Here is a 272,135-nt window from a genome sequence, read left to right on the forward strand (position 1 = left end):
CCAATAAATTACACCGTACCGTTACATCAAATCGAGGGGGGGGGCGCAGCTGGCACATTGGAACTCAAGCCGAGCTTTTTAAAAACACACACACACACACATATGTGTATATATATATATATATATATATATATATATATATATATATATATCCCTAGAAAATTGTTCCCTTTATCTTTTAATTTGAGCAAAGAGCGCATTTCTTACTCGTGCCTGTGGCTGGTTTGTGTTCAAATTGCAAAGAGAGTCTGAATTTAGAAATCACGACAACGCGTAAGGGCTTCCCAACCTTACAAACGTACAATAAAACATGTAAATACAGTTGGCGTGAGCAGCTCATAGCTTAAATTCTGTATATATAATATATAAATATATGAATTCGATATATTCTAAATTCTGAATGATTCAAATTATGATTTAAAAATGCAAATTCAGACGTTCTTGTGTTTTTTTGTCGGTCTGCGAAAGTTTTGGTGACGGTTCGTGGTCATGATGAATCAGAGGGGGGAGGGGGGAACACCCCCCACCCCTCCGCAGTGCCATCTGTTTCAAGGCATATTTTTTGTTCTTTTTTGCATTTATAAGACCGCAATCTGACCGTTTCTTTAAAGTTGGATTCATACTAGAGTCATACTTGACGGCATTATTTGACCCTCTGCATGTATTGATTTTCTTAAATAAAAAGCCTGTCACAAATTCATATTTAAGACAACAGAATTGTAAGAAATATAAACAGTTGAAATGATTATTAAAGCTCTGTTTTAAAGAATGCTCGTTGCATACAATGGCAACTAGTCATATTTGAGCCAAGGCCACGAAAGAATATATTTTTTTATTAAAGTGATTGCAAATATTAGTCTGTGGGAACTGCAGAAATCAGTATAATATGACTGAGTTCAATTTCAAAGTTCTTTTTGTCATCCTGCGCTCACATTACACTGCCATTGAGCAACACAAGCGAAGCGTTTCCATGGCTCACCATTATTAAGAACATAATTCACATTTTGTGTTAATCTTGGGAAACACTTGATCTGTTTTCAATTTCAAAATATGCAGCCCAAATGAAAAAAAAAAATCAGTTTTAATGACATCTGTTACAAAGTTTGCTTGCTTTGGGAGCCCCTTTAGCCACTGCAGTTCAAAGATTTTGATACTTATATGAATATCGCTAACCTGAAAACAGTGGTGGGGTTTTCCATGAAACTCTTTCATTTAAAAAAAATGAATTCACATCATTTTTTTAATATATCCACCAGAAGGTGCCCTTGGCAGCAGTTTTATGATCATGTTGTTAAGCGCTGTCTTCAGTTTTCACTTTTCATCTTATGTCAGAAAATGTGTTGGGAAAAAAAAAGTATATTCCCCAACTTGGTATCAACATAAATAATGGTGCGTCAGGAGCAAATCTTTGAGCAGATTATTGGATGAAAATGGAAACCGGATACATTTTATGGGGTGTAAATATCTGGTAGCAACACCATATGATTTCTGATTTTTTACAGTCAAAATAGAAAAAAAAATATACAATCCAAAAAATATATATATAAAATGCTGACCCAGCTCCGGTGGTACTGTGCCATCATTGCTTACATTTTGCTGTTCAATTCTTGAATTTTGCAACTGATGCTGTCATCAGTCTCGGGACTAAACGGCTTTCTTTGTTTCCTTGCAAATTATGCCATCATCATTTTTGTGTGTGAAGTTTATTCAGTGATTGTTTCCCTCTCCTCAGAATTTTCTCATCGTACGTGTCCCTTCTTTTACGAACGTGTTATTTCAACTTGACTGCTGCGTTGACTTGGACTGGCGCGACTGGAAGGCCTCTCAATCAAGGACAGGAATTGTGAGAGCAGCTGCGGGATATACTTGATGATTGGCTCACAAATATGACCTACGCAATCTCAAAACAATCACAAGACTGAGCGGGAGTCGCACATAAGACAAGTCGCTGGTCCTCGAGGACCGTGATGGGCTTGCGGGTTGTCTCCTTGTCGTTGTATCTGATGGAGCTGTCAATCAGCGGTCGATTGATAAGCTCTTATCTGGCAACCAAATTGTTGTGTTGATGGAGAGAGACAAGAAAAAAAAAAAAAGCAAAAGAGGAGCGCTTGAGAGGCTTTTTCACGTCTCGACAAAGACGGACGCGGGACATAATGGCTCAAGTTAGACGGCAGAAATTGGCGAAAACTGCCGTCAGACTCTTTTGACCTTTTCATGACCCACTTTGGCCGTTTATGTTTTGCATTTGTTGCGTTTGCCCTCATTTTTATCGTTGATGTGGAAATCAAACGTTTGCCATCGTGTTTTGTTTTATTGGGGAATTTTTTTTATTCAGTTTCTTCGCAAAAAAAAAATGAAAGTATCAAAGTGTTCTGGTTGGGGCTGGTGTTCTTTTTTTCTTTTTAATGACTAATGGGCTTCTTGTCTGGCTCATGACAGCTTTAGGCAAAACAAAATCGAAGGGAAACACCCCCTGCCACCCATGTTTTCTGGCTCTTATCTTTTTGTCTGTCAATTTGATGCGCGGCGGCAGCCATTTTTTTTTTGTTGCCACTGTTACTGATGACTTCTGTTATTTTTTTCTCTTAAAAAAACAGTTTAGGCAAGGATCATTTTGTGGAGAAATAAGAACATATCAAAGAACTAACTTGACTGTTTGTGTCGCCCATTCAGATTATATCACGATTCATGACTGACCGAGGTTAGATGTGGCATTTTTGCCGTTGAGACTGAAAATGATGCGAAAACACCACAGAGAAATCTGTTGGTCAGATGAGGCTGGTTTTTGCTGGAGGCATTCATAGTCCAGAAGAAAAGACGAAATTGATAAGACGAGATTTTGTGGCGAGATCTTCTTTCCTGGTAATATAACTGATTACATTTCCAATATATATATATATATATATATATATGAGAGGCTATCTAATTTTGGAGATTAATTTACATTAAAGTGTTGTTAATAGTTAATGATCTCAGTTACTTTTATTGAGTTCCTGTGGGAGTTGACCTGAGCTCATTTTGCTGCCAAATGTTGAGGAGACTCATTGGCGCAAAGATGGATTTTGTGTCATGATGTGTATTTGTTGTTTTTGATTTCGTATTCCGTTTCAAGTTTTTCCTTGTTTAGGTTTTGTCGTGTCCTCTGATCGTGTTCACCTGTGCTTGTCGTGTGAACCAATCAGCTCCCTCCAAGCCGCCTGTCTTGTCCAGGTGCTCCTCGTTGTCTCGTTATCGTGTTTGTATTTAGTTGCCTGGTTGCTTTCGGTTCTTGTTGGTCCATTGTTGCTGTCAAATGTTCATGTCGTCATATCTGTCTTGTAGTCAAGTTTAGTGAAGTCCAGTCGTGTTTTGTTCCTCTCTGGGTTTTTTTTTTGCGCTTTGAATGTTTGTTTTTCCAAGTATCTTGTTTGCCTTTATTTTTTGTTAATTAAATACCCTTTAAGTTTCCCATTTCTGGCTTCCCTGCGTTTGGGTCCTCCTCAACCTCCACGGCATCACAAATCCTGACATTTTCTAGTTTTACTTTTTTTTAAAAAAATATACTCGATAGGTCATTGAGGAGATAAAAAAAGAATTTGTGCAATTTGCAAAGCCAAATTCAAATAGCATATTAGTTGTGTGTCTGGCGTATCGTTCAAGCTTCAGTAGTTTACAGGAAAAGAACCGTTTTCAAAGATCAAAGAACGTTTTTAAAACGGTCTTTGACCTTACATATACTTTGTATATTTTCATTTCACTCCAGCTGCAAGATTTTAGTCAAGTAAATATTTATACAATCCCCACAGAAAATTGTTGTTGAAAATTGTGATTAATTGCGATCAAACAGAAAATGTAGCCATTATTTACTTAAAAATATGACGGTACAAGAATTTTCATACATACATACACAAACACTTTTATACGCTGTCCTTTTTTAAATTAATACAAATACAAGAAATGGTAAAAAAAAAGTCAAATACGAGTCAGCAAGTGATATATTATGTTGTGGATGTTGACGTGTGTCTCATTCAAGAAAGTTTCAATGTTTGTTCACCAAAACAGACTTTGCAAACACATTATCAATCACATTTTATTCGACTCTGTCACAGGCATTTGCGCACCTTCCTCACATCATCATCATCATCATCATCCGAGACATACAAATCACAACACCTTTTCCTCTTTCTCGGCACTCGACTGGCGATCCTGTTCGATGACTAAAGCGGCAATAGAATTTCTTCTTCCAATCCCAAAACATCTGGCAGCCATTACTTTGGGCAGACACAGAGTTCCCACCCCTGCTTCCTCTCCCGCCTTTTGTGGCACCATTTTCTTCGTTAGGGGGCGCCATTTCGACCCTTTTTAGTTCCTTTAAATTTAAAATATATTTATCGCACTGACGCAAAATAAAGAGACTGAGGAAACGCAACCACGTAAAAGTTGGTTTTGTAAAAAAACAACAAAAAAAAAACATTTTAAAGGAAACAGCCAAAGTATTGCAATTCTTCAATGTATAAATATGTGTGTATATATATATATATATATATATATATATTAGGGCTGTCAAAATTAAAGCATTAACTTTGAAGAGTAATTAAAATTTTATGAAGCCTTAAAAAAATGAACACAGTTAACTCTGTTTTATTTCCTTCCTGCGGCAGTAAACCTCAGCTCATGTTTCAGCCAAACTTAGAGGAGTCACTGGCACAGTCAAAAGATGGACTCTTCCGTCGTTTTACTTTAAAAAGTTACTCGTTAGGGTCTCCGATGGTCTAGTGGTCCACTCGCCTGACTTGTGTGCAGGCAGCGTGGGATCGCTGTGTGCGCTGGCGACCGGTTCAGGGTGTAGCGTGCCTTTCGCTCATCGTCAGCTGGGATAGACTTCTGAAATCCTGTACAGGATAAGCAGCGTGAATGGTGACATGACATGATGAGTTACTCGATTGGCCATTGGAGCAATCCAAAATAATTTGCACAAACATCATATTAGTGGTGTGTCTGGCGTGTCATTCAACACTTTCAGTATTTTACAGGAAAATAATCATAGTCAAAGTCATTAGTCTTTGACTAAAAATATACTTTCCATATTTTAAGGTCACACCAACTGCAAGATTTTACTCACGTGAATATCCATACACTCCTCAAAGAAAACTGAGTTGAAAAATGCGATTGATTGTGATCGATTACAGAAAATTTTGTGATAAAATTGTCAAAAAATATCTAATCTAAATGTATTTATTTATTTACACTTCAACTGCAGCACGTCAGCAGACACGCTCCCAATGTTTGAGAGCAGAGACAAGACAGTCACACCCACTTATGATGAGTTCCTTCTTTCTTTTTCTCTTTTGGAACACAGTCGATTTTACGAGACCGGCATTGCAGCGCCAAACCCGGCGGGCCAGTTAATGGCCTTCATCTGGCCCTCAACCGTTAGACTTGTGGTCCTGCCGGCATGGCTCGAGTTCACAAGCTCATCAACCACACGAACCTTGGGGGAGTTGCAAGACAGTTTCCTAAGCTATCTCCGAATATGACATCTATTCAAAAAAAAAAACTTCAGGCGTAGCTGCTGAGAGTGTGATCAGCCATGTAAGAAAATATATTTTGTAGAAGTAGCAAAAGAGAAAGAAGAGAAACCGAGGTTCGTGATTAAGGCACTCGAATCTTTCCAAATATTTTTTTTTTCACTTGAATGTTGTCGGGTTCTTCAACATCACGATACATTTTCATTGTTTTCTACAAGCGACAAACCAATAACCGTAGTTTGCCCACGCCTGCTATCAACTCTACTGGCGAGCGATCGTGGCTGTCCTACAAATAATCCCACGCATTCCTTTGCAAAGGGAAAGTTTGATCGGCAGCGCAAACCTGTTTTGTCCACTTTTTTAAAAAAATGGCTGTAAAGATCCAAGTCGTCCAAGCGCGCAGGTAACTCACGTCAATCCCCCACCCGCAACAGAACACACACATATGAATGCATGTTGTAAATCCTGAGACCACCCGGGACCGCGCAGACCACCAGCCTGTCCACTACACGGGGGCATGTTTTTGATCAGCAGGTCTGGGAACACACATAAAACCTGCTACAAGTTGGCCCAACACACACACATATGCAAAGCTATAATACTGTCACACACCGAGAGACACACAGTCACACACATGGCCACTAATGGAGTCCTGGTTTTTATGTTTTTTCTTATGACTGACTTGTGAGTGTGCTGAGGAGATGTGGGTGTGTGGGGGTGTGTGTGTGTGTGTGTGTGTGTGCGTGTGAGAGAGAGACTCTAACACCATTAGAGCTGTGTACGACATGATGTGAACTAATGGGCTGACTGATGGGGGCACACACAGCCGGGGGGGGGGGGGGGGGGCGGGGGTTGTGTGTTTGGATGGGGAGAAACGTGGGGGACACCAGGAACTGGTCTATAAATTCAACTGGTGCACGCAGAGCAGCTGAATGTTCAAATATCTTCTGCGAAAATCGTCCTTGTTCAATAACGTCGACCACATTTGCGAAAGGAAAATGTCTAGTTGAGTTGATTTGTTTTTTTTCTGATGATTTATCTTGATGAGGAGGGGGATTTTTTGGGGGGGTTTTTTTGCCTTTCAATTCTTGTCTGGGACTTTGTCATCCTGGCGGGTCACCCAGGGCGAGGGACCAGAAAAAGCACGGCTCAGATGTTCTTCTCTGATGACAATATATGGAGTTCATCACTTTGCCCGTCTCGTTCGACGGGCATCGAGGTTCCAGTCCCTGAAAAGCGGCGATAAAACTCAAACGGTTTCGATGCACGTCCAAATCGTCCGATATTGGATGGTCACGCTCGCGGAAGGGAAAATCCGTTTGGGATCGTTCCATCCGCACGTCAGGCCTGCATTTCATTGTAGAATTGCTGCATTTCAATGCTTGCAGTTGAAAAATAGAAAAGCTGGCAATCAACATTTAAAGTAAAGCGGGACAGTCCTTCGTTGGTTTCAAATTGTACGAGTGTACGGGATTATCAAATTGTGAGTAGCAACGCACACGTGGCGCAAACGCTACGAAGCTCACGCCGATATATTTCAACGTCGAATAAAAGTGCTGGTCGGCGATCTCAAAGCTCGTACGGACACCGAAAAACACCAAAAAGTTTGTATAAAGATCGTCCGTCAGTGACGGACTGAGAGGTCCGTCGCTACTTGACACGGTTTGTGAGGATTAGTGAGGATGCTAGAAAACCCATTTTCATCAACTCCGATCCTGTCATTCGTCAATCGTCATTGAAACGGGCGTCCATCAGGACTGACTTTGATCACTTGTGACCCCAGATTGTGTCTTCCTGGCGTCACCAGCCACCAGCAAGGCAAGAGTCTCCGGTGCGACGTCAGGATTTTGCATAAAAAAACATCTTTGATTGACACAGGCTGTTACTATGGTGACTAAGTCAGATTTTACTTGCTCTGACTTTCTCAGAGTCTACAAAAGCGACTTTTGGGGATATCCCTAGGTTCAGTTGCCCTTATGAGCTGTGTATGTTGCCCCCTGTTTTCAGTTCTCTGCCACCCTCTGCTGGAAAGGACCGGCAAAGAAGGTCAAGTGACGACGTGAGACACACAAAGAAGTCGAAACGCTAAACCTTCAAGTTTCAGCCAAATCACAAATTTCAGGGCCAAAAATCATGCTTAATTAGAAAATCTTTCCAAAACAGAAACAAACACAACCATGCGTGTGTGTGTGTGTAAAAACTTGCCAATCACAGGGCGTACTTACACTTGCGCATTTCCTAGCCACATATATGACTAAAAATCAAAAAATTACATCTTCAATAAGGATAAAATATGTACATATATCTGTTTTTAATTGAACCGATATAGAGAAATGTATGTCAGAGCTCCCAACTGTTCCAAATTGACCACATTTTGTTTGTCAACTTTCGTGTTCGTGCGAGGATCTAAGGGTCCTGCATCTCGTTCCTCCAGGTCCCCGTCGGTAGCTCAGTTACTGGGCTGTTCTTGCTTCGGACCCTTGGATGATTTCTTGCGGTGCAAGTCCTGGCTGCCACCTAACCTTGCTCTGGCATCGCACGTCTTGCGGCCGCTACCGACCTTGCTGCGGTGGAACAAGTTCTACGGCCACCATCTGACCCTGCTCTGGCACTGCATGTCCTGCAGTCGCTACCCGACCTTGCTCCAGCGGCTCACATCCTACGGCTCCCGCCGACCTTGCTCGCGGCAGTGGACATCCTGCGGCCGCCTCCCGACCTTGCCTGCGGTGGCGCACTTCTTGCAGTCGCTACTCGACCTTGCTCCGGCGGCGCGCATCCTGCGGCCGCCACCCAACCTTGCTCCGGCGGTGTCTGTCCTGCGGCCACCACATGACATGACTGACATTTTATCTACTATTTGGATTCCACTAGTCTCGTTTGTCTTTTTGTTTTATCTTTGGTCAATACATTTTGTTTTTTGAGACATTCCCCGACTTTTGCCTTGCTTCCCAGCGTTTGGTTCCTCTACCCCACGCAAACCGTAACCGCACCTCAGCCGTTACTGGTCGAGAGGCAGTGTATGCCCAGAACTGCACGCCAACCAACGACAGTGTAACAAAATGTTGCCATTAAAAAAAAATAAATAAATGAATGTAATTGTGCTGGAGATTGAACATAGCAATTTTTCTTACGTATTTCAGTTTCCGAAGCAATAAATGAGATATCGCAAATGTTTATTGTTGTTGGTGTCGTCGTGTTACGAAAGCCTTGTTATTTATCTTACGTGAGGTTTGCAAATTATATTGCCATTGAAATGACGAGAAGGCATTTTTAATGGTCAATTTGTGGGCATTGGATGAAAAGGTTTCACCTGCAATTTGCTTTGTCTTTAAAAATGGCTCCTAAGATTTGAGAAGACAACAATTTGCTATTTATTTGACCCTCCCGTGTATAAAACACTGGTATACCGAGAGGTGTGTCTGGCGCTCGGTCCTAAAATAAGATGCGAGAGAAGCCCAAATGAGGAGGGACGGCGCTGAAAGCAGGACTTCCCTGATCCTCCATCATCTGCAGGAGGAGAAAAACACATCCGCGCGTGCACAAACAGCCTCCCACACACACACGCACACGCACACGCACACGCACAAGCGCACCGTGCTGAGCGCTAGCAAGGAGCTTTCAAGCCTTTCACCCGATACTCACACAAAAGGATTCTAACCCGCAACAATGGAGGAAAACATGGATGAATCCCAAAGCCAGAAAGGTAGGACATGATTGAAATGGATTTTTAAATTTAATTTTTTTATTTTTCACCTCATCAAATGCGTGCATCGTTTCATTGTTCTCTTCCTACATCCTCCCAAGTCGCTTTTCGCGTTGTGGGCAGACACGGCAGAGACACGCACGGCATGTACTGCATCCTCTTCACTATCTGGTGCAAATGATTTTTACCTTTGTCTTTATTTACCACGGGGGCCGTGATAGCCGTCTTGATAATCCTGCAGAAGATACGGCCATATTCTGTCTTTTTGATGAATGGATAATGAAGCAGATTGAGGATGAGATGAAATGGCAGACAGCGGACGGATGATGTTGTTTTGCTTCGGATGGATGGAAGAAATTGTTGGATGAATGGATGAGTGGAAGAAGACGGGGGGGGGGGGGGATATACGTTAAAACAAAAGTGGAGCAGTGATTGATGGCTCTGTCGGGATTTTCTTTGTTAGCCTCTATTGTTGCCGCTTCACGCTTGTCTGAGCGCCTTTTCCTCTCCTCTCTCTCCTCGTCTCCCGTTTTGGGGCCGTCTGTGTCCCTCTCCTCTGCCTTTCCTCCATTTTCTGTGTGTCCTGTGAGAGACCCTCACTGGCTTGGTCCCGTACGTGCGACAGTTTTGCACTTTGCAACGGCATTTGTCGGGATTGACTGTCCATCCAAATGTTGCTGCGTTTTTACTGTCTGTTTTTTTTTTTTTTTTGCTTTGGCTGCTCCTGAGCATCTTGCCCTCCCATTCTCCAAGCTATCATCCATTTTGTTTTCTTATTTGGACTTTATGGCATGGTTGATTATGCTCATGCTTTGTTCCTCTGACGATAGCGATCATTTTTTTGAGACCATCTTTGTGTTTTTAGCGCGTTCGATGACTTGTTGTCGTTTGACAAAATGGGCGTGTCCGTTTTCTTCTTTGCATCCCGAGCTTGAAACATCACATCTTCCTCTCGCACGGGTGAAACCAAAGACTCAAATCTTCAATTCGTATCATTACAATTCTATTGAAATGATTGACTTCTGAATCCAGAGAAATATTGTCGTCTTTTGTGACATGCTTTTTTTGATTTTTTTTTTTTCTGGAAGGAATCTTTTTTGGCCAATCCGATTTGTGTTTGGCATTTGATGTAAACATGTTTTTCATCGTAATTTTCTTTTGCCCCCCCCCCCCCTCGTTCTTGATATTTTTCATTTGGGTTGAAATAGGACCGAGATTCAAGCCTGACAATGAATATCTTGCTTGGCCTACGCCCACATGAGAGCCCCCTCACCCTCCCTGCCCCCCCCCCCCCCCCCCCAGCCAAGCAGCCTAAATCATATTCAACAGCATAATCAGTACATTTTACAGCATCACCATGATTTGGTACTAATTGGGGAGGAATTAGAATTGAATGAGCGTTTCAATCGTTTGTGGCTGCGGCCTCGTCATGTTTGTTTTTCCTCACACATTTCTTGCGCCACCAGTTTACCATTTTCATTGCGTCTCCACTTTTTCTTGATCACGGTCTTGGCGTCGAAGCTGTTGGGAGGAGAATGTACAATCATTGCCGCCCGCACCTTCTACAACAATTTACAGTAGCTTGTCTCCTTGTTCTAATGGGAGGCGCAAGAATTACGCCCACCCCACCTTCACAAGCCAACCACCCCCCCCCCCCCCCACAAGCCCCCCCCCTCAACCTCCCTTTACATCTTTTCAGCCCATCTGGCCTTTGCCATACTGCAAGTTTGAATGCTCCCTTGTTTATTATTCCTTTCATCTCTCCACCATTTTGTTTTCTGTCCATGGACGGACTATTCGGTCATCTCATGTTTGTCTCAACACAAGAAATAAGGCGAAAAATAAGATTCGTAATTCTAAATACATGAACTCATTCGCTGCCATCCTGCTCGAATGAATGTACTTTTTAACTTCTATATCCGTCAACGGCGGTGAAAGTGGACTTTTTCCGCGATTCGAATTGTGAATCGCAATATGGCGGTGAACAAATTGCGTCATCGTTATTCCCATCCTGTCATCGCGATATATTTTCAAACGTGGCAATAAATGTTGAGAGGTGAGACTATTTAATAATTGCTGTTGCTTCTGTGATCAGTTAGCTTGCATGCGGAGAAGATATTGAAAATATCAAAAAATGTGTAAGACAATGAAGACAAATGATTTTCGGGCCAATCAAGGATTGATGGTGATTTAGGCTGATGCGCTTCACAGGAAACCGTTTGTGAAAAGTAATTCTGTGACGGCTTCAGTTTGCATAAGTGCTCAATTAAGTCTGAAGGAAGGCTGAAAGAGACGCGCAAATGGACGTGGGCCTTGTTCATAAGCCTCGTCTCCATTTCATTATTATGAAATGAAGAAGAACTTAATGGAGGGATGAAGTCGTCAATACAAATCAATTTAGCACACTCATAGCGGGAGAGCTTTTGCAGGGTGGCGTAAGAGTGACAACCAAATACTGGAAAGGAAAACCACACAGGAGAAATGTGGGGCGCGGTTTGAAAATGGTTTTATGACTTGACATGAAAAGTAAACAGCAGTGGGTGAAAGCGTTTCAACTGGCTGAATAAGCGTAAATTTGAAATTCAAATCCCAGATCAGTTGTTTCTGGGCAAAAATGACAAAAGTGCCACCAAAAAATGGACTTGATTGGCTATACAATATTTCTAATTGATATCGCCTCATAAAATCGCAACGCTTGCTATGAATCCTTGCAACTGGTTGCAGGAGAGAAGCTGGCAAAGGACCAAACTCCGCTCAGTGTTTCCATCTCTGCATTTGAGTGGTTCGGGTTCTGTGTCATGTGACACAAAATGTACAACAGACAACATGTAATTTGCATTCAGGGATTAGCACGAGTATTATAGATTTTATGAAAATGAAGGATTGGAGATAAAAGAACATATTGCACCGGCCAACAAATTTCATTGCACTGTATTACATTTTTTAGTATCAATTTATTCAATTCTGACTGTAAAATAAAGTTTCATCTTATTATTTATTTATTTGTTATTATTTTACTGTTGTGTCCCAACACAACACACTTGCAACTGTCCTTCTATCCTTTCTCTGCACCGCTTCTCATCATGGATTTTTACACTCAGAGTCATTGAATAAAATACAGACAGTTGATGAAACATCTTGCCGAGTCAGTCGTCTTCCGTAAAGTTTGCAGACGCCTGATCACCATCCTGAACATTTGAACAGTTTGTTGGGGATGGGAAACATGTCAAACAGGCTGGATTTAGGCTCACGAGGACTGGACTTGAGTACCCCTGCCACCGGGTGTTAATTTGAACACCAGCAAAGTGTCTGTAGGCATCCACACTCTCCAGTGTTAAGGTAACATTTACTTAAGTGTTAAAAATGATCGACACCCAATAGACAAAATGTAGTGTTGACAGTGCGACAATAATGACACTGTTGAATGCTTTGATTAACGCTACTCAGTGCTCATGCCAACACCATACGAGTGTGGGCAAACAACTTGAAAATAAAACACATTGCAAAATTTCAATTTTAAACAAATTTGTTTGACCGAATCGATTTTAGCCGGAAAAGGGGTCAATTTATGTTCTTTCATCATTTCTGCCCATCTTGCCACGAATAAAATCAGCTCGGACGCACCAATAACCGAACGATTCCTCCTCACTACCAAATGCATTCATGTATTCATCAAAACTCGTTGGAATAATAGTCGGGGTCAAAAGAAATGCCAAATCCACATGAAGATATTAAGAATTTTCCTCTCATTTTCAGTACCCACACATTTCTGGCATTCATTTTAATCGTTTTTTTCAGCGAGACAAGATGCTAAAACGTGATCAAGCTGATATGCGTGACTGTTGCTTTCATTTTGACACATTGAAAACTGGCTGCATTCATCATTCATTCATTCATTCATGTCCAGTCTTGCAACCAGGTTCTGAATTGATGTTATTCTCCCTTGACAACTTTGCTTCCATCTCGCAAATGAGGAGGAAAACGACACCAAAGAAAATTGTCTCGACAAACCGGTCAACTTCAATCTTTTACGTCAGGGTGTGATTTCAATTTCAACATTTGAACAACATTTGCGTGTTACAGAGGCTCTTTTATTACTGAGTGCAATTGTTTTTAACACCGTCCCCAAACTTTTAACACTGACGGATTTGCAGCGTGAGCCGTGGACAGTGATGGTGAGGCGAGGAGGAATTTAAGGGTGAACGAACTCTTTGAGTGACACACAGAATCATCTGAGCAGCCGAGGAGCACGCGTGCATGCGTGTGAGCGCATACGCGAGGACGATTTCAAGGATCTGCATGGGACATTTGGCTTTACCGCTGCCGGGCTTCCCCAACCGTTCATTTTGCTTTTGGCTTTGCGGTTAGCAATGATGCCCAATTTTTTATTGACCGAGTAAACTAGTCCATGAAAATAACAGTAGCGCAACTGAGCCATGTCATAAGATGTTAGACCATTTATGCCGCAACAAGCACACCAAATATGAAAATTGTGATTAAAAATGACAGCAGTAATAATAAAAAAGGTTTTAAAACCTACAATTCAAAGTTTTGCCAAGAATGGGGGCTAAGGTCCAACTACGGTAGTCCGATGGCATTAGATCAGTTTGGGACATGATTACAGACTGGTCTACTTCAAATTAAATAAATAATTATGATTAAAAAAATATATATAAAACAAAAATTTATAAAAAAATTTTTAAAAAAGTTAGCGGTAAACTAAACCTAAAAACAAAAAAAAACAAAGGTACTGAGCAAAGTGTGTATCGCGAGTCGGGAAATGCTAGCTCAGCACTCGTGCACACGTTCAACTTGCAGAGCAACACCACGCACACGGTGTCATCTGGAATTATTTTGCCGATCTGGGCAACCGCCCGGCCGCTCCGATGCTGGACAGAAACTGCAAAGTCACTTCGCTTAAATGAAAAAAAATTCTTGAAAGTTAATATTTTGTTCAAAATGGAAGAAATGATCTGCAGTCAAAAATAAACAAATGTAAATGTTATGTGACAGCGTTCTAAAATGAATGTCGGTGTTGCATGATCACCACTCTGTAATAAAAAAAAGCCTAGCGTGTAACACCAAGATGTTGTTAAAATGGGATGTCACCTGGATTCAACTCTGATTGGTGTCGATTTGAAATTGAAATCATAATGTGGTTGCATTTTTACTCATTTCACAAGCCTGTGGGTTCAATATTAGCGCATAAAACAAAACAAAAAAACGATCGTCAGGTAAGAATGTCTGGCCTGGCCCTGCCCACAAATGATTATCCAATCGCACACACGTTGGCACTTTCAACGTGAGGCCTGTGAGAAGGCTCACTGCAACCAACTTGTGATCTGATTGGCTATCGCAACTGTTTATCAACTGTGTCACACAGAACAGACGCCCTCAAGGAAGAATCGATAAGTATTATGAAATCTGCCTGGCAACACAAGCTAGCAGAATTCCAATTGGATTAAAACTCAAAATATAAGTGTATATTTGTGTGTGTGTGGATATATATATATATTTTTAAATTTTTTTATTTTGGGGGTGGGGGAGTTCCTGCAGCTTATATGCAGGTGCGCCTTATGATCTGGAAAATACGGTATTTGGATTCGAGAGAGCTCAGGCAAAACCAAAGTTGCACAGAAAAAAGAGCAGTGTTCGTCTTTCAGGGTGATGTAGCAGCAATCCAAAGTTTGGGGTGCACCGTCAACTCAGGCGAGGATGAAAACTCCCGGACTGGCGTTTGTTGAGTGCTGTGTCGTTGTTTCACCCACTTTGATTCACGTACAAGCGTGTTCCTCCAAATGTCGTTTTTCCTGAAAAACCGCGTTGCTGAAGCGTATCCTCCGAGATGCATTCACTGAGCCCGATTTCATGGGAGCAACGAGCGGCGGCAGAGCGTGCAAAGTCCTTTTTGTGCGTGTTGCCAAGATGTCGGGACGCTTCCCTCATCTGTATTGTCCACAACAAGTCCCGTAGAATACAGCGGCAGCCTCCTACTTATTCCGTCCCAAAAAGTCCAAATGCTTCCGAGTCCACTTCCCGACGTTGAGCGAGTCTTACCTTTATTCGTGACTGACGGGTCACCAAAAATGAAGGAGAAAAAAAAATGTCTTTCCTACCATTGCTGAACTTTGTCAAAAATCAAGGAAGCAACCTCATGTTTATGGAGCGTCTGCAGCCGTTTGTGCTTCGCGTGCCCCAGTTTTTACCGGGTCACTGGGTCTTGCCGGCTTATCAAAACCAAATATGGAAATATGAGAAGGATTATGACATGGCTCAACTATAAAACACACAATGACAAACACATTCTGTGGCTGATAAAACTGCTTTAATATGCATCGAAATTTCAAGTCATGACATATTTAGGTAGTGACGAAATGCTTGGGAAAAAAAATAAAAAAATCACTCCATCTCCATACACGCTCAGAACGCATTTATAAGACATCTTCGCCATCTGACGCAGAACTGCCTGACTATTGTGACAAATAATCATAGTCTTCATTCAAATAATGACTGAATGGCCGTTTATGTATATATAAATACAATTGCAGATTTATAAATTCAGCTATTCAGTTGCGCAATATTCGAAAAATGTAATCTGTGGATTGAGCTCTGCAAAATCGAGCGCTGAGCAAACTGACATGTTTTGCGGCCGCGAGTCTGTGCAGGAAAATGTGTATTCGCACGGCTGTGTGATGCTTGCCGAGCTGCACTGTTGCCATAACAACGCTACAGGCAAAGTGGGTCAGCGGGCTCCTGCCACACCCCTGCTGGCATGGCAACATGGCTGGTCAATTAAACATGAGCGGTGGGATGACTCACAAAAATGAAAACACACAAGCGCTCCTCCAAGAACCAGAGAGACCATTCGATTGTTTTCCATACATTTTCTCTTTCTGCGTGCGTGTGCATGATCCTCCAGCTTCACATTTTGAAACGAACATGACTAAATGGTCATATTAATAAAGAGCCAACACCTCAGTGGATTCTTAAATGTCTGTCGAGCCAATTAGTCTGAATGAAAAAAAAATATTGCAGGAAAGAGAATCCGTCGTTCACAACATCAAAAAACCCATGACGGAAACATTTGAAGGAAAACAGCTGCGATGGTTTGAAAGAAACAAATTTGAAATAAAAGTCATCGCAGCAGAAGAGCGCACATGGAGCAATCGGAGCTCTAAAACCATCCAAAGCTATTTTGGAGGCTGTAATTTCCGACGCTGCGCTTGCCACTCCAATAAACTCCGTGACCTCAATCCTGGCTCACGATTCTATTCAATACATTTTGTTCTATATCACGAGAACGCTGAGTTCAGGACAAGCCGTTGTATGTCACTGAGCGGAAGCGAGATCGCCGCCGCCGCCGCCTTCACGCTCACACTCACAGTTGCCAGGACAGCTGTTGAGGCCACATCCAATTACACTCGTCATCCAATTTCCCACGTCGTACGCATCATCCATCAGGGGGTGGAGCTTGTCGTTTAACGGCCAATGTCATCGGACGCTTGGGTGGGACCAAGTGGAACATCTTTTTGTGTAGAGGATTAAGCTACAAGTTTGACAAAATACGATAAAAGTCTTTCTGGACCTATTACACATCTTACCTAAATTCAGTGGCGGGCGGTCAAGGCCATCAAGGCCTTCTCTGCTGGCCTCACATCATCAAGAAATCAGGATCACATTCTTCACATTGATGTCAAATTTTTAGGTGACAGTTTTTATCCAATCAGAATCCGGCTTCAGTCAGAAGGCATACTATGAAATCTGCCTGGCAACACAAAATAGATGAATTTGGATTGGATAAAAGCTCTCACCTAAAAAGTCATTCACGTTACGGTAACGCCCTCGTTTGTGTTTCCTGCTCGACGTCCACTGAATGCACTTTTATTCAGGATCTGCTTTCGGTCGCTGCTCACTGAACTTGCTTAAGCCGACCTTCAATTTAGAGGCCACGCCCACCCTTTCATCCACGATGCTCCTTGAATTATTTCCTCATGACGGCGCAAATGACGATCGTCTTTTAAGTGCACGTGACTGTTGACGAGCATGCTGGGAATCACGTGGCATTTTCATTTGTGGGAAGTGAAATTTTGATTCGTGCAACACATTGAGTCTTTGCGGTCCGAATGTCATGTTATCTGATTCAAATTTATTTGATTGTATTTATTTATTTTCCTATTTGGACCGCGTTGTCCTATTAATGTTTTCCGTGTCCGTCTAGGTTGTAAGGAGTGTTGTGAGCGATGTGTGGGCAGTCTGCCGTGGGCATCCCTCATCGCCACCATCCTCCTCTACATGGGCGTGGCCTTGTTCTGTGGGTGTGGCCACGAAGCTTTGAGCGGCACCGTCACCATCCTCCAGAACTACTTTGAGGTCATCCGAGCCCCTGGAGCAACACTGGATGTGTTTACCATGTGAGTGATTACAAGAACTCAAACCGTATCTGGTTATGTGATCAAGATTGCTTTTCAAAAACTTGAGTTTACAACTTTATAACAATGTCATTGTGTTTTATTTCATCAATGCCCCAATATTATTTTTCCAGGCTTCCACGACAGTTTGAATCATAATGTAGTTTTTCTTTATTCACCAGAAATAAGATGATATTTATTTTGTGGTTCTAATACTCATTTTTAAGACCATCTGACTTCAACTTAACGATTTGGTCGTTGAATGGATGATTGCAGCTGAAAAATATGTAACTGACTAGTGCTGGGAGGAGAATGCAAATCGCTGTTGAGAGTCCGGTTAGAACTCCAATAATGAGGATATGGTCTTGTGGTTCAGGTCTTTTAATAAAGTTGCAGTCAAAGTACACATTTCTTGATGCTCTATTCGTGTGGTTCTAAAAGGAAAATAATAAAAATTGAACATTGCATGTTACTAATTAGCAGTGAATCGTGGATTGTACAGACAAACAAACAGTGTTATTAAAGCTGTAACTTATTTGTCTCACGCACAACTCAAAGCAGGATAAATGTGGACTACAACTCAAACTTAGCTCGATAGACAGACTGACACGATTCTCCCCTCTTCCTCCTTCTTATATACACGCACGCCCACGCACGTGAGTTGGAGCACTAAACTCCGCCCTCTTAAAGGAGCCGCTGTCACAGTCTCTGAGCAGCCTTTTCTACAGCAGCGTTCAAATGTCTAAAGCTCCCAAATCTGGGAAAAAAAAGGAGAAAGAAACAAAAATCCCGGAATGAAAATATAAACATTTCATTTTGTTTAAGCTCACAATTTCTATGAAATAAGTTAGAATATGTACAATGAGCAGCATGTCGTACGATTAAATAAATAAAATGAAGTTGTGCTCAAAGCAGAATTACAACGCTGGCTGTTTTTCAGTGTGATGCTGCAAAGTGGAGGTCGACTTATTATTATTATTTATTTTTTTTATTGGATTTACGCCTCTATCACACCATTGCAACGACAAAGACATGCTTCCCAACCTTTTAAATGTCACGGGAATAAATCCACCCGTGCTCTCATTGGTCGATCTCGCGGCCGGGAAACAATCACTCGCCTTGTATGAGTGCCCGCGGTTATGTATGACGCCTCTTTGGAACGACGCGTCGTTCCGCAATATGGCTGCCGATTTGGCTGCATTTTTTAATTGTTTTTATTTTTTGGGACAAGTCAGCAAAAAGAAATCCTCCATAATTATATAATGACCTGATGACATGATGAAGAATACATCAAGCTCGAATGAAGTGTGTTGTTTATTTTGCCGACAGCATTGACATCCTCAAGTACATCATCTATGGCCTTGCCGCTGGATTCTTTGTCTTCGGAGTGCTGTTGCTGGTGGAGGCGTTTTTCACCACTGGAGCAATTCGGGATCTGTATGGAGAGTTCAAGATCACCGCTTGTGGACGCTGCCTGACTGCATTTGTACGAAAGTCACATGATCGGACTTTGCATTTATTTCTTTCCTAATAAGAAACTTCACGTTAGTCACCCGGAACCATATTCAGTTTGTTTTAATCAGATTTGACATTGAATAGTAAGTAGCAATGACGGGAAATTTTTAACTGTGTCGGCAACTCAAGGCAATTCAGGCTTGAAAAGAAAAATAATAGACAACTACTTTTGTTTTTTGATGATCCTCCAGAGAACAGCCTTTCTAACGCCTGGATAAAACTGAACCAATCAGCAGGGGGCCACACGCGTGCATGTACTCACGAAGAGTGTGCCATCGAGTGCGCTGCAAATTAACGAAAATTCATCGGTCACGCCTTGTCTCTGATTGGTTGTTTTTCACCCGGCGTGCTGGTTGATTGCAAATCAATCAATCTTTTTTTTTTGGGTTACTGATTGCCTTCTGTGTGTTCAGCTGATGTTCCTGGCCTACCTGTTTTTCCTGGTGTGGCTGGGTGTGACAGCGCTCACCAGCCTGCCGGTTTTCATGTACTTCAACGTTTGGTCCATGTGCAAGAACACCAGCGTGGTTGAGGGAGCCAACCTCTGTCTGGATCTCCGCCAGTTTGGTATGCAACACGAACCATCGCCGGTGCTTGGATCGATGACAAGCATCCATGTCTTGAAAGTTTGACCGACGCTTAGCTCACAGCTCAAATCATTGTTTGTTCAAAACGTCTTCAATTTATTTCAAAAGTGGAGGATTGATCACAAATAAATGGCAACATCTCATATCTTAAACGTGAAAAACATTTTTGCTCCAAACAAAAAGTTGACGCGCAAGATTTGCCCTTTGTGGGCCATATAAAATAAGGCTGCGGGCCAGATCTGGCCCCCGGGCCTTGAGTTGGACACATGTATTTTATCTGGTCCCTCACTTCAGACCTGGATTATTTGGACACACAAACCAATCCCCATGCCTGCAAAATTCATGTTTTTTTTTTGTTTCTATTTTTATGGTAATGGTTTACATTTGTTTTCAAATGACAACAAAGCGGTAACCTTGAAGGCTCCATAGGACAAAAATCAGATTATCAGTTCGTCTCGTGCTCATCAGGTGCTGTGACCATTTCTGAGGAGAGGAAGGTTTGCACGGGATCGGAAAAGTTCTTCAAGATGTGCGAATCCAATGAGGTAAGAACTGCTGCGGGATTTTTAGAAGTGATCGGAAAACAAGCGTAAAGCGTCGACATGAACGATTGCCTTATCTGATGGCGACTCTTGCAGCTGGACTTGACCTTCCATCTGTTCGTGTGTGCATTGGCTGGAGCGGGAGCGGCTGTGATCGCAATGGTGAGCACGCATCTCATGACAAAATCCCAAAGAAAAACGATATTTCATTTCGACCGGTACCGCACCTCTCGTGCAAAGTCCGCTGGGATGGCGAAGATAAACAAAACAGAAACTGGTTGAAGATTTGGTTGTTTCAAAAATGTGACTTTTTGTCAGGGAGGTCCACTGCCAATTGTGCAGATGACGAAATCTCGCTCCCTTTTGAAACCAGCATGAGGCGTGCTTGGCAAGATGTCTGCAGTGCGAGCGAGTCACCAAGCTGTGCAAATATCTGAACCGATGCTTATCGTTGAGTTCTTCGGAGATCCGGCTCCACGCTGAATGCAATCGGAAGGCTCCTAGCGACATCATTGCTGTTAATCGCGTTATCTCGTGGCCCTTGTCGGACAAAGCAAAGCTTTATCTCTCTCTCACACACACACATCCTTCTATTTCTGCACTTGTTCATCGTTCCTTCGATTCACGGGGGGTTGGCATTCATCCCAGAAAAACACTCCACCCACTCGCATGCTGATTTCAGAGGACCAAAATTTCCATGTGTAAAAAATTACCAGCTCTGTGTTGCACATCTAATCTGCAGAAATATATCATGTCGGTAAAATTAGGTTATTTTTCTCGCTCAAGATTCTGCTCAAAATCTAAATTGATATTAATGCAATGATTTCTGTAATTAGCAGTGGCGGGCGGTCAAGGCCTTCCCTGCTGGCCTAACATAAAATCAAGAAATCATCATCATATTCTCCTCATTGATGTCATATTATATCCTAGTCTTGTATTTTTAGGGGGGAGATTTTATCCAATGAAAATTCAGCGAGCTCATGTTGCCGGGCAGATTTCATAATAGCAGTAGCACGCACGATTCGTCCGAGGCCTTCAGGTACAATCGTACGGGCGTCAGTATTGTGTCTCAAGGGGACTTTTAGCCTTGATAGAAAATTGCGATCACGAGTTGATGGCGGTAAGGCCTTCTCGTTGGCTTTACGCTGAAGGCGATGAACGCGTTTTGTGAGGGGGCAGCGCTATGGGAAATCAACACACTCGAAAGTCGTAACTGGCGACCGTTTGAAAATTTCAAATCAATGTTTGCTTTTTTAAACCCAGATTCACTTGCCAGGCCATTTTCAAGAGAAGCTAGCTCGTCCAACACTGGCTTAGTACTGTGCACGTGTTTCTGGATCTTGTTTGTCCAGCCGTGGTGTCATAAATGATGCCAATATGAGAAGGGGATTGATTTCAAGTCGGACTAAATAGGAGTTCACTAAAGGCCCCCGGGTGTGAAATGCACGCCCCGCCACTGATTCAGTTTATGCTTTCACGATGAGACGAAATTGTTTATGTCGACCGGTATTTAACAAGTGTTGCGGTGAACGCGTCTCCCTCACAGTCAAGAGGTTCACGAGTTCAAATCGGGGCTCAAGCCGTCCTATGTGAGGTTTTCACATCTTGGCTTTTCTCTCCCACGGCCGTCCGTCCAAACCCCGCCCACCAAGTCAAAACGATCGTCAATCATTTTTAGTTGGGATGGAAATCATCTGTTTGTGTATCAATATGATCATCATCATTTCTAACCACTTCTAGAGAACGGGGAGACGTTCGAATATATAACTCCACTGAACAAAGATATTTATTGAAATCAAGCCGACGAACAAGAAAAACGAGGTTCTGCTGAATGTCCAGAAGTAAAAGTGGGCCTTTTCCTGCTTTCTTCTCATCCCTGCAGGTCCATTTCCTGATGGCCTTAGCCGCCAACTGGGGATACCTGAAGGACGCCAGTCGGATGCAGAAATATGAAGATATCAAGTCCAAGGAGGAGCAGGAGCTGCATGACATCCACTCTACACGCTCCAAAGAACGCCTCAATGCCTACACATAAACACACGTCATGGCAAACATCGCATGCACTTGCCAAACAGACACACAAAACAATTTATTCGCACACACAAACTTGCAGCACATCTATCTCGCGTCACATATGAAACAATCCACATCGGTAAAATAATAACGCCGCCTAAATGATGAAAGGAAAACGTTGACTTCCTGCGTGTGCTTCCAGTTGATCTTGTGCCTTGGTGATCTACGCCAACGTGCCAAACATCCGTCACGTTGAGTGAAAGCGGATCGTCACGATTACAAATACGACTTTGGCAACGCCAAGGAGCACATGAGAGATTATCCAAACGTTTGGCATCTTGGAATGAAATCAGACCTTCGTTAAGATGAGGAGCCCTCAGCACTTTGCTCACAGAGACAAAATATTTCATGAAAAAAAAAAGAAAACGGATGTTGTTGAAGGATATTGAATTAGTGACTGTGCATGAATGACAGGAAGCAATCTCAAATTCAATAAAAAGTCGTTCATTACCTTTATTAAGTAACAACTCAAAAGAAAAGAAATTGAAGACGTAAAAATTGATGAAGACTTTTCCTTTGTAGTTTTTGCTGCCGTTGAAAAGTGACTTTGAATGACGATGCGGTGCATAACAATTTTATTAGCCCAGCAGCAAATCGCATTCAACATCGCAAAATGCTTCAAATGAAGACTTTTTAGACTCTTTTCAATTTTATCGAGCTCTCGACTGGCCTACCGGGCCGATAATTCATCAACAATAACATTCAACATTTGGAACAAGTAAATATATCAAAATATTAATAGTTTATAAAGTACTCAAACATTTTTCTTTGTAAAACAGTACGATAGGTTAGCATTAAAAATATTTATTTATTTATTTTTAAGGGCTTCGAGATACTGGTGATTTAACTGATTCCCCCAAAAAAAAAGTCAGCATAAATCATACACGTGGGTGGAGGTCGAATAGAAATGTTAGGCACTGTACATGAACTCAATAAAAATAGGAAACGTCCGCTGCTAGCATGACACGCTAAAGCAACAGTCAGCCGAAGACACACGGAAGACGTCATTGTTTGTAAAGCTCATCTTTTCATGGTGGCACCACCATCAAAACCTCGACACCTACAATGCGCAAACACACACACACACACACACACACACGTTCATTATGCGGCTGAATGGTCAGTGTTGTGCAGGCGGTGTTGTACGGTGGCGTCATGCTGTGCTCTGTCATTTACCCACATTCGGATGATGCTTTTGCAAAGAAAAATGGTTTCCGGGGAACTTTGTACTTCAATGGGTACAAAAGGGTAGCTTGACTCACTTCAACCCTGACCAAATCTTTTCCTAACTCTCATCCCGAGCCCAGTTTCATTGGTTGTTTCCAAGACAGAACGCGCGTCCTAGGAAAGGAAATACAAGCGCATTTCAGAAATGGTCACGTGCTTAGCAGGCTGAGGCTTTTTTTCTTTAAGTAAGCAAGATGCACTTAATGGTGTTTAATTCTGTAGTTGAATAATGAATATGAATTGTTCACTTAAAGAGGAAGACCACCCTCCAAAAAATCTGAAGAATATGTTCGATGCAGGTGAAAGACGGCATTCGGATTAATATTGTGTTTGCGGGAAATGAGTTCAGCGGCAAAATCCACCCGTTTTAAGCCATCGCAGGCGGCGGCCATTTTGTCACGTCTAGCAACTCAAAATGACATCACAGTTGCTCAGCAAACGACCAATCATGGCTCAAGTTGGTGTACCTGGGCCCTGAGCAACCTGCGATGTCATTTTCAGTAGTTAGCGGGGACAAAATGGCCGCCGTCTGAGATGTCTAAAAACACGTGGATTTCCCTGCTTAACTCATTTTCTACAAACGCAATATTAATCAGAATGCCGTGTTTGGACCAGTAAAGGCACATCAAACATATTATTGCAAATGATTTTTTAGGGGGGTTGACTTCCCCTATAAGGTGGCCACAGACGCTAGTAAGGTGATGGTAAATTTGGGCTCTAAACCTCATATCTGACGAATTAGGTTCACAATTAGCACTTAAAACTGTCTGATCATTTGAAACAACTTTGAAATTGGGCTCTCCCCCCCCCCTCCCTCTCTGACAATGTTTGTGTAAACTTGTGATTTGTACTCCAGAAACAGCACATCTTAGCAGCACAAAGTCTTTTAAAATGTCATGTCAACGTTTTATTGTCTTCAAGTCTGTTAAGACATTTTTCTCACCTTTTTCGAATTTTTGCCACATTTTTACCAGCATCGTTCATGTGTAATTTTAATATTGGGATACATGCAAAGGGCAGCGTGTGGGGGGGGGGGGGGGGTCGTTGATCATCACATTCACAATTTCATGTGATTCTGCACAAAAAAGAAAAAACCAACACAAAAACTCCACCAGTCCTTGTGAGACTTTGAATCTATGCTTTTGCTATCATGTTCAGTCGTTTGACGTCTTTGTGTATCAAAGTGTAATTATACCAAAATGGCTCTTTTTGTCATGAGTTGGATTCGAATCCTCACTAGAACGGGACAACACGTCAATGGTATCAAGAAGAGATAACTGCGAATGCTGTCTCAGCTGATTCCTAAATTACGTTCTTGCGACTTTCTGGGTAACCTCGAGCATGTTCTTATTGCGGTCCTAACTGGATCTTTTCAAGGGTGAATTTGTTCTGGAGGTGTCGGACTCGCACCTTTTGACAGCCTTGACGAGACGTGTGGTGGAAAGGCATCACAGCAAACTCTTGTTAGCTTTAACAGCAATCATTTTTTTGTCGGAGTTCAGTGCTCATTTGGATTAAGAGCTACTTTGCAGCTTTCTTCGAATTCTTTCACAAGGCCTGTTTTGTTCGTACGAAAAGTTCGGAAAATGATTAGTTCAAATGATTGTATGACCAAGAAGAAGCTCTGAGGGAATGTGAGTCTCTATCTGCCAGTAGAGATGGTTGAAAGAGTAATAGCTATATTGTTGAGATGAGGATGATTGAATACTTCATAGATTGATGATGAGACAACCAGCAGAGAAACACACACACACACGCACACACGCACACGCACACAATGTCCACTCTTGCCATCACTCTGAGCCATAACTCTGCTCTTGTACTGTTCACAGTAACATTTCACTATTTTATTAAGAACTTTTAATCCTATTTTTGTCAAATCATAATAACAGAAGGGTGTCTAAAAAGGTGAATTCATGTCTTTTGGTTTTGTTTTTTTTCTCAGCAGCAACATGCGCTGCACTTACAAATATATTCTGTATAAAGATACATATATGTCAAACAGTTGGGGTGAACAGCCGAGAAAATGATTTCGGATAGTGACATAGTCTGAAGGGTGAAGTTTAGTCTCATTGTCCAGCTTCTCACCGTTTCAACTGCATTTACACACACACACGCACACACACGCATTATACTGATGGAAGAAGACAAAATGACGTCAAATATATCTCAGCAGCCGTTAAGCTGGTTAATAAAACAAATGCTGTTCATATTTTCACATTTTCTGATTTGGTGAAAATAAAAGTACCATTTGACATAAAAGGGATGCGACATTTTCGGCATCGTATTTGACCACCAATTGAAAACGAACACCAAGGTATTTTCCCCAAGTTTTAAGAGCTTTGGAAAGATGTGGCAAACCGTCGCGATCCGATTGAAATCTAAGTTCCACCAGTTTGGACGATATCCTCACCGTGTGTAAATGCAGGCTGGCGGCGGCACAATAGGCAAACCTTCACCAGACTGTGACTGCGTTCAGGTGTGTCTTGGCTGAAAACAGGCGGTATTTTTAAGGGTCTAGTTTTTGCATTAACAGTATTCATTTCATATCATTTCATTGCCTGACAATGGATGTCTTGTCAGTGTTTTTAACCTCAGATACAAAAAAAATGTTTTGTGCACTTATTGACCATTGTGAGCTCTCTATCTCTTATTCTTGGTGTGTATGTGCATTGATGTCCCCTTTGTGGGACCTGTGTATAGTCTTGCAGCATTGGTATAACATGAAGACGTAACAATGAGAAAAATGAATTCATTCATAAAAATGAAGAAAATCTTATTCTAGGTTAATAAAAAAAAAAGACAGTGAATCTAGTTGTTGTTTGTGGCATGGTTATGCATTCAATGGTCATAATTTTAATGATTAAACAGTACAAAAAAAATAATTCCCACTAGCGCTGTTCTGCAATTTTTTTGTTTTTGTTTTTCACTTTTTAGCTGGCAGTATTGAAGTCCTAGTTGCTAATGGTGTTGCTAAGCTAGCTAGCTTGTTTAGTTGTTTACCACCAGAGCAATATATTGTTCCAGTTTCACCAAAAGAACGATTAACCTACCGGGCCGATAATTCATCAACAATAACATTCAACATTTGGAACAAGTAAATATATCAAAATATTAATAGTTTATAAAGTACTCAAACATTTTTCTTTGTAAAACAGTACGATAGGTTAGCATTAAAAATATTTATTTATTTTTAAGGGCTTCGAGATACCGGTGATTTAACTGATTCCCAAAAAAAAAAAGTCAGCATAAATCATACACGTGGGTGGAGGTCGAATAGAAATGTTAGGCACTGTACATGAACTCAATAAAAATAGGAAACGTCCGCTGCTAGCATGACACGCTAAAGCAACAGTCAGCCGAAGACACACGGAAGACGTCATTGTTTGTAAAGCTCATCTTTTCATGGTGGCACCACCATCAAAACCTCGACACCTACAATGCGCAAACACACACACACACACACACACACACGTTCATTATGCGGCTGAATGGTCAGTGTTGTGCAGGCGGTGTTGTACGGTGGCGTCATGCTGTGCTCTGTCATTTACCCACATTCGGATGATGCTTTTGCAAAGAAAAATGGTTTCCGGGGAACTTTGTACTTCAATGGGTACAAAAGTGTAGCTTGACTCACTTCAACCCTGACCAAATCTTTTCCTAACTCTCATCCCGAGCCCAGTTTCATTGGTTGTTTCCAAGACAGAACGGGCGTCCTAGGAAAGGAAATACAAGCGCATTTCAGAAATGGTCACGTGCTTAGCAGGCTGAGGCTTTTTTTCTTTAAGTAAGCAAGATGCACTTAATGGTGTTTAATTCTGTAGTTGAATAATGAATATGAATTGTTCACTTAAAGGGGAAGACCACCCTCCAAAAAATCTGAAGAATATGTTCTATGCAGTTGAAAGACGGCATTCGGATTAATATTGTGTTTGCGGGAAATGAGTTCAGCGGCAAAATCCACCCGTTTTAAGCCATCGCAGGCGGCGGCCATTTTGTCACGTCTAGCAACTCAAAATGACATCACAGTTGCTCAGCAAACGACCAATCATGGCTCAAGTTGGTGTACCTGGGCCCTGAGCAACCTGTGATGTCATTTTCAGTAGTTAGCGGGGACAAAATGGCCGCCGTCTGAGATGTCTAAAAACACGTGGATTTCCCTGCTTAACTCATTTTCTACAAACGCAATATTAATCAGAATGCCGTGTTTGGACCAGTAAAGGCACATCAAACATATTATTGCAAATGATTTTTTAGGGGGGTTGACTTCCCCTATAAGGTGGCCACAGACGCTAGTAAGGTGATGGTAAATTTGGGCTCTAAACCTCATATCTGACGAATTAGGTTCACAATTAGCACTTAAAACTGTCTGATCATTTGAAACAACTTTGAAATTGGGCTCTCCCCCCCCCCTCCCTCTCTGACAATGTTTGTGTAAACTTGTGATTTGTACTCCAGAAACAGCACATCTTAGCAGCACAAAGTCTTTTAAAATGTCATGTCAACGTTTTATTGTCTTCAAGTCTGTTAAGACATTTTTCTCACCTTTTTCGAATTTTTGCCACATTTTTACCAGCATCGTTCATGTGTAATTTTAATATTGGGATACATGCAAAGGGCAGCGTGTGGGGGGGGGGGGATCGTTGATCATCACATTCACAATTTCATGTGATTCTGCACAAAAAAGAAAAAAACAACACAAAAACTCCACCAGTCATTGTGAGACTTTGAATCTATGCTTTTGCTATCATGTTCAGTCGTTTGACGTCTTTGTGTATCAAAGTGTAATTATACCAAAATGGCTCTTTTTGTCATGAGTTGGATTCGAATCCTCACTAGAACGGGACAACACGTCAATGGTATCAAGAAGAGATAACTGCGAATGCTGTCTCATCTGATTCCTAAATTACGTTCTTGCGACTTTCTGGGTAACCTCGAGCATGTTCTTATTGCGGTCCTAACTGGATCTTTTCAAGGGTGAATTTGTTCTGGAGGTGTCGGACTCGCACCTTTTGACAGCCTTGACGAGACGTGTGGTGGAAAGGCATCACAGCAAACTCTTGTTAGCTTTAACAGCAATCATTTTTTGTCGGAGTTCGGTGCTCATTTGGATTAAGAGCTACTTTGCAGCTTTCTTCGAATTCTTTCACAAGGCCTGTTTTGTTCGTACGAAAAGTTCGGAAAATGATTAGTTCAAATGATTGTATGACCAAGAAGAAGCTCTGAGGGAATGTGAGTCTCTATCTGCCAGTAGAGATGGTTGAAAGAGTAATAGCTATATTGTTGAGATGAGGATGATTGAATACTTCATAGATTGATGATGAGACAACCAGCAGAGAAACACACACACACACACGCACACACACACACGCACACAATGTCCACTCTTGCCATCACTCTGAGCCATAACTCTGCTCTTGTACTGTTCACAGTAACATTTCACTATTTTATTAAGAACTTTTAATCCTATTTTTGTCAAATCATAATAACAGAAGGGTGTCTAAAAAGGTGAATTCATGTCTTTTGGTTTTGTTTTTTTTCTCAGCAGCAACATGCGCTGCACTTACAAATATATTCTGTATAAAGATACATATATGTCAAACAGTTGGGGTGAACAGCCGAGAAAATGATTTCGGATAGTGACAAAGTCTGAAGGGTGAAGTTTAGTCTCATTGTCCAGCTTCTCACCATTTCAACTGCATTTACACACACACACACACACACACGCATTATACTGATGGAAGAAGACAAAATGACGTCAAATATATCTCAGCAGCCGTGAAGCTGGTTAATAAAACAAATGCTGTTCATATTTTCACATTTTCTGATTTGGTGAAAATAAAAGTACCATTTGACATAAAAGGGATGCGACATTTTCGGCATCGTATTTGACCACCAATTGAAAACGAACACCAAGGTATTTTCCCCAAGTTTTAAGAGCTTTGGAAAGATGTGGCAAACCGTCGCGATCCGATTGAAATCTAAGTTCCACCAGTTTGGACGATATCCTCACCGTGTGTAAATGCAGGCTGGCGGCGGCACAATAGGCAAACCTTCACCAGACTGTGACTGCGTTCAGGTGTGTCTTGGCTGAAAACAGGCGGTATTTTTAAGGGTCTAGTTTTTGCATTAACAGCATTCATTTCATATCATTTCATTGCCTGACAATGGATGTCTTGTCAGTGTTTTTAACCTCAGATACAAAAAAAAATGTTTTGTGCACTTATTGACCATTGTGAGCTCTCTATCTCTTATTCTTGGTGTGTATGTGCATTGATGTCCCCTTTGTGGGACCTGTGTATAGTCTTGCAGCATTGGTATAACATGAAGACGTAACAATGAGAAAAATGAATTCATTCATAAAAATGAAGAAAATCTTATTCTAGGTTAATAAAAAAAAAGACAGTGAATCTAGTTGTTGTTTGTGGCACGGTTATGCATTCAATGGTCATAATTTTAATGATTAAACAGTACAAAAAAAATAATTCCCACTAGCGCTGTTCTGCAATTTTTTTGTTTTTGTTTTTCACTTTTTAGCTGGCAGTATTGAAGTCCTAGTTGCTAATGGTGTTGCTAAGCTAGCTAGCTTGTTTAGTTGTTTACCACCAGAGCAATATATTGTTCCAGTTTCACCAAAAGAACGATTAACCTTCAATTTCTGGCATATAAGTGCATGATTCAACTGCAAGTCTTAAGTGATAGTTCTTGTTTTTTTTTTGTTTTTTTCCAAGAGATTTGCAGCTAAGCTGTAATGTATTGCTCTGGCCATCCATTATGCACTTCAGCTCACATCCTTTGCCTCTTTCTCTCACGTGTAGTTGTCGATGAGCTTATGGCAATCTTGAAATCACACCGGAGACATTCTTAGAATTGGTTCTTGAAACTTTGTTGTCAATGAAATCGGCACGTTGCCTAGCAACAAGCTTAAGCTGCACAGCTCACGTCGCCATAGCAACGAAGTCGACAACGGCGGCTAGAAACGTGAAAATCGACGTGAGTAACAGTCGAAAATGGGACACAATTGTTTTGGGCTGGGATGCCAACGTGGTCCAAAATGATGTAAAGATCCAATGACATATTTGTTGAAGTGGAAATCTTCTGTGTGAATCAGGAATGTCACCAACGGTGTTACAAAGTGGAAGCGGATGTGAGCTGCTTGTTCTCCCCGTTTGTTTGAATCTCCCTGTGAAAATGTTTTTCTTTTGACACATCCTGCGTCCTTCTTGTCTACCCGCTGCCCGGTGCTTTATTGGACTCGCAATACCACCTTTCCGCAACCTCGGCTTTTGTTGTCTATGATTGATTTCAGCTTGAAGCAGACCTTCAAAAAACACAAATGTGATTTCTATCATTCTGTGAGATGTTATTTTCATTTCAACCGTTCGAGTTGTCATTTGACAGTGTGAGTTCTGCAGCTCTAATCGGCAACTCGGAATTACTGGAAGGACAATCTGCACCTCTATTCCTGAATTTATTCAAATCTTTACAACTGAGCTACAAACTGATATGAGTCTGCAACCTTAAAATGATTAGCAGCTATTTCCGCAAACATCAAGGTTAGACATTTTGGACGTTGGGAGATGTTTTTTTTTTCTTTGTTTCCGTAGTAGACTTTTTGTACTCCACTCTAGTTGCTTAGTAGCAGGCTTTCTTTGATTCACTCCCCCATTTTTGTACATATCTGTGCCAACAGCTTGGGCAGACAGTGGCTTTTTTATTTGTAAAGACATCAACTTGCTTGCATATATAAATAAAATGAAATATTACACTTGTGTACTTGTTAATAAGTAAACCATTGCGTTTGTGTCTTAATTTCAAAACAGAAATGTGGAAACTGCTTCAACGTGATGTGGATAAGGACAAATAGGAATTCCGTGGAAAACATGTTTATGTATTATCGTAACTACGACTGCTACGAATTAATCATCCAGAAGCATTAAAAAAAAAAAAAAAAAGATCGCCTAAGCACTGACAGAAGTGGGTTTTCGTCCATCAATGTAATTGTCACTAACTCTCTTTATAGGAGCTGAACTCCAATGTCCTTACCTAAATCTTGAGCTCTCCTATATTATTTGACTTTATTTTATTTGAAGAAAAAATCCAGACACACATCACCACGTTTGTATTAATTTAACTGGAATTTTAATATACCAAAGAGAAAGCAAAACCGTCCATTTAATATTGCTGTTTTTTTTTTCAATGTATTTATCGTAATTCTGTGATATAACAAACATGATCCTGAATTGTGTAAAACAAGTCACTAACCGTATATTGTGAAGAGCAACTTCACGTACAGTATTTTGAGTAGCCTGTGATTTCCCTCCATGGCCAGCAGGAGGCGACAACTGCTTACAAAAGACCATTCGCTTTGACCAGGCCTTCTCGTCACTTCTTGCATTCTCTCACAAAACAGTTGATAACCAACAAACAAAAGTAATATTTAATATTCATAATTATTATCTCTTTCTCGACATAAAAGCATGAAATACTTGGGCCCAAGTCTTTCTCATTTAAAGTTAGATGAACTTTTTTTTAAGAAGGGATGGTGGCGTTGGGGGTCGCTTTGTGTTTTTTTTTATTTTGTAATAATTTATTGTCATTTGTCGCGTCGTTTTCAACGCCGTATATCATGCAAATAGTTGTGGAGGATGCAGGAACCTATCCCAGCAGATATCGGGTGGAAAGCAGACTGCCCCCCGAACTGGAACATTCTTGGTCGACACGATATATTTTTTTAATTAACATTTTTATTTAAAAAGGCTTAAAACAGATTGAATACATACAATAGTAGACACATCTGAACGTGAAAATTTTGACCAGACAATCTACATTTTTACACATGCATTGAACATTTTGGACAGTCCGCTGTCAGAGTTTTGCAATGAGCAACAAACAAGTGAGCTAAATGAAGCCCAGGTTTTCATAAATGACGTCATCAAGAGAGGTGTTGGAGATTTCGGTAGCAGCGATGCTGCTGCCTAAGGATGAAGAAGAGGGGGGAGGTGGCGTTGAAGAGGGACTCGATGATGGAGGTGTTTTATTCACTTGAGCATAGAGGTGGGCAAATTGGTCTGCTTTGGGTTCAACTTGAGCAGAAATTTGATCTTCCTTGCGTACAGGCACAGTATAAATCGGTTCGTCGTCTGCTTGTTGTTCACGCCAATTGCTATTTGGCTCATTCTTGACTTTATCATATACCTCCGAATACACAGAGTCTGGGTGACTGACAACGAAGGAAGGGTGTTTGGTGAATGAGTCTGAAACGGCGTTCTTAATTTCTTGTGAACTTGGAGGATGAAGGGGAAGAATACTTGCGGGGTCGACATATACGTGAGAGACGGTAACTTGAGTTTTTGGTACATTTCGGATGCAGTCAGCTGGGTTGGCGTATTCCGCTTCAGATTGACAAACTTGAAGATCTCCAGAGGGTTTGTCAAGTACTGGGACCATTGGGAGAGGCATGAGAGTGATTGGAGCCGGTGAATGAGCGGAATCATCTCGACATCTCGTATTGTTTTCTGGGGAGGCAGATGTCTTTAGTTGTAAACTTGTCTTTTCCAGAATGGAGGCCATACTGGTCAGATCCGGTATTTCGGGCAGAGGGGAATGCGCTTGTATGTTGGCTACTAAAGTTTTGTCGTCTTCCTGGTGAAGATTCCCTGATGTGACCGCTAAAGTCTTTTGTTTGATTGTACTCTGAATCAGGTTGAAGATTTTCTCAGATTGTCCTGTTTTAAAGGTGAATGTTCCAGGACCGCTGTCACATCGTCTTCCTGCTTCAATGGTTAAGGTCACCTGGTAAAAAATTAAATAAAAATAAATTCACGTTACTTGATCATTTCAAATGAGGTTTAGGGCCATGCTAAAAAGATCACTTCCTGTACATTTTAGGGCAGGGGGTCTTCAAACCTGTTCTTCGAGGGCCGCTGTCCTGCTTGTTTTCCACGCCTCCCCGCTACAACACACTTGATTCCAGTTTTAGGGACTAGCTACCAAGTCTTTATTGTACATCTCGAGTTGCTGCACATGCCTCCCAGTTTCTGTAGCCCTACATCAAACGTACTGAGACAGTGGGCCATTAAATTCCTCTAGAGGGCGCTGCAGACCCATTTTATTGAGTCAGTACATTCGGTGAGAAAAATCTAGCGACAAGTGATTCTGACTTTTACAGCTCTTTATTTTTCTCAAGAGCATAGGCGTGAAGCTTGAATATTACTGTCCATGTTCATGTCATGTAAAACATATCTGTTAGAAAGGTTGGATGTCGTCGTGGTTTGCGTTCTTATCGTACGATTAGAATCGCGTTAGTGCCGAGCTCTCGCGAGAAGTACCTGCATACGGGTTACTGCGTAGCAGTTGTTAGCTGACAGCCACGAGCATGAGACGTGTTCGATGCCTCAATGTTCGTGTGCGTTCCTGACCTCAAGTAAGTACACTTGTGTATTTGTATCCTTTATAGTGTTGCATAAAGGAAGTTGTCCTCCACTACGGCGCACTCCTTTGTTTAGTTTTGTACATCTATGTACGTCAAGTCTGCCGTTACGGGGCAGTGCGCATTCCTTATTGCTGCCGCCATTGCGCGCCGTCCACTGCCGTAATCGGCCATTATTGAGTGTCGCAAAGTCAATGCATGTCTCATTGCCGTTCTTCAGTTACTATTGAGCCATGCACTCATGTGTCGTTTTCTCTTCTGTCATAGAACCACACGCTCACACGTACACACCTCCACACATACCCACGAAGACTCACATACATTCCTACATGCATACATTTACCTACACAGCCATGCACTCTCCATCTATATCCTAACATCATTTCTACCTGTGCCCATATTTGTCCGCCTGTTGCCTGTGCTGTTACATGCTGGTTGATGAGAAACCATTAAACTGCCAACCCACGTGGATCTTGAATGCATCCTTGTGTTCTAACTGACACCCGGGGGTGAAAAGAGCATATCACATTTGAGCCGAGTCACCTATACAGTCAGCCCTAGGCTCTCCAACAATATCAATTAAATGTGTAATTTCCTCGGAATCCTGTCGACATTTGAAAGCCCTTACCTTATCTTTACCATATCGCCTCAGCAGTTCGTAGGGCCACTGTCTAACAACGTTGACCTTCTGGGTGTCTTTCAGAAGCAGAGCCTTTTGTCCAACTTCTAGCCAGTATGATCCCTGCAGTCCACAACGCATTGCTGCCTCCGTCCGTTGCACCGCCACACAGAAATCGGAAGCTGGAAACAGGGCACAACAAGATGTGTACAAAAACCCAAAGACTATTTGATGTTGTCAGCAAAGTTCCTGCTGGGGACATAGCGTTGAAACAAAAATGTGTCATTGGTGCAGATAAAAACCCTACAGTCGTTGTTTTCGTCATTTGTTGTTGCATATATCTGATTTTCCTCCATATGAAGCCGATTCACGTCTGATCCAGCGCGCTTCTGAGGAGAGAGAAGCATCATATAACCTGAAACGTTTTTGTTTATAGAGGAAACTGAGTATGAAAACGAAAAGCATTGACAGCAATCAAACATAATCAAATTTATGGTCGAACCTGAAAGCTTCTTTGACAAAGTTTCTCTACCCAGTCCATACAGTCATCTTTTTGCGTGGCGAATACCATTGTTCTCTCCTGTGACTCCACACAAAAAGCTGACATGTTTTCCTGAAAGCAGACTCAGCATTTTTAATCAGCTATTGCTCCTTCATAGTACACGATTTGGAAATGCTACACAATAATGACGAGCACCATCGGACAGGCTTCAGCATTTGGTGGGAGTCTCAGGACACTTATGAGCTCGGAGAGTCTGACCACTTTGATCTTGCTTTCTTGAGGCTGGTGATGTTTCTTCAACCCTGCAACGTGATCTCTTCCGACACTGCCACCTGCAAGGTAAGACAAATACAATGATTTCAGACTCACGGTTGCACGGTGCGCACGCGTCTTCAGGGTGTGGCGCCAAAGTACATCTCGGACATGGAAGAGCCATATGAACACTCTCTGGCACTGAGAACGTGGGGAGTCGCGAGAGTCGGGACGAAGCGCAGTGAGGCTGCTTTTCAGTTGATGCTGCTAAAATATGGAACATTCTTCCAGAGGATGCGACACAGGCCTCAACTCTGACACTGTTTAAACGCAAAGCACCCGACGGAGCCGGTTTCATCTGCACTCTTTGCTTTTCAATGAATTCATTTGTATTTTCTTTTTATTCATGGAACATTTTAGCGACCTGATTGTCATTTGATGCAGTTGTAAAGCATTCGTCAATGCCTTAAATATTAATTGTGCTCTACAAATGGATGTTATGCCTTTATAGGACTGCCTGAGAAGTTAGAGGACAAAATCTTTCTATCATGACTAAAGCCAGCGGGCAGATGCATCGATCAGAAGTGAGACTCAACGTGAAAACTAGTTGGGAACGGCGAGACTCTAACTTCAGTGCATTATCGATGGGAAGAATAAAACACGAAGCATGTAGAGCTCCTCCTTTCCGCAAGTTCCTTCAAATTGATGCCGAGTACTATTTGCAGTTCAGTTAGAAAAACAAAAAGAAAAGCTGCACTTGCACTTGGTGGTGTCTTGATTACCAACGTACCAAACCGGCTCAAACTGTTGTTTGTATTCACAAAGCCATGAAAAGAAGTCTCAGAATGGAAGGACGCAATTAATATTCAGACTCTCTTAGAAATCCCAAAAGCCAGCTCGTCAACCAAGATCGATACCACTGATGTCAAGACACAAAAAGCTTTTGACAATGCAGGTTCTCATTCAAAGTCCAGCATGGCGAAACTCAAAGACAAGAGGGAGAGAGGATTAAAAGGGCGTCACAGCATCGATCCGTGTGCATGGATACATGAAGAAGATGTACGAGAATGAAGAGAGGAAATTGCATCTCAGAGCTCATGACAACACAAAGAACGACTTTTGATTGGAGGATGCAAAATGGAAGCTAGGAAAGACCAACCAAGCATGTGCGTTTGTGTACTGGAACGTCTGTGCTGAATACGGCTTATACATTTCCAGGTTCCTCTGGCACATACGTACTGTACTTACACATGTAAGTGGGTGAAAACAAAGTGAAAATCTGGTGGGAATTGTGTGAACAACGCCCATTCCAAGCAACTGCAACGATCACAACGATGAACATATTTTGCAGTCTGTGTTGATTTTTACGGTGCAAGGACGACTTGTCTTCAGATGCTTTCAACACAACGTATTATTTTGTGTCCTGGAGTGAGAATGTTTTCATTTATGTATCTAAAGTTGACTCAATAATGCACATTTCATTTTCATAATTCATATGCATTGCTAGCAAATGACAAATTTGAATTAAGACATGCAGACAACTTTGGAGTTCCGCATGGGTGTTCTCTGCAGTAGTCGTTAGATATATAAGAGCCGCAGCAACTCTTTTGGGGGGAAAAAAAACAATATGCAATCCGCACTAAGCTATAAGCCGCAGTTTTCAAAAATGTGTTGTTGACTGCATGTGCAGAATGATTTTTGTCCTGTGAATGCACATAAAGCTATATTAACAGATTGTGCCTTTTAACACGGCAACAACTTTGCTCCTTACAACAGACAGACCCAGGAAAAATTTTTTTTAAATTTATTGTATTTTCTGAACTACAGAGCGCCCCAAAAAGCCGCACCGTTGTATTATCGAAACGGTTCAAAATCAAGGAAAAAAGTAGCGGTTTATAGTACGGAAAATCCGGTATAATTATTCGAATTGTAAACATGAATAGTACCCCGTCACTCCTGGGGGAGGGGTCACACTCCGACGCACGATCGGCAAAGTGAGGTTGTCTCTAATTGCCAAGGTCACATGCACAGCCGACTACATTTTCTGCAAGGGGGGAGCATTCTTTCCTCTTTGCCCACAAATGTTGCAAGTCACGTTTTAATTTGTATATGTGATTGTTTGCAGGATTATTGGACTCATCGTATGTAACGTGGACAGCAACAATTCATGCATGCAAGTACAAAGAGATAACAAGAGAAAATGTGCATCCGGTGAGCTTACATAACTCCATCCCCACAATCCTGGGGTCTATTTAAGCTGTCAAATTTACTTTTCATCTTCTACTGCTCACCCTGCTGCTGCGTGCATGTTTTTGTGGCTCACACACACACACACTCTTAATCAGCAGCCAGTAGCCACCTACGTCTGTATATGTACTGAGGCAAATGACTTGTATACGAAACCTCAAAGAATATCCAACCATGACCTAATAATGCAGCCGTAACCGACAGTGTGGTGGTTGAGGGCCGTCTCACTTCCCACTCAGTCACCGTGTGAATGTGAAGGATTGTCTGTCTCTCCCATACTTGCCCCGTGTCTGACTGCTGGTCAGTTCAAGGCGTTGTCCGTCTTGCTAAAGAAAGAAATCAAATAAAAAGTACTGATTTGTGGGCAATTCCAGTTAGTCATTATCGTGTTGAGTCTTTTCCTGTTGGGTAAAAACGGCCACCTGCCATTGTTTCACTCATTGGCCACTCTTAAAACATTTTGGGCCAACTGTGGGCCCAAAAATAAGCCAATTGGTGTCACAACTGTGCTCAGAACTTATCGCTTTGGCCGGCCCACAGCCGAATGATCTGGATTATCTGAGCTACAAAATGGGCCACATGCTGCAAAAAACTTTGAATTATGGCTCAAACTGCTTGTTAAATTTTAAACACGGCACGTCAAAGTCCGCTTTTCTCCAGCTTTTTCTCACGTCACCATTCCGATTGAAAAGCCACATGTGTGTGTGTGTGTTAAGCAATAGGATTGCTAGAAGCCGGGATCAGGGTGTGAACTTTAATAGCCACAAAATGTTTTTCCCTTTAGATCTTCTCAGATGCCAGGACACAAGTTTGTACGAACGCTAGAGAGCAGGGGTGTCCAACTCATTTTTGTGGACGGACCACATCATAGTTCTGGTTTCTTTTGGAGGGCTGTTATGACTGTCAACCCATATAAATGTATGATGATCACCGTACGTTATCACATACACACAACTAATTAATGAAAAGCCAGTTTGGAAATCAGAAGCTCCTAAGTAATTATTTGTTCAACAATTTTTCAATTTATTTTAAAAGGTTAGGATTAATAAATGGCAATATCATATATCTCAATGTTGTTAAACGTGAAGAAAAAATGTGCTCGAAACGGGAAGTTGACGCACAGGATTTGCCCTTTGCGGGCCTCATACAATGAGGTGGCGGGCCAGATATGGCCCCCGGGCCTTGGGTTTGACACCTGTGCTATAGAGGATAAATGCACTCCAAATAAAAAGTATCAATGCTCATTCCTGAACCGCATCTTCTGGCGAGGTTCGGGGGCCTGCTGGAGCCCATCCCCGCTGTCATTGGGCGAGAGGCGGGGTACACCCTGAATTGGTCGCCAACCCATCGCAGGGCACATTTTGGTGCTCGAAAGATAGATTTAAAAAAAAAAAAAAAAAGTTGAATCAATGTACCTCCAATAAACTGAATCTCCAATCGACCAACTCCGTTGTTGCTGGGCGGCACCAGTGACAACAACACTGGCTTCCATTTCTAAAAGAAAAGAGAAAAATCCATATTAACAATGTTGTCAACAAGAGAGAGGACACATTTGATGAGATGATTTGACTTAGTTGTAGTACTTTATTTAGAATTTCTCTTCAATTAAAGGACAGATGAGGTTTTTCCCTCCCTGTGGTGTCTTAAGAATCTGCTGTCTGTGCAGGAATCGGTATCACAGAAACTGGTTGTGTTCCAACATGTTCATTCGGACTCGGCTCAATTGCACAACACGTTTGTGCACGTTTGACAGGGGAATAAAAAGGAAAGAAGGAAACTGTTCTGTTGCTCAATAAAGGAATGGATCATAATGAAACTGACAAAGTCGCCTTTTCAAGTTATTACAATGTAATTACTCTGCTTGTGAAGTGAGCTTTCGAATGAAATGTGCCGTTCCAATGATCCTGCCCAATCGTTTCAATAATCAAATACAAACGTAACGCCAGAGTATTTCCAGGCAAACTTTGTCAAAATGACTTCATCAATTTCATTTGAAGGTCAATAAACGACGCCACACACTTACTTTGCCCGCTTTGCGAGGTTGTAAGTAAACCTCTCCGGTTTTCGTGTGAGAGTCCATCAAGGAAGCACGAACATTATTACGGATCTTTGGATTCAATAAAGACGTGAGCAGCTCATGTTGGCCTTTTTCTTTTTTGTTTTTCCCTGTCACGGAAGGGCGTGTCGATATCCAGGAATGCTTGTAATATGAGCCTCACCTGGAAGTGTGTTGAGGAAATGGAACTCGTTCAAGAGTACTTAAGATCCACAATATATACACACACTACAAATGTTTCTATTATTCATCATCAAATGTTGCGTTTTACAAAATGTATTTTTCTCTTCCTTATTGTGCTTTCTATCGGAGCCTGACTTGGGGAAGATCAAAGTCATTTGTTGGGATTGTTTTGTTTTTTTTAATGAAAAGTATAAAAGACCTTTTTCATTCTGTAAAAGGTGCTTTATACTTTATATAAAGGCAAACAAATATAACAAAATGTCGCACCAAACGATCTCAAAGAATGCACATTGCCAAAAGTTAATACCGGGGCTGGAAACGTGACCATTTTTTGCCAGTCAGTAACCCGTCCTATGGTTGAGATTTGGGCCAGACCGTTTCGCTCCCAGCACGGACTGCCCAGCTCCGGTTAAAACAAATGTACAAAAATATGGGGAAGTTCTGAAACCTGGAAATGCAAGGCCATTATTAGTGGCGCGACGACAACGCCGATAACGACGTTTGTAGACGGAAGGTGTGTTTCAAGAAAGCGTTTTGAAAATGTTGAACGGAGCAGCGGATGCAGAAGCACAAAGACGAGCGAATCACGGCCGAGCGTGTCCATCGTGACCGAAACGCGCGGCAACGTTCAGACCATTTCATTGTCCTACGTTCCACACGCGAGACCGTGTGAACATTTGTTTCCGTCGTCGCTCTTTCCACCAGAAAGACTCATTTGCCATAAATTGCCCCCGGATCTTGTCTTGTGGACAGATTGGCTTTTTCTGCGTCATGGCATCTTAATTAACAAACGTGATTATGAAGCATCTTTTCATCCAGCGATTGAGGTCATTCGACCTTATGACATCCTTGCTGACGTTCTTCCACTGATCTATTCGTCCCGCTTTAAATACATTTTTATCATTCTTCATTCCATCGGAAGCGCATCGGTGAATTGCGATACCAAGTCGGAGGAGGATACCAGCCTGCATAATTCCTGAATAATTCTTCTGCATGGATGCCGGCGAAAAAAAGGAGTGACGGTTCAAAGACAAGATATGTAAAGCTCACCGAGCGTTTGAAAGTTCATCACACAATCTTTTTATTGCCTCCGTTCGTGTGTTGTCCTCTCTGAAACGGCGGGAATAAATATATTCTTGGAAAAGGAGTGTAAGTGAGAAAGCATGTCTTCACTAAATAAATGAAGCTCCGAGCGCAACCGTTTTCGGCTCCACGTTTTCCTAAAAATGCACGGCGGATGTTCGATTGCGATTTCACCTCCACCAAATCATTCTTGGAAGTGCTCCGGATTGGCCGAGCGACAATTACGAGCGCATCTCTTTATCGTTGACGTAGTTATAGCTTTGGGTGGAACTAAATCACACGTGACAAAGTAGCAGCTGGAGGCTTCTTTGGGAAAAAATGACCCCAAAAATCTGGTAGACCGGCGGACGAAGTACCGTTTTCTTATGTGGAGCGTAAAATGAGGTCATGAGCGAAGGAAGGCTGTGTGGTCGATGAACGCGTGCGTACGCGTGTGAACGACATCATATGTAACATGTTGAGCATTTCACTGTCAGTTGCCGAATGGCTCCAATGAGGATCATCGTCCCCTCGGAGCAAGGTCACCTTTCAAGATCCACTTGCGCTACGCCGCGTGCGTGGAAGGCTCGCTGTTCGGGGTACGTGCCGCGTTGTCGGAGCCGATCATTTGTCAAACGCCGGCGCTATGTGACGTGTTATTATTTTATAGGTTAAACAAATAGATAAAAAATCGAAAGTGCCATGTCAGATGTCGTGGTATGCATCTTTGCACTGACGCTGATTGTTGTCGAAACAACATAAGAAGGGTACGATATTAGCTAGCAGCGCATAAGCCGAGGGGCACTGCAAAGGCTACGTTGGTCTGCGACCCAGCACTGCTTTGTGGACCAGGCAGTACCAGTCGCGGGGATACAGCGGTGGTGGGCGGTCAAGGCCTTCTCTGCTGGCCTAACAACCAAAAATCAAGAAATCAGGATCATATTTATGATTTGTTTCTTTTGCGACATCAACTCTCTTCTAATTTTATAGAATTTTAATTCATCTCCATAGGTGATGCTTTAACTTTGACAGCACTAATATATATATATATATCATGCGAAAAAGTCTGTTTGCTTTGCGCCTTGTACTCTTGTGCTTCACCGTGAGCTGTAATGAGGTACGTTAATAATGCATTTTCTCTCTCCTTAGCCTCTCATGCTATTTATGTCCACTAGTTAAGCATGCTCTCACACAAGTTGGCACAAATGTCTCTTCTCTTTATTCATGGCGCTACATTAATGCGCAAAATTGCAATGGGGCAAATTAACATTCACATTTGTCACATTTAATCCCACCGCCCAAATCCTATTTTGGTTGCATTTATGACACATGAAATTGCACTTTAGCAAAAAACAAAACATGCAGTTTTGCATCCGTTCAGCTGCAGGATTTTGGCACAGCGAGATGAAAAAATATAATCTGACTGTTTAGTGCTTTAAAAGGACTTTGGAAGAGTCAACAGTCATGCTGGAGGCTGCGCCAGACTGAGCACAGCAGTGCTTTGAGGGAAATGCTAATGTCAGCATGCAAATATGCAAAGGAGTTTTGTGCTCACATTATCTGCAGATTTTCTGAGCAAAAAAAAAAAGAAGGGCTTGTCTGAGACTTCATCCTTGGAAGTGGCAGAGGCAAAGTGACATTAGATTGGAATGAAATGGCTGACATGAAGGATGCGTCCGATGAGGGAAGGCCGGGGGGCCTCTGGCCTATTTGTGACGACAAACGTGACTTTGATCACATTTCAAGCATCATTCAGAAAGCTCCGACCGTCTAGCGTGTTACGTAACACATAAAAAGTCGGCGCACCAATTTAATCTGGAATTCAAAATGTTATTTTCTTCATTTCTAAATGCAACCTTCTAATTTAAACATATTTCATGTTGAAGGTGACCTTCCAGAATTTGGCTCGCTGTTTCAGAACAGGTGCATGGGGCGCTAGGCATCTGCCAGAAAATGTTAAAAGTTTCACCATGCCACTCGGAAATACCCAGCACCTAATGTCTAATTCATATCTTTCACATTAGGATGATGAGGATGTCTGGATGAACGGGACGGCCGTCTGCGATGTTCCTTGTCATCTTTAACATGCCACTCTGTCACTCTTCCTTGCCTGCATCCATGCGACGCTTCCCTCACTTCTTTCTCCGCGGCCCTCTGTGAGATGATCACGAAAATCACTTTTACCAAAACTCACGATCACTGATTATTTTCAGAAGAGGAAGAATTCTTTTGGATTCAATGCTTTTACAATTTGCGTCTGACAAGCGCGCTATTGTAGCGTATAAGATTGTTATAAATGGTAACGCTTATATTATTAACACTCAAAAAATCCCCCCTACACCCCCCCCCCACAAAAAAAACCCACAGACAGTATTGTGGGAGGATCATCAAAGTTGTGTTTTACAATACGTGCACATTTTGCACAACAAACAATTAGAATTGTTTATTACACTATGAAACAAATTCATAGAACGCTTCGGGTTGAAATTAATGATCGTGCAGTTGTGCGATTACTGCTGATACACCCCCCCCCCCTAACAAGAAGAAAACAATTCGCCCCCCCCCACCCACTCTGCGTCACAACTATAAATAATCGCATTTTCGTTACAAAACAAACCGACACCGTCGAGTTAATACTCGCTGCGCATATTGGGCAAGGAGAGCGCCACTGCCACCTACTGAAGTCGATGTGCAATTACACTGTATTGTTGTATGGTGGCAAAACAAGCATGTTCCCCAGGTTAAAAAAAAAGTGAAATGAATAAACCCTGTTCATGTTTTATTTTCTAAATGCTGTGGTTTTTCAAAGACATATAAATTGTTGTCATGCTTTTGTTCACTTTCATTTAAAATGCTGCGATGGTGACCATCACACTCCATCCATCTGCTCCTAGTCCGGCCCCTCTGACAAATTTTAGAACCCATTGTGGCCCGCCTATCAAAAAGTTTGCCCACCCCTGCACTAAAGTCATTTCAATCAACGCCCACGCCCACTTTGGTCACATATGGCAAACTTGCATCAACTTGCTTTACTTTCCGACAGGGAATATGCACCACATGCGTCTCAATGTAATTGTGGCCAGCAGAGCAGAATGAGAAAGTGTGCTTGAAGGAACAAATGGAAAGAACAGGAGGAAGATGTCAGGACAGCCGGATGGAGAGCTACAGGGACGCATCGTGAAGAGACGATGCATCGGTGTGTGCTGAATTAACTCCACTTGGCCGGGCTTCTAATTTCAGCTGCTCTTCGGTTTGGGGAAGAAACGAGCCAAGATGATTGGTCCCGCGCAGAGTCAATCATCCTCCGATGAGGTAGGCGGTTCTCTCTCTCTTTTCCTGAGCTTTCGTTGGGCCACTGCACGAGCGCACGAACCTCGAACTGAGCTGGAACAGCTGGCACGCGCAACGCGCGCACTGCTCCTTCTTTTTCCGAGTCAAGCATTTTTATTATTTTTTCTTGTAAGCCGCTATATTTTTGCGTCATGCGCAACTTTTCTGTTGTGTCGTCCACTCATGGGAATGAACAGAATCATGTCATTGTTGGGAGTGTTCGGTGGTTAGTGTAGCATGTTTTGAGCGCTGTTGACATTACAGCAGACGCACGAGCTGTGTTTGCGGTGCTGAAAGGTCCAAAAGGCCGCGAGGAGACGGGACGGGTCCGTCCGAACGTCGCTGGAGCGATGAGGAGGAACAACTACTCGGCTGGAGTCTTCTTACTCGTCTGGAGATTTTCGCTGTTTCTCAGGTGAGACGTCAGCCCAAATAATTGACCGGTTACTGAAGTTGCGGTCAATTTCAAATGGTTTTAAAATACGATTGTCCTCTTAAATTTATATACCTCGGCCGAATTTGAAAGGTGTGTAATGGCAGGGAAGTTCATTGGAGCTTTATGATATGAGTTTCATTTGTTCCGTGACCTTGCTCTTATTTCAAAACATTTATTTATTTTTATGATCCAATATTTGATGAATATTATGTATGACATGCGACGGATGCAGTTGTATTGTTTCTTGAGTTCAGCTTTTCTAAACACAAACAAATGTGATCTCGACAAAGTTTTACCATTGAAAGAAGCTAAAAAGAGAGGCTGAAAATCTTGGAAGGTCATGGATGGACACAAAGGCGCAGTTTCACAGACTTATTGTCATTCGACCGAATCTGCCTCAAGTTTGTTGTTCTTGTATGGCGCTCTAGTGTTGAGTCGTCTTTTCTTCTCGGTCCGCATAAGCCGCTTCTCGCCACTATTTTGGCTTTGAAATTGTTCACTTCGGTTAGTCTGCTCTTCGTTTTATGTACGCTTTGTCAATCAACCAAACTTGGCTCAAAGAGAGTGATTTCTGGAGAAGATGTTGATGTTGCTTTCGTGTGCGGCGAGATTGTTGCGACGCTTTTTGTCAGGTGAACCAAAAAGAGCGCCAGGTCAGCAAGACTTCCTGGCGGAAGATTCTCAGTTGGAAGAGGGCAATCTGGGCATTCCTGCTTAAACCGGGAGAGAATCAATGAATGATCAAATCAGAATCATTTTTTTTTCCCTCTCATGCGTAATAATGACGTAAGTGAAACAATAAGAATGTTGCTTTGTGTTTTTGCTCAAACCTTGGGCCGATTTCGTCCGTCGGCAAGTTCTAAACAGCATTTTCTCCTGTTTTTGGATTCATATTTTGCTTTTTAAAAAAAAAAAAAAAAAAAAAGTTTTCCTTGAACCTGTCATAATATCATTATTGTATCCTTCGAAATATCTGGCAAAAATAGAGAGATGAAATTTTGTGTGTGAGTTTTAGTAGCCGAATAAATACAAAGTTTTGAATTTCAATGCATAGTCGTTTAAATAATTGTGATTTAAAACTCAATAAAAAATCATCGAGAATATTATTTTGGCCATAATCGTCCAGCAAGGACTTTTGACGAGTAAAATTCTTGTGACTGGCGCGATTCGTCAGAAGCTCCAAAATTAACTCAACCCTCCACGAAGAATATGTTGCGCTCATTTTTGGTTTAAATGTTTTCAAAAGCAGAAACGCCTGCCCGCCGCCTTTAATTTTGTCTGCCTTATGGTTCCGTGCCTTTCGGAACAAATCAAAAATCAGAACAAAATCAGCCTTTGTAATTTTTTTTTTTTTGCGGGTTTGTTAAGAGCAAGCATTTGCATCTTCTCCTCCCGGATTGCACAAAATGAACCGAGCGGCATTATTTCCCGTTTGCCAAGTCGACTGACTACTTGCTAGTTAATAACACCATTCTAGATTTCCATAAAAGCTATTAGTGAAGTGCAAAAGAGGTGTGTGACAAGAGACGTTTTTGCATTGCATGCGTGCACACATTGAGTCGTGTCTCTCTTGAATGTTTTAGTAATGGCGTCTGCTGCCTTTGTCCACCATAAGCTCTTGTAAGCCGCTAGCAACATTTTCAGGTCTTCCTGTCAGGGGACTTCTTTTTTTTTTTTCTGGACAATATGCCAATGAAGTCATCAGAAAAATCGGAGCAATTTTGCTCATCACTGACTTCATTTGAGTAGCAAATTACAAATTTTGTGAAGCCATTTTTGCAGGGACCCGAATAAAGGCTTTTATTAAACAAATAAACCCAAAAAGGTATTGCGTGTCGAACATAAAAATGTAATAAGGGGGGGAGGGGCGGGGTGCGATGCTGAGGGGGGCGCGTGTGACCCTGGAGAAACATGCCTTTTTTTCCCCCCACCGTTCTCCAATAAAGTGTAATTGCACCTCCACTCCAGTAGTTGGCAGTGGCGCTTTCTTTGAATTATTTGGCGCAGCGAGTATTAACTCTACAAAGTCGCTTTGTTTTGCAACAAACTTGTTTTCTTCTTGCTGGGGGTTCGTAACCGAAAATAATTGAGAAGCGCTGAGATGACGTAATCCATTATTACATTCTTGAGGATTTTCCTTTTACTTTTCCTTTTCCTCAAAACTGATGTATGTCAAACTTGACAGATAAACACGTTAATCACCGTGAGCCATGTTGCGTTATCGGCCCCCATATACTAATCATGACAATCAAAATGATTCAATAGAATGGCGACTTTATTGTTCCATTTTTTTCGTCCACCTCATTGAGAAATATTTTTTGTGAATTTATACTTTAATGTTTGAAAGCGTCTGCTTTCAGTTTTCTAAGTTTCCCAAACGTGTATCAAAGCAAATTTGCCACCTGCAAGCCCAGCAGGTCGAAATTTCAGGTTTTCGTGCCGTCCGAACGAGACCAAAATAAACATGATGCGGCGCGTGACTCACACACTCGTCCGTATGTGCGTTTGCGCGCATGTGTGTGCGCCGACATGGGATCCATCCAGGAAGCGTTTCTGTGTCAGTGCGCTTTTTGGCTGGGGGCAGGGTGAGTGCTTGTCTCACTCCTCGGCTTGATGCTGCTGAAGACATGAATGACATTGAGAACACATTTGGCTGCGTATTTAAACGACATGACTTTCTTCCTCAATGACAAAAGCTATTTTATCTCGCGTGGTTTTCATGACTTCACAAAAATCTCCAAAGGTTCGTAATTATTGGACAGGTCATTGTAGCGCCCTCTGAGATGGCGCTCCTCTCCACCGCACAGCTGTTCTTAAATTCAACAACAGCTGTCCGGTCGTGTCACCTCAAAGCAAGACGAAGAGAGCGCAAAGTCAACCATTGTGCTGCGAAAGAATATGACGAGGAAAAGACAAATCCCATGAGGTGTAATTTAAAGCCCTAAAATGCTGAGATCTTGTTCCTTGCGGATGTTCCAGAATGTCTCACTTCCCGAGTCTTGTTTCCTTCAAATTTACGTTATGAAGAGCTTAAATGAGTCCTCCTACGCAAATTCATCAAGGTTATGCTCCGTCAGAGGGAACGCGAGTACCTCCAAAATGCCAAAGTAAAGGCTGATGATCCTGAAAAGACTTGTCGTGTGTGTGTGTGTGTGTGTGTGTGTGTGTGTGTTTGTTTGTTTATCAGGCCACTCTTTGCTGTAAGCAGAGATATTTTTGGAAATGTTCTCTCTCGTCACATCCGACGAGCAAAGCAACACAGCAATCTAGTCTGGCGTCGGCCCGTGCGGAGATGGAGCCCTCGTGGTGCTCAAGCACCCCTTTTGCCCGCCAGGAGGAAATTGGAAAACTTTTTTTTCCATCCAAATTTGAAAAAAGAAATATGACCCCCGTCTGCCACCGTGCTGATTTGCATGAGCCGCCCACAATCTGCTCCCTTCTCCTCTTCCTCCACTCAGCTTTCATGCAGAAAAACGCCAAACGGCAGCCTGGGGTGCAAAATGAACAAGACGTTACGTCGGGGCAAAGACTCAAGATCAATGTGTATCGTGATCCACAAGTGATGGATATCGACAGAAAATGACTTGCCTGATCTGAGCCGCTTCTCCTCACGAAGGTCGCGGGGGGGGGGGGGCGGAACCTTTGCCAGCTGTCTTCGGGCAGTCGAACCCCGAACTGGTTGCCGGCCAATCGCACGGCACGCAAAGACGAACGCGCTCACACCTCGGGACAATTTCGAGTGTCCCATCAACCTGCCGTGCGTGCTTTTGGAATGTGGGAGGAAACCGGAGTACCCGGAGAAAAGCCACGCAGGCACGTGAAGAACATGCAAACTCCACACAGGAAGCCAACCTTGCATTTCTTCATTTTTTTTTTCTTCTCTTCTTTTCATCAAAGTCTTCATGTTCAAATCGTGCACAATTCCATTTGACAGTGACTTACAATAATATTCCTTCATATTCAATTGTCAGCTTTTTGGTGATCACTGCAGTGTTTTAAAGTTGCTTATTTTGGATGTAAAAAGCCAATTGTTGACTTTTTTTTTTTTTTTGCATACGTTTGGTCGCTTCAACAGCGTCGGCCGGTGTAAGGAGGTCGACCTCGCTGCAAGAACACGACAGGTCCCAATGTCTCCATCGGACTTTCTGGACAAACTGATGGGGAGGACTTCGGGATATGATGCCAGAATAAGACCAAACTTTAAAGGTATCACCTCACAAAGCTGATGTTTTTTGTTTTTATTTGTTATCTTTGCAAAAATAAGCTGCTTCCGTGCAAAGGAACAAAGTGTCTTTGTTTCTAGATTCAAATATTTGATTGCAATTCTCATTAAAAAGCCCCTTTTGGAATCAACAAGAAGGTGCACACAAACTGAAGTCAATGAAGAGGAGTGAAAAGAACTTCTCAATCCTGAGGACCCAAAATATGACCAACACGCAATTTGCTTACAAATTGAATCATTTTCATCGGTGCCATCTTAGCCTGTCGCTCCCGTATCCTTTTTGAAATAATTGCACCCGAATGACGTGTCTACAGATGAAGTCGCGCTCATTCATCAGAATCGCAGCGGCTTGCAGGTCATTCCTTTTGAAATAAAAAGGGCAGCGAATGCGTGGCGGCCATGCACCCAACAGTCCAAAATGTGGAGAAGGCCATGACGTAAGAACTCAAAGGATTCTCCGGTGCAGCTCCAGAAGGGCCAAAATGTTTCGACCATGAATATTACAACACGGCCATCTCATATTTCCGATTCTCCCTTTGCAGGTCCTCCGGTCAATGTCTCCTGTAACATTTTCATCAACAGCTTTGGTTCCATTGCTGAAACCACCATGGTATGTACGCAATAAGGAACAGTAGGAAGAGGAAATGAATGTCATCATTACATTGTTCATTTCATTCAATATAAGTACAATAAAAACACATTCAGACGTACATGACTAGAGAGAGAGAGAGAGAGAGAGAGAGTTTATGTTTAGGGTTAGGGTGGAGTGTGTCAGGCCAAGCAGAGAAGGCCTTGACCGTCCGCCACAAACGTTTGATTTATTTATTTTTGTCTTAATGACAGCTCCTTTCAGGGGGTTTTGCAAGAGGCTCTCCACTTTCTCTTTGTCATGTGTCGTCAACGGCATTTGTTGAAGAAGCTGTTTTTCTTTCTTTTGTTTTTGGGGAGAGTCTTTCTTGGCCTTGTCAACGCACAAGAGTCCAAAGATAAAGATGTCCTTTATTAGTCCCACAATGGGGAAATTTGAGTCGATGTGTCCGACTAGATCTCGAAGCTGTGGAGTGATTTGAAAAGTTGTGAGCGGCATATGGCCAATCAAAGGAGAACCGCTTATGAGGGGAAGTAAAAGGGTCAAGGCAAACACGGCGAGCTTTTGATCGACAGTTCATACTTGAAAGCGTTCCGGCGAGCGCAACGCCGAGTAACATACGCAGTCCGTATGTTACTTTGGGATGAAGTTCTTGGTCTCCTCTTCACCTTCTGTCTTATGATCCGCCCACTCTTCGTTTTCTCACGACCAAACCGGACGTGACCTCAACACATCGCTGACACGTTCAGTTATGATTTACTGTTGCGCGAGAAGCAACTTTTGCGAGCATCATCACATTTGCAATTGGACTTTTTCAATAAAGTCAATATTAACTGACCAAAAGTGTACAAAATAAAACAGTGCCTTGTTTTGGGATACTTTTTGTGGAGGTCAAGAGATTAAAGGTAAATATTAAATATGGAATGTAAATCACACACGCGCGCGCACGCACACACGCGCGCACACACAGAAGGCTTAGAGCCAGGTTGACTCACTGTAGTCTGCACACGCTATCCATGTTAAACAGATTTGCTGCTGTTAGACTCGCTTTTATTCAATCGCTCACGCAATCCCTCTTAATCCATCCTCTGTGTGTGTGTGTGTGCGCGCGCGCGTGTGTCTGTGCGCGTGTGTGTGTGAGCGGAGCACAAAGGGCGAAATTACAATGCCGCGGCTTTTGTCTGAAGAGCAGAACAGTTCAAGTAAAAACACGTACACGTTTGTTGATTTGTTGCTCACGATAACTGCGCGTGAATAACTGAAGTTAGTAGCAGGAAGTCTGTATGACAAAAAAAATAAACTAAATATTTTGACGCGCCGGAAAATAATGTCAATGTCAGCTGTCTGCAGTTTAAGCACTCAAATTTAGATTTTGAAGATTATATTTGGATAACTTGTGTTCTTGTTGCCCCCACATTTTATTAGGATCAAGATCATTAAAAAAAAGTCACGTGACCACATTGTAACTCTTCTCTTTGCTAAAAAAACAAAATGCTTGTTTCTGCACCTCTCTCGCTCTCGCTGCCCAAAATCGGCCAAATTGAGGATCATGACCATTCCGATCATTCCTCGGCGATGCGCGTCGTGTACCACGTGTCCTCAAAGATCAAATCCAACTTTCTGCAGCAGCGATAATTAAGAAACGATTCCATTGTGAAGGAATCGCCTTACGACGTTCACATCAAAAGCCACGAGAGGAATCGAAGAAATTCAATGACAGAGAGTGAAGGTTTTTTTCTTTTAATGAGGCACATCAGAGAAGTGCAGCTCAGTAAACGGAATTGACGTGGCGTCATCGTTAAGATCTAATTGTTCAAATTGTATCCATAGAAGTGATTCCACTTAACGTCAAATGAATAAAAAGTGAGCCCAAAATTGGCTACGAACTTAATTGCGATGTGAAAGTTGATGATCTTCGAACGGGGCACGCTCAGGATTGCGCCCTGAATTTATTTTGTGCGTTCTGTGAGGACCGCGTGCAAAAAGATGCATTTAGCACTCAATTTGTCAAATCGGGATTTTATGTCCTTACATGAAATGACGTGAAATTCAGCATGCAATTTTGGAGCTTCTGGAAAATGTAAGGGCTGATTTGGAGCCAGTCACTTCTTCCCAATCTGCATTTCCTTTTGTCTCCGCCATTTCAGTCCATTGTGACGCTCGACTGCTGCTGGCCTTGTTTTTTTCCCCAAAGCAGTTTTTCGGGTGCGCTATTCCAAGTTTGAAATTCAATATCGTGCAGGCTGGCCGAGTACGAGGACGAGTTCAATCAGACAAAACGCGGTTCTTCTGCCGTCGTTGGCTTCACTCAAATTATTGGAGCGCTATATTTCTTTGACGTAACTCAGTCATCTGTTTGTTTGAGCTCACATGCGCTCACAAAAGTTCTCTAAAAACGCTCTTTTAAATAAGGTGGCTGACTTGACTTCATGAGATCTTGTCACGACGCAAAAGTTGCTTATCAAAACAAAATGGCGGGAGCAGTGAAGTCAATAGCGCCAATAAGCATGAAGGTCAGTTTAACGAAATCGAATCGAATCGATTTTTGGAAAGTTTAATCGACACAACGCCCGTCTTTGTGATGGCATTTTGCTTGCACCTCCGCTGACGAAATTGCTGGTCGGCTTGCGAGGTGCGGTCTCTCTGAGTCGTGAGTGTGTGTTCTTTTCAAGCTTAGGTCGTTGCATTCTAATAGTTCACCAGCAGATGGCACTACATTCAACACACTGCACCTTGAAGCACTTTTACACCTTACGCCTTCCGTTAGTGCCAACACACAATGAGATGAAATGCATCTCGGGTTACGCTCGAGCCGTTTGCGACCATGACGACAGCTTTACGATAGCGACAGGTGACAGGCAGTCTTGCTGGGCGGCATTTCGTCCTCCATTGTCTGACAGCAGAAACTCAAGATAAGTGAATGAGAAAACGAGCTGCTACTTTTCATGCCGAGTCATTTTTGATTTTTTGGCTTGTGTTTCGCCACCGGGCGAGTCAACCTGGCTTTGTCGTTGCCGTGGGAGCCACCAAGAGTTTGGGGCTCTCAAAAGCTCATTAGTCAATCATTTGTATTCCATCGTCTTGAGTTACATCGCAATCAAAGTCATTTTTATGTCAACATCCAAGTGAGAATTGCTGAGAGGGAGTTGCTCGATTCATTAATATTTTTAAATTTTGGAAGCCAATTTGCGATGGCGTTTGGTCACATCGAAGTAATATGTGTTTGTTTTTTTTAAAAATTTTTTTACATGAGCTGAAAAACAATTCTAGCTTCTATCTCATAAAAGTCCACCCATGAAAATCTCACTGAAATTAACGTGAGTAAATCGAATTAAATGCAATTTCATGTCAAAGACATGAAGAAAAGTATTCAAATCAAATATATGGATGGACATTTTAAAAAGTTGTGGCATTGTCTCCATAATCGCTCCTTTGTGTCTTAGGACTATCGCGTGAACATCTTCCTTCGTCAACAGTGGAATGATCCCAGGCTTGCCTATGCCGAATATCCCGATGACTCTTTGGACTTGGACCCCTCCATGTTAGACTCCATTTGGAAACCAGATCTGTTCTTCGCTAACGAAAAGGGTGCACACTTCCATGAGGTTACGACGGACAACAAGTTGCTGCGCATTTTCAAGAACGGAAACGTTTTATACTCGATAAGGTGGGTCCCAGAAGATCGGAGAAAAGCTCAGGCAGACCCTCAAGAACCTCGCGGTTCCAGCTAAGAAAGTGCACGACGTAGAAACTAAGATACGAGGCTAAAACTTGAACAGGATTTTTTCCGAGTTTTTATAATTGATAGAAAGAGCGTTATTCTTGAAAACCTCAAAAAAGTACAAGAATGCAGGTGTTAGCATGCTACTGTGATTGACGGGCTAACTTAGTGTTGATTTTCTTTAGGAAAAAAATATAAATACGAAATATAATTTATTCTTATTTTTGTTTTGCAGTTGAATAAATCCGGTTCATGTTTTTCACTTCACCACTTTCTTGTGCGCTTTCAGACTGACCTTAACGCTCTCGTGTCCCATGGATCTGAAAAACTTCCCCATGGATGTTCAGACGTGCATTATGCAGTTAGAAAGCTGTAAGTAGTCCATGCAAACACAAAGACGCCAATTGCAAGTCATCGCAATCGTACGCGACTTTTTGGGATGACTCGGAAGGGCTTTGTGTTCCCTGTCGTGACCTCGGCCTCCGCCGTCTTTTGGATTTTCTTTTCTTTTTCCGTTTTGGTCGTGGGAGGCTGTCAGTGCACAGACTCTTTTAATGGACTTATTTGCACACACGCGCGCGATAGAACCTTAAGAAACAAGACCAACGACATCTTTTTGTGTAATTGCTTTAGGCATGTAGCAGCTTTTACCAGCTGTTCCGCTTTTTAAAAAAAATGTGCCATCGAGCACCGGCTCACCGCAGTTTGTTTTTTTTAAAGCTTTCACCTTTTGCAGAGCTCGGTGGTTTCTTTTCCGGCTCTTTACCATTTTTAATCTTTCTCAAGCAGGGTCATCGTGGTCAGCGCATCATCATTTAAATGATTATCTCCGTATAAACAGCCCGTCGTGTTTCATCTGCGGCTGTCAACGGAATGAAAAGAATGACTTTGCTCATCGCTGTAAGCACGACATTCAACGTACATGTTGACGGAGACTCCATGTTTAGCTTAGTGAGGGAATGAGGGATTTTTCTTTCGCTTTCGATGAGCAGCCGGACCTCAACTAAAAACGAAACGTTGCAAACCTTTGCTTTTTTTTGTGAACGTTCTCCTTGATCAGAATCAGTTTTTTCAACTTTGTTTTTAATCAAACACTTTTATTATCCGATTTACGTTCAAACTGCACACACATCTTAATCCAATGCTTTAAAAAAAAAATCCAAAAAATGTTGAATACTTTTGGTGCATGTATGTGTGATTTTTTTTTTTTGTTGTTGATCAAGAACATGATCCTTTTGGTCATGAATTTTTCAAGCCTGCACTAATGTAAGAAAAAAAATGTTAATCTCCAAAGATGGTGATTTTGCCCGTAGACAACCACAATGCCGCTAAAATCAAATATAATTTCATCATAAAGGATATCTGTAATTTATCCCTATTTTCAAATTGACGCTGTTATATGAAGAATAATAATGGATGAAATGATTTTGAATGGAACTCCATTTTGACATTTTTTTTGCTGCACACAAGAGAAGCGGATCACACGCATGCAGATATAAAAACGGAGTGATGGGCGAGCTCCTTTGAATCAAAATAATTTGCCATGTGTTTTACGCGTTGCCTTTTACAGTCGGTTACACCATGAACGACCTGATCTTTGAGTGGCAGGAGAATGGACCGGTCCAAGTGGCCGAAGGATTGACGCTCCCGCAGTTCATCCTTAAAGATGAATCCGACCTCAGATACTGTACCAAGCACTATAACACGGGTAACACACACACACACACACACACACACACAAAATGTGTTTTGTCATCTCACCTGGTTGGGGTGGGAATCGTGAAAAAGTCACAAAGTAACCTTCTTGCGGGACATACTTTCAAGACCCGCCTGCTAAATAGAAAGAACATGAGAAAGATCATTTCAATATTATTTCAATAGCTGTGCTTATTAAAACACACTTCCTGTGAAGCACGTCTCCCGATGTACAGAATATCGATAAAAGATTTATTTGAATAACGTGGGCTAATGGTCCAAAGCTGCTGATGTTTGTACAAATTTGTTTTTATGGCTACATTTATCTCTCGTGTTGGACACCAAATGTTGATGGCCGTGCTTTGCTGTGGTTTTGCGATGTTGCAGGTAAATTTACTTGCATTGAAGTGCGGTTCCACTTGGAGCGTCAGATGGGCTACTACCTGATCCAAATGTACATCCCGTCCCTGCTGATTGTTATTCTGTCCTGGGTGTCCTTTTGGATTAACATGGATGCGGCCCCGGCCAGAGTGGCACTCGGCATCACCACTGTCCTCACAATGACAACGCAGAGCTCGGGCTCCAGAACTTCGCTGCCAAAGGTCGGTTGGGGAGCAATTTGGGCTTCCCGCTTTTCTTTTGCTTGCCTTTTGGTTCAGGTGCGTCACGCTCCTCTTAACAGCCCAAAAAACAATTTGCCTTCCTCGGAGCAAGCGCATGCGATGATGTCGTCAGTCAGCTCAGATGAACAAATGTACGCAAATCAATTATTAAAGGCAACGACTCTCGTTGCCGTGCGTGAGCCGCTCAACGCGATGACACCACAGGAGTGTTGATTTATTCACTTGGATTGCTGCACCAACACTGACAACGCTGCAAAAGCCACCGCTCAATCGGGAATAGAATTACGTACGCAGAAATCATCGAGGATTGATTTCATTTGAACTTTCTTTCCACTTTCGACGGTGAGATGGCGAGAGAGGGGGTTCCACCACGTCGCCACGGGCCGACAAAATGCGCTCTGTAGTGTGTCTCCTCCTTGACTTGAGCCTGTGCAGCATGCGCACGGGAACAGCCACAGTTTCGGGGTGCTCCACCCACATCGCGTTCCTGGCACGAGAGAGCCTAAATGACAGATTTGAGCGCACGGGAAAATGAGATCATTCGGCCCATTGTCATGACGCGTAATGGCTTTCTCTTTGGAAAGAGCCGGGCCCTCAAATTATATGACAGTTTGCATTTTTTGTTTGTTTGTTTTGTGCCCGCTTGCGGTGAAAATGAAGACTGTCATGGTTGTAGATTGAGTTGCCGTTGTCTTTTCAAAGAATGGAGTCCGATGTCGAGCATGCGTTGATGAAGCGCACTTGTGCATGTGTTGTGTGCGAGAGAAAGAGCCCTTCGGTCATCTTCTGGTATCTTGCATGCATGAGGAAAAATCAGACATGGAGCACTTTGTTACGTAAGCCTTAACACGCCCATTTCCATAAAAGTACGTGTGTGTGTTTCGGCGGAAGGAGGTTGCTCGTGTTCTCGGTGCCAAACAGAGCTTTGCACTCCACTATGTTATGCATGTCTGAATATGGCATCTTTTCATTCAAAATGAGGTCACATGCTGTGACACCGCAGTCATTCGTTGCACAAAAAAAGTCCCTCCCACCTTCAAATAACCTATGAAAAGCTTTGCGCGCCAGAATTTGACGTTTGACAACAAAGGCTCACGTGAGCTTTTGAATGAATTTGAGTGTCCACAAATTCCTTGATTTCTTGTCTGGCAGGTCTCCTATGTGAAGGCCATCGACATCTGGATGGCGGTGTGTCTTCTGTTTGTCTTCTCTGCACTCTTGGAATATGCTGCCGTCAATTTTGTTTCAAGGCAACATAAAGAGCTGCTGAGATTCAGGCGACATCCCAAGAAGAGCAAGGTACTCGGAGATACTTGTGGGATAAAAAAAATAAATGGAGGATTTTTCAATGGACGATGATTTGAGATTTTGAGGCTACCCCCTTGTGGTGATATGCGAGTACTGCAGCAAGATGGGATGGGATGGGATGTGTCTGGTCTTGTGACGGAGCATGTTTAAATTTCTGTGTTAGTGCACGGCTTTGCATGGCTTCATCACTGTAATTGTGTTTTTTTGTTGTTGTTTTTTTTTGTCTATACAAGATGAGCTTGATATTGGTGCATGATGTGAATCTTTTGTATGCCGAGAGCATTCAGCATTCAGTCAACATGCAGATTTATTTCGCATTTACTGCTGTTAACATGTTTACTTCTTTTCAATGTATTGAAAAAGTGCTGAAAAATATATTTATCCCCCCCCCCACACTGGAATCAGAAATACAAAAGCTATTCCATTTTCGATAAAACCACTTTTTCGTGCTGAACAAAAAAAAGCTTAGAAAGTTGAATCTAACAGCAAGAAAATGAATTTTTTCAAGCATTTTTTTTAATATTTCTTTGCGAAAATATCGTTTAAAATTAACAACACGAAATGATGAACTGCTCGTTAGATGCCTTGACGAAAATGATTTGAAGCGAGGAAGAACACAAAAACCACAAAAAAAATACCAGACCTCGTTGTCTTCTTCAATTTCTTCATTTTATGTCCGTCACGAACAGACGACCATTTTTAGGACGGAGGACGAGAACTTTTTAAAAAAGGACGGACAAAGCAAGCGAGCAGGACAAGTCTCAAGTGTTTTTTTTTTTTTTGCTAAAATGCAAAAGACGCTTTAAACGAAGAAGGACGGAGGACAATTATTCTTATGATTAAGGATGGAGGGACGATGACCGAAGCGTGCCCAAGTCGAGGCCTGAGGACCGACTGGCCCATCTCTGAAAAGTATAAAATATGCAAAAGATTACAATTGAAATTTGATCAACTTTTAGTTCCCAATTTTTCCAACATTTTGTTTGCAACTATTCCCACTCCAATAAAATATCACTCAAAAATTCCCGTAATGTTCTGCACGTTGACTGAACGAGTGAGTCGCCCAAAGTTGGTGTTTGTTTTGGATGTTTTTGCCCTTTTGGTTTCTCTCCGTTGATGACTGGTGCGCATGCTGTCGACCGGTAGAACGGTGGAGGTGCAGTTGATGCCGATGAGCTAGCTGAATCCCTCCATCGTGTTAACATTGACAACGGCCTCAAGGCATCCGACCCGCTCTATGGATCAATGAGCAACATCTTCAGCGGCAACTACCGGGTAATGAATGGCACAAGTGTGTCGGCATGTCGCTGCATGTGCATGGAGCAAAATGCAAACTTTGTCTTGTGCGTGTCTTCACCACCATTCTGCCCGTCAATAAGAGGAGACGTGGACTGGGCGCAGTCAGAGGAAGGTGTTTGGGACAGAAAAAATATGAAGGCTGTCAGATTTTCTACAGTATGTTTCAAATATTTGAAATGCTGCACTTCATCTTTTTTGGTCGTGTATTTCTATAAATACCATAATTTACGGACTATAAGGTGAACCTGCAACTCCTTTTTTGGGGGAAAAAATGATATACAAGCCTATATGCCGAAACACCAAGCTCCCAATCTAAGAAAATTGCAGAGTTGAGAGGAGGTTCGTCGCAGGTGATGCGGCATGACACCTTCTTGTGACTCACTTCAAGTCAGCGACGTTGAGAAGTCGCGTGTGAGCGAAATGAATCTAGTTGCATATCGTCTTCCCAAAGCCTAGAAAATCAAGTGCGTGGGAATTTTGCCCTTTTTGGCAGAAACAACGACGTGTGCACGCTGAGCAAATCAGATTTCACGTCCGTTTTGCGTGATGATTCATTCAAGTGCGCCCGAAGAGTCAGGAAAAATGACTGCTGACTGCTGCGTAAAAAGCAAGAATACAAACGCTTTGAATTTGCCCTGATTCGATAAATGAAAGTGAAAAATAAAGCGGGGCTTCCCGACATTTTTACAATCTTCAATCTTTTGAAACGTGTTCTTTTAAGAAAAGTTGCGAATGTCGCGTTAGGTTCTACGATTGACGCGTTTCCTCATCAGGAATGCAAGCAGGCTTGTTTCGAGAAGCTTCAATTTGTTTTGGATCGAGAAAAAAAAACATGCTAAAATATTGAAAAAATAATTGATTATTTTCGGGGTAAAACTTTGATTATATAACTTTTCTTACGTACGTTTTAATTGTTAAATGTATTTTTTTTTCTCCATCAATCAAATGTGAATTGTTGCTGTTTGGATGAAATACGAAATAAGTTGTGACTCTTAACGTTGATGAATTTCCGTTAATTATTTATGGCCTTGTCTTTGGAATTGGAAAATCCAAAAGTCGTCCGGCAAAACGCAACGGATCGTGTTTGACTTTGAAGGTTGCGCCGCATTGCCCTTTTATTGGAAACATTTTCAGTCAATTATTTTGATATTTGCCTAATATGTCGCTTACCGCAATTTCTAAGTGCAGGCAGCTCCCGAAAGAAGTCTCATGAAATTTGTGCTGCCGCCTTCTGCCCACCAGGAAGGGGAAGTGACGTCGCCCGCCGCCGTCACCTCCACGCCGAGCAACAGCAAAGACTCCAAGGCCACCACGAACAATACCGTCACTGCACCGAACACTCAAGGAGGCCCGGCAAACACTGCCCCGAATCCGCCGGCCGTCCCGTCGGGAGGAGGAAAAAGCACCGAGGAGATGAGGAAGTTATTTATCGATCGGGCCAAAAAGATTGACACGGTGTCCAGGGCCGGTTTCCCTCTGGCCTTCCTGTTTTTCAATATCTTCTACTGGGTTCTTTACAAAATACTTCGCCATGAAGATTTCCATCAACCATAGAGGAGGACCCGCCGTGTGTGCGTTCTTGGATCGCCCGCGCGCTCACACAAAAGAGATGCAAACACACATGAGAGGACATGTTTTGTCACGTTAACTTTGTTTATTATGACCTGCCACTTGTGACCTCACATCGCCCCAAAGTCGCCACCGACGTATTTTGTAGACGTACACGAAGAAACAAGTACACACTGATTTGGTCGTGTTGAAGACAATTTGGCATGACTCAGACCACGACGCGTTTAGAAGGAAGAAATCGAGATCCGTGGTGGAATTTTCAATGCCGCTCCCAAAGTAGCGCCGACGTCGTTTCTGGGATTTATATTGTTCCATCTCCAGAACGTTCAACTCACTTGTGCTTATATGAAGTGTACACCTAAAACAAAAGAAATGACACAAAATCTGGCAAGCAACCACAAAAAATGAAAGCCACAATAAACAAAATGTTAAACGTGACTTTGCTTAGTTTGGCCTGCAAAGGCCTTCTCGTCTCAGGTCGGGTTCTAACGCCAGGGAAGCTGGGCATTATTGAACTTAAGGAGCAAAGGGGATGCTTCTCAGCACTTCCGGCAACATTTTCGGCCAAAATCGCATCGTTCAGGAGGAACTCACAACAGCGCACCAATATCCAAATGAAGCGGTGAAGCCACGATCTTGGAATGGGCCGGCTTTACTTTGTCCGGGCCTGGACCGCTTGGATGACAAAATTGGCGGCGGAAAATCAGTCGAACGGATACGCCCGCTCGGACCTCGTCCAAATAGTGGCACGGAAAGTCGAATGCGATTTGGCTCGATTTGTGTGAGCGGACGTCAGACGCGTTGGAGTTTCTTTTCATAGTTTTGACAACGAGCATCAAAGCCACTTCATCATATTTCATTCGATTTAATTTGCGGTTATCGCAAGCTCAGTCTGAATTTAATGCTAGTCGCCGCTGACATTGTCTTTTTTCCAGGCCGACGAAGAGCAGTGAAGATCCTCCCGTCATGCGTGGATGCCTCCGTTTTTTTTTTTTTCATGCGAGATGTGAGCGTGCTCATCTAGAGGGAATGAGAGCGGACACTTTGATTGCGTTGATTGATTATGTTGGCTCTGTTGACGCCCAGAATGGTGAAAAAGACTTTTTAATTACGCTGACTTGCACGTGGATTTACCAAATGAGCAATTGCTAAGTAACCAACACAACTCGAAACGGGCGGCAGCAGCACAGAACTCAAACTCGCACGAATGAACGAAACAGCTCAACAACGACAAAGACGAGTGGACACCAGCACTTGGGGAAAAAAAAAAAACGGCACCTTCCTTCCTCTTCAAAATGTTTTTATGGCTAATGATTGCAAACAGGTGCATCAAGGAAGCTCCGCCCACCAACACTTCCGAAGGTGCCAGAGGAGCAAACAAAATTGAACGGGAGCAGGAAAAACGCAAATAAAAAGAAAGCAGAACGCATATTAGTGGATGGATGAATGAATTCAAATTACATTCAATCTTTATACTTCCCGCAGCAGTAAAAGCACATCAGAAGTTTGAATTTTTCAGAATTATCTAGTTTTATTTAAAAAAAAAAAAAACATTCTGATGTATTTTTTCAAATGTAGCAATATATTTTTTGCCATTTTTTTCCCATATATGTCCTCCTGGTCATTGTTGGGTTCTTGCATTGCCAGGTTTTTTTTGTTGTTGTTTTATACATACATTACATATATACATATATTTGTATATATATACACAAGCATGACAATTGTTATTTTGTATTAAACACCTTATGTGTGTCTTTTTAAATGTGCTGTTTCCATAAAGTTATTATTAGATTATATATATATATATCAACAGACAGTCCCAGCCGGCAAACGTTCGAAAATCTTACTTTCAGGAGAAGCTACCTCTTTTGAGTGAAATCAAACGGAAACTATTACATAACCCCCCAAAAAAAGTAGTTGGTTTGGTCCGTCATTGGTAATTGTGGAAGATTATCATGGGCATGGATCTAATCGTCCAAAAAAATAAAAGCACAATCAAGTCCTTCACGATGAATGCGAATGACTTGATGAAATTTTTGCTTCTTGGTTCCGCTCAACGCCTTTTTATGAACAACACAAAAGGTAGAAACGCTTTTTGACGCTGGTGCTTGGTTTGGAAAACGCAACATACCGAGAAAAAGCAAAATATGTGCAAACTGTCTGGTACTTTGGAGAGGAACGCTTAGATTTTGCGAGTTTAGCTAATGCGTGCCTTCACCTGTAACGACAATTTGACCACCAGATTTCGTGTGTGATTTTCAAGATGTTGTTTTTTTCATGGAAATCCCAAACTGTCGTCCAAATTATTGCACTGTCTTCAGGCTGCACAAAACTATTTAGGTGAAAAGGTGTCGTAGGACCAAAAAGCAGCGCCATGATGTGAGGCAGTGGAGATATCGTTTTTGTGTGCATGTCATTTTGAATCCGAAATGCAAAAATACATTTGGGAGAAATTTCTATTTCCCACGAAAAAAAAAAAAAGACAAATGACGACTAAAGTAATTGAGGTCAACAGCATTTTTTGATCTGCGGTAACCTGACGAGTGAGAGTTTGAGATTTAAATAAATTCTTTCAAACAAAGTTAATATCATTATTTATATACTGACATAACCGTTAGATCTTTGTGCCTAATTCGCCTATATTGAGGCCCAGAATCAAGAAAAAAAAAATCGACATTTCCATTGTAGTTTTTTATTCAACTGAAATGTTTTTTCTGACACCGTATGTACATACTGCGTTTTGTTTCTCGACATTGTTTCAGCACTGAAATTTGGTGTTCTTTTGTTTTTTTTGGGATGAATTCTTCAATTGTGGTTGAAATGTGGTCCGGGTGTTTGGATTTGTGGAGACTTCACTCTATCGCCTAAATGCACATCTCAGAGGGGTTGTGATTTTATAAGATCAAAGATTTTAATAAAATGTCACATCACATCCTTGTCAAAATGATCATCTATCGCCATTTTGCACGACTGGCCCAAAAAAAGTCATTGGATTCTTTGAAGAAAGCCTTGAGTTTACTGAGGCAGGTTACAAAAAAAAGAGGATTACAGTCATTGTCTTTTTGGGGGATCCACACATGCAATTTCATAAACAAACACACAACTTAGTGGAGTCATGCAAGCAAAGTCAAGGCCTTGCCTGACTGCTAGTCCTCATGGTGCCATATTCACAACATATTTTACCCTCAGTTAGAAAAAAAAAAAGTAATTACTCCGATTGCAATTTGTGTATTTTAGATCAATAATAATGTTTTGTCTGGTGAAACATAGTTGCTCAAATACAAAACACGATCACTGTCCAAAAAGTGACTCAATTGAGTGAGCAATCACATTTTTGATCTCGGGCTCCCCCTGCAGGTTTTAATTGTAAATTACTCCTGTGACGAGAACTATCATTGGTGAGGACCGTGTGCAAAAAGGAAGATTTATTTACAGTTTCAACTAGTTAAAACAGCGCTAATATCCTGAAAACCGAAATGTCATTTGGCCACTCTTGCAGCGCTGCGCCGCAATGCAGCAAAAGAACATATCGCTCCCCGAAACCAATACAGCAAAAGAACATATCGCTCCCCAAAACCAGGGGCGGTGCTACAGGGGGGCCAGAGGGATTGCCAAGGCCACACCCCTTGTCACTCTGCGACCACCCATCTGGCCACGCCCCTACAGAGGAGAACATTTAATATCGGGGATTTTCTGCCATTTTCACATGGATGCTGTAAGCCTTAAAAAAAAAATGTTGCCTATTTTTATGTCATGTTCTTGACTCATTTTGACAATTGAACAGACTAGTGTGCGTAATAATAACTTCCATAATGAAATTGTGCTAATGTGTTGGCGAGCACGCCCATTAGCCGGGGAAGTAACTCATAAATCAGCAAGATTTGGGAAATGTGCAGAATGTTGTCCTCCACCATTTGCAAAGATGCACTCAGACACGTGAGGCACATTTGCAATTTTGAGGAAATCAATTTGAAATGGCATTTTCGCGGTGAACATTTGCAAGGCGCTTTGGCATTTAGGACATGTTATTTTGCAAATGTCATTTCTGTTTCAAGAAATGAGCCAAACCAATGGAAAAAAAACGGAACAGATCAATAAATCCTTCCTGTCTGATGATAGCCGTGAATGTCACAATTGCGTTATTTTTCCTTTGCAAAACAATTCACAAATATTTAAGAAGCCCGTCACGAAAGCGCAACTGAGCATAGCCCGCTGATGTGGTTTGAAACTCAAACTCGCCCATGGGAGGGATGGACATCATTAAAAAAAAAAAGTTTTTCATTGGCTGTTTTGAATGACCAAGCAGGCATGAAGATGCCATCATACTTTTTCGCTGTAAAAATAATTGCAGAGCGGATTGTCAAGCGAGTAACAGGGTACATTTCAACAGGATCAGTTGTCAAACGGAATCATTTCCGTCTGACTTTCTGTTAAAACCGCGTCGTGTTTATCAAACGAGGTCACAACTGGCACGTCCAAAGCTCGTCTTTGCTGCCGTTTTCGTAACCGGAGCATTCGCTTTCCTCCTCGTCGGAGTCGGAGATGTTTACACTGGCGCCGCTCAAGTGTCGTTACCCGATATAATGCAAAGTTTACCAAACATGACCGTGAAATCCAATCCGACACCCGCTGCTGCTCGGTCACGTGACCTGTGTGAGTTCAAGAGCGTCAAAGGACAACGCACTTGCTCATCCCTCCGACGTGAACTCACTCGTGCACTCCAACATGGCGTTTAGTTTGGTGAGGTTCAATTCTGGGGAATTTTGCTGATTCTGGTACTGCCTCATTTAGCACTTGTGTCTCGAGTTTTTCCAACCACGACTCCGTTGATCGAGCCATTCTCGTTGGGGCCTCGTCTGGGTTTTTAAAATCATGAAATTGAATAATCTACTGAATATAAAATGTCTTTTATCAACTTCTATCGCCCCGAGACATTTGATTAATTCAATAGTTACTTTTAAAGGGTTTTTGTGTGTTGGTTTGGTTTATCTAAAATCTCGCGTACCCTCTGGAGTTCCTTCAAGTTCCCCCATTTGAGAAGCACTGCTGTAGTTTATGAATTCAAATGTTTTCAAGACACCAGAAGGCAGCAAAGAGTGCTGAGAAAGGGGCGGAGACAAAAGGAAGAGGAGGAGTCCGGAGGGCAGGTATAGCTGTTGACTAAATCTGGAATTATTATCCAAAAATTTACTTAATCTAGGCTCTCACACACACGCACACACGCGCGCGCACGCACGCGCGCGTGTTAATACACCCACACAGCATTTGTTTGGCCTGATAAGCAGAAGAAGAGAGGGAGAGGGAAAGAAGGAGGGAAAACATAACCCAACCAAAAGAGTCGAACCAGACGGAATAGTGAGTGTGTTAAAAAAAAAAAAAAGCGAGAGGCGTCAGATAGGTGAGTGAATCCTCAAAAAAAAAAAAGGAAAGGAAAGGGGAAGGGAAAGGGGGCGGGGGGTCAACGTAAGTGAGCGACAGGTTGCCAGAGACGAGCCAAAGTGTATCGGATCATGTCTCTCGATGGGAGAGTGGCTCTGGTGACCGGTGGAGCTCAAGGAATCGGACGAGCTGTGGTCCAGTCCCTCCTGCAGAGTTCAGCGAAGGTCAGTCCAGATCGCGCTCCCGCCATTGCTTCCTCTTCGTAACATGAATCGCCGTGACACCTTTTGTGTCCTCATTTTCTTGCTCAACTCACTTGACTCTTTGCTGCACAACCTGTTTGGAGCAAACTGGCGGCACACATTCCGTCTGCTAATCCGCATCACTGTCAAAGAATTCTTCTGCTCGGACACTCAACTGTTTTGATGAAACAATTTGCGCTGACCATTTAGCCTGATTGGGAGTCCGGCGTGATTTCAATCTGCAACAACATCCGCGATTTTGTGTCCTTTTTAGGTGGCTGTCGTTGACCTGAACAAGACTTGCGGGGAAGAGTGCAAGAAACAATTGGACGCGGAATTTGGAGATGACAGCAGCACTTTTATTCAGTGTGATGTTTCTAATGGAGACTCGCTAAGAGGTCAATGTCCCTCAGCATGTGTGGAAGTGACATATTGGAATAGGAAACATTTATTACACTTATTCCGTTATAGGAAATGCAAGCAGCGATCAGAGTGGAGCTCAAAATCAAGCTTGTCTGGTCTTGTACGGAGTCACATGGCTGCTTGTTTGGCTGCATTTCTGCTGTTGGGTCGACAGTGCGGCTCGGTGAACGTTGAACGTTGTGCACCGCAAATGGCGAAACGTGGCGACGAGTGAGTGAAACGGCAAGCACAAGGAACGAGCTTTCCGTTCGCGACGAAGGCTGCAAAGGCCTGTGCAATGCCGTTTGATGTTGCTTCGAAATGTGCGATCGTATGACTGCTGTCAATTATTGTTAGAAGTTTTCTGAAGTCAGGTGTGTTTGTTTCTAATTGTGTGGAATGCAGCCGCGATTGACACATGCAGGTTTTACCACCTCGCGTTTCGTCACTAGTTGATGAAACCTGATCTGTCTGCGCGCATATGGAGATAAACAACGAGCTGGTGGCTCTCCAGAGCGAGAGAGAAAATTGGAGAAATGTGTGGAGTCCCTCACAATTTCTAACATCCCACTTTTTAAATAGCTTGCTCGGCTAGCTGGGAACAATTCGGAATGGAGTCGCGATGAGCGAATAAAACATTTACTTTTGCGGTTGTCATAGAAGCAGCATAACCTTTAAATACTCAACAGTTTGGCAATGTGAAAAAAAGATGTTCAAGAATACACGGCAACAGACAAAATAATCAAAATGTGACCTGAAGGACTCGCCGTCAAGTTCAAAATCGCTGATTGCCGATTTATTTCAAAAACCCCCATAGCATAAAAGATATGCTAATGCATGACATTTGCCTTTTTCAGAAAAAATGATTTGTTGTCTGTTGGGCTTTGACAAGACTTTTTTTTTTTTTTTTTTAGGACGAATTGATGTTAGACGAACTGGCAAACCTGTGAAATTTACTAACGGAAGCACAGTTAAACTCTCATGACCCTTGCGATACCAACATCTGAAATCTGTCGTTTAGGCGCCTTCCAGAGCACAGTCGACCAGTTTGGTCGTCTCGACATTGTCATCAACAACGCTGGAATCAACAATGAAAAGAACTGGGAGAAGACCATACAAGTAAATCTGGTGAGGTCATAAACCGATCACATGGTTTGTTTTTTTTGCAAGGCGCCGTTGCGATATCTTGAGAGCGCTGTGTTGAAAGTAAGCCAATTTGGGTCAAATAGGTAAACCGGCACTCGATCCAAAAGAACCGAGCCTATGCCGGGTTATTTTCTGTATACGCAGCGCATTGAGTTGAGGATTTCACCCAGTACATCGGATTAAGATTTGGATCTAAAAAGTGCCCATAGAGATGAGTTAAAGATCCACAAGTGGACAACAAAATGGTTTCCCGCCGTATCAAGAGAGCTGCAGTTGGAAAATATTCAACATTGACAACACGTTGCTTTGCCCTATCAGGGAAAATCAAATGACTCATTTGCTCGATTTGTTGGGCGCACTTTTTACATCGGATGATCTTCTTGACACAACACACCCATTTTCTGCCTGTCCACCCTGACCAGGATGTGAACTTTGACCCCTGGATCTTAAGTCAGCAGCAATAGCCACGCAGCGGCCGCAAACGTCTTGGGAGAGTGTCACGTTAAGAAACGACCGCCCGGTTCTGATCTTTAGCCCGCCCAAATCCAATTTTCAAATCGGTCTGTTAGGTCAAAGTCATGAAGCCAACCGACCCTGCGACGAGTGCGGTCCGAAACCAGCACGGCGCTTTTTGTCTGTGTCACGTTTTGAGTACGTTGGCCACAATTTTTGGAAGGATTGGAGCCTTTCCAACACGATTTCAATGAATGCGGACAAATTTGTCTCATGATTTCTATCGTGCTGGAGTTATTTCCTTTGTGCGGTTTGACTGATTTCCTGTTCCTGCTAATTCTTTGTCCAGAGGCATAATGCTGTCAACTCTTTCATTTTTTTTTCATTCAAACAGTCGAGAGAGTAGGACCGCTCATTTTTTTTTCATTAGGATTTTGCATGCGACAAACTCGGCCGAGCAAACAAGAAAGAAAAATAAATTTACATTATGTTGTCTGAGAAATGAATACAACTTTTTTTTTTTTCCTCCCAAACATCAACCAATTTGAAATGTAACTTTTTTGATGACAATGTTTCAACCCAAAAGTAGGCGGCTCATAGTCAAGCCATTTCAAAGTTTGTCTTTTCTGAACGAAGAGCGAGCTAATGAAGCGCATGAGGTGTCGCTCGATACGACGCGTGAAGATCCACGCCGAAACATACACAAGGAGTTGCTCGGGGAAACTTCGGCTTGGCTGGACACTGAATCTGTTTTCTGGCGGAGCACGGCGAGCAGGCGTGCTTATCTTTGCCATCGCTTGCCTGTTGAGCTAATTAAGAGGAGGAAATTCCACATGAACAAACGTAAGCGGTGCTTGTTCTCCAGGGACTCATCTGATCTGTTTTTTTTTCCTTGTGTGTGTGTGTGTGTGTTGTACGTTTCCAGGAAGAAAGTAAAGTCCTGCCTAAATCGTTTCAAAGAAACATTTTGTTTTTCCCCCCTCTAGACGTCGGTCATAAACGGGACTTACCTGGCGCTGGAACATATGAGCAAGGAGTACGGCAAGGAAGGAGGCACCATAATCAATGTCTCTTCTATGGCAGGTAACGTTTACACAACGCAATTTTGCAGACCGATTGAGAACTGTCGATGAAACGAGAGATGCACAATCGCACGTCACGGGTCGAATGAAAATCTTGTTGGTTGAACTTCCGATCAAATGACACGCGAAGCCTCGTTTTACACAAAGGGGCCTTTTGAGTTTCACGCCCAAGTAAATTAAAGCATATAAAAGGAGAAAATCTTTATCGGAGGAGTTGACACTTTGAACGGTGGATTTTGGAAAACACAAGCGGGCTTTTGTATTTGGTGATTCATTGACTAGATGGACGACCTTTGACAGGACTGGAAGACGAGTTGGGTGGAGAAGCCAAAACGCGTACTCAAGTACCAGCACTGTTACTTTACAATAATACTGTAGTAAAAATGTAAAAAAAAAAAGTAGCCCTCTAAATCATGACTTGCGGAAGAGTAAATAAGTATTCAGTGAAAAGGCGACTCAAGTGCAGAGTAACTGGCACAAAAATGTTTTTCTTCATTATTGTGGCGTATTGAGCTGTGTTTTGCGTGGTTCCTTGCCTGTAGGGATGCACAAACCCTCGCCGACACAATATGGAGTACCGCATTTTCCGGTCGATCAGCTTTTTTCCTCAATTTGGAACCATGCGGCAAATACAACGCTGCGGCTTTTGGGTGGATATTTCTTTCACCACTAGGGGCGCTCTAGAGTTCGGAAAATACATGAAATAAATCTCCATTTTTTTTCCTCTTGCGTCTGTTCAGTTGTTGTGAACAATCTTTTGATGTACCCTTTATGTGCATTCACAGTACAAAATCATTCTGTACATGCAATAAACATTTTTTAGTTGCTTCGGCTTATATACAGGTGCGCCTCGCGGTCCGCTCTTGGTTTTTCTTTGGAGGTTATTTCGATACGAATAATGATCATTAACGCGTGGGTGTCTTTTGTGCCGCAGCCTTCCTGCACTCTCCTCACCAGCCTGTCTACACGGCCACGAAACACGGCGTCATCGGTTTCAGCAGGGTCATGGCCGTAAGAAGTAGACACGCACATGCGCGACACACGTCAAAGCAAACGTATACGTTGGAGTGGGACGTCAATTTATTGATTTCTTTCTTTTTTTTGCAGGATGCATCTTCTCAGAGTGACTACGGCGTGCGTATCAATGTGCTGTGTCCGGCTTTTGTTGACACGCCTCTGCTCCACTCAGTAGAACAGGAGGAAAACATGGGGAAATTTGTCAAATTCAAGGATGATTTCAAGCGCAGCATGAGCAAGTTTGGAGTTTTACAGTGAGTCAGCCCGCCGTCACACACGCACGAGCGAGCTTTGCAGTCCTACATTTGCCGCCTGGAATGAAGCGCAGAGGAAAGAGCGTGAATGCGCACACCAACCCCGGCCGGTTATATTTCGGACATTTCGCGACCCGAAAGTCGTGTCATTGATGGTGTGTGATGAATATGAGGTGCCCAGCCACAAATTGTAACCAAACGCAACAATCAACAGATTTAAAAAATGCTTCGGTAGGTCAACCAGATCTCGTTTTTAAAGAAAGAATTTTAAAAAATTCAATCACGGAAGAAAGCGAGGAACCACGGAGGCCTCTATTCTGTTCACATTGCAGATTCAGTCAAGCTCCTTTTTTTTTTTTTGCTTTGCAGTAAGGAAAATGTTTTGCCTTTGAGGGAATTCTCCAAATTGCTCACACGAAAGAAGATGCAGTGGCTTGATTAAGTCAAAAAGTCAAACACACCACGAAGGTCAACCCTCGTCGTTTCAATGAGCTCGACGTGCAGTCAGAATTGTTATTTCGTGCTGTGGTGCAAGATGCCGCCTCCAAAGTCTGCTAATTGACGTGCTTTTTGTCCCTTTGACCTCTCTCCAGGCCATCGATGATCGCAGAAGGCATGATGAGATTGATCACAGACACCAGCCTGAACGGTGCCGTGATGAAGATCACATGCTCCAAAGGAATCCACTTCCACACATACGAGCCCACGTCTGCTTGATCAGCGCCGAATGGACAGCCGCAACCCCAAAGACTGAAACGGACCTCAGGGCAACGTGGGTGCGAGTCCAAGCGGAATACAATCCACAATTGTTTGGATTGGACGGCACCGAGCGGCCTGAACAGAACCAAAGCACGTAAATACAATTAAGCAAAGTCGAGTATGTGACGCAAGAATGGAATTGATGCAATCGAACCTCATAAGTCACAAAAAATTGGTTCAAAAAAATCAGTACTGTTGGTCAGTCCACACGCGAAGTTGTTATTTTGTGCACATCATCGACCAATTTAAAGGGTTGAGCAAACTTGCCATTTTTGGCATCTTCTCAAAAGTGACGAACATGGAGGTACGAGATTTTGGCGTGACGCTGGCTATTTTTTTTTGGCAAAGTTTGTAACGGGTATTTACTTGAATAATATCTTGGAAGTAATCTAAAATCACCAAATATTAAGTCTATTTCAATTGAAAGATTGTTGTAATCGCTTTCTTTGGTCCCTGAATCCCATCTAAGCGGGCCTTTTTCTTTGAAACGACTCTCAAGTCTTGAGTCGGGCCCACAAGCACCAAACTCCAGCAGTGTTGCTTTGCAAGGTAACGTATCCAAGTTGTTTTTTGACGTGAAGAAAATCTGCCACAGTATTTGAATTTGGCTTTGCAAAGTATGCAAATGATTTTTTAAGTAAATTAAACAGAGTTCAAATATTTGTGAGAGAGAGAGATTTTGAAATTCCACTAGAAAACACGCGACTCGTTCTGACACTGAAGGCATTTTCTGAAGAAACATCAAAGTCCAAAATTAAACGTCGTCGCTCACATGAGAGGCGACCTGACCGCGCTCGTTTCACGGAAGACATTTTCTGACTCGAACCCGTGAGGACCCCTCAGCTGCCTTCACCGGCCCGCAGGGCTTCGACGGATCTCCTGACTGCGTTTGTTCTCGACTGACCCCGCCGTGTTTTCCAGATGATCGTTTGCCACAGTTTCACCTTCACAATCGTCAGAAGTCCGATTTGTCCTTTTGCTTGCTGTGGGACTTCAACGCTCACGCGGGCAATGACAAAGAGACCTGGAAAAGTGCGATTGGGAAGACTGGCCGTCCCGATCCCAACATGATCATCGAGTTCTCTTTCTGGACTTCTGTACTCACGTTCAAAAGCATGAGGGTGTCCCTATGCGCACTTTTTTCTTTTCTTTGATGAATGTTCCAAAACGCCGAGGACAGGCGAAATATCACTTGCGTCTTTTCAAAGTGATAAACGTCAGCACAAGCCGAGATCTTTTTTTATTGATCCAATTATGGGAAGAAAACAACGCAGGCCATGCGATGTTCACTTTATTTTGCTGTCCAAGCTTTTCTTTTTACACTGATGAAATAAATTAAGTCAGAGGCATATTGTGCGTGTGCGTATGTACAAGCAAGACGATCCTTCAAGAGAATTTTTTTTTTTTACAAAGGATGTTCCAACATAGTGACAAAATGTACAAAACTTTGAAAACATTGTACTTTTGGATCCACAAATGCATTCTTTAATGGACTTTATTCTACCATTATTGTCTCACAGGACCACTTTTTTCATACACATATAAGAATGTTTGTGTGTGGAGCGGGATGTTAGAAAGGGTTCATACGAACTCCTGTACCCAGTGGGGAGAACGGGTTGACCTTTGCCCACATCAGAGCGTCATTTAGAGAAATAGCTGATTTGCCATCTTCAAGTAAAAATACTGGACCCTGCATGAAAAAAAGAAAAAGTTACACTTGGAAAAAAATAGCGTAGTGGCACGTTGCTACTTCGAGGCTTTCAAGGCATTTTTTCATGCTGATGTACAGAACAAATTGTGTGGAATAAAAGTGCAATCCACCTGTATTCTGTGACCCGTAAAACAGGAAAGTTGAACATCAGAGTGACTTGGCAAATTGGAGCCGGTCACATAATCAGCGCCGCAGGAGACTAAACGCAGAAAGGAGAGAGGGTGTGTTCCATAGAATTGTTTTTGGATGTGAAGGACTTTTCTTACCCGAGTTCTCGGACAGGATTCTTTTCTCAAGGCAGCGGAAATCCTCTCTTTGACTCTCTGACGGCAGGCTATTAAAAAGAACAAACAAAATATGGGGAGAGGGTATCCATGATCAACCAGCACATTAAATTGTGTGCAAAATGTTGTGCCCTCAAAAGTCAACAATCAGATAAAAATCTGGAAAAAATGCTTTGAAATGTGCAGTTGTGTTCACACCTGCGTCAATATTTTGGAGCATTCTCTCTGGCTGTAATTACAACCGCAAGTCTTTTGGGATTCTTTTTCCATTCTTCTTTGGAAAAAATGTTCAAGCTCAGCCAGATTGGATGGAGAGCGTCCGTGTACGGCCATTTTCAAGTCTTGCCACAGATTTACCGTGTCGTGAAAAAGTATTTGCACTCTTCTCAAATTCTTACTTTTTTTTTTTTTTTGAAAACAACATCGTTAAAAACTTCTTATTTTCCAATGTCTAATCCTATACTGAGTTTTATCCTTGAGATGTTCGATACAAACATGGAAACTCAAACTCAAATTTTAACATTTGCATTTTTTGGGGATTAAATCTACTTGATTTGTCTTAATATTGTTTCCAATTAAACATTTTTTGTTTGGTACAAAAAAGAATAATGATAATCATTTGAATAATTTTTATTTCAATTCTTACGAAAATAATTTTCATAATTTTGCAGCCCTGACTTCGATTAGCCATGTAAACGTAAAATGCAACATTTTAACGACGATTATATTTGTTGAGGGAGAAAAAAAAATTCAAAGCTACCTGGCTCTATTAATTGATTATTTTCTGTAGAAAACGTCCCATGTCACTTTGGCCGACTGCGATTGTAACTTCCGCATTTGTGATGGACGACGTGCACGAGTGTGCGGTCACTTACTTGCCGTTACTCTGAGTGCAAGCCCGCCAGGCATCCAGCTCCGTTGATAGACGCTCAATCTTCAGAGGAACATTCACTTCTCTCCGTTTCAACAACTGACTGTCACACAGAGGGAAATGCGTCTATTTTTTAAGAGCAGAAAATTCTTCCAAAAAAAAACGCTGCACTCTAAAAAGAACACAATTTTGTGTCCAAAATGGACCAATTCACTACTTGGGTGAATTTGACCAGACTTTCTGTTTTTTTTTTCTGCAAAAGCAACCCAAGAAAATGCAAACCCAATTCGTGAATTGGTCCATTTTTGACCCAAAATTGTCTTATTTTTAAAAGAGTATAAAATCTACAATACACTGTGAGTGAGTAAACATTGTGGTCAATTTTAGAAAAAAATAAAATCAATTAACAAACCTGCTCTTAAAAATAATGAAAACTAATTGAATTGAAAAAAAATCTCAACAAAAAGTCCAAAACTCCGATGACCCTGAATGGCGTACGTTCCATACGTGGCCAATTGCAAGCTTTGGCTCGTCTAGAACCCGGATAAAAAAGGCGAGTTATGTCATCCAGCCTGAAAAGGTGCCCAACAAATCATGCAGGTCACCCCTGATGGGCCGCGCGAGTCAACACATCGGAGCAACTTGACGTGACGTTGTTGCGCAATCCACTGCATGACATCAAGCAAGCTGAAAGCGATGGATTCATTTTGGGGTACCTGGTGTACTCATAGAGTGCAGGTACGATGCTGGAGTACTGCCGCTTTATGGCAAGCAGGCCGCCGATGTAACCACACAGGATCAACAGCTCACTGCGGGCTCTTCACACACACACACACACACGCACACGCAGTCAACTGTGACAGGACATTTGAGATGAGTGTCATTAAAATAATGTAAAAATAGATTTACTGAGTGAAGTTGGCCATGAGGAGGCGGTCCGTTCTGATATAACTCAACAGGTCAAGGATTGGATGAATACTCTCAACTGTCCAGTCAGATCCAGTCAGCTGTTCTGAGGGAGATGAAAATTAAAGCCAGTCTGTGATCAAATATGTGGCGTATGTGTAAAAAAAAAAAAAAAAAAAGAAGAGAGGACAACAAGCCAACACAAATTTGTAAACAGTCAAACGATATCCTGCATATTTCGGGGCATTGGGTGGAAAATTTTAAAAAAGGGGGCCGACAATTTTTATGAATAAGGCCGTAGTGTTGAGGCCGGAACAGTCCAGAGATGGCGGCCGGTGGGGGGGGACTGACCAGCAAAAAAGGGTCAAGTGCCCAGCTCGGGTTTTCAATTTCACTTTTGAGCTGTACACAGCGGGAGAATTATGAAAATAAACAATATCAGTAAGTATTTAACGGTAAGTAATGGAAATGCTTTTCGGCCAATCCCTATTTCAAATCTCGCCTAACGCAACTTCGGTACGAGATGCGAGCTCTTCAAAGAGAGAATTTCCAGGATGTAACCTTTATCGACCGCTGTCAGAATGTTCAAAATCAACAGCAAATAAATATAGGTTGTCATGTATGTTGAGAAAAGAAATGACGGCGAGCTGTCGATACCTTTGACGTGATCGATGGCGATCTTAAGTGCGTTCTCAGGTTCAGAGGTCAGAAGGTGAAATTTAATAGCTGAGAGCAGATCGCCGTCACACATGGATTGCTCCGCCGATGCGCTGCACTCGTCTAACGAGGGCAGACGACACTGCAACCGCAAAAAACACAAACACACGTCGTTTCATCCGTGCACGTGCAAAAAAAAAAAAAAAGGATCATTTCTCATTTTTATGGGTTTTGCACTTGTCACCAATGTCGAAAGTCGTGCAGAATTCTGTGTCGGGGTTGCTCGTTGCTGCTTATGATGGGCCAAACAAGTTTGCTTTCAAAATGGTCAGAAAATTTGGTTTCCCAAAAAATGTGTGCAAGTCGCTCATCTTTTCATTTGGGTCACGAAAATGGGAGCAAAACCGTCGTTGTTGTTGTTTTAGTGTATTTTCGAGAGGATCCAAAGTGACTTACCCTTTGGTGTAACTGGTTGATTTCCGCAGTCGTTCCAGGATAAAATGCACAGACCTTCGCTAACAAAAGTGGATTCTCGGGAATCATTCCGAGTAGCTCAACTGCGAGATCCCTAAACACAGTAAATGATCCGTCAGCCATGAGCTTTTTTTCTTTAATGACAGCAAACTAAGTGTCAAGCTCAAGCCCAAAATACGAGGCCCCCACGTTGCTTGACGTGGCCGCTTGAAAGCTTGACACGTGTTTTTCCCCCCTCGGCTTCTGTTTAAAACCAAAGTTTCATTTTCCGCGCACATTGCATTCATGCCGACAAATTGCGACATTGTTGGCAATGTTTGCTGGCGATGGGTAAACTGTAAACGTCGGGTTGCTCTCGCAGGGTGACAGAGGGAGGGGCCTCACCATGTGAGTGGGGTCATGTACTTCCTGGCAAGCAGTTCCAGACAGTAGGCTGTACTCGCAGCGGCGGTCTCTCCAAGCACCAAACCCACGCACGCCGCCAACTCAAGCTCATTCCCTCTGATCAGACTCGACATGGCTAACTAAATTCACAAAGATATGTGGAACATACATCAAAGAATTTGTGAGATTTAGGAACACTTGAGGGCCGTGAATGTTGCTTGAAACTAAGCAAGCACTTCAACGTGTGTGTTAATACGCGACATACGATATTTTCAGGTCGGATTTAGCTGGAGTCACATTGATAACATTAAAAAAAGGGGTTTTCTCACTTATTGACAAACTTTATGTCATTTGAAAAAGTTTGGATTATGCGAAACAAATGATATATTTTAAAAAAAAATGTGCAATTTATACGGTCCCCCCCCCCGAAAAAAAAAAATAACTCATACATATTTTATGATTCCAGGAGTTATGGTGAGGTATTATCTCCTTAGTTTTTTCTTGAACGTCCATGCAGTGTGCATATAAACACGCTTGGATGGGCATGCACACACACACACACCTTGACATTATCGACCGCTAGGTGGCAGCACGCAGCCAGGACAGAGCAGCCGTCCTGAAAGTACCACTCAGCCAGCTGTTCACACACATTATGAAGGAGACTGGGAAGAAGGAAAAAAAAAAAGTGCATTTGGAACTGAAGATGGCTAAGAATTGCTTTTCAATAACTTGATTGAGTTTGTATTTTCAAAAATGCAAACGTAACCAGAAAATGCACACAACAAAATAACTTCCTGCTCCAGTTCAGCAATTTCAATAACATAAAATCACAAGCTGCATCTTAATTTAAAAAATAAAAACTTTTTTTTATAAATAATGATCTCTTTTACCTCAAACCTTTTTACTCCTCCAGATTCCCCACATACGGTCGATTTAAAACAAGTGTGTGGAATATCCTGATTGTATTTGTTTACTTCCTCTGCTGTCCTACAAATTCTCAATAGATATTTGTATTGGATCATCTTAAGGCTTGTTTTCATAACTTTAGTTTGAGCAGCCATACAAATCCCCCCCCCTATAGCTTCTGATAGATTAAAAAAAAAAAAAGTCAAAAGGCTTCACCCGATGTCTCGAATCGTCAGAAGAACGAAGCAACAAAATGTTCTAAAACCTGGAAATGTACCTTTGGTACTGATGTTTGTTCTCCACATCATTAGTCTTGTTGTTGATAGAGGAGGTTTGAGGTGTACGGATGTTCCCTTCACATGCCCCCTAAAAGAAAAATATTCACAAGACTTGCTTCCATGATATTTCTGGAGTGGAAATTTAGAATCCAGCAAATTCTGACGCTTTTTTCACTGTACCTGCGCAATTAGTAAGGCCTCAAGCAGTTGTCCCCGACCCGTGAAAAACCTTACAAGTTTTTCAATGTCTCCTGTGGCGATGCAGTAGGGGATAGCGTCATCGTTATCTTCCACCATCAGCTGATCGGCTCTCCTGCGTTGCGAGCATAACGCACCGTTAAAAGGGGGCGACATTCCACTACGGTTTGTTCCCATTGCAAGGATTAAGTACGATGGCTTGCGAACGAGCCGTTGGGAAGACGGCAGATCTGTGACCAAACGCAAAATATTTTGCATGAATTGTTGGACGTCTTGTCTCGTCTTTGGTATTTGGCCGTCAACCTTTCAATATCTCAAATGATTTCATCCCCAGTTTATCTTCCGGGACTCGACACTTGCGGCTAATGATTTACACCCGCCTTAAACCCCGAACTGAGTTTTAAAACACAATCTGGGAACCCAAACACATTTTGCACGCGCATTCGACTTCAATCTACAAGCAAATCTTTTCATCGTGAATTATGAACATTTATATCCTCGGGACAGAAAAGTAAGCAATAGCTCGGAATGACAAGTGGGTGAAAATAAAGAACCTACCTTTGCATCAGTTTTTTCCAATACTTCATGGATACTCCTGGCGCGACAGCTAATGCTTTCTCCCACTGCCAGAGAGAAATATCGACACGTAATCAGCAATTCCTAACATTGTCAACATGTCCCTTTTCTTTGTCATCGAACGCTGCATAAAAATGTTCCTTCATGAGTAGAAAATATTCCATGTTTTTTTGTTGTTGCGTGCGATGTATATTTATGGCAGAGCAAATCAGAACGACGTGGAAGTGTCACGTGCGTTACCTGTCCAAGCTCCACCATCAATTCACAGTATCGCTGAAACTGTCCGAGTCTCAGATGGATATCGCCCGCCTCTTTGAGGCGTTCTTCTTTACTGGGCGCACCAATACCACCCCCGAATTTGGACATCTTCACGATCGTCAACTCCTGGGCTTCAGACTGGCGGACAAAAAAAAAAGAGGGCAGCAAGTTGCAATACGAAACATATGGAAGAGACAACAATCATTTTGGAATTACAGAAGAGCGAAAACACGCATTCAAGATAGAAATTGAGTTCATGTTCAAAGCGCCTCTCGGTGTTTGGAATTGACGGAACCTTGTTGAATAACGTGGACACGCGAGGCTCTACGTACGGCGCTCCAGCGTGACGGCTTCTTGCGGATGCTTACCGTCTTAAACTTGAGCAGGTGCTTCATGTGCATGACACCTTTGCTGTAGCTGCCCGGGAGCAGGGAGTCGTCCTGGCCATTAATGACAGATACCAAGTCCCACAAGTTGCTGCTTCCCCCTGGTGGCTGGCAGAAAAAAAAAAAAACACATACTCGCAAGTAAACGAGTCACAAATTGATGATTTATATTTATATATCTCGGCTAATATTTACCGAGCAGCATTCCGAGAACCAACGCAGCTTCTTGGCCGTCGTGTCGGAGCTCAGTTTCTCCAGCTCCTGCCGGATGTCTCTCGACACTTTACCGCAGAACAACGGCGGAGAGCCGGGAACCATTGCTTTATCTGCAAGACGCGTGACCGGTGAGGGCTCGTTGACGATTCCGAGCAAAACAAAAGTCGGAATGAAAATCGTACCCGTGTTTCCGATGATCTTTTCCCAGGGTTGGTCGGTGAGGATGTTCAGCAGCAGAGGCGAGATGAGAGGCGTCAAAGACCACAGCCTCACTGTGCTGTCTCTGCTACAACTGGCCATGGTGAACGGACGACTCTGATGGCATGTCAAACCTAAACACACACACACACACAAAAGACCCCAATGTCGACGGGCAACACGTCGGTGAAGCTGCTCTCCAGTCATTCGCATCCTGGCCTCGGTTTACCGTAGACATCGGCACCGTGGTCATAGACTGTGTCCAGGCACTTGCCATCTCTCGTGTCCCAAACTCTGATTGTGTAATCCCAAGAGCCTTGCAAAAAAAAAACATTGAAATAACATCCGGTCCAATGTGTGGCGCAGTCACGAGTGAAGAAAACATTGCAAAACGGCTGCGTTGACTCAAAGTTTGGTTATATTTGGCTTCATGGAAAACGAGAAAGGAGGTCAACATACCTGAAATGAGGAGGTAAGGAATTTCTGCGTTCCACATCAGGCCTCTGACGGGTGCTGTATGACCACTCAACACGTTGATGCACGCATCTTGTGTGTAGTCCCAAATACGAACGGTGCTGTCCAAACACAATCACGCAACCCGCTTTGTTTTTTTTCAACACAAAAAATCATCCCTTTTACATTTCGCATTTGGAGGAATTTCTTGTTCTTTCCATCCCATAACAGACTTGCAACTCTTCTTTGTGTTTATACCCACCCATCATCGGATCCAGAACACAGTATCCCCTCTCTGAGCGGAGACCAACGGACATGAAATACTTTAGCGAGGTGTCCGGTGAAGACTTTGAGTGGCTGGTCTGAGCTGGTGGCCAAGTAATACACGCGGACATTTTTATCCTCGCAACCGGTCGCAATCATATCCCTGCGGGGAAGAGGTCAGCCATTGGAAAAGAGTTAGCGCCATGTTCGCGTCGAAAATAATAGAATCACTGGCGGGTACGTCATGTTTGTTCACCGAGGAATGTCTTGCATTTGGGTTTCTTCTGTATCGATTCAATAATGGATGACCCGATCACGATAAATGTGAAAAAAAAAGTAGAACATACTTGTTGTTTTGACTCCAGTCGCAGCCAAAAACGGCAGCAGGATGTTTGTACTTGTGAAGGATTTTACCATCAATGGTCCGAATGATACTGTTTAAAAAAAAAAAAAGAAATCAGTATTGTGGCACACCAATGACATCGTGGTTGGAAAGTAAAATGAGCTCTTACCAGAACCCATCAGCACTACACGTTGCAATTCGCTTTGAATCTTTGTGACTCCAGGAAATACAAAAGATTCCATTTTTACCATGCTGGAGGAAGAAAGCGTCACATTTTTCAAAGAAATCAGAAAAGTGATTTGATCTTGGGAAAGGTTCCTGTTAAATTTCTTATTTCTATTTTTCTTTTGAACCCCAAAAAGAAGGGCCGTCCCATTTCATATCCACCGGATAACATCCGACAAAATGGAATGGGAAAGAATGAGCTTCCATTTGAAATGGACGCATTCCGCCCTGGCCTCTAAAAGCTCCTCCTCTAAAAACGGATCAATAGCAATGAAGCAAGAAACCTCGTTAAAGCGTGTGATGATTTTTCCTTTCCTGATGTCCCAAATGAACGCTCCGTTGCGTGATGTTGCGCCCGCAATGCAGTTGAGGTCACCTTCAAAACACACCCGGAGAGTTCGCATTGTTTCGTTAAAACGGAAAATGTGTGTGTGTGTGTGTGTGTGTGTTTGTTTATACCTGGAGCCCAGGACAAGGAGTAAACCACTCCTTCATTGCCAGGGGACGTATAAACGGCCGTCAGTGTGTTTGTGTCCCAGATTTTGATGGTTCCGTCAAAACTTGCTGTGGCCAACAAATTCGGGTCGTCAGGCTTAAATTTGCAGTCGAAGATGGTCTCGACATGGCCCTGCAAATAGAAAACGCAAATTGCAAATCAGTTGCTTTTTTTTTTTCGGACAAGCAATTTGTTTGACTAAAATACCAGGTCTCGTAGAAAGTCCCACTTCTTAGCGCCCATGTCGTAGAGTCCGACGCCGCCGTCCATAAAACAGCAAACGGCATGGCCAGGAGGCAAAGAGAAGGACTGGTTCTGCGACAAGGTCGGGGGGGGCACGGCCTCACTCGTGGAGCTGGTGTGCCGACCTTTTCCGGATGAGCAGCCACGCTGAGCTACCGACGGAGGAGGCGCAATCAAACCAATGATTGCATTTGCCACAGGCGCGTCTCAAGAATTTGGAAAAATCCCTCGTCACGTTGCGCTTTACCTTTGTTTTCATTTTACAGACTTGAAATCTGGCTTTAGCGTTTAATGATTGCATATTACGTACGCGTCTCACGTTTTGAATAAAACGACTGAAATAAACAAATATTCTCTTCTAATTTGCGATATAAATTTCCGATTATATTTGTTGATGAGAGGCACTTGTATGTGCAGGATTTCCAGTGTATCGCCAGTATCGGTCTGAGGCCTTAAAAGTGAATCAATACATAAATAAAAACAAACCCCAAAAAAACTGGATTTCAAATGTGTGGCCATTGACATTTTGCATTTTCACTGACCAAACTGAAAGGAGATGACCTCCATCCATGTTCAATCAAGAAATAAAAATGTCGAGAAAATTCAATTCAAGAACAGATGAGGACTAAATGAACTGAAATGTGCATCGAACGTGGATATTTGTTTGTCAAGATCCCAACTTTTTCTTCCAAATTGTACCTTTCTTTGCAGGTGGCGAGTTGAGGACATGCAAAGCATGAAAGCCCGTCTTCTTCACTTGAAAACTATCCAAAGGAGTAGAGCGAGACACATTCCATATCCTCAATACGCCAACTTGGGAGTCTGAAAGAGACAAAGTTTGGCATTTTTATTGCGATCTTGGTCACACATTTCCAACTCCATGTGCTTCACGCAACCTCTCCGCGCATTTACCAACGCAACAATGTCAACCGATGACTGAGCCGCACGCTGGGCCGCCTTTCCATCCATTTAATAAGTTGGCCCATTGACGAGCTTTTTAACCGTAAACTCTTCTTATTTACACCTCCTGCCGTGTAGCGCACATGAGCAAAAGTGTTTGTTTTTTGGTTGGTTTACCTCCAGTGATGAACATGCCTGGCGCAGACGGGATCCACGCAAGGCACTGAACTGACGCAGCAGCCGAAGGGAAGCAGAAGGACGTAATACAAGCCAAGGCCTCGCTGTCCACCAGCCTGATGCCATTATTGAGGTTGGACACTTGCGGAAAAAGAGGAAGAGGCGCATGCCGAGTATGAAATGACTTGCTTGATTTTGGGGGACGACCACCTTGATGCGGGCTCTCTTGTACGTTTGGGTCGACGAACGTTCAACCTTTCCATCGCTTTGTTAAGATGAATCTTTGTCTCACGAGTCATCCTTTTTTTTCAAAACGTTGGTTACATCTAGGCTGTCGCGCTCTTTATTTTGGAGTCAGCCAGCTCGAAAGGCGGAGCACATCACCCCAATCTTGGCTTCATTTTAGGATACTTCAGTCTTTAAACAAGCTCCTCCACCGCCGACGACTCTGACTTCAGTCAGAGGGGATCGCACCTTCCTTCTAGAATGAGCTTCCGTTCGTTTTAGGCAAGCCTCTCTGTCCACTTTTAAAACTCGTTTGGGGGCACAATTTTATTCTTTTGCTTTCGGCTCAAGACTGAGACTATCGCTGTTCTTCTGGCATCTTTATATCTATCTATATTAGACGATATGGAAAGTGCTTTGTTCCAACTCCAACTGTTGTGAAATGCACTACATAAATAAATGGCATTGTATTGTATTTTATTACGGTTACAGGCAGCAAACAGAAATTAAGACCCAGTTGTGGTCTGCGCATACAATGAGCATAAATGTGAGAAGTGATCCTTTTTCCAACCTAATAAGTAGTCTGTTGACAAAGGGTCCCATTCCAGGGCACTCACTGGGTCCTCTTCATCCGTTCCCTCCAAAGACTCAGGGCGCAACACGTGCTTTTGACTTTTACATCCTACAGTGCACACAGCAAGAAAGACGAGTTAACACTGCGTGTGTGTGTGTTTGTTTGGCGCGAGGAACGGTGCAAAAAAAAAAAAAAGGAAATGGTCCAAGAGGATGTTGGGGAAAACCATCCATACCTGGCTGAAAAATAGACAAACTTCCATCTGTGTGTCCAAATACGAGTTTTCCCTTTTTGGTCGGGTGCCATCTGAAGAGACAGATGTCAGACAGGAAAGAGTGCGCTTCTTTATGCACTGTCACTCCAGAGTCGGAATTCCCGTAGACCCAAATATACAGCGGGCCACGTTGAGAGACAAAGGCCACACCGTCGGCTGAATTCCAGCACCAACTCACTGTGGCGGGCACACCTGAAAGAAAGGAGGCGCCGCGATGGTGTGCCAGTCTCGGGCAATGAAACGGCGCTCGGATCGGCCGTCTCACCTTTGGTGTTGTCGAGTCGCGCCGCGGCCTTCCGCTCGGCGACATTCCACACAATCAGCAGGTTGTCGGCAGAAGCCGACGCAAACAGATCGGGGTTATCGGGACACCAGCTGATGGCCGTGATCGTCTTTTTGTGTTCGGACATGATGGACCTCAACTTGAATTCATTGTACTGCTGGTCCAACTACAAGAGACGCATCACAAGTTAGCGTTTCGAGGCGTCCCATTGGTTTTCGGTGAAGTTTGAAAACCCGAGAGAATAATATTGACACTTGAATCAACATTGCTTTCTATGTGAAATATGCCGTGAAATGTACTTCAGTATTGAGCAAAGGCTCTCTGGCGCTGGCGTAACTGGGCTGTATTCCGGCGTGGCTTTTGAGGTCGAAGGGGCCCGACATTGCGCACGTGAATAAAGGACAGAAAAAAGTCCAAATCCAGCACCGCCTCATCATTATGCTGCTCTTCCTCAATATATCCTTAATAATAATAATAATAATAATCATAATAATTAGCACTATTATTATATAAATTTTATTTTTAATTGTCCAAGAAAATGAATAATTTGTCATTAATGTAAATTTGTTAACACATAATATTTAATGTTTTGTCTCGACCTTGAACACACCCTCCCCCCCAAAAAAAAACACTACATGCAAAGTCTGAATGCACATCAGGAATGGGTGAAATTACACAAACAACAAACCCCAAAACACAAAATTGTGCTTAACACCCCTTGATTTAAAAAAAAACAAAAAAAAACATTGGCAATTTGCTGGTAAATTACACAAGAACTTTGCATATCTCCTTTCAAATTAAAGGTAAGAAAAATAAAAAAAATCAGACCTCGGTCAAACTTTTTGCAAAGGTGAAATACATTTGATGGAGTGCTGTAGATATTCATCCACAGTTGCTAATTCATATTTCATGAAAGATGGGGGCATTCTGTTAAACCAGAAGGTGAACATAAATTATTGGAGGCGTCATGATTCAAATCAGTTTTGTATTTGCAACCCCTCAATTACGGCATTTACTGACAAAGCAACGTACTTAAAAAGCTGGCTGCCAGTATGACTCTTTATGTAAATATGAGAATTAGCTAACACAGCGAGACATGTTGAAATGTTGATCGGCACACAGTTTACCTGGTAGATGTAAATGGCCAGAGTAGCGCAGTAGGCAAAGCGGTCGCCACTTGCAGCACACACGTCGTTATTCCACGGCTGACAGCCGGCCGCAAGCAAACCCACCTGCTTCACTTTGGCCATCCTCACCTGGCATCAAAAATATAAAAGGACATCTTAAAAGCGATGGAAGCGAACCACACCGGCCCACCAGCGCTGCTTCTATTGCGTAATTAACCCGCGTTAATTGCGTACAACTTGTGTAAGTGGTTCGAGAACATAAAAGGTCAGCAAGCATCCTCCATTTGGCCGATTAGTTTGGCCAATATTTAACATCGGACGGCCGATTTATTGGTCGGGCCGTACAAACGAGTGTTTCTCTTCCACTTCTAACTCACAACTTTTGAATATTTACTGCAGCGTCACGGTTTAAATAGGACAAGATGATTAGCCAGATCTACAGTATGTGAAGAGGATTGCACTAATCTGAACAGCGATTGGCTAAAACGACTGCTTATCTTCGGATTAAATCATATTTTGATGAGGGAGTTGGACAAAAAAAAGTGGCGGAAATATAGGTAACCAGAATATTTCAACGTCGCTACTCGACCACTGGAAATGGTTGATAAGGATGATGATTGAAGTTTTGTTTGAAGCAGATGGCTAAATTTGATGACAACATATTACATTTGTAAGACAATTAATGATTTGTTCAATTGAGTTATTTGACAGATTAAGTAGCCGGTTATTTTTACAGTTACATAACAAGGAATTATCTAAATGTTAAAAGGAATCACAACTTAGCACTCAAATTAAAAAAATTAACATACACAAGGTTTGAGATGAATTCTTCACTTTTTCTTTTTCGTTTCGTTTATAGGTCTAGTAGTTCATTTGTGCTCCCTTATTTGTCCATAGAATTGTAGTAAAGTCTTTAGTACTAATACAAAGCTGAAATTGACTTCTGCAGGGTTGTTTCTAAGCACACGTATGCTTTTCATGATCAATTTTCAGCACCCCGGACAGCAGCAGTTTCAAAGTTGATTATTCATAGAATCCATTTCTCACTTTGTCCCACCTGAAATTGTTTATTATTGTAATAAACAACAGTGGGCGCGTTGCACGAAGAAATTGCAACATACATTTATTTATCAGAACAGCAAACGTCATGCTGACAAACGCCGATGTGAGGACTGTAAAAGCACAAATGGAGCCAAACGACATCCACATCCCTCAAAGTGAAAATCTCGAATATCTGGCTGCAGCATGTTCGTCAAATGTCCGCAATCGGTCACTTACGAGTCCCCTGTGGGAGCTCGCGAATGCAAAGGAGGTGATTGCTGCTTGTTTGGCAACATGTATGTGCCTGACACATGCTGGCCTCGTTTTCCGCTCTTACGTTTATTCAACGGGCTCGTTTTGCGCTTGCAAAGTATGATCAAGACTTAATGCGGATTATCGCCGCTATACGTTTCCAATGTGTATGAGAGCAACACTGAACGACGAATCGGGGTAAAAACCTAACGTTAGCCACCTCAAGCCCAAATTGTTCAAGTCGCGTTCGAACCGACTCATTTTGGAGTTGCATTCATGATGGTTGTCGTTCTTAAAGAGTGCATAGATGACATCAACAGGTTTCGGCGCAGCGAACTTAATACCCAAGGAAAGAGTCGACTCTGACGTGCACGTCGCACATCAGAGTCATGCTGACGTCACACTCGCCCTTTGTCGGTTGTCTTTTGGGTGTGTGTTGCTTTTTGATTTTGCAGCTGCTAAATGCTTGCTTCTGCGGTCGTCTGCTTACCACGAGTCGTTGGCTTGTTGAGCACAATGGACAGCTCCTCGATCGTCAAGATGTGCTCCCGGTCGGTTTGGTGAAGTAGGCCTCAAATGGCAGCAGCGATTGGGCCGCGAGGACACTCGATTGAATCCGTTATTGGTCGTCCTCACTGTCAGTCATGCACGTGCGACTGTCACGGCTCGAGCGCGATGAAAGAGACGCAAGACGAGTCCGTGGAGATGATTCAGCCGACCTGGCATGTCGTCTCCATTTGATAGCGCGAAAGGAGGTTTACTGCTCCAGTGCATGCTTGACTTTCAAGCTAATAATCGTCTTCAACTGTCATGTCTTCATATCGGTATCGCAACCTTGAAAGGACGCTCCATTGACGTTAACGTTGGCTCTTGTATAATCGATTTGCATATAAAAATGACATCAATGTTAAAAAGCCCCCCCCCCCCGCTCAAAAAAAGGCCTGTAGTGTTTTAAGTTGTTTTTGAGATTTACGACAAATTGGCACGCCTCCTTATGTAGATCGCCTTGTTTTTCTGTTCCGGTTTCAACGGTGACGTCACAGCAGGAGGCAGGCAAGATAATATTGCTGCTTTGTCATTTCATCATTGTTTTTGCAATTTTTTTTATTCACAAACAGAATTTCTCAAAATCGCCTCCCAGATTTGTGCCTTTCCTGTTAGAGTTGAAATCCACATTTAACTCGATTAAATTAATTAACAACAAAAAAGCAACAAGATATTGACATTTTTAATGCCGTTTTCCTTTAAAGCCTTAGTTGCATATATCCAAAGACAATGTTCCTGTTTTACTGTGTATTTTTATTTTTTTATTTTAGTTTTTTACATTTATTATCTTCCTTTGTTGTGACTTTTACTTAATAGTGACATTGAACTGAATTTGTGATGCTGTTGTATTGTCTGTTGAAAATGTTCAATAAAGCATTAAAAAAATATATGGCTGTTTTGTCAGTTCTGTTGTCTAAAATGGCAACCGATCGCCACCAAAACGCAAACGCACATTGCTCCTCTTGTCCACTTCAACCTGTGAGAGTAGAAAAGCCTTCTACACGATAGTTTGGATTTATTGACATTAAACATGGGGTTATATGATCACCTCAACAAAATCCAAAATACTGTGCCCATCGATTACACTTACACAACCTGAAGCGGACAGGAGCAAGAATGTGCACACGAACCCCGACTGGTCATATTTCAGAAATTTAGCTCTAAGCTAAAGTCGTGTCAACTCTCAGGAGGCAGACGGCGGCTGAAAGCAGGCAGCAGGCGGGCGTGGATCTTTATTAGTAATAAAGGTACAATGATTTCCAATGAAAAATTTGTAATCGGTCCCTTTACTGACTCTGACCATGGGTAGAGCGGAGGGAGGTGCGGCCATATTCCTCATTAACACTCTGTGTTTTTCAAATTGTCACTTCCTAATTTCTCCGAAAGGAATAGATTCAAAATAGAAGAAAATTATATCTAAATTCACTTTCCTGATCAAAATAATTTATATAAACTGAGATTGTTAGGGGAAAAATGGGCCATCTTGGGTCTTGTCCTCTTTAAAGGGGGAGCCAGGTCAACATGTTCTTTGTCGCTCCACTAGTCTTAACGAGTCAAAAGTCGGATTGATGTTACATTTAATATTGCATTCACAATGAACCAAAGCATACTGCTTGCAAAAGCAACCAAACTAGTATAATATTCTGCAATTGCCAAGTCAATCACGTGACTGAACACGCATTTCACTTGCTGAAGACAAAACTGAAAAGGAAATGAACCAGTCAGCCGTAGTAGAGCAACACCAGAAAAGGTAACGCAGAGTCTGGTGATGTCCATCGGTTCGAGACTTCAGGCTGTCTGTCCTTAATTACAAATAATTTGCAACCAAGTACTGCAAAATGAACATCCAAGTTATATTTTATGTTACTTTGTCCAATTACTTTTGGTTCCTTAAAAAGGTGGCAACATAAAGTGTTGGAATTTTTACAATTTTATACATGCGCATGCATATATATATATATAAACTCTCTCCCTTTTGCCAAAGAAAGTGATTGTCGTGGCTCAAACCACTTCAGAGCCACTAAATTACACATTAGACATTTATAAAGCAGCACAAACACATAACCCATCTCCACATTAGGTCAGAACAAGTGACTCCCATTGACTTGATTGGATTCTACTGCTGAGCTTGTTAAAAGAAAAAAAAAATGTGTGGAGTTGGGCCACACCTTAAAAAGTTTTAGGTTGTATCACAGGGATATAGATGACATATTTAACCATTTGTGACTCTACAGTCAAACTCCCCAGAGAACAAATCTACCAGCACTTCAAATCGGGAATCACAGAACTAATGGACGCTAAGTCCAAGTCAACACTTTAATATTTGCCTTGAACAGTTTATGTACAACTCGACAAGTTGAATATTTTCATTACAAAGGCAAACTGAAAACGTGATTTGAACAGGTCTCAGGAGTGAGAGTTCACAAGTTTTGAGAATGACATCACATGTGCTCCTAAAGGCAGTGGAGAAATTAAAGATCACATAATTAACCAATATACAAAATTTTATTACAAAAAAAAATTCAGTTCTACATGAAGGTTTTAACATTAAAATGGCTGCATTTTTCTTTTTTAAGTCAAACTAGAAGTCTGAGTAAAATGACAGTGAACGAACAGCACCACTAAACACAAACCTAAGCAGTGCTTTGAAAAGCAAAACATTTCTTTAAAACCTTGCTGATACATTGCTGTCCAGTGAACGTTGAGCAGGTTAAGTCCTTCAATATGGTACCAAATGAAACCAAAAGTTGACCCTTAACATGGCAACAAGGATCTAAAGAAATAAAGGGGTCTAATTGAGGGGGGGGGGGGGGCTAAATCCCTGATTTGACAAGGAATAAACAGTTCTGATCACCCGAAGAAGTTGATCAACAGGGACAGCAGGCTATACGGTTTGAACATCCACACAACAAAAAGAATTTAGCTTAATGCATTGCAAACATCACATGCAAAACAAGCGCTTGCTTAATCATCATCGTCATCATCCTCATCATCCTCCTCCTCATCGTCATCATCATCATCGTCGTCGTCGTCATCGTCATCAACTGGTTGGGGTTTCTTGGGCCGACCCGGGCCGCTCTTCTTACCAGCATCAGTTTTCCCTGAGCCGCCTGTCGCTTTGTAAGCAGCAACATCCTGCGAATGATGCGTTTGGGCGAAGAGTTAGGTTTAGACGAGGGATCGTTCAAAAACAACCCAAGAGAAATGTCATTACCTTCTCGTATTTCTCCTTCAATTTGCCAGCTTTGGCCTCGTATGGAGCCTTGTCTTTAGCAGTCTGTGTGGACCACAACTCTCCAAGCTTCTTGGCAATGTCTCCAATTGAGATACCAGGGTTCTCTTCCTTGATCCTGGATCGGTGGTCCGAGCAGAACACAAAAAAGGCAGAACTAGAGAAAAGGAGGCATCATTAATACCAACATACAATCATTTTTATTAATTTATTGATTTTTTTTTAAACTTACGGAGGCCTTTTGGGGGCATTGGGGTCCTTCTTCTTCTTTCCCTTTTTCACACCTTTCGGAGGGACATAACTTTTCATCTCTCTGTCATACCGGACCTTGTCATTCTTGGCCATCTCCTCAAACTTCAGCTTTTCCTTGGCAGACATGGTCTACACCAACAAAAAAATTAGTTGTTGTAGGCACAAGGCATTTAATACAATAAGTTTACAAAACACCACAAATTCATTTGGCATCAAGAGAACAAAACAGATGTAACTTACTATTAACGTTAAGTCAAAAAGGTACCACAAGAAATTAAGTGGTATTTTTACAGCCAAAATACCATTCCAAGCACATTTTTTATTCATATATAGAAACACACACATGATATGAGGCTGGTGTGAATTACCCTCCATCTTTCAGAGCACTTCTTGGAAAACTCTGCAAATCCCACACTGATTCCCGGCTGCTTCTTTTTGTGCTCCTCACGGCAGGTCGCCACAAAGAAAGCATAAGATGAGGTTTTGCCTCTGGGCTTGTTTGGATCCTTTGTCATGGCTGCTTTTTATCTAAAGAAGATGGATGAAAGTCAAACTTTGCGCGAAATTTCGAAGGAAATGGGTCGTTAAAAGCCCATTTACTAAGTCGAAAAAAATATTTAACATTGTGGAGGAGCTTTAAGTTCGGCAATAATCACAATTAGCGAGTTGTTAGTTTTGAACAATGTAGCCACACAATAAATAGGGCAGAGCCTCTGAAAGATGCTCCATGGCCTTAATCGGCTTTCTGCCTCGAAGGGGACAAAAAGACGCGACTCCATTTTGTATCTTCCCGCCTAAAGTTAACTTGACAAAAACTTAATAAAGTGGCCGGTGAACGCCTTATACGCCACCACACGACGGCTTTCCGTCCGTTCAACGTTACAAGCGATTCACGTCAAGAGCCCAAAGGAAGCGAGCGCCTTCAAGCCAGTTAAGTTTCCAAAGTTGGACGCGCGGCCATCGTGCAAAGCTGTTAACCAAATGGCGTTTGGGCTGCAGTTGTTTACCGTGAAGCAGAAGGCCTGCGCAGTTAGCGGCTCGCTAACAAGTGTACTTATGGAGAAGAAAGTCGAGATTCGTAATAAGATTCAACGCGTACTTTGAATTTAAGACGGGCAGTTTAACATATTTAAATACCCGAATGTTCGGTAGTACAAAATATTGCTCGGGATAAAAACACGGTTATCGGGTACTTCTAACGAACGCCAACAAAGGGCTGACATCGCCAAACACAAATCAACGAAAATAAAACGTATTAAAAACAACTAAATTGCGGCCGCTTACCTGCTACCAGTTTCGACAATCGCGGCAGACAGAAGACCGTACAAAGCGTAGAGGTTTTGTCACGGTCTGCGACGCCACACTAACTTGCCTTGAAGTACTTGTAGAACTCCTCCCCCACGGGCCGCGGATTGGTCAAATCCGATCGTTTCGATTTGAACGCAGACGACGAGGAAGAAAGGTCGCTTCTGGTTGGTCATAACACTAAGGGCGAAAACATCATGTAAATATAGTTTGTTTGAATAGCGATTGGTCAGTCGCGGGGTTTAAACACATGGCGCGAAAGGTTCTTTGTTCGAAGTTTAAGGGAAGGGTGGGGGGCTTCCTCCTTTGGTTTTGGACTTCTTTTCGTTTGCTTTGTTTTTTTTTTTCAGATTTGACAAAGTATTTGTACTGCGACATTGAGTCATTGTTGTTCACTAGACTACAGTACAGCATGGAATACACTCATTGTGTATGATGAGCCCGTTGCCTCCTGACAGTACCTGAATAAGCTCCTCTAGCCTTGCATACAAATTATTTGTATGCCAAATAGCATGATTCGGATCGTTATAGTGTTGACAAAATAATTAATTTTATTTTTGCGACATACTGCGAGTAATATTAATGGAGCACAAAAAAATCATTTGGTTTGAAAACTACTTTAGGGTGATTGAGCAATGTTTTTCTTCAATTTCCCGTTATTCTGACGCCAAGTTTTAAAAACAGTTCCACCTTTCCACACATTACAAAGCTTAACATTACAAAACCAAGCTCATGATTCATTTTCTATTCAAAATGTTAAACAGTGCGGGGCGCTGTGAATACTATCGGATGGTTGGTTGTCCTGCAAGGCGAAAACGAAGAAGGAGAAAACAACGTCATTTCCATGGACAACACTTATCTTTTATTATGCGTGCCTACGGCGACGCCAAAATATTTGGGGCAAATACGTCACCGTATTTTTAGTATGTGGACGGCAAGGACACTAAACAATGCACGCACATTATGCTGCATAACATTGCACACTGTACCCCGCAATTATTAAAATAGACCTGTGAATGGTCTTAAGCACATCATTTAATAGTTTCGCTCCAAATGTCTTACGTTAATTACAGACATTTTTGTGTCGACACAAAAAACGTAACCATCACGAAAATATGTTGCAATAAACACGTTGCGACTAATTGTAAATGTTTGTGAAAATGCCGCCCCCGCCAACATGGCCGCTAAGTAGACACGTCGTATATCTAGCATGCTACGGCGTGTTGGGATAAACATTTTTCGCATCTGTGAGCTTTTTTCTTTTCTATTTCTTTGTGATACTTTCTTGGGGCTCGTCTGTAACCTTTTCCGTCTTGTGTTAACAATGTACTATGCCAATATATTTGTACATTTAAAGTTCTATAATAAAAAAACAAAACGTTGGTACATGCACATTCCAGTCTGGTAGGTGGCAGTAACGCACATGCACTCAGCAAAGAGTACCGAAGAAGCTGAGAGACATGATGGGAAAAATGTCGATGGACTCCAACGTTCTCTGCCTATTTGATGTTGACGGCACCTTGACAGCCGCGAGACAGGTAGAGAATACACGCATGAGTGAGTGTCCTCGAGTGTCCTCGCTTAAGTGGACCACCGGTCCGCTCTCCACGCCGTTCTTTCTAGCGGGGCATCGATCATGCAAAGCCAGCCGTCCTGGGACTTTAAAGTCCAGTCATCACTAGTTGGCTGCGCTTCTTCGCCATGTATAGAAGAGGTAGTTTTCATTTTAAGTCAGGAACTGCGATTACGCAGCTTCCACTTTGTATATTAAAGTCAAATCAGCCCTGCTTTACTTTTCAATGTTCAGCATAACTGTCAAGCAGAGTTTCAACACCATTGTTGATCCAGGGCACTCGTTAAAAAATGTGATCTGGTTTCAATTTACTTACTCGGTGTGGACACAAAGGTGATATATTCGCAGGAAGCCACAACTTCGTACGAATGGCAGCAGGTGGATAAATACATGCATTTTTACTACGAGCTTCTATACATATACAGCCAGCCTGGTCCACAAATATTTGGACTGCAATTTTCCGTATTCCATCTCCGTATAACCCCACCATGGATTGAAAAAAATCAAGATGCACAAAAATCAAGTAGCTTTGAATTGGTATTGCTGCTTTTTCATATTCCTGCTGTTGTATCATTTGTATGTTTCCAAGCCCATAACTACGAAAATGACCACGTTTATTGAAAAGTTGAAGACGAGGGTCCGTGTCGGCGTGGTGGGCGGCTCGGACCTCAGCAAAATCAAAGAGCAACTGGGAGATGATGGTGAGACGCACAAACCTGACCTTAAAAGAAATATTTTCCTCGACTTTGTCTTTCAAGCATACACACGCTGCCCTCAAAATTATTATTTTTGGCGCAGTCGACTGGCTTGAAATATAATAAATGTATATATAATGTATAATGCCTTGAGATAGATAAAAATTCACAGTGTACTCTACACTATATAATTGTGAGTGTACTGTCATTTGCGGTGTTGTGGGTTTGCTTGCACTGCATCATACTGTGCTGAGATGTCATTTATATGGTGCAACTAATTTTTGTTGGTTTGCCTTTCCCCTTGTCTGCTGTCTGCAAACAGTGATCCAGAAAGTGGATTATGTTTTTGCAGAGAATGGTCTTGTGGCCTATAAGAAGGGACAGTTACTTTCAATTCAGGTAAGACATTCTCCTCACCAGGCTGACGTGTTCTGATTGTCGAGATGTTGCCACTTTATCTGTTGCCTGTCATCAGTCCATCCAAGCCCACATGGGAGAAGAGCTACTACAAGAATTTATCAATTTCTGTCTCAACTACTTGTCCAAGATCAAGCTTCCCAAGAAAAGGTATGAGCATTTAACTCACGTTGTCATGATTCAAATTTTCTTCCCAATGTCTCATTTTAAAGGGTTGAATATTCAGTTTGCCTGAAAAAGTAGTTCACATTTGTTGTGTTTTGTCTGTATTTATTTATTTATTATTCATGTTTTTTTCTGTCAGGGGTACATTCATTGAATTTCGTAACGGCATGTTGAACGTCTCCCCGATTGGACGCAGCTGTACTATGGAGGAACGCAAAGAGTTCTTTGAGCTGGACCAGGTAACATCCATCCACTTACAGAAAGTGGAAGTGAGAGATATGATACATGAGAAGGGGTTACCAATTTGATACAATTTGTAATTAATGATGCTTTATATTCGCAAAGTCACTGATCACATCAATGATTTAACATGCTTTGAAACAGATAAGTATCAATAGGCAGCGCTTTGTTTCTGTCAATCTCTGCAAATATTAACATTTTCAAATAATCACTTCACTAGTGTGTTATTTTTAGCACAAGACCACCGGCTACTCATGTGGTCCGCGGGGGTCACTCCTGCTCGAGAATGATTCAACCAGCTTGAGTTAACGCATTATTGCCACACGCTCCTCCGAAAAGTCGTTTTGATCGATTCATGTATTTAAAGTGAAGCGATCCCCAAAGTAGGATCGAAAAATGTAAGCGGCAAAAAGACTATCGGCATCTTTTGTGTTTTCTGGCCCCAACAGAGAGAACAAATCCGGGAGAAGTTTGTGTCTGTTTTAAAGGAAGAGTTCAAAGGAAAAGGGTTGTCGTTCTCAATCGGTGAGTCATCTCCGTTCACATTTTGATGCGTTCCATTCGCGTTTGTTACTGTTGGTTGCTGTGCAGGAGGGCAGATCAGCTTTGATGTCTTCCCTGACGGTTGGGATAAAAGATACTGCCTGGGGATCGTCGAGAAGGACGAGTATTCAACCATTCATTTCTTTGGCGATAAAACGAAACCCGTGAGTATGCTGCGCTTGGACTCTGTCTTGACGTATAACATAATCCTTTTGAATTTTAACATTGTGATACCTCCAAATTAAAGATAAGCGGTTTAAGTTGGAGTGAAAACTCCAGCAGTTTTCCACAAGCTGAGTGTCACTACCAAAATGTAGCATTTGTCAAATCGACCGAGGTGGACTCCTCAACTCTCCTCAACGTACTTTCTTTGTGCTCGAAAGCTTCATGATTTTGGCTTTTCATAAAAAACGGTGCCAGGCGACTTTTTCAACAAATAACCGAGGATGGAATAAACCGGTAATCAACCAATACGTCAGGTGTCGATGGAGTTTTTTATGAATACGTCACACACAAGTCACCAGGTTGAACACACCTTACCTAACATTGCTTACACACTTTGGAGTCCTTAGTACGGGAAATATTTGTTTGTCATGAATATATGAAAACGACACCGGCATTCGGCTCTTTTGTCCGAAATGGAAATCGGAAAACCGCTGTGAATGTGTGTGTAGGGAGGCTTTGAAAAGAAAATAATTTTCCGTTATGTATTTTGTTGATGTGGCTGTTTTGCTTTAGGGAGGAAATGACTATGAGATCTACTGTGACCCTCGCACTATTGGTCATGAAGTTACCTGTCCTGACGAAACGCACAAGCTTTGCCAGCAGCTTTTCTTCTCAAGAGAGGAGTGCCGTCTACCGCACGTTAAGGACGGAAAAGGGACTTGATGAAGAAGTTGCAACAGTTGTGGGGGTTCAAAGTTACGCGGTTTTGTTAGTGGATCATTTGAGTGGCGATGATTTAAAATGTGATCATGTAATATCCTATTTGAAATTATGGCTCTTATCGCCAACATTTGGTGACAAATCATGTCTTTAACTTGATTCATGTGCAACGTAAAGAGGACTCAACATTTCCATCAATATTTATAAACATCGGTGCTCATGGAAAATTACAATCGCCGTACTCACTGAAGAACTGAATCACCACCGCCTTCCATCCCATATTTAATGATGAAAGATTTTTCGGTTGGAAGTTACTGAACAAGCAGTGCAATGAGTATTCTGCACCGGTGAAACAAAACATTTTGTCCAAGTTGTGGACGCAAGCGCAGAAAGAAAGTAGAGCTGCTTGTATGATGTAATAATAATCATAAGAATAATTTGCGGTACATGAAATAAATCATCTGCCGACACCGAGCGTCTAATCATTCCTTTCTTCTAATTTTTTCTAAGAATTCATTCTGTGTGCTAGTCAAGTCTCTGGTCAGTGGAATTTCAGGTCCACTTGATTGCGGCAACTACTCATTACAGGTCTGGTCTGTCAAATTAATGTTTCAAATCCGTAACAGTTTGGCCAACGTTGCGGTTCACAGAAGCAATATTGAGACCAGTGAGCAAATTCCTATTTTTCCTTGCCTGTCACTTTGCGCCTGCTCATGTGGGCCTCAGTCAGTTTTCCTAATATGTGGTTCTAGACCTTAGTGCCTTGAGATTAATTTGTGAATTGAGCCCGTTTTTCGACTTTGGTTGAACGCCATATTATAGCTTTCGCATTCATCTTCAAGATGCGTCACACCGAGAGTGTTGCCATCTGAAAGAGTGTGTATTAATGTAGCATTAATAAAGAACACCCAAACACCTCAGGCGGCAATATATTGCGTAAGAAGGAAATGGCATTGCTCTAATCTTCCTTTCGTTACACTTAAAATTTTGCTGTCCTATATCAAAGTTTTCACCCTATTTATTTTAAATGTTTTCAATTGGGCTGAACTGCCCCACAAATCTGCAGCTAGAAAGTTGGTCCTACCTAGATATCAGCTTTGTGATGTTACTCAGCATTTATTTGGGGAATGCTTTGAAAAGAGCCCAACACCCCGCAGTGAAGCAGCAAGCTCATCTGGAGCCAAACTTGAGAAGTCCCTCAACAGTCAAAAACCAACACAACAGGATCAAGTCTTAAAACGCTTGACTGTGTCTTCACTTTCCACACACCATCCATTTTAACAGTGCAGAGACCACGTTTGACAACAGCATCTCGAAATTCAACAAGGAGGCTGAGGGGTGGGGCTACAAAACAGAAGACACGCTTGAGTTTAAATAATCACAATAACACCTTGATGCACTCTGCACGTAAATCACAGTCCAATATGAGACTGTTAGTCAGTCCACAAACAAAGAATAAATTATATTGCACAAAATGACACGGGGCGGGGGTCACACACATTATGATCAGCTGTTGATGTAAACAACGTTGACATTTTGTTCTCGTTAAAGATTGAAAGGGTTTGTCTGCATTCAGACTGACACCTCCCTTCATGGCTTACAAGTCCATCCATCCCTTTAAATTGATTGACAGTGATTCATAAAAGGTTATATAATACAGTTAAAAAAAAAAGGCTCGGTTATCTGTAAAACCAAAATTCTCGAGACAGCCAAGCAGGCCTGCACATTGGCTTTGCAAAGTTAATACTGACAAATGTTTGACAATTTCCCCTCTTGCCGAGTTGTTTCGATGAAGACTATGACAAGAACGCAAGGTTACTCTCTACCATAAAATACGCTGTGACTTATATCCAACAACAGAAGGCCGTTACATCGTATGATATGACGTGATTACAGAAGCAAGTGTTTCCGTGTCCAAAAGAGCAATATTGAACGAAACTGTTAATCCAGCAGCCGCATCATTTTTAGCAGTCCCATCTTAAAAGTGCATTTCTTAAAAGTACAAATGAAAAGTTAACACTCAGATTTTGTTTATAAAAAAAGGGCTTTCGAAAAAATGAATTATAACAAAACATAAAATACAATTATAAAAAGCAACTTCAAATAAAAGCAATGCTCACACTCCAATAATTTGTTAAATTTTGAGTCAGGCAGTAGTGACGTCCATCTCCTGGTCCTTGCCGTCCTCCCCAGCGCTGGACGATCGGCTGCTGAGGTCAGCCACGCCCGACTCCAGGTCGCTGGCGATGTCATCTGCGTTGAGGCGCTTGTCCTGGTTGGGTTGGCCTATCGGCAGGGTGAAAGCATTTGGATTGGCTCCTCCAAAGGTGCTGTGGTTCTGTGCGGGGCTGCTGACTGGGACGGTGGATGTGGTGGGTGGGTCCGGCCCACAGTGTCTCTGCTGGATGTGCCCAGTCCTCCTTTTAACCACTACTTTCTCCCACATTATTGGCTTCCCTGTTAGCACAGATATCCTCTGCATAAGAGAAGAGAAGGGAGATGTCACAGAAATAACTGAGACACTTTTCTTTAGTTTAGTGAAACAAAAGTTGGCAAACGTGTGAAACTCTGAGAGAACATTGACCGAGCTTGTTACGTAATTAAATTCAAGTGCCAATAGCGTTCTGGCTTGTACTGAAAAACGCTTCACCGCACACATTTAAATAAGTGCAGTTTCATCAAACTGATCATGAAAGTTACGACAAACTTCCAAAGATGTAACAAGCAGAACTAGACAAGGACGATTTGCCGTGGTGAAACGAGTGTTCTGTGTGTTGTATGCCTTGTCTGGAGCCCGGGTGGTGGTGAGCGTTTCCTCCGGGTGGTACCTCCTGGTGATTGGTCAGCTCCTCCTCCAGCTGCTGGGACTCCTCCCTCATAGCAGACAGGAAGTCCGCAGGTGACTGGCTAGGAGGCGTCGACCGCTCCACGTGGTTATAGAGTCCCTTCCACATTCTATTAAAAAAAAAAAAAGAAAGTAGAAAGTAGTTCGAGCAGCAGTTGCCCATCTTTAAGAACTTTTTCTTCAGAGGCAAATTTGGAGAGTGTAAATTTAATTTGAATAATTACTACTAAATGTCCAAAGTATATTTTGGGAGTAGATAAAAGATGAAAAGCTATCCAGCAGCATCAATGAACTCCATGAGATTCATGTGTGAGGTCAACATCAATTCATTTAAGGAGCAGTGGGGAATTGAGCGTTGGTGCTGTAGTGACTCACTTGAAACAGTAGGGGGAGGTGTTTGGTCTCAGGACACCCTGACACTGACTCAGTTCGGCCTTGTACAGTGGATTGGTGAAGTCGGCTCTGTCCTTCCACAGCTGTGGCCACATTGAATGACTCCGCTCATGTAGCCTGTCACAAGCACATACACACAACAGCGGCACTTATTTGTGTGAACCCGAATAGAATGAGCTGAATATTAGGATACTGAAGGCAAAAAAAAACTTCCTGGATGGACTTTTTTTTTTTGGCTGGAGCGCTCAGTCAAATGGGCCGGGATTAGATCTTGTTTTTCCACTCTAGGTCGCACTACAGAATCCTTTTTTTTTTTTTTTTATGATTGGGGCTCACAATCATAACCGGTGAGCTATTTTTAGAACAGGCCAACAGGGTACTCATTTGGCCCTTCAGGGCTACCTGGTTCCTGCCGACACCACGTTGGTGACCCCTGCTCTTAAAAAAAAAAAAATAAATAAAAAACTAGTGTCACACGTTCAGATGCAGGTGACACAAAGTTCAGCTGAGGGCAATAAAAGTTACATTGGATGGGAATTGTTTACGGATGTCTTTGAGTTGTGCCGCAGGAGGGAGACATCAAAAACAAAAGCAAACGCATGACCAATGTCAATGCGCCAAGTTCTTGACGCTGCCGGAGTGTGTGTTTGTCTCTGTACCTCATATCCTTGCGTTCCTTCTGACAGTTGCCCAGGAAGGTCCCGTAATGGCAGGAGTAGACGTGTGTGTGTATTGCGATAAGGAAGCACTCGTTAAACTCAAAGGCACATGGAAACTGTTGAGACAGCTGCCACACACATTCCAAGAACTGATCAATAACCGGGGACACTTCTTTAGGATCGCCATCCAAGTGGGCATACCTAAAAAAAGAAGAACAAATATCCTTTGAATGATTGTAAATAGTAGGGGGAAAAAACACATCCATTCATGAATTTTCTATTCTGTCCCGATACCCCGGCATCCTCCCGCATTTCAAAAACATGCAAGTTCGGTTGAATGAAGACTCGAAATTATTTGACCAGTGACAGACCTGTGGGAAAACTTGTGACCAAATGAAACCCAGTCTCTTTCTATCAGTACCTACATGAGAAAAGAGGAAAGCGTATAAATGACGAACAATGAAAATACAATTTGCATATAACTGACAGTGAGGGAATAAAAATATTATTTTATGCATTATGTTTTTAATTAACGGGATGATTATTGGGTAATCAGTATTTCTTTCTGCCCCCCCAAAAAAAAAATCTAAATTGGCATCGTCCTCAAAAAAAAAAAAAAAAAAAGAGCAATATCGGTCGGGCCCGAGTGTGTGGCTGCGTGTTTACCATCATGCCTTTGATTGTTCGATAAAACGGGTCCAACAGTACACTGGCTACAGAACAGGCCTGAGCTGTCCTATCCCAGCCATCTGAACAGTGAACCAACACACTGACTCCTTCATCAGCCACCGCCTGAAAAATATTTCTGTGTGTCAAAACCAAGCAACAACCTGCAACCTTAACAAGTACGTGAAACAAGATTGAAGTTTAGCGTGGCAGCGCGTCGTCTTGTCATTTCAACACCCATTGGAACGGGTTTTTCATCAGTCATTTAGCTCGCATGTCGTCGGCGTCCTGTGAAAAACACCCATGTCCAATTTCACATTCACGCAAAAAGAAAAAAATGCGCCAAAAAAATGGACAAAAATGTTTTTCACGGGACAGCGACGATATGCAATCTTGCGTATCAACTGTACACTGAAGTCAACAAAGTGTGACTTAACGACGTTGAAGAAGGAAGCACATACCTTGGCAATGAAGACTCCGGCATCGAGAATCGCTTTAATGTGTTTCAGCCAACCCGAGTTTTCCAGACCCCAAAGGAAGTCCGTCATTGATGGAGATCGCATTTCGCCCACTGCATGGAAGGCAGAAGGAAATTCACACACAGGCCAATGCGTACATGGCAATAGCGTCAAATAATTGAGCTGCGTCATTTAATTGGCAAGTGGAACCATTATCGCCCGTTCGAACATGTCCGCAAGCCTCAAGAAACCTTTGTCGTCATCTCCGAAGAGGGTTTGTGTCGAAAATGGGTGACGACCTGCATAATATTGAGAAGATGAGATATTGCAAATGTGTTCCATGTCTCATCGTGTCGGATCTAAATTGCAAATTAGTTTGCATGTCGACGAATCAAAGCTTTGAATTGCATTTAAATTGTTTTTTTTTTTCAGAATCATTCGTGGTTGATGGATTGAACATTTGTACGTTTTCAAAGCTTTATGATATGCAAAGTATCATTTGAAAATGTATTACCCAAAGGTGTGGCTCTCGTTGTTAGCTTTACCGGTTTGCAAATTTCTTTATTTGAATGGTAGGTCACTCCAATTCTTTGGCCAAGAAAATGAGTTTCTGGTACGAGACTTGACGCTTTCCTTGCTGGCGTTCTGCCTCTGACACGATATCGGAAGTCAGTCAATCACGCGGTCATCCTTTGACCGCACGGTGATCCAAGAGGAAGACAGCTTACGTGGCCAGCCCAACGAGGGACGGCACTCTTACTTACCGTCAATCATTTTCTGTTGGCTGTTCCTCATCACATGAATGTTTTCGATGCCAATGAAGTGCAGCTTGATGTTGGTGTAGTGGTCCTCATTCTCATAACCTTTGCCAGCAGCTCTGTTTGCCATGGCATTCAGCTGCACACACATTCAGAAAGAGCGTTGTGCAACGGTACAACTCGGTTGACATCCACGCGAGGTGAATGACGAGCGCGTTACCTTGGGCCTGGTGTCCGCCACATAAATATAGGCACTTCCGGGGTTGGATTTCATCACGGCCTGCAGCATGACCTCATCCTCCTGACAACGGGCGCTGAAGCCTGACAGTGGCTGACTACATCTGCACACGGCAGCCTAAACGGCAATGCGACATCAGCATCATACAATTCAGATCACACTAATTGATTATGTTGGTCTCAAACACTGACCAGCGTGTCCTGGTGAAAGTACGACAGAACAGGAAATCGTCCACGGCTCCTGAACCTTGAGCTGCCCAAAATGACGGTCGGTGAGGCTGACTTTGGAATGAAAAGCTCCGATGGGTATGTTTCACAAATCTGGGAAAAGACCAAGTGTAATATTTTCATCAATATTGTTCACGGACTGGATAGAGCTCCTGGGGGAACTGGTCCAAAGTTCCAGCAGCTTCCCATTTTCTATCCATTTTGTGGTGAATAAAGAAAGGCGCGTAAAAGCAGAGGTCAGAGTCGAAGGGACAGCTAACACAGCAGAGACGCACCGCGATTTGGAACATTATGAAGAGACACGTTGGGCTGTCCTTCGAGAAAAAGTCAAGTTGAATGAGGAGGAGAGTTCCATAATAGGGTTTCATGCATAATCATAATTGTGGAAAAATGTAGAAAAATGCTAAATATCTGGATTATGGATGAATTTTCTATTGTTGTTTTTTTTTAACACTATTTGCTAGTCAGCTCGGTCCCCATTCCCATGAATACCGATTAAATCCATATATCGTCAAACCCCGATAAACGGACGGCTGAATGGATCGCGACAAAATAAAAAATGTCAGCTCAAAGGCTCCCAAGTGGACCAACTAACCTTGTATTCGCTATTTGCTGCCGAAACAACCCAGAGGTTATTTGGAACTCCCATTCGTTTGTAGTCGGCCATCAGGTCTATGAAGCTCCACGATTCTTGCCTCTCCTCCTTGTTAATATTTGGATTGAAGGACAGACAGTACAGCTCACTGTACTTTTCTGAAAAGAGAACATATTCAGAGAATAAGTATAAAATGGTATTTTTTTTTTTTTAGCATTCAACATGCTATCAAAGAATCCACTGTATGCAGGAAGTAACACAAACAAAGATGGAAAACAATTAGCAGGCTTCCTGCGTATGCTACAAAACAAGAAAATCTCTCTGGCACGTATCACCAGACAAAAGTTCATATTGATTTATAGAAATGATACAAGCATACACCAAGGAAGCCTCCACATCAGCTTTCGTCATCTTGGGTGGGGCCAGTGCAGATAGGGATGCACAGTAACGATTGCACAGATAATTATCAGCGCAAAAAAATGACATCACTTATTTCACTTTGATATCGTTGAATTCGGCTGATTTTGAAAGCCGCCTCAAATATAGTAACATTGGTCTGGTTTGGGTCACTTTAACAGTCCAAACCTTTGCGGCATGACGTAGGATGCAATATGGCGCCACGGCACACAACCTCAGAATTCACAGCGAGACAAATGGTAGCACAACATTAGTTTTCTCTGAGCGGTTTATTTGAACCAGGCACTAAAATGTTTGTTCGCCTGCCTTAATTTAAAAAAAAAAAAATTGCGTGTACGCATGCATGAGTGTGCAATTTATCTGAGTGAGGAGGATGTGCGGAAGTGCGTTTGCATCCTTTGTTGAATGCGGAAGTAGGGTGCGCATATACCAGACAAAAGACAGACAAACCTGGTCGTGACAACCGCAATAATGAGGACTGGACGTCAAAACAATCTTTCTCCTGGTGCATGAGAAGCTGGAAGATCCTGAAATCTTTGCAACGCAAGATCAGCTGACTACCAGTGGGAGCGCTGGGCAACCGCTCCACACTGCTTATCATGCTGTGTAAGATCTGAAATACAAGACACATTTGAAAAAAAAAATCATAGATTGAAAAGACAAAAATACTCTCATGGGCCTTTGAAATGCTTTGAGCAAAATATGCTTTCCCGTAAAGAGTAAATCTTGATGGTGATTGGTGTGAGATGGAGAAGAAGTAGATGGTATTTTTGGGGCGATGTCGATATTGGGCGCTTAAAAAAAAAAAATCTGCACCGGACAATATATGAAATAAGAACATAGCTACACTCAAAATGTGAAGAGAAGTTGCATCCTGTGTAGGCGTTGAGAACGGATTTACAGGTACCACGTCACAAGCAGGTGCTGCACACCTGACACGCAGCCCAAAAAAAAAAAAGTCTTGTATATCTTAGTCTATGTGGCCTTTCAAAAGTCGACTATTGCTAATATTCAAGTTTTGAAAGGATTAATGGCAGCATGTAAATGTAGTCACTGCTATTCACAACAATAAAGTTGATCAGTATTTGTCAACAAATATTAGCTTTGCAGAAACCGGTGATTTTGTTGTGTCTTAATAGGCAGTGGTTTGTGGAACTTGAGATTGACTTGCATAAAAAAAAAAGAAAATGGTCATTTTACCAGTATAAATAACTAACCTAAAATGATTATTATGTAATAAGACACAAGATAAATTGTTGAGCAATTTGTCTCATGATTCAAAATCATCCGGCGAATTGTCAGCATCTTCTCATGGGGAAGTGCTTGAGCATTTCACATAAAACGCAAACAGTTATGGAAAAAAGTCATTTTATTGGAAGTTGTCTTAAAAACAAGCCAATTGTTTTGTGTCTCAAAATTTTCTTGCAATACAAAAAGACACAATCATAAATGACTCGATGAAAGCTGGCACAGACATTGTGGGTGAATTCACAAGGCATATACCTTCAGTCCTTGAACTGAGTGGCCCACCAGCTGCGCGTGCCAGAATAAAACTAAGAGCTCAAGAATTGGGGACGGTGTACAATGCGTCGACTTAACCTTGAATATGTCATGGATTCAATAAAGATATTATTATTAAAGAGGAGCAGCACACAGCTTCCTGCTTACCCACGTCTCCTTGCGTGTCTCGGGGTTGTTCTCAATAAACATTGAATGTGTAGCTGAAAGGTAGAAGGTCCCAACACTGGCCTTTCTCTGGCCCTTCGAGCGGTCCAAGAGACGCACATTTTCCACCTTATGGAAGCGCACACACACACACACAAAATGTCAGGGATACAATATTTGCATGGTGGAATTGCATGCAATTAGCATTATCTTCCTGCAGCGCTTCATCTTGTTATATGGACCTCTTACATTGTTAATTAACATTGTATAGCATCATATTGCGTTAAATGTTGCCCACTCGGCATGCATTGCAGCCTGTTAGTCCTGGAAAGAGAGAGGGGGGGGGGGTTGTCGGTGGTATTCCCACCCAACTGATGCCCAATCTCAAGGTTTCTTATTTTTCCCAAGATGTTTTTTTCCCTCCTGTGGGGTTAAGGTCAGGGGATGTCATTAATATTTGTGAAGTGTGGGAATACGAATTTAAGACCTTTGAGACTCTTATCTGATTAAAGTCTATATAAATACATTCGTGTAATTTTTTTTCAGCCTAAAGTGTGTGTGTGTGTGTGGGGGGGGGGGGTTGTGATTGTTTCAGCTTAATAGTCAAGTCAATGTCTGCGTATTCTTGCGTTATATTGCCATGAAGCGCTGATAATGATAAATTAGTTTGACGTATCGAGTATTTTTTAAGAGGAAATCATTTCCATTACCGGACACACCATTGGGATGTGTGCGGACAGGCTGGGCGACTATTACGATGGCTCGGGTCACACCGAACAGGAGTGCCATGATCCTCGAACCGCATAAAACATCGTTTGCAGTGCGTCCACACAGCTCGGATCCTTGTGCTTGCCAACGGGTGACGTTAGTCAAATTGGGAACCATTAACACAGATGACGAAAATAAATACAGAGCACGAAAATAAGGAACTGGCAAATGTTATTGATCATTTTTTCAAAGATACCTTGGGCGTCCGGATGTGCTCCATCACTGACAACCAAAATGGTGGAGACAAGAATGGGATAGCCGCGTCTTCCTTTTATTCGTCTGTGGTATTATATCCTCCGTTTAGCGTCAAGTGCTCCGTATTCAGCGTGGCTGTTGTTCGGACAATATCCTGAAATACGTGACATTGTTTTCGTTTCTAGAATCTGTGCGATACGATGAAAGAAAGCAGACCTGCCATTGCGCTCAGTTTGCGGTTTTGAAGCTAGCCAGTAGCCACCCTGCTGCAGTGCTAGCCCACTCTGCTCGCACGGCAGCTGCGGCCACAGACATCACAGAGCGCGTTGAACGGGTCGGTCCGTTGCTGCAACACGTGAAAAAGTCCGCCATATTCAATGTGGTAAATTTGCCCTTAGCCCTAATGTAAGTAAATAGACTCATCGTTATTAGGCGAGAACCAACGCTGGCACGCAATTTATTTAGTAAGATTTATTTGACATTAAATACTGTTTTGTAGAGCGTCATCATACCACACAAATTGAGATAGCAAATAAACATACATTGTTGGTAACAGCACACTGATAATGCACTCCAAGGATTAGTATCAACCATAAAAACATGCAAAAACTATTATAAATTGCATCTTAAAGGGCATATAAAAGGATGAACATGGATTAAATTCAAAAGGGGGAAATGCTGTCAGACATGGCGAAATTTAGTGATCAAATAAACAAGAATTTTGTTAACAAAAATAAACAATAAAACACCTTAATATTGGACTTTAAGCAATAATATAAATAGTTCAACCCACCTCTCCTAAAAACATTCCATTCAAAGATGGCACAAAACTATTGAATAGCGAACCAACATTGCGTGCAAGAACTCATTAGAATCAGAATTAGAACGCCCTTGATTGTGCATGTTTTCAAACAAATCAACATCAAGGTCTTAATATTATATTCCCATATGTGTCATTACCACCCCCAAATGAATAGGTCGGTTCAGTCTCCTACGAGAACGGTAAATTCTAACATGGATGTGTGACCCCTTGGGAGTTCCTCAGAACGGCCACTTGTGACCATAATGTTCGCAACACTTTAAAAAAACATTTATTGCAAAAATTAACTGACAAAATACATCCAAACATTTTTGACCGGGTTAAGCGCCTCTCGTCCAGAGTAGTGTAGCTCTGTGCCTGTACGTGAGGCGTCAATGTCACCTTTCGACCAGTAGATGGCAGTCTTACAGACAAAATACATTTACTGGCTTGAACTCCAACTAATCTACTTGTGCACATTAGGGACTTCATGTAATTAGATGAAAGGAATGGGTGATAAATTGAACGCCATGTTATACTTTTACATGCAAAAATTCCCAGGCAAAGATTGAATAATTCCCAAGTTTAGCGAGTACAGTGTCGGAAACACAGCCGGTCCGCCTCCCAATCGAGAGGTTGCTTTCGAACCTCGACCCAAGCCTTCCTTCCTGTGTGGAATTTCATTTGTCTTCCTGTGCGTGAAGTGGGTGTGTGAGATAGGGAGAGCCAAGGCGTGTGCATGTATTTGCGTGCGTGTTTCGTTTCCTCCGGTGGCGCTTAGAGAAAGGTAGTAGTGGTGGCGCACAGTTCGTCCGAGTCGGAGCAGGTGACAGCCGAGTGCAGTTGCATGCTCAAAATAAATCCTTCTTAGGTCTGCTCAGGACGGTGAGTTTACCTCGCGTGTTTCTTACTACCAGTTGCTACTTTTGTCTTTTTGAGCTCGGATAACTTAACGGCGATTCTTATTTAGGCCGTGACGCATGTGCCGGGGGCGTGTTGTAATTGATAAATGACACAATGTCAATCAATCTTTGGACAATCCTCCTTTGATATGGAAATGAACGTTTGCGAAATATTTGACGCAACTCTTTCAGATGACGTGAAGTCAAAGAAACTGTGCATTTGACTTAAATCTTCAAATCTTGGGTGGAAAACGTGACGATGCAAATATTGTGCGTTTTGCTGGGTTGTCGTTAAAGGTAGGGCTTGTGTCAGCAACGCTCTACACCACATTTTTAGAAGTTGAGTAACTTAAACATTTGGAATACATTTCAACCACGACATTAGTCTTAGAAAAGCTAGTCTATTGCGGTTTACTGCATTTTTGCGTGGCAACATCTCGAAGAATGTTTTGGGGTTGCTATGGCGTTTTATGCAAAAGAAGACATAAAGGTTACGGATGTTATTGTGTTGCCAGTTTTGAGTTATTTGAATTCCCGGAGCAATATTCATTGGAATCTCCAAAGTTCCCCAAATGTCGGGATATATTAATGCCGTGTTAATTCCTATAGCAACAATTCAGCATACACCTTTCTGTTCGTATTTAAGAAACAGTTCTCCCTCGGTCTTTTGCCTTTGATACGTTATTGCAATTTAATGCCATCTGCAAATTAGAAAACATAACTGTGGCTGAATTCTGTGGCATTGCTTCTAGGCCAGTGAATCCCAACCAAGCTGGCGTGACACACTTTACACACTGCGGTGGGAGACCATCAGCGATGTAGAATCTCACTTAATTTGTTAGAAATAATAGTTTATTATTGACAAATACATACTTTTTTTTTTTTTCTTTGACCCATGACGGTGATGTATAGTGACAGACACGGCCTCGGCTCAATAAAGGTTGGGAAACATTGGACTATGCAATAATGCACCGCCAGTGTACATTGGACATTTAAGTTTAGGACCATAACCTTTTGCATTGTCCGCTATTATGAAGCAGCTTCTTATTCTACACGGGATCACTGCTGAGCTCCCTCGTGTTATATGAGGATGAAAATCTTTAGGAGGCTAAGAACTAATGCATTGAGACACTTACTGTGCAGTATTTTTCACCTATAGTGAAAATGGAAATTGCAGAGAATAGTTAGTTTTTGGGCGACACCGTGACCGAGTGGTTGGCACATCCGTCCCGCAGTTCTGAATCCTTGCATAGCAATTGACCTCCGCAGTGCTCCTTGTTAGGTTTCCCATTGACGTCATTTCACGTCAATGGCACTCAACGCGTTTAAAATGAGGCGGCACATGCGTTTTCTTTTTCTCTCTTCTCGTTGTAACTTAGTATATTTTTTGAATTGTATTGTTATGTGTTGCCGTTGATGGGTTGCGGCAAGCGTGTCATGTTCTCTTATGAGAGAGTGAATGCCCTTCTGAGGTCTGAGCTCTTTTTCTCTTTCTTACCTCATGTGACCAGGAAATGGGAAGGGGGCCATCATTTACCAGTCAGCACTGGCCCCTCCCGTATTTTGGGTGGAGGGTAGTCCTTGAAAGGGCTGAGGTTTACCTACCCGTCACGCATCCACCTACCCACCAGCAACTCGCGGCAAACGCATGACTTAGTCATCGCTTCCATCCTGCATTGCTCTGCTCGGTCTGCGGCGCTCTCAATTTTCTTGCCCGCTCTGGATTGCCAGAAGCAAAGCATTGAACGCCGTGCCTTGGGCTCCCTGCCTCCCCCTTCCCTCTCTTGATCACGTCACATACTGCGTAGTCTTCCCTCTCCTGTGGATTGCTGCCAATCCACTACAGTGAGAATGTGATGTGACGCATGAGCGTGCAGTGCGGCGTGGGGTTGTGTGTGTGTGTGCGTGCGTGTGTGTGTGTGTGTGAGGAGGAGGAATGACTGTGTAGAGGATCGTGTATGTGAGGACACAGAGTCAAGTACGTGGTAGACTGAAGCAGGGAGAGGGGGGCGATCGGATGGCACCTCCATGAATTTTCTCCCCTGCATACATTTTTGGGATTGCGCAGCTAGCGAGGAATTCTGAGCTGGAAGTTACGGTGCTGGTAAGATATGTCCTTGATAATCACGCGTGCCTCGATGCTTTCTGCATCTTTCTGTATATTTATGCACATGTGTGTATCCATAAATGGGTGTAGGTAGATAAAGAATGTGAATGCTTCATGGACTTTGAAATGTTCACTTGTGCAATGCTAGTCAATCATTGAACAAAAACCTGTTGTGGTGGAAAACTTGAACATGTTTCATCATTTTTTTTTCCCAATGAATTTGTGTAAAGACCCGGTTGCATGTTGAAATGTTTATCTGAAGTGTTAAGTGGATTGGGGCGTTGAAGGCGATGACAGCACGGCTGTGAACACAACGCATGACCATTTCATCCATTTCAAATGTTCAGACGGGACCGGCTTCATATAATGCCACCGTTACACCAAATAAGAATAACTGACTGAAATGAAGTGGACTCTTTGTGCGCGGCATGAAGACAACATGGCAAATACGTTATCACTCCAAATAGAGTTGATATTGACTAGAGCGGCGCGACACCACATTGGCTGGATCTCCCCGTCTTTGCAAAAATCAAAACTTTTGAAGCCATTTTGACCGAGAAAAGAACTCGCACCTCATTTGAATCGACATCTCGCACTTTTAATGACAGGGGCAATTTTGGCAATCAGATGGCGTCCCAGTCGCTCGTCACATATTGAGTGCTGAAACGGTTATGCTGTGTGACCTCCCCACAGGAAATGCTTAATGATTTGCCATGCGAAAGCTCCATTGGTTGTTCAATTCTAAACTGTTCCTCTGCAAAGTTTTGTCTATTCATGTGTGTAAACTTGCGGAGACTCTGACAAAGAACATAACGGTGGCCTCAGACTATTGCCTAGGAATGTATTTTGACAGAGCGGCATCGAAGCAAAAAAACATATACAACGTAGTTGTAATTAGTGGGAGCGCTGTGTGGCAACGTATTACGCAGGGTGGGTTTGGTGTGTGCAATTTAACAAGCTACCTTCAACTCATATAACAGAAATAAGACTGCTGCTAATATTGTTTCTTAAACTTTTTTTTTTTTTTTTTTTACAAATTTTTAGTTCTGTTGGGCTGGCTGATTTCCAGCACCAAGGCATATTTTTTAAAAATATTTATTTATTTATTTATTTTTTTAACAATTTTTTTGTTTTGTTGGGCTTCCTGATTTCCACCACTAAGGTGTTTTTTAAATGTATTTAAAAAAAAAATTGTTCTGTTGGGCTTGCTGATTTCCTGCAACAAGGTGTTTTTTTTTAAAAATAATTTTCAGTTCTGTTGGGCTTGCTGGTTTCCTGCAACAAGGTGTTTTTTTTTGTTTTTTAAAATAATAATTTTCAGTTCTGTTGGGCTTATTGATTTCCTGCAGCACAAAGGTATTGATTGATTCCTTGTCTCCCAGGGCTGGATGGATGATATGGGTGGTTCCAATTTGGTCAGACAGAGATCTAAAGACAAATGTCATACATCTTTTAAGTTATTAAGGTATCATTGATGAGAATATCTCGCAGTGTTCAAAGAAATGTGCTTCACTGTTGCCGAAGTCAAGGCGAAACATTGCAAGTCTTGCATTTTTTTTTGGGCTCGGTTCCAGTAGTAATGCCCCCCTCTGCATTTCAGACTGTGTTCTGAGTTCTGACCATGTATGGCCACTCGATGTGCTCTGGCTCTTTGCGTAACGTGAGGGCAAATGGTTCTGAAGAGAGCAACTCGCTGTCATTGCGCTACCTCTAATAGTTCAAAGAAATATCTGTTCATTTCCTGGTGTTGTTCTGTTCAAAGTTAAAGCACATGCTCGATGGTTACGTAATAGCGTTACCGGGCGACTGCTTTGGGATTGGAATGGCAAACAGCCAATCTGATCGTTCCCTACTCTGCACATTTATTTTGACATCAACTTCTCTTTGCGCTCACTGATCTGACTGTTTGTAATATTTGTTACATTTTCACATAGATTTGAATCGAATGTCAGCATCAAGGAATTATTTCCCTGCATTTCAATCATCGCCAAGTTGATCCACTCTCATTTCTGCGCAGTCCTCGGCTTCATTCGAGCTCGCTCATTTTGGAGAGGGACTTTGAATGTTGTTATTTCTATGGCAACGGCTTTTGCTGTCAATGTGATCGCCGAGGCCTCTCGCTCCGCACGACTGCAGAGGTGCTGCAGTCGTGCGCTTGCCAAATCTTTCGACGAAGGAAGGAAAAGTGCGCCTGGTGCTCCCTTCAGGGTCTTTTGGGAGGCAAAAGTCTTGTCGATCTGTACATATGAGTTTATTTCATGTGAATGTTCGTTTTTTCGGAGGAAAAAAAATAGAATGATGTTTGTCATTCTTGACATTTCATCAATTAATTCAGTTTGGTTCCCAAGAAAGTGAAAAGTGCAAAGCGATCGGTGTTATCAAGAAGTCCTGTAAAGCGTCGTGGGCGTGTGTGCTCGTAATGCTCTGCTCAGCTGGAGCCGTACGGCCAAGTGAGCACGTTTTTGGGAACGTAACCCTTGCCAAAGAAAGATGGCTGTCACCTTCCCCGTCACAGGAGAACAAAACGGCACGCCGGCAGCGAAACCACAACAACTCCAAAATGCCCTCACCTAGGTGTGGGACTTTTCGCTTAATTACACTTCATAAAACCAGTTTATTTAATGACATTGTTTTTTTTTTAAATGTTTTTATATTTTTCAGTCCAGTGCTTTTTTTTGCGTCCGTTATCAAACGTCACAAAACAGTTTGATGTTTTGTTAGGAAGCTGCAACGGATTAATGGCATTTCGATCTATTTTGTTTGAAATCATTCACTGCTAGCCGAGATAAAATGCATGTACTTTTTGGCGTCTATATCCGTCAATGGCACTGAATGAGTTAATGATGAAGGTTGATTGGAGAGATGAAGGATTTGACTTATGCAGATGATCAAAGAACGAATTAATCGTGTAAATCAAATAATCGCTGCATTACATTTGATGGTTAGAGTTGAAAAGATTGAAGAGAAAACAGAGAAAGTGAGAATAGCTGACGGTTGCTGTTGTCGTCATCAAGTGAATCATTTCTGTTCACGCGATCATTTCATTGTTGTATCATCGCTCAAACTTTGGGGAAAAAGAAAGTTGGAAGTATTTGCCGCACTGCTTAAGCTCTGTCTGGAATGCAATTAGGGGCTGCCGAGTCGTCACGATTGGCCCCGAGCACCTTTTTGCACAGTTGGATGACAACATCCGAGCGATTGCCCGAAGGTTGCTGCAGTCCCGTTTTCATGACCCTAATGTGCCGGTGAAGGCTGCTCTTTGCTCTTTGGGCCGCTTCATTTCAAGCGGCTTGACGTGTCAAGTGAGTTGACAAGCTCATTGGTTTAAGCTTCTTTCGCGAGTGAAACTAAGGCAGAGCATGCGTGTTGCAGAGTCTGAAGGATCTTGTGAGAAATCTGGTTCAGAATAAATTAGCAAAAGAAACAACAATCATGGATCTCAGGGTTGAACTAAAATAATAATAACAAAAAAAACGTATCTGTGCAGGCAGTCTTTTACGAAACAGTTTAACATTCCTAACAATTATATGTCATTTATAGCTACTCATTGCCACTCAATTATTTTTCCTCAAGCGAGGATCACTGAAGGCAACTTAAAACTTCTGGCAACTCACTCTGCAGTGAGCCTGTTGACATGCACATTATCGGATGAAGTTATCGGATTATTCATGTGATCGTGTAAACGGCACGATGGGATATGCTTTATCATAGAACAGTCCTGAATTGATTAGGAGAAAGGATTGTGAATCAAAACACCTCGAGTCTTCTTTGCGCATATTTAGCAAAGTGTTCGGCTTGTTGGCTTTGTTCATCCAATCCCTCCTTATATTTATTGCTATCCATTGACCAATAATCAATGAAGACAGCACCGAGTTCAGTGCAATCAATTGCCAATTGTATATTGTTTTTTTTTCTCACTACCTGGAGTTACATTGTGTCACCAAAAAGGCCCGACTGTCATTGTTAGATAACGAAGATGGCACGCTGTCCTTAATCTGATCATCTTTATATAGCTGATCCTCCCTTCGCTTTGCCCCTGACCCATATACACACACACGCACACACACAGAACAGTCCATTTGTAGTATATTTGTTCGAAAGAGGGACACTTATTGGGTGAGAATTTGAAACATTAGTGATGCTCTAAGTCCAAAGTGGTCCGTCTAACCCGGACTTGGTACGTATTGAGAGACTCAGACAGACGTGACATGAAATCGCTTCGACAAAATGTTTGGCCAACCAAACTGCAATTTTTCCATCAAGTTATTTTGTTCAGAAGCCTGCAGCACTTAACTTGAACCAGCAGAAGACAGCACAGGCCGAGTCATTTCTCTTTGGTTTTGTAGCAAACGGGTTTTTATTTTCAAGTATCCCTGAAAAAAATTCTTTTGTCAAAGTCTGCCGCATTGCTCACATTTGACAATTTTCCTTTCTTCTGCTCCTTTTCAGATGTTTTGGTGCGGCGACAATGAAGCCATTTTGGGGACTGAAGCGCCGCTCCAAACCTCCTGACTCCAGAAAATGGATTGGACTTTTGATCAAACATCCGTGTAGCGTCTAAAGACGTCCGACTTGTGTTTTTGTTGTGTTTGTCTGGCAAGTGTCACGTGACTTCAAGATGAGTGTTTGCAAGCCCGCTGAGATTGTGGCCAATGAGGAGATGAGCGACACCAGCATGACTCTCTCGCTCGGCAGTGGAGGAGACCGCGACGGAAACGCATTTGCAACTTCCTCATCGTCTTCCTCGCCGTCCTTCCGTTTGGGGGAATCCTCCCCGGAATCCTTCTGCAGTCGCAGCAGCATCAGCAGTCCGCAAGACATTGACATGCTCCAAGTCAGCCTCACGACGACTTTTCTGACCGAAACCAAAGAAATTGTCGAGGAGGCCCTTTCCGACTGGGCGCAAGAGGCCAAAATTATGCTTGAGAAAAATGACGACGATGCATTTGCAAAACCGCAAACGACGAACGAGATGTCCGAATCAAACGACAACTCGATCTCGGTTTACCTTGACGCCTGTGCCGGCGAGCGCCAAGAAAGCACGAATGACAACGACGACCTTGAGCTGTCCCTCGCTCTGATCTCCGACACGGTTGACCACGGCGAGAACGGTGACGACTGGAATAGAACGAGACGCGGCTCGTCGACTCCAGACTCGGAAGCCACGGAGATTCTGGCGGATGATGATGACGGCGGCGACGATGAGGATGATGATGATGCTGAAGATGAAGCTTTGTATTTTTCAATCGGCTCAGACTTTGGTATCGGGAGAACCGCCACGGACGACGCAAGATCGCCTCATCCAAGCGTGCTCTGCAAAATCTACTCTGGACTTGTGCCCGAGCACCAGCTGGATGGGAATGAAACGATGAGTCCGCAGAAATCAGAGGTCGTCTCGGAAGAAGTCCAAATGATGTGTCCGCTGTCTTCACTTGGCAAAACATCCGAGGACATTCGTGACGCCGCCCACAAATCTGCAGTCAGTCTCGTCCGAGACGTCAAAGACATTGCGCGTTTACTCAAGTGCACAGAACAATATGCGGCGGTCCCAAAAGTCACCGAGGGCACAAGCGGACTCCAACTCCGATCGGACGTTGCCGTCGTCCCCTCGGCCGGGGCTTGCAAAATGTCAAATCGTGGCAAGAATAGGCTGTCTGAGTTGAAAAACATCGAGGCTAAAGTTGGATCGCGACCGACCCACTCGCCACCAAAAATAACAGGCCGAGTACGCTGGTTTGGATTCACACATCAAATGTCCAATTTGCTTTCTTGTTCTTAACATTTCCTCTTCTTTTTTCTTGTTGTAGAATCAATTTGATTGCGAAATGGAAAGGAAGGCTACGCTGACCCAGGAGGAAGTGAAGGCTTTTTATGGCGCTAAAAGGCCAAGACCATCTGCTGGTGCCGCCAAAGTGGCGCTGGTTCTGAAACCCATCCGAGGAGGACAGAACGCGGACATCAGAACTAAGCACAAGACAGCAGCCGACGATTCCAAAAAGTTCAAAAGATCACGCGTGGCCTTGAGTGGAACACGTTCACCCTCCGCCGGTGCCGTCCACGCGGAGGCCACTGAGGAGCAACGAGTCGAGGAGGGATCCGATAATTGCCTTGTAGAAATCCAGTCTCAGCATCGGAGTTCAAAACCCGCTGAAGAATATGCGGAGAACCGTCGGGAGCGCATTGATGAAACTCGACTCAATTTGGCCAATTCGGACAAGCCCAAAAATCACACCTGGGTAAGCCCCTCTTTTTCAAATCAGCTCATCCACTTCAGATTTTTTTGTTTTTTTCATCAAATGAAAGCCAGGAAAAAGAAAGCCGGCTGCAGAGGTTATGGAGTACGTCGATGGTCGCGCTGCCAAATATCTTTCAGTTTTGCCGTCAGCTGGAACTCCTTTTTTGGCCATCAATTCATTTGAACAGACTTACAATTCTTGAGTACCCTGAGAAAAGCCACGCATTAATAATATAGCTCACCGCAGCGCGGTTGACTCCCACCCTCCCGGGCCCTTGTGACCATGCCGAAGTGCTCTTGAGCAAGATCCCCCGAGTTGCCGTCGTCAGTTGTGGAATGAGGAAACGACCTTGAAGCGTTTTGAGTGGAAAAGTGCAATGCAAGTGAAAGCCCGTTTGCAATTTCCACAATCAAAATATCCATCATGATTAGTTTTTCCAGAATCGTACAGTTCACGACCCGGAGAGGTACCTCGAAAACCGCACGTGTTTGCCACCACTTTCACATGTGCCGCCTTTGGCGAATGCCTTTCAAAACCTGCCCCAACAAAGTCGCTCATGGAGCCTCGGGCTTGGAGTGTTCACAACACGTCGGCTGTCATTTATGCAAGCGCCGACCTATACGTGTACATGCGTGACACAAATATGTGCTGGACGCAGAACCTACTTTATCATTAACTTTAATGATTTGGCCAAGAGCAGCTCACTCGCCGGGTTGCCACCAAAGACCGCACGTGTCGCCTGCCGGCGCGTTCCAAAAATGGGGCGTTGTGATTTCCTAGCAATGTTGTATAAGCGATCATTTGAAAACGTAAACAAGGAGAGAGATGAATCATTTGGAGAAATTATGAACATGGCCAATTTCTTCACGTCAATGAATATGAACATTTTGGAAGGCAATTGAGCAAAGTTTTTTTTTTTTTTTGTGCGTTTATTCCCTGCTTCCACTTTCCTCCTCTCTTTTTTTTCTCTCCTCCTTTACTCACACATACTTCCCTCACTCCTCCCCTCTGCTCCTTCGCCGCCTGCCTTCTCTCTCTCCTCTCAGCCCTCATTCGGGACTGTGAGCAAGGAATGGCTAACACGATGGTCTCAGTGCACAGCTCCGAGCTCGGGCCCCTCGGCTGGAACTCCGTCGCTAAGCATAAACTCTTCCTGCAGAAAGTCTCCAAATTGGGGCCCGCTGTTCGGCAGCCAGGGAGAAGCCCGAGAGCGGAGAAGGGACAAGTTCCACCTTCAGGGACTGGACCTCCGGCTCCAGAGGGTCCCAGGCCCCGACAAAGCCAGACTAATGGACCGACGTTGAAAGAAGTGGGTCCGAGCGCCTGCGATGGATCTCCGGTGCGAGTGAGACACATTCAAAGTCAGAGCCACGGTGAGTCAAAGTTGAGCCGTTTTCCGTCTGAAAGCCCAAATCAGAACCGCAGCTTGGCTGTGTTGGTGCGTGCGCGCTTCTTGTACGTGTGTGCATGCGTGTATGCGTATAATGGAAGAAAAATTCCAGTCACCGACACGGTGGAGCTGACAGTTGAAATACCTCGGACACACCGACAGACTTTGTTTTGCCGCCTGCTGCTTGCTGCGTGGGTGGCGGCTACACTTTTTGCACACGTGACGCAAGCGGACACGCAACACGTAACACGTAAACAAAGGCTGAGTACTTTGAGTTGCTCGGAAAATGCGACCGGTCCTCTTCCAGTCCTGCGAAAGCTGCAACGTTTCATGCGCAAGTAGAAACGGAGATGGAGCTGGCGTGATTTGCACAATAACGAGTTGGCATCTCTGCGGCGTGCGTCAAAAGGCTTGCAAAAACAAATTTGTTTCTCTGCCGCAACGACCTCACCCGTGCTCTTTTTCTCTCCTGAGTGAATGTTTCACTCCTTCTGTTTGTAAGTGAGGCGACGTGAGATGAGATGCTGCAACTCTCAACTTGAGCTCCACGTGCCCGCGTCGCGTTGCGTCGCGTCGTGTCGCCTGTAATTCGGCTCTGGTGTGTGCGTCGTGGCCGTCGTTCAGCATGCCAACTTACTCCGGGCCGTTATTTACATTCTGCAAAATGCTTAAGCCTCGCGTCTGTAAAATGAAACTTATTTGTCCGAAAAGTCACATTCCGACGGACAATGGCTGGTCTGTCTTGGCCTTTGCTGAACCGCAGGAGGAAACCAGTGCCACCGACTAAGATTTCTATCAATAGATTCTTTTGTGCGTGTGCGCTAGTGACAGACCGATTATCGGGTGGGAACGATTATTGGGGCCGATATTTGGCATTTTGCCTTTTTTTAACTTTCAAGCCCGATAAATTAAACGCCGGTTTATTTTGGCTCGCTGGAGCACGCACATCTCAATCTCTCTCTCTCTGGTGTGCTGGTGGCCCTGCCAGCAGAAGCAGATTGTCTCGCCCACAGCACCATCGGATCGGTTCCTTGCAGCAACCAATCCGATGGTGCTGCCTGTTTGCTTTTTCACCTCGAGTCACGCACACTGCGGGAGAGGTCCTGCGAGCGTAGGATTGAATGGAAACAGACACGGTTTTTCTTCTTCGGTCCCCAAGCCTCTTACGCCAGATTTTGATGGACCGACATAAAACTTAATGATTAAATATGAAACTCGGCAGAATGTAATTGTTGCAAAACAGGGAGCCTTTGTCTTTCAAGACTTTCCCAAATGTTATCTTTCAAATGCCGGGACACCGTTGCACACTTTTGCAATCAAAAATCACGACAAACGGTACGTTGCAACACGCGGCGTGACGTGACGGCACAACAACGTTTTTGCGTGCATTGAATCACATCGCAAATTGCGAGAGGTCCTTTGCTTTCTCGAGCCATCAATGTTGAGTAAGCTTGTGTTTCTCTCCAAGAACCTGTCGAACATCGGGCACGTGTGTGTACTCCCGACTTGTATTGTGCAGCTCTTACTGAACACTGATTTCTTCGCTAACGCAATCCAGCTGCTTTTTCTGGTCTCGCGCGTCGTTAGAATCAAAGGCGAATGAAGCCAGATGTTTCCTGCTGGCTTCAGTCACTCGGTAAAAGTTTTCCTGCTGCTCGGCCTTTGTTAACAGAGGCTCTCTTGTTCGCGTGACGCAACGTAACTGAGGTGAAGGCATGTCAACGGATTCCCTTTTGTTTTTGTTTTTTTTCCTTTGCCTGACAGCAATCCATCTTATGAGAAGGTCTGAGAGAGATTCCACGTGTCTATTTTTATGAGTTGTAAACATGCAATTTTGTTCAATGCAAAATGGACTGACTAAATGTTGGAATTGGGAGTTGAAGAGAAAGCGTGTTTTTCCAATCTGTTCAGTGAGTCAACATTGTAACTTTCTAATCGACAATCGGCGCTTGCAGGTGTCCCCAAACGTAGCAGCACACCCGAACGAGCGGCTTCACCCGCAGCCACCGGCTCAAAATCTACCGCTCGTCTCCAGTCAGCCGCTGCGGTGTGTGGGCGACCCGTTTTAAATGCTGCGTCCAAGCTTCCTGTCAAAGGATCACCTTCAGCGCTGGGATGCAATGAGAATAACGGCCTTACAAGTAAAGGTGAGCTCGTGGAGTTCAACACTTCCATAGTGTGTGTGTGTGTGTTTTTTGTGCGCTGACATCAACAAACTGTCTTCCTCTGTTGAGGTCAAGGGGCACATCTGGTCTGGATAGAGAGAACACAGACACATTTTGACGCTAAGATTTCCAAGGTTTTTTGAACAAGTGAATCATGTTCGGAACTTTTCAAGTCACACAAGAGTTAGCTCAACCAAACGTGCCGCCTTTTTATATTTGGGGTGAATGAAGCCAACCCAAGAATTGTCTTGACAAGAATATGTTCTGTGCAGCCCCTCTGGTTGAAACGCGGCATTCTGATTAAGATTGCGTTTGTGGAATATGAGTTAAGCCGTCAAATGCGCCCAATTTTGTACATCCAAGGAGGGAAACCATTTTGTCAATTTCGTTGACCCAAAAACGACATCACCATTGCTCAGGGCTCAGCGATATAAATAAAGTTGGATTGAATTGTATTGTAATTGCATTCGACAAGAATGACAAAATGCCCCCCCCCCTTTGCTGGGAAACAAATTTTCACTCTGTAAGAGTTTTAGTGTCATTTTTGATGAATTATTAATGGCACAAAATGGTGAATAGTTATAAAACTGTAAATGTATTACTGCTTGAATTTTTTTAAATAACTCTTCACATTCAGTGACTGGCCAGCAGGGGGCGGTGCGGCAATGCTTCACCTGGTTGTCATAAAGTTTCCTCAAATGACTCGTGCCAAACAATTGTTAAAGATGAAAAACTTTCCTGGAAATTGCTGCTTCCAAATGGTTCATTTCTTATTATTCTTTTTCTTTATGCCTTCTACAAGAAAAAAATTCCCCTTTTCTTTAACAAGATGCAGAAAAGCATTTTAGCAATCTCTGTCTTTTTCAGCTTCTCCAAAATCTTCATTTATCGGTACCAGGTCGGAAGAGAGGGCCATCAGAAGCAATCCTGCCGTAGGAAGTCAAAGTGGAAAAAAAAACTTGGCTCCCACGACTTCCTGTGACGCTGCGACCTGTCTTAACAGCACTTGTGCTGCTGCTGTTCCAAAGTCTCCTGCAATCCGAAGCAAAGTTCTGTCACCCCAATCACGAACAACAGCTACAGGTGGGATTATTTATCTCTATTCTGAACAGCGTTGACTAAAGATGTAACGTGAACATCTCATGGTATTAAAATTGACACAATATCGTCATTGGATAATTAAAAAAACGAAAAAAGGTTCAATCAAACGTTTCATCATTTTCATTCTAAACCTAACTGTAACAAAAATTGACAAAATAATTGTTGATACAGGTTGTGACTGTCTTACTCAAATCTCAATTCATGTTTTTTTTTTTTTATTATTGGGCATGAGCAAAAAAAAAAACGATTGCATCAAGTGTCAAAGTCCAAAAATGTGTTGCAGTTTTATTTTGTAGCAAACCTGCAGAACAGAAAAGACCAGGAAGGAAGAAAGATTGTTTTTAATGTCAAATCTCAGAGCTCATCTTGAACTTGTTTTTTTTTTTAATCCACCGTCCTGAAGTTCCGCAATTTGAACAAAGCCTGCAATGACATTTGACGTCTTCTGTAGGTCTGAAGATCCCGACAGTCAGCAACCACAACGTCGTCAAGACGGCAACGGCGAATCAAACCACCAAAACATCTTCCACTGGCAATCAGGTTCTGACAAAGCAGGCGTCCTCCTCTCCATTGCAAAGAAGCGCCTCGGCACGGCTCAGTGGACTCAACGGAACAGGTAAGAACAACATTTTCGGTTTGCTGTCCGGGCTAATGTGTATATATATATATTTTATATATATATATATACACGCGCACACACACACCCCCCTGGGGTTGAGATGATGCACGTTGTGCTTTTTGTATCAGTTTAAAGAAGATCATCATTAAAATGGAGCCACAACGCTGAATGTTCCATGTCAGTGTAAGTTTGTACAAAAGTAATTATTACCTCTGCAGTCCGTCTGTAATTATTGAACTGTCGCCGTACACACTCATGCAGCCACAGTTTCGAGCAGACCAGATTTGTGGTCATATTTCACTTGGATTTCATCTCTGCATGTTACTTTATGTGTTTGTGGTTAAAGTCTTGACATGTTTGATGTTGTCGTTTCAAAAAAAGAACAACTTTGTGCTGCTGAATGACTGCTTTGATCATTGCAAAAGGTAAAGCTGCCCTAAAGGATGCTGAGTTGAAATAAATGTCTTGAAGAGTGTGTGTTAGCAAAGCGTGGACCACCGCTGGCAACGTCCGTCCGTCTATGTGGTGGATCTGGTTTGAACCAGCGTGCCCCCCCCCAGCCCCCCCCCTCCCTTTGTGGAAGTTTCTGTGCGGCCTGTGGGGAGCCTCAAGTCACTGCGAAGCTCTCGGCCTTGTGATGCCGTGCACTCGCACAGAACTTCAGAAGGCCCGCACATGCGTCTCATTGTCGCATCTTGCAGAGCTCTGGCGACAGCGGTTTACAGTGTGGGCTTTTCGGGCAGTCGTGTTTCTTTCTTGAGCTTTTTTGGTCCAATTTGAATGCACACTTTATTGATTCCGACATGCAGAGGTCTGTGATTTCCAAGATGACTTGGGTAGTGCTTTTGATGTCTGACACCATCTCTTTTTTTTCTGCTGCCGTCTTTAAATCCGAATTTCATTTCAAATCGCGCTTTTACCAACTGCGCCGGTTTGCTCATCCAGTTTAAAAGAATTTTCAATCATGACGCCAAGGTTTGTACAAAATGTAGTAAACTGCAAATGATCTTCTTACGTATTAATAACAAATCATACAGAGCAAACGTTATTCCAGTCAGGGTTCCTTTTAAGCCGTCCTTTTTCTCCGTTTCTTTTCCAAAAACCGTTCTTGACTCCGATCTTGCATGATTACAATAAATGATATATATATGCGTTGCGCTTCTATGATCTATTATTTTTTTTTTTAAATGTAGAAGTGGAAGCAAACAGCGAAGAAAAGGTCTCAGAGGATCAAAGCGAGAGCGGGAGGGCGGGGGGGGGGGGGGGGGGGGGTGTCGTTGAAATTCCAGCCCCTCCCCTCCCCTCCCCCTCCTTCCCATGTAGCGTTCGCCTCCGTCTCTGTTGTTTGTTTCCGGCTTATCGCACCTTCAGAACTGCAGCCGAATATTTTTTCTGGCCTGTGGATGATTGCATCCGTCCGTCGCATTTTTTTTTTTCTGACCGAGTTGTGGGTGTTCGTGTGTCGCAAATCAGCTGCAGCCTTGAAGATTTTTTTTTCCCTCTGCTCCTCTTTCTCCCTCCCTCGCAGCACGTCATGACATCCTTTCCCCTTCCTTGTTTGCTCTCGCTCTCCATCTTTTGTGGAGCATCTTGACAGCTGTGAAATCTCCAGCTCGTTTGGCGCCATTTTCTCTTCTTCAATCAGCGCAGCGATTATCTTTCTGACGAGTGTTTTTTTTTTTTAATTTATTTATTTTTCAATGAGGCCTTTGTGGCTTCTAAATGGATTCCGTGAAGAACAGCTCAATGGATTTCCACTTTTTATTTTCGCATTATTCTCTTTTTTCCTGATTTTTTTTTTGGGGGGGGGTACAGAAGTAAAGTTACTTTTTAATATCTGAGCTCCAGTTTTGTTTTGCAACAATTCAGGTCAGAAATGGGACCTTTTTTTATTTATTTTTGCATTTATACAAATGTATTCAGGGAACGCGACGGCAACTGCCCATGAAATCAAACAGACACTTTTTGCTGAAACATTTGAACGGCTGCAGATCCCCCCCTCCCTCCCCCATTTTCCCGAAGCTTTCTTTGAACTGAAGAGGATTTTCACTTGCGGAGGGCGAGCACAGAAGATGTTGTGGTCCCCGAGACTTTCGCTGTCGGACTTCCACGTGAAGCTGACGGCCAAAGGACTTTTCCAAAATCTTCAACTGCTGTCAGGATACAAGAAGAACACGGTGGTCTTCCACACAGGTCTGGTGATGACACCGTCCTCCGTGTCGCCTTCATCATCCCATCAGCCACCGTGTTGTTGATGTGACAAAAGTTCAAACCCTTTTCGTCCAAAATTGTGATATTTTTTTTTTTCCTACGTCGACTCATTCGTGTCCATCTCTCCCGTTTGTCCTACTTTTTATCTCTTGTGATTCTTTCTGTTCTGTGTTGTTTTCTGCTCAGCTTGAATTCAAACGTGGCTTCAAAACAGCCACTTGCCTCGCGTCTCGCACTGTTCAGCTTTCACGTTGGCGGCCATTGTTGCTTTGGGGGCTTTCTATTATTCGGCGTAGCCGCGGTGGCCAAAAAGGGCCGTGGCTTTTCTTTACACTTGTGTGTGAGCGCGTTTCGAAGCTTTCCGCACGAGCGCTTCAGCTGTGGCGTGATGAATAGTGATGGCGACGCTCTCCTTTTAGCTGCGCTGCCCACGCCCGGAGGGGCAGCGGCCACGTGACGTTTGCGCAGCCGCGACGAACTCGCCTACGACCTCCATCGGCCTTTGACTAACTTGTCACATGGTGGAAGGGCCGCGACCTCTGTTGATGCGCGGCCTCACACGCAATTATCGCCTTATTCAATTTCCAGATGTTTGGTTTGGTGATGTCGCTTGAGCTTCAGACAAACGTTTCACATCTTCGGCGGTGTGTCAAGATGTGCATCGCATTGGCCTCAGTATTAAGAGATATTCATCCCTGTATTTTGTTTTCGTGCCATTTCCTAAGAAATTAAAAAAAAAAAAAAAGCTTAGTCTCACTCGATATTTCCTTCCCTAATCGTTGAGTGCTCAGCGACGTCATCATCATCATCATCATCATGAATCTTCCTCTCGAGCCATCTGAGCCCAGCCGCACGTGTTTGGCTGCGACCATTTTCTCTCTCTGAGCTCCACAAACCCACTTCCACACTGCTGCTTGCCGGCAGATCAAAATGTAGGTTAGAGGCTTTAGTCAGTGCGCGTGCACGTGCACGTGCACACACACACACACACACACAGGCACTGCACTGCGCTTCAGTGAAGCTTTAATCCGACGTCGGGTTTTCTCTAATGCCGTTGCAGATGAGGACATGAGAGGATGTAGCTGCTAAAGCTCAACAGAGCTTTTTGAATATTTTGGCCACCGGTTGGCGATGAAGATCAAGGCCATCGATGTTTATCCCTTCTGATTGAAAATCCAGTTCAAATTGTGCTTGACATCACTCAAAAAAAAAAAACAGGTCAAGGTGAAGTCTTTTTGTTGTGGTTTGATTCACATAAGCAATCACCGAATTTTGGACCGGCCGGATTGCGGACATCCAGGCAGCGCTTGTTTCCTCGGTAACACGGAGGAAATGAATGTTGAATGCATGGACAACGTAAGCTACGATCATTGCTCGTCAGGAGACCTCTTGCTCCGTTACTCACGTTGATCTTCATCCCACTTTTAATAGAGAAACTTCCAAGGAATTATTGTCATAAACCGATTACTGTGTTTGTCATTCACTCCCATTGACGGCTAAAGACGTCAAAGATCCATTTTTTGTTTTCACTGCGCTGGTAGTGATCGAGGGCATGGTAGACTGAGATTTGACCCGCACGCAGAATGCATTTATGGTCTCCCCCTGTTTAAATGGAAAACTTTCAAGATAAATTTCCATTTTACAGTCCCAAATAAAAGCTCGGCTGTTCTCGTCGGCTTCCGTTGACGCAGAATCCCCAATGTTTTGCGATCGTTCCGATTTTTTTTTAAATTCCCCTCCGCCTTCCAGCTGCAATGACGGTCTTGTGTTGAAATGACAGCGTTCAGATCAGTGGCACTTTCTTGTTTCGCCAGCAGGTGGCAGTACAAAAGAAATGAAGAAGCAGTAAGACACATCTATTTTGAGTCCCATTTGAATGTTTGGCAGAATTTGTTGAAATTCAACTAATTGTGTTGCCGCTTTAAATGCATAATCCAAGATGGTCCAAAGTCTACGATTGTATTTGTGCACATTTATGTCACCTTTTGCCATAAACCTCTTCCCACATTTCAGATGGTCGATACAGCACGCTCTCCTCAAGTCGTCTTTTTCTGAGCTGTTTTTTTTTTGGGGGGGGGTGTACGTCAAATGATTTTGTTTTTTTAAAGTGTCACTTGTTTCCTCGCTGGTGTCCATATTGTAAAACCTGTTTGAACTCACTTCTCCTGTTTATATGAAGCAACGCACGCAAGCTTTTTGCGTTCCTCACTTCAGTTGTTCGAAACCGGGCTAGCTGTGAATGAAAAGGGGCGATTTCCTTGTTTTGTTGCTTCGAACGGCACATGTGGGGCTCTTCACGTTCATGCCGAGTACAGAGATGGACTACCGGGAGATAAAATGAGCATTAAAGTTGCTTTCTAATCGCTTTTGTCTCTCTAATGCACTCCTTAATGCACATCGCGCGCACACACACGCACACACATTCTTGTCATCAATAGCACACAATCCCATGATGCATCAGAAGGGCGTATTCTCTGTTGACAGCGGATTGAATGAGACAATTTTGTGTGCGTGTTTGTCGCTTGTTTGGATTTCATTTCCTCCTTTTGTCTTCAATTTTGCAATTCTGTTGAGGGATTGCTTTTTTTATTTTTTCATTGAGAAACACTTTCATTTTGTTACCCTGCGGTGTTGCCGGCAATATTTTGGAATGGTCTGTCTGAGTGTTCAGGGTGTACGCGTGCGTGCGCGTGTGCGTGCGTGTGGACGAGGGTTGACACCATGTTGAATGTTGTGCCCGTCAACCATAAAATAAGAGGATGTCGTTCTTTTGCAGTTGACAAAAACAAGCCCAGGGATGTCCTCGCAAGATCCACGACCAATCGCAGCAGCTCGCCAGTTTCCGCACTGGCGGCAGGAAACAAGCAGCCGAATCCATCACGAGCACTCGTATGCACTCCTCTGATTGTTATCTGTGAATGTGATGCTGTCTGTTTTTGTGACTTTCTTTTTTTTTTTTTTTTTTCAAGGCATCTGGTGCGGTGAACGCCAGCGCGCCAGTGACGGCAGGTTCTCCAGCGCCTGTCACCGTTTCCACCAACGCTGGCTTAGGAACCGCGGGAGCCTCCGCACCCGCGTTCAAAGCGAGAGCCGGTTCCCGGTTGAGTCCCAAACATGGATCGCGTTCGCAAAGTGCACCCAAGCCCGCTGCGGTCGCAGCGAAACGGAACCAGAGCAAAGAGCTCACGGAGAAGAAAAATCAGGCCAGCCAGCTTTGGAAACTGCTCATCCAAGCTAATAAAAAAGTGGAGGCTCTTGCAACGGTCATTCAACATCTCTTCAATGAGGTATCTATTTCTTTTTTTCTTTTTTTACATTTCTCATGCTTTATTTTTGTTTGTGAGTATGCCAGGCTTGAGAAAACGGTCACTTTTGTTTTTTAAAATGTGCCAGGTCATTCGTAGATGAGGTAAAAAGTTGGATGGGAACCCCTCATGGGTCGTACGTTGGACACTTCCCACTTTCATCCTTAACCAGCCCAGTGGGGGGGGGGAAATGGATCTTTGACGTCTGTAGCCGTCAATGGCAGTAAATGAGTTAAAAAGACAAATCTATTGAATTTCAAATCATTTCAAGCGGTCAGTTAAGTGAGCGGAACAATTGGATGAAATAGCGTAAAGTAAGTTAGGACAGAACAGGTGTTCGCCGTAAGTAGCTCGTTATCGGTCGAAAATTCCCACACCGGCAATAAAATGCCTGTTCAGATGTTTTTGCGTGTTTGCTCCCGACTGGTTTATTGATAGTGGAAAGTAGAAGTGAGGCTGGAGGGTGTTACTGTTAGCACAGCGGAGGAATGAGGAATGCAGCTGCCGCCGCGCCATCCCTCTTTGATTTGCTCGCGTGAGATAATGTGTCCATGAATTCCGGGATTATCTAATCGGCCTCCTGCACTCGAAGGGTGACGAGTGAATAGTGAAGATCCACGCAAGACGAAATGCCAACACCTTCCGCTCAGGGTTTTTTATTCGGGTGGGGGGTGGTGTCACGATGCTTTGGAGCGTTCTTTTTTTTTTTTTAAGGGTTTTTGATGTTGTCAGGGTGTTGTTCGCCTCACATCCTCAATAGGATTTAAAGCCTTCTTTTTATTGGCCTGCTTGTCGGTCTTCTTTTCCAAATATTTGCCACTGTAAAGGGTGTTTCATTGAAGTTCAACCTCATTGCTGTATATATATTTATATATAAAATTCTTATCCTAAGATAGCAGAGACAGGGAGTTGAGAATACTTGAGTGCCCCGAGAGAGAGAAGTGGGTGTGAAAATAACTTGAATTCCTGCATGGTGCAATATCCCAGGCTACGGATGGAGGGAGGAGGACAAGGAACTCTCTGGGGAGCAGGTAGTGTGTGGGAGGAGTTGAAATGTCTGGTGTGCCGCCCACAAGACGGAGACGACGGTGAGGCTCGTCATGTCGTTGGTCACACGCCGCCGAGAGGATGAGGGAGTGACGAATGAATTGAATTGAAGACAAGTGGTCGTGTGTGTGCGTATGTTTGTTTGTTTGTTTTTTTTTGTGTGATTGTGTGCATCTTTAATGAAACCATCATGGGCTCCACGGCCAGCAAAGCTCATCACAAGGCTCCGCGTGTTCGCAAGAAGAAACGTAAGGTGTGTGCTGTCTTTGAAATGTTTTTCCACGGCAGCAGCTTGGATTCTTTTGGTCGAAAGTCAAAAAACGTCCGAGCCAGGATTAAGAAGGAATGTGACAACTTGCGGGACCGTATTTGAGCGTTCCCACTTTTGTCTTCTGAGGGGAATGCTGCTTTTCAAATAGGACTCAAAAAAAAAAAAGCAAACATGACTGTTTGCTTTTTAATCCTAAAGGTGTTTACGTAATGGAGTGCTGAAGCGACGTGTTTGTGAAGCTTGAACTGTGCTTATCATTTTGGTTTATGACTTGCGCTTTTACGACCACATTTCGATCACTTGGCTTGAAGTGGGCGGCGGCGGCGGCGGCGGCGGCGGCGGGGGAGTTTGACTTCATTTGTGACTTTATTTCCTTGCTCATTGTCTGATTTTTCACTTAACTGACCCCTCGAGCAACAGATGGACTTCATGGCTGCGTGTGTGCGCGCAAGAATCCACTTTTTCCATTCAGAATTTCTACTGCTGCTACGCTGTTATTTTGTGCTTGTGTGTCAGTGAACGACGTGGAAGAATGTGCTCATCTGATGTGTTCCATGTGCTTTGTGTGAATGCTCGTTTTGATGAAAGCGTCTGAAAAGCGCTTTGTGACGGCTCCAGCTGTTGTCAAATGCGCTCGCTCGATAAAGTTGTCGTGTATTGTTTGCTTTGGTGTAGGCAGCCACGCGTGCGACTGAACGGTGTATTAGGGTACTCCTTCGTTGCCATTGACGGATATAGACGTCAAAGACGACATTCGTTTGACCTCGGCCGGCATATAGGTCAGCTTTAACATTTCCAAAACGATTCCAAAATTCAGCTTTTGCTCGCCAAAGAGGTATTTGTTGAAAGTTGCGTGCGCCGTTGTGTGTGCGCTTGCTGCGTCGTAGCGTGGCGTCGCATCCTGCTGTGGGGGTGTGGCCTCCATATTTAGCAGCAAGATTGCAATTACCATCAGAAAGCATACCAACATGTTGTGAAAGCACAATTTCTTTTCCAGACTCTCCTTCTTCTATTGCCTCTCATTAGATTGTTTGTGATGATGTGGCAGGTGAACGTTGCACAGATGAATGCTGAAAGTTGAGCTGTGAGAACAAATCAAAGGCATTTTTTTTGTTTTTTTTGTTCGGACACTTTCTCATGTGCGATGGTTTTTTTTTTCTTCTATGTAGCGTGAAGAGACGTTCAAGCTGAAGTCGGACTTGTCACGAGAATTGGCAACGCTGCAAGATGAGCTGGGTAAGTAAGCACTCAGCAATCAATATTTCCTCGTTATTTCAGGTGCAATTGCTCCCATAGCCGTGAAAAAAGAAAAGAGCGCTATCGGGCAACTGCTCTGCCTCTGAACCGTCTGTCATCTTCTTGCATACGTTGTGTTCACAATTGTTTTATTAAGATCGACAACCTCAGCCACATATTCCCCAAAATGGATGAATGCTTTTTTTTTTTGTTGAAAATTGTTATTATAAGTGGTTTTATGAATGCAAGGCAATGTTTAGTTTTTAAAATGACTATTATCATTTTGAATTTCATTTTTAGCCTCTTGGGCCAAATATAATTACAATGCGGGCCAAATTTGGCCCGTGGGCCAGAGTTTAACACCAATGCTTGACAGTATTCACCAAAACTTCCAGTAAACATTGAAAAGCTTTTTTTTTTTTCCTGTTCTCAAGCAAGAACACTTTGCACTCTTTCCACTTTCATTCCACCGCCACGAAAATCTTTTTTACTGCGCCTTTCACCTTTGACTCGTGTCTTTACACACGGAGCTGAAGAATGTTTGCAGTGTGTCGGCCGCTGCTCACACCCCGTGCACACACACACACACACACACACACAGACTAAGCTGTCAGTGAAACTTTTATCCTCCTGCCGTGAGTCTTGACAGGTTGTTCCTGTTCCTGTGTCCCGTTCGGCAGTTTAATGGTTTTCCCGCGACATTCAGTGAAAGGTCACATGCTCAACTGTCAAACTTGAAAGCCATTGGCTCTCTTTGTTTGTTTTGCTGAGCCTCGTCTGGGCTCAATCGGCCTGAATGAGTGTCAAAGAAGACGCGTTCGTATTTGGAGACGCAAACCGAGAGTTGCGATTCGAAATTGAAGAGCACAATACGCGTGCGGTGAAGCACGAGCTGGCGTGTAAGATTTCCTCAGCTGTTCTTGACTTTTTGTTTCCATCGCCAATGCGGCAGCTGCATGCACACACGCGAACGTGAGTTCCATTCAAACGGTTGCAGCAACTGCGCCAGTTGTTGCAACATATTGTTCGGACGAGCTGCCAGGATTTTGATCACGGCTACTGTATGTGCTTGACATGTTTCGCTCTCTTGATGCGTAGCAACAGCTGTCTTGTGCTGTGCGACGCATCCAATCTGCCGTGTGCACTAAATATTCGTCAGGAACACTCAACGCTTTATTCCATTTTTTTATTTTTCAATCAGAGGTGAGAGTAGACTTTTCCAAATGATTTTGTTGTGCTGAGTCGGCATCGTTCAAGTCCGGCAACAGGTGGATTTTTTTTTTTTTTTTACGAACCGCCAGAGCAATAAATGATAACGCATGGTAAAATGCGTATTGAAGAACCTTTTGGAGGTTGAATTTAAAAAAAAAAAAATATGAGAATGTATCAAAAACTTGATGTGCTCGGGGGGGGAAAGGAATTTTTGAGTCCAAAAATACATTTATTGACACATGACGCCGTCCCTGATTCAAATTTGCGCGGCAATCTGTTAATTTGTCACAATTGTGTTTGTGTTCCAAATTGAACTTGTAAAACAAATCATCTTTTCGTCTGCGCAGTGGCATCGTCTCGGTGCTGTGACCGTTTGCGCAAGGAGAAGGAGGAAGCAGGCCACAATTTGGAGGAAGCCTTGAAAAGGCTTAATGAGCAGCACAAGGAGGACCTGGTGCAACTGGAGGACAGGTACAGCACTTGAGCGCACAGAAAACGGACAAGCGCCGTTCTTGGTCCAAACTCATTCGTATTCCGTCTTGTTTGTTTGTTTGTGTCCAGATTGAGGAGTTTTTACCAAACAGAGTGGGACAAAGTCCATCAAACGTACCAGGAGGAGGCTGACAAATGTCGCGTGTTAATGGAACAACAGGTCTGAGAAACAAACAGCGATCGGCTGCTGGCAACATCTCACCCAAATCCTCAAGCTGAGTTTTTTGACAGTCGTGTCTTAAATCGTTCACGACCAGCCGAGAAAAAAAAACAAAAAAAAAAAACATAACATTTATGATAAATATAATCGGATTGTTTTAATGAATCCGATGATCGGATCGAAGATGAATATGCACGGCCATAATGTCAAAACAAAAAAATAAGCGTTCATGACACATTTTTGATCATCAGCCAACTGCTTTGTGCAGGTGGAGGAGATGAGGACCAGACAGGAAACTGAGAGGAAGAACCAGGAAGTAAGTCAGCGGCACATCATTGAGTCTCTCAGAGAGCAGCATGAGAGCTCGCTCCAAGGTGTGTGCATCCACGCATGACGCAAAACAAACAACTCGTTTAACTGAGCTTCATATTTCCAGTCCTGTAAATTTACATCTCATGCGAATTTGTACTTCTCAAATGGATCATTTCAGAGATGAAGAGAATTCAAGAAATCGATCTGGAGAACCTGGACAAAACACTCAAGGAAACAGAAACTACTCTTTCTGTAAGATTAATTTAACTTGTGTTTTTTTTTTAATTCCGTTTTTTTTGGTTTTAAGCAACTTCTGCAACCGAAATGATGTTTGTCAAAGCAATGATGTTGAAAAACCACTTTATAAAAGGAACGTCAACCCCAAAGATTTTGCAGCAAAAATATGTTAAAAACACGGGATTCTGATTATGATTGTGTTTGTAGAAAAGGAGTTTGGCAGGAAAATAACATCACACCTGAGCAACTATGTTGTCATTTTCAGTCGACAGAAAATGACAAAATGGCCGCCCCTTAGATGGCTAAAAACGGGCCGACTTTTCCTCAAACACAACATTAACCACAATGGCATGTTTGGACTGGTGAAGGGGCATAGAACATTTTTTTTGTAAAGAATGTGTGGGGGTTGACCTCCCCTTCAATAAAGTTTTTCAAGTACCTCACACCTGTGAACAGAAACTATTGTAGTTTGACGGAATTGATTTCAATTCTCGTTTTTGACGTTTCTTCCTCCTAACAGGACAAAATATCTGAGCTGTCAGCAGAGAATGCGGCCCTGAATGAAAAGTTGAAAGCAGAGGAAGAGCGGCGGATACTCACAGACAAGAATCTGGTAATGACTTTCATGGCGTCACATGACTCTTCTGCTAATCATTTTCACTATTTCACTATTCTCCCGGGTGCCTAAGTCAGAAAAGCTCCGCGCTGTGGCTGTGCAAATTCCCCCAGAGACTTATAAGAAGCTTTCATCCGGCGGACTCAAGACTCTAATAAGGTTTAGCGCCTCCTAAAGGTGAAACGGCATATTGCACGCTGGGATCCAATAAACTGTTTCCGTGCCTTGTGGCAGGTGGCTTCGAGTATGTCTGAAAGTACAGCTCACAATAACTGCAGTTTCGAATTATTTGTTTTAATACATTCAGTGATGAGCACAGTCCTCTGATTAGATGACTTAAATTGTATTTATTAACGACAGAATATAAATGCACATGTTGCTTCAACGTCGCCTGTTAGATGAGCCGAGAACGTCACTAGGCACCATCAGAAAATAAATTACGGACCCATAGGCAATTAAATTTCATATTTAAAGTGTGAAATCTGTTCCAAATGGAGCTCTATGGAAGTCGTAACTCCACAATCCGGCACTTGCAGGCATCCTCAGAATTTAAGTGCTCACACCTGTGCGTTGTGCGAGTGTTCACCGGTTTTGTGGGTGGGTGTGTCAGATGTCTGGACGGGACAATCACCGCACCTTGAAAGTGTGCAAGAAAGGCGCGGAAGAAATGCCCCTTAGTGAATAACAACCGGCACAAATGAAGCAGATATGAACACCGCTGCCCTCTACTGGTGTATAAAGGAATTGCGCTTGCCCGCAAGCCAATACATTTAAGAGATTAGAGGGGTATATCTAACACTTGGTTCCATTAGGGCAAAGGTATGTGTTGTCTTTAATGATATACAGTAGTGTGTGTGTGTGTGTGTGTGTGTTTGCTTGCAGAAGGACTCCCACACAATTTACCTGGAGCAGGAGCTTGAAAGTTTGAAGGTGGTGCTGGAAATCAAGAATAACCAGCTGCACCAAAAGGAAAAGAAGCTCATGGAATTGGAAAAGCTGGTGTGTAGCATTTATTTTTAGGCTCATCACCATTCCTAAATAAGAAAAGAAAAAAAATAGTTAAGTTAGTTGAAATGTGTATGCGTGTGTCCCAGGTGGAGACAAATGTGAAACTGGAGGAATGTCTGACCAAAGTTCAACAGGAGAACGAGGACTACAAAGCCAGGATGGACAAACATGCCGCTCTCTCAAAGTACGTATACACGTGTGCGCGTGTCGATACTTGGGCTGCCGGAGATTCACAGCAAGTGTGCTGCAAAAAAAGTGAAGCTCCTCAAGTCATTTTTCAGTTCCTGAGCACCACCGAGCCTCCAGATGAGTCTCCGCTGTAAATATGAGAACATTCACTGTATTCGAAAACTGGACACGCTACAAAATTGTTTCTAAAAAGGCCAACATTCGCAAGCGTCAATTTTCAAGAAAAAAAAAAATGCTAATCAATTGACAATGTTTTGTGACTGATTGCAGGCAGCTGTCCAGCGAGCAGGCCAAACTCCAGCAGACACTTCAGAAAGAGTCCAAGGTGAACAAGCGTCTGTCCATGGAGAACGAGGAGCTGCTGTGGAAACTGCACAACGGCGACCTGCTGGGGAGTCCACGCCGCCTGTCGCCCACGTCGCCCTTCAGCTCGCCACGGAACTCTGCGTCCTTCCCTGCCGCCGCGCCTTTATCTCCGAGATAACGGCGTGCTCATCCCAAGCACCGCCAAGACGCAGGGAGGGGAGAGCCCCCCCCCCCCAAAAAAAATGGAACCCATCTCATAAACTTGTACATTTTGCGCCGTAAAAACTCTTTGCGGCGACGTCGCGGAGGCACAGATGCACTTCCATGTGAGCGTGGGTCTTGTTTCGCTTCTGACCACCAAATGTCAACAAATGGCCTCTTTTTTTTCTCGAGACAATCGCAGGCATGACTCAGGGTCTGTATATAGCAGCGGTCGTGTTATGGCTGTCGTTGTTTTTCCGTTATGTACACGACGAGGAGGAAGCCGAGAGCGCGCGTTGGGATGTCTACTCGGCTTGTGTTTGGTCTGTCACATTTTTGTGTTTGTGACTCGACGAGGATTGTTTAGCTTTTATTCTCCTTTCAAAAAGGACACTTTTGTCTCCAAAGAGCGAAGCTCAATCACGGGTCTCCTTCAGACCGCCGGAGGAAGGGGATGGCCTTCGCTTTTGTTGAACAGAACGAAAGACGTTCATTTGAACTTGGATGACCTCCTTCCAACCTTCCTCTACTTTGTGGAATGTAATCCTCCTTGGATGTTGCACCATTTGTGTGCTGGCCAGATGAGTGCCCACCTCCTATTCCTTCAAACAAAATGCTGTTCCCTAAAATCTCTGGTCAATAACACCCGATTGCGACCTTGTAGACGGATTTAGTAATCAATTGTCACATTTGATTTTCCCACAAAGTGAAAATTATTTGAAGACACTGGCCTTTAAATTCGATTTTTTTTTCCCTCTTAATCCTCCAAAACTTTAATTGTACCCGCCCATAATGCCTCAGTACGCTTCTATGATGTTTTATTTTGGAAAACAGGACAAATAAGAGAATGACATCCGATTGTAGTCATGTTTTATTGTTGCCATCTCGACTTCAATGAGGTTGTGAGATGAAAAATGAAGCAACAGAAGTGCAGTCTGTAAGAAAACTGCAAAAGTTGGCCTGCCTTTCGGCCTACTGGCCAAGTGGGTGATCAGAGATGCCACCTGCCGCTTTCTTCGGGTGGAGTTGTCCCGCTTGGTTGGCCCGTGGAAGTTCAAGGTCGGCGGCTCGGACCATCATGACCACCGATTTGATGGAGTACCACCAGCCGTGCCACGTGTACCACACCACCCCGTCATCGCTCATCGCTTGGTACGGTCCTTTGTAGTAATGGCCGTTGAGGTTCCCTGAATCGCACCTGGCCACAATAAGTCACAAAATGTTGTTGCTTTTTTTTTTTTCACGCGGTGCATTCATGGAAACAAGAAAAGATGGTTTTGACCTGCTGAACCACCAGCCTGACTTGCTGTGTCTGACGCACTCGGCGTCTCCATCAGGCTGCTTGTCGTAGGTGCTGAATTTGACCCCGGCCCGACTTCGGCCTGGCTGCTTGGTGGTTTGCAGGTGCGCCAGCGCATCCCCTGCGTTCCCGTTGTACTCCCCCAAATGCAACCGGTACAAGTCCTGTGACAGAGAAGTCATGAAAATGTCAAATAAGAACGAGAACCGCACATCCAACCATTGTGAAAATGGTCAAATTAGGTACATGAGAAGCAAAACCAGCGTCGGAGCCGATTCAAAAGTGGCAGAAGAGGTGGAGTATCAGAAAAGTTCTGGGACTGCTATCACGAAAAAGACAAGCTACTTTTTCACATTCTGGTCAGTTTCGTTCAATTCTTTCCCGGAGCATCTGACAGTTCCTTGGTTGAGACAAATGCAGAGCCTCCTAGAAGAATCCTTCCAGGAGCGCATTGACGTGAGCCCGAGAACGTTTGAAACTCCCGTCGGAGTTCTTTGAACGGGAAAAAGAGTAGTCGAAATACCGTAAACCCCCGGTTATCGCGGTTAATGGGGACCGAGACCACCCGCGAAAACTGAAAACTGAACCGCGAAGTAGCGGGGTTTCACTGTATAACGGGAACTTTTGTGACACAAGTCCCGGAACTCGAAACCACCTTGGAGATGAACCAAAAGGGAAGTTGTTGAAAAATTCCCAAGGACATCAAGTCCAAAAGCATAAACCTTTGCTTGTGCTACCAAACAGCAAATTTTAGTCTAAATAAAAGCTGCACTGTTGTGAGAAAAGGACGCAACGGCGAGGTTAAAGATAAGGTGCTTAGAAACGGACCATGGGAACTTACCGTTTCACCGTCCACTTTAAAGTTCTTGTACTCCGCAAAGCTTTCTTTATCGTCAAAGTCTTCCATAGCAATGCGCAGGTCGTACTCTCCTAGAAGAGTTGTTGTTTTGTAATTATCTTGGAAGTGTGACAAATCACCCTTGAACAAGCGCACACACACCTTGTGAGGTGAGATGATGGAGCGCATCGTTGCCCAGCCAGAATTCTCCATCTGGAGAATGTAAGTCCCCAAAACCGTGTTTGTACTCCACCCACGCTCTGCACACAAAAAAAAACATTTACTTGTTATTAATTCAATGTTCAATTTGACTTTTATTCACACACACCTGTCAAAATTCTCTTTGCCGTCCCTCCTCCTCTGGAAAACCGTCCACCCTCCTCCGTTGTTCATGTCACAGTAGACGCTGAGCGCTGTGGGTAAGCCATCGGGACGAATCACGTACAGGCCACTGGCCACGTTTCCATCCGCAAACACCTCGGAGCAGTCTACACACACATGAAGTCGTTTAAATACAGCATAATCCAAAACGTACTATTCCCTGACCACATTTTGAATTGAAGGGGAAGTCGACGGCAAAACATTTCTTGACAAGAATATGTTGCATGCGGCCTCACTCGTCGAAACGCGGCATTCGGATCAATATTGCATTTTTGGAATATAAATTAAGCAGCAAAATCAAGCCAGCGCAAAGGGCGGCCGTTTTGTCAAATGTGAAAAGGGGATGACAGTTGCTCAGGGCTCAGTTCATGACCAGTCATGGCTCAGCTTCAGAAAACAGGTGACACATTTAGTTCAGATTATATTGTTGAGGACCAAACATGCCAAACGCACCATACTATCGGCCTACCGTTTTACGTTCATAAGACATTTGTCGTCCAGTTATTTAGTATTTTGGGGCGCCGGCAGGCAGAAAGTAATGCGTACCCCTGTAGAGATTTTGGGCGCCCAGATGCGAGTTGGGGATGTGCTCCAGCTGCTGAGCTTGGTGGCTGTGGAGCACCTGGATGTATTTGTGCTGCTCATTGATCACATTTGTCAGCTCCTCAATCTCTGCATGAAGGCGGACCACCATCTGTTCGCATGGCACAGGTACCTGGACAAGGGAACGGGCCGTGCAAGCACTCACTTGAGTTCAGCTCAACGACGCCACGACTAAATAGACGCTCACAAATAACATTGCCATTCTCCACATAGTTATTAAATAAATCCATTTGAAATATTAGGGATGCTGTTTCTCTGGTGAAGCCATAGACAGCCCATCACTGCCAGCTTTTAATTGAGCTTTTACAGGAATGATTGTCACGTGGCTAATTAAAGACGTGACATTTTTTCCCCCCAAAAAACAATTCGATCAGATCTCACTGGATCGTGCGAGGTGCATTGTAGGGTATTATTCCCTTTCAAATCAATCATGCAAGCGACTTGCTGTGGCGCCCCTCCCTGACGACGACAATAATGCACGCGTGCAACAATGTTTTAAGAATTAATTGAATTTCTTACCGCCACTGAGAAAGCCACGTGAAAAAGGAAATGCAAAGATTGAATCAGCATTGTCGTCATTTCAGTCTTCTCCCAACTTACTGTCTCGTTCTCTGTCCTGTTCTCTCTGAAGTTGAGCGGCATAACTCAGTACCGCGCTGTCCCTTTGCAGGTGCGCCACCTACTGGTAAGAAGAAACATTAACGTTTCAGATCTTGGTGGGCTCGTTTGCGCCACAAAGTTCACAAACTAACAGTTCCTTTCGTATTTATGCACCTCAGGTTGGTAAAACAATCACATTATTCGGTTTGCATTCGATTAAATTAGAAAGACAGGGAATGACATTTTAAACCATTTTAAACATAAAATACAAAACGCGACACGAAGGTAATTTTCATAGGTGATGCTTCTCATGGAAGCGTGATAGGTTACGTTTTAGTGAGACTATTGTGCTAATATAGTGAGATTCAAAGCAGCAAAAATATTTAAATAAATGCGAAAAATAAAAAATGCGACTCCGGTGGGACTCGAACCCACAACCTTTGAATCGCTTCGAAAAAAAATGCGAAAAATAAAAAATTCGACTCCGGTGGGACTCGAACCCACAACCTTTGAATCACCTCGCATAGCCTAGAAGTCCAATGCGCTATCCATTGGCCGTCCCTTGCAGCGGTGGGACTGCAAAACTTTCCTAACAAAGTCCTAAGAGATCCTAACACTTACTAACACTTCCTAACCAAGTCCTAACACTTCCTAACCAAGTCCTAACACTTTCCTAACACTTTCCTAACGCGAGTTCCTAACACGGAGGATTTCCTAACAGAGGGGTAAAAGAGCCAATCATCTTTCGACTTCCTGACTTGGGGGCGGAGCAAATGGACCAATCATGGCCCTTTGTTTAACTTGGGGGCGAGGCAAATGAACCAATCATGGCCCTTTGTTTAACTTGGGGGGCGGGGTGGATGAACCAATGACGGCTCGTCTCATCGCGCTATCCACAATCGCTTCCGTGAATGGAGGCCCCGGATCGCTTTCGTGAATCGAGGCTGCGGAGAGCGACCCTCGAAGACCAAGAGGGAGAAGAGGCGAGTCACATAAGAAGCATACAACATATCCAATTGTAAGGAAACATTCCTAATGTCTGCCCATGGTACAGAGGAGTGATAAAATTACTGTAATGGTAAAAGTACTGCAATGATAAACAAATGCTGCAATGACAGAAAATACTGCAATGATAAAAACAATGATTTATTTATTTTATAATTGTTTATATTTTGTAAGTTTTTGCTTTCTTTATATAAGTTTATATATACTGTTAATGTTTTCCTTTTTTATTATTTATTTTATAATTGTTTATATTTTGTAAGTTTTTGCTCTATCTATACAACTTTATATATACTGTTAATGTTTCCCTTTTTTATCATTTATTTATTTATTTTATAATTGTTTATATTTTTTAATTTTTGCTCTCTTATCTATACAAGTTTGTATATACTGTTAATAAAGATAAAGATGTCATTTAATAGTCCCACAATGGGTAAATTTGCAGTGTTACAGCAGCAAAGATATACAGAGGTGGCGGCGTAATGTAGCCGTTAATGTATAACATTAGCAGCAGACATTCATAAAAAGCATGCAAATATACACAGTATATACGTCTATATACAAATCCATGGTACAGAGGGGTGATAAAATTACTGTAATGGTAAAAGTACTGCAATGATAAAAACAATGATTTATTTTATAATTGTTTATATTTTGTAATATTTGTTTTCTCTATACAAGTTTGTATTTACTGTTCATATTTCCCTTTATTAAACAAAACACAACAAGAACACAACTGTTGTGGTTGTGGTGTAACAGAAACACGCTCATCCTTTGGGGTCGGAGTTTCTAGGTGCAAATCCTGGCAAGAGTGTGGAACTTGTTGGTTAAACCAATACTTCAATTAAACCGTATTTCTATTCGGAGAAACAATGAATTAAACGTATTAGATTTTGATACAATGTATTAGACTTTATAATTGTTTATATTTTGTAATTTTTGCTTTCGCTATACAAGTTTGAATTTACTGTTAATAATTACCTCTTTTATCATTTATTTTATAATTCTTTCACTTTTTTAATTTGTACTTTCTTATCCATACAAGTTTGTAATACTGTTAATATTTCCCTTTTTTATTATTTATTTATTTAATTAGTTTATAATTGTTTATATTTTGTAAGTTTTTGCTTTCTCTATATAAGTTTATACATACTGTTAATGTTTCCCTTTTTTATTATTTATTTATTTAATTAGTTCATAATTGTTTATATTTTGTAAGTTTTTGCTTTCTTTATACAACTTTATATATACTGTTAATGTTTCCCTTTTTTATTATTTATTGATTTATTTTATAATTGTTTATATTTTGTAAGTTTTTGCTTTCTCTACACAATTTTATATATACCGTAAATGTTTCCCACCAAGCCCGCGCCGAGATTCGAACCCCCTCCATTTCCTCGTCCTCTTCCCTCCTCCTCCTCCTTTCCCCTCCCTCTTCCCCCCTTTTTTCCTCTTTCTTTCCCCCGCGAGACAGTCCATTATGCCCCATGGGGCAAAAAGAGGAAAAAAGGGGGGAAGAGGGAGGGGAAAGGAGGAGGAGGAGGGAAGAGGACGAGGAAATGGAGGGGGTTCGAATCTCGGCGCGGGCTTGGTGGGAAACATTTACGGTATATATAAAATTGTGTAGAGAAAGCAAAAACTTACAAAATATAAACAATTATAAAATAAATCAATAAATAATAAAAAAGGGAAACATTAACAGTATATATAAAGTTGTATAAAGAAAGCAAAAACTTACAAAATATAAACAATTATGAACTAATTAAATAAATAAATAATAAAAAAGGGAAACATTAACAGTATGTATAAACTTATATAGAGAAAGCAAAAACTTACAAAATATAAACAATTATAAACTAATTAAATAAATAAATAATAAAAAAGGGAAATATTAACAGTATTACAAACTTGTATGGATAAGAAAGTACAAATTAAAAAAGTGAAAGAATTATAAAATAAATGATAAAAGAGGTAATTATTAACAGTAAATTCAAACTTGTATAGCGAAAGCAAAAATTACAAAATATAAACAATTATAAAGTCTAATACATTGTATCAAAATCTAATACGTTTAATTCATTGTTTCTCCGAATAGAAATACGGTTTAATTGAAGTATTGGTTTAACCAACAAGTTCCACACTCTTGCCAGGATTTGCACCTAGAAACTCCGACCCCAAAGGATGAGCGTGTTTCTGTTACACCACAACCACAACAGTTGTGTTCTTGTTGTGTTTTGTTTAATAAAGGGAAATATGAACAGTAAATACAAACTTGTATAGAGAAAACAAATATTACAAAATATAAACAATTATAAAATAAATCATTGTTTTTATCATTGCAGTACTTTTACCATTACAGTAATTTTATCACCCCTCTGTACCATGGATTTGTATATAGACGTATATACTGTGTATATTTGCATGCTTTTTATGAATGTCTGCTGCTAATGTTATACATTAACGGCTACATTACGCCGCCACCTCTGTATATCTTTGCTGCTGTAACACTGCAAATTTACCCATTGTGGGACTATTAAATGACATCTTTATCTTTATTAACAGTATATACAAACTTGTATAGATAAGAGAGCAAAAATTAAAAAATATAAACAATTATAAAATAAATAAATAAATGATAAAAAAGGGAAACATTAACAGTATATATAAAGTTGTATAGATAGAGCAAAAACTTACAAAATATAAACAATTATAAAATAAATAATAAAAAAGGAAAACATTAACAGTATATATAAACTTATATAAAGAAAGCAAAAACTTACAAAATATAAACAATTATAAAATAAATAAATCATTGTTTTTATCATTGCAGTATTTTCTGTCATTGCAGCATTTGTTTATCATTGCAGTACTTTTACCATTACAGTAATTTTATCACTCCTCTGTACCATGGGCAGACATTAGGAATGTTTCCTTACAATTGGATATGTTGTATGCTTCTTATGTGACTCGCCTCTTCTCCCTCTTGGTCTTCGAGGGTCGCTCTCCGCAGCCTCGATTCACGAAAGCGATCCGGGGCCTCCATTCACGGAAGCGATTGTGGATAGCGCGATGAGACGAGCCGTCATTGGTTCATCCACCCCGCCCCCCAAGTTAAACAAAGGGCCATGATTGGTTCATTTGCCTCGCCCCCAAGTTAAACAAAGGGCCATGATTGGTCCATTTGCTCCGCCCCCAAGTCAGGAAGTCGAAAGATGATTGGCTCTTTTACCCCTCTGTTAGGAAATCCTCCGTGTTAGGAACTCGCGTTAGGAAAGTGTTAGGAAAGTGTTAGGACTTGGTTAGGAAGTGTTAGGACTTGGTTAGGAAGTGTTAGTAAGTGTTAGGATCTGTTAGGACTTTGTTAGGAAAGTTTTGCAGTCCCACCGCTGCAAGGGACGGCCAAGGACGGCCACTCTGCTATAGGCCCGACTATATGATTTATAGCTATATATATATATGTTGAAGAGTGTGGTGTTTTTTTTCCGGCGTGCGTTTGTGACGAAGTTGATATGTACGGTATAAAACGACATTTGAAACATTTGGGATTTGTATTTAAAACATTTATTCGTGCAGCCTACTGCGAGTAATGTATCCCGCGTTACGTGGTGAGCCTGGCCCTTTAAGAAACATTGCAACATGGGAAATTGAGTGTGGTAGTGCTGCCCTGATGCGCGGGGTGGTGGAGTTTTTTTTTTTTGTCTCTTCGGACAGTTTTATCTCTCATTGCCGTATTGGGTTATGTTGGAAGCCAATAAACTTTTTGCAACAAGACAACGACATCAAATGCCTGTTCAGGCTCTGTAACTGCTGTTAAGAGATCACTGGACAGGGAAGAAAAGTTACACCTGCAGTAAACGGGAATTTACTCCAAGTGGTCTTCCGTGTTTTCCATTTCGCTGCTTTCCATTTATGACCTGAAAGTGTTTTTCACACAAATATTGGCTGCAATCGTGACAAATTTGGACTAAATCTACACATTTCGGTTACGCTGCGCCAGCCCATTCAGGGGCGGAGCTACGCGGTGGCCCTTGAGGGCATTACTTGCCACTCCGCTAGTGTCATCTTATCTTTGAGTCGTTGTCACCCTGGCCGCTGCAATGAAAAAGTCCTGCTGCCACTGTATGACCATAACAATCACCCCCACCACACTCAATGATTTAGACACTCTAGCCTTGCCAGTTTTACATTTCTGAAAAAGTACGAGCATTGCACACAATCATCAAAAATATCTCCTATTTGCTAATCAAAGGTACGAAAAGTATTCTTACCAGTGACATTTCCCAATATTAGCATTAAGTTATGTATGACTTTTGTATAAAACTATAGTGCACAAACTTTCTTTAGGTGAGCGAGACCTTCCACAAACTGCACACACGCGCGGTCTAATGCAAGTTGCAAATGGGCTCGGTTCTGTTCATTCGATTAACACCAATCAATATATTTTAATTCAATCAAATTGTTTGCTAAGATTATCATATATCCATAAATGTAGTGCTACACACCTACCCTGGCGTTGAGCGGCATATGTTCCGTTTCGTCGGTTGACAGGCCGCAGTGTCCGCTTCGGCTTCAAAGGACAAATAAATCCATTCAGGCAGAAAACATCCAAACAGCAGCAGCAACCAACGTTGTCGTCAAAGCGACAGGAAACCCGTGCTGTCCTCCGTCGCCACTTTGAAGCGAAAGCGTCTCCATTCGATTGAAATTGTCCATTGCATTGGTTTCAGTATAAAGATTTATTTACTTCCAGTTCGTTGAAATTTAGTCCACTGCTTCAATTTAAATATGAAATGAAACAGGACCAAACGTCTCCTTTCATTCTTACTCTATTTTCTAAAGTAGATAAAATATAATTTGCTGCCATCTAAGACCACGGTGTAAAACCTTTAGCCAGGAGCATCACCTGGTTCTCATGGTTCCATTGATTAAGTAGACCTGAAGCAAAGTGCTGCCACAGCTCCCCCGAGTGGTGGGAGGTTTAAATGCAAACCAAATCAACGTAATAGAAATGGCATTGTTTAATCATTGTTTAATATAATGCATTATTAATAAAACGTTTTTAAAACATTTGTGTGCATCAAATTGACTTGTTGGGTAACGGGCGTTTTCCTCAGGCCGTTGGAAAGAATGTCCTTTTGCAAGAGTTTACATTTTGTCACAATGAATGAATCATGACACACAAACGTTTTAATGCTTTATATTGTAATTTTATTACAATAAGTTTTTATGTGCAATTGATGAAGTCTTGCTTAGAGTTGGAATTCTACATTTTTTTTTAAAAATTTAAAATAAATTTTATATAAAGTTTTTTAACCCAGCATACATTTATATTAAAAAAGACAAGACAAATAAGTAGTAGTTGATATGCATTTTATTAATCGAAGCACTGTTACATCCCAATCAAGTACTTTTAATGAGGCGACTTTACCAAATGACCTCAATTTTTAACCTACGTAACTCTTGAAAACATGGTTGTGACTCGCAAACACACGCACACGCGGAAGGCACTGTGCTGTACTTCTGAACAGATTCACTGATGAAGTGTTTTTTGGCAAGCGAACGTTAAGATGATTAGTGGCATTTGTATTCTGCCAGGCATGATATATATATATATATATATATATAAAAACCATTCAATTTATTTTTTAAAAAGTACTACTTTTACTACAAGGATGATTTCTTTATCGCCTTTTGAAGCTCAGGGATGAGGTTGCTTCTTTGTGAGATGTAGGAGCTACTTCTGAAAGGTATGGATGGGTTTATAGCTTCGCTAACATTAGCACTGCTCGCACTCGTAACAAATCAACAACAATCATTATTGTTCATTGAGGCTGACAAAGGCACAAATCCAACAAAAATGAAAAGGGAAACATTTTCTCCAAAAGCCAAAAATGGTGGATTACTCATATTATTTGGATTTTTTTGTAGTTAAAGCCTAGTTAGCATATTTGTTTTTTTTCTCATTTGTTGCTGCTTTGTCTTCATTTTGTTTCACATCCTTTTGTGACCGCTGCGAACTCCCGGTGGACATGCATTTACATCTTGGACGAAGCAGCGATGGCTGACGCTCCGGGACGGCTGTCCACATGAATAGCGTTCTAACGGACAAAGAGCGAGAAAAATTATTTGATACATCGTATATCACGATTAAATGTTGTTTACCGTCAGGGAGAATTTTAGGATGTTTGGGGGTTTAAATGAGATCATGACAGAATCCTTGGAGAGTTTTTTTTTCTTTCGTTTTACCTTTTGGGCTTCCGCGTTGTGCTTGTTGAGATGGCTCTGAACCTTGTTTGCATAGTCTGAATGGACGGATCTCAGCTGCTCCACCTGACGAGCAGAGTGCATAATTTCAGAGGGGTACACAAAGTTTCCAAAAAAAAGAAAATCACATATGCTACATTCTTTACATGCAAAGTTTCAAAAGCAAGTATTTGTTAATTTTGTTATTTTTATCCCTTAAATATATATTTTTTTCAATTGAGTTTTACATTTTAATTCATGGTGGGAAATGTTTTGTAATATACATATTTTATAAATCACATAAACAATGGCATTTGAACAGGGGCGTGCCAAGTTTTCAGACGCACATAGACACAATTAAGAATGACTATGTAAATATTTTGAGTAAAATATAAAATTTGCTTTATTCTATAATATTTTCACAACTCCCAATTCCAAATGACAAATATTGTAATTTAGAGCACTTATGCACAGAAAATATAAAAAATATCCCCCACTAAATTTTAGGGGGTTGGGGTATATTAATATAATCCAGAAAATGTATAACATTTAAAAAAATAAATAAAATGATATTATTATAATAAGTGCAATTTTAAAAGAATAATTTGTCTGACTGCAAACTAATTTGTTGCCCGTAAGCGCCACCGTTTGTACATGTACTAACCATGCGCTTCTGGATGAAGAGCTGCGCCCCCTTCAGGGAGCCTGCCAAGTTCTGACAAAGCCTCTGCCGCTGCTCTTCGTTCAGCACTTGAGTGTAGAAGGTGCGAACCTGCAGCAGGGCACAGCACTTGTTAGTAAGAAGTGGCTCAAAGGTTGAATGGAGACCATTTGCAAGTGCCCACGCATGAGACAGCAATGGGCAACAACAAAGATTTCTCTTTTATAACTTTGAGGTGCTCTTTACTTCAAAGTCTGTACATTTTTTTTCCTTTTACTTAAGTGTTGACTTTGGATCGGTTCCATTGTACAATATATATTTTCAGAGCGCAAGTACTTTTGCTCCTGCAGACACGGCGGTTACCTGGGTGACGTTATCTTCGTCTTCGCTGTTGTAACGCGCCACATCGGTGGACACCTTGAACGATGACTCCCTGAATTGCGGCTGAACATTTGGTGCGCTGAAGCTGTTGGGATAGTAGTTTGGAGCGCCACCTGGAGGACACGCAGAATAGAGAAAAAAATAAAATAACATTTTATATATATATATATATATTTTATTTATTTATTTATTTTTTTTAAATAAATAAATCACGGCAACGACTTTATGCACATTTGTTAAATGGTAAATGGGCTGTCACTTTTCCGCCTTCGGTACTAAAAGCACTTCACAAGCATCAATGGGTTCATTATCTTGCTCAAGGACACTTGGACATGGTCACACTGGCGGGGGATCAAACCCGAACCTCTGAGTTGGGAGACGACCACCCTACCACTGATCCATGTTGATGTCAAAGATTTAATAAAGGATCTTTCTGCTGATCCATCATCCTGACCTTGGTTTTCCATGCACATGGGGCCGTCGCGTGCGTAGTTGGCCACTCGGGCCCTGTAGGGGCAGTTTACGGGGATGTGCAGGTAGTTGGCGCCCAGCCGGTGTCGATGCGTGTCCGGGTAGGCGAAGAGGCGACCCTGAGGGCGGAGAGAGGCCGCCGTGAGACAGACATAGAGTATACATACAGAAACGGCGCCCTGAGGGCTGAATTGTATGTCCATGTCGACGCCATATTGGGTGTGGCAAAGTGAATGACACCTTGATTGTGTGCTGCTTGAAGACGTGCCAATCGTTTTAAAATCAAAGCATGAACCCGGATTAAATTTCAAGGGTAAAACGGAACAACCTATTAAATAAGGGTGTGCATTATAATAATAATTATTATTATTGTTATTATTATTATTATTATTATTATTTGCTTTCTTGTAGCCTAAACAAAAGGATTAAATGTGTGTGAGCGAGCATGTGTTGCTTGTACCTGCAGCATCTTGTCAGGACTGGCCTCGATGCCCGGCGGCATGTTGCTTGGGTCGAACGCCAGCTGCTCCACCTCGGCGAAGTAGTTGACCGGGTTTCTGTTCAGGACCATTTTGCCCACAGGGATCAGTGGATATTCTTTTTGCGACCAAACCTGAAACCAAAGAAATTTCCATTTTTAAATCTCACAGTGGACCTGTGGTACAAGATTTCAGTCATTACGGAGCGATGCTGCTCATTTGCGTCACACAGAATACGACTACATGGCCTCCCTAAAAGACTGTGATAAGTTTTAAGCACGTTTGTACCTTGGTGAGGTCGAAGGGGTTGAACCGGAACCTCTCGGCCTGCTCAAAGGTCATGACCTGAATGTAGAAAGTCCAGGACGGGAAGTTGTTGTTGGCAATGGCGTTGAACAGGTCTCCGATGGCGTAGTCCGGGTTGGTGGCAGCCAAGCGTTCTGCCTCCTCCACGGGCATATTCTTGATTCCCTGGTCAGTCTGAAATACATGACAATTTATTTTCGTTGTGCTTTTTGAGGTTGGTGCTTTAAGGTGACATGATGGGAAAAATGGACTTTTTCATTTTTTTTCTCTGGGTGCCTGCCCACTCATCAAGGGACAAAACAAATTCACAGCATGTGTCGTTTAAAGGAGAGATTAAGACTTGCAAGTGACCTTGAAGTGGAATTTGCAGTACACGGGCTCTCCGTCGGCATTGATCAGCTTGAAGGTGTGCGAGCCGTAGCCGTTCATGTGGCGGAAGCCGTCCGGCAAACCTCGATCACTGAACAGGAAGGACACCTGCACATTTAAAAACAAAAACATGTTTTCTTGTTTTATGTTCTAAATTAAGGCAACATCTAAACGATGATTAGAAATATGCTGCACTCACGGGCTGATGACGTACTTCTTGATGGATAATATATTACTCAAATGTTTGGTGATGGTGCATGGTTTTCATCATATTTTCTTGGCAGATTTTTTTTTCCCTATTTCTTTGCATTTTTTTATCTGCACGTTCACTCAATCAAACCAATTTTGAGTGTCACGTTGCACGTGGCTGACCTGGTGCAGGGCCTCGGGCCTCAGGCTAAAGAAGTCCCACACCATGTCTGGGTCTTTCATGTGCGTCTGAGGATTGCGCTTCTGCGTGTGGATGAAGGACGGGAACTGCAGAAAATCAAAGTCATCGTTACGGTTTAGCAAGCATTACACAAAAGCATTATTTCGTTAGCGTGAAGGAGAGCTGCTCATGCTCGACTCACCAGCATGGCGTCCCTGATGAAAAAAATAGGCGTGTTGTTGCCCGTCAGGTCCCAGTTGCCCTCATCCGTGTAAAACTTGACGGCAAAGCCTCGAGGGTCCCGCACAGTGTCCGATGATCCGGACTCTCCCGCTGGAACGAAGCAGATTACGTCAAAAAAAGAGCAGACTTCCACATCAAGCATTGTGTGTGTGACAGGTAAGCAGAGCTGCAATATTAGCACAGATTAGCATTCGATAACAGTGCTAGCATCTGATAGTCGGACAGCTATAATATGGGAGCAAATTTTGCATTTTACTTTTAAAGTACAGAGTCGAATCAATTAAATAAATGAATCCCCGTTTAAAAAAAACACTTAAAAGTAACTTGACTAACTCATTACTCTACAAAGACTGTTAAAATAAATCATCTCTCAGTTTAAATTGTATTCAAGGATCAAAGCTCATACAAAAGTCTTTGAAGTTAAATATACTTCATATTTGGTGATTTCACATTAATTCCAATATATACAAATAAATATCTGTTCCAACCCTCACAAAAAAATAGTAGTTGAGAAATGTGATTCATTGCAATTAACTTTGGTCATTTTTAGCGATTAATTAATTATCACATGCAAGTAACTAGTAACATGTAATGTATCACATTTTGGAAATAACTTGCCCAACACTGCAAAGAAAAAATGGCGCCCAAGTGGATTTTGTGTGTGCCTTCATTAAAGCACAATGGGAACTTGGCAATAATAATAATAAATATATTATATATATAAAGATCTCAACTAAGGCATGCACACTCACCCACAGTGGAGAAGCGGATCGCGATGGGCGTCACTTTGCCGACGTGCTCAAACACATTGGCTTTGCAGTAGCGGCGGATGTCGTGCGTCACCTCAAAGTAGCCAAACGCTCCTGCGGGCAGAGAAATCTTCCTTTAATCACATTCAAATAGTGAACAACAAACGTGAAAATGATTATCAGCAAACTTTTATGGTTAATCCACGCATGAAAAAGAGCAACATTTGCTTCAAGTCAAAGTGCATTGTAATGGGATGCATTGTGTTTGTCTTTGTCATGTGAACGTCTTTGACCAACCGATTTTTGAAGTGGGAAATACATAAAATACAAAAAAAAGTGTTTAACTCATTCACTGCCAGCATCTGTAAAATGAATGGATTTTTTGACGAATATACCCGTCAATGGGAGTGAATGAGATAATCTCATTCTCTTTTTAGCCATCGCAAAACCTCACACAGTCGTACCTGACTTCACATCTAATTTAGCGGAAGCTTTTCATAAAAGTTAGGACGCAAAGTTAGGCCAAAAAATTGACTTATGACCAATAAACTCAAATTAAATCGATAAAAATGTATGACTAAATACTCACAGAGCACTAGGTTGTACGGTTCACACTCACAGCACTGCCGTCACTGGTGCCTACTCCACAAAAAGAAGAGTGTCAAACCTCACCTGCTCCTTTGGCATGCACCACTCGCTCTGGGATGCGTTCGCGGTCGAAGTGGGCCATCTCGTCGGTGAAGACCACATCCTGGACCAGCATGGGGCCCCTCGGTCCGGCCGTCAGCGAGTTCAGCTTGTCTCCGATGGGATGGCCGCCAGTCGTGGTCAGCTGATCTGGCCTCTGATGCACACAGCAAAGACATGAAGAGGCTGTTTAACTGATGCTTGCTGAAATAAACCAAATCATGTGAAATCGCCATGAAAAATATCCCCCATCCATTCAATTAACGATGGCGGGTGAGTTTATTTAACTTGGATTAGTTTTGTTTTTTTTTAATATGGAGTATCTGTTGAGTGCAAGGCAAAAAAAGCCACTGAGTATTTTTGTAATCAAGTAAAGTGAAATGCAATTCTCAAACCTTTCATCTGTAGCTATGGATGTAAAGCAATGCATAAATAAATCAATTTAAAAAAAAACCCGGAAGAGCATGTATGAAATGAATTGCCAGCAACAAAAACGAAGAACATTTTTCCTAATTTCAAGTCAGTTTTAGGTAGTTTTATATACAATATATTTATGTTTCATTAACAAAAGATTTTCAATTGTAGTTCTAGTTTTCTTCATTAGTTAAAAATCATGTAACTTTTTTTCTCCATTTCCTTTCAAACTTTGATGCAATTTACTTTAGAGTCTTCTTCGTGTGCAAGTGCCAACTTATAAAAGCGAGTATTTATTTGGCAGTAATAGCCAGTTAATTTTTACTTTTATACTTTAGAACATTTTATAATCTGCACACAAAAGTTGACTGAAGATAAGGATCCCAATTGGTAATTAGAAATCTTTTGTTGTTGTTTTTAAATAAACGCAGGTATGAATACTTTTGCCACCCCAGCTAAGTGAACGAGCAATATAATAACAATTGGCTGTTTGCTCTGTTTATATAACGGTCAAGGTTGAAGTCCAGTCATAACAACGATCATTCCAATGGTTTATACAATGACCTCATTAGAATTCCCTGCTTTACTTTTCTCCAGTTAGCATGTGACAAAAGCTCTATTTTCTTAGCAAACACATAACTCCGTTACATGCAAATTAAGAATAAAGCTAAACTACACGGAGTGCAAATGACAAATGAGTCAATATAATAATGCTGGATGTCGTGTTGCGCTGCAATTGTGACGTAATAACTACATATAACGTCCGCTAACCTGCGATAATGAGGCAACGTTCAGCTCGTTCGCCCCAAACGACCTCTCACCCACTGGGGCCTCGTACGAACCTGAGAGCCTCTATTTTGCTTCCATATCTTCATTTGATCAGTAGCTTTGTCTCTGCTGTCAGCCATGATCGCCGAGCTTCTTCTTGGCGCTGTTTTTTACTTGACTGTCTTATCGAAGCCTGGCAGACTGTATATATTTCTATTTTGCTTCCGGACTTTGTTCGATCTGGCCCTGCCCCCTCCGGTTTCGTCTCTTTTGATTGGCTCGTATGTAAGATGTTGACCGACTTTCGGGACAGAAGAAAAACCGCCCTCCAAATATGGCTGAGTGACGTTACATAAGGTCAACTTTTGGGACTTTCATGACTAACTTCGATTAAACTGTGGTCCTAGGTTGAAAATTAATTAACTCAGCCCGTTAAATATTTTACATGCTTATAAGACGATGGTATCTTTTGTTTTCATCTTCCCCTTGTATCTAATATTTACATTTTTTAAAAAATATATTAAGGTAATGTGTGGTATTTTACGTTATAAATGAACAAAAATAAAAACGGAAACTTACGGAGCCCCTCTGGTGCCACAGTATGAGAAAAAAATATTTTTTGCTAATCTGTACCCACAGTTTACTAAACTGTACCCACAGTTTACTAATCTGTACCCACAGTTTACTAAACTGTACCCACAGTTTACTAAACTGTACCCACAGTTTAGCTAATCTGTACCCACAGTTTACTAATCTGTTCCCACAGTTTACTAAACTGTACCCACAGTTTACTAAACTGTACCCACAGTTTAGTAAACTGTACCCACAGTTTACTAAACTGTACCCACAGTTTACTAAACTGTACCCACAGTTTAGCTAATCTGTACCCACAGTTTACTAATCTGTTCCCACAGTTTACTAAACTGTACCCACAGTTTAGCTAATCTGTACCCACAGTTTAGCTAATGAGCTAGCGTTCACGCCCATGCCATGACGTCAAACGTTTGTGGGTGTTGCTTGATAGAGCAGTACCCACGCGGTCGTATATCTCTCAAGGTAAATTCTATTAGATGTTATATTGATAGTACGAGAGTATAGTGTGTTCTGCATCGCTTAAAGACTTGTAATTCCGTGATTTATGTTCACGCCCATGCCATTCCGTCAAATGTAAGTAAGGTGTACATCGCTCTAGTTCGTGACTGTTGCTTGATAGAGCAGTATTAGCAGCGAACGGCTACATTTAGCCTCCGTGTTTTCTATTCGTGCGTCACGTTTTAAACATTTTTCGCGCATTATTTCGCTCGCCACAAGTCACCCAATCATGACAACCGTCACCCTAGCCACGGTTTGATTTTATTGTCGTCTTTTTGGCGTATCAGCAGGCATCAGTGGTTTTAGTCGAGCCCTCGTCGGAGAAGTGTACAAACACTCACGAATCACCACAAGAGGAGACAAGTACGTCTCTGACATTCACTGTAAGTACATTGTCTAAAGTTACTTTTATTTCACGACAACAATTTGTTGTGTTTACTGCCGTGCTTGTCGTAAATTGCTTAATAACTCGCTTCTGGGCTATGTTGGGTTGCTAAATATGGCTGTATAATGAAACTGTGAAACGATGGAAACAATCATGCATTCTTATCTATTCATTTTGTCAGGATGACATGACATTTTTGTAAACGTGCAGAATCATATTTTCAAAGTACAATACTGTAGTTTTACTTTGCATCTTGTCTCTTTAATTGCCTTGAGACGATGTGTAATGCAGCAGTAGTGCCATTTTACTCCTCTGTTTCAGAAGATGGACTCGAATTTTCTAAAATTTCTCCAAGACCAGCGAAAGTTAGATGATAAAGTCATTGCCACCTTTATCGAGGAGAAGGTATGTACAACAGGCAATGACATGTCATTTAACCAATGTGGGTGTTTAAGGAAAACTGATGCCCCTGCAAAAGTGCTTGATGAGCCACATGACACCGCTTCTGTGCATTTTACTGCATTGGAGGAAACAGCCAAGGTGCCTCCATTGGACAGTGAAATGGTGGGAGCAGTAGGTGGACTGTTAGAAAATGTTATTGCTGATGAAGAAATAGTCTTCAGACATTCATTTGCTGATTATGCCACTTATGATGTCGATGACACCCTCGACGACACCATCCCCATGGAGCTGTTGGTTGAAAATCCATCCCCAGGGCAAGAATCTCATCCACTTAAAGCAAGAAAACTTAAACTGCACAGGGGAAATGTTTTCCATGAATTAAATGCAGCCTTTCAAAACGGCACTGTAACTACTGATGAGCTGCTGGTGGAGATCGAGATGTTCCAACCCAATGGAGCAATGGAAAAGGGAGAAGATAATGGTGGTGTGTTACGTGATGCCTTAAGTGAATACTGGGAAACATTCTTCAGTAAATGCACTCATGGAAGCACAATGAAGATACCAATGACACGACACGACATGAAAGACGAATGGGTTAACATTGCCAAAGTTATGGTCCTTGGATACAACATTGTGCAATATTTTCCCATAGCATTAGCCAAGCCCTTTATTTTGTATTGTCTCGGCGTTGACCTGATGGAGAATGACCTGCTTTCGGCATTTTTAGACACAATTCCCTCTGAAGAAAAACAAGTGGCTGAACAAGCGATGATTGATTTTTTGTCTATCGCTGGATCTGAGGAGTGGATGGATTTCCTCGAAACTCACGAGGTTAAAGTTATTGTCAATAAGGGGAACGTGAAGAAGACTTTAATTGAGGTGGCACATAAGGAACTGGTTCAAGATCCCGCCTATATTGCTGAGTGCTGGTCCAGTATATTGAAGGAACTGAAATTACCACTGGGAGGCCTGGAGGAAGTATATGGTAGCCTTACCCCAACACCAAGAAGAGTAATCGCCATGTTACAGCATGAGGGCCTCAACATGAGAGAAATGCAGAGTTTTGAATTTCTGAAAAAATTCATCAGGAGTTGCAACGAACGTCGGCTCAAGAAATTTCTTCGATTTTGTACTGGTAATCTTTCACATCTTTACGATTAATCCTAATTCTGTCATTTGTTTTCACTTGTCAAATTTGATATATATATATATATATATATATGTATACATATGTATATATACATGTGTATATATATATGGATATATATATGTATATGTGTGTGTGTGTATATATGCCAAAAGAAATGTGCCCTCAGCTGACTTTGAAACACGGGGGGCAAAATTTTTGATTTGTGGGCCACAATGGGTTCTCTTGACAGAGGGGCCGGACCAGCAACACTTGGATGGAGTGTTTTGGTAACCTCACTTTATCTGAGAAAGAAAATACATATCGTATATGGAGAAAATATATGCTCTAATTTTAAATGAAAATGAATGAAAACATTGCAACAAAATATCTGTCTTAGGGTGTGTCTCCTAGTGGGGACACTTATCAGAATTACGGGGAAAATAAAACATGAACAAGGTTTATTTATTTAATTTTTTCAACTTCGGCGGGCCTGATGTAAACGTTTAATAAATACACAGCTATTGAAGGCAATGATTAGAGAGCCTTCATTTGAGGTGATAGACACGAGTGTTCTAGTATAGAGTTGGTGGTGGTATGTGGTTCTAAACTAATATTTTATTTTTGTTTTCCAAAGGTGCAGATCTTTTAGTGGCTGAGAAGATCCATGTGCGATTCTTTGAGGCTGAGAACCTATTTACACGAAGACCAATGTCCCATACATGTGGCTGTGTTCTGGAGGTGGCCAACAACTATGGGTCGTACCCTGAGTTGTCTGAGGAATTTGGGAATGTACTTGATGCCAACATGTGGGTGATGGACATAATTTAGTGTCTGTTCTGCAAAATCTATTCCCATATACTCTTAGAGGGTTTGGCGGCTGTTTTGTCTGGAATTTGTTCATAATGGTATTTTATAATGTAGTTGCATGGTCTGATTCATGGGGGCCAGATTTACTGTTTTATGCCGGTATTTCATACTCTTGGACTGCAAGTCGAGTTGTTTATATTTACTGACTATTGAGTGAGTCATTGTTTGCATAGTTGATTCTTTGCAAAATTATGAAGCAATTTTGTTGTGGTAAGACACAATTTTGTTGCCTATGGTTGTTATGCAACAGCTTTAAGACGTGTGTTTTTTTTTTTGGTTTTTATAAAATTGCTCCACTGCTTGTATTGCAAGCAGATAGTTGTGTCGCTGGGGTCGACTACGATGTCTTGTTTTACACAAATTTTATAAAAATTAAATGTGCAACTGCTCCTATCTGAATTTTTTTCTCAGTTAAGACAGTGACATTCACTCAGCTCTCAGACAGACTGTATGTAGGAGACATTATTTGCTGAATTGAGTACCCAAATCTCAAGTCTACAGTTATCAAGTTGTCACCTTGTTGCTGTCTGATTTGACAGTGTGCATTTGTGTGAATTTGACCACTTCGCTTCACATAAATAGTTTCCACAAATACATTTAAGGATTGAATAGCAGTTTCAACTCAAGATACTTTGGCGACCTGAAAATGTAGAAGACAATCAATTTTACTTTTAGAATTTATTTGAATCACACACATGTATTTTAGCGAGCTTGAATGTGGCTTTTTAAATACCAATCAAAGATCTTTACATGTTGGCTCAATGCATGTCAATATGCGGAGGAGTTTGCAGCAATTTATTTATTTTACAAAACCATAAATCAGCAACAGTTAATTTGGGTAGAACCATCAAGCAAATTACAAAATATATGTACAGTATATATCAAATGAATTTCAACAATTCTCTGTACATTTCCCATGTATGTACAAGAATGGGTGCACACACAGTCACAATAAGTGTACAAAAAAAATTCTAAGTAAAATTACACATGTTGTAAAACACTTGATAAAATCCATAATGAGCAGAATGCTTCAAACTTAAAACAATTTGTCATTTAGTTATGTGAGGGCTCCATATAAACAGCAGTTGAGGTGTGGCGAGGGGGCACACACACCATTAGGGGGTAAGACAGGGCACATTGATTAATGGTGTGATACGTTATGGATTGTAAAAGGACTTTGAAGCCTTTTACACCTGGACTGCATCCATTAAAGACCTAAGAGTGTTATTAGCTCCTCTCTCAAGTTGAGGTAGTTGGTCGTGGCGATATATCCATCCACTGGGACTTGGAGGTTGTTCTGTGACATTATGTGTGTACACAGAGTGAACACATCAGCATCACAAGCAACATCATTGCGGTGGATGCAGTCACCTTCACACCTCAAAAAATCCTCCTCAGTCACTTGGCACAAAAAGTCCTCTGTGCCATACAGCTCCGGGACCAAGAACATGACATCAGGCCGACCATGAGGGACACGCTCATTCTTGGATGGACGAATCAGATGGCTGTTCCACACCTCCTTGACTGCATCCAACTCATCCTGCAGGTGATACAAAAACAATTTACATAAATGTTTTAAGAAACATATTAACTGAAAATATAAACTATTTCGAAGACTAATCTCAGCTCATTGTGCAAACACAGATGCATTCACGTGGAAGTCACCAAAATATGAAAGTGGCATGGAGAAAGTGAAGGAAAATACTGGCATTAAGTAGTTCAAATATTATCTGATCATCCATCCATTCACTGAGGTCAAATTTATCTGTAGCGTACTTCTGTGTCTGTGTCTATAAGGAGGTAGAATTAAAACTAAGTATGGTAACCATAACTGAAAAAATGCATGTTACAGTAAGGTTTGGTATGTTTGCAGTTACCACTGACCATTGGGTCCTCAACTTTTTACCAAGGTAGGCAAAACGAATGCACTGCAGTGTGAAAGCAAGGTGGACATAAATCATCTACAATGTCACGGAAAATGTCTGGATTTTTTTTTTTTTGTAAGGTTCTGAAAACTTTAAAAGCAAAGTTGTATTCATGAGAAGAAAATATAAAAATGCATTTATAACTTGACCATGATATGGCAAAAATTATTCAATAAAGTGCTTGTGAAGTGTTACTACTTGCCTGTATTAAACCAAGAAAGCAAAATAACATGAGGTTCTTGTCCAAGAAGTCACCATCAAAATGTCCTTCATCTTTAAGTCTGTGGAAGAGGTCCAGCCAGAATTCCACACACTCTCGACGGAGAAAGCCCCACCAACTCTCTATTCTTTGATTTGATGTGCTTCTTCCAACAACAAAGCTTTTGCCACCAGCATGCACATCAGTGTGGGTCCGACGAAGTAATTGCTGCATATCACGGATGGAACTGTTTTCTGTCCCCATGTCTGTTCTCACGATGCGCGCACATCCACCTAATTCATTAATAGTTTCAAGAAAGTAGCCACTGATGACTTTTGGATTACTGCTTGTGTGGTAAGCATTCAGCCACAGAATTCGCCTTGAAAATCCATCGATGGCTCCATTGATGCAAATGCCAAATGGCTTTAATTTGTCGTATGAGTCGACATGCCATACAAAATTTGGACCCTTGGCAAAGTATGCTCGCCTGTGCAGTCTTCTTCTCCTTCTAAATGTCGTGCCCTCCGGGTCCATTGCGGAAAGGAGCAGCCGTACATCTTCCTTTCGTACATGCAGTCCTCTGTCTTTACATTTGGTGTACATCCACCGGTAGCCATGCAACGCTCCAGAGCCCTGTAGCTCCTCTCTGATGAATTCCACAACTGTCTCTGGGTGGTCATAATGGATTCGGCGGAACAATCCATGCTTCTTAAGAATTCGTTTGAGGGACCTCAAACTCAGAACAATCCTGTGTTTGGAGCCCAGCACACATAGTATGTGTTTGTAGCTCAGGCCCAAATGAAAATAGAACTCAATGAGCTGAAGTTGGTCCATGATCTCATGCGTGCATTCTGTAGGTGGAGCAAAATAGAATTATGTTTTGATTTCTGATTACATCGTGGAATAGATAGAATATGTGATCAAATTATTAATTAAAATATTAATTACATTTAAATATGTTTACATACGTTAAAAACAATAGTTGTAATATCATATTAACATAAACCTCATGGCGTGGCAGCTATTAAAGCAATACTTTTAGCTAGGAAAAACACGGGAGAAAACGGCAGTAACCACAAACTATTATCATTACACAAAAATAACCGCAGAAAAGGTACTTACAGTGTTTGAAACCCCAAAGACGTAATTGTATCCTCTTGTAATGCGACCGAGTGAGTGTCTCCTTCTCCAGCGAGGACTGGATGATTGCTTGCGCCGGGCGATTGCTTAAAAACGCAGCGAATGTTCAAAACATGACGCACGAAAAATGAAAAGAAACGCGCTGGCTAATTGTAGCCGTTCGCTGCTAAAACTGCTATATGAACTAGGAACTAGAGCAATATTACCATCATATAATATGAGGGAACGAAAGTGAAAGTAAATCACACCATGCCGATTCGACAGAACACTACACTACACTCTAATACTATCAATAAAAAAACAAATTGAATTTACCTCGACGTGTATACGACGGACCGTGAGCTCATTTGCTGAATTGTGGGTACTGCTCTATCAAGCAACACCCACAAACGTTTGACGTCATGGCATGGGCGTGAACGCTAGCTCATTAGCTAAACTGTGGGTACAGATTAGCTAAACTGTGGGTACAGTTTACTAAACTGTGGGTACAGTTTAGTAAACTGTGGGTACAGTTTAGTAAACTGTGGGTACAGATTAGTAAACTGTGGGTACAGTTTACTAAACTGTGGGTACAGTTTAGTAAACTGTGGGTACAGTTTAGTAAACTGTGGGTACAGATTAGTAAACTGTGGGTACAGATTAGTAAACTGTGGGTACAGTTTACTAAACTGTGGGTACAGTTTAGTAAACTGTGGGTACAGTTTAGTAAACTGTGGGTACAGATTAGCAAAAAATATTTTTTTCTCATACTGTGGCACCAGAGGGGCTCCGTATCTTAGCAAAGTAGTTCCCCCTAAAACGAGAGAGAGAGTGGGAATTTTTATTTTTTCTCTTTTTGTGGTATTACAATCTTCATTATTAATTTTAATAATAATTTAATTATGTCGTGATGATCCTAAACAAAAAATAGTTGAAACTGAAGTAGAAGTAGTACAAATAAAAAACATTGTAGTTTGTTAGATACAGTGGATGGCTAACCAGTTTCGTTTACTAGACGTTCACTATGTATTAGACAAAGGCATTTATTTAATACAATTATAAATATGGATTTAAAAAAACAAAAAACAATTGCACTTAAATGAGATATTTTTTTAAAATATGACTATGTGTAATAAATGTATTGCTAATCAAAGCATTAGGATACTTCAGATACACTTCTGTCATTTTAATCTTGATGACTTGGAGAGCTAAATATTTTTTTAGGTATGCCGGAAGCTTTCCTGCAGTACAACAACTTTAAATTCGGACTATTACTGTCACCGTCCCTCTCTGTGTCAACCCCCCAAAAAAGCAAAACACTCACTGAGCTGGAGTCTCTGAAGTTTATTTAGACTTTGAGGCATTTTTCTTCCATAAATTGCAGGTTGAACTTTAAATTGTGGAAACCGCAAATAACAAGGACTAAGCCGAAAGTCAAACATTTGCAAGAAACACTATTTACAATCTTAATAATGCCAACGTAACCATTACTGCAAGAGTGACGGTAAACAAAAAATAAATAAATAACTGCAACATGACTTTAACACACTGATTATACTGTACTGTAAGTCTGATTCTGCCACCCTGTAACATCTGCTACAAATTACGATTAGATCACCTGGAAAGATAGAAGAGTACCTGGATTGTGTTTCTTCAAAAGCACACCAAACACTGCAGCAACCCGTCAAGTATTAAGGTAGACTGGAAAAGTGATTTCCTTCCTATTAGTAGCCATAGCCAGAGGAGGTACCATGCAAGTGGGCGGTGTGGTTGAGAGAGAGCGGGGGGGGGGGACGTCATCATAAAAATGATATCATTTTTATGTCAGTATTCAATCGTGAAACAAGTGGCAAAAAGTAATCATCTGTTTTGTGTGTGTACCAATCTATAAGCTTATTTTCACATCCCTGTTGCATAATGACAAAGTCTTACAGCATATTTGATGTCACTCATGTTAGTATGCTAGCTAATATTATTGATGAGTTTCATGTGAAGGTGGTCGATTGCGTGGAATCATTTTAACGATTGACGACAAGCCTTTATGTAACATTGGTTCACGATTGTGTCAATGCTAGATGCATGGCAGGTTATCGCACGGTTTCGCTGCACTTAAAAGTCCATTTTCAAGGCAGACTTTGCCAGAAAAGGCAAACGTATTGTGACATGATAGTTGAGGAATTCAGAGGTGGAAATAAGTCGGGTAAGTCCTCCCAGGTCCCAACGGCATGGCCCGCCACTGGCATACAGGGATCGGTTTCTCAAATTGTGGAGCTAACTAAGATCAACCAAAATGCTGTATTCATGATGTCGCTCTTGCATGTGATGTCAGTGTTTCCTTTCAAGTCAGATCCTGCGCAACGGGTGCCACATGGACACGGGCTTCCTCAGCGTGGCCAGCATCTGGTTCCAGTGGGTGATCCCCATGCCGCCGGCCTCAGGGCCGATGATCACGTGGCCCAGGTTCTCGCCCCGCCCGTCGTCGGATGCCTCGGCCACAGTGACACGCAAAGAGAGCTCCTGGGGAAAAAAAAAGAAAAAGATTAGAAAAAACAAAAAAAACAAGCGTTACATAAGTATGACTCAGCATTTGATATCAGTTTACAAGTGCGAGACCTGCAAGACGAGGGAAGGCACAGAGAAGATCATGGCCTCGTTAAAAATGGGGTTGGTGTCGTCCCGCTTGGTGGACGTCTTCTTCTTGCTGATCTTGCGTCCGTCTTGCAGGAGGTAAACTTTGACGAACGGGTCTGCGGGGGGGCATAGCAAGACAAGTGTGTGTTACAAACCAAGAGAAGCGGCACTAATCACACACCCACACACGGGCACGCATGCAATCGAATTAGCTTTTAAATGCTAATGACAGTGTTTCAATCACAAATTTTTAAATGCATTTAATTTGAGCAAGACTTTTAAAGCACGCATCTAATTACAGTTAATAACATGTGAATTAACATTGAAGAAGTACTGAGGCAGGAAGATGCAAGTAACTCATTAAATAGCGAGGAGCAAAGTCTGATTCCAGCACTCAAATGCAACATTTGAGTTATTTCATGAATGCTGACGCTAGTAATTCTATTACTGTGTTTTTACTATAAAATGTTAAAATGGTGAGAGACAACCTTTCAGACTTTTGTCAAAATGATGAAAAAAAATTCTAATGGTCAGAGACAGGCATTCATAATAGCTAACATTCTTGGATGTTCAGCAAAACTGAATAAATTAAATAAAACAATACAACTGGTCATGGTCATCAAAAGTGAGTGAATGCTGTGAGACAAACTTCCTCGTTGTCATGCACACAAGTTTAATTGTGCCTTATAAAAATATGGTGTGTATTAATTCTCTTGAGGACAAAATAGACACATTTGCATGCTGGAAATAAAGCATTGATCACGCACATAAATGAATGAAAACTTTTACTGACTGACCCAAAGCATTTATGATATTGTGCATCAAAATAATGTAAATGCTGAGAGACATGCATGAACACAAATGCAGCCATATTAATTAATGCTGAGACTAGCAATCAGACTGATGTTTTCATTTCAATTAAAAAAAAAAAAGCTTGCTTGTTACTGCTATTGAAATTGGTGAATGCTGAGACACGCACCAATTCTACTATATATATGTGCAGTCTTCTGCGATGTACTGACCCGTGTCCATTTAATGACATCAACTTGTTTATATAAAAAAAAAAAAAAAAAAATCAAGAAATGCAACGTGATTATGACCTGCAGTGTTCTTGTCATTGGTCCAAAGCAGGTTCTTACACTTGGCCACAACCACCGTGAGGCGCTCTGCTGTGGGCAAGTAGCTCAAAGAAAGCAGAATCTCCCCGACCGCATCCACGGCCTAAAACAAGCCCAGTCACACACGTTACATGCTCGCATTGATGCATTTCCTGCTAAGCCCGAAAGACTCCTAACATGTTCAGCATAGAAATTTACAAGTGAGTAAAGAATTGTATAATAATAGTACGAATAGTATTAACAATGATAATAATAATCACGGCGCTCCCCCCCCCAACCACTCTTCTTTACTCTATTATGGCGCACCTGAAAAATGGGATGTGGTGGCGCACTGATGGCTGTCCTCTGCAGCAGAACTATAAAGTTTTTTTCCCCCCAAATCATCTTGTGTTGCCCCCTATAGGAGCGCAGTCTACAGCTAAATATTGGTGATAATAATAACATATTGATTTTGTTTATTTCATTTTCTATATAGCAACAAACAGACGGTATATTTTATATATTAATGGCTAAAATATTAGCAACAACATATTTGGCGGTCTTGACTCACTTTGTTGACATCCTGGAGGTAGAGCCAGGCATTGAAGGGCCTGATGGTGAGGTCCAGGTCTGACAGTTTGAGCTCGGCCACGCCCGCGCTGATGTTCCTCTCGTCGCTGTCGATGCCGAAAGCGGCGAATCGGAGGCTGCACTCCTCCAGGGCGCACACGTCAATCGCCACAGAGAACCTCTCGTCGAAGATGACGGTGAACGCGTTGGTCTGCACCTGTCGTGACAGACAGATGCTTGATTCATCAAAAAAAAAAAAAAAAATTCTTTGTCATCAGAGAGAGTCTCTCTGAGAGACTCTTGAACAAATAACATCATCACAAACTACCAACCACACAGTGTGAAATATAAACCAAAACCAAAAAGCCTCTTGATTGGGCAGCTTTGTTGGCATCTTTATGCATCACCTTCACATTGTTGAGTGTTTCCATGGAAACCAGGAGTGCCACAGGGCTCCGCTGCCATCCCACTGCTTCTTAGCGCGAAAATGAACATAAATAGTCATAAAAAATACAAACTAGTCTTTTTTACTAGCTCACTTGACTGTTTACACTGTACAATAACAACCTGCAATATTTGAGTTAGCAAATGTTTTTTTTTTCTTTTTGCACAAACTATATTAGTAGGAAAAAACTTGAGTAAAAGTTCTTCTAAATTGTTGTTGGGTTTTTAAATTTGTACTTATGACCACTGCAAAGCCCTATTCTTTCCGACAGTAATTATCTTTTATCATTCAAACTTTTTTTTAATCTTTTATATTCTTTCCATAAGTGGAGAAAGACTGGCAAAAGTAGGAATCTCGTTGTTCAATGTGACCATTGTTTTTATTGTGCATGTAATGTGACAAAAAAACATTGAATGTTGAATTTGAAGCCAAATTCAAACACATTTTCTCGTCTTACCTTCACTTGTAGATGAAGTCCAGGCGCCTTTCCCTTTGAACAAACATCTCTGTAACTTGGCTGTAAAAGTCCTGCTTTTGTTTTAGCTTGGAAAGTCTCTCTGTCTCCATAGCGATGGTTGCCAGGGAACAAAGTCTGCCTTGATCCGTGCTATTCCGTGTGAACGATTTGAGTCGATTTAACGTCGAGGCCGACCTTTCGTCGTACGCTATTGCAGGTGGCAAGGTGAGGGCGAGCTGGAGTAGCTTTGTCGCCTCCGGTACAGTCTGGATCAAATCCTGTTTGGCCAAAAAACTGAGAAGCTCTTCAGGAGTTTGACATTCATCCCTTACCGTTTGTGAAGTACACAGTCCGACCAGATCAGCTTTAAGTCTCACAAAGTCAAAGAAACTGTCATATTTTGACAGGCTCTGCAGTTTGGTCTCATAAAAACACATATGTGTCATCTCACTAAATTTTGAACAATTGACTAATCCCAGAAATGCAAGCTCACCAAAATGATCCAACATATTTCTCATTTGGAAGCTGACATTGTCTAGAATGTTATCATACATCAATTTCCTTTCATTGATGACAGATTGATGACTTGTTTTACTTTCGCTGTCCGTCAGTAAGAGCGTGGCGCATCTCTGCTCAAATCGCTCGTAGAACGTGTCAAAAGTCGGTCTCCTGCGTTGCACTCTTTCCATTGTGTCGCGGATTCGTTCACAACAATATTCAACGTCCAGCAATTTGTTTTGGAGCCCTCGAAAAAGTGCGTCCGTTCCATTGGCGATGTACTCGTACACCATCATCAAAAAGCATGTGGAGGCTTTGGACAACCATTGACCGTATCCAGTGGCCATCAAGAGGGTGTCGTTGTCCCAGCTATCAGGATTTTCAGTCATGATGTGGAATGCAGCAGATAAATCAACTTGATACCTGTTTATCATCTTAAACGGTGTGGAATTTGAGCTCCATCGCATGGCCGCTGCTCCTGGTAAACGTTGCTTCGCCACATCATCCAGCAAGATGTTGCGCTTTGTGGACTTACTAAAAAATCTCCCAAGTCCTTCCGCAGTTTTCAAAAAACGTCTACACGCAGGCATGTCTTTTGCTGAATGCAACAAGATGAGATTGGTCTTGTAGGCGGAACAGTGCATCGCTTCCGGTGCTTTCTCTTTCAGTTTGGCCTGTACCCTTTGCAACTCCGGTGACGTCTCATTGGCTCCTTCATAAATCTGTGCAACGAGCTTCTGAACGCACTCATATTCATCCAACACTCCCAAAACATAATCCGCAAGTGCAGGAGCTCGTCTATCACGAAAGCCCAAAAACGCCTCCTTCACTTCACACCCGACTTCACTTGTAGCCACATAGCGCAAAATGACAGATATTTGCGCTTCGTGCGTGACATCTGCAGCCTCGTCGACTTCCACGGCAACAAATGGAGCCGCATTGACCTCCTTTTTAATATCACTTCTAATGACATCAGCGACCGCCTCGATCAAATCATTCTGCATTGCGTCTGACAAGCCAGACAACACAGTGGGCGTCTCCAAATGCCTCGCTAAAAGCTCATCGTTCTCAGCAAAAACATGCAAAAGTTCCACATAGTTTCCGCCAAATGGCAGCCCTTGTTTAGCAAGGAAGCAGGTTGCATCGATGAAGTGCTTTAAAATCTCTCGATTTTCTTTGACCTTTGCGTTGTGGATGCTCACAGTCAGTCTGCGTTGCTCGTCCACAGCTAAATCGATCATCGATGTGCCGAAAGTTTTCAAAGAAATCTGGCTTTGGATGTGAGAAGTGGATCTTTCGTGTTTGCCGAGGCTTCTTTGTAGATTTTTCATGTCGCAATATCCATTTTGTGTCCACACGCTGTCGCGGGAGGAGAAAAGCAAGCAGGGGAAGCAGAAGAGGCGATTTCGTGCAGGGCAGCCGCATAGCCAGTCTTTTCGCGAGTACCACTCGGTTCGAAAAGAGCGGGAGGATTTCGGAAGAGCATCGCGAATCTCCGGCGTTGGTCTTCCTTGATCGATTAAATCCAGTTGGGATTGGTAGTCCAATTTGGAGAAGTTTTTAAGCGTGTAAATAATGTCTTCTTCCATGTTTGGCTTTGAGTTGTGCTGCCTTCAGCTTGAATTCTTCTTCTCTTTCCATTTCCGAACGGGTTAGAGACAGCTCGGCGTTATACTGCCATCTTCAGGTCAACGACAATACAGCATTCCATTTTGTTGATTTTTATTTTTATTCGAAGAACTTTATTGACATTTTGCCAGTTACAAATAACAGTCATGGGTTATTAACATCAATATCAGTCAACAACGAGCAAAGAAAAGAAAAACGGGGACAAAAACGTCATTAATTTTCATTATTTTCTATTATTTGAAAACCTCTGAACGTAAAGAAGTTTAAGATTTAAAAAAATATATATATTCCATTTAAGAGATATAAAACGGGTTTCTACCACCTGCTAATGTTCTTTCTGCCTGTTCATATGTGTATATATATATATATATATATATATATATATATATATATATATATATATATATATATATATATATATAATATATATGACTCAAAGTCTTGATGTATTATTTTATCTTAGGACATTGAAACTGATTTTCCACCCTTGGGTGCAAATGTGTGACGAGGAATAAAAATGAGTGATGCAGGTTACCAGGCAACAAGTAACACGCATGGGAGGGGAGAGGATGTAATTATAGCATTTGATCTCACACCAGAGCAAAAAGCCAATGTTCGTGACACGTGAACAAAGAAGAGTGCCTTGAATGCAAGATCACCTGAGGGCTCTTATTGAGTTTATTGATGAGTGGTAGCATGGAGCCGTTGGGAATTCAAAACACAACGCTGGACAAATAGGCCCGCACAGACCTCAGCCTTGGACTTTGCCTCCTATTTATTTATCCCTAACTGTGCACAAAAAGGCTGTTCTCGTGTGTACAGCAGAATGCACTCGTGTGTACGTGAAGGAAGGTTTGCGAGCCAAACGAGCGCGCAGGAAGGAAGTGCAGTTGATGAGCATAAAAACGAACATCGTGGATGAGAAAAAAAGGTGATGGACAGCTCAGGTGCGCACCGAGGAAAACAATACCAAGTGTGGCCGCCAAGAAAGAGATGCAACAACATTATGATTCGAATAAAAATAAAATGAGGGCGGGGCTGAGAAGTTAGCTGAAGTCAGCGATTTCTGTCTTTGCCAAGATGCGGCCGCTGGAGCGCTCAACAGACAGTTAGTTGAACTCCTGACTTGCTACTTTTTTGGTTGATGTAATTTAAAATGTACAGCGATATACTCTCGAATGATTGATGGGAGATGCCAACTACTCTGGACCTTCCGCGCATGCATGATAAGTAGTACCCCTCCACGCCATTGGCGGCGCTAGTCAATGTGAAGCCTTTAACGGTGATGTCGAATAACGGCGGTTTTTGGTGAAACAAGCCTTCACTAATAATCCAAAAACAGACATGGTACCCCTAGAGGTGCTTGAGGGTAGTACAGTCACTATTAAACAGTGGTGGATGGTCAAGGCCTTCTCTGCTGGCCTCACATAATGAAAAAAATCCTGATTATATTCTTCACAATGATGTCATATTATGTACTAGTGTTGAATTTTTAGGTGAGAGTTTTTATCCAATCAGAATTCAGCGAGCTTGTGCTACCAGGCAGATTTCATAATACCAGTAGCATGCACTATTCGTCCAAGGCCTTCAGATACAATCGTGCGGTCGTCTGTTCTGTTTCTCAAGGGGGCTTTTATGCTGAGAGACAGTTGCGATAGCCAATCAGATCCCGAGTTGATGACATTAAGGCCTTTTCGCTTCCCTTCCGCTGAAGGTGACGAACGTATTTTGTGATTGGATACTCACTCGTAAGGGGCCAGCGCAATGTGAAATCAACACTGCTTTTAAATAATTCCACACTTCAGAGCCACCCGACTTAAGCTACAGTGGCGATAACATAACACAAGAGTGATAATCATCTTACCCTGGTGACTCCCACGTTGAGCTCTTCCGGCCCCAGGGAGATCCTTATAAAGCACCCGGGGAAGTCTCCCTCCTCCCTCTCCAGCAGGTCCTTGCCCTGATGCGTGGTGATGTGCAGCGTCCCCTGGCCGGCCTGCCGGGAGGGCTCGAACTCCAGCGTCACCTCCAGCTGGCCCACCGTGAAGTCGTGGCCAAAGTTGTTGGCAATGGACGAGATGGAGCTGAGCGAGTCGGTGGAGACGGAGCGGTTGAGTTGGGCCGCAGCGCTCAGGTCCAGGTCGCGGCCCATCAGCTCCAGCTGGCCCAGCTCCCTGAGGGCATCCGGGGTGTCGCCCAGCGCCAGGCTAGGCTTGCGGCTGGATGCCGTCGACGTCCGACGGTGGTTGTTGGCTGCCACCCGCTTCACAGAAAACACACTTTGAAATCATACGTAACCTTTACATCCTGTTTGGGTCCATCCATTTCTTTCATGCTTTTAATTTAGCCCATACTTAATTATTCTTACCATCCCAGCCCAAACATCCCAGAAAATGACAATATTCACAATGATGATAAAAAAAGAAATTCTACACGTACCTAAGCCATATTTTTTTGTACTATACGTCACACTTTTTTCATAGTTTATCTGTACCTATAGTCAGGTGCGACTTGTAAATATTATAATGAATATTGACACAGCAAACGGGTTCTGGTGAGATTCGAAACTTCCGCTTCAGTTTAAGGTGAAGGGGTGATAATGCATAAAAAAGTATTTGCTAACTGCCAACAGAATGTAGGAGAAGAAATCGAATAAGAAGAAAAATAACCTTTTTCTTTAATAGAATTTATATATACATATATATATATATATATATATATACGATACGATATCTTCGATTTAGACATAAATTAAGCTTTTACAGCATTAGATTATTGGCTTTTTTATTTTAGAGCTTTCTCCTAGAAACAAAGTCCAGACAAATAAGAACTTGGCAACTTGATGTGTAAATATTCATGTCAGCATGTTGAATGGGACCCAAACGATCATATTCCATGGTCAGCGATTGGCATACCTTTTGTCGGACTTCTGAGAAGGAGGTTCCATATTTTTCCTGCAGGTATCTGTAGTCAAAGTTGGGAAAGGGTGACGGTGCAGGGAAGGTGCCCGACTTCCAAAGTTTCCAGATGTTCAGCCCCGCCACGGCCAGCAGAACCGCGAAGCCCGCCAGGTAGATGCCCATCTCCCAGCCCGGCGGGTTACGCACCACTGTGAGGGCGGCACCAAGCAAACGGGAGATGCTTAGATGGATATATAAAAAAAAAATAAAAAATCATCTATGTTGTGTCATTACATTTTCGGTGTAGTTCAGGATTTTTTTTTTGTTGGGGGGGGCTTTTATTCAAATTCTATAGATTTTTTTCTGGCTCTCAAAAAAAAACAAAAAAAAGAAAAAAAAAAAGAAAACATTTAGAACATTTTTCATGATACAAACATATTATTTTATTACCTGATACGATATTATATAAATGTCACAACATTGATATTATGCTACATGAATAAATGATAGAAATATGGCCCAGTTATTTATCGAATCATTTTTACAAACATTCACAGCACACCTTTTTCCTCCATTATTATTAATGATTGTGAACATAATAATAACTTACTTGTGATTATTTCCGTAACAAATAAACACAACAACAAAAAGAAAGAAAGAAATGAAGAAAAAGATGTAAAGAAAGCATAATTGCCTCCTGGAGTTGTACAAGGTTTCCAGAAAAAGTCAAGTTAAGTGAGGAAAATAATAAATAAATAAATAAATAAATAAATAAATAAATAAATAAATAAATATAAAGCAGATGGAAAATTAAAAAAAAACAGATGAATAAAGAGAGAAACAAAGACAGAGAATGCATAAGTGAAAAAAACAAAGAAAGTAAGAAACAAAAAGAAATCACAAAGACAGAGTAAACGACAACACTTGGAAAAGACAGAAAAAGAGCAAAGAAGAAAAAAAGAGCAAAGCCAAAAGAAGCAGAGAAGAGGAAAGAAAAACAAAATGAACAAAGGAAAGGAAGAACAGGCAATGATGAACGAAAGATGAAGTCATATAAAGTAGGCAAGAAAAAAACAAAACAAGATTGAAAGAACCAAAAAAAAAAGGGGGCCAATTTCAAAGAAACAAAAAAACAAACACACACACACAAAGAGAATCATCCAGATGTTCACAGCTAAAATATTTTTACCCATTTACAAGGCACACCAAAGCAGAATTCCCATTTGTACTGTGATTGAAATATTTGAGTCGGTCCACTGACCACTCAGATGGTAGCCTGAGACATCCCCAGTCGCGGGAGAAGACATGGCGCAGCAGCCGGCCTGGAAAGTACAAAAGAAGAAACGTCAGCGAGGGCGAGGCTTCAGCACACCCGCCACCCGTCAACAGGACAGAAAACGCATGGAATAAAGAAGAACATATATTATCTCGACCTGCAACAGACGCGAGAGACTGGCTTAGCGCTAACATCATTACAACTAATAAATGAGCTCGTTATCCAGAGTGTCATTAGTGTTTATGTTTTCTTTCGTCTATAAATAATCATCTTCACGTTTGCAGGGGGAAAGCTACAAGCTGCAGTCGCTATTCAAACGTATGTACAAATGTATACATGGAGTTGTAAACAGAGCAAAAACAAAAAAATTGCAGTTTTTTTTCCAAGTTTGGCGGGCCGGATTAAAACGTTTAACGGGCCGCATGTGGCCCCCGGGCTGTAGTTTGCCCACGCCTGATTTAGACAATGCTAGGAAAGCATTTGGCTACATAACAACAAAGTATAAATCACCATCTCTCAGCACTCAGGCAATATTATATTTATTTTTTTTTACATATCACATCAGCGGGAATGCTTGTTTCTCAGCAATCAAAGAATCTTTTGACACATAGTAGCAACCGTGTGAATGCTCATCTCGCAACATTCAGACAATGCCAAAAAAAAACATTTCAAGGCATAAGAGTCCATAAATGCTTGCCTTTCAGCAGTCAGGCAATAATATTATTATTAAAATAACATACAGCAGCCTCAATGTGAATGCTGGTTTCTCAGTTTGGGGATGCACCAGATCAGCATTCACGAAATGATTTCATTTATAAAATTCATACAACACCATTGGTATGAAAGCTCATCCCTCAGCATTCACGCAACACCCGATGTCACGAGACGTCGTCGGACAAAACACCAGCAAGTTTCAGCATTGATCAAGAGGAGATGATTCCACTTTTCCGAGCGCTTTTAAAGAGACAGAGAAGAACAACGCAACGCAACACAAAGCCAACAGCACGCATCCATTGCCGAGTGACTCATTCCTTCCCCAAGAAGCTTCTCATCGTGCCTGCCGGAATCTCCTTTCAGCAGGCAGGCAGATGCTCGGGGGAAACCGGAGCATTACACTAATGATACCACTGTGGGGGTACGAGGGTGGGGGTGGGCAGGAGTGGGGGGGGGGATCAGTCAAGTCAGCTTAAACCGTGCAGCCAAATTAAAGTGGTTGACGCAGTGCAGAGTCCACTGACGGCTGCTGATGTGCCGTTTGGACCCGGGCTTTGCTAGATCTTGGGCAGGCTTGTGGGTGTGATAGATCTGCGTGGGTGTGCGTGTGCGTGTGCGTGTTTGTGTGTTTGTAAGGAAGGAGGGATGATTCATGGAGATTTTGCAAAAAACAAACGAGGCAGCGTGGGCGCTCCGGCTGTCTCAGCGGTGCCGCCGAGCAGAAATAGAAAAGACAAACAGACAGGCTTGCTGTGCTTGCTTGTGTGCGGCTGTTTTCTTTTTTTTTTTTTTTTTTTTTCAATTTATTCGCTCACAGATGTGAACATTGCAGTTTTTTTTAGCGCCTTTGCTGGCAAGTTTGAGAATGATTTGCATAACGACATTTTGAAATTATGCTCATGTTTTTTTCTAGCGGCATTTTTTGAACAATTCTTTGTCTGAAAAAATAAAATAAAATTAAATATATAGTAAAAAAAACGTAATTTTTTTAGGAAGGTGAGAATATGGAAGTCGGGCTACGATACTCTTGCCTCACTCATCAAGCAGAACAAGCTAACAGCTGATTATTTATAATTAATAAAGTAATTCTCTAAATAAGTTTATTATTATGCTTATATTGTAGTTCCCAGCACTGCATCGTGTTGAGAGCTGTTCCTAATATTTTGATTACTTTCCAGGCATTAGTGGGAAGAAAAAAAAATCTCGTCACACTTTCGATTTACGCTATATGGCACGAGCACAATAGAGCTCTGGGAATTTGTAAAAATTTCAATTTTACGGCGCAGAAACGCTGGGGGTGTGTTTGTGTGTGGGGGTGTAGAGGGAGGGGGTGGAGCTTGTGAATATTCCTGCAAACAGCTGATCAATCAAATCCTTCTCCGGTTTGGCTCAGAAGGCTCATAATGTAATTAACAGCCTCGCTACTGCGCTCAGTGAAACCCATAAAGCGGAGCTATACGTCTTCTGGTGCACTGCCGTGATGATCGGCACGATGAAAATGTCTGCTACTCCTCTTCTGCGGATAACCTCGGACACATTTTTGCGAGTTCATCAGAAGGGAATTTTTATTTACCGTGTGAAATTATACATCCTATTACAGTGACGTAGAGGGTTAAACTTTATAAAAAAAAATGATGTACCTAAAATACATCCCTGAGGAACTACGCTGAAAATGACTTTGATGTCACACTTTTTGTCAATATTACACACCGCAAGACGGCTATGAGGACGTTTACCAGCGCAGGCCCGGCTACATGTAATCAGATGCCTTTGACTTGGTGAAGCAGCATGTGACTCATTGCACAAGATTATTCTTGTGGCTAGCTCATTCCAAACCACTGGAAACAAATTTGACTGTGATCACGACCCTCTAGAAGAATTCAGTAAACACAGAAATCTCTCCTAAATGATATATACAAGGAAGTTTTTTTCTTTAAAGGTAAAAACATCATCGAAGATATCCTTCAGTATCCTCCCTCGTAAACATGACACATCCCACCCACGTTTGACGTTTTAGCACAAGCACCCATTGTGACGGGAGGCGATCCATGTTATGACCCCCGACGGACAGTGCCGGGATTATTATCTGGAATTCATTAGACAAGACCCTCGGAAAGACCACCCTGAGATTAGACGCCGCACCCTTTAATGAAATGGCCACTCGGCCAGTTCGCATGCACGGTGGTGCTCAGCTCGGCGAGGGAATCCCCTTGACAGAGTTGGCCACTGACGGAGATGGTGGAAGAAATGTGAGCTTGAGACGAATCGGGAGTCTCTGCCACACACACACACACACACGCGGACACAAAGTTAACCCTTTCTAGGACAGCGGTCACTATAGTGGACCACTAATCAAAAGTTGCATTCTACTACATGAAAGACTCAAAAAGAAATCCTTAAAAATCGTGACTCGATAGACGATAACCAATCCCTCTATCTATCGACTAATTTTTTGCTTTGACTCGTGGGAAAAAGCTGAGATACGATCACTATATGATGGCGGTGAACGCAACTCAAGCTATTTTCAAAATTCAAACAGATTATCGCCAATCCCTGTTGATGTTTCGTAAAACAAAGAGATTTACAGCCTTTCGAACTTAACTCATTTACTACCGGCTGAGTAAAAAAAAAAAAAAAAGACCTTTGACGTCGTTATCCGTCAATGGCAGTAAATGCGTTAAATAGCTTCTGCGGAAAAAAGTCAATTTAGCCTAATGCTAATGAACAATGTAAAAGCCCATAGAGGGGCTAACGAATAGCATCGCCGTTGCACCTGTTAAACTCGATAAAGGTTGAATCGTTGAATCAAAAGGATTGAAAAATAGAACAATACTCACAGGCAGGGAGGGGCATCAGAGCGAGCAGTACAATGTCTATTGAATTGAAGCCGTCGTACTATTTGACATCAAGCCAGACAATGACTCGTGTCGCTCACTGCGTATTTCATCACTGCATCTAGTAAATTATTTTTTTGCCAATTTTTTGGGGTGGATTTTGCCATCAAAAGCATCTTTTTCATTTTCTTTTTCCAAAAGATGAAGTTGTCACAAAAGCGCCAAAGTCACTGTTGTGCCTGACATGTTTCTTTTCTCAACAAGCTAGCTTTCAATTATTTATGCTCAGAAACCGATGTTTTTGGTGAAACCGACCCATGATCTACCAAAAAAAAGCCCAAAACAAACTTTTATTTCTTTTCAATGTCTTGTGACTCTCGAAAGATCCGTCAAAACACTCTCAAACGGTTGGCAGTGAATGCGTTAATAAATGTTTCCAGAGGTTGACATTTCCACTGGGAAGCAAACTGACAAAAGTCTCCCCGGAACGTGTGGCGTTCGTTTTCCAACTTAAGCGATTGCGCCGTCTGCGTATTTTTCAAAAGTGTCATCACATCGTCAGTCAGCATGGAAGGTTGGCCATCAAATTCCCGACTTTGCGACGCCGAGCTTAAAATGTCTTTTGGGGGCATTTTTGCTGTAAGTGCAACCTGCTGGAGTGCAATGGATCAATAGGTGGGCCCGGCATGTGTGCGGCAACACCCCCCCGCCCCCTTTTTTAAATTTTGTATTTTTTTAAGCAAAGCATGAAAGGATGCTCTCTTACCGGGACCTTCCTGTTTGCTGCAGCGGGAGGAGGAGGATGGACAAAGCAACTCCACCACCGCTCTCCCTTTTCTTCAGGCGCCGCTCTCCATCCAGTGCCGGCGGATGCTGGAGGACGAGGAAAAAGAAGAAGAAGAAGAGGAAGAAGAGGCGGAGGAGGAAGAAAAAGGGCTGCTTCAAGAGGTGCTCGCTTGGAGGAAGAAGAAGAGCGATGAAGGGCAGCAGCCTGCTTGTGCCGCAGCTCGCTGGAGTCTGCAAAGAAAGAAAGCTGCTCGAGGCATTTCACACACACACACACACACACACTCCCTGCAGAACAACTTCTCACCTCCGCCTCCTCGTCTTCATCATGAGCAGCAGGCAGTGAGGAAGATAACGTGAGCATGCAAAACAGAATTAACGGAACATTAGGCCAATTAGGAATAATTACACAGCGTGTGTAAATGTTTATTTCTTTATTAAGGATGTTGACATAAGCCGTGTCCTCTGTACATCATTATTAAGTCGACTTTTCTATATTTTTCATCAAACGGTTGGTCAACCCGTTCTGATTATGTGAATGTGCAATTAATTTCTGGGCGCACTTAAATAAGTGACGACTTAACTCATTCACTGCCATTGACGAATATAGACGTCAGAAAGTGCATTCCTTCACCTGGGCTGGTAGTGAGCTGGACTTTTACTCTGGAGGGGTTTGTTGGGTGGGGGAGGGGGGGGCTCTTTGTGGGGTGGGGAAGGCTATCTCAGCAAAACAAAAACTTGTATCACGTTATCAACAATCAACAACCATTTTTGCACACACGTCTTATACAAAGTGCAACATCGGTTACAAATATAGATATTTTTTTTTCTCGATAGCTACAATGTCCAGCTATCCATTTTCTGAGCCGCGTCTCCTTACGAGGGTCGTAGGCATGCCGGAGCCTCTCTTCTCAGCTGTCTTCGGGCCCCCTAGACTGGTTGCAAGCCAATGGCAGGCCACACATCACAGCTACCATGCATGTTTTTGGAATGTGGGAGGAAGTACCCGGAGAAAACCCATGCAGGTACGGGGAGAATATGCAAACGCCACATAAGAAGGTCGAACCCGGAATCGAACCTTGCACCTCTGAACTGTGAAGCGATCGTACTAACCGGTCGTCGCTGTCCTCGCTACAAAGAAAATAATAACGCTGGAATTTCTGTTTCTGTTTAGAGAGCACTCATGCCTTTTCCTGATTTCATTCTAGCATAACCCTGACGTCCTTGTCCAAAGCCCCAGACAGGCCACATTAAGGTTGGAAAAGGACATCAAATGATCTCTCGCCGTCGCATGTTTTTTACATCACAAAATCTTGCATTTGAACAGGGGTGTGTAGACTTTTTATATCTGTAGCCACTAGCTATCCATGAGTTAAATGGCAAGTTGTGACACCAGACTTAATGAATTATTAATGCGTTATGGATCAGATGTGAACAAAAAGGTCAGAGTCATTTTGCCCACTAAATCAATTCTTGCTGATCTATAAAAAGTCAATCGGGATGTTATTGGTCGACCATTTAGATGTTGGGTTATACGGAATTTTATTTTATTTTTTATACCAAACATATTTGGAAGATTTCTCATTAGTCCAATTTCTTTTCAGAAGGGGTGCCTCTCTCTCTCATTCTTTTTATTGTAAAAACTAGACATTACTGCCACATTCCAAATATATTGTCATTTGTGCATTTACTCACAGAAAATTAAAGACGGCCAAATAACCGCAACAGTCCAGTATTTTTCTTCTTGGACCTGTAATGTTTATGTAATGACTATTAATATCCTTTAGCACCACCTGGTGGTGTAACTTGTGTACATGCTGAGAGTCAACAACACAGCGCATATACATGTAAAAAACATATATTTTTTATTTTTTTCCGTGTCACTGTCGGTTAACAATAAATGGCCAGGAGGCATTCTGTACATGTGTTGTTAAAAGAAAGCACAACGGATGCGTTGCTGTCCAGTGGTGATCATTCATGGTACTGTGATGTATGCATAGAACAGATATAAGATGAAACAAGCGCGATGATGGCTGTTTATTTCAAATCATGGGTGGGGAACGTTTTTCTCACGGGCGGCCGAAAATAGGATGCACCGACTCCCACGAGTGTAGCAGGTTTGAGTAATCGTTGGTTCAATATTTTGGAGCTCCTCCGAGCTGCCCGCGTGGGTTGCGGGTTCCCCGCCCATGTTTTGAAGTGTTGAGTTACAGGCCGCTCGCCCACCTCGTGTGTCTGAGCAAGCGGGTCAACGACATGACAGGAAACAGAAAAGCTCTGCAGTCAACACACCTCGGTTAAACAGTTTGTCAGTATAAATGTATACAAGGGGCCTCTTCAGAGTCTGTTGTTTTGCTGAAGGAACGTTCTTTCGCTTTCCGATTCAAGAGACATGAGCCAGAAGCACTTTGTGGACAGCAGGGATCCCGATTTTATTTATTTATTTTTTTTAACGAGCACAGTTGCCTCTCGATTCCACTGCTTTACTGGGAAATGAGCTGAAGTGTTTGTAAAAAAAAAAAAAAAAAAAAAAAAAAGAAAATAAAAAAAAAATTAAATAATCAAGGAAAATAAAAATGGAAAATTTACCGGTCACACATGCACAAGTAGAGCAAAAAAATGTAATTGAATTGTCTCAATTTCGAGAGGCAAAATGCCACCAATGGCAGTTTGAGCCCAGGAGGACAGTTTGTCGGAATTGTAAAATGTCATTAGGGAGGTTGGTAATTAAAAAAAAAAAACGAAACACTCTGCAGAAAATATGGTGGAATATCCGCTTCCATCAAGAAAAAGAAAAAGAAAAAAAATGCTCATCCTGTATTTGTTTTGGCATGAAAAAGCAAACAGTAGCCGAGAGGGAAAAAAAAACATATATAATTCACTTGGTCACGTTCTAAAAAAAAAATAAATAAAAAAAAATCCAAAATGACTTTTTATGCATTGTTTTCACACACGCACAACAAAAAGCAAATACTTTATTTTAACAGAGGTGTGTTCACTTTATATATCGACCGTTCCTCTCACAACAGTGATTTACTTGCCTCGTCCTTCAGTCACGGCTGACGAAAGTCAAGTTTCAAATGTTATTTAGGTGCTCGAAAAAGAAATAGCGCATTGTGGACTAAAATAGATGTAAATCTTTACGCTTAAATCTCTACATACAAGGACAGCCACCAGTGCTCTCCAGACATTCTTTAGTATACAAATCCTTTACACACCTGCTTTGTCTCATTTTGTTTTTTTCTCCCTTTTTGCTCCAAGGATCACACATCTACCTGTTCAGCAAATGTAACATTTCCCAAGCAACATAATATAAAGACATTTGCAGTTTGTTATATTTTTTTTTGTCCATGTCCATTTAGATGTGAAATTATTATTATTTTTTTATGTGCAAAAAAGTTGAGTTGAATAACGGACCACAAATGAACCCATGTGCATTTACGGCCGAGTTTACAACAAGTCAGGGGTGGGGAAGTCCGCTGAGGGGCATGAAAAATCCCATTTTATATTGCGAGTGTTCCTCGGTTTAGTGTTGCTGGGGATTTTGGTGACAGCTCCTCGGAGGTTTTTCTTTCCATTACAAATGCAGGGCAGGCCAGATTAAAGGTCACATGGTCCGCAGGTTGCCCCCACCCCTAAAAATGCAGACGAAACAGCGCCAAGCATCAATGCAGGACCAGGCGTCCGAGGTCCAAAAGGACGGCGAAGGAGGCGGCAGTGAGGAATGGGAGAACGTCTCCAAGTGGTTCATCGGTTGAAAGGTCCAAACGACAGGCTGGGGAAAAAAAAAGTTTTACATTCTACATGCCACCGGTCCATATTCCAAAATCATGGAGCTCAACTCGGTTTAAACCTCCAAGCAACGGATCAGCGCCAATGACACTAAAGCTTTCCCAAAACAACCTGGTGAAAAGAATAAAGGTTGCAGCCCAGTTCAGGAAAATTCCCTTTTGTTCGTCCACAGTGAGAATTTTTGTATTATGTGCCACAAAACTATTGTGAGAATCAGATTGCATGATGGGAGTAAAATTAAAAAAAAAAAAAAAAAAAAAAACTTTTACGTTTTGTGATGAGAAGGCAAAATAACATCTTGGATTTTGGTTTTGTTTTACTTGAACAACTTGTGTCAAAATATATTACGACGGTGAGGATTTACTGGCGTTGACTATAAAAATGAAAGAGCTTGACAAGTCGGGAATAAATCACTGGCTCGTTTTGGAAAAAACGGTAAATTTAAGTCTCGTAATGTCTTCTGTCACAACGTTTTAATGGACAATTTGTGGCTTCAATCAAACGAGAGATGGATTTTTTTTTTTTTTTAATAATTATTTTAAAACTACAAATTGCCTTCATGACAAATAGGCGGGTCATCATCTGTCTATTTTATTCTGTTATCAAATTATTTAAAATTACATTTTGAAAAAATAAAATTACCAGAAAGATTTAAGATTAAATAAATAATATTCCTGGGGAAAGCTGACATTCGAGATGTGACTTTAAACTCAAAATTTACACTTCCATTGCGGTGGCGTTTCAAGACTGTCGGCACTATCCGAATAATTTTCGACCAAATTGTTTCCAATTCTCCAAATCTTCTCTCATTAGTCTGAATAGCATTGTGACATTGTTTAGGGAGCTCTCGTGTTCATTTAATAGAACACTGTGCTGCTGCTGAGCTAATGATGCTAATCGCTCACACTAAACGTTAGCATCAGCGCTGGGGACAACACCAAGGGGGCCAGTTGTTGCCTTGGCAACCACAGAGAAGAGAAGCTCAGAGTGGCTGTGACTGAGTTCGCTGGAAGGTGTGCGCTAAGTGAGTCTGGTTGGGCCCGGCGGGGACAGACTGGTTCAGGTTCAGGTTCTGGTTCTGGTTCGGGCACTGCGGCTGCGGCTGCTGCAGGATGTGCACCACCCGGCTCAGGCTGTCGGTGGTAGCAAAGGCCAAATACTGACAGCAGAGCCAGTCCTCCAAGCTCACGCCGCAAGCAGAGTCCATGGAGCGCTCGGCGAACTTGATCATCATCAGCGTGCGCTTCAGGTCCAGCCAATTCTGGAGGGTTGCCTGGCGCTGGCTGGAGGTGGCCGACGACATGGAGCCGGAGGCGCTGCCGCAGCCCAGAGCCTGGAACAAGTCCTCGCGGGGCCCCCAGAGCAGGCACTGCAGGCAGGCCCGAGCCTCCGACATGCGGATCCGTTCCGACGGGTTGACGGTGAGCAGCAACCGGGCCAGCTGTTGCAGGCCCTGCGAGTAGAGCGATCGGACGGGGAGGGGCGGCAGGTCCGCCCAGGTGTACTCTTGCTCCTTCAGGTCCGGCGTCTCCTCGAAGGGGTTCGACCGGTGCAGCATCTCGTAGATGAGAATCCCAGTCTGGAACTCGTCGCACTTGCGGAACTGAGTGGCCGTGATTATTTCCGGCGCCAGGCGGGATTGGTCTCGCAAGGCGCCGGGGTCGGCGGTCATGAGAGCGCTCTTCTGCTTAGCTTGGGAGAAGTTGCTGATGATGAGGCGGGCGGGGCAGGTGGAGTCGGCGGCGGCGGAAGCGGCGGGTTTGCAGCCGCTGTTGTTGTTGGGCTCGACGGGGTCCACGGTTCTGCCGTTGCTGGGTCGGCAGTGAACCAGCAGCAGGTTCTCCAGACGCAGGTCGCAGTGCGTCACGTGGTAAGGCTTCATGTGCTCTAGGCCCGAGCACATCTGGAGCAGCAGGAGGCACACCTGACGCTCGTACAGCTCCGGGTTTTGGGCGTGCCGAGACACGCCTTGGCGCACGAAGTCGGCCACCGTCTGGAAAGGAACCTCCCGCGTGATGACCACCACTCGGCTCCTCAAGCGGCCGGCGGCGCTCGCGTCCGCGCCTGCCGCGGTCTCACCGGACTCACCGTTTGGACGTTTGGACTCTGTCGACTGGGCGACTGTTTTCACTTCTCTTTCTTTCAAAGCGTCTCCGTCGTCGTCCTTTTCGCCTTCCTCCCGCTCTGCTTCTTCCGCTGCCGCCTCCTCTTCCCAGGGGAGCATGCTGCTGGGGACGTCAGCCAGGAAGTGGCCACAGTCCTGCTGGATGTTGAAGTGTACGGCCAGGCTCTGCCTCACGGCAAGGCTGTGGAAGAACTGCTGCTGGGTCTCCTTCACTTTGCTTCGGCAGATCTAAAAAACAAATATAGATCGTTAACATTTGCTCCAAAGTCAAAGTGTGGCAAATATTAATATTTAATTGAGAAGCACTGGGTTACATGCAAAAAAGTTTCTTGAGTCAATCACACACGTTTGCTGCGGATTTTCAAGCACCAGCCTCATTACAAAAATATCGCTAGCCAGTGAGCTCAAATGAGGGTGACAGAAATAGCCAGTTGGGGAAAGTCTAATGAGGCAATGCACAGTGTTTGTATAGGCCTGATTTATTAAAAAAAAAAAAAAGAGGGAGGGACCCTCTTGAGGCTGCTGTTAATACAAAAGCAAAGCTTTGAGACTTTCATATCCGGTACGAATAATGAAAGCATTCCTATCTGGGTAGCATCTTGCGGACAACACAAAGCAATGAGAATGCAGCTTGAGGATGATGAAAAAAAAAAAAAACTGTCATGACACTACTGCTTGTCTTGTACAAACTGGAGCTATTGATTTTCTCCACTTGTTCGGGGTCATGGGGGAACTGGATTAATACGTTTGTCCTGCCTGTATTGCATATCTGCAAAAAAAAAAAATGTAGTCATATAGGACAGTATTCGGGCCTAATTTGGGGGCGGCACCTGGAATGCTCTCGTAGTATTTCGTCATTTCGACAGGAAAAAACAATTGGACATATGAACGAGTGTCAGCAAGGATTTCAACTTGTGTCTCAAGACACCACTGTATTTTGGTGTTAAACTTTAGGAAATGCTGATTTATTTATAGTCGCAAAAAAACACATTTGTCAATCCCTCTGAAATAGAGGCAGCCATCTGACCTTTATGGCGTAGTTGACCATTGGGTCCTTGGCATACGAAGCGGTGTAGTAGACGGCATCTCCGGCCTCGCAGCAAGGTTTCCCGGTGGTCAGCCTGAAGTCGGACCAGCTATCGGTTTCGAACCTCAAGTGATCTTTTTGGCCAGCCATGAAACGATCTTCGCATTTGGAAGTCAGCTTCCGCAGGGTGTCCGTGTGCAGGCCCCTGATCCTGCCCACCACCTCATCCCAGCTGTCCAGCCCCCGGTAGAGTGCGGGTCTTGGATGCTTGGAAGGGGCAGCGCCTTGTCCCGTTTTGCGATTCTTGCCAGTGAGAGACTCGGTGCTCGGGTAGACTTTCCTCTCTCGGCAGGCGCCGGCTGCACTGCTGGCTTGGGACATCAGCGAAGACATGCTGTTGGTTGGGCGGGCTTTGTTGATGGTGGCCGATGGCCGCTCCAGGGAGTCACCGCTCTCCTGATCATGGGTACTGATCGAGGAGCTTTGACTGGCCGTCTCCCAGGTGGTGTCCAAGTCGTAAAGGGGGTTGGCAACACTCAGGTTGGTGCCGCCGGGTTTGGCTTCCGCCCTCGGTCGAAAGATACCCTGGAGGTGCTCCTTGGTGGCCAGGCTGGGCTCTGTGATGGAGCGAGGGACCGCCTTTTTGGGCAACGGCGGTGGAGTGGACTTGGGTAGCGGTTGTTCGGTAAGGCCTTCAAGATCGATGGACGCCAGGGTATCGTTAGATGTCTTTATGTTGCGTGGCTGTTTCAGTGGAATCATGTTGGCTCGAGATTGACCTGCAGGAGAAGATGAAGAGACAATCATTTACAACTTTGGAGCAATTTTCATTCTAGTTAGTCTTTACTTTATTTTGAGTTTCTTCTGTTTAGTTTTCAGTGTTTATTACATTTTTTTTTTAGCTTTAGTGTTTTAGTTTTTTTTCAATTTGTGAATTTTTTATGTGTAAGATAAAACAATATACATCACCATAGGTAGTAAAGATTCATCAATAAATAAATAAATATTTTGCGTTTGTTCTGTTTAGTTTTCAGTGTTTATTAATTTTTTTTTTTTAGTTTTAGTGTTTTAGTTTTTTTTCAATTTGTGAATTTTTCATGTGTAAGATAAAACAATATATATCACCATAGGTAGTAAAGATTCATCAATAAATAAATAAATAAATAAATATAAGACATTTTTACTATAATTATAATTAGTTTTAGTTCAGGTTGTAAACATAAAATGTGTTTTCAGGTAGTTTTCCGTTTTTATATTATGCCGTTAACCCAATTTTTTTTTTCAATTTTAGTTTTAGTTCTTTTGTTAGTTTTACGAACCTAAAATAACAAGGAAATTATGTTTTGAATTCCCGTAAAAACTCTTTTTTAGTTTTGATTTGGAGAAAAGAATCATCCTCTTTCAGTAAATGTGACGTACAATAACAAAACTAAACAGAATCCACCACATTAAATATGACAAATAATTAGTTTTAGCCCATTTCAGTGGAGATAAGATAACCCCGCATGGCATTTAGCTCGACAGGAGGTAGCGTGCGGCGGCACGTGACGGAGCCGGACACAAGTCTTACCCCCCTGCTCGACTCAAGCTGCACTCTTGCTCTGCACTGAGGCTTAAAGAGGCGGCGTGGAGCGACTGGAAGAAGTGACCTTATTTTTGTGGGAGGGCGGTGCAAGCGAATTGGAGGGGCTGATTTGAGTGCCGGGCAGGCAGATGGCCCAGAGATGGAAAAAAGGGTCATTCATATAAAAAGCTTTTGACAAAACAAGTTGAAAAATCTTTTGCCACGCCCACTTTAAAAAAAATAAATACAAATTATTCAAGAGCATGCTGCTGCAGATTTTTTTTTTATATCATCTATCATAAATTCTGTTTGCAATTTTCTCTTAAACAGTGCATATTCTGAAGTCATTTAAAAAAAAAATCCCCACGTGTAGGCCAACATCTTAGCGATTCAGCGGAAGCCTTAAAACAGAGCAGTCAGGATGAAGTAAATGGGTCTTGTTAATCCTCCTTGGAACGAATATACTTAATGGGTCTGCAGTAATCCAAACATGTCTTCCAATGAGAGCTTTTTTTAAACAATATATACATTAAGCTGGTCGAAATTCATACTGATTTGATGAAATAATAAAATGCCCATTGAACAAACATATCCCCGTAATCTCTTGGTGCGTAAAAGCCATCTTGGGAAAATAGCTTTGATCACAGAAGTCGTTCCGCTTGTTTAATGACAGACATGACTGCTCGACCTGATGGATTGCGTCTGAGTGAAATTTCATGAAACAACAAAGACAAACGAGGAGATTTTGCGGCGCGGCTGGAGCCGGACCAAAATATCTGTTATTGCAAAAGAAAATTCATTCGGGTTGAGCACAAATGAGCGCTATTTAGTCTCGCATTTTACATGAAGTCCATTAGAAAATCTGCTACGGATAATTGAAAGTGAAGACACGATGGAACTTTGCTGTTCAGCATCATGGCGCAAATGTAAGAGTGCGAGGCTCGGAAGGGTGAAGCCAAAAACACGACGGCAGGGAAACACAAAATACAATGAGAGAGAGAGAGAGCAATACATACACGGCGGCGTTCAAGTGACGAGCCCACCTCAAGTCCTCTGCTGCTTAAAAGTTTTCAACGGAAAAGCAGACACGCAGAAACATTTTGCGGTGCTTCCATGCCCGAGCTGCCTCTGATGTCAGCTCTCACTAAAACTGGAGATTTCGCCGCGGACGAGGCGGCGAGCACTCTGCCTCCCACTGCTACGCTCCGTTATTAACAAGTGAGAGAGGGACAGACGAACGGGCGAAACTAAACTGGAGAACTAATCTAGAGTCCATTTTGATCTTTGGGTTATGACAGAAAAGGACAAAGTTGGTTCTTCGTGTGTCTTGTGTTCAACTTAAAATATTGGTTGGGTAATCTGTATTAGGCATCTCCGGGATCCTTCCCGGGCAAAGTGTTCTGAGCAACGAAAGACTCAAGACCCACAGGTGGTGCCATGTCTGGTTTTGGAATATCGAACAAGAGGAGGTTGCCCAAAGATGCGAGTCTGAGCTTACTTGCTTTGACTCAAGTAAACTGGAACCGGGTAAGTGCAAGAAAACGGGTGGACGAGTCAAGATTGAGGATCTGCTCTACCATCTGGTTGAGCAATCATAAATTGGATCGGTACCAAACTGCAAAAAAAAAAAAATGAATAATTCCAAGCAATCATGATAACTAAAAGTATTTTGGATTGGTATCCAATGTTGCACCAAAAGGAAAGACCCACTGAATTTTCACTATGGCTGTCGGCAAAACAAAAAGTATAATTATAATTTATTTATTTATTTTTACAATCCATCCCAAAAATCTTCAGAAAATGCTAATAAACATTCTGACGTTCCTTATGGGAAACGGGTGACAATTTGGAAAAAAAAAAAAAACTCTCCCGCCCCCACCAAAAAATAAATAAATTGGCAAATAACCAAAAGTTAATTGGCCTAGCAAAAGGGGGGCGCAATCATATTTCAGAGCGAGGTGGTGGAGGGGTGACGCTCTGCTAGTGGACGCAACTAACAACTTTAATAATTGCTTCATTTCGCCTTCTACGTATTAATTTTCATCGGTATATCGCAACAAACTGGACAAGATTAAAATGACCAGTTTAGAAAAATGCACAAATAGTTTTTCAGTTCGGTCAAAGCAGATATTTGCAAATGATTAATTTTGATTCAAGACAAGCTTTCATGAAGGGCTAAGATTCATCACAACCAAAATAATTCATGCGCTGCATTCAAAAAACTAAACGTAACCGACTTCCATCAATCATCCTGAACTACACTGACGCACAAAACGATACAAGCCCTCGAATTAACAACGCACAATAAAAGCACCCGAGTCGCACTCATTCCCAACATCACGTAACCACACGGGAACATGTTCGCAGCCTACGGTGTTATGCCGCTTCACAACCCGCACACTAGAAAAATCTGCATCCACACAGAGGGAACGTTGACGTTTCAAGTGGTCAGTTGCGTATGCTTGACGACTATGACTAACACTCGCTTCTTCCCACCATAAAAGCATTGGCGTGTTTCGCTCACCAGCCCGTCAAGGACATTTATGGGAAATGGACACGTTAAAATCGCCACCGACAGTCCAAAAACAACTCCAAGATAAAGATGGTAAAGAAAAAAAAAATAAGTTGATTTTCTATGAGATATTATGAAAATAATCTAATAAAAGGAGGAGACAGTTGGATGGGAGCAATCTTAATATTTCTGTTTCTATGGTGACGGTCTAAATTTTGCCACATGCTTCTGAAGCAAAAAAAAAACAACAAACAAAAACTGAAGGAACAAAAGAATCTTTCCTGTCCTTTGTGTTTCATTACAGAAGAGGACAGAAAATGTCCACATCAAAGCTAACACATTAAAATTGCCGGGGAGTTGCTGACAAAACATTTTCCAACACTTTCAAACACAACGGTCAACTGAAGTTCACAAAGCAAAGGGCGACAGATTACGTACAATGGCAGTAGTACACCGAGAGCGCTAAAATTCTAAAATCCACTCATCGAGCCAAAAATTTGGGGCCCGAGGATTTGCCGGGCAACCATGTAAGCTATCTCCACCAGGGATGGCAAACTCATTTTAGCTCAGAGGCCACATGGAAGAAAATCTATTTCAAAGAGGGCCGCAATCAGCTGCAATGTCATTTCTCTGCCATCGCTAATTAGAATGTAGCGTTATGCTAGCATCGCCTGTTAGAACGGATTGTACGGTGATTTTTGATTAAATATCATGTCAACATTTGGAAAGTTGGAAATAAAGCTATAGCTAACTAGCTAAAATAGCTAAATAAAGAAAGTACGCTAAAATTAGCTTAGAGACGTTTGTTAGCATTGAATCGCTAAGCGGAGATTGAGTGAGCGCTAATAGCGAGTATCTTGCTCTCTCAGAGCAATTTTTAAACAAATCAAAACCCCATTTGTGAAATAGAGCTGAATAATTTTCAAGTGACACAAGACGATTAAAACAACCCAATGAAACAAACAACGTGAGCGTAATCCTGTATTTTGTACCAAGGTTACTGTAGGTGGCGCTGCACTGGCTGGAGGCAGGCGAGTGCGAGTGATGAGACTGATTCCCGTCATCCTCAAGCTCCCCGAGGCTGGCGCTCCGCTCGCTGGCCGCCGCTGCCGCGGCCTGGTTGGCGCGGGCCTCTATGGCCTCCCCAAGCACCAGGCCCAGATTCACTCTGGCGGGGAGCGGCGTGACAGTAGGCACCTCGCGAGCCGCCGCATTGTTGGCGCTGACTGGTAGCTGGCTACGGATAAAAAGACAAGACATGACATGATTAGCAAAAGATACGACAGTGGCATTACGTCTGTTTTAGATTTTCCGCTACCAGAGTGGTTCCATAGGTTTAGCAACAGATGCGATCTCTGTTTTCCAACGACCAAGCTTCTTCAAATAATGATTGGGAGTGTTCAATGATCCTTCATATGATTATTCATTTATGATGTCGATAGCGTGCATGTTAATGACGTCCTTTTAAAGCGGACTAAAACCACCTTGTTGCGAAGTGTTTCTTTGCGATGCGTTTAGTTTTATTCCACGATGTCAATGATGTTTCATATTGTTTGCTAATGATGTCGAAAGTGACGCCTGGATGTTTCAGATGTCACAATAAAGGTAATTAAAAAAAACACGCATGGTAGACGCTTGTAAAGAGCGTGTCTTTGCGATGAGTTTCGTTTTCTTTCAATGATGGCAAGATTTGTTTACGATGTCGACACCGATGAATGATCAGCTGTAACGCTAATGACAAACAGAGTCTAAACTTTTTGTTGCGTTGCCTGGAGATGAGCTTATTCATTTATTTTTCACTATTTATGGCAGTGCTTCTCAAATAGTGGGGGGGTGCATGTGAACCTGGGGAACATGCTTTTTTTCCGCCATACTACAATAAAGTGTAATTGCACATCCACTCCAGTAGTTGGCAGTGGGGCTCTCCTTGCCCATTGTGCGCAGCGAGTATTAACTTGACGGTGTAGGTTTGGTTTGCAATATAGTTTTCAAAAGCTACTGTCATACACAAAGTAGACACATTTGACTCATTTTTTTTTTTTTTGCACTTAGGCGAATCAGTTCCAAGATCTATTTTCGGTCATATTAACGTATTCAATCCATCAGATGTATGTATACGTTTTCAAAATTGTAGTCCCTGCCTCCCAAAGACGTATTTACACGTCTTAGCCTTTTTCCTTTTTTTGTGTGTTACAGCTCCATGTTTTTATATCTTTAGAACATAATATTCTGTAGGCCTGGCAAAATCAGTCAAAATCCAGAAAAACGCTGTGATTGAGGTGTTTCTTCTTTTGAAAACGGCGGGGAGTTAACTCATTCACTACCAGCCGAGTTGAAAAAAAAATGGATCCTTGACTTTGTCTTGTTCCGTCAATGGCAATAAATGAGTCAATGAATGATTAACTCCATTTTGACTAAAACCGTCACAAAAAAAAAAAAACAGGGTGAGAGGTCAGCGCCAGGTTGCAATAGCAAAGTGGTAGTCACTGGCGAGTCTGACAGGCTTGAATGATCCCAAATCGGTTGAGTCATTTTCTTTCGGAAACGGTTTGATGATTTGGTCGTCATATGACCAATTAAAAAAGTCCCTGCCTGCGTTTGCCCTTAAATCAAACCAACAATACCACACTTCAATTCTTAAACATTCAAGATTCAAGACATTGAACCTGAAGTTGGTGTGAAAGCTAACTGGCAAAAAAAGGACCATGGAACATAAAAACTCAATATTGTATTCAAGGTGTCACTTGCTGCACATGTTGATAGAAAAGATGATCGCACGTGGAAACAACTGCAGGTTCTATGCTTTATACATTAGATACGATCACAACAAGTCCGCTAATAGCCAATCGATTTGCATGCTGCATACAATTTGCTGTTAAATCCTGAAACAAAAAGGGGCAAAAAAAAAAAAAAAAAGACTTTATGGCCCAAACAAAGAGCGTTGAGTGAGGATCGAATATACAGCTGGAGGGACCTTGACACAAGAAATACCTTTATGGCTGCTACACGTTTCAGGGTCAGGACCTGACTTGTTGAGACTGCACGAAAGCGGTTCAGTTCACTTTCTTTTCCGCGCTAAGCTAGGCCTTGGAAAAAAAAACGAATTAACTTGTCTTTCAAATCAGATTCACAATAATCGCTCAGGCATTCTTCCGAAGCAACTCACTAAGATATGAAACATGGTGTTAACAAAAAAAGGTAAGGTATGGTTCGTTTCTCACCCGCTGTACTGGCTAACGCAGCTTCCCATTTGTGAATCTTGACTACGACGTAGAGATAAATTCACATTACGCAGAGAGCGATCTGGACTGCGGAGGCATTTTTCCGCTCGCCGTTGCCTTGTCGTCCTTTCTTGCCACCGCTCTAACTCTTCCTACCTGTCTAAGGTGATGTGTGCTTGCTAGCGCTGAAGCGCACGCCCACTGTGAGCTCATAAAACTGCCTCAGTCGAGAAAAAAAAAAAAAGATGAACGATAACGCAGTTAACCCTTCATACGGGAAGAACAAGCGATCTGAGGTGTGACGTGAGTCTTTTTATTTTTATTTAGCCAGTGACAGCTCAGGATTTTTTTTAAATTAATTAATTTATTATTATTTTTTAATTTGTTTATTTATTTTTATTTTTTTTACAAAGCTGCTGTAAAATGGCTGGAATGGACAGCGGCACTGGGAAGTGGGAATATGGCGACAATTATGTCCAAACATAAAACTCCAAATCTCATGTACTTGCAAGTTCAAGGCTCCTTTAAGATGGTTGACTAACTCACGGAGGAATTTGCATTGGCATTCCTTGAACACATTTTTTTCCCCCCACACTAGTGAAACAAACATCCAGAAAGGAGTTGATATCAGAGATAACCAAGAAGTCCTGAAATATCTCTGACACAGAACTGAGGGGGCATTCCAAGGAAATGACCAAGGAACGAATAGTAAAGTAAATAAGCCAAACTAGACAAAACTACAGTGGTCGGTTACTTCAACATTGTGGTTCAACTTTGGAGTTTTTGCGTTTATCCAAAAGCAAAATGCTACATTTTGCTATAAGCAATTTCTGATCATCTTCGGTGTTAGAGTAGAAACAAAATGTTCCAGTTGTCCGAGAAATACCTTAAGTCGTTGTCAGGGGCAACTTCAGCGCCCTCCGGTGGTGGTCCTTGTCGCCCTGGACTCAAAGGTCTGGATGCCTCACCATCGCAGGGTGTCAGTAGTGCAGTTTCCTTACATTCTTCTCCCTCAGTGCTTTCCATTTTGTAGGTAAAAACAATAGTTGGTTTCTGAGAGGGATCCTCCGCCTTTGCCTCCGAGAACCAGTGCCGCTGCTGAATCGGCGGCGGTGGAAGCATGTGAATGACCGTTCCGTCCAGCCCGACGAGCTTGCCCTTTTCCTTGTCTTTCTCCGTCTTCTCTCTCTGCTCGTCGTCATCTTTCCGTCGACGGAAAAAACTCTTAAACGAGATCCACCTTTTGGGTTTGGAGCTCTCCGTTTGATTACGCTTCCCTTCTCCATTCAGTCGGGTTTCACCTTCACTGGAGCGCACGGGAGAACTGCAAGCAGAGCTCTTTGTCCAATTGCTAAAATGCCTCTGGAGGATGTTGGAAGCGTGATAAGGGGACGACGTAGACCTGGGAGGAGGGAACGGGGCATTAGGCTCCGACCGGCTAGTAGAGAGCGGTACGGCAGCAGAGGCGCTCTGAGATTTGGACAGAACTTTTGAGAGGGTGTCTTTTATAGGCTTGGAACCGCTTGGATCATTTGAAGAAAATAGTGACTTTGGCCGTGTAAGGGTCTCCTTTATGGCATCAGGCGGAAGGGCATAAAGTTCTTCAGTACTGAAGGTTTTGTCGTCGGCAGGGGGGGACTCTGGAGGAGACTGGGGAGGCTGGATGGAGGCTACAATCTGTGAGAGCACTGCACTGGCGTCGACTTGATGGTTTAATCCTGCCCCTGAAGAAGACGGGTCCGTAAGATTATCCCGACTGAAATTGCGCGTTACCGTCACGGCAGGAGGGCTACTTTTCGGTGGGTTTTCGGCTAAAAAGGGGGTCAAATTTATCGATGCAGAGGGTGAAAGAGCCCCGATTGGAGTGCTCGACGCAGTGCTCGGATCTGTAGTGGTTATAGGTTGTAAACTAGGTGATTTTACTCCTGCTTCGAATGGAGATTTTGTTTCCTCCAAAGATGCTCTCTCCGAGGTGCCTCTGCCAGAGAGGGTTTTGTCCGTCGAGCTTGACTGAACACTCTCGGAGGACCCAATCTCTTCGTAGGTATGGCTGGTCACCCGGCTTCCAGCCCCTTTCGTATGCGTCAACTCCCCATGGAGGCCCAAGAAGCTCTTGTAGACAGCTAAGTTGTCATAAGCGCATGGATTGATAACGATTGGTACCTTAACAGCATTCTTGGCGCTGCGGGCATATGCTGGCTCGTCTCGGATGATAATGGGGAAAGGAGGCATGCCCGCATTGTTGAAACTATTGAATTTAATCTCTGATAAATTGGGAGACTTCACAGGTACAGTTCGCGACGAAGACAGCCCAGCAACCGGAGAGGTAGGAGCTGATTTGTGGCTAAAGTGTTGAGAAGGTGCCGACTGGCCAGAGGTGCTCCCGTTCCCCAGATCAACTTTGGGGATCTTTTGACGAGGGCTTGTGCTTGACGTCCATACTTCTTGGTAACGCATGCTTCCTAATTTCCTTGCGGAGGCATGTGAATGGACAACATATGTTGGCGACGTTGGTAACGCAGATGACGTTGGAGACAGCGGCTGAGCCAAAGAAGTGCTAGAAAATGACGTTGGGCTGGAGGGTGTTGGTTGTTTTTTGTGCTTTGGTGTAGGATCTCCTGAAAGTTCCGTTTTGCTGGTCATGGACGCCGATACGTCTACAACAGTGTAAGGTTTGCAAATAAGTGATTTTTCCAAATTCACAACACGGTACGGCTTGGCCTGCTCCTCCGTGGGACTAAAACTGATCGTAACTGGTTGTCCTGGAAGGGCCTGGGGCATGGATGCCGACTGATCCTGATCATCCAATCTAATGGCCAGAACAGCCTTGTGCATTTCCATAACCTTGACTGGGCTCAGTGCTCTGTGAGCAGGCTCTTTTTTCACAGGAGAAGTACAGGGAATTGGGGATTTGACAGAGGCGGGGGATTGCAATCCATTTCGGTGAGCACATGACACGCTGCTTTCACTGCTAGATGCGGTCTGAGAATCTTCTGGTAAGGATGACGACGACCCCGGAGAAATTGTAGACTCGGAATTTGTAAGGAAACCACTACCTTGGCAGTCATGAGGTCCGTAATGTGGAATAACTCCGGTGGACTCCATGGAGGGGTAGCCATTCAAAATTTCATCATAACTATCATCGTAGTCCACAGCACAAATCCGTTGCAGTGAGCGATTGCGAAGCGGCACCGTATTCCACTTTTTGCTCGCAGCGAAGGGCACCGGCGACAAGGTGGCGGCACGGAAATTTGCAAATCGTGGCTGACCTCTCATACGGATCTCCATCGCGAGTAACTCTTCATCACTTTCATCCCAGCTTTCGTGCTCGTCATCTCTTTCAGACTCATCCTCATCGTCCTCCTCATCTTCCCCTTCACTCGAAAATTCCGGGTAGCAAAATCGACCACCCTCTGTGCTGATTATCTCTGTGCTATCACTTAGAGACACCCGTTTTTGACTCGTACCGCCACCACCACTAATGCAACTTCCCATAGCCAAGCAGCTAGCAGCTGGAAGACCTCTTTCTAACGACCTTTGGTATGAGCTACTGATCCGTCCCCAAAATAAGTCTTTGGAAACCGGTGTTAGGCTAGGACCAAGGCCTAACCCACCAATCTCTTTTAAGACATCCGTCAGTCCACTGCTATTATTATTTCCACTCGGGGTCCTTGGACTAAGTTGCTCATAACCCTCAATTGCGTCAACGCCATCCTCTCCCTCGTTGTTGTTACTCGTACCGCTGACCCTCTTGCAATTCAATCCATTGCGATTCCAGACCATGAAGGCTGAGGTTTTGCCTGGCTCCAGGACATTTGTTGGACTCTGCAGATTGCCATTAGAACCTGACCCTAACGCAGAACACGGCAGCATCATAGTGGGCTTAACGGCGATGGTCGGTTTCTTTGCCACAGGTGGACGGAAGTGTCCGGAGCGGGCGGTCCCACTGCCGGACCTCTGCGAGTTGTTGGCCAGGTTCGAGTTGGCTCTGGTCCCAGCATGGGGTGGATTCTGCTGCTGGGATGTCGCAAGTCGGAGCTCCGATCGAGGCTTGTCCCGAACGCTCAGAGTGCAGTGCAGACTCTTTGGCTTGAAGCAGTTCTTGCACTCGCCTGGTTTCCACACATGCTCAGTGAATGTGCTGCAGGCAGACATGGCTGCGGATCCACACAGTTTGCTCTCAGTCAGTGGACGGCAAAAGCCTCCATGAGGACGTTGACTACAGGAACCAACTGTAGTTCAATAACGGAACCCGTTTAAATGACAAGATTGAGGATATCGGACCTGCAACAGAAAACAGAAGAGAAAAGGAACAGTCAAAAAAAGAGCTCATTTCAATTCGCTGCCAGAAATTTAGACAACTGAAGCCGCCTGGGTCAAAACATAAACAGTGAAGGAAAGAAAATGATTCAAAGAGGTAGTGCTACATTATCCCCAGTAGATGGCAAGCTTTCGCTATTTCTATCCTGAGGGACAGCAATCAACTCTGCACCCGGGAGATCAAAATCAAAACAAAAAAGAGGCAGAGGTACGGAGGATTAGGAGTGTTTTGCTTGTATTATTCACGTTGAGCAGTTATTATTGTACTGCATTATCGCTGCCCGTGAATCCCAACCACCACGCCAATATGCATCTTCTGAATTCCTTCTATCAGCAGCTTTTCCTGCTTAATTTGCAGTGGAGGTAAATGATTCGATTACATTTTTTTTTTTTTTTTTTTAAATATGATTACTACCCGAAAACAAACAAATGAAAAAGGAAAAAAAGAGAAAGGAAAATTCATTTGAGATGCAATCTCTATCCAATCCGGAGATTTGCCGACATCATCCAATCATCAGCACTGTCACTGATATATTCATGCAGCAGCATTGGCAAAGGGCCGTTTATGCGCACAACGCAGAAATGCTTCCCGTCAGTGCGACAGTATAGCAAAAAAAAAAAAAATCTAAAATAAGGGAGGAAGGTAGAGAAGCATGACTGAGACAATCATGCATAACCGTCCGCCAAAAGACTCTCGCAGTTTAGTGCCCCGGCTCGTGGCCGTCCGCCAAAAGACTCGACTGCTATTCTTGAGCTGCTGTCATTATGTAACAAGCCATTATGCAACGTAATTGACTTGGGATGAATTATGGCAGAAAAAAAGTCATCTCAAAACAAAATTCAATTACAGTAAGGATGTGTTGCGCAAGAATAAAAAAAACAGAAGATATGAGCATATTAGCATTTTCTCTGCACAGCCTTAACTAGGTCAGACTGAGTCGTTCTTTTTGTCAGTTTATTGTGAGCTGTTTTTTTTTCTCCCCCTGACTTATGAACTAATGAACAAACGGTGAATGCATTGATTAGGACACATTATCAAACAGGTTCTGATACGATTTTTCAGAGCACGCCATTATTAATATCAGACAGTCAGTAATCGGAAATTCATTGTTCACGTCGCTCGCGTGTAGGCAAAAAAAAATACAAATAAATATCGGGAGTGCACTGCAGCATGAACTTCGCTTTATATTTGGCAGTGAGAAATTCTGAGGCGACAAAATGCTTTTTAATAGTTTTGAATCTGAAAAAATAGAGGCCATTGGTGATATACTGCTAAGGTACACATTGCTCTGTTTCATGCATTAAATATAGAGCTTGTTTGGTTTTAGGCTAATTACAACAGATGCTCGATAAAAGTGCAAAAGTGAAATCCAGGTAAGGGCATAGTTATCGATTAAATGAGGATTTAAAAAGTTGGTCGAGAATGTGGAATTGATTGTGATTCATCTTGTCTTGCGGTGTGCCTCAAGGTTCAACTTTAAGTCCTTTTTTGTTTAATTGATATATATATACACAATCAGAAAATAATTGCGAAGCACTGCTTTAACCGGTGGCTGAAAACATTTTGTAGTCCAGACCAGAAAACCTTTGCAACTGGACCCCACCGAATTATAATCAAAAATGCCGGAAGCGTTATTATAGAGTCGAAGCAGTTTTCATGTGAGAATTTGGCATAGAAAATATCGGCACTCCCCCCCATCACAAAGTATTAAAATAACTGTGAACATTGGCGAAGCACGCGTGCCTTAAAGTCAGATTGCCGAATCTGGTTGCCGGCACACATAAAAACACTTCAAGAGGTCAGGTCAGTGATGCCGAGCTGCATAGGCTGCACTCATTTAAAAGCGCCAACGCCAGCAGGCTTCAAGTCTCCTCATCATCTCAGCAATGTCTCCTCGTTTATCAAAATAACACGCTCTTCGCTTTCAAAGACCACTTCAACTTTTTTCTCTGATGCTCCTCTTCGCCCTCCAGGCACAAAATCTTTCGCTGTCCCACTCCATCTCTGGCTCATTGTCTTGTCCCACACACTTGTTTTTCACATTTTTATTGAGACAAGCGCTTTCTTCAGGCTCTCGCTCACTTTTTGCTCCCACTGTGATGTGTAAATGTGGCTCCCTTCTGTCCCTGTTTGTCAGAAAGTAGTTCAAAGGCAACCATCTTTAGCTGGAAATAGACAGATTTATATCCGAATAAAAGTATCGATGCTTACGTATTTATAAGAGCAAATCATTGGCTGGATATGATTGCTTTCATCTGTTTAAAGTAAGAAGAGTTGGAATAGATATAGTTTTTATATAATTGGCTTCTTTTTTGGGGTTAAAAGACTCCAAGGTCACATTCCAGGAATTGGTCTTGATGTTTGGATTTGGCATTGAACAAATAAAGGGAATTGAAATCACCTGTTCCCGAGTCATAAAGTCATCACAAAAACCCTGAGCACCATTTTTTCCATTCCATTCAGCACACTAGCGCAAGTGACTGTTTATGTGCTTTGGTTGGCGCTGCTGTTTGGGTTAGTAAGTAATTCAAATGGGCTCAGCAGTTAAATCATCCTAAATTCCATGTGTGAACAATTGTGTCTACGACAGAATTCCTAAGGGGAGGGGGGGGGGGGGGGGGCGTCTACTTGGCTCGGATTGGTGCATATAGTGTTTAGAATTGGGAACGACATTATTTGTTGTATTTTTCAAAATGGGGGAATGTGTTCTTAATAAATCTATTTTGGTTAATCTGCAGAGCATTCTACTGACACACAAAGGTTTCATTAAAAAAAAAAAAAAAAATATGACGTGGCATCTTGTGAAAAAAATTTGTGTTGACAGTATCAAAAAAAAAAAAAAAAAAACCACAAAATACAAATCCATCTAAAATGTGTTCCCCTTCTATGTGGGCTGGACGCTAAACCAGCACAAGAAGAGACGAGAGTTGTGGCAGGACAACGTTGCCTTGAGCATCTGACAGTTCCTGGCCGAGAAGAACAGACGGCAATCATGCGGAGAGAAAGCTCTCTACTCACTCGACCTGGATTAGTTTTGTGTCATTTCAATTTTTTTGGGGGTGTACATCGTCTTCCATCCAGGTGGGTATGATTTCTTATCTGATGTGCTGATATGAATCCGAATAGTGAGGCTGTCTTGCCACAAGCATCAGAAACCCTGCTCACCATCTTCTCATGCTCCAGCTTTCAGCCAAGACAATTAAGTGACTGGTCTTAAAGAACGCGCAGGCCTTCCCCTCAACTGCGACGTGCCGTGGGTGGAAAATGAGCCTCTTCTTCCAGCAAAGTGACTCTTCTCAAGGGAAGAACGTTGCGCCGTTTGTGGAGAACTGGAATATGATTTGAAATTTGAAAGCCACTCGCAGGTCGTTTCCGCTTTTCATGTCTCACTTCTTTACATGTCAATCTCCTCACTTCAGGTTTCCTTTTTTTGCTGTCGTTTGTTCTCCCATTTCCTCTTATTGTCATCTATTTGATGTCATCTACTTGCGGTGCAAAAAAAAAAAAAAAAAAAAGACTGCTATGTGAAGACTGACCGTTGCTCCACAATGTTGTAGGAGATTTGGTTCTAAATATATTCGACATGTTTGCTTACACTCCAAAAATGAATCTTCCCTGAAGATAGTCTCCAGGCACGGTGGCTTTAGAGTGCCTCGTTGGTGACCGCAAGTGTGCGCACATCACACAGAGGAAGGCGGCATTATGAGGGGGAATAAAAAATAAAAAAAAGTCTGCCTTGACAGCCAGAATGTGGAGCGGGACTTCACTCTGGTGTGGCAGCTTTAGAGCGCCTCGTTGTTGCGGCATGGAAAAACCCTGCAACAACCCTGTGAGCTTTAGGAGGATCCATTTTCAGAGCTCAAATTTGTCGATATGCGTTGGCCTGAGAAAAATACGAGATAAAGACAAATAATTTGGACAAGATTGTCTTCGAGTAAGCAAATGATGACAGGCGGAGCCAAGACGAGCTGCGTTAAATGCGCAAACGTCATCCTTTCAGGATGAGAACGAACACACTCAAGCGTCAATTTCGAACCGCAGAGTGTCACACGCAAATCAGAGTTTCTAAGCCTCGTCTTCAGCATTTCGCTGAATCAACAAGATAAACTGTGCCAAGTCTCGGCGGGAGATGCTTTTGCTGTCTGAATTTCATGACGGGCGGCTCTGCAAGATGCACTAAACGGCACGATGACAAACTCAAAAGAGGGAAACATGATTGCTGACCAATGAAAAACATTTAAAAACAAATTTAATGAGTTTTTTTTTTCTTTTAAACAACCCATAATTTTTCTTTGTGTTTTGAGTTGCCATTAAAGTGCAATTTCTTACTTTGGCATCTTGCAATTTTGTTTTTTTTAACGCGCATGTCATTTGTGTCAATTTGTTTGGAGTAGCTCTAGAAAAGGAGGGGGGGGGGGGCGGGAAATGGTCGATGTCTGGTCCTAGCTGCAGTGAAGTGAACTTTTCCTGGACTCGTATGACACAAAACTCTCAACTTACAAGAGCCAGAATGATCAAACCGCCGGTACAACAAGTCATTTATTTCTTCCGGGATTTTCGAACCAAATCAATGCGTGCAGCTAAAAATAGATGTGCTTCATGTTTGAGTTCCCGACAGTGAAAAGTGTATTTTGGGCTTGAAAGGAACAAACGTTTTCTTTTTATAGTCTTCAGCGTGAGAAGGCAAAAAAAAATGAACGGTCGGAATTTAGACACTACATTTGCAAACTGCACTGGAGGCAAAGTGTTACCTTTAAAGACTAAGCTTTGAGCAGACTACGCCAAATGAATAAAAGAGTCGGACGGTACGCCAGAAAACAATTTAAAGTGAGGCCTTTGAGATAAGAGTGACCAGATGAGTTCTTCAAAGTACAATAAAAATAAAAACAACATTATTTTTTTCATTAAACTCATTATTTTTGGGGGAGACAAGAACGGATTAATGGCACCTCAATTCATCTGAATGGTGAAAGCTGATTTGAGATACGAACACATTCAACTTGTATCGGAAGGCGTCTTTGCAATGAATTATCTGCTGTTCCAATACACTGTAAGTTTTGTTATTCAAATCAGACAGCCCAAAAAAAAGAAAAAAAAAAAAAAAAAGAAAAAAAAAAGAAACGCAACAGCATTCCAGTGCTTGGTATTGTGTGAGATCTGGAAAAGTTTTGCCTGGGAAAAGAAGAGAGACAAGGTCTCTGAGGAAACCAACCCGCCGGGGTGAGCAGACAAGGCCAGATGTGTGGGAGACACAATGAATAATAACATTTTGTGGACATACAAAATATGGGAAAAAAATGGATAAATCACTTGGAATCGATTTTCCTTTTCATAAAACCATATATCGACTTTTAATAATTTCTTTTCCCCAATAAATTGACATAACTTCACGCAAAAAAAATCAAATGGAACCCAATGGATTTTGGACATTTGAATCGATACCCTGATAGCGCTCGATTCCCAAATGAACAATTTTGACTGGTTTGAAAAAATGTCTTCAAAAGATCAATCCTAATTTCTCTTCACAATTTTATTGCTGCCACTCGGACCAGCGACCTCGCTACTAAAGTCGGTAATGGAGATGAAAAGCTCGCATTTCCACAGTCGCACACTACGAGTGGAAGTCACACTGTTCCACTGCGGGGGCTTTAAAAAAAATTAAAATAACAGTTCTTAAAGTTGACTTTTTGGAACATTTAAATAACAAAAAAGGAGGGATCGTAAACTCTCAAACTTGGATTTTGCTTTTAATAGCAATTTTTCTTATCAAGGACAGACGCATAGCTTTGACATTTTTCATCGGAGCCAATAAGCTGTCAGCCCCCGGGCCCAAAAAAAACTTCCTCGTCGACCTGCCAAGTGAAATGTGAACCAAAAGCTGAAGAAAGTGAAGGACACAAATGAAGGAGGAAGCTCAAGACCGCCACCATGGCAACCCGGTCAAGTCGAGCAGAAACGCGACGGGTAAAGAGTACAAGTTATGAATATGTCGCCGCCTCGCTGGCTCAAACCATTTGAGTTGATGCCGGAGTGTGAAATTAAGCCTGATGGGTCTTGTCGGAAAAGGAAAAAAAAAAAATCTATTTTGCTGCCACTGAATATTTTCTGCTCATAAGTTGAAACCGTATCTAGAAATGTAAACATAAAAATGATGTGCCCCCTCTCTCGCTCTCTCTCTCTCTCTCTCTCTCTAAAACAAAGACAACTGTTCTGTTCAACTCACATGTTAGCGTAGCACACGGCAGCCATTGAGTCCCTGTTTGGTGAAGCAGACAGTGCCCACTAGTTGAATCTGCAAATGATAAAAGGATTGTCAAAAGACATTAAAGTCCCTGTGCAATGTTTTACAAAATACATGTTACATGGTTGAACATAATTATTAAAAAAAAAAAAAACGTGCAAAGTCTCAGAACCAAACAGCGCTCCCTTGTGGAGATAGCGTTAAACTGCAGTTTTCCAGGTTTTTTTTTTTATTTATTTGTTTGGTACGACTGAAACAACATGAGTCGCACCTCTCCCACCGTATAAGAACTTGATCGGCTCCTTTCATATTTGAGGTTATTTGGCGCAAATGCGAAGTTCAGTTGGCGAGCTAGCCCGATAATTTGCTGGGGTGTGGCCGCTCTTGAGCACCTTGCTGTATGTGCATACACGTCATGGAGAATAGTTTTCTTTTTTTTCACACCAACTTGACGTCCAGCATGTGGATAGCAATTTGGTCCGGCAAAGTTAATCAGAGCGCCTCGTTGTCCACCGGGAGTGCACACACGTCACAAAGAGAAAACTGAAGGGCGAGGAGGGCGGATTTGGTTTTTCATTTTTTGAACTCAGACTTAACATCTTGAGTGTGGACGACTTCATGCTGGCGTGGCCCCTTTAGAGCGCCTCGTCGTCTCAACGAGGAAAATTCCCGTGACAACTCAGTGGGATGGATATATTGTACCCTCCGGAGATTTTAAGCGAGATTTTTTATTTATTTATTTTTTTTTGCTCAAGGATGCAGTTTTGTGTAGTTATCTGAAACCTCCCAAGTGTGAGGTGGACGTGAGGTGGATCCTTCAGATTTTTAAATCTTAACTTTATCGGCACAAAATAATCAAGTGTGAATTTACTGCTCAATGAGAGAGCAAAAGCTTTGTTTTCATGATGCAATGTAACAATTTGCGTCGGTGCGGTGACGAGAGGCCGAAAAAAAACACATCCGAAAGTGGGAGTGCCGGGATTCCACAAAAATGTTGGTCATCTATTCAAGCTGAAACTTTTTTGGACGGGAAGATTTTATTTGTTCACTTGGTGAGAAACACCGCCGCACTCGATTAAAATCCGTATTCAAAGGAATCACGTTGGGACACTTTTATTTTCATGAAAACGGTTCAGAACATTTCGATGCGCCCTCTTTTTTGACGATATCAGCTCGAGTCCTTTTTACCAGCGTATGCAAATACAGAAAGAAAATGCTAGACAAGGTACCAAATTTTTCTAGATAGGAGAAGTGAGATTTGATCGACAATTGACAGTTTAGAGCATTTCTTTTTAATGATTAAAATACGACAGCCTTTGTTAATGTGACTTTTCTGCAGCCCGTCAAATTCAGAAAACATTTAAAATGGGTGAGGTGTGAAAATGATGCTTCCACCATTTTGATGACATCGTCATTTTTGCGCTCATGTACATTGATCGATTTATTGCATTCATTTCATTCACAATAATTTCATGACTTAGAGCTCCACTTTTTTTTTTTTCATAAATAAGCTATGGAGGAAAATAACCAACCGCTAGTTAGCTTTTGAATGACCCGTGAGGGTTTTTTTCAAAATCCTGCGACCAAAGAGGACCTCCCTGGATTGTGCCAACTTTGACAAGCTCACGGGGTCGGGGGTCAACAATTTTTATGAATAAGTCCAGAAGGGTCGAGGCCGGAAGGGGACCCAGGTCGCAGTCGGAGGGCGGGGGACTGACTGGCAAAAAAAGGGTCAAGTGCCCGGCTCTGCAAATTTGTAAAAATGGCGTAGCATGCATTTTGAAGGAATGCAAACATGCGCTCCTTTTCAGAGTAAATAATGAGCTGAAATGTTTTAGAATGGTCGGGTAATTTTCGCAGCGATGTTGCGCAATATTGGCGCTAAAGTATTTTCTGTAAACAGCAGCCGGAGATTCCGTGAATGGACTTTTGGCTTTTTTAGCATGCTTTTACATTTGCTTCCACCGGGAGGCGCACTTCCTTGGACAACTCAAGTATCTTCTTTGAGAAATACGACAAACGTTTTTAACTTTGAACATTAGACATTTAAATCCTTTGCAAACAGCTGATCTCGGGTTAAATCACGCTTCGTGCATCTCATTACTGGATCCAAATTTAAGTGGATTGACATTTAGCGGGAGAGGAGGGCCGACCGCTGGCGAGCCTTAAACCGTTTGCCACCAGGGCGGACGCGTGTGCGAGGGTGTGCCGTTTTTCTGCTCGGAGGCTGGAACTGATTAGAGCGAAACGTGTCGCGAAGATGGGTGGGATTATCCAATATCCACGGCCCGGAATAGACAGTGACAAACCACCATGTCCTGTTGTATTAGCTCGCACGCTCTTGCGAAGGCTCGGCAAATTTCTATTTCCCATCCTCATTTCCAGCCGGCACGTTTAATCCAATCGGTCTCAGTTTGCTGCATTCTCAAAGACGGCTGGAGGGAAAAGCGCTTTGCGATTGACAGGCTCGGCCGTTCCCCTCGCTTGTGCAGTCTTCGAGTTCAAACCCAGATGTGCGATCAACTCTGTAGCGGTCGAAACATCGGAGCGCATCAAGTCCTCCGCCGGGTGACAAACAAAAGAAGTCAGACAAAGCTGAGAATTCCCCGAGAGGCCTAGCAGTGTCATCATGCTGCCTAATGATACGCTGTCACCCTCTCGGAGATTCCGACAAGAGTGGAGTCGCTTTCTGGCTCGTTTCAAACAAATCTCCGAACACGGCTCCAATGGCTTTTAAAGTGCGCCTGCGACCAGAAACCCGAAATGCGTGATTGTAGGAGACAGTCACACAGACATCACGTGGTGGGACATACTCAAAATGGGCCACAATTTAGACTTTATAAATATCTTCATAAACAAAAATAAACATATTGGATTTTATATTTGTGTGTCCAATATAATACAAACATGAGACTGACAGTACGGGGTATTTACTTTCTCATAAACACATTGCTTGAAATGTAAATGATTCTATTTTTAGGCCGAGTTTTTCCTGAATTCTTCGCAGCACAATAGAGTTTGTATCTTTTCGGGACTGTGAGGTTCTTGTCCGTTTCCTCAAAGTTCACAACCTACTTTATTCACGTCAGGAAAAATAGCCGTCCGGAAAGGTCCGGAAAACGAGATGAACTGCTGCTCTCAAAGCTCCTGTACACAAATTAACGCCCCCCCCCCGCCCCAAAAAAAATTAAAAACAATTTTTAAAAAGGAAAAAAATTGGATCTTTGACGTCTTCTGCCGTCAATGGCAGTGAATGAGTTAAAAAAAAAAATTTTTTTTTTTAATGCAGTTAAAAATATTAACTCAGTTTTATTTACTTTAATTTATTTACTTTTACTTTTTTAGAACAGTCTTTGAATCAAAATACACTTAAAATTTGGTGATCTTACATTAATTCCAAGATATTATTCAAGGCAATACATGTTACAAGCTTCACAAAAAAAGTCATTAAAAATTGGATTCATCGTAATTAATGATGGAATTCTTTGCGATTAATTCATTAAAAAAAAAATTAATCGCTAGACAGCACTATTAAGAATAGAACAAAACATGACGCATGGCGCTTTACGCAACACAGTTTCATCAGAACACACAAACAACTGCAAATTAGTTCAATGCGGGAAGAAAAAAAAAACGTTTTGGTCGGCAAAATGTCACGTTCAAGACAACACGCGTCACAGTTTCAGCTTTTAAACAACAGAGGAAAGATGTTATGAGCACATTCCAACGTTTGAAACAGAAAATGAACATTGAACGCACAATTATGAACGATTCCGGGACCATCAAAGAAACGCGACTGAACACGTCGCGTGCGGTGCAAAGCGGACGACGAGGTTCACGAAATTTTTCTTGCAGAGAGGCGGTGGGCGGCCACGTCTGAGTTTACGACACTTAAAGTGTTGTCATCCGTGTCCTCAAAGTATCTCCACACACACACACGCACACAGGCCTGACATGACTCCTACCCGGAAGGTGAAAGTCAGCTTGTGATGTGGTCTCGCTGTTCAGAGTATCAGCGAATATTGACGAGAAATGACTGGAAACTAATTTCCACCAAAACCAAAACCAAATAAAAGCAGAAAAAAAAAGTTTTGAAGAAAGCCTGACATTCAAACTCAAAGCATCAGAGTTTCCACTGTTTAATGTTTGTTTTCAAACATTTTATTCACAGTTGCTTGACATGAGAAACAAATAAAAACGGTCGGTTCTTTGAGTGACGGCTTCGAAACCAAAGCAAATGTCGGGCATTGCAAGTGAAGCGTTCAAAAGATTTTTTTTTTTTTTAAATACGACGACAAGCTTTTTCAGCTGTTTGCTCTATTGTGCTTATTTTGTGCTAAATGAGCTTAGAGCGGTCATCTCCCGTTGGCCGGCTGTGCATTCTGACTGCTCATGCAGCTGGCAGACGACGTCGTGAAAAGTATGCGGCCCCCGACATTTGTGCTGCCATCTGGATCGCAATGTCGTCTACAGTGAAGACAAGACAAGAACCCCGTGGTGGGCGGTCAAGGCCTTCTCGGATGGCCGAACATAATCAAGAAATTATAACCATATTCTTCACATTCACGTCATATTAGTGTTGTATTTTTTGGTGAAAGTTTTTATCCAATCAGAATTCAGCTAGCTGGTGTTGCCAGGCAGATTTCACAATACAAATAGTGCGCTATTGGCCCGAGGCCTTCAAGCCACCTATTGTCAACTAATTATTTTATTGACAACTACCGAGAATGATCAATAAAAATGCAAGATGTTCTACGTATTCCGCTAGTTGGCCTTGTTGACGTTTCGTAACGCCGTCAAATAACCGTTCACAAACAGCCGGCGACGGCATCTCGGGTGACACGGCTTCCGAGAAAAGTGCCTGTGGTTAGACACCCTTACGTACGGCCGACCTGCCGTGACGGCCTTTCATCTACGAATGCGAGCGCATTGTTTTGTAGGCGAGGAGCAAAAAAATATCGGTGGAGACGCGGCGCTGATTCATCAGCCGCCAGCTGTTCATCGCATGCCTCGGAAATCATTTGGACCCTTTCCTGCTTTGTCATCCTCGTCCGTCACTGTTGGTTCGAGAGACCGCAATTATCTCTGGTGTTAATTTAGCGCGTCAAACCTTTGGCACAGAAACAAGCCACTCATCCAGACAGGACAGGTTGTTCACCGCTATTACGTTGTGAGCCCATCTACGGTCTTCCTGATAAGAACCAGGAGAATACCTTATTTAAGGGCAGAGAAGGTCAGATTAAGATAAGGCAAGGCCAGTTAGAACTCGATGAGAAGAAAACAGCAGCGCGAGAAAACGCACAGCGAGGAAGGTCACAGTAACCTCTTCCAAAAGTGTGGGGATTTGACAGAGGCGGGAGACGCCCGCCAGCTTGGACCGGGGTTTGAAGTTTAACGTAAAGGGTACGCAGTTGTCGCTTAACGAGCCAGCTGTGGCACAGCATGAAAGTGCAAACAGTTCTGTCAGAATGCTGAGCACAAGGCACCAATAAATCGGAAAAATCGAAAAAAACACAACTAGAAATTAGAGTAGGACAGAACAATTTTCAGCTTTTATGCAAGAGAGAAAAATCGAGATTTATTTAGTGTATTTTCTGAACTTTAGAGCGCCCCCTTATGGTGAAAGAAAAATCCACAGAAAATCCGCACCGGTGTATTAGCCGGATGGTTGAAAATCAAGGAATTAAAGTAGCGGCTTTTCGTCCGGAAATCTCCCATCTCCTACTCAGGGAGGAACAATAGCAATGCTGGTGCACGTTGAGCTTACTTGTAAGGTTTGTTTTTGTATTTTGTGTTCAGTAAAACAGGGTGGGAAGTCCAACACACAACTGCTCTAAACTCCCAAAGCACAAACTATTCATTTTCCTCCATCACGTCTGCACTCCGCTATCAGTGCACAACATTCTGCGCCTTTTCTGGCAAATAATGACGAGAAGGATCAAAGCCTATGAATGGACCCGCACAAGAATGGCGTTGAGCTCGAGGGGAGCCGGGTGACTGAAAGTGATAACGAACCGCGTCGTTTCTGCCATGCTTACATCCAAATGCTTCGGCTTTGCGATTAAAACTGATTTCGACGAGGGACTCGTGGAGCTTCAGCCAGTTTACAAAAGATGTGACATCACACTGGCGTACACAACTTTGCTTTGTGATGGAACAATATGCCTTTTTGCAGGGCCGATACGATACCGATTATTAGTAGTCACGGAGGCCGATAACCGATATTTGAAGCCGAGAATCGTTTCCAGAAAATATTTGGAAACAAAATTGGAAAAAATAAAAACACCCAAACTTGACTTAATTAAAATGTTTATTACATTATTATTACTTATTATTAGTATTACAACATGCTAAAGCTTTTTTAGATCTTGGAAAACCTGTCACTTTACCTTCCTCCGCTCGCCGGACCTCTCCCGTAGTGACACGTGATGATAAAGCAAACAGGCAGCTTACTGCTGATTGGCTGCTACAAGGATGAGATGGTGTTGTGGGCAGGCTAATCTGCTTCTGCAGGCGAGGCCACGAGCGCAGCACAGAGAGAAGTGTGTTGCAGCGAGCCAAAATAAACCAGCTTTTAATTTATCGGCCTTGAAAGTTAAAACAAAAAAGGTCGATGCCGATAATCGGCAAAATGACGATAATCGGTCTATCACTACTTTCGAGTTATCAGAGCAGTTTTTCTACATATAAGGATAGAACATAACCACGAGAGTGATGTCACGGTGTGCCGGAAATATGCGCATGCATCTTGAACGAATGCTTTGTGACAGTTCATAAAATGTGATCTATGTTGTGTTATCTTTCAAAAGAAAAACTGTGGCCAAAGCGTCTGTGATTCGAAATACCGCTGATTCCCCGCATACCAAACGTGATAAAAAAAGACATTTCCTCAGTGGGTGACTTGTAAGCAAAGTATGTTGGACTTCACTACTCCATTGTTCCAATATGTTCATAAATAACAATAAAAGGACAATTTAAGGACTAAATTGATTGAATAGCCACCAATCTAAGGGCTTTCAATGAAGCCACATTTGGCGGGGGAGATTTATTTTTGCTCTGCCGGTTCACACTTTGCATTACGAGTGTCATTACCATTCATTATTTACAAGCCTTTTTTTTTTTTTTTTAATGGCCGTAATGATTTTACTGCACACGAGCACAGTGACGAATTCAAACTGAATATTTTCGATTGTCATTTTGTCCGATTAAATATTAACAATCACGGCATGTTGCATAAGGACTTGCAATTGAAAAGCAAACGCCATCATTCAACAGCCGCGAGCACTGGCGGACATTCGATAGCTCGAGCCGTAAAATGCAGCGCAGCGCATGTGGCGAGACAAGTGCTGCTTTAAATAGCACATTTGAGCGACTGGAGCAAATCGCGACCCTTCTATTGTTTTCGTTCCGACCGGTTACAACTACTACATGCAATTAAAGCAAAATTAATTACAAGGATTGCTCCAATGGTGGCGGCAAAATCTTATCAAAAGCACACCAGGAGCATAAATTCACTGTGACATTGTAATAAGGTGGGCGGAGAAGGGGGGGGGGGGGTTTCCACAGCGTGTTGTTTCTTTGAGCTATTGTGGCTCACAAAAGATCACAAAAAATATCGACATGGGCCAAGACTTGTTGATCCGTCCCCAAACCAGAAACATGACTTCACACGAATCGGTCTGATTTTGGCATCAGCCGGTCTTCCCACTGCGAAGCCGTCACCGTTGAGATATTCGGCGAAGAATTGAGAGGTTGCTCAAGTGATGTCGGACGCACGTTCTAAGCGTGACGGAATACGCCAACGCCGCATTGGCTCGCTCCGCATACTAATTAAGAGGTCACAGCAGAACGCTTTGACCCTCATTAACAGTCCATCGCCGATGCTTCCGATGCAGAGACGTGAAATCGCAACGCCACGAAATGACAGCAATCCTTGCTACAGCTCACATCGCTTACGTTCGGACCAAAATTTGTCCTTTGAAGTGTAATTTGGTATTTTTACTCAGTGGCGTGAAATGCGCCGAGTCACCGGTCGCTTCGAGTTTAGACTGCGGGAGACATTTGTCACAGGACGGTTACAGTTTCCGATATCGATACTGTTGATGTAGACGTCAAAAAAGTGCAGGTGCTCAATTAATGACGAGTTCCTCTGCGCACTCGACACGGCAGAGCTGAACAATTAACGTATTTTTTTTCCCAAATTTTGAACCGTGCGGCTAATACAATGGTGCAGCTTTTCTGTTGATTTTTATTTCGCCACTAGGGGCGCTCTATAGTTCAGGAAATACACTAAATAAATCTTTTCAAAATTAGTTTTTTTTTTCCTCTTTTTTTCCTTTCTTTTAGCCTGGTGCGGCTTGTATAGCATTTTTATTTTTATTTTTTTCAAAAAACAGTGATCCCTCTGCGGCTTATATGCAGGTGTGTGACCTTATAGGCCGGAAATTACGGTAGTTATTTGTTGCACTTCGACCTGTAGTTGTTTTTTTTTTTATTTATGATTTAATTATTTAATCTTGAATTAATTTAATTGCTATATTTAATTAAATGATTTATTATATTTGGACTGGATAGACAATAAAGGGCATTTTGATTCTGATTCAGACTCAAGGCAGTCAGGAATGCAAAAGACTTGTCGCTATTTTGTTTTAATAAAGACAACAACTTCAGATAATGAATGCCGGGCAAAAGCAGGAGTGCGAGGGATCAGCGCTTGTGAGCTTTGCCGAAACGTGGCTACGCAACAAGCGCATGAAGATCAAAAGCAAAATGCCAACGCTGTGGTTATTTATAGACAGTTTGTTAACTCATTAGGCTCATTAAAATTCTCCTGATCCCCTGGTTGACTTTGCTGAGGCGGGACGGCAGATACGTGATTCTCGGAACATAAATGGGGACAAAAATCAGTGAAGCATCCTTCGGGAGTCGACTGAAATTTTGAAGGAAAAAAAAAACATGTTCCTGTCCATGCATGTGTCTTGTTGCATTACCCGCATACAGATTACAAATTACTCGCCTAAAGTGAACACCGAAAGCGATCAATAAAACAGCAAGCGAGGCTTGACGCCCGATGAGTCGACTCTGACGGATCAGCAATCCCGGCATGTGCTGCGCAACACAGATGAGGGATTAGCTCCGATCGCAGCAGCTCCAAATTTCATATTCGTCAATAACGTGTGTCGTTTGCATGCTACGCTATCCCGCTAACTGTCGGAGAGGTTGGCTTCATTTTATGCAGCCAATTTCGGACAAATTGGAATTATTTGAACTCGTTCGCGACCGCGGACGTTTGTATTTGTCGACTGGTAGATTCTTGGGTCGTCATGGCGATAATTAAGGAGAGAAATGTCAACGGAATTAACTTGGCGAGTGATCATCGATGCTTACGACTTTTACAAGTGCATTCTGGGTAATTTAGAGTGCATTACATTTTTTTTTTCTCTCTGGACTTTCGGAGATTCCAACAAAATGACCACCGATGTTATATCTCGAGTCTATATCTGTAAATAAATTATTTTGCCGTCAAAATCCCTTCCTCGGTCTCGTTTTATAGTTTGTGGTATCGCAGAAAAATTTGCGTCAGTCACTGTTCTCCTTTTTCACCAAAAAAATGGAAGAAAAAAAAAAGCTTATTTTCTCCACTTTTTGCTCAGAAACCGGTGATTCGGATGACCTAACCAGCCCATGTTCAAATGCTGTTAATAATAAATACAAATAGATAAATAAAAATAAAAATAAATAAATAAATAAAAATATAAATAAATAAACTGAAAAAGCTTGATGTGAAATGTTTTTTTTTTTCTGGTTTAAGAAGAACCGACTCTTTCTTTCGGTAGGTTCAAACTGAAAACCTCTCTTTGATAATGTTTGCTTTGCAAATTAATTAATTAATTAATTAATTTATTTATTTTAAACCTTGATCCCCAAACTAAATTACAAGCGGACTCGGAAGCCTTTATTATGAAACAGCAAAACAGCATGCGAGTGCAACGAAAAAACGAATTATGGAACCAAAAAAAAAAAAAACGGACACACTCGTCTGGATCGGAGGAAGGTATCCACCCCACCCTTCCAGTTCCATGGAGCTGGCATGTCAACACAGCTGAAAAAACATGGAAGATGAACGCGGTCCAGCAGAAGCAAAGTCACAACAAGTTTGTCTCGCAACAGCGACACAAGACAAGACAATAGGCCCGATTCGGTCGCTTTGGTCGGAGACGATTTCTTTTTTTACGTGCCCAAGAAAAATATTCTCATGTCTATCATCGAGTCACTTCAGTTTAACTTGAAAGCATGAGAACCAATTTTTTCAGCCGGCCTTGACAGGAAAAACCACAGGTGGGTCAAAGCGGGAACAGCTGAAAGTTGAAAGACCCGGACAGCACAAGGTTGGCCGCACGGTCCAAAACAACGGGAGGCCAGATTCAAGGCCTCGAAAGCAATAAATCGGAAAGCGCCCATAACGTGACCGTAATTGGATACGAATTCAAACCAATGCGGCCCTCGGTGTTGATTTCATCCTGGCACTCGATGAATAATAGAACAACGGAAATCGCTAAGATGGATTTGTATTAACTGGAATAATTTAGCAGAAAGTAATCACCGTATCTGAGCTAGTTGGGAGCTAATGGCTCGGGGAAAAAAATAAAAAATGAAAAAATAATCACACTTGCATTCGTTTTAAGCTGCAAATTGACAGACGTTTAATTCCCGTGGAATTAAATCAGATTTGTGCAAAGCTTTTCATGGATTTTGCGCGGCGCTGACCTGCGGCGATTTTGAAGGACTTAAAATCCCAACTCTCGTGACGCCGCTTCTCATTTGCTTCACGCTAAATTGCCATTCAAGTATTTACCAGCGTGAATTATTTTGGAACACGACACTGGCTCCAAAAATCCATCAGACATTTTTTTTTTCTTCAATCATCCCAATGCCAATTTTTTTTTTCCAGTTCTTTGCATTTCCACGATTTATAAAACCATGTATCGATACTTTTGAGAACGTTTTTTTACCCGAGATCTTATAACAACGCAAAAACAAAATGGCGGAAGCAGTGAAGTCAGCGCCAACAAGCACGAAGGCAGATGTATTTATTGTTTTCATCGGGTCATGTTAAATAAAACGTAAACGCGTCTTGTGATTGGATAGTCACTCGTGAGGGGGCGGGGCTAGGCGGAATCAACGCAACAGAGAGTCGTCACTGGCGACCGTTTGATAATCTAAAATATATTCTTGCTTTTTTAAACCACAACGTGGAAGGAGGGAAAATTGTGGATTTAATTGCAGATGCACTTGCGAGGCCATTTTCAAGACAGACTTTTCAAGAGAAGCTAAGTCGCCAAGTGCCTATCTGTATATTATTTGTCCAGCTGTAGTGTCACAAATGACGGAGGATTTATTCAAGTCGGACGGAGTAGGACTTCACTGAAGGCCTACTTATGAAATGCACGACTCGCCACAGAATTGAAAAATTGTGGCAAAATGAGATCAACGCTTAGGAAGCATAATAATAATAATAATAATAATAATGCCTTTATTAGTCCCACAATGGGGAAATTCGAGATTCGCACCCAGGCCTCCTGGGGAGACTGGGTCCTGAACGCGGCGCCTTAGACCACTCGGCCATCCTGGCAGCCACGAGATTTGAACCCAGGCCTCCTGGGGAGACTGCGTCCGGAACGCGGCGCCTTAGACCACTCGGCCATCCTGGCATGCAAAACTTTGGCGAGTGATCCCTCGTCATCATTGTGGTCATTTGGAAACTCTCCCCTCTTCACAGCTGCCACTTCTTGCAGTCATTTTGTTGGAGCCTTATGGGGATAGTCATCTTTTAAGATGGGGGGGGGTGAGAACACATGTTCCCGACAGCCACTCAGTCATTGATCTGCTTTGACCTCGTCTCCCTTTGGGGGCTTCAAGGGCAGAGCATTTTTTTATTTTTTTTTATTTGCTACGTTCCTGCTACAATTCCCCAAAGTAACGCACTTTCTCTGGCTTAATTGATTCGGACCACTACGAGGCGATCTGAAAAGTGGAACGTTATCCGGTTTTAATGGGGATAGATAGCACACGGCCACTCAGGGAACATTGGTGCAGTAGAAGACTGGAGGCAAAAAAAAAAAGCAGCGGACACATGCTAATGCATTTATCAAGGACAATCACAGCGGGGAAATGCATCAATCAATACGGAGAGTAACTTAAAGAGCTACGATGAGTCAACAGAGTGTAATCTTAATGGATCCACAGCGCCAGGTCAATACGGTCTGACTTTCGCACTGCAGAGCTTTCAGCAAAGCCACAGTCACCGAAACACATCATTAAAAAAAAAAAAAAGGCTGCTCAAATCCCAGGGGCGGTCGGTTTTGTTTTTCTCATCTTCATATTTTTTATATAATATATATATATATATATAATATATATATATATATATATATATATATATATATATTCCTTGACAGTCGTGATTAAGACCACACTAGTCTTTAAAATTATTATTTATTTTTTAAAGGGAATTTTTTTTCCCAGACAACCCCCGAAATGCACGAATGACGTTCCTCAGGGTAATTCAAAAGAAAGAAAAAAAAAAGGTTGGTGCCCCATTTAAGGGAGTTGTTGAGGCCAACTAATGGATGCACTATCAGTGAATCAGCATTCAGGAGATAACGATGTGAAAAAAACAAACCCTTGAAACATTCCCAACCGCTTTGCCGTCAACCATCGGCAGGCACTTATTTGTGTGGGGGAAAAAAAATTTTTTTTCTATGGCGTCATTTCGGGTTTAAAGCTAAGGAGATTCATTGGCATTGTTTCACAAAACGGCGCATTAAAATAAGTCATGAAATACCAAACATAAATCATGCAAGGCAGATAAAACCATAACATTACGAATAAATAATGTTTATTTAATTAATTTCCAAGCGCATTGGTGAGCTAAAAAAATAAAATAAAATAAAATAAGCCTTTTTTTTTTTTCAAACACCACGGTGAACAAGTCAATACCCGGTGACATTATGCACTTCAAACATAAAACCATAAAATTACTAATAATAAAAATAAACAATGTTTAAATTTCAAACAGATAGGTATTACGCTGGCAAAAAAAAAAATTAAAAAAAAAAAGGTGAGTACGGTCGAACATATTCAACTACATTCGAACGTACTCGCAAACGCGTTCAAACGCATTTGCCAGTCCGACATTTTTTATTCCAAGTTGGCAGTACCGCACCTCTGTAGCTAAGAAAGTTGCGTTAACCGTAAGATGCGTGTAGCAAGTAGTAAACAAGACTGCCCGAAGAGCAAAAAAGGGACGTGCAGTTACTTGCAACTTTGACATACTTTCGCCGCGTCTCAAGGGATTATAATATTTCCTTGTGACAGAGTGACAAAATATCCATTGAATTTAAAAAAAAATAAATAAAAAGAAATCATTGCGACTGACATTGCTAAATTAATAAACACATTGCACTGGATTATTCCAGATTTGAAGACTAGAACATTCGAACTGTGCTTGTAAGAGATTTACTTCACTTACCTGTCAGGAAAGTTGCCTTCTTTTTAGGTTGGGAATTTTGGATTTAAAAAAAGTCAGTTGGAAACGCAGGCTGCATTCAGTTTTTCTGAAAAACAAACAAAAAAAAAAGACAAAAGGCAGCAAATTAAAGTCAATTTTGAATCTATCAAATATCATTAATATAACAATTTAATAATTCATTAACAGACGTCCAAGTAAGACACGCCCCCGTGAACGACGCCGACTCACGACACGGAAATCCTCGTTCACTCCATCAACTGCGTCATCTTTTCTGACAATCGTGACAATCCCGACCGCGACACGTTAACGCGACACATACATGCCTCAACCTCACTGACTTCTTACGTCTTACCATTTGTCTCCCTCGACGTAACCAAGCCAAAGTTCACCCCTCTAATCTGCATCTTCAACTCAAAAGCTGTGCTGAGCTCTCAGTCAAAGCGATGCAACTCTGCCATCCGATGACCGCACGCGAGACCCTCTTCAGAACAGAATCACAAAAAGCAACCACCCGCCATTAAAACAAACAAAAAAAAAATAAATAAATAAATAATTAAATAAATAGATAAATAAATAGATAAATGAATAGATAAATAAATAAATAAACAAATAAATAATTAAATAAATAATTAAATAAATAAATTGATAAATAAATAAATAAATGATTAAAGAAATAATTAAATAAATAATTAAATAAATAGATACAAAAAATAATTACATAAATATTTAAATAAATAAATAAATCAATCAATCAATCAATAATTAAACCTCCCTCATTAAACAAAAAAGTCAGTAAGAACAAAACACAATTGCCATTTCTCCCCATGAGTTTAAGTCGGCAAGTAAAAAAGTAAAACCTACTCCCCTTGTCTTCAATTTATCCCTTCGGGCAATCTGGTTTTGCTCACTTCGTGAGCTCGAGCAAGAAAGCACGCTATATAAGGAATTGTTGGTGTTGTGTGCAGCCTTTTGGTTCTGAACTCTTAAGAGCGCAGAGTTTACGCGGTGGAGAGTTTGTTTACACTGAAGACCTTTTCGATTTTTCTGGGGGGGGGTTTGTTTAAAGAAGGTACAGCATGTCTCTTGCTTTAGCATAATTCCAACGACGACATTGGCAGTCGGCAGTCGGCAAGGAGGTGGAAGCAGGTCTAAACGTTGCACAAAAGGCCATTTTCGCCAGGCTAACAAAGTGTCACTAAGCGGGATACACACAAAGATAATCTGGACAATCTGTTACTCTCCAAATGCAACCTGGTTGTCTCGTGTAGGAAATTAGCTTGGACAGGAAATTAGCTCGATACGTTTCCTGCTCTTAGCAATTTGCCCGGCAAACGAAATGAGCTGAGAGGCCACAGGAGGCGTACGAGACTGTTTGCGACGGTCCACCGAGCGTGACGTGAGGCCAAGACCCAGCTGGACGAGACGACGACAACGAGTTCCTTCAAACAAGAAAGTGCCAAGAAAACATAATCGCGGCCGCTGCAGTGCGATGAAAAAAAAAACACATCCATCCTCAAATCAAGTGTGTCACTCGAAAAAGATAAGACCATTTTTTTTTCTTGCAGAGTTAGATTTAGCTGTTGAGGAATACTAGGTCAAAAATGAAACGGCATATTTTTAGACAACACGGCATTTGGGAAAATTCCAAGTCATGAACAAAATATTGAACAGCCAACGTTGGACTTTTAGAAGATGTGCTGGATTCAATAAACGGACTGACTTTTTCTCCAGAACAGTTCTTGCCTGACCAATGTGTGTTACGTTACGATGAATGACACCAACATCTGATTGATGTCTTTCCCACAACACACACACACACACACACACACACACACACACACTGCATTCAGTGCAGAGCACTTGCCCGTCAACCACGCTCATTTGCATATTATTGTACAAAAAGAACGGACTCAAGGACGCCATTCTGCCCTCGTTGCAAAAGAGCGTGAGCACTAAAGCACCTTGAGGGAAAAGCGGCCTGCGCAGCGTTTCAAAAAGCGAACACAAGACTTGTCAGAGAATAATCATGCATGAGAAAAAAGTGCAAAGAGCAAAGCTGTGTCCGTTTAACATGATGTCATTATTGTGTGTCTCCGAGCCAGGGCGGAAAAAGCATCTGGGCTGTTCAGAGAGTTGATGACTGGGATCGCATTTACATGGCATCACTTGCTATATTTAAATATGCTTCTGCAACAGCACGGGAAAACGTCCCGGCATCCCCTGGAAACACCTTACTTCATATTAGTGACAGACCGATTATCGGGGCCGATATTTGGCATTTTTCCCATTATTGGCATCCGCCTTTTATTTTGTCTCATTTACTGCCATTGACGGCTAAAGATCCTTTTTATATTTTTTTACTCGGCTGGGAGTGAATGAATTAACTTTCAAGTAAACGCAGGTATATTTTGGCTTGCTACAGCACATCGCTCTCTCGCACGCTCTCTCCCCCCCCCCCCCCCCCCCCCCCCGTGCTCGTGGCCCTGCCTGAAGAAACAGATTGGCCCGCCCACAGCACTATCTGATTGGTTCCTTGTAGTAGCCAATGGGGTATGGGACCAATCAATGGCAGGTAGCAAAGATAGCGCATAGGTAACGTGAAGATTTCGTTGAGCAACGTCATTTAGATGCTTTGCATATTCATTTCTAAGTTAATAAAGACACTTGTCCAGAAATAGAAAGCATTTCCGATGATCTGTACAAGTGGTGGTCACGTGACGGTGCAGGTGTACTCTTCGAGCACAGAGCGAAAAGGAGAAATATGCATGCCAAAGTGTGAGACATTTTTATCCGCTCTCCTCATTAGCTCAGAGCGCTCACAACAAATCAAAACTGCCAAGTAAAGGTGACTCCAGTTCTTTTGCTGGAATATTTTATTTTCACTTTGATCTGAAAATATGCTGTCGACACTCGTTTGCTGCCATTGACGGCTCTAATCGTCAAACATCGCTGCCATCGGGCCGAAACCTCTGGTTACAATTTGGTCAATTACATTTTTTTTTTTTCCCCCACGTGTGTTATTTCATTTATTCATTTTTTTTTTTTTACGGATTACAGACCAATCTCAAATGTGACACACTTTGGGGCTCGGTGCTTGTTCGGACGCAAGTCACACGGTGTCTTCTTGATTTGTTTTGACAGTTAACGGAAAAAAAAAACGCTAATTACATCAACAGAACTTAAACGGAATTGCAATAACTCATGGTGACAAATTGTGACTCAGTCAGTCCTTGCGTGAGCAGTTCCATCATTATCGCTGACGTGCTGTCGCAGGCTGTTAACTCAAACGGTGAGAGTTGAAATTTAAGACAAAAAACATACGGGGCGGGTCATTCTGTTGTTTATAGTTGCGGCAGAGAGTGGGTGGTGGGGGGGCGCAAATTGTTTTTTTTCGTGCTGGAGCGGGGGGGGGTAACATAAAATAATTGAGAAGCACTGGTTCAATATTAGCGTAATGCGACCGAGACAATTAGCATCTTGACATGCGTCAAGAGTCCATCATTGATGGACGTAACGGAGTGAATCCGGTCACTTTTCAAAATAAAATATTTTTCAGCCTTGAATAATAAATAAAACGATAGTACTGCAAGTGTTTTGTTTTTTTTCCATTTGTGTGGCCTCACGCAGCCCGGTCCAAAGTGGCCCACGGACCAGTACCGGGCCCGGCCAGGAGGCTGGGGACCACTGGCCTTCACATTGAATGGATACTCAAGAAGCAGCTCTCAGTTTCCAAAAAGTTGCCGACCCGGACTGAACCCTCGCAAGTCACAGGTGACAGGTTACCGATCACTGGCGCCAATACCGAAACTCAGAGAGCGACTGACATCCAGCCAAAAAGTTTGGTAATTTCCTGCCCCGAAATGGAGGAAAAGCTCCTTTTTTTTTTAATTAGACAAGGTTACCGCTCAGCTTCACTGAAATCAATGCGGACTTTTGTCCAGCAGTAGACTTATTTTTTTTTGTACGTCGGCTTGTTGTTGCGTTGCCACTGTTCCTGTCAGTCAGTCCTCCCGACCCCCACCCCAACTCACCCTCCTCTCAGCGCCAAGTGGCTGCTTGCCAATCTCTGGGCAGGACACCCAACCTGCCACCGCCGCAACAACAACAACAACAACACGTTGCAGCTGATTCACCAAATCTGCAAATCGCGATTCTAAATAAAGTGCAACATTCATTCATGCGCAAATTCCAACATGACACTTAGCACCGTTCTCAGACAGACACGTCATCGTCGTCGTCTCATCCACAATGGACAATCGTCGCTTCAGCCTGATATAGCTTTTGCTATTTGTGTGCCAAGTTCTGTTTGTTTCCTTGTCATTTGGATCTTCTTGTGATCCCGGTCATGACACGACTGAGAGGAGTTTGTGTCGCACGTGCACTTCAACCGTTAATGAGCTCAGCCCGAGTCGTGAGGCTAAAAGCGGGTCGGTGTGTGCTAAACACGTCATTCGGGGAGGGTCCGGCTCGGTTCTCAGCTGAGGACTTGAAATCGGGGTGAGTCTGCACATTTCAATTTGAGATTGTTTGGCGCTTGCGGTGTCTCAGAAGTCGAGGTGGAGGTTGTTTATTTTCAAAGTGCAATCTGTCGAGTAAGCAAAAGCATTGAGAATGCTGTGTCGTGTCTGAACAATCTTAGAATGCAGAATGACAGATTGTCACTGTTTGACGAAAACCTTACAGTGCCACTAACCTTTTTTTTTTTTTTAACATGATATTCTCCATGTCCAGTTAAACGAGTGTTGCTGAACAAGCAAGGGTCACATTCGGAACAAGTGCAGTGGGTTTTTAGAATCGGTTCCTACGACAATGCTCATGAATCAATCGTATCTCAAAAAAAGTCTGCTCAATTATGAGGAAATGTTACTCATGGATTATTTTAGTAATTACAATTATTCAAATGATTGTTATTTTTTGGAACAAAATTTTATAAAATGAATAATATATAATGAATAATAATATTTAAAAAAAAAAAGATACAAAAGTATCAATTCCGAGTATGGACTTTGTGTTGTTCCTCCCATTTTCGCTCGCATACAAAAGCAAAAAAAAAAAAAACATAGCAAGTCGGCCCACTCTTATCTCAAAGCACCACTCCATATCTCTTTCAAAAATAATTATTTCCGCTTCAGACCCCCGCCCCATTCACCTTATACTGACTGAATTATGAATTTGAGTCCATCACTGTTGGTTTACTTTAAACAACAAGAATGTGATTTTTTGCATCCCAACGATTACCAAATACGATCTAATCTCGCAATTATATCACTTAAATGGTTTTCGAACCTCTGCATTATCCTCATCCAAATGAGTCTTTTAGTCTTAACGAATTTTACATAATCACAACTCCGCCATTGCCCAACGCACAGTCGAACTAATGCTGAGTTCGGGTATGATTACATTTTGCTTGTTGACCCGAAAAGAATAAATGGCATTTGACAGAAGCCTTCTATTCAGTTAAAGTTGGCAGTTCATGCGTTGATTGGCAGGCAGACCTGCTCACGACGGAATTAGGAAAAGATTACAAATTGCCATAAAAAAAATTAAACAAAAAAAAAAAAAAAACAAAGGGTCCAAACTGAGAAATGAGCAATAATGCGGCGCGGAGCTTTTCTGATTTTCTATTTTTCGTGGCCAATAGGCGAGTCATCATGACCTAGTTTAGTGTTAAGAACACTGCTCAGAAGACTTTCAGTGATAGCAAGAAGACCGAATACGGGCAGATTTGCAGAGAAGCACCTCAAGTCGCCGTCTCTATCTTGCGCATCTCGAATCTTCCGCTTCTGTATTCCATCAAAATGCAAATGAAGAAGCACATGGTTTATTCAAAGCCGCTTTTCATCCAAACCAAACAGGAGAAATTCGAAAAGAGAAACACAACGCCCAGTCTAGCACACTTTGCAGCTAAATAATAGTAAAATAGTTTTCAAAAGTATAAGTACAGTCTAACATAGAAAAAAAAACATCATGGAGGTCAGTGGACCTCAGCAGTTTTTTTCCGCTGTGGCCCGGTTCATACAAGTCCAGAAGTTGAACAGACCGGCCACAGGGAGGTTGGTGGTTGAGGGGGCGTGTCAAGTAGTACCCCTCGATGCCGTCGGCGATGCGTAGTCTTGATGTCGAATAACTTTCAAGATTGAGTCAATCATTTGTCTTTGCACTCTTCCGTCCCGCCAGCCGTTATGTCCATAGAGAAGATATGAAAATGAGCAACATTCATTTAGTTCTTGAGAAATAGCTTCAATTTTCACCGTTTTTCCGCTTTCGTCACTTACAGTTGTTGTCCGGTGCACTGATTCGCTGGCCAACAGCCAATCACAGTGCTCATTTAACCCGGAAGCTCGACCCGATTCAACACGCCCCCCCAGACGCCTCAACAACGGCTCGGACTTTACAACGTCGCGCTCTACACTGGACGGCGTGTACCGACTTCCGATTGATGTGTTGCGGCCTTATAGAACCTCGTAGTCAACAAGATGGCAGGATTTAAAAAAAAAAAAAAAACGCGCCAACTCATGAGCACAAACCAACCCCAATCCAAATTTCGAACCGGGCACCATTTAGTTGGAGATAACCCCGCCCCTTGCTGCGGGAGTTTTCCCGCGGGCTCATTAAAAACTCCGATATGGCAGCTCATTCAATCTGCTTACTGCCATTTTATCATCATTTCGACTTTGCGGTGACTGCCAAAAGAGCCAATGTAACGTCTACCGCGAGCCCCATCAATCACCTCCCGAAGAGACATTAACACAACTTTGCGTCACGTTTTACAAGCATCGAGAGTTGGGGGACCGAGACAGACGAGTGATCTGAAAAGTCATCCACAATCGCAGTTATGCAAACGGCCTTTAACGTCACCTCTGGCAGACCGTCCGCTTTTTGTTTTATACGTCCCAAAAGGACAACGATGACGTCAGGCGCACTTTATCCGACCGAGGGGAGCTTTCATTCATTAAGTTGCTTCTCGGCGCACTGAATGGCTGAACTCTGCACGCCCTGACGAGCAGGACACACTTTGACATCGCACGCTTTGATGAAAGGACACGTTTGACGAGGGACTGAGGAGCGGGACGGCAGTATTTCAACTCAAGTCAAGTCATTAATAAAGTTCTCATCGGAGCTAATTGACCTCACAACGCAGAACAGCTTAGCAACACCACAGACAGGCGCGAAAGAAAGAGAATTGAAACAATTGGGGATTCGTCATCATCGAATATGCAAATGAGATAGTTTGGGGACATTTTCAAGGACGGGCATGAGAAGGAATTAAGTGAAATGAAATATCTAAAGACCGCGTGATACAATAAAATACAACTTTATTTTTATCGCGCCTTTCACTACAGCTGGATCCCTAACAAATCGCTTTCCATATGCCGTCGTATAAATTAGCGGGAAATTACAACACAAATTAAAAGACATAAACAATAGATAGCAGAAGGACAGCAGAACAGCGACAGTCTCATGATGAGTCGAAAGCTAAAGAATAAAAATGTGTCTTCAAACGAGTTTTAAAAGTGGACAGAGAGGGGGCGGGGCTTGCCTAACATTTAGCCGGAGCTCATTCCATAGGGAAGGACCGGCAACAGTAAAGACACGACCCCCCCCCTACCCTTATCTTTATAATTTACACAGAATTGTGATAAAGTCTTCATGTTAACCTCTCAAACAGGCTTTTATTACAAATTCCTGTTTAGTGTCAAATGTAAACGATGTAACACTGCGACACGCACACGCGTCACCTGAACTTTAGACGTTTCGTCAAATTACGAACCTTGTAAATAATTTCCAACAAACACATGATTTCAGAGCAATTCCCGGCAAATGATAAGTTTGTTTTTCTTGCCGCTCAGCTCCGCTCTAATCTTTTATTCATGTAAACAGGGACAGCAGTTGTGAAAGCCATTTTAGGATGAATATGAACTGTTTACCGCTCCACATCTGACCAAGAAACTCAGCGACGAAAATACGCATCTGGCGCTGCACTGCAATCGAGCGTCTTTAGGCAATAGGAGTCTCTGCACAAAGCAAGCGCAAGTGTCTCTTTAAAATGAAAAGGCAATTTTCAATATTCTGTGCTGTTGGTTGACTTTCAAGTAACTATTTTTTTCCCCCAGTGAGAAACTTTGACTATGTGAGAGCTGTACTTTATTTTTTGTGAGTGTGTGAATACGCAAAACCTGAGCTCAGGGTTCCACCTGTTACAGGACGGAGGTCAGGGGTTGTGGTGTCACATGACTATAAATAATAACAATTTTGTTTGCGAAACAAACCTACACCGTAGAATTAATACTCGCTGCGCTCAATAGGCAATGAGAGCGCCACTGCCACCTACTGGAGTGGATGCGCAATTACACTTTATTGTAGTATGGCAGACAAAAAGCATGTTCCACAGGGTCACATGCGGGGGGCCCGCCCCACTATTTTAGAAAGGACATACAAGTACAGAGTACGCACAGTCATATATTCTTCATCCTCTGCCAAGAGCTGAAACAAGCTGAGCTGTCTATATTTCTACAGATGTCCATGTACTGTTTTTCTTATACTGCCCCAGGTGGCCAAGGCGGGTATCAGCACGATGGCAAGTCAACTGTTTTCAACTAATTTGATTTAATGATGTCATAACTATGTTGCCAACGTCTTGGCCTAGTGACCATCAACTAGTCATCCGCAGCACTCATTTACGGCTCGATCGGCTCATAATGTAACTGAGAAGGTCATAAATGTCTTTTTTTTTTTTTATGTTGCTTTATCTAACTATTGCAACAGAACGTGTCGATAATGCAGTTGAGGGTCGATGGCAGCCAAACAGCAAGGTGTAAAGCAAACATGTGGCAGAGCCAAGTGAGCCACATATCACGTCACGAAACGCTGAAAACATTTCGACGCAACGTTCAGGCTGCCACTCAAAGATGTCGCAAATCAAATCAAACGCAAAGATCACAATCTGGCAACCGCTTGCCGCCAGGAATGACGGGTATGTCCACATTGCAACAATCCAGCAAAACAATCCAACAAGTGTCGACTTCACACGGCTAGCGGGAGCGGGTTTGAAACGTCAACGGCATGTCCGCCCTCGTGGTGCTCTTTTTCCGTAGGTGAGGTGAGGGAATGCCAGACGCCTGTGTCTTTGTCGACAGCTTGGAGAAGGAACTCCAAAAAAGACGGACAAGAACAACTGCAGCCTCGTGTGAATGCACAAACATGTCGTATATCGTGCGGCCGCTGTCTGTTTCCAATGAGCAGAGTTTCAGACAACGTTATGAAAAATGACGAGGTCATGCGTACACAAACACAGCGGCGGGCCGTGCATTTCACACGAAGGCCTTCAGTGAAGTCCTACTTAGTCCGACTTGAAGAAATCCGCCTCATATTACGATAATTCGTGACAACACGGCTGGAGAAATAATATACAGACATACTCGTAGCACGACTGGGTGTTGGACGACCTCGCTTCTTTTGAAAGGTCCAACTTGAAAATGTCCTCGCAAGTGCATCTGCAATTGAATCCACGCTTTTCCCTCCTTCAGCCGTTGTGGTTTAAAAAAAGCAAGAATATATTTTACATTTTCGAAAGGTCGCCAGTTACAAAAGGACGACAACGGACGAGGACGAAGGACGATATTATATATACGGAAGGGTGCTCAGGTCGCGGACGAGGTAACGGACGGACATAATAGTGTCTCTGCGAACGACATCTCATCCAGATCTAATTCAGATGTCGATTCTGGCCAAGTCAGAAACAATCGTTTTGATTTTTTTTTTTTTGCACAAATTACGGCTAAATTAAAAAAAAATTGTAATGCATCAAATAACAGCATCAGAGAAGGGACATTTCCTTCCCTTCAGGTTTAACAGACGCTTGAGTTTGAACCAAACCTGCTTTGTGAAGCGAACTCCAGGTATATTCCTTGCACAACTTGCATTGCTAATAAAAATGAAGATTTACTTTGTTTTGAGCGGCAGGTCCATAGAATGACCGTATCGACACATTTCATTATATATATATAATTAAGGACACGATGGTATGGTACACAATTTGGCGTAATAAATAACTGCTGTAAATGGTTTGCGCACATAAAGGTAAAAACAATCAGCAAACGGACAATTTAACACACATATGTCTGTATTTTAGCTGCAATCTGTCACGTCAGGTTGGCACAAACCTAAACTACCAACAAATCTGATCCATATAGTAAATATTGATGCAGATACAATTTTAGACCATGAGACATTCGTGTTATTCTTCCGTGGTAAGCGACAATGCAGTCAATGTCCCTCCCGATTCCTTCTTAGAATTCCAACTGGCTCAGAGGAAACACATTGTTTGAAACAATAATATGACAAAGGTTATGTTGACAGCCGAGGACCTTCGGGGTCCTCTCAGAGACCTTTAGTGGCCCCAGGACCTCTGCTTGGTCACCATTGGCGTCTTTCAAGGTTTAGCACACAATTGTGCTCAGTTTAAGCATTTGAACAACTTCGTGGGTCCACCCCCCCCCAAAAAAAAAAATTAAAAATCCCAAACACGAGCCAGCCCCTTAGGCGCTGTATATTGGCCCTGTTGCGCGGCGTGACAGTGGCGTGGAAACGTCACGTAGCCTGCACCCTTAGTCCACAACAACCGCTTACAAACTTGTCCGCGCCAGGAATGTGGACATTTAATCGCACTGCCCCCTCCGGAAAAGTGGAAGTTAGACGCCGGGGAAGAGGCGGGCGAGGCGACTTGCAGCTATCGCTCTCCTTTTTTTTTTTTTTTTTTAAAGCGAACTTTTTCTTACCTCTCCTCCTCGACGTTGAGCTGCTCTCGTCACTCAAAAAAAAGAGGAACAACTTGCGTGGGAAGGCGTCTGTGGTCGCAGCAATCCGACTTCCGTGGCACGAACGCGAGTGGGCTTTTTCGTCCACGGATCCTCGGCTTGTCTCGCTTAGGCTCACTTGCTCGCTCTTGTGCTTGGCTCCGACAACTGCCGCTGCATGTTTTGCCCGCCTCGGCTCCACCAGCCTGACGCGGGAGCGCGCCCACTGGGATCCGGGGCAGGCCATAGAGAGCCGCGTGAACGCGCACTCGCGGATCACTATTTCAAGATGTGGCACGGACTCAAACATTGCTTTTTTTCCATTAAGTATATATTTACTACAAAATGTAACCTTACAAACGGGCGTTTTCAATGTAAAAAGAATAATAATTTAAAAAAGGAAAACACACATGAAATAGTACCCGAATGTACTAAAATTACCACCAAAATCAACACGACTGATTTCTACAATCTCGTGTGATTAACCTTTGAATAATATAGTGAAATTATAATCTGATATTTAAATTTTGTCATTCGCATAGTCGTCAATCAAAGAACCAATTCCGCGTTTGTCCACGCCAAGGTAATCAATGTGCTTTTATTATATTATCCCTAAAATAAAGGTACACTGATTTTTTTAAAAACTAAAATACTAATGCTGTGGGAGGTGCCTGATTATATTTATGTGTGTAAAATTTCAAAGATGAATTGAGTCACGTGACAGAAGCACTACCAGACAGGTATGTAAAATACCATTCCAGTGATATAAGTATCATTTTCTTGTGATGCATAATTCGAACATTGTGAATTTTTAAAAATAGGGGTCCAAATTCTTTTTTTTGTGTGAAAAATTTCATATATTTTAATCCTATTTTAAAAGCCTGGTATCATTGTAAAGTTTGCTTAAGACGCTAAATATAAATAGACAACATACAATAATGATAGTAATTATTTTTAATTAATAGAGCCCAAAGTTGCACTCAACGCAGGCATGGGAAACAACGACAAACACTCTTTAAATTCATGAAATTATTGTTGGAATTGACAGAAAATTTCAGCCATCTTTAAGTCACGTGGATGAAATTATTAAAAAAAAAAACATACTGTGGACCCACTTAATTTATGAGTGGACAAAGCCTCAGTTTGGGGTATTTGTGTTTTTGGTTATATTAGTTATTTAATTTCACGCTTTGTAGGTAGCCATGCACTCACGAGACCCAACTATATGTTATATGTTATATAATGTTTCTATGATATATTTCCTTTTAAGGCAACGATATTGTCGAAAACAAAATGCATCTGTTGCTCATTCATCGACATTCGGACCTTTCGTCTTTAAAAAATTATGGAACGATGAGGACTTGTGGGGGTGAATCCCCTTTCATGATGTGAGAAAAAAACGGGAAGATACTGGTAAATGTCTCTTCCATTCATTTCCGCTCATTAACCTTTTATTATGTTTTAGAGTTAATAATATAACATTAAAGAGAAACGCACTTTTTTGGTTGGTTCGAAAAAAACACGATTAACGTGAAGGCACCACACTTGGAAGAGCAACAAAGGGGCGGAGCCTCCAGCCAGAGCGTGACATATGATGGGAATGACTCAAGTTTTTTTTTTTTTTTAAACAAATTCCAATCATTGTTCCCTCCTCCTTCTCTGCTCTCGCACTCCACCAGCCGATGACTTTCAAATAATATATGCTCACCCCGTCTCACATTTCGCACGTTTACAGAGCAAAACAAAGGTTAAACACATACGAAAATAACAACAGGTTGATGACTCTGTCAAATGTTTTAATTACTATTCTCGAAGGTATTGCAAATACAGATTTTGTTGTAACTTGAAACCCTTTTTTTCTTAAAATGAGCTAATAATACAATACTTAACTAAATAAATAAATAAATAAAACAGAGATCATTATATCAAAAAACATTCTAATATTTTTGTTATATACTTTGTCAAGTTTAAATATAAAAAAGTAAAAATTCTTAAAATGGAGATTTGCGAAAACATCTTAAATTACTGATTTTAATGGAATCACGTTTGTCAGATTATTTCACGTAATTTAAATGACAAGATATATATATTTTGGGCCCTTGTACTCATTCACACTAAATGTTTAAATTATCTGAGCTAAAGGGGAAAAACAAAAACAAAAAAAATAAAACATAGAGATCATTATATCAGAGAACATTATAACATATTTGTTATGTACGGTAATTATCAGATTTAAATAAAAAATACTAATTTTAAGATGGGGATTTGGAGAAAATAGCATAAATTACTGATTTTATTGGACCCATATTTATAAGATTATTTAATATATAAATGTCATAAATGAATCCTCTGTAAATTGCAATAATATTAGTCATTCTTTGCGGAGGCTAAAGAATATATACCTAAGTGCGTATTCAAATGCTTCACATGGGTTCAAATGTTGCTTAAAAATTACCACTGTGACACGGACGCCATTTGGAGGCCTTAAGTGGTGTTTGTTAGCATTAAGCTAAACAGACTTTAATAAGCCAAAGTTATGTTTAGTGTGACAATAAACTTCACCTTACTATCTGACAAACTGCTGCAAAGTGATTTGTGTTCACAACCACCATACTGCTGAAATTTCTTCTCACAAGTCAAAGCAACGACAACCTAAAAAAAATCTGCCAAATGACTGCTCGTATCTGGAAAAACTCACAAGTTGGGTCACGCAATGCTCGATTGTGTCGATGACTTGCAGTGGCTGTGTTCAACAGTCCTTATAAATGGCAAATTCCAACATGGAGCAAACATTTGAAGCAGGCTGAAAACTCTTCTCCAGTTGCTCTGAAGGGCTCCTCAGAGAGACGCTAATGGCAGAGAAGCCAAAGAGGCTGAAAACAAAGCAGGGCATGCACATGAAATGTCCTTCTAATCAGCAGAATGTGCAGTTGCGGCCAAAAAAAAAATAAAAATACACAATGCAGGTGCGGGCTGCTCCAAAAGATGTGAGCAAGTCTGGCAGCATGAGTCAGTGTTGGCAGGAAGTCAGCTGTGTAATGATAAACTTTCAAGTGACTCACTGCAAAAAAAGAAAAAGAAAAAAAAAAAGAAAGACGTCGGGCCTAATGATGGAGGCAAAGTGGGAACAAGCTCAAAGACTTCATGCCAGAGACATTTTTGCGCTATTGTGATTGGCTGTCAAGCAACCGAGAAAAGTAAGAATTTAAATGTGCAAAGAATAGAATAACAGAATAATCAAAAATGGTATGGTTGTGTTTTAAGACATTTCAAATTGAACAATTGAATTCATATTTGAGCCGCAAGAAGACATCATGATTTACAAGTTAACAAGGTGTGAGCATTGTTCAGTAAATTTCCAGCAGAACTGCAAATATATTCCAATACACTTTGGTGAATTTTATTTATTTATTTTTTAGGATTAGGAGACGTGTTTATCGATACATCACATTTGACCAACAATTGTTACTCCGTATTCTACATAAAATATTGCAACCACAGCACCACCTGCTGGCTGCAATGGGGCACTATATACAATTTTTTTTCCATTTTATATTATGCAACAATTGTCACTTAGAGCTTGGTCACGGTCGCTTTATTTCTAAATTATGGATTTTTAAATGGGTTGAAAGAGTTGTTGCTTCACTTTTGAGTACTTTATTGATTACACAGGAAGGGTTGCAATCGCAAAACATTTGTGAAAGTCAATCAATGTTGAACGAGGATGGTTAAGAGGCCCTTTCATAAATAATCAATGTTGACAGCCAGCACATACCGCCCGGCACGTATTTGCATAGAGCGAGCATAAGGTGCATCCCTTTTTTATTTTTTTCGACCTGGATAGCGTATTAACTGGAAAACGAGTGACACGGCATCTTGACTCATCCTCGACGTTATCTGAGTCACGCTCCCTCAGCTTGACCCTTTCTCCGAGCCTCCACCCCAATGTCACGGAGGGCCACACATTTCCCTCCTTCGGCCATTGTTATTTTAAAAAAGCGAGACGGTTGCCAGTAACGACTTCATGAAATCTGCCTGGCAACACGAGCTCGCTGAATTCTGATTGGATAAAAGCTCTCACCTAAAAATTTAACACAAGGATATAATAAGACATCAATGTGGAGACTATGATCATGATTTCTTGGTTTTATTAGGCCAACAGAGAAGGCCTTGCCCGCCCGCCACTGGATTTTTGTAGCTTAAATGTGTCGTTGATTTGTGTCTATTATTCACGCTACGTTAAAGCACAGATTCAAAACAGCAGCCCACGGGCTGACTGGGGCATCTGTTTTGGGACATTGTCATCATGTACAAGAGTTGTGACACGTGTGGCCTTTGCAGACGGGAAGTCTCAGCTGGCAACGTGGAAGGAGGGGGCGAACAAATGGCAGCGTTGAATGAAAACAGGAAGCCACATCATGTCCAGTCAAAAACAAACATAGTAATACGCGAATCGAAAACCATCTGAAGTCCCCCCCCCCCTTTTTCTTTTAAATTCTCAAGTGGTTTTGCTGTTATCTTTGTTGAGTCATGAATGAATTTTGTACGGACTTCATAGGATATTATTTAAAAAAATTTTTTAAAAAAAGTACATCACAGCGTTTTTTTTTGTTTGTTTATTGAAAACACAACCACTTTTTGTACAAACACACACAGAAAATAAATGGCACATTTGTCAACAGAGCATTACAAAATATGAAGCGCAATGTAATATACATATTTTTTAAAGAATGCAATCATTTGAACACTTTCCCTTCTGGCAACACATTTCTTGGACGTTGGTTATCGTTTCACAACATTTGAGCGTTTCAAGACAGAACTGTGGCTCGATACATGAAGTAACACATTAAAAAAAAAAGAATTCAAAAAGGGGGGAAATAATAAATATAAGGGGCTACATCATCATCACTTTTGAAGAGAGTTGAATGTTCTTTTTTGGGAGAGCGTGGGCGTGACGATCAATGTGCTTCTCTCCCACTTCCCACTTGGACGTGCAGCAATTATCTAACGTGAAAAATAAAATCCATTGACATTTTTTATGTTCACATTTCATGTAAAAAGCCCGAGCCCACACCGACACTTAAAAAGGATATAAATCGATTATATAGAAAGTCAACACACCCCAGTTCAAATAGTAGGCTCTTGTGACATAAAAAAATGAGACCAAACAAAAATAAAGAAAAGAAAACCAACAATGTCCTAAAAAAAGGAGACAAAAAAAGACAAAAGAAAACCAGCAGTTGTCCTAAAACTTGGGCACCCAAATTGAAAAAAAAAAGGTACATTTCACAGTGAACGGATGTAAAAACAAGCAACTGAGATAATGTGGTTGCACATGTGTGCACACCGTCTTAAAATTAACTGCGGTAATCACTTTCTCAGCACACACCTGCTAGCAATTCAAGTCCGATTAACTCCAAATGAAGTCATCAAGTCTCATATCTGCCCCCCCCCCCTCCGCCCAGTTGTTCAGGTCAAAGTGATATGGGGAGATATTTTTAAGCTTCTGTATGCAAACAAAAAAAGAAAACGGGCATTTGAACTCGGGTGTGTTGGCTTTATAGAAACAAAGTCTGAAGTTTACTGCTAAAACTTTTGGGAAAATTTCAGCCACAGTCCATTTGTGTTTTTTTTTGCATTTAACTTTTCATTTTTGACTTTTCACTACATCATGAATGTGAAATAATAGGATGTCTCCCTCAGGCTAAATGGCAACCTTTGTGAAACAGGAAGAAGCCTGGTTATTATCATCGGAAATTTCAAAATGACTTTCGTCTGCCTTTTCTTTGGCAACAATGCCCGAATGGTAAAACCTTTATAGCACCATATTTTTTTTTCAACTGCAGAGTGGTGGAATTTTCCCATCAGATTTACTGGACTCTAACGACCATTTTTTTCCCAAACATCAACTTCTACCTGTCCAAACGGTTGACCAGGTCTCTCACGGTGTGAATGAGGCTGTCGTGCTCCTGCGGGTTGCTCATGATGATGCTGTGAAGTTTCTTCATGTACGAGTCGATGGAATCCAAGGTGGGCATCTCTCCGCTGCCTGTCCAAGTGATTATTCAGTAATCAATCATGTAGCAGGAGACTTTTAAAGATGTTTGGATTTAAAGCAGGCCAGCAAAGGACAAAAGATTGAAGAAAAAAAAGGACAAATGTGCAAGCAAACACTTGATGCTGCTTTCAATAGAACACCTTTTTTGTCCAATCAATCTTTCGCCTCCACGCCCAAGGGAAACAGCGCCAACTGCTGTGGGAGCGGTGCAGGAAACTGCCGCTAGACAAGGAGGGTTTACCCTTTATAGAAAACTATCGGATGTAAAACACTTCCCTGAGGAACCCCACGCCAAGGTGCGTGTGACTGATTGTTGCATGCTCGGCAAAATATTTGATATATACACGCTGTGGACTTTTAAGAATTTGCCATTGTTGTGGTGCTGTCGTAGCCATTTTTTTTTCTTATTTTACAAATTTTTCACACCGCCAAGGCCCAAGTGTTAAAAGCTGAGGGAAAAAGGCAAAATGTCAGCACGGTTGTTACCTGGCAGAGGCACAGAGGAAAAGCTGGCGGCGAGCGCCTGCCGCAAGGAGTCCAGGTGCTGGTGGAGCAGGCTGTTGCGCCCCCTCTCTTGAATCACGTCGCCTTCCAGACGCTCCACGGCGCCGCGCATGCTCTCCACGTGTTTTTGGAGCGCCGCGTTACGCTCCTCGTACTCCATGTTGGTCTTGCGCAGCTGCCGCATCTCGGCCTCACGAGCTACACAAGAAGAAAACGTTTTAATGAATGACGGGAGATGTGCGACAGACGGCGCAGCAGAATTCTTCCGTTGCATTCTATTTAAATTCAGAGAAGTCGTTGTGGAGCAGACGATTTAAAAAGTTTTACCCCGCGTTTTCACACTTAAAACATGTTTGAATTAATCACTTAATGTTATCTGTTAAACAAAAAATAAATAAAAATGATGTGGTGCCCCTACTGGCAGCTTAGTGTACTGCAGGCAATAAACTCCAGTCGAATGTGTCTTGAAGAGGCGGGGCTTGGGTGAGTGTCCGTGTAAACTGTGTCTGACAACAGCTACTGTGTGAGTGCATTTATTTCAATGTTATTTTTGAACTGTTCTCAGGGTGTTCCTTGAATGTCTGAAGCGACCTATACCTATACGAACAATCGCATTAAAAAAAAAAAATGTATAGAGGAGCACACACAGTGCATTCCTCACCTTTGCTGTGGTTGAGGAACTCCTCCGTGAAGATGGGGATGTCAAACACGGTTCGGTCCTTTCTCTCTGAATCCTTCTGGTGGCCAACAGCAACGCAAAAGTGTGAAAACGAGGATGGGATCCGGTCAGAGCATTTGAAAGTTTGAAAAACAAGAGTTCTTAAAGATTTGATGCAACTCTATTGTACTTAAAAGTTAAACACAACTGAACTAATGAACTCTATTCGATTAATTTGGAAAAACAGCGTAAGCCACTGCAAAATTCAATTCATGATTCTTTGCGTATGACTTTTTAGGGGGAGCACTCGTCTATCGTTGCACTATAACAAGTCCATGAACTTGAAATGACTGCTTGGAGATTCTCCAACTACAATGTATCCCAACTCTTGAGTAGTAGCCAGTTAGTGCACAACCCAAAAGTGTCATTTCGATCAACTCGAGTAATATTGACGCGTTGACAGGCCAGGAAAGAGGCACTGACCTCGTGCAATGCCTCGTTGGCCGCCAGGTTCCCGACATCTGGTGAGGAAGGAAAGGACAGAAAGAAAAAAAAAAAAGAGACAGAAATGAAGAGGACAGCAGATGACTCATGTTTCCGTCACTGGGAGCCAGCTTTTCACTCATTTGACCCAGGCGAGCTAAAGTCATCGAGAACGCTCCGTCCACTGCTCTGACTGCACAACTGTGCATTCGAGAGCCACAAATCGAGTGGGGGGGGGGCAGCGATGTGAGGACCAAACGTTCCTTTGTTTCCAAGGGGCAAACCCAAATTTCAAACGCATGCCAGAGCAACAAGTGGCGCTTTGACCACTTAAGGTCAGGCCATTTTCGCCAATCGGAAGTCGAAAGAAAATGCGTTTCAAAGGAGGCTCCATTTCAACATTTCACAGGAACAATTGTGGGAAATAATTTTTTTTTTCATTTACTTTGCTTTTTTTTGTGTCTGTTTACTTGCATGACGATGTTGAAATGCTACATTTTATTTTTCCATTTTATTTACCATGTAGAGTGGCGCCGTGAAAAACGAATGACCCGCCCAATTGAGTTTTTACAGATACAAACTGTTGTTCGGGAGGATTTTTGCTTTGACTTGTGAGCAAATATTTGACATGTGAGCACTTGAACGGTGGCAGTGAACTTGACTCGTTGCGCTACATCGCGACAGGTTGGGAACTTTGTGATTGTCGCATAAGATTTTTCTTCACCCAACATTGTATTTTCGAAAAGTTGGACTGACTGACCCTGCTGAAATAAAATAGCAAGCTGTAAGAAAAAAAACCAAAACAAAACCTGGTTTTCCTGTCTTCATGCATACGCTAAGAAATGTTGGGAAGTCTTCGGTCTGGCCGGCGCTTTTGAAGTTTTAAGTGCAGTTTGTGTGTGGAGAAAAGGTCAAATAAATCTATTTCAAAAATATACTGGGCGGACAAGCGACTCACACGGCCATTTAAATCTCATCTGTGATTTAGCGCCGGTATTTATTTAGTACTTAACTTGTGACTTCTCCGCTGTCCATTTTGGCCTGTGACGGGTTTTCGCAAGTACCTTCGTTTCAGCAGCCAGTCAGGAAAGAACGACAGCAAATGAGTCGAGCCCTCACCGCCTCGGTGTCGTTTGCCCTTCTGCTTCTCTTGGACCTTCCTGGTGAAATGTTTGTACGCCTCCGTCTTCTGGTATTTCTCCAGCTCCCGCATGTAGCGCTCCTTGTCGCGGTCCGCCTCGTCCAGGTATCGCTGCGGACAAAGGGTCGCGTGAAATGCGCCACTTCAGCTCAAACTAACTCAACGCCAATTTGGAAAATTCACAAATTTGCTCGTGTGAAATTCCCACCGTAAGTTCACATTTCCCGCTTTGATGTTGCTTCCTACCTGTTTCTCCTCAGGCGGCAGCTTGCTCCACTCGTTTCCCAGCATCCTGGTGATCTCCGGGAAGGGCACGTCCGGACGCTCGGACCTCAGCTGCTCGCGCCTGTCGTTCATGAAGCGAACGTAGCCCGTCAGCGGCGCTTTGGGCGCATTCCTGTCCTTCATGGGCTTCTTCCGCTTCCTGCCCTTGGTCCAGTTGGCGCGTCTTGTTTTCTGAGATGATAACCCACAAAAACAGGTAAGGATCACTCACTGACCAGATGGGAAGTAAGATGTTTCATATCATCACTGTCCAATGAAAAACATGGACCAGAGGTGGGCAACTCCGGTCCTCGAGGGCCGCTCCTGACATGGATGATGACCCACAAAGGCAGACCTTGCAAATTCTGATTCTCAAACATTTTTGGTGCATAGGATATAATTATATTTTTTATTTCTACATGAAACAAACACCAGAGTGGAGATGGAGATATTCTCTTGCAGATTTTGGCTTCGTAGCTCATTTTCATCTGCAGTCCTGGCGGCAGGTAAGAAAGAAAATTAAGCAGCGTCCAAAAGTTGAGTTAAATTATAACAAGAAGACCACAAAGCTGCGGTGATATTGGTTGTTTTGGCTGAGGTTAATGTATACCGTGCTTGAGAGTAAAGTTGTATTTTATGTCTACATGTGTTATGACACTGATGCAGTTCAAATGTGTGAAGGGTTGGAGCTACTGCAATGTTGATGCTCGCTTTAATTAGCCTGTCTATGGAATTTTGTATTATATGCAGCATTAAGCTAGTGGACCTTTGGAAGACAAAGCTATCATCTGACGCTTGCATCTCAATGTATTTATTTGTATTCTTTGCGCAGGGCTAAAAAAAAAATAATAATAAATAAAATTCAGATCATTCCAAAAACCAAGGTCGCATTTTATGCATTGCACATGATTTCCAATGTTCGGGTTCAACTCGTACCTCGTCGCCATTTCTCTGGCTGGCGTTCTCCGTGTTGGCTACGGGAGACGACTGCTGCTCATCCATGATTTTGAATCCTGCAGACGAAGAAAAATAGAATTTCTACAACAGTGACCAATTATGATTTTTTTTCTCCCCTGTTCTGACAATAAGAGATGAGTGTACCATCTGGAAAGATTTGTCACAGTAAAGCCCGCGCCATCTGGGGGAGCCAGATAAGCCAAACTTTGACATTTATTTTCCATCCTGATAAAAGCAAATTTCTCCAAGCCAGCCACATTTTTTTTTGTCGACAAAAATAAATATTAATAAACTGTTGAATTAGAGTGTGCAAATATTATTGAGTACATGTGTGGGCACAGACTAAACTCGGCAGACAGCAACAATGCGACATCCTTTTAAACTTTGAACCCGTCTACGTCGCTGCACAGGAAGTGAGTGTCAACATCCTGAACGGCATTTCTGCCCGCAGCCATTAAACACTGTGGGAAATAAAGTCAAGACTAGCAATGAGATAATCCACTACAAATACTCCTTTTGGGCGGGGGAAGTCCAGTAAGTGTTCCTCTCCCGATATTTTTTCGTGATGCCTGTCCTCACTTTTCTCAGAGCTTTGAATAAATCCGTCCGGCTTTCTTTATCATGAATAATGACAAAATGGCTTCTTGCCCACTTGAGTTTTTTCAATGTTTGTTGGAATGCGGGTTGGGGGGTAGGCGTCGTACCAGGAGAAAATTTAATTCCCCGTCTACACTAATTTTGTTTGTATTTCAGAATGGTTCCAGGACTAGTGTCACAAGACAAATTCAATAATCATGTGAGCCAAGTTAGGTGAGTTGGGACGTTGTTCCTGCAGGAACTGTCAGATGCTCAGGTCATTGTTCGCAGGTGCATCTTTTTGTGCGTTGAATTAAAGAAACACTGCAGAATCTCATTTTAGAAGAGCTGGTTGATCAAGTAGCCTACTTTGAAAGGGAAAACTAGTAGTATGGATTTGAACTTTATATGAACCATGTCCAGAAACCTTTCTGACATGCTTATGATGCGATTAAATTTTCTGACTTATGCTGCACTGCCCTCTTCTGGTTGAAAGCTGGCAAGAGGTTAAACTGAGTATTTCTTTGTGATTGACGTCACTTCGTCAATACAGGTCCGCGTTTACAATAAACGGCAAACTTGAAACAAAACAACACGACACAACTTTATTTATACAGCGCAATTCACAACAGTTGAAAATGTAACAGATACTTATTATTTCGGCTTGGGCATTCACGTCAAATAAAAGTAAAAGCCAATCTAGCCGCAAGACAAGAGTAGTCTATTTTGCAAATACGTTTTAACGGAGTGGGAATGAAACATACGTCACTGTGTATATATTTTCACGGCATGCAGGGACAAGCGTACAAATAATTAGTTTATTACAATTGATATTTATCTGGTCGTCTTTCACGAAAGATTTACACGTAACAGCGATTGCCACACACACACACACACACACACAAGCAAAAAAAAAAAAAAAAAACACGACATAGTTTGACATTCAAACGCGCAGCTGAGATGCTAATTATTACGCCAAACGTTGACCACAACAACGACGGTTCTGTTAGCACCGAGCCACTAGCCAACAAGCTAGCTGTGCCGTCAGCGTTGTTTGGGCAAGGAACCAACCGTGAAACATTCCGATTTTGTCACCATGCACCGAACGATCCTTCTCAAACATAACAAATAGGCGAAAACAACTAAACTGACCTCGGAAACTGTGAACGGTAACCGAAAGAGAGCAAATCAAACGTGTTGTTTTCTCCAATCAAAACAATACAAGGAGCGACTGTCAGTCAAGCACGCATGTAGATCGGTATGTGTTTCTCCCCATGTAAACTACATCCGCGTTATTACTTTACATCTTGCCATATTATTAATATCCTAGTTGGGTGATTAAGACAAACTAATCATTTTCTGTTATCAAGATTGGGAATTGCACAACAAATGCAAAGCAAATATTTACCACAAGTAGAATATCTGCTCTCGGTGAGAATTTCTAGGCACCCTTAGCACTTCTTCTTCGTCGACGTTCGAACCAACTGATCAAATACACTTCAGACTGTTGCTACCATCTAACGGCCATTGTATGTATTACACCTGCTCAATGCTCAATCCAGAGATAGATAGATAGAGAGGGGGGTGCATGTTTTCATAGGTGTCAGTGCAACTCTTATTTATTCTGATTTATATATAGATATATTTAAAATTTCAGGCAAATTGGTGCACTTCAAATCTTTTGTTTCGGCCTGAAAAAAGGGCCTCATTCACTAACTGCGTATGCGCGCAAATTTGTTTGCCAATTGACCGTACACACAAAATGCGATTAATCTTGTCCTGGATACTAAATTTGATCGTCTAGAAATATTAGTAATGTAATATTTTATTTCTTTTAAAAAAAAATGATCATTTTATCGACTGATTTTGACAATCAATTTGACCTTGCCACCTTGATTTCCTGGAATATAAATATATTATTGATAAATATTAATAACATCATTAAAATCTATACGTCACAACATGTCTGGTTTTGACGATTCATTCATTCATTCATTCATTCTTGTCCTTCACCACCACTGCACACACGACTCGAGTCATGTTCTGTTCAGTCGTCTCTGGGCTCAGTCAGTCTTCACATCCCAGCTGGCTTGAGGGGGGGGGGAGCACCCGACTGTCCCTGTACTAGTAACCTTATCGAGCATGTCATGCATCCTCCAATCACATGCTATGTTGGTTCCAGACTTCTCTTGAGTCGTCAACTTCCCTCTGGGATCAATAAAGCAGGTGGCACCCAAATAAAGTACCTTATATACCGTGAAAACTACTCTTTAGACGCCAACATAAAAAATTGCTTGCATTTTCTTTTCCTCTGGTTATGTCAGAGAGGATTCATAATGCCAGAAAATAAATAATCATATAAAAAATGGCATAAATATTATTAATGTTCTAATTGGATCAACTCTATGTCTGCAACATACAATATAATACATCTGAGGGATCTGGTGGGTCACTGCCCCACTTTCTCTAATGCAAAAAAATAAAATAAAAATCCTATAAAGCATTTCTCGTGGTAAATGTTTTCACTATTTCGAATATTAATAAAAAAGATGAACATTACATTTGTTTGTTTTACAGCACATAAAATGCTATGATTATTTATTTTTCATAATAAAAACAACAATTTAATTCATTGCAAACTAAAATATATATGCTTAATTAATAATTTGGGTTTTTAAAATGTAATTCATAAACACCCAAGATGATGATTATAAAGTTGAGGTATAGCGGAAGTGAAAGTTAAAAAAAAAAAATCCAGATCAATATATCTACATTTTCTCCCTGCATAACTTCAAATGTTGTTACAATAAAAACAGCAATCCATAAAATAAAATGCAGACATTGAGTGTGATTATATTTTGGCATCATTCAATCATTTTTTAACATCCAATATGTTATTATTCCATCATCATCATCGTCATACTTTTAACAGTATTTTAGTAAACCAAAATTTGCACACACACACACGAGTCATTTTAAAAAATATGAATACAAATGATTTATTTTATATATTTGTTCTTTCATGCACCGCATACAATGTTATTACAGATTAAAAAAAAAAAACAGCAACCAACAGCATTACGGTTATATTGACATAAAGCCGATCTTTGAGTTTTATGGTTTGCCTCACCATCGGTTTCACATGGACTCCCTTTCCAGCTCACATCCGTTCAGTCTTCCCATTTTTCTGCACGTGTTGAGATATGGATGCTCATGCAAAGGAATACCATTGAGTGTTGTTTGCAAACAAGAGTGTCGACAATAATACATGGAATGGCGTTGCTAATGAGCGTCTGGCAATAGCTGCTCTCGTGGTTCAGTGTGATGCGGGTTCAGCAATGCAAGGAGACTTACAGGATACACGTGTATACAAAACACATCTGTGCACGTTCCAGAATGGCAAAGAAATCAGCATAATATATACAGGGGGGGGTGGGAGGGGTCGTCACTTTATTGCCATGCAAACACATCATGTAGGCCTTGAATCATAGATGCTTTAGGTATGTAAATACGGACAGGGCAAACAGTTGCTTGAGACACCCTGACACACGTGCATCAATGCTTTTTCTTCAAGGCCCTCAGGTTCCGCGACGAAAAGTGTGATGATAACCATCGAATCAGACGTGGAATTTACAGCGGTTGGCTGCTATGTACCATAGGAACGACACAATTAACTAAACATGATCACAGGGATTTAGTCATTCAAGAAATATCTATACCTGCCGCTAGATGGCAGTGTCGCTCTGTATATTATTGCCAATGATGACTTAATGGACTTTAGAAGTCAGCCAGTGTCACAGGAAGGGATTGCGTTCAACGGTATAATGTCGCACTGAACCAGGCAATTTATCAAGGTCAATGCATGTTTTTTTTCATCTTTTAATAACACATCAGGGCCTTGTTCACTTTACGTTGAATATTTCCAACAGCCCAGTTTTCATAAGCGTTGTTTCACGCGTTTATATTAGCATAGCATAGTACAATATAGCATAGCTTAGCCTAGCATAATGTAGCATAGCATAAATTAGAATTGTGTAGCATCGTGCGACACAGTGAGGCATCACAATAATTAGGGCCGTCAAAATTAAAGCATTAGCTAGAGATTAATTTGTTATTTTTTAATGCAATTAAATATTTTTACCAAGATTTTATTGACTTAAAAATAATTTGCATATTTTGCAAAACCAAATTCAAATAATGTGCCATATTAGCTGTACATCTTTAGCATTAAATTTTACAACAAAACACTTTTCTCAAACAATCACTGGGCTTTGCAAACAAACAGTGCTGGAATGTGCTGCTCATGGGCGTAACGAAATGTAAACATTTTAAGAATTGTTAAAAAAGATAAATGCCAGTATACTTGACTCTGTTCAGATCGTATTCAAGGATCAAAGAAAGCTATTATAACAGTCTTTGAATTCAAATATACATCATATTTGGTGATTTTACATTCATTTCAAGATATTATTCAAGTAAATATCTGTTACAAGCGTCCCAAAAAATAGTAGTTGAATAATGTGATTAATGCCATTAAATACAGATTTTTTTGCGTTTAATCAGCTAAAATTAATTAATCGCTTGACAAGACTTTATTGGTGCCTTTCTAACAAAGCAGACAAATACAAAGAAGCAACACTAACAGAACATTTACAACAAATCAAATAAAAAGTGATCAAATTCAAAATACAACATGTGTATGAAAAGTGTGTAGAATTAAACAAATTGGGGATTTGATATGTAAGACCGTTTAAAATTTAAACAGATGAGTTTTGAGGGTGGGGAAACTCCCATTTTGTGAGGGTCAGGAATGAGGGCGCTCTTGACGCATGGCTGAAGGCTTGAAAGCTCATGGCAGCAAGTGCACAGATGGGTTTGGGTACAGAGAGATACGGAGAAGCGAGGTTATGGATGGTAAGTGGTGTAACATATCAGCAGAGATGGCTAATCCAGGTCCAGAAAGTAAAAATTCTTTTGCCACAGGCGCTTCTACTCAACCAGCAGGTAAATGAGTTATCGCTGTCTTAAAATGCTATAACAACAAACACAAATCCACTGTGTATTTTTATGTAGCACCACTAACATCAAAACAAGAACAGTGCTTTAATATGGTCACTATGGTAACTCTTAAACATGCAACAAACACCACAGAACAAATAAAGAGTGCATGAATGAACTGAGCAATGCAAAAACTAATTGTAAATATAACAGCAAATGTGAAGCCATGTTTAGCCACACTATATTAGCAGCGTCCTCCTGAAATGTGCTAACATAAAGCACCGCAGAACAAATATAAAAGCGTTGTGGAGCACTTTGTTGGTAACCTAGCATCACACAACTTAGCATAGCATATTGTAAAGCAGTGGTGGACGTTCAAGGCCTTCTCTGCTGGCCTAACATAATCAAGAAATCATGATCATATTCTTCACATTGATGTCATAATATATCCCAGTGTTGTATTTTTAGGTGAGAGTTTTTATCCAATCAGAATTCAGCTAGCTCGTGTTGCCAAGCAATATTCTTTCCTAGGACTTCATCTCTTCTTCAAAATCGATGAGATTTCAGAATTGATAGACAGTTGCAATAGCCAATCAGATCACGAGTTGGTTACAGTGAGCCTTCTCATTGGCCTTACGCTAAAGGGGTTGAACGCGTTTTGTGATTGGATATTCACTCGTGAGGGGGGAGCGCTAGGCGGAATCAACACACCTGGAAGTCGTCACTGGCGACCGTTTGAAAATCTAAACAATGTCTTGCTTTTTTAAACCACAATGGCCGAAGGCGGGAAAAGTGCGGATTTAATTGCCGATACACTTGCGAGGCCATTTTCAAGACGGACCTTTCAAGAGAAGCGAGGTCGTCCAACACTCAGTACTGTGTAAGTGTCTTTCTGTTTATCATTTCTCCAGCTGAAGTGTCACAAATGATGGTAAAAGGTGGGGGATTTATTCAAGTCGGACTAAGTATGATTTCACTGAAGGTCACTGGTGTAAAGTAGCCTAAAAAAAGTATGGCATTACATAGTATAGTTCCGCGTAGCATAGCATAACGCAGTGTAGTTTAATGCAGTGTAGCATAACTGTACTATAGCATTTTGTTGAATAGCATCGATTAGCATAGCGTAGCAAGCATTATTATTATTATTTGTTGTTGGTCTATTTTTAACACAACATTCCATTAACTTTTGGAAAACAAAAAAAAAAGGACTGCTGACCACGATCGAGTCTTTAAGAATCATAATTCACGTAACACACAAGATTCATGCAGCCCTCTTGATGATGACCGCAGATGATTTCTCATTAACACAATCACGATGAGTCAGGGCATGTCGCGCCCGTAGTTTATTTTTTGTATGGGGGAGCGCCTCGGAATGCTCCCGATAAGACCTTTAACAGGGGGACAAGGCAAATTTGAAGGGACACCTTCGATTGCGCCTGCCCTTTGTGAGGGGATAAAGAGGTGACGGGAGATGACAATGGATAATAACTTGATGCACGACTGTGCTGCTCTGAGCCTTAAACGTCTTATCTAAATTCATACGCCGCTGCGTGGCGTTTATCATTCCGCTCGCGCCGCCTGGCAGATAATGGACAAAAGGAAATCAATAAGTTAGAAAATCGCACCGAATCATGGGCCAGCGCTGATGAATTCTCCATATTCTCACATGCCTACTAGATTGACTTTGTGAGGGATGGCGTCCTCTCTTACGCGGTTTATATTGCATTTGCTTAACATTGCATGACGAGAATACACGAGCAGCGTACAGAGGAGTACAATTCACGTGTGCACTGGTGCGCGCACATTGCACAATGATAATGAACGCTTCCGTTGGAACATACACTCACCGTTGTATCATCAAATGAGTGCACAGAGCCGCACGGAAATCACAATGGAAGTGAGGAATGAAAATAGTATTAATAACTAGGTTCGACATTCTATTTTCACCAAATCTTGCAACCATTACAGTTTATATAATTCTCTCTATTCAACGTTTGGCCCTGATAAAAATAAAAATGACAGTGTGCCACTCTAGTGTTAATCCGTATTGTGGCATACAAATCCGTCCAAAAAACATGCAAGTAGCTCATTTGGTAATTTCACAGTAAAGCAAACACAGCCACTCTGACACACTTGATAATTATATATCAGCTTAATTATACCAGCACAATCTCACACAAACAGACAACCGTGAAAAAAAAAAAAACATCATTGGATTTACAAATGTGTAATGTACATAACAACAGTCTGCTCAATGTTTGCTTTGACAGTCATCGCCAGTCACGATTGTCACATTGTCTTAAATGTGACATCATATTGCGATTGTGTGTGCGTGTCGGTAAAACTTGGACGGAGGGCTGCAGTGATGTGGGATTGAGAAACCACTGCTGAATCATTCAACCAAATGATTAAATCCATTTTTTTAAAAATATTAATTGATAAGTGTCCTTGTATTCCGAGATGTGAAGGCTTATCGCTCGTTCCTCCAAAATGTTGTAAATAAAGTCGCCGTCTCCGAAGGGCTGCTATCCATTACCTCTTGTCTGACCAGCTAGACGTCGTTTTATCTCCGCTTACAGATATGCCATTTGGGCGAGGTCCAGAAAAGAACGGAAAGAACACAAAAGTGGACTTCATTAGCCCGTGAACACACACACTCGCGCGCGCACACATACAGGTCGTCCTGCTTGTTTTTGTGTATAAATACACAAATTGGGAACGGTTTCAAAAAGCAGGCCAAGGGCAAAACGGGCCTGTCCTTGGTGTTTCTTTCTGTGGTGATCAGAGAAGATGAATCTGTTTGGTCTAACATCACAAATTAGGTTTCAAAAGAAGAGGGAAGGAGTTTTAGCAGTTAAGGGAGTGGGAGACTTGAGGAGGTTTGGGCATTTTTAAATAAAAGGCTGAGCAAGAGGATGAACTAGTGAGGACCGAGTAAAGAACCTTGAGGGACCTCGTTCATAAGACTGTGTGTGTTTGACGCGGTTTTTAAAAATCGCAATTTTGAAGTATAGTGAACCGCACGGAAGCCTGCTCCAATATAAAAGTTGAAGGGATTTTAACATCTTTGTTTTGGGGGAGGTGCTTAATTTAGCCTGGATTGTTAGTGGAAATTCAAATAATCTGTTGGACGTTTATTTTTAATGGAACTATTTCAAGATGAGTTTGAATTTCTATGAAAGTGTTTCTGGTCATAGTGTGTGATATATTGACCATTTTCACTTCTCTGGTAACCTCTCCTTTAGCGTTGCGTTGAACTTCCAATCAGAGGAACCAGCTTCATCTTCAGACTACTTGTGTTTAATCATGACATTATAATTAATATATCCACAGCGCTTGTCTGCGTTTGAGACTAAGATGTAGGCTCAGATCAGACATTGGGAAATGATTGACACTAATCTTCATTCCTCTTTGTTCCGAGCGCGAGCGTCCAAAGAAAGGAAGCTTACTATGTCCTCTCGTGCCCGACGATCATCTGTGTTAGATAAAATCCATCAAGCTTGGTCAACCTTCGTCACAAAGTGACGTTCTTGCCTCGCCTCAAAGAAAATGGTTTCAACGCTTGTAACAATTAATGACCCGAGGACGCCACGTCCAGACACAAGTAAATGCTGAGCAATGAAAGGCTCCAAAGAAATAACTGGCCTTTGTTTTGTGAGCACAGCAGAGGGCGACTGGAAAATGAGACAGCCTTTGCAAAAATAAGTGTGGTTAATCCATCAGACGCCAAGCCTCATTACAGCTGCGGGTGCCACAGAAGAGAGAGGCCTTTATCTCGCCTTCCTGTTCTTATTAGTAGCACTCAAGCAAAGGATGGCAACAGTCGTTACTTCATCACAGAGACGAAAGTCATTCTCTGGCCTACATTGTACGTACGTGCATTAGCCCCATTTCGAACACTAATTGGGAACAAGTATCAAAATAATTGGTACAGGTATGATATGTTATAAAAATGAGAGGAAACAAGTAGATTCTCAAAGTTTTATTTAGAAGGCTGAAAGCCAGGGGAAGATGAACGAGAGAGGACCAAGTAGTGAACCTTGGGGTGCACCGTCGAATCGACAAACAAAGAGCCCTGATGGCTTGCGAAAATTCGGACAAAGTTATAAATTAGGAGTTGAACTCACTCGCTTTTTTGAAACTGAAAGCTACTTCTTTGGTCCTGAGTAAAGTGGAGGGCTACTTTGATTTATATTTCTGGGCTTCAGTTGTAAATCCGTCAATTATGGGTTATTTCATATTATGGCTACAAATACGGAATATTTTTGCAATGGTTTAAATTGACCATTATTTTTGTTTCTTTAAATTGATCATGACTGATTTACTAGTTTTGGCCCGTAACATTTTGGACAAAAAGCAAAATAAATTGAATATTGTTGTTCAAGTAAAAAAGCGGCAAAAGCTTCTACTTTTCCTGCAACACCTTAGGGAAGAGTTTGGCGTGCCTCTGAGTTCAAATTCATCCGAATGGGCTTTGATGGACTTTTTCTTCCGCACCTAAACTCATCCAAGCATTCTATTATGGCTTTATAGCTGCGCGCTGGGCCTGTTCCCCATCGGTTTAATTCCTCAAGATGTCTTGCTAAGAAGAAAAATGAAGCGTCATTGGCAAGTAATGGACCTCGTCCAACCCACCATTGATTGATTAAGTCTTGACGCTTTTGTCCAATAGTACCTGACAGAGGCCTTTTTTTTTTTTTTTCTTACCCAGCTGCAGTATCTTCCATTTCACTGACAGCCGCCAAATCCCAAATGGTTGCTGCGTCTATTTTCGGCAACCAGAGCAATTTTAGGGAGGTGGTGACACAAAAACACGGGAGCATGAGGTGCGCCATCTGCACACTGTATTATTTATATTTTCCTTATTAAAAAAAAAAAACAAAACAAACTTCCCGAGCTGCTGCGCACAGAGAAAAAAGGGTTGCGGCATTGAGGATGAGAAGCTTTCAGAGTGACGCACGAGCCAATTGACCCATCCAGAATTTCCACATGATTGCATTATGACAAGTTGCAATGCGGCTTGTCCATCAGGACACCCTCTAACTGAAGAGAGGTCGGCAGGATGGGTTATAACCGTGCAAAAGACAAACTATTACGACTCAACCGACCGTTATATTGCCTCTCCCTTTTTTATTTTTTCATTGCGGAGCATCTGCAGGTGCAGACTTGTAGTGACTCATCGGGGCAGCAGAGGTCACTGGCTGACAATGGAGGCCACAGCTGCCACTCAGGACCGAGGAATGTTGAGCTCTGTCGACAAAATGATACAAAGATGGCAAATTAGCCCATCGCCAAAGTAGGACAGGGGCCTTCAATTATCACCACGGGAGACGATGACAGCCGGTGAAGGGAGTCAGGTGACCTTTTCAACAATAGCACGGTGCAGGGTGTCATTTATAAAGAGGGGGTTCTGCCACCACTTGACAGAATGAAAGGTATCAGATAGGCCCCGACACGTGGATTAAGCTGGTTCTAAAAAGCCCGTTACTCGAGAGAATAGCACGTTTACAGATCTATGGGTCTCAGTTTATACACAAGGTGCGTCGCAGAACTGGGCGACTCGTCTGTTTTGGGGATTATTTAGGACTTTAAAGTGCACCTCATGGTCGTGAAAATACGGTACTGATTTAAATTGACTGTAGCCCAAGTCATGTGACTCAAGTCCCTCACCTCTGCTAATGAATGTTTACCCATCGCGTCTTCAAACTCTCATTGTGAGCGCGCTTGAGCTCTAATAAGGCTTGCAGAAACTGTACATTTGAAACAAAGACACCGAATGCTGTTCTGGGGGTGTGGGGGGGGGGGTAAAAATAAGAATGTGAGCACTGCAGGTCATCCAATTAGACTGCCAGGCGGTCGTCTCTCGTTGCTCGCCAGCGAGTGGGTTATATTTACATTCAATAGAAAGTAAACAGTCGCCAGAGGAGGTGTTGTCATGCGAGGGGGCGGTCCCATCACCGGGATGTCGAAGGTTACTCAACAAGCTAGCGGCTTTGAGAAGCGGTCGAAACAAACCGGTTGACTTTTCACACACACACACACACACACACACACACACTGCCATGCACTCATTCACCCTCAGACTACCCTATTTCTATCAATCCAGTCCTTCAGCATATTCGCGGCTAATTGGGGCCTGATGACGAAGTGCTCTCTATCCACAGACACAATGAGCCATGCGTCAGCCAACACAAATGGATTCCCACAACGCTCCGACAGATAAAATCTCTGCCAGCGCCTTCCCCAATCCCCACAGGAGACTTTTCTTCCCCGCCTTTTCTTCAGGCACTGGCACGGACCAATGCGGAGTGGGGGAAGGGGGGAGGGGGGGCTAATTAAGGGCCATTCCTCCAGGGGGGAGTCGCAGAAAGCAGCTGTACTATTTGCATAGCCTGATATGTGGCCAGGTTGCTCTTTTTTTTTTCTTTCCCCATTTTTGCCCGTTCTTCTTTTCCTCGCTGAGAGGTGCTCTCAGCCCAGAGGACGTGTGGAACAGCTACACAACATGCCACTTCCTGTGCAGTGCAAGGCAAAGGCAAACTTAAAGTATTACTCCAGCCAAGATGGCCCATTTTTTTCACAAACAAGCTGTTTATTTTTTTCAAGAAACTGAAATTAGCTACAATTTATCATGCAGTTAGGGATGAATATATAAGTGGAAGACACATATATTGATTTAAAATATACACAAACTGGCCATTATAGTACAACTTAAAGCAGGCGTGGGCAAACTATGGCTCGGGGGCCACGTGCGGCCCGTTAAACGTTTTAATCCGGCCAGCCGAACTTGAAAAAAATTAAAAGAATAAACCTTGTTAATGTTTTCTTCTTTAAATACTGTGGTTTTTCAAAGACGTATAAATTGTTGTGGTCACTGATGGTGTAGTGGTACACTCGCCTGAGTTGTGTACGGGCAGCGTGGGTTCAGTTCCCACTCAGTGATGTTGTGTATGTCTGCCCTGTGACTGGCTGGCGACCAGTTCAGGGTTTGGTGCGCCTTTCGCCCGTCGACAGCTGGGATAGGCTCCAGCACCCTCCCGCGAGCCTGTACAGGATAAGCGGTGTGGATAATGACATGACATGACATAAATTGTTGCAATGCTTTTGTTCACTTTCATTTAAAATTAAATATTTAAATTAAGTTTGCCCACCCCTGACTTAAAGTATCGGTATATATATATATATATATATATATATATATATACTTCTGTTCCTGCTACAGCCTAGTTGGATGAATTCCATTATGCAGCGCCGCTGATTCAAGATGATGCAATGTCACTGTACCGCCACAATGATAAACATATTATTAAGTCCATGGTGCTTTGAATTGAGGAAAATGAGCATTATTATCTTTGTAAAGCATTATATTACGCAAGTGTAGCAAATGACTTTTCAGCCTGAATGGATGAATTAAATACTATTTTCCAGTGCTGGGGAAAAAAAAAAAGGCTACGTTGTCCTTGGGGGGGCTTCCTCGGCTGGAGCGGTGATAAGCAAAGCGGACCTCATTCTCTTCTCGTTGCCATTCTTCACAAACACAAAGCTCACATGCGGCCGGCCTGACAGAAGCATTTACATAAGCTCACATACACGACCATTGTGATGATAATGGGCGTGTGATCTCCAGTGTCAGCAAATGGAAAAATAAAAGTCCTCTCGTCCATGCAAATAGACATGTCAGGCGCAGCATTAGCCTGCGCTATAATTGGCCGCAGAGGTCAGCCCGGCAAAGCACACAGGCGGCGTTTAATGTGGCACAAGATTTTGTCAGCTCGCTCACGCCGCCAAACCTCAGCACACCCGGAAAAAGTAAATAAATGACCCCGGCTGAGATGTGACACTGAGATCTGCCCAAACAGGCTCATGTCTCCATGCAAGACGTCTTTAATGGTTTCCATTAATCCTCGGCGTGTCTCTTTGCCGCTTTGTCACGATGTATCATCTCCGCACGTTCGGGAAGAAGATAATGAGTCGAGCCTAACGCCACAATACGACCTTGCACTCGCGACACTGAGATAAATACAATGTACGGGCACAAAACGCACAAAAACAATGTTTCTGTGCCAGAAATCGAAACACTGATGAGTGCAAAGTAGGGGTGGACATCACAAAATCAAGGCAGGGCAAATTTGTTTTCTATATTTCGTATTTTCTACTCGAGTCCACTCAATGTGCTTCACGCAACCTAAGAAAGGAAAAGCAAAAAGAACAAAAGTAGCTTACCAAAATTACTAAAAGAACGTAAATGGACGTCTGAAATGACTAAATGACCATCTAGCAAAATTGATTTTAAAAATGATAAAAAGACTTAAATCAAAGGAATGTGGATTTTTTTTTTCTTTTAGCAGCTTTTAAACGCATTTATACTTGGGGTGACATCACTTTAGTTGGCTACATATTCCATTTGCATGCAGCACAACAGCGAAATGCTGCTTCATCGTGTTTGCTTTGAAACCTGGTATCCACTAATTGACCTGAGTTTATAAACCTCAGAGTGGGTTATTATATTATATATATTATATATTATAATATTATATTATTATAATATTATATATATATTAGTATTTCCTTCATGGATTCGGGATCCAAACCATTTTAAGTTTCTAGACCAGTAGCAGAATCTTGCAATAAAGTCTAAAACTGACTGGGAGCCGGCGCAAAACCTTTCGGACTGAAGTAATATGTTCTGGTCTCTTTCTTCTGGACAAAACCTGAGCTGCAGCGTTCTTTACAATAATCAAGTCTACTGGAGATAAAAGCTTGGGTGACTTTCTCCTTGCCTGTTTGGAGCATGCTAGCCAAACACACATCTAGCAGGAGCTCGGCAAAATGAAAAAAAAAAAAAAAAATAGAATGCTTCCATTTGGATCCTGTGTGACCTGGACGTACATTCCACCACTTAATGGGACCCTTGGGCCCCCCAAGTTTAGCTCCACGCTCACTATTTTGCATCTGATCTGAGCATGCGGTGGCGAAATTGCCCCCCCCCCCACCCGGTGTGTTAAAGTTACACCTCACCTGCGGGGATGGCCTCCGGCAAAAGCATGTTGCGCATTTGACGCTCTCATTCTCATGCAGATGAGAGCCACGCTGCATCCAGTGAACCTCTCCAGGCCGCCCTCCGACACCGCTATCATATCAGCCTCAAGGTAGAACTGCTTATTTACGTTTGATAGACTATTACATGAGGTTCTCGCTCACCTTGCAGCCGCTCCGCGTGCAGCATGATGACGAGATTCATAAATACTTGATGTTGGCCTTGTTTTTTTTTTGTTTTTTTCCCATATATGCACGGCCTAAAGCCCAGTAAACAAAAAAAAATAGATGCAACGGAAACATTTTCTGGTGCATGCCTCTAACGTTACACATAAAGCTTTTGAGGTTACGCTATAATCTTTATTTATTCATTAATTGTTGTTTAAAAATATTCTATACTAATAGTTCATAGCATAAAAAGATCAGAAACTATGATGCGCACATGCATCCAAATACGGTGAAGACTCTCTGTAACGACCCAGACTAAATTTAGCTTGTCTCTCAGTCGAGACGTTTCATTTCAACACACTTCCTTTGACCAATTTTACTATTTTTGGAATATTTGGGTTCCAGAAAGAGCACAAAAATGATAAATCGGAGGATCGGTGGAAAAAATTCAAGTATGGATTATTAAGAGTTTTTTTATTTTTTCAAGCATTCACGTTAGCGGAAGCTAACTACTTCTGCAATGACCCATTTGATGTGCTTTTAAAATTGATTTGAAGCAGAATTCAGAATTAAAACAGCTTTTAGCATAAATTAATTTTAACAGGACGACAAAATTATATGAACAATTGCTCGAAAGTTGAGTACACCAAGTGTCATCGAAGGCTGAGTGTTTTTTTTATAGAGCTGTTTGCTAAATTTTGTACGTGTCGGACATTTAAATGTCAGGGATTACAATTTTCTTAAAAAAAACAAAAATTGTATCTTCTCATAGTCAAGCCATGTTCAATTACATTTTTTTTTTTTACAACTAATTACAATGCGTGTTTTATTTTCATGATCGGCGCAAATCCAGCATGGTGGGTGGCATAAATGTATGCAGAGGCATGTTAGACTGAGTGTTGGTAATTTCACAGATTTGTACAAACTGGCGTATTTCGAAAAAGGCCCTTTGTGCTGTTGTGGGCGTGAACACAGCCGACGTGAGTCACAGCCAATCAAAGTGGCTCCGCTCATTTCCTTTTCAAAATAGGGCTAAAACTATTTTATATGGCCGCTCTTTTTTTTTTGCAGCGTTTCCCGTATCGAGCAGTCTGGAACATATCCCCGATAATGAATAAGGCTTCGCAATACGCTTTACAGCTATAAAATAGACTTTAATAGACACTAAAGAAGTGACACAATCCGAAAAGCGGTGGTAAAAAGGAACATACATGGGAATGTCACACCTGATATGCGCTGAAGGTTAGAGAGCACTTGGCGAAATTCGCTGAGCTCAGAACGGCTTAGTCATTATCACTCAATTAAACATTCTTTACCTCGGGAGGCCATCTCCTGCGGTTGCCAGGGCAACCGGCGGGCCTCCCTGTGTGCCTGGCATTCATGTGCTGTTCCTATCTGGATGTTTGGATGGGATTTTGCTGGGTTACCCTTGGACCTGACATTCAAGTTTGACTGCAGCGTTTTTTTTTTGTTTTTTTTTTCTCCCACCCCGTGCCAAATACAAAATGCAGTGTTCTTGTAACTGTATTTAATGCTTCATCATATTCTTGACATTACAAGATGTTTATTTGAAAAGGTAATGTCTCATTTGAATAGAGGAGTGAAATGCCAAATTCAGTCGGAGAATGAGTTCTTAATAATGTGTTGCTTGATTTTCCTGTTGCCTGTCGGAAATAATAGCTTGAGGGGTCCAACTGAGGCCATCAGAAAAGCATTCGAAACATTTTTAAAGAAAAATTTTAATTTAAAACAATCACCAAACGTTTTCTTCTGAAGGCTTGATGCCAACACACGACGCAAAATGCCATAAATCGGATAACAAATAGCTTCAATCTTTTTGTGATGTAATGACTATTTGAACACCAAAAGTGCAGCAACACATGTAGATTGACAATATCACAAAACTCACAATCACATTTTCTTCACCTCATATTACTGCAGCTTACTAAAAACTTAGTTGTGACCGAACATGGTTCTTATGGGCCTGGCTGTCATGTCAAAGCCAAAAGGTAAGCAAACCTGCATTGAGTTTTGTTGTTTAACTTTGCCGCTTTCTGGCAGAATGGGCCATCGAGTCTCGTTTTGAAGCCAGGTGTACTTAATGAAGTGTCCTATGGCGTGTGTACTTTGCCCATTTAAACGGCATCATTAAATCGGCGTTAATCTTCTCTTTGATGAAAATATTTCGCGCACACACACACACACACACACACACACACACACACCCATATACACACGAGTGAGCAGCAAACACACAAATGCAATCTGATCATCTCATTAGAAATTCTCTTAGTTGAGTCGCTCCATAAGATGAGTGTGCGGCGGGACGCGATGATATACGGCGCTTCAAAAAAAGGAGGCTAATGACTGGAGCCGAGTTAATTAATCTCGCTAAAGACGCAGCACGCACACAAACACAAAAACACGCACAAACACACATTATTCATGTTTATTAGTTATCGTCGGCGGATGACATCATCATAAATCCTCCCGAGCGGCATCGGCATACCGTGTCCCAATATAAAGGCACGTGCCTCACGAAATGAGCGAGCAACTCTACACGGGGATCTGAGTTGCAACACACGACTTTTACGCTGTTACATTCATTCCAGTAACTTTTGGGGATAAATAAATATGTTTGACAGAACAGATGCCCGCGCAGTTATATCCGAAGGCCTTTGACAAATCGTGCGCGGTACTGGTATTGTGAAATCTGCCTAGCAACACGAGCTAGCTGAATTCTGATTGGATAAAAATAAAACACTAGGATATAATATGAAATCAATGTGAAGAATATGATCATGATTCCTTGATGATGTTAGGCCAGCAGAGAAGGCCTTGAAGGCCTTGACCGCCCACCACTGCTATACTTTAACCGGTGTGTTTTAGTGCAACACACAGCAGTCAATCAAAAAAAAAAAAAAAAAAAAAAAAAAAAGGCAACACCATCAAAGGTTTTTTTTTCTTTTTCCCCTCCAAATGTTGTCAACTTGGGCCGAGACTCTGGATGACCACCTGATGTTTTTCCATCAGCAATGCATTATTGTTGCCGCCAAACACGGACCGGAACCCTGCAGCCGAGGTCAGGGGGTTGCTTACCTCCGTAATAGCCCGCAATTTTTTATTTATTTATTTTTTTTTCATAAACGCCATTTCATCCGGAAATCCATTTGTGCCGGCGCACCTGCTGTGGGTGCAGTGAGAGAAAACGTCACGCTTGCTCATCTTTCACCTCCCCAGTCAGAATTGCTGGCGGCTTGACTGCTTCTTTGACACAAAGTGCCTTTTAGGAAGACGATTTGCTTTTCGACGTGACGTCTTTAAAGAAAATATGTCACTTCACAGTCACCGCTCTGCACAGTTTGTAAGGGAACCTCATCACTTGGTGTGTTTGTTGTCATGTGTTAATATGCGCGGTTCCTGTGGCGCGGGATTTTGCATTTGGAGCAAGTGGGCAAACAGATTCACAATATGGCACTGTGGAGGAAAAAAAAAAATGCTTGTTTATGTTTCTATAGTTTTTAATTACGTGGATCTGCCAAAGTTTGGACTAGCAAATGTTGGAGCATATTCGAAAATACATTTGAACGTACTTGTAGGCTAAATGCATTTTTTCCCCATCATGCCACAGGTTATTGACTCGCGCAATAAAAAAAAAGTTACATATGTTTTTGGTGTGTTTTGGCCTCCAATATAACAATAACTTTGATAGTTAACTGAGTAAACATTTTTTATTTTTTTCACATTTCTTTTTCTGCAATGCATTTTTTTTCCTCATTCAGCATTTTTTTCCCATCGTGCCACAGGGTATTTACTTCCCTGTGGCATTTTGGGAAAAAATGCCATGCTTGTTTCATTTTGTCCGTGATGTGCAAGTTAATACCCCGTGGCATTATGGGAAAAAAACATCATGAACGTAAATCATAAAATTGGGAATAAACAATGTTAACTTAATTTTTTTAAAAAACGTTTTGTATAATGTCGGCCAAATGCCAAACGAACCAATTTTTTTTTTTTCTTTTCTTTTTTTTTTTATTTCTTCAATTTGATTTTTCAATCAAACGGACATATTGAGGATCGCAGTAGCCTTTGTTGCTTCTCACGGGGGTCATTGCGCCTCATCCATATCCAGAAACATCATCATCATCCCTTTCTTTTAGTCTTCATCGCCAGGAAGACTGACGATTGCTTGCAACATATTCAACGTATGAGTACCTTGTATGTGTGTGCGCGCACGAGGTGGTGTGTGCATTATTTATCACGTGCGGCATGTTGAGGTTATTGCGGCTTTCCGCTAGAAAGCTTCCAAATGAAATCTGCATCACAAATGCGCATGACCCACTCCTGTGTTTACCCTCGTGAAAAAAGAAAGAAAGAAAAAAAAAAAAAAGAAAGACGAACAAACCCAGCTCAGAGAGTACATTTTCAAATCCCATTAACCTGTGGATGCTTCCTTGTGCCAATGTTCTGGATGCATTTTAGGTCACGGCCTGACATGTCATGTCTCGCCGTGTTTGCGTAGGTCAACGTCATTCGAATATGTCGAAGGGAGCGGCTGGCAGATCAAGGGGACATGTTGCAAAAAAAAAATAAATGGAAGGTGAAATTATGGTTTGTTTGCATTCTTGGGAAGAAAAAAAAATTAAGAAATGCAGAAATTTAATTATTGAGCCACGTTTTCTTGTCCGTATTCATATTTGTCGTGTTTCTTGTTTTTGGGTTAGAATTTAGTTTCATGTTTTTCCTTGTTTGATGTGTGTCTCGTGTTAAACCTGATTGTGTTCTCCTGTGCTTGTCGTCTCACTCCATCGTGCGAACCAATCAGCTCCCTCCAACCCTTTGTTGTGACTTATGCAGGTGTTTCTCGTTGTCTCGTTACTTTGTGTGTATTTAGTTCCTTGTTTGCTTTCACTTCTTGTCGGTCCATTGTCGTTCTTTGTGTCTTTGTGTCTCGTTTTCGCAAGTTATTGTGCCCCCCTTTTTTTAATCTTGCAACTTGATACTCCATTTTCCCAAAAACTAATACTAAAACTAAAAAAAAAAAAAAAAAGAAATTAACTAAAATGTAGCTTTTTCGCTAAAGATTTAAACTACTAAAAACTAACAAATTGCTCTAAAATATTCTATCTGCAGTTTAAAAAAAAAACAAAAGCCAAAAAAATAAAATAAAATAAAAAAAATCCCAATCAATTATAACCCTATCTCACTTGTGAAACTAAACACTCAGCTGTCAGGAGCTGAGATTCGAACCTCCCAACTGTGAGACAGATGTGCGAACGACGATGTGCTGCCCCATTGTGAACTCAAAATATGTAAATTTCATGTTCAATCACCTCCTGGATGACCTTGGGCAAAATATGGCCGATTTTTCTATTTTGAATCAAGTCATGAATCTCCGCAGGGCCGAGTAGAAAATATGGAGAGGATCATTTTTACACCCGGCAAAGCCGATTGTTTACTTGGCACACCTGGCAGCCGCTCATTGTTGACTCTGCGGTGGCCAGTTGGTATTGGAAGGGCTCCACGCGGGTACATATCGACCGGGCCGAAAGTGGACTGCTCCCGTCGCCTCAGCTGCATGTCACGGCGAGTCAATTAAAACGTGGACCGGCAGGCCCGTCCGATGAGACCGGCCGGCACAAGTGGCAGCTGGAGGAGGACGGAAGGAGAGACAAGTGGGATGGAGAGGTGAAAAGATGCTTGCGTAATTCACGAGAGCACCCTCCAGAGCGCCGAACTTTGCCAAGGCCGTCATATAAAGCGCCTCTCCAGCAATCTGCACGGCTCAACTTTTGGGCATTTACTTTTAAATGAGGACTGCTCACAGTAATGAGGGGTTTGCCTGTGGGGGGTGGACTTAATACACTGCCATTTCCAAACGACAGTTTCCAATTTTGAAAATTCATGGAATTTTGCCACCCTTGATTCGCGCACTAAAAAAGTAAAACTGAAGAAAAAAAAAACTATAACTGTTCAAAGGGCCCCTTTCTTGCATGTTTTAGATGTTTCTATCCGCACACACAGCTGATTTCAGTGAGCTCTGCTGAAGCCTGATAATAATCCTTATCATTTGAATCAGATTTGTTCAAGGAAAACTACTAAAACAGGGGTGTCTAGTCTGGTACTCGAGAGCCCCTATTGAGCCTGTTTTAGATATCTCCCTCCTCTGACACAACTGATTCAATTAATCAGCTCATCTGCAAGCTCTGCTGGAGCCTGAGAACAATCCTGATCATTTGAATCAGGAATGTTGGAGGAGGGCAGCGTCTAAAAGAGCGGCGTCCAGGTCCAGTCCTCGACAGCCCCTATTAAGCCGGTTTTCGATGTTTCCCCTCCTACAGCACACCTGATTCTAACCATCAGGGATACACGCATCCAAAGTGTGCTGATCATTCGAATCAAGCAGGATAGAGGTGCGAAACATGGAAAACAGGCTGGAGAGGGGCTCCCGAGGGCCGGACTTGGGCAGCCCTGATTAAAAAAACATGCAGGATAGGGAAACGTTGGTGAGCCCTGGTTCAAGAGAACCTAGTCCTGAAGGAAACTTGTGTATTCGGTTCACATTTAAGAATTCTGCAGTTGTATGTTGATATTAATATAAGGATCAAACAAAGAAGGGAGGCCGATAAAACGTGATTTGATTATGATGCTGTTGCCATGGTTACCTGGCTCGATGACACATTGGTCCAGTATTTCTAGACACTGTTTGTCATTCACACACACACACACACACGCACACACACACACACACTCAAAGTGGATTGGAATAAGAGGATGTCAAAGGACCCTCAGTTCCATCCCAAAAGATCTTTTTGTTCCGGACTTAAGACTGGTCAGCTGCTCTGCCGGAAAAGGAAGCGGTGAGGTGGGTCGGGATGTTGGCGCTCATCTTCCCGCTCATGAATTTGCCCCGACGTACAAGCAATTAAAAGTTCAAATTTTCCTACTTACCGGTGCTGACAGTCGTGTTCCTAATTGTCACGAGTATTAATTAATTCTACTTGAATAAAAGTATGATATTTCTAAACCCTGTGAAATGGAAAGCCGGGACAGAAGGATTTTCTTTGAGGCATGCAATATGTGTATCGGTGTGACGAGGTGACAGTGCGGAAGTCTCTCGAGACCACCAGACACAGATCGCCATCGCTGCAGAGGAAGACTCTGGGGATGGAAAAATCTCACTGGTAGCAACCCGTCCCTTGTCAAGGCTACCGGACGGATGCACTCACACACAAGTCTGTCTGCAATCCTTCTTTCGTCTTCTGTCTCGCTGTCTCACCTGAGCGAGAGCCCGACAGGCACTCACTCATTTCCAATTACCAGGCAGGCAGCCGTGCTTCCGAGACAATAGCTCGCCAAGACTTGATTAGCCGTTCCCATGGCGTCGGCGGGACAGCAGATGAAGTCGGCGGTATCGAGCGCGGCTCGGGGGGGTGGCTGCGCTCAACTTATTTTGAGAACATATCCCCTTTTGCATTTTTGTGACAAAGGACAGAAAACTTTAATGAGCGACTTATAGATGTTATTGCTTTATATTGAGCAGAATAAAAGCAGACGGAGACGCCAACGACTCCGGACCTTCTGAGCATGCGTGAGATGCAGTACCCCTCCATGCCATCGGCGGCGCTAGTCAATGCCTAGCCTTTGACGGTGACGTCGAATAATAGCGGTCTTTTGTGAATAACGGTGATTACTTTGTCTTCACTTCTGTCCCGCCGGCCGTAATGCCCCATGAGGAGATGTGAAAATGAGCAAAGTTTATTTAGTTCTCGAGAAATAGCTTCAATTTTCACGTTTTTCCGTTTTCGTCACTTCCTGTTTCTGTCCGGTGCACTGATTCGCTAGCTAACAGCCAATCAGCCCGGGTCAATCCGAGCAGTGAAAGTAATATTTTATTCATCCATTGAGCGTTAGTTAATATTCATTTCCAAAGTGCCACTGGTCATTTATTTCTTTGGCCGCCTCAATAATTAAAATAAATGATGCTCAAGTTAGACCCAGATGCAGTATTTTGATCCCGTACAAATAGGTTATTAAAATAAATATATTGCTGGAATTTAAACAAACGAGACTACTTTTGTGTTAACAGTGAAAAGTATATGAAAGTGAACGAAGGTTTCTATTTATTTAAAAATTGTTCAAACCCTCTCCTACTTTTAGGCACAAAAGCACTTCAAAACATTCAAGACGCATTCACTGGAATTATTTTAACATCTATCAGTATTTCTTTCGATCTTGCGCACCATATAAATGAAATGCAAAACGCTGTCAGCAGCCAGAGCGGCTGAGGGAATGTGTTTCCATAGCAACCAGCAGCCTATGATGTATTTGCAACAGCACTTTTGTGGCATCACGTTCAAGACACGCTCCTTTCTGTCCACGCGCTCATTTTGGCGTTGCACGGCGAGGCCAGCTTGGTGACCTCGTGGTTAAACGCGTCTGCCCTGCCATCTTCTCAAATGAGCTGGGTTAGCCCACTTAGCATAGTAAACGGGCGGCTGGGTGGCGGAAGCGACGCCGCCGTCTCTTGCGCGCCACGCGGAGAATGAAGACGGCGAAGAATCCGCAAAAAAAGTCACAGGGCGGTGAGAGTGAGAGACAGAAGGTGTTCTTTCCCTCCTCATCTGACAACTGCGGGATGTGAGGCAACAGCTGAGATTCGGACTGAAGCAAAACTCGCCATCTGCCGCCAAGAAACACCCGCCATCTTGTTCCTTGATATGAATACTCACGCTCACAGCGACGCGGAACAATCTTGCCCGCAAACACACATTAGAAAACAACTCATTACGTCTTTATTAGACGTCTCCTAAGGCTGAACAATCCTAATTTGGGCGTGCCGTCAAGTCGACTGGGCAGGAGTATGGGCTGATATTTGTGCCACGAGAAACTGAATCTGAATATTATCGATTTGAATGTGAATTGCTTAACTTGAATATTTGAATTGGAAACTGAATTAAAGAATCACATAAATTGTATATTTATTGTTTTAATCTAAATTTTTCCATCTGAATTATTATTATTTTTTGTTAACAAACTTGAAAATGAATTTAAGACTGTAAAATGCATTTTTAATTCCTCCCCCCCAAAAAAATTAAAAATTAAATTCTGCAAATGCTCACATTCATTTCGCCGAGTAAAAAATTCAAACTTCAGAAAAAGCCATACGGGAACTTTAGGTGCCTCTAGGATGAGCAATGGATTTCAGGTACATAGATCTCCTCGTCGGCCAATCAGCCCCTTCGTTTTGAAGGCCGTAAAAATGCGTAAAAATTCAGATTCAAATTAAACAATGAAATATACAATTTATGTAATTCAATAATTAAATATTCAATTCAAATATTCAAGTGAAGCAATTCACATTCAAATATTCAGATTCAGTTTCTCGTGGCGCAAATAGAAGCGCATACAGCTCGGACGTGCAAGAAGACGTGAAAGAGAAGGCTGGCTGACTCCAAAATGATAACGGTAATCCATCTGAGATGTAGTAAAAGTCACGGATTGCTGTTTCTTTGTTGGCATGTTAAATAATGGAAAGGTGGAGAATCTCGCCCTTGCATCCTTTTTTTTTCTTTATGCAGCCCTTGGAAGAACAAGATTGGACACGCCTCCTTGTTCATCATGTGACTGAAAAATCCATCATAAATATTTAAAGGACAAAAGGAGCTCGTTCGAACCCAAACCGATACCGGTCTGAATTTCTAGGCCAATTGACCCAGAAAAAAAAGTTGCGCTTCTGCTTCTACTTCATCCTTCTCCACCCACTTGTGGCCTGAGCTAAGAGGGGAATCTGCGGCGAGGATATGAATCGAGTCAATGAGAGCAATCAAAGCTGGCTCGAGAGAACCGTGGAGGAGTTTCAAATGTTTTCCTTTGCCCAGAATGTGAAGAAGTTTGGCACACACGTCATTAGTTAGTGTGAACATCAAAATTCTAAAGAAAATTTCTTTTACAAGGGCGCCAGCGCACCTGACAATTTGGTGAAAAGACGTAGATTCCCCACTAGCAGGTCTAAGTTGTGGCGCAGGTGCTGGCGGGCCGTGCATATCACACGTAGGCCTTCAGTGAAGTTCTACTTAGTCCGACTTGAATAAATCCTCCACATATTACGATCATTTATGACACCACGGCTGGAGAAATAATGAACAGAAACACTACTGAGTGAGTGTTGGGCGACCTAGCGTCTCTTGAAAAGTCCGACTTGAAAATGGCGTCGCAAGCGTATCTGCAATTAAATCCACACTTTCCCCTCCTTCAGCCATTGATGTTTAAAAAAATCAATATATTTCAGATTTAAAACTACCTTCAAATGAGAACTCGTATTTCCTAGCCTACTAGCATGAATAGCACGCTAGCCTTGAGATTCTTTACATGTTTATGTCATGTGTTCTGCTCCCGCTGTTTTGAAAGCGCTTTAAAACTAAGAATGAGTTGAGTTGAGCTTTTTCATTCATTTCGTGACCACACTTGCGAATAATTCCTGAAAAAATTTATGCTCGTAGTGAAATGTCTCAAGATGCATTCACTGCCACCAAACAGTATCAAAACGCATATGAAAAAAATAAATAAATAAAAAAACACACTTACATAAGAGAAAATGCTGAATGAGTGCTCGTGGTGGCTTCACTTCGCCACCACACTGACCTTGCTTCAATTCCATCAGATAAGAATTGAAATGCTGAATGATTGAGTCCAAAGTGCGGCTGCGTTTGGGATAAATATGACATCCGCTCCGCTCGTCGATTTCGCTTCTTTCAGCGATAGAGTGCATCGGGGTCGGAGTCAAACCCCAAGCTTTGCGGTTCTCGGTGTCATGGAGGTAAACAACTTTTCTTTCTCCAAGCTGAATAAATTCTTCCTTTTCAACACGTTGCACACAGCGCTGTTTGACCTTTATACATTTCTGCTGCCCCTCACATCCACACGCCAAGTTAGGGAGCAAGTGGGTGTTAACTGATGACGTCTTTATAGGAGGCACATTTTTTTTTTTTGTCATAATGGCAGCGGCACTCTGGACTTTTCTCGGAGGAAAGATGCTAGAACCCAATGACGTTTATTGGCACAAATCTTTAATGTCTTGCCATTGAACGAACCTTCTGCGTTCAACCTTGTAAAATGTTTATTATTTGCTGGTTTTGAGGTATTTGAGCTGAATGTATACACAACTGTACCCATTTCTTTCCTGTGAAATTGTAACAGAACTTCATTCAGGGATTGTTTGTGCCGTAATGTTGATTGCACGTGATGGAATCTATTGCGATACATCGCAATCATTTCATTTGACTTGACTCATTAGTGATTAGTGCTGAAGGAGGTTGAGAAAGGCGAGCAGATAGTGAGCGAAAGATGGAGAGAGGGAGGGATAGAAAGACAGTCTGACAGACAGAGAGAGAGAGCGAGAGAGCGAGAGAGAGATCGGCAGACAGACAGAGACACAGATGGCGAGAGAGTAAGATAGATAAATGGATAGATATTTTTTTTAAATTTGTTATTGTTAAAATTGGTAAAAGTTCCATTGTCAAACTTTCTCTTAGACTGCTGTCTTTAATTTTGGCCGTTTTTCAGGTCACCATCACTGATTTAAATCATGATAAATGTGCTGGCAACTGGGAACTGGATCAAGCTGAACACGCACACGCACACACACACACACGCACGCGCACCCGCACACGCACGCACACCCCAACACGCAAACATAGACGTTGCATTTAAAACAGTTCACACAGCAGACGCTAGAGGGCGCTGTGGATGTTTAATAGCCTTGTCTCCTCAATCTCTTGCTTCCATAGGTAGCAGACAGACACACGCACACACGCGCGCGCGCGCGCGAATCCAAACATGCACAGGTGACATATAAATATCTGATGAGATGCTCACAGATTGCATTCGACAAAGGCGCTGTTGGGATGCGCAAGAGAGCGGAAGGCGCGCTTTTAAGCGCACCCTTTCCAATGATCAAACCAGCAAAATGACACATCAAACTATCAGCCCAAAGCGGGACAGTATCAATACGCCAGCATCGGCTATCGACTGCTCCTCATCTATGCAACCAATCGAAAACATGTTTTATAACATTTTTTTTTTTTTTCACAAATGCAGCTAGCCGTCAGTGATGGGGATACCATTGTGAATATAAAAAAAGAAACATTTCCTTCGCCAAACCTGTAAGGATCAAAGAAAGCTATTAGAGCAGTCTTTGAAATAAAACATTTGGTCATTTTTCATTAATTCCAAGATGTCATACAAGTAAATATCTGTTACAAGGTTCATAAAAAACAGTAGTTGAAAAATGTGATTAATCGTGATTAATTAATTTTTTTATGCGATTAATTAGTTAAAAACATCTAATCATTTGAAAGCACTAATATATATATATATATATATATATTTATTTATTTATAAAATGTCGAAAATCACAACCTCAGTTTTCGTTTTCCGCCAGCCAATGCAAAAGATGCTTGTCAAGGTATCAATCAAAGTTAATCAGCTTCTAAGAAAGCTTCTCCGACTAATTACAAATAATAACATTTGTCAATTGTCCTCATGCCGCACGCCTACTCACCGACAATGTATAACGTTAGCTCTAATGACGCAATCCAATAACTTTTTGTTCCGAGCGTTCCTTCTTTGAGTGCAGCCAACAGTGGTACAGATGACAACCTCACTACCTTCAACCTTGGGTGTAATAACATACGTTCATCATCCAGCATCCAAAAAGAGACCAGACTTCCGCCGAGGCCAAACAACCAATAGTTATTAATAATTACTGTGCATGTGCAAAGTGATGTTCTATCTGGTGACTTTGGCCGCAGGTCAACCTGCATACACTGAAAAGAAGCGAGCACCTTGACGAGTCCAACGCGTTCCCTTGACGATTAGTAGTGCTCGGGCAGCCCGCTGTATGCTGCGATTCGCCTGCTTAGCAGACGTCTCTCTCAATCGAATGAATCCACTACAGTTTAATTTTTACTTGGGATAATGATTGAATGAGGCTACTGCGATAGAAAAAAAAAAGCTAGGAAGGCAGCATAAGAGCAGTGTAAGAGGCAGCAGGGAATAAACAAGCTCCTCCGAGTGAAAAACAATATTAAATATGTAAAAACCAAGGTTGAGATGAGAGTCACGGGTGCATGTGGATAACTTTTATTTGCACATTTTGTATTGCTGCTGCTGTCTTGAGAATTCTCGTGCAAACCAGGTAAGAAAAAAAAAAAGTGTCAATGAATCGTATTCAGTGGCAATTACGGGCTTTCAATGGACTGGAACAGAGAAAAATAAAACAAAAAAAATCCAAAATCTCTTAAATGAATATTTGTATCTCTTTTTGTGTGATAAAAAAAAAAGAAACTAACAACCCTTGTCGACTGCGGTGTTAGTACATCATTTTTTTTTTTTATTGGAAAGCAATGAAATGCAATTTAGTGTGCGCCGTATTTTTTAAGATTTTTATCCATTCATTTTCGGTCCTCATTTCTGAACAAATAATCAAATTTTTTTTTTTATGTCATTTTCCGGAATAGACTGCAATTCTATCAAGAGTTGTCGCATTAAATGCCACTCACTGTGTAAAGTCTCGCCGCCACGCAAGCGCCTGCAAAACAAGCACGTTTTCTCACAAAAGTTCACACATACATTTGCTGACATGGCGACACCACCGAGCTCGAGTTCCTGTTGGTTCGACTCATTAGAAAACGGTTTCTTTCCTGGAAAGGTGGCGGTTTTATTAATTCACCACCGATAATTCTCATTCAAGTATAAATTGTATTTAAGCATACACTAATAAAAATTGATTCATTTTGTCAACTGGTTGCACAAGTGGTCATTTTAAATGTTTTTGTGTAGTGTACTTTAAAAATGTAGAAAAAAATACTTAAAAGTAGTTTAAAAATTTTATGATTTTATTCATGGAACCACTTGACAAAATGAAATAATCGTTTAAAAAAATAAAAATAAAAAAAAACCCAGTGTATTTAACGATTAGAAACCAAAAAAAATTGGGACGAATATAATTTAAAAAATGATTGTGTCCTATTTTTAGAAATCGCGTCACTACTGGTTGTCAGTCTTATCAGGTCATCGACAATCGAGGAACAGGAAGGAAGAATCCCGCCAAAATTATTGTCACACTCGGAAACAATCAGTGAAAAGTAGCACGTTTTTGGTGCTGACACGAAAATTGCAACTGGGGCTTTTAGAGAAATGCGTGATGCAAATGCTTGACATATTGGTGCATTCTTTTTTTTCTGATTTTGTGGAGCTGAGTTATTAGTTGAATCTTTGATTGCGAGTTCTCTGAAACCAGACTTCCTCCCACTCGCAATAATGAAAACACACTCATTTGTCCATTACATGAGGTTCAAATTTGGTTGTAAACGGAAAAAAGCTTTCGCAACAAGTTAGTTTTTGTAGGAGGCCCGGAAGTGCCAACATGGCCATCGCAACACCAAATTACGATGGCCTTTTCACACCAGAATGGCAAACTTCCAGTGATTTCTTGAGAATTTCTCATGGATCGACTCAGGACAGACTTGCCCACCAAATTTTAGGTTTGCAATATGAAAAGAGCTTTGGTGGCTTTTTTTTTAAAAAATTAAAAATTACATGAGGTGATTCCACAGATGAAAATGCGCGGCAAAATCATCCAACAAACCAAAATGGCAGACTTCATGTGCCTTTTCAGGCATGGCTTTGTGAAACTTTTTTTGTTGGGTGACTCGTTAATGACATGTTTACCAAATTTCATCTTACGAGATGAAGCAGGTTTTTGGGGCTGAATTTTGAAAATATATGAGCGGATGCCGCCGAATGTTTACTTTTGGCCCCCCAAAAAAAACCCAGAACGGCCTCATCAACTCAAAATGGTAATCTTCCCATATATTTTCCAGATAGCTTCTCGAGGCTTTTTGGTGAATCGCCTTTTTGACCGACATGCCCACCAAGTTCCATATTTGCTGGTGAAACTGGCTCAAACTTTGCAGTATTTCAAGCGAGCCTTCACTCTGCACTTGCCTTGGGTAAAACGAACTGCAGCATGACATTTTACACCAATTAACCAGGAGAGGAAACGCGTTTTGATACATAAAAGCTTCAAACTGAATGATGTTGTGCTTTCTATATCGACATGACAGACTCCACAACAAACCTTATACACACACGTTCAGGCGCATATACACGCCTCCTCGACATAAACCGACAACATTCACCTCTTGTATTCACCGGCGTGGTGAGGTGGCAACAACAGTTGAAGGCGATGCCGTGCTGCCCGCTGAGCTAATAGGAAAAAAAAAAAAAAAACTTGCGATAATATGCGGTAATATCCTGTAACGCGGCTGGCCTGTTGAGGGCCGCCAAGGCGAACTCGGAAAGCCATTTCACGCCGCAGCTCACAGCAGAACTGATGTGCTTTGTTTGCTGTGACGCCCATGTTTATCCGCCCCCCCAACGCCCTCAGGGCGGCTTGAGCGTGTCCCCGCTTTCCCAGGCTCAATTCTGGGCTTGAAGGCAGCACGGGAGCGGGAATGGTTGCCGTGTAAATAAGTCACGTTGCGTCAGCGGTGCGGTAATGTGTTTCTAATGACCATCGAAAATGAGAAATCCTCTCGTATGAAGCTGAGGTAATTAATAATGGGGAAAACAAACGGGACGAGCGGCACAACAATATGGCCCGAGTGCAACTAACGAGCTTGCAATATGGATTTATGCTAATGTATTCCCGTGACGGACACAGCGGAGTGGCTACAGGTGCTTTGACACCAACGCATCCACTACGATATACAAAAAAAAGTGTGTCATACCTTTTCTGTGTTTGAAGACTAAAACGACACAGCCCAGTTTTGAAATAAAAATCACTCACGTGTCAAGTTAACCACAATATGTTCCATGATGCTGGTTTACTTGCTTGTTGTCTGGATGGACCAAATGCTTCAAACCAAAACAGCAGACTATTCAGGCAGGGCTTCTTGAGACTTTCCTCTGACTTGAGCAATGATAAATATGTCCGCCAAATGTAATGTTGCGCTCTAAAACTTTTTTAAATGTTTCGGCCATCGTGCCAATTGTCATTTTCATCAAAATGACCCTAAAATAGCAACTCCGAACAAAAATGGCAGATTTCGTAAGACTTTTTTGTGAGTCGACTTGTGATAGACACGCCCACCAAATTTCATGTCGCTGTCTAAAATGTTTCTGCGATTATGCCAAATGTAATTTTCATCGAAATGACCCTAAAATAGCAACTCCAAACAAAAATGGCAATTTTCGTAAGACTTTTTTTGTGAGTCGACATCTGATAGACATACCCACCAAATTTCATGTGCTATCTAAAACTAGCTTTTTTTTTAAAATATATATTTTTAAAGTGTTTTGGTGATCGTGCCAAATGTAATTTTCATCAACATGACGCTAAAATAGCAACTCCAAACAAAAATGGCAATTTTCGCGTGACTTTTTTGTGAGTTGACCTGTGATAGAGATGCCCACTAAATTTCATGATCAAAAAAGAAGCTGGCTTTGGGGCCTGAATTTCCAAAATGTATCAAGCGGGTTGTGTCCAAATGTTAAATGTTCAACAAAATAACCTCACAATCGCCCCTTCGAATCGTAATATGAGACTTCCTGTCCTCTTGAGACTTTTTTGTGGGTCGACTCGTGATAGAAATGCCCACCAAATCTCACGTTACTCAGTATAACCGTCCTTGAGGGCTGAATATTCAACCATCTCAAGGTTCGCCGCTGGGGTGTGGACAAAACGCAAATTTTCACCAGGCTCGACAAGCCTGCAAAATGTGAGTTTTGGATTTATGTGAAAGCTCTCAAAATTGTCATTTATTACAAGAGTACCTTGAAATACAAGTTCAATTTGTCCGTGACCACTCTTGTGACTCAACTTTGCCATAATCTTCTCTGGTGATGTAAAAAAAAAAAAAAAGCAAATAACACACTCATAAAAAATGAAAACACATTTGTGCCGTTAATTTTTTTTAATACGCCGTGTGCTGAAGTGTCACAGTTTGTTTTAACTCCCAATATTTGTTTGACTTTTGCTTTCTTTTTTTTTTTTTTAAATTATAATTCTTTTAAACTTTACCACATAGACTTTGGAGGTGAGAGCGTATCTATTATCTTAATTACCAAAATCAGATAAGGTTTTATGCAGCTATTGCTTCTGGAGGTAAATGAACAAAATAGAATATGATCCCACGGAAGCATAACAAATTATAACCTGATCTGATGAGATTTGACAGCGATATACTTACCACGTAATGAGTGGATGTTCAATGCAGTTTGCAGTGTTAAATGTTTAAATTGGTGTAATAACACGGATCAGAGGAAACGCACTGCTATTTAATGGCAAACAAATGTTCATTAACATTTTTTTTTAGATTATAAATATTTGCCTGCAGTGGATTAAAATAAAACTACAAGCAAAATAGAATAGAATAGAAATAGAAATAGAAATCCCTTTATTGTCATTGTACTCAAGTGTGCAACGAGATTAGAGGGCTCCCCTCTCCAGTGCAATACAACAATAATACAGACAAATATATAAATTAGATAAATAAAGAAGACAGTGCAATGGAATTCAGTACTGAATAGGGCATATAGGAACACATCACAATGCTGTTTTGCGAGGTTAGGGTGGTCTCGTGTGTGTGTGAGAGTTCAGTATGGAGATGGCTCTCGGAAAGAAACTGTTTCTCAGTCTATTGGTCCTTGATTTGATGCATCTGTAGCGCCTGCCAGAGGGCAACAGGTCGAACAGGTGTGAGTTTGGGTGGGTATTGTCATTGACGATGTTGAGAGCCCTTCTGAGGCACCGGGCGGTGTAGATGTCCGACAGTGGGGGGAGAGGGCAGCCAATAATCCTTTGCGCTGTTTTGACTGTCCTCTGGAGCCTCACTCTGTCCGCCTCAGTGCAGCCGCTGTACCAGGTGGAGACACAGTACGTCAGCAGGCTCTCGATGGACGAGTGGTAGAAGGCCAGCAGCAGCTTCCTGTCCAGGTTGAATTTCCTGAGGACTCTCAGGAAGTGCAGACGTTGGCGGACCTTCTTTACCACTGCTGTGGTGTTGTGACTCCAAGAAAGGTCATCGGAGATCTGTACTCCCAGGAACTTGAACGTGTGGACCCTCTCCACACACACGCCTTCGATGCAGAGGGGGGGCGGCAGCGTCTTGTTCCTCCTGAAGTCGACGACAATCTCCTTTGTTTTAGCAGAGTTAAGGTGCAGTCTGTTGTCCTTGCACCAAGTTGTCAGTCTCTTTACCTCCTCTCTGTAGGCTGTCTCGTCACCTTCCGAGATCAGACCGACCACTGTCGTGTCGTCAGCAAACTTGACGATGGTGTTGTTGCCGTGGGCCGGGCTGCAGTCGTAGGTGTAGAGGGCGTACAGGAGAGGGCTCAGCACGCATCCTTGGGGGGAACCGGTGCTCAGCATGAGGGTGGAGGACGTGTAGGGGCCGAGCAACACAGTCTGGGGTCTGTTGGTCAGAAAGTCCTTAATCCAGATGCGTGTGAGGGCAGGGAGGCCGAGAGTGTCCAGTTTGGCGACGAGGATGTCTGGGATGATCGTGTTGAATGCCGAGCTGTAGTCCACAAAGAGCATCCTTGCATAGCTCTGCTGTCGTTCCAGGTGGCCCAGCACAACATGCAGAGCAGTGTCGATGGCGTCCTCAGTGGATCTGTTAGTTAGTTAATAATCAAAATATTGCTAAATGAATTAAAATATGTGAGTCTTTGTTAAGGAAACACATCTTGTGTTGTTGTAACTAATGAAGTGGCTTTACTTTGCTAAGGCAGTGCTCCCCAAACACCGGTGCGCGGCCCGGTAACGGTCTGCGAGCGGACCGCACAGATGAAAGAATAAATAAAACTTGAAGTAAGACCGGTTTATTTATTATTGGAGGCTAAAAATGATTTTATTTTGAAAAGTGACTGGCATCTCTTTGTTACATCGGACTTACAAAGCCCGCTCTGCGCAATATGCGGCGAACCCCCAGACGTTAGGTTTAATCTGGGTTTTTAGGCCTGGATAGGATAGCGTTAGGAATACTAATGGCACTGGAGACTTCTTAAATATATAATAAGGTTAAAGTTAGATTTCAAAGAGTTAGTGAGGTAATTACCGTATTTTTGCTGCGTATGAGACGCATGCTAGCTCGCGCATGCTAACTCGCGCATGCTAGCTCGCGCATGCTAGCTCGCGCAAGCTAGCTCGTGCATGCTAGCTCACGCATGCTAGCTCGCGCATGCTAGCTCGCGCATGTTAGCCCGCGCATGCTAGCTCGCGCATGCTAGCTCGCACATTTAGAGGCCGGCAGTGAGTGACTAGGGGTGATTTATTTTATTTTTTTTTAAGTGTTCAAGTGCGGTCATTTCCAGGTGATATTCAAAAACATCTTTACTTTGTCTCCATTCTAGTGAAACGTGACTCGGTGGCGGCGATGCGGAAGATGCCGCCGTGGTGGCGATGGTGCGCGTTCCATGTTACGTGAGTGTGCGTCTGCCCCCGGGCCCCGCCCGTGTCAGCCGGTTGCTGCTGCATGCGCATGACAGCTGACATCGGCGGGCTGAGTCAGTGACAGCTTGTGCCTCGCACACGCACACGCATGTAAACATACATAAACTACTCACTCTGACAAACTGGAAGCAGTCCATTTTAACCCGTCCCCCCCGTATACACCTACTCTCCTTCTTCTACAAACACACGTCACCATCTTATGTAGCTTGATAAAAAGCCACCGAGGGCGATGGATGGCCGCGGGTTAATTTGGCTAATAAAGGCCACAATGCTTCGTATTGACTGACACAATACGTCCTTGTCAACAAGCACCCCCCCCCCCCAAACCTTTGAAGTTTGCCGTAGGCGCCTGTCGTCATCAATCAAAAGCTCCTTTGGCTGAAGTTCTCATTAGTCTGGTTTCCTTCCAAATGAATCACAAAGACCACCCATCCTTCCTTCCATCCATCATTCTGTCCATCCACTGAACACATCTCAGGTGACAACATGGAGCGGTGGACGACCAATCGTTATGTGCTATTGTCCTCATGCAAATGATTGTCCAAATGTATATCCTTCAGCGTACTTGCGACCCGAATGAGGACGCTGCAAATGAATATGGATAAAATGCAAAAACAAAACAAAAAACTCAACTTTCACAAAAGAACCCGGTTCTGTAGCTGGAGCAACGTGCCAGTTATACAATAGTTCCTGCGGTCTCGTTATATTTCAGTTCTCCTAATTTTCTTTGCTCATTGCTTATTTTACGAGTCAACAGAAATCTATTCCAGCTGATTGACAGTAAATTGCGGGACAGACACAGTAAGCAGCATTATGGGGAAAACATTCAAAATCTTTTTTGTGGGTCTACTCCAAATTCATGGAGCTCAGTGAAACACAATTTTCTTGACGAGGTGAACCAGACGATCAAGACTCGTGTTATGCAGCAAATCTGGCAGCGATGGACGCTTTAACCCCATTTTGCTGGTCCGTCCTCCGTCCCCCACCCTCGACTTGGACACCATTCCGTCCTTATCCATAAAAGTAATCATCCTCCGCCCCCGTCCGTCTTTGTCCCTTTAAAGGGATTCTGCCCTTACATTTCACCCCCCTCCCCCCAAAAAAAGAGCGATAAGTGGACCACTAGTTTGTAGATGCGACCACATTGCACACACGATCCGTCTCTAAGTAACTTCATGAAGCCCCACAAGGATGAACGGACAAACGATTTCCATATCACGCCATGAGAAGGTTCGATGCTGCCTTCCAGCTCACGTTCGTTCCGTTTCGCTCAGGTGGCGCCCAATCGTATTGCGGCTTTCATTGACGCAAAGCCGCCGCCGCTTCTGCGAGTGGCCCGATAACGAGCGAGAGTGGCCATTGTGTCCCGAGGCGCTGCGGGAGGGGGCGGGGTGGGGAGGGGTGGGGGTGACATTGAGTGACGATTGAGGGACTTACAACCTTAGCAAAGAGCCATAGCAAGGGGTAAGCGCAAGAAATCCGATTTCTCTCTTTCCCCTAACACGGGCCTGAGCTGGCAGTAGTACAAGGCCGGGATAAATGGAAGTACATCAGAGTGGAGGGATGAGATTATCCTGGTTGGGATTTGGATGTGGACTTTGAGGAAACGCTGAAGGTGGGAGTAGAGACGAAGCTCTCACCTAAGCCAGAAGAGAGCAGTCCGCTGAAAGATGAGAGACGAACGGCAGATTTACATTTTTTTTCTTTCCTCAACACGTGCACTCAGTTGCATGGACACACTCGAGGTTGTGTGGCTTCCCTTTATAAAGCTGCGGCGCTACGCATTATGGCCGCTTGCGCGCTAATAACGGTCTCCATTAGGAAGCGCTCCCATTAGGATCCTTGCAATTAGAAAGTCTTCCGTACACAAACTGACCGTGCGTTTCGGGGCGCAATTATTGCTTTTACTAACGATCAAAAGCCTCACTTTCTTGTTTGTGTGCGGAAAACAAGACACACTCGGACCTCATTGAAAATCTACCTCTTTCTGTCTTTGCAGGAACAATAATGTGAGGGATTATTTTTAGAATCAATTATTTGAGTAGTCAAGGGGGGGAAACAAGACAATTTGTGTTACTAAATAACACAAAATACGCTTTCGTCCACTAGGGGTCGCCATCTGACGAAACTGAAGATAGCAAGCTTTCAAAAGCGGAGCCTGGCCAGGTGAGTGATGCTGGTGTGAGTGAATCAGAGTGGAGCGTTGATTGCCGTGCGCGCAGGTTAGCGGCTGGTTGCTAATTGGCTAACCGTTAGCTAGGCTATGCGCTGAGTCCATGGGCGTCAGTTGTGGCATTGCAGCTAGTATATATACTTTTATTCCTAGTGATGGGTAAATGAAGCTTCAAATCTGCTTCATGAACCAGTTCTATTTTTGGTCTCCTGTAGATGGCACTCTCGATTCAACATTGGGCTGAAAGCCATTTCTTAAAAACTTTATTTAAACCCACAGCGCCATCTAGAGGAGTCAAAAAATACATCAGCTGGTTCCTGAAGCAAATTTGAAGCTTCATTCTACCATCACTACTTGTTACCAGTTGTTCAGTAAAACGATCTAAAGGTCATGTATTCATCCTAAATTTTTTTCTCTTTTAGTTTCTGAAAAAGTTTGTTGAACTCACTTTTGTTTTACCTGCGATGTTAGCTTGGATGTGGGTGGCGCGTTTTTTTTTGGCCATCTAAAAAACATCCCAGCAGCTTAGGCCACTAAATAACTAGCATGGCGTTATTAAAAAAATAAATAAATAAATAAATTAAAAAGTCAAAGAGGACTTGCATGGAGCCATTGTTCTGCCGCATTAGGGGGGCTCCGAAAGAAAGTGTGTCATCAATTTTTCACAGCTCGGCTTCGCTCTTTGGCGGGACAAATCCATTTCCGCCATTGTCGTTGGAATTCGCCGGCGACGCTGTCGCGCGAGGGATTTCGGTCGGTGTGTCCTTTTGTTTTGCATAAGCAGGTTACTTCAACCGCATGAGTTGCATCAGCAGCAGCGAAGACGACCGCCCGGTAAAAATTTGCATGTTATGTCATCGTATCCTCGCCTCTGAAAAGACATCTTTCACAAGAACCGGAGCGGAGACATTGTGACTTGCTAAATATTAAAAAAAAAAACTCCTTTCGCTGGATGTACAAATCTGCTTGCTAAGAATTTGAAGGCTAACATTTCTGCTCCCGCTTTGAATAACTGGGACATACAAGTGTCCTTTCGAGTTACATGCCGCTCTGAACTCGACGCTTCAAATACAAGTAGAATAGCACTCACTCGAGTCCAGTTGAAAAGAAGCTAGTTAGAAGGCTACATTGGCATTCATGCAAAATTATGCAAGATGCTACGAAATGGATGGCAGGTACCATTTTTATTTTTTGGTGACTGCTCTATTCAAGCTGTTGAAACCCACAATACAATACGATTTGATTTCTATAGCGCATTCCACAACAGCTGGAGCTGTAACAAAGCGCTTTCCATTAGCCGTCATATAAATTAGAACACAAATATAAACACACTCACAATCGATAGCAGAAGAACAGCAACAGTCTCATGTTGAGTCGAAAGACAAACAATAAAAATGTGTCTTCAAGCGAGTTTTAAAAGTGGACAGAGAGGGGGCGGGGCTTGCCTAATATTTAATGGGAGCAAAAACAAAAAGTGCATTGCAGTAATCTAGCCCAGCCCACCACAAAACACAAGTTAACTAACCAACTAACTTTTTTATTGTAACGGCATTTGGCTTGGGCCCACCTACATCGCCCCTCCCCCTTTTTGTACCTAGCTTGTACCAGCAGCCTGCAACATCACCACATTGTGCAACGTCATTATAGGACATGACGAGTGCTACAGCTAATGCTAACGACGAGAAGGTGACGGAAGTGAGCAAATACTTGAAGGCTTTCTCTGCCATGATCCAAATTAATGGCGATTTAAACTCCAAAAAAGATAAAAATTGGATCAGCATTTTATGAGTCAGAGGGCCTAAGCAGTAGAACAGAAGTTGGCTCTGATTAGCAGCGCTCTTTTCAACGGCTAACGTTAAACATTGATGCAGTGGAGCCCTGCCGTTGGATTGTAAAAGAGTTTCACAATGAACCACGCTCGCTTTTCATTTCCGCTCTTGCGCCACGGCTGCAAATCAAATAAACATGAGTGTTTTTGACGGAAAACTTCGAGGAATAAAAACGTAATGAGACTCCGAGGAGTGCGTCAGGTGCTCTGGAGCTACAAACGCAGGGGAAATTGAAGGGGTAAAAGCCGTACATGGCAACGTTTGAATTGTAGATCGTTTGGATGAATTATGTATTTTATGGTGAAGACTTAAGAATTAAAATGCTCAAACACAAAATAGCCCTGGTTAATTATTCAACTGCATTGTTTTGTGAGGTGCCATGTAGTCTCACGTCAGGTGAAAATTGCATGCATAACGCATGTTCCACTAAAAAGGTCAAACAATTTGAGGCTACAACAATTCATCATGCAGTTAGGAATTAATGTATAAGTGGAAGCCACATCAAATGATTTAAAATATGAGCAAACTGGTCATTATTGTACGACTTAAAGTATCGGTCCATCCAAGATGACCCATTTCTCACTATCAAGCTCAGTTTAAATATTTTTTTAAATTGATTGAATATCGGGAAAAAAAAACAGTTAAATGTTGAGTTGGAAAAAAATACCTAATCAAAGATTGAAAAACAAACTTAAAAATCAACTGGAAAAGTATTGTATGCACGTCTACTCTACTGAACAAACTGATTGCTTGAAAAAAAAACAACATTACTATTTGTAATCCATGACTGAAAAAAATGATTATTTAAAAAGGTGCTGGATTAGTATTAGTAATCCATTTTAAAAATTAGGATAATATCAGAAACATTTTGCAGTTTCAAAATTTAATTCAGTGATAATGACTTTCACTCACCACTAGAGGGAGCCCACCCAGTACTGATGGTACTCGTATCACACTGAGAATCACGGGAAGTTTTGCGGTACAGTCGACCTCCGCATATTCGCAGTTCAGCATCCTTTTAACTTTTTCAGATTTTTTTTCAATATTTCATTCATTTATTCTGAGGATCATTTTACATGTCGTTCAAGTTGTAATAAATTAGTAATAAATATATATTGTTTTATTTTCATGATAACTTGAGAAGTACTGCACTAAATCAAATTCGCATGGCACTAAATTCATCGTGGCAATGATTACTCAGCCTCCCTCTAATTTCCGTGTTGACGCCTTGCAGTTAGCAGATGGAGGAGGACAATATCATCCACCGTCCTCACGCAAAAATGTGTTAGTGCACACTTGGGTGTCCACACGGCAAACAGTAACGCAAAGCGATCCGTCCGC

At 42.3% G+C, this 272,135-nt stretch overlaps 15 protein-coding genes, 1 long non-coding RNA gene and 1 pseudogene across 32 annotated transcripts; 7 read left to right on the plus strand and 10 right to left on the minus strand.

The window, feature by feature from the left end:
• Positions 1 to 8,974: 8,974 nt before the first annotated feature.
• Positions 8,975 to 24,042, plus strand: LOC148334418 (neuronal membrane glycoprotein M6-a-like). Its single transcript, XM_088297609.1, has 7 exons — positions 8,975 to 9,210; positions 17,429 to 17,621; positions 18,948 to 19,104; positions 19,547 to 19,700; positions 20,189 to 20,265; positions 20,359 to 20,424; positions 22,145 to 24,042. The coding sequence occupies exons 1-7, from the start codon at positions 9,174 to 9,176 to the stop codon at positions 22,295 to 22,297; spliced, it is 837 nt and encodes a 278-aa protein (XP_088153735.1). The 5' UTR covers positions 8,975 to 9,173; the 3' UTR covers positions 22,298 to 24,042.
• Positions 24,043 to 32,303: 8,261 nt separating this feature from the next.
• Positions 32,304 to 39,759, minus strand: LOC148334419 (docking protein 2-like). Its single transcript, XM_088299362.1, has 7 exons — positions 39,638 to 39,759; positions 39,030 to 39,108; positions 35,311 to 35,447; positions 35,116 to 35,226; positions 34,921 to 35,002; positions 34,623 to 34,795; positions 32,304 to 33,357 (listed from the first exon to the last, which is right to left on the minus strand). Exons 1-7 carry the CDS (start codon positions 39,692 to 39,694, stop codon positions 32,464 to 32,466), a joined length of 1,533 nt encoding a protein of 510 aa, XP_088155488.1. The 5' UTR covers positions 39,695 to 39,759; the 3' UTR covers positions 32,304 to 32,463.
• On the plus strand, positions 33,915 to 34,926 carry LOC148334420 (uncharacterized). Its single transcript, XR_015844146.1, has 2 exons — positions 33,915 to 33,988; positions 34,698 to 34,926. It is a non-coding gene; the product is annotated as an uncharacterized LOC148334420 (long non-coding RNA).
• A 4,530-nt stretch (positions 39,760 to 44,289) lies between the features above and the next one.
• Positions 44,290 to 60,145, plus strand: LOC148334421 (glycine receptor subunit alphaZ1-like). 2 transcript variants are annotated; one of them, XM_088299001.1, is made up of 10 exons: positions 44,290 to 44,660; positions 48,757 to 48,887; positions 49,446 to 49,513; positions 52,936 to 53,159; positions 53,503 to 53,585; positions 54,784 to 54,921; positions 55,296 to 55,510; positions 56,684 to 56,830; positions 57,986 to 58,114; positions 59,381 to 60,145. In XM_088299001.1, exons 1-10 carry the CDS (start codon positions 44,596 to 44,598, stop codon positions 59,690 to 59,692), a joined length of 1,512 nt encoding a protein of 503 aa, XP_088155127.1. In that variant the 5' UTR covers positions 44,290 to 44,595; the 3' UTR covers positions 59,693 to 60,145. The 2 variants fall into 2 exon arrangements, with proteins under 2 accessions (XP_088155127.1, XP_088155130.1); XM_088299004.1 differs by lacking the exon at positions 57,986 to 58,114.
• A 4,999-nt stretch (positions 60,146 to 65,144) lies between these two features.
• On the plus strand, positions 65,145 to 70,936 carry LOC148334422 (15-hydroxyprostaglandin dehydrogenase [NAD(+)]-like). Its single transcript, XM_088299594.1, has 7 exons — positions 65,145 to 65,310; positions 65,603 to 65,726; positions 66,752 to 66,858; positions 68,316 to 68,412; positions 69,346 to 69,422; positions 69,519 to 69,682; positions 70,276 to 70,936. Exons 1-7 carry the CDS (start codon positions 65,218 to 65,220, stop codon positions 70,397 to 70,399), a joined length of 786 nt encoding a protein of 261 aa, XP_088155720.1. The 5' UTR covers positions 65,145 to 65,217; the 3' UTR covers positions 70,400 to 70,936.
• A 1,041-nt stretch (positions 70,937 to 71,977) lies between these two features.
• On the minus strand, positions 71,978 to 86,182 carry LOC148334423 (WD repeat-containing protein 17-like). 4 transcript variants are annotated; one of them, XM_088299434.1, is made up of 32 exons: positions 86,112 to 86,182; positions 84,329 to 84,457; positions 83,184 to 83,367; positions 82,880 to 83,110; positions 82,642 to 82,752; positions 81,846 to 81,986; positions 81,468 to 81,590; positions 80,733 to 80,920; positions 80,489 to 80,657; positions 80,314 to 80,405; positions 79,974 to 80,056; positions 79,809 to 79,895; positions 79,460 to 79,624; positions 79,204 to 79,319; positions 79,019 to 79,060; positions 78,729 to 78,878; positions 78,526 to 78,656; positions 78,313 to 78,438; positions 77,927 to 78,082; positions 77,669 to 77,733; positions 77,093 to 77,225; positions 76,912 to 77,000; positions 76,291 to 76,390; positions 75,729 to 75,868; positions 75,327 to 75,438; positions 74,871 to 75,012; positions 74,217 to 74,319; positions 74,024 to 74,125; positions 73,312 to 73,410; positions 72,419 to 72,486; positions 72,263 to 72,351; positions 71,978 to 72,131 (listed from the first exon to the last, which is right to left on the minus strand). In XM_088299434.1, exons 2-32 carry the CDS (start codon positions 84,449 to 84,451, stop codon positions 72,012 to 72,014), a joined length of 3,780 nt encoding a protein of 1,259 aa, XP_088155560.1. In that variant the 5' UTR covers positions 84,452 to 84,457; positions 86,112 to 86,182; the 3' UTR covers positions 71,978 to 72,011. The 4 variants fall into 4 exon arrangements, 3 of the variants coding, with proteins under 3 accessions (XP_088155560.1, XP_088155559.1, XP_088155561.1); XM_088299433.1 differs by having other exon boundaries at positions 78,974 to 79,060; XM_088299435.1 differs by lacking the exon at positions 81,468 to 81,590 and having other exon boundaries at positions 78,974 to 79,060.
• Positions 86,183 to 88,469: 2,287 nt separating this feature from the next.
• On the minus strand, positions 88,470 to 91,102 carry LOC148334424 (high mobility group protein B2-like). Its single transcript, XM_088297561.1, has 5 exons — positions 90,936 to 91,102; positions 90,020 to 90,179; positions 89,632 to 89,780; positions 89,382 to 89,556; positions 88,470 to 89,302 (listed from the first exon to the last, which is right to left on the minus strand). Exons 2-5 carry the CDS (start codon positions 90,164 to 90,166, stop codon positions 89,132 to 89,134), a joined length of 642 nt encoding a protein of 213 aa, XP_088153687.1. The 5' UTR covers positions 90,167 to 90,179; positions 90,936 to 91,102; the 3' UTR covers positions 88,470 to 89,131.
• A 1,251-nt stretch (positions 91,103 to 92,353) lies between these two features.
• LOC148334425 (phosphomannomutase 2-like) lies at positions 92,354 to 95,944 on the plus strand. Of its 2 annotated transcripts, none has more exons than XM_088297559.1 (8): positions 92,354 to 92,494; positions 93,119 to 93,230; positions 93,547 to 93,623; positions 93,700 to 93,791; positions 93,946 to 94,045; positions 94,496 to 94,571; positions 94,638 to 94,753; positions 95,328 to 95,944. In XM_088297559.1, the coding sequence occupies exons 1-8, from the start codon at positions 92,417 to 92,419 to the stop codon at positions 95,475 to 95,477; spliced, it is 801 nt and encodes a 266-aa protein (XP_088153685.1). In that variant the 5' UTR covers positions 92,354 to 92,416; the 3' UTR covers positions 95,478 to 95,944. The 2 variants fall into 2 exon arrangements, with proteins under 2 accessions (XP_088153685.1, XP_088153686.1); XM_088297560.1 differs by having other exon boundaries at positions 92,451 to 92,670.
• Positions 95,945 to 96,700: 756 nt separating this feature from the next.
• Positions 96,701 to 105,715, minus strand: LOC148334426 (phosphatidylinositol-3-phosphate phosphatase MTMR7-like). 4 transcript variants are annotated; one of them, XM_088297555.1, is made up of 15 exons: positions 105,575 to 105,715; positions 105,360 to 105,512; positions 104,399 to 104,524; positions 103,181 to 103,343; positions 102,314 to 102,471; positions 101,683 to 101,811; positions 101,474 to 101,608; positions 101,260 to 101,392; positions 100,499 to 100,608; positions 100,038 to 100,163; positions 99,743 to 99,792; positions 99,372 to 99,572; positions 98,695 to 98,829; positions 98,257 to 98,429; positions 96,701 to 97,931 (listed from the first exon to the last, which is right to left on the minus strand). In XM_088297555.1, exons 2-15 carry the CDS (start codon positions 105,381 to 105,383, stop codon positions 97,621 to 97,623), a joined length of 1,974 nt encoding a protein of 657 aa, XP_088153681.1. In that variant the 5' UTR covers positions 105,384 to 105,512; positions 105,575 to 105,715; the 3' UTR covers positions 96,701 to 97,620. The 4 variants fall into 4 exon arrangements, with proteins under 4 accessions (XP_088153681.1, XP_088153682.1, XP_088153683.1 ...); XM_088297556.1 differs by having other exon boundaries at positions 96,701 to 97,950; positions 98,303 to 98,429; positions 105,360 to 105,661; XM_088297557.1 differs by having other exon boundaries at positions 97,756 to 97,950; positions 105,360 to 105,660.
• A 1,191-nt stretch (positions 105,716 to 106,906) lies between these two features.
• LOC148334427 (uncharacterized) lies at positions 106,907 to 134,338 on the plus strand. Of its 2 annotated transcripts, none has more exons than XM_088298279.1 (18): positions 106,907 to 107,042; positions 113,616 to 114,891; positions 114,974 to 115,402; positions 116,562 to 116,775; positions 118,748 to 118,939; positions 119,825 to 120,040; positions 120,510 to 120,674; positions 125,665 to 125,777; positions 125,858 to 126,175; positions 128,681 to 128,747; positions 130,307 to 130,430; positions 130,521 to 130,611; positions 130,880 to 130,985; positions 131,102 to 131,175; positions 131,681 to 131,773; positions 132,659 to 132,775; positions 132,871 to 132,968; positions 133,244 to 134,338. In XM_088298279.1, exons 2-18 carry the CDS (start codon positions 113,785 to 113,787, stop codon positions 133,455 to 133,457), a joined length of 3,738 nt encoding a protein of 1,245 aa, XP_088154405.1. In that variant the 5' UTR covers positions 106,907 to 107,042; positions 113,616 to 113,784; the 3' UTR covers positions 133,458 to 134,338. The 2 variants fall into 2 exon arrangements, with proteins under 2 accessions (XP_088154405.1, XP_088154407.1); XM_088298281.1 differs by lacking the exon at positions 106,907 to 107,042 and adding an exon at positions 108,867 to 109,163.
• A 114-nt stretch (positions 134,339 to 134,452) lies between these two features.
• Positions 134,453 to 137,283, minus strand: LOC148334428 (fibrinogen-like protein 1). The gene is made up of 7 exons (XM_088298028.1): positions 137,122 to 137,283; positions 136,546 to 136,714; positions 135,947 to 136,106; positions 135,781 to 135,878; positions 135,622 to 135,710; positions 134,763 to 134,944; positions 134,453 to 134,678 (listed from the first exon to the last, which is right to left on the minus strand). The coding sequence occupies exons 1-7, from the start codon at positions 137,242 to 137,244 to the stop codon at positions 134,453 to 134,455; spliced, it is 1,047 nt and encodes a 348-aa protein (XP_088154154.1). The 5' UTR covers positions 137,245 to 137,283.
• Positions 137,284 to 143,557: 6,274 nt separating this feature from the next.
• Positions 143,558 to 150,588, minus strand: cat (catalase). The gene is made up of 13 exons (XM_088298206.1): positions 150,420 to 150,588; positions 149,149 to 149,320; positions 148,480 to 148,590; positions 147,687 to 147,817; positions 147,487 to 147,591; positions 147,097 to 147,222; positions 146,728 to 146,919; positions 146,421 to 146,573; positions 145,944 to 146,079; positions 145,472 to 145,602; positions 145,112 to 145,219; positions 144,451 to 144,534; positions 143,558 to 144,302 (listed from the first exon to the last, which is right to left on the minus strand). Exons 1-13 carry the CDS (start codon positions 150,483 to 150,485, stop codon positions 144,240 to 144,242), a joined length of 1,578 nt encoding a protein of 525 aa, XP_088154332.1. The 5' UTR covers positions 150,486 to 150,588; the 3' UTR covers positions 143,558 to 144,239.
• Positions 150,589 to 152,314: 1,726 nt separating this feature from the next.
• On the plus strand, positions 152,315 to 154,604 carry LOC148334430 (uncharacterized; annotated as a pseudogene).
• On the minus strand, positions 154,559 to 157,848 carry LOC148334431 (uncharacterized). Of its 2 annotated transcripts, XM_088299438.1 has the most exons (3): positions 157,467 to 157,848; positions 156,348 to 157,195; positions 154,559 to 155,760 (listed from the first exon to the last, which is right to left on the minus strand). In XM_088299438.1, the coding sequence occupies exons 2-3, from the start codon at positions 157,176 to 157,178 to the stop codon at positions 155,428 to 155,430; spliced, it is 1,164 nt and encodes a 387-aa protein (XP_088155564.1). In that variant the 5' UTR covers positions 157,179 to 157,195; positions 157,467 to 157,848; the 3' UTR covers positions 154,559 to 155,427. The 2 variants fall into 2 exon arrangements, with proteins under 2 accessions (XP_088155564.1, XP_088155565.1); XM_088299439.1 differs by having other exon boundaries at positions 156,348 to 157,848.
• A 944-nt stretch (positions 157,849 to 158,792) lies between these two features.
• Positions 158,793 to 173,552, minus strand: syt12 (synaptotagmin XII). Of its 3 annotated transcripts, none has more exons than XM_088298126.1 (8): positions 173,281 to 173,552; positions 168,952 to 169,012; positions 167,706 to 167,899; positions 166,655 to 167,053; positions 161,763 to 161,978; positions 161,195 to 161,315; positions 160,077 to 160,210; positions 158,793 to 159,980 (listed from the first exon to the last, which is right to left on the minus strand). In XM_088298126.1, exons 2-8 carry the CDS (start codon positions 168,995 to 168,997, stop codon positions 159,807 to 159,809), a joined length of 1,284 nt encoding a protein of 427 aa, XP_088154252.1. In that variant the 5' UTR covers positions 168,998 to 169,012; positions 173,281 to 173,552; the 3' UTR covers positions 158,793 to 159,806. The 3 variants fall into 3 exon arrangements, with proteins under 3 accessions (XP_088154252.1, XP_088154251.1, XP_088154250.1); XM_088298125.1 differs by lacking the exon at positions 173,281 to 173,552 and adding an exon at positions 169,799 to 170,086; XM_088298124.1 differs by lacking the exons at positions 158,793 to 159,980; positions 160,077 to 160,210; positions 161,195 to 161,315; ... (2 more) ...; positions 168,952 to 169,012; positions 173,281 to 173,552 and adding an exon at positions 162,664 to 165,063 and having other exon boundaries at positions 161,832 to 161,978.
• A 1,590-nt stretch (positions 173,553 to 175,142) lies between these two features.
• On the minus strand, positions 175,143 to 222,669 carry peak1 (pseudopodium-enriched atypical kinase 1). Its single transcript, XM_088298123.1, has 7 exons — positions 222,413 to 222,669; positions 211,635 to 211,719; positions 198,086 to 198,154; positions 188,428 to 191,825; positions 185,313 to 185,557; positions 180,245 to 181,023; positions 175,143 to 179,445 (listed from the first exon to the last, which is right to left on the minus strand). The coding sequence occupies exons 4-7, from the start codon at positions 191,694 to 191,696 to the stop codon at positions 178,075 to 178,077; spliced, it is 5,664 nt and encodes a 1,887-aa protein (XP_088154249.1). The 5' UTR covers positions 191,697 to 191,825; positions 198,086 to 198,154; positions 211,635 to 211,719; positions 222,413 to 222,669; the 3' UTR covers positions 175,143 to 178,074.
• Positions 222,670 to 227,016: 4,347 nt separating this feature from the next.
• hmg20a (high mobility group 20A) lies at positions 227,017 to 234,618 on the minus strand. 5 transcript variants are annotated; one of them, XM_088299473.1, is made up of 9 exons: positions 234,480 to 234,618; positions 232,475 to 232,551; positions 231,521 to 231,730; positions 231,253 to 231,385; positions 230,134 to 230,171; positions 229,654 to 229,726; positions 228,975 to 229,190; positions 228,347 to 228,479; positions 227,017 to 227,434 (listed from the first exon to the last, which is right to left on the minus strand). In XM_088299473.1, the coding sequence occupies exons 2-9, from the start codon at positions 232,538 to 232,540 to the stop codon at positions 227,431 to 227,433; spliced, it is 873 nt and encodes a 290-aa protein (XP_088155599.1). In that variant the 5' UTR covers positions 232,541 to 232,551; positions 234,480 to 234,618; the 3' UTR covers positions 227,017 to 227,430. The 5 variants fall into 5 exon arrangements, with proteins under 5 accessions (XP_088155599.1, XP_088155596.1, XP_088155598.1 ...); XM_088299470.1 differs by having other exon boundaries at positions 229,654 to 229,729; XM_088299472.1 differs by lacking the exon at positions 234,480 to 234,618 and adding an exon at positions 234,224 to 234,456 and having other exon boundaries at positions 229,654 to 229,729.
• Positions 234,619 to 272,135: the final 37,517 nt, after the last annotated feature.

Source organism: Idiotropiscis lumnitzeri, chromosome 6, assembly GCF_059441095.1.
Source record: "Idiotropiscis lumnitzeri isolate Australia: NSW breed Sydney's pygmy pipehorse chromosome 6, RoL_Ilum_1.0, whole genome shotgun sequence".
Lineage (NCBI taxonomy): Eukaryota > Metazoa > Chordata > Actinopteri > Syngnathiformes > Syngnathidae > Idiotropiscis > Idiotropiscis lumnitzeri.

What these genes read in the sequence shown, in the direction of transcription:
- LOC148334418 (XM_088297609.1), top strand. Translation starts at nt 9,174, where the DNA reads ATGGAGGAAAACATGGATGAATCCCAAAGCCAGAAAG. An exon ending in GACGCTGCCTGACTGCATTT is followed by an intron (nt 19,105 to 19,546) that starts GTACGAAAGTCA and finishes CTGTGTGTTCAG; the next exon opens with CTGATGTTCCTGGCCTACCT. An exon ending in AGATGTGCGAATCCAATGAG is followed by an intron (nt 20,266 to 20,358) that starts GTAAGAACTGCT and finishes CGACTCTTGCAG; the next exon opens with CTGGACTTGACCTTCCATCT.
- LOC148334419 (XM_088299362.1), bottom strand. Translation starts at nt 39,694, where the DNA reads ATGGACTCTCACACGAAAACCGGAGAGGTTTACTTACAACCTCGCAAA. An exon ending in TTTGTCAAAGAAGCTTTCAG is followed by an intron (nt 35,003 to 35,115) that starts GTTCGACCATAA and finishes CTCTCTCCTCAG; the next exon opens with AAGCGCGCTGGATCAGACGT. An exon ending in AAATGACGAAAACAACGACT is followed by an intron (nt 34,796 to 34,920) that starts GTAGGGTTTTTA and finishes CCCTGTTTCCAG; the next exon opens with CTTCCGATTTCTGTGTGGCG.
- LOC148334421 (XM_088299001.1), top strand. Translation starts at nt 44,596, where the DNA reads ATGAGGAGGAACAACTACTCGGCTGGAGTCTTCTTACTCGTCTGGAGA. An exon ending in CCATTGCTGAAACCACCATG is followed by an intron (nt 49,514 to 52,935) that starts GTATGTACGCAA and finishes TTTGTGTCTTAG; the next exon opens with GACTATCGCGTGAACATCTT. An exon ending in AACGTTTTATACTCGATAAG is followed by an intron (nt 53,160 to 53,502) that starts GTGGGTCCCAGA and finishes GTGCGCTTTCAG; the next exon opens with ACTGACCTTAACGCTCTCGT.
- LOC148334422 (XM_088299594.1), top strand. Translation starts at nt 65,218, where the DNA reads ATGTCTCTCGATGGGAGAGTGGCTCTGGTGACCGGTGGAGCTCAAGGA. An exon ending in TAATGGAGACTCGCTAAGAG is followed by an intron (nt 65,727 to 66,751) that starts GTCAATGTCCCT and finishes TCTGTCGTTTAG; the next exon opens with GCGCCTTCCAGAGCACAGTC. An exon ending in AGACCATACAAGTAAATCTG is followed by an intron (nt 66,859 to 68,315) that starts GTGAGGTCATAA and finishes TCCCCCCTCTAG; the next exon opens with ACGTCGGTCATAAACGGGAC.
- LOC148334423 (XM_088299433.1), bottom strand. Translation starts at nt 84,451, where the DNA reads ATGGCCAAAGTGAAGCAGGTGGGTTTGCTTGCGGCCGGCTGTCAGCCG. An exon ending in TGGAAAAAACTGATGCAAAG is followed by an intron (nt 77,226 to 77,668) that starts GTAGGTTCTTTA and finishes CTCGCAACGCAG; the next exon opens with GAGAGCCGATCAGCTGATGG. An exon ending in TAGCGGTCGATAATGTCAAG is followed by an intron (nt 75,869 to 76,290) that starts GTGTGTGTGTGT and finishes TTGTGAATTTAG; the next exon opens with TTAGCCATGTCGAGTCTGAT.
- LOC148334424 (XM_088297561.1), bottom strand. Translation starts at nt 90,166, where the DNA reads ATGACAAAGGATCCAAACAAGCCCAGAGGCAAAACCTCATCTTATGCT. An exon ending in AGTGCTCTGAAAGATGGAGG is followed by an intron (nt 89,781 to 90,019) that starts GTAATTCACACC and finishes TTGTTGGTGTAG; the next exon opens with ACCATGTCTGCCAAGGAAAA. An exon ending in TGAAGGAGAAATACGAGAAG is followed by an intron (nt 89,303 to 89,381) that starts GTAATGACATTT and finishes CATCATTCGCAG; the next exon opens with GATGTTGCTGCTTACAAAGC.
- LOC148334425 (XM_088297559.1), top strand. Translation starts at nt 92,417, where the DNA reads ATGATGGGAAAAATGTCGATGGACTCCAACGTTCTCTGCCTATTTGAT. An exon ending in ATCAAGCTTCCCAAGAAAAG is followed by an intron (nt 93,792 to 93,945) that starts GTATGAGCATTT and finishes TTTTTCTGTCAG; the next exon opens with GGGTACATTCATTGAATTTC. An exon ending in AGGGTTGTCGTTCTCAATCG is followed by an intron (nt 94,572 to 94,637) that starts GTGAGTCATCTC and finishes GTTGCTGTGCAG; the next exon opens with GAGGGCAGATCAGCTTTGAT.
- LOC148334426 (XM_088297555.1), bottom strand. Translation starts at nt 105,383, where the DNA reads ATGGAGCACATCCGGACGCCCAAG. An exon ending in CAGCAAATAGCGAATACAAG is followed by an intron (nt 101,812 to 102,313) that starts GTTAGTTGGTCC and finishes GTCTTTTCCCAG; the next exon opens with ATTTGTGAAACATACCCATC. An exon ending in CCACCCGGGCTCCAGACAAG is followed by an intron (nt 97,932 to 98,256) that starts GCATACAACACA and finishes CTGTGCTAACAG; the next exon opens with GGAAGCCAATAATGTGGGAG.
- LOC148334427 (XM_088298279.1), top strand. Translation starts at nt 113,785, where the DNA reads ATGAGTGTTTGCAAGCCCGCTGAGATTGTGGCCAATGAGGAGATGAGC. An exon ending in CACCAAAAATAACAGGCCGA is followed by an intron (nt 114,892 to 114,973) that starts GTACGCTGGTTT and finishes TTCTTGTTGTAG; the next exon opens with AATCAATTTGATTGCGAAAT. An exon ending in TTCAACATCTCTTCAATGAG is followed by an intron (nt 126,176 to 128,680) that starts GTATCTATTTCT and finishes TCTTCTATGTAG; the next exon opens with CGTGAAGAGACGTTCAAGCT.
- LOC148334428 (XM_088298028.1), bottom strand. Translation starts at nt 137,244, where the DNA reads ATGCCGCTCAACTTCAGAGAGAACAGGACAGAGAACGAGACAGTAAGT. An exon ending in GGCAAAGAGAATTTTGACAG is followed by an intron (nt 135,879 to 135,946) that starts GTGTGTGTGAAT and finishes TTTTGTGTGCAG; the next exon opens with AGCGTGGGTGGAGTACAAAC. An exon ending in TCAGGCTGGTGGTTCAGCAG is followed by an intron (nt 134,679 to 134,762) that starts GTCAAAACCATC and finishes TATTGTGGCCAG; the next exon opens with GTGCGATTCAGGGAACCTCA.
- cat (XM_088298206.1), bottom strand. Translation starts at nt 150,485, where the DNA reads ATGGCTGACAGCAGAGACAAAGCTACTGATCAAATGAAGATATGGAAG. An exon ending in GATCCGCTTCTCCACTGTGG is followed by an intron (nt 147,818 to 148,479) that starts GTGAGTGTGCAT and finishes GCTTCGTTCCAG; the next exon opens with CGGGAGAGTCCGGATCATCG. An exon ending in TCTTCATCCAGAAGCGCATG is followed by an intron (nt 144,535 to 145,111) that starts GTTAGTACATGT and finishes TCTGCTCGTCAG; the next exon opens with GTGGAGCAGCTGAGATCCGT.
- LOC148334431 (XM_088299438.1), bottom strand. Translation starts at nt 157,178, where the DNA reads ATGGACCAACTTCAGCTCATTGAGTTCTATTTTCATTTGGGCCTGAGC. An exon ending in GCTTTCTTGGTTTAATACAG is followed by an intron (nt 155,761 to 156,347) that starts GCAAGTAGTAAC and finishes TATCACCTGCAG; the next exon opens with GATGAGTTGGATGCAGTCAA.
- syt12 (XM_088298124.1), bottom strand. Translation starts at nt 164,750, where the DNA reads ATGGAAGAAGACATTATTTACACGCTTAAAAACTTCTCCAAATTGGAC.
- peak1 (XM_088298123.1), bottom strand. Translation starts at nt 191,696, where the DNA reads ATGTCTGCCTGCAGCACATTCACTGAGCATGTGTGGAAACCAGGCGAG. An exon ending in GCCCCTGACAACGACTTAAG is followed by an intron (nt 185,558 to 188,427) that starts GTATTTCTCGGA and finishes TTTTATCCGTAG; the next exon opens with CCAGCTACCAGTCAGCGCCA. An exon ending in CGCCACCTACAGTAACCTTG is followed by an intron (nt 181,024 to 185,312) that starts GTACAAAATACA and finishes CTTCTCCTGCAG; the next exon opens with GTCAATCTCGAGCCAACATG.
- hmg20a (XM_088299470.1), bottom strand. Translation starts at nt 232,540, where the DNA reads ATGGATGAGCAGCAGTCGTCTCCCGTAGCCAACACGGAGAACGCCAGC. An exon ending in CCAACGAGGCATTGCACGAG is followed by an intron (nt 229,730 to 230,133) that starts GTCAGTGCCTCT and finishes GTTGGCCACCAG; the next exon opens with AAGGATTCAGAGAGAAAGGA. An exon ending in GTTCCTCAACCACAGCAAAG is followed by an intron (nt 229,191 to 229,653) that starts GTGAGGAATGCA and finishes CTTCTTGTGTAG; the next exon opens with CTCGTGAGGCCGAGATGCGG.